This window comes from Pogoniulus pusillus, chromosome 5 (assembly GCF_015220805.1).
Source record: "Pogoniulus pusillus isolate bPogPus1 chromosome 5, bPogPus1.pri, whole genome shotgun sequence".
NCBI lineage: Eukaryota > Metazoa > Chordata > Aves > Piciformes > Lybiidae > Pogoniulus > Pogoniulus pusillus.
Genome location: NC_087268.1, coordinates 37,018,945 through 37,297,287, shown reverse-complemented (window position 1 = coordinate 37,297,287; position 278,343 = coordinate 37,018,945). Strand labels below are relative to the sequence as shown.

The following is a 278,343-nucleotide window of genomic DNA, read 5'->3' as shown; positions in this document are numbered from 1 at the left end:
CTCTTCTTATCCGGTGGTCCCTCTGGTGGTCTTCAGTGATGAAGTAAGGGGTCTTCCTCAAGTGTCGTTTCCATGAACTCCAAACTAGTGGTGTCCTTTGTATGACTCTTCATCTGTTTGCTCATGCGCAAAGACTGTCTCTTCCACCTGCCTCCCTCCACCAACCTTTCTAGTTTCTAATTATTGCTGTTATCTTAAGCCAAGTGTATCCTTTTGTGATGGTGGTGCAAGGAGGAGTGCAGCTCCATTCAAAATCCCCCCTCTTCTCTGTCTGTGGCCTCTTGCCACGAATTTATCAGATGAAACATATATTTCTCACAGAAGACCACCAGAGGGACTTGCTTGCATACCTGATACATCGGCATGAACTGAGTGTATAAATGGGACAGGAGGGTGTGTTGCACGAAGTTGGAGCACAGACATCCCTGGTGCCCAGCGCAGCTTGCTTCCGTTTTAACAAGTAAGTTCTATATTGTCTTTGGTACTGAGTGGTTTGTGCCTGAGATAGTTTATACCACCGATAACTGAAGAAAACTTTGGCTGAGGACTCAAATATCTTTAGAATTTTGAGCTATTTTCTAAGTACTTCGTGCTTAAAAGTTACAGAACTATCCAGCAGTTTCCTATTTTTCTTCCTCCAGTAAGAACAGTTGCACTGGGGAGCTGGGTAACAGAGTACCGCCATTCTGCAGGTGTGCTGTGCCAGACTTCTGCTTTTACATTCATTTTGCTTTTCTAGCGGAGCATGCCATATTTCATAAGAACGTACACTATATTTTATGTGTGAAGTATTACGTATTTTATTCTTCCATCATGTGTGCTCCTGGGGCTGTGCTGCTGGGAGCTTTCCTTAGGGCTTCCCGGATGGGAAGGTGGGTGCCGTGACGGGCACTTGGAGAGGTGGAGCGAGGAGGGCAGGCTGCAGCCGGAATCCTGCGTCGGGGAAAGTACAACCTATTTTCTTTCCCTCGACGTGGTGTTTGGTAAGCCTCCCGTCAGGCGAGGGCCCCGCGGGTGGCTTCCGGCCTCCTCCCTGGAGCACGACAATTCAGATGGCAACGCGCCGCGGCAGTCACTCCGCCTGTTTCCTCACAGGTGGCTGCAGCTGCGGGGGTCCCTCGGGCAGGGTGGTGAGAACCCCATGCCAACGGCATCTCGAACCAGCCCACGCCTCGGCGTGCGGCAGTAGGTACGGCAGTCCCGCCGGGCCCCACGCTGCACCGCGGCTGCATGTCCCGGCGGGCAGCGGGGCAGGCGCATGCGCAGGCCGCACGGAGAAGCTGTGCCGCTGCGGGAGGTTCCCTGCCTGAGGCGGCCGCTCCTGCCCTGGCGCCGGCAGCTCCCACACCGCGCCCCCGGCCCCTGCCCCAGGTGAGCCCCGCTGCGCGCTTCAACCGGCACCACCTTCTCTTTCCCCCTGCCTCGCCTCGGCCGAGTCTCCCTTTAGTCGTCGTTGCCCCGCACAGCATCTCGGCGTGTTCTTGGCGCAGGGGACGGGCGGCTGGGACCACTGTGGCCTCTGCTATCCGATGGCTGACCTGCGAGCAGCTGTAACACTGTGTTTCACCGTATTATTTAAACGTTTTTTACCCCGAAAGCTGAAGGAATCGTCCGGAGCCGGCCCGAGGAGCTGCCGGGGCGCTGTCTTTTCCTCAGCGATGACGCACGCCTATTAATAAAGCTTGGGCGAACATCATCATTTTGGGATTATTCCTCTTGTTCCTCAGAGATTCTTCTCTCTCGAAGTAGTTAAGAAGGAAAATGGGAGTTCAAGGACTTTGGAAACTGCTTGAATGCACTGGGAGACCTATAAACCCAGAAACACTAGAAGGAAAAATTCTTGCTGTTGGTATCCTTTAAAAGTACAAACCGAGGAACTGTATTTGCAGTGGAGATGATTTTAACAATGTCTCTTACTTCTCTGTGGTTAGAACGTTAAAATTTGTGACAGTATTTCGATATGCAGATTTTGTGCTTTAGAATACATAGAACATTAAGCTTTTTTCTTCCCCCCTCCCCCCCCTTTTTTTTTTCCCTCTGTAGATTCCTTAAGCGTTGGGTTATATGATTTTGTGCTACTCTTATTAGGGCTATAAGATGGGGAAAAATATCTATTTTTGCACCAACTTTCCTATCATTATACACTTGGTTAAGTGCTGAAAGACGTGGGAAAAAAAGTTATCCTTAATTTAGTTGTAAAAATAACTAGGATGGTGTTACTTAATGCACAGTTGTTTCAACTCTATTTTTTGTTCAGGTCACTGAGGGCAAGAATTTAATCTCCGAAGTTCACAAGTAGTCGCCGTCCCTGGGGCACTTCAAGGCAAGGTTGGACGTGGCACTTGGTGCCATGGTCTAGCCTTGAGCTCTGTGGTAAAGGGTTGGACTTGATGATCTGTGAGGTCCCTTCCAACCCTGATGATACTATGATACTATACTATGATAAGCCAAGCCTGGAACTGTGGGCAAAAGCCACTTGATCAAATATATGCACTTTATAGAAACTATTGACATAGTTTATAAGATAGGACATTTTTTCCTCTTAACTGTTCTTTAAGATATCAGTATTTGGTTGAACCAAGCAATAAAGGGAGCCAGAGATCGCGGTGGCAATTCTGTACACAATGCTCACCTCCTCACTCTCTTTCATCGGCTCTGCAAGTTACTGTTTTTCCGAATTCGACCTGTCTTTGTTTTTGATGGAGAGGCACCACTCTTGAAGAGACAAACCTTGGTAAGTGCCTTTGCTGAGTCGTTGCAATGCAAAGTAGGATGACATCTGCAGATACTAAGGAGCCATTTCCAATTTCCTTCTTATTATGCTTTTAATCTGAGCTATTATGATGGAGGACTTGGTTAGCTGTTGGAGCATACCGTCCTAGTCTTGGGTAGCAGTTGGAGCGTGTAGCAGCTCCCTTTTCATATGTTCAGCTTTCATTTGTGTAGAAACCAGATTACAGAGAGATAGATGATGGTGTAAACCTGGGTCTTGCTACAGGACAGAACAGAGAGGGATCTGGGGGTGCTGATCGATACCTGCCTGAACATGAGCTAGCAGTGTGCCCAGGTGGCCAAGAGAGCCAGTGGCATCCTGGCCTGCATCAGGAATGGTGTGGTCAGCAGGAGCAGGGAGGTCATTCTGCCCCTGTACTCTGCACTGGTTAGACCACACCGTGAGTACTGTGTTCAGTTCTGGGCCCCCCAGTTTAAAAGGGACGTTGAGATGCTTGAGCGTGTCCAGAGAAGGGCGATGAGGCTGGTGAGAGGCCTTGAGCACAGCCCTACGAGGAGAGGCTGAGGGAGCTGGGATTGGTTAGCCTGGAGAAGAGGAGGCTCAGGGGTGACCTTATTGCTGTCTACAACTACCTGAGGGGAGGTTGTGGCCAGGAGGAGGTTGCTCTCTTCTCTCAGGTGGCCAGTGCCAGAACAAGATGACACAGCCTCAGGCTGCACCAGGGGAAATTTAGGCTTGAGGTGAGGAGAAAGTTCTTCACTGAGAGAGTCATTGGACACTGGAATGGGCTGCTCAGGGAGGTGATGGAGTCGCCGTCCCTGGAGCTGTTCAAGGCAGGATTGGATGTGGCACTTGGTGCCATGGTCTAGCCTTGAGCTCTCTGGTAAAGGGTTGGACTTGATGATCTGTGAGGTCTCTTCCAACCTTGGTGATACCGTGATACCGTGATACTGAGAATGTAACTTTTAGAAGCATTTATACCCAGAAGCTGAAAAGTGTTTTGAGTCCCACAGAGGAAATAGGCATAGATTTAGAGGATCTGGAGGATGTGTCTCTATTGATACAGGACAGTTTAGGAGTTGCTCATAGACTTGAAATACAGAATTATAATATTAATTCACTGATTATAAGTACTGTTGGTGTTGGTCTTTTATGTTCACAGGCTAAGCGAAGACAAAGAAAGGAACTCGCCATCAGTGATTCCAGGAAAACTGCAGAGAAACTCTTGAAAACATTTTTGAAGAGACAAGTTATCAAAAATGCACTTAAAGGCAAAAGGTAAGAATGATTTTTTTTCTTCCCTCCACTTGTTTACAAGTGGCAAACAAGCTTTTGATGTAGCTATTAACTGTGTCTCTTGGTTTTATTTTCTCTTTTCCAAAGCAATGAAGCTTTTCCCAGTATTACACAAGTTCGAAGAGAAGAAATTGATGATATCTATGTATTGCCTTCTATAAAGGAAGAAGAGAAGAACAGGTGGGTAGAACCAAGAAAAATAGTTTAAATGGTTATAATAAACTTGGATAAAGTACAAGCTACTTTTTTAACACTGCCAGAAGGCCTTTGACATGTAAGACTCCATAATATATGAAGTATATTTATTTAATTTATATTTTATTTCAGTTTCTTCTTGAAGAGTTTGGTTTATAGCTCTGGGTATAGAAGCCTTCTAGTTATTTTTTTGAAAGTAACAGAAGAAGCTTTCATCCAGCAGAATAAAATTCTACAATGGATTCATGCTTAAGGATGAAAGTGCTACCTCAGTCTCTGTGGCCATATCTATATGACTACGTGGAAGAGACTGTTCAAGCCTGGGTGGTTGGTGTGTAGCAGTTTAATTCTGCTTTGTCTCCCCTTATTTTCAGTATCCATTCAGCAGAAGTAGGCTTTGTATGTATTTGTTAAACTTCTACATCTTAAATAGCACTAAGGAGAAATATGGAGCTATCCAGTACATTACTCTATACATCTTGTATATATTTTTATATAATTTAAATGCTGACAAAATAAGAAGTAGTGATTTAAACAGCTACAGTTGTCTCAATCTAGTTTTATCTGAGAGAAATCTGGCTTTTTGCTTTCTGTTCAGATCTTCTTGGCTTGTGTGTTTATAAGTGTGCTTGGATGTATATGCATACAGGAGCACTTCGATGCTGTCTATGAATTACTGTATTTACCACTGAAGGAGTGAGTAATGTCCGTTTGCTTTAAATAGGAACTTTGTTTTCTTAGATAAATATCTACTTTTTTAATTTGTGATTTTTAGCTCAGAGGAGGAAGATGAAAAAGAGTGGGAAGTGAGAATGAGCCAAAAAATGATGCTGCAGGTAAGTATATACTAATCGTACTGTTACTGTGAGCAGCTCTCTCACATACAGGTATTTCTATATCCTCAGTGTTTGGGTGTATAGGTCTTACTGTAGCATTACTTACAAAGCAAACGGGTTCATTTTAAAAACTCTATGTATTCTCATAAATGAGGGACTACAAATATAATTATCTCCACTAGAACTAAGCAAAACAGAAATTTCCTGTGGTACTGTTTATTTTGGGGTTTTTTTTGACGATTTTCTCTGGAGACATGGTGAAGAAATTATTTCCATAATGGTACAAGTGACGTGTGCACATATAAGGCAGCATATTTAACAAAATTCCTATGCTTCATCAAATATGCATTGATACTGAAGCACTTTAGCCATGGAAATTCAAGGATCAAATTCTGTATTCTCTTCTGATGTGCTGATGTCATGGGCAGAGGAGAGAAGGAATATATAACATGTAGTATAATGAATAATGGAGTTACATTTATTTTCATCAAAGTAATAAAACTAAACCAACCAAACAAAAAAAAACTGAAAACTTTTGGAAATGCTCTTTGTAGTCCACATTCTGAAAGAGACTCTCTTTGGAAGGCTAAAATCCAAATAGCTGAGGCTATGGACCTGCTTCTGTGATTTACACTTAAATATCTTTTTTTGTAAAGTCAAATTTCTCTGTATAGTTTACTGAAGTAGTTATGCACTTTATTAGATAGTTACCTTTTCTGAACAGTTTTCTTCATAGTATAGAAAGTAGCAACAAAGATTTTTGTGTGGGGTTTATTTTTGTTATTTGGAATGATATTTTAATTATTTTATTACTCATGCTGTTTTGTAACATAAAATGCCTGTTTGTGTTGCTTTCCATTTTTATAGGAACAGCTGTGTGAAAATCCTCATTCTGTAGATATTGAATCAGAAGATTTCAATAAGTTGCCTCCAGAAGTAAAACACGAGATCTTGACTGATATAAAAGAATTTACAAAGCGAAAAAGAACATTATTTGAAGCAATGCCAGAGGTAATACTTAAAATAATTCTCAAGCCATCAGAAAGGAGCTCTTCTCAGCAATGAAGATGAAAGTTACATAAATCTGGAAAGCTTTACATCTGGAAAGCTTTACCTCCAGGCCTGTTTAATAAGACATGTTATGTTGAGGAGAGTTAAAAAAAAAGTGTGATCATGACTCAACAGAGCTCCCTATGAATCTATTCAAAACCCTGTCTCTTGGTTTCCTTAAAATTGGCCTCATCAGCATTATGGCCAAGATTTCAATTGCAAGAATATTCTGCTAATGTAGATAAACCAGGGAAAACAAACCCATCTTAAGATTGAAAATGCTTAAGTGGTTATGGAAGCTAGCAACTGGGAAATGGCTTTTGTAACTTAGGTTAGGTGATACTGAAACCATTCAGAGACAAATGTAGAATCCCATAGTGGCACTTCTACGATAGCTTTTAAGTGCCTAGTTAGGTTTTTAAAAGTCCAATATATGTAGTATCAAATAATAGCTAGGGTTGGAGGTGACCTCTAGAGATCATTGAGTCCATCCTCTCTGCCAAAGCAGGATCACCTATGGCATGTCACACAGGAACAGATGCAGGGAGTTTTTTAAGGTCTCTAGAGAAAGAGACTCCGCAGCCTGTTCCAGTTCTCTGTCACCCTCACAGTAAGTAAGTTCCTCCTCATGTTGAGGAGGAACTTCCTATGTTCCAGCTTGTTGTTCCTTGTCCTGTTACTGGGAACCACCAAAAAGTGATTATCACTTTCATCTTTACACCCACCCCTCAGATATTTATAGACATGCACAGTCTCTCAGTCTTTCTTCATAAGAGAGATGGTGAAATCCCTTAATCATCCTCGTAGCTCTCTGTTAGCTCACTTCTGTAGCTCCTTGTCTCTTGACCTTCAGAGCCCAAAACTAGGTACAATGCTCAGGTGTGGTCTCACTGGGGTGGAGTAGAGGGGGAAAAGAGCCAACTGTAAACTAGGAACCATCATCTTAAAACAATCCACACGTGGATTATGTTACAATTGTATTAAGGTGACAACCAGCTCCATTAGCTGGCCAAGTTTTGCTGGTCACATCATTGTGTTTAGCCAGCATTCAGAAGTACTTCTGAGTGGCACCCTTTAGGAGTGTTGTATGTTACTAGGCTAGTGTTGCTGTCTCTTGGCAGTACAGCTATCAGTAAAAGACAAATGTTACCTGCTTAAAGGAAACTCTTAAAAGGCCCTTGGAACATGATAAATGATCTTGTTGAATAGGGAAATGTAGTGTCATTTTATTTAAATTGACTGATTGACTTGTTTGTTTTTTTGTTGGTGTTTTGTGTTTTTTAAGGAATCCAGTGACTTTTCCCAGTACCAGCTTAGGGGCTTGCTTAAAAAAAGCAGCCTCAATCGATGCATAGAAAATGTACAGAAAGAACTGAATCAACAGCACTCGGGGGAAATCCAAACACAATATGAAAATGAAGGTGGTTTTGTGAAAGAAGTGGAATCCAGAAAAGTAGTCTCTGAAGATACTTCTCACTATATCCTAATAAAGGGTATGTGAGGCCTTGATTTTGTAAAACCTCTTATGTGTGCAGTCTGCAGCTGTTGGTTTTAAAAACACCCTCAATGTTTTTACAGGGGCATGTAGCCACTACTTTGTATGAAATGTGTATTACTATTAGACATAATTAACTGTCATCTGTGAATGTGTAGAAAACTGGTTTATTTAAGTAGAAATGTTCATTATGTATTAGTATAAAGCAACTTTACTGAAAAATAAAACCATTTTCTTTCAGGTATTCAAGCAAAAGAATCTGCAACTAGAGACTCAGAAACTACTGCAGGACCCTCATCAAAAGTGCTTGAATTCATGAAATCAGATAAAATCAGTGAATCTTCTCATACTGTAAAGCTGGCTGCATCTGCCAAGCTGCAGACAGAGAAAGATGACAATGTGGTGACAACTCCGCCATCTCCTCAGACTTTGCTTGCTATCCAGACAGCTGTGGTAGAAAATGCAAAGCTGGTTGCGTCTGACAAGCCACAGACAGAGAAAGATAACAATGTGGTGACAGAACCACTCTCTCCTCGGACTTTGCTTGCTATCCAGGCAGCTATGGTTGAAAGCAGCTCAGGAGAAGAACTGGAGGATGAATATATAGGATGTTTGAATGTGGACCAGTCTGTAACAGGGGAAGGCAGTGTGTCTCCAAGAACACTACAGGCAATTCATCAGGCTTTGAGTGGTGATGATGAAAGAGAGGAAGTTGTTACTGTTAAAACTGATGAAGTGCTGCCAGAAAGATCAGAAGTGAAGGACTTTCTACTTAGTAGCTCAGATGAGGAAGATAAGATTCCTGAAGTTATGGAGGGAAAAAAAAATCCTGTATCTACAATTTGTTTGTCAAATCAAGTGGTTATGAGAGATCCTGAATGTGAAGAAAAGAGTCAGGAGTCAGAAAAAAATCATACTGCCCCCAAAGACATCAGCATATCCAGAGCTGGAAATTATTCTTGTATTGACAGTACTAGTGGAAAAGGCAAAGAAGGTGGAGACCAAGAAGATAGTGGTTCTAAAATGGACTTAAATTCCTTGAGAGACAAGGATATAAACTTGAGCAAGCAGAAGCCAAGCTGTTCCCCTGTACAAACTAATATAGGGGCTTTGATTCATGCTGAACCAATAGACCTTTCTAAAAATGAGGAAAACTTGAAAGTTTTTGAAAATGTAGAGAAAGTAATTTTGCAAACAGAAGACAGTGTATCTGAGGTACAAAAGGATATCAGACCTATTTCAGAAGCAAAAAGTTTTGAGGAGGAGAGAGAAGTGGTATCACAATCTGAAGACAGCGATTCTGATGGTATGGGCTTTTATTGTGAAAAAAATATAATAAAATAGGACCTCACTGTATTTGTAGTCTGTTGAAGTTAAGCTTTCTTCTTGGTGAGAAATACTTTAACATACATCTGCTCCTATGTGTGTAGTTGGTGGGAAGAAAATCGTGCTAGGCTTTTCCCCCTGGCGTTACATTTTATCATTGAAACCTTGAGTATCCAGTGCAGATAGACAGGAGAGCTTGCAATTGTTTGCACAAATTTAACTGTTCAAATGCTCAACCACTTGGTTTCTGGAGTTTTACAATCCTTTTTTTTCCCTGCATACAATAAATTGTTAAAATCACCACCCAATCTAAAATCATATACAAATACTTGTTTTCAAACAAACATCAGGAAGTTGATATCTTTGTTGTCCTTTAATAGGAAGCTTTATTGAAGTAAGTGCTGAAGTCAGTAAAGAGGATGAGCTTCCTACTAAATATGAAGAAGAAGTGAGTAAAGAAAAAACAGTTCTAGAGATGGAGCCAGATGGGCATGCTGTTGTCACACAGGACCTGCTGAAGGAGTCTGAAGTGCAGTTGGCAAATGATCAGAACGTTGAAAGAGAAGATGATGATAAAGATGCAGCAGATGAATGGCGAGACATCAGTTTGGTAACTTACTTGTTCTGAGCTGATAATGAAATGTTGCGTGCCCAGGTAGTTTTTAAGGAAGACTGTTGAATAGCTGTTCATATATGTATCTAGTTACATGGAACTAATTTTTCTTCAACAGTGATGATTAATGATGATCCCTCTGAAATTAGATGGAAACTTGAAAGTCTTAACACTCTAAGTAGTAGACCAATCTCTGATCTTATGATTTACTGCATTAGAGAAGCTATGACAACTTCCATATGTGAATTAATGGAACATATGCTACTGAATTGGTTATAGTTGGAGTCTTAATGCTTCACTTAACTAAGTATACCTGAATTATTGAAATAATGAAAATCTTGTTTTATTTTTTCAGGAAGACCTAGAAGAATTAGAAAATAACCTTTCCACTGAGCAGAGTATGCTTCAGACTCAAAAACAGCAGCAGGAACGTGTTGCTGCTTCTGTAACAGGACAGATGTTCTTGGAGAGCCAGGTAGTATTTCTTGAATCAATTACAATCTGATATAGCATGATGTGGTCCTCCCCTCCACCCCAGTCAAACATTTTCTCAAAAGCTGTTAATAATCTTGCTTAATTATAGATCACATCTTTTAGGAGCCTGTTTTCTTCAGGCCTTTTGATTCAAAATACCACAAGTATTGAGATAATCTTGAATTCCAGTAATTTTAAGTAACTGTATAACTTTATAAAACAGTAAACTTTAAAAAGTTGCTGCTTTAAAAAAATGCTGATTAATAATTTTGACTATTTCTATCATTTGCCTGTTGTGCTGTAAAAGATAAAAATTGAACAATGTTACCTGGGTGCTAGGTGAATTGTGATTTTTCCTGTGGGGTTAGAAGGTAAGGTTGTACAAGGAATCTGTTTGATAAGGCAGGTTTATGCTCTGGATAGATGAGTTTAAAGAATCTCGCCTCTAATACCTGCATTAAGTCCGCATTTTCTGTTTAAATATTAGCATTAAAGGTTAATGAAGTGTAATCATAGAATCAACCAGGTTGGAAGAGACCTCCAAGATCAGCCATTCCAACCTATCACCCAGCCTTATCCAGTCAACTAAACCATGGCACTAAGTGCCTCATACAGTCTTTTCTTGAACACCTCCAGGGACGGCGACCCAGCCACCTCCCTACTTGCTGTACAATGTGTTGCGGTTGACATACCTGTAGCATAGTAGACTAGTGATGGTATTTACAATGTTATAAACTTAATCTAATAAATTAATTCTGATAAACTTATCAGTGTGTTTATTTTCTTTACATAAAAGGGCTAACAATGGTCTTAATGTCTTCAAATGATTGATTTTTTTCTTTTGTTAATATTTGGTCATACTCATTTCTTAAGATGAATGGATTTTTTTAAAGGCTGGTAGGTTGTGCTTTTGTAATGTTACAGTTGGACTCAGAGGTCTTTTCCAGTCTTAATGATTCTGTGATTGATAGGAACGTATCCAGATAAGGGCAACAAGGCTGGTGAAGGGCCTGGAACACAAACCCTATGAGGAGAGGCTGGGGGGAGCTGGGGCTGTTTAGCCTGAAGAAGAGGAGGCGCAGGGGTGACCTCATTGCTGTCTACAACTACCCGAAGGAAGGTTGTAGGCAGGTGGGGGCTGGCCTCTTCTCCCAGGCAACCAACAACAGAACAAGGAGACACAGTCTCAAGTTGTGCTGGGGGAAGTCTAGGCTGGATGTTAGGAGGAAGTTCTTCCCAGAAAGAGTGATTTGCCATTGAAATGGGCTGCCCAGGGAAGTAGAGGAGTCAACATCCCTGGAGGTGTTCAAGAGAAGACTGGATGAGGCACTTAGTGCCATGGTCTAGTTGACTGGCTAGGGCTGGGTGCTAGATTGGACTGGATGATCTTGGAGGTCTCTTCCAACCTGATTGATTCTATGATACTCTATTATAAAGTCAAGCAGAAGTTTAATAGAAGTTCATTCTTCAGATGAAAATACTCTTTTCTCTCCACGCTACAGGAGCTTCTCCGTCTCTTTGGCATTCCGTACATTGAAGCTCCGATGGAGGCAGAGGCACAATGTGCTATACTGGACCTTACTGATCAAACCTCTGGGACAATCACCGATGACAGTGATGTTTGGTTATTTGGTGCACGACACGTTTATAAAAACTTCTTCAGCCAAAACAAATATGTGGAATATTATCAGTATGTTGATTTTCAAAACCAGCTAGGTAAGCCTCAGGTGTTGATTTGTTACCTGCAGTCTTTAGTAAGATAACACGGCCACGTATCTTTTGAAGCTGTGCTTTCTACAGAATTTTGTGTGTCTGCTGTGACAATTCCTGCTCTTTGGAAAGTCTCTAAAGATACTCAGTTGAGTTGCTGCTCTTACTGCCAGATGACCCCTCTGAATTTGCACACACCTGCATTTAATATGCTGAGTTAGTGTGATGATCATCAAGGCTGAGATAGGAGTTATGGGTAGATGTCAGCATGACTTTTCTGACCTAGTGTGATATTTGCATGTCATTGGATTTATAGTCCTCTGGAAAAGTGTGTAGGGCTCTAATTATACTTCTCAGAGACTAATAAATTTGATAGAACCAATAACAATTTGTAGAGTGCCCTCCCCTCTTTCCCCTCCTTTCCCAACGAAAGGGATTAGATATAGGGAGAGAGAGAGGTAAACACACCCGAATAAATCAATCTCACTCGATTTGGAAGTTAAAAGGAAAAGTTTAACAATAACTTAGAAGAGATATCTGAGGTAGGGAAGTTTACAAAGGATAGGGAAGGGAAAATAGCAAAATACAAAATGTGTAAATACAACCCGAGTTTGTGGTGGTGGCTTTGTCTGCCTCATGGTATGTAGGTATGCAAGGAGAGATGTGCAGAGTGTGAGGTGCAGGGCGAGAGAGAGAGAGGAACAGGAAGTCTCCCTCATTTTACAGGACAGGAAGTGGGGGAGTGGGCTAACCATCACCTGGTGGTGTTCAGACCCACCCCTGGGGAGGAATCAAGACCCCTAGGGTCAGGTTCAGGGTTACTCCCCCTGGAGTGTTAACCCTATACAAAAAGGAAGTTAATTTTGGACAAACTGGCACATAATGTCTTAGAAGAGCATCCAGCATGTGTATATGCTCTGTAAAAGATTTTTCACTTAGTTAATACAGACACTTGTTTTCTTCTTTCAGATTGCTCTTATATCAATTCAATCAAATTGTTGCTAATTATGTTGAACAACTCAACTTCAGTGTCCTGTAGTGTATTAAAGAAAATATGACCCAATTGTAACTTCTTATGCCTTTTTAACCAGAACTCTTTTAAAATCAGTTTTGACATTTGCAAAGTCGAGAGAGGCTATAGACTTTGGAATAATATTTTAATATCTTCAGCATGTATTTGGTGAAAAACACCCAGCAAACCAAATGAAATATTTTTTTCCCTCTACTTATACCTGCTTAGTTATGCTGCTGTAGCTGACTTGGAAAAGATTGCTGTAAAAGCATGTGTGAGATTTTTAACTGTTATTAGTGAGATTTTTAACTGTTATTAGTGTAATATTCCAGGGGGGTTATTTATTTATTAGGGAAAAATAGTCACTATTGTTTTTCATGTCTGATTCATCTACACTCTTGTACTTCTCCTTTTTCTACACTTCACATAGTTCTTTCTTGATAGTTGATGGATATCCTGACTAGTATGCCAGTGGTCTTGCTTGATGTGCTTAGACACACATGCTTCCTTTTCTACACTGATTTTAAATATTTTATTAAAAAAATTACTTAATCTGAACTTCTGAATTCAGTAATGAAAAATCAATCTGTTTGCCTCAGGTCTTGTAGTGTACCAAGTAAGATGTGGTCAGATGAATTCTTCCTTCTTTCTGGATATCCCACAGGCTCTTTTGGTCCACTTAGTAACTACAGCAGCACAGACCAAAAGGCTTCTGGTTTAGGAACACTTTTAAGGAACAGAGGCTAGAATTCAGATTGAAGGCTTTTATTTCTGAGTTGTGAGCAACATTAGATCAAAGCAGAACAATATCTGGAGCCACATGGAAAGTAATATCTTTTAGCTCTTAGAGACACAGAATTTCCTAATGGTCTTTACATTGTAATTTTGGCCATGCGTGTTTGCCAGGTTAACAAAACTGAGTAGTGCTTGAGCTAGCAGGAGCATATTGATGCTGCTCCAGAGCATAATGATATATATACATATATATGATTCTGATGATAATTTTGTGTAATTCTGATGTTTATGATGATAATTATATGTAATTCTCATGTTTATTTGGCGATAATTTTACAGAGTTGATGCCTTTGTGTTCTTTTTGGGTTTTGTCTTTGAAAGAATGTATTGGTTTTTAACGTGTAAGAGCAAATGCTGAAGCCACTGTTAGGCTTACGTGTTTTCTTTTATAGGATTGGATAGAAACAAGCTAATTAATTTGGCATACTTGCTTGGAAGCGACTACACTGAGGGCATCCCAAATGTTGGCTTCGTAACAGCAATGGAGATTTTAAATGAATTTCCTGGGCATGGCTTGGAACCTCTCTTAAAATTTGCGTATGCCTTGTATTTTGTTTTTCATCTCTCCTTACTTGTGAATATGCTTTTCTTAAGCATGCAACAAAAGTTACAATCCTCACTGACCATCATTAAGTTAACTGTAAAATATCTGACTTCATTATATCACTGTTTGAAGTGACAGGTAAATAAGTTGACATGTTGATACAGCAATTGAAGTGAGACTAATGAAAATGATAGAACAGCTGTAGAACTGTGCAACTGCCTCTGAGTTCATTGCAGAGCTGGATCCATAGTGGAGTGGAGGTTTATTCTCCTTGAGTTTGTGAGAAGGTGGCTGTAGCTTGCTCATAGAGAAAAGAGGCTTGATGACCTGGAAAGAAACAGACAGGTAGGCTGTGGGAAAGAACAATATTTGAAGAGGGCTGAGCCAGTTGTACTGGCAGTGGCAAGGATGGCTAGAGGTTATTCTGCCCCCCTCCCTTTTTGTTTGTTTCTGATTTTTTTGTTGTTTTCTTGCATACCAGAAAACTATAAAATGGTCATTCCGTGAAACATCCTCCCTAAGTCAGGCTGAATCTAGGATGTTAGTAGTTTATGAGGAATCCAGGTGATGTTTGCTACTGTGGCTTAAAATGGCTGCATCTACTGTATGCTTTGTTGTTTCAGATTACATGTCCCTTTTGGCCATGTTGAAATTTCCTACCTCGTGTAGTAACTGAAGGAGGGAGATTAAGGTTATTCAAATTAGCATGGTGATTCTTGATATTCCAAAATATATTTTATGGAGGAAAATTAATACTTTCGTCTGTTTTCCAGTGAGTGGTGGAGTGAGGCTCAGAAGAATAAGAAATTGAGACCTAATCCATGTGAAACCAAAGTCAAGAAGAAACTGCGGGAGCTGCAGCTTTCTTCAGGTTTCCCAAATCCAGCAGTGGCAGAAGCATACCTGAAGCCTGTGGTAGATGAGACAAGGGGTTCGTTCACGTGGGGGAAGCCTGATGTAGAGCAAATCAGAGAATATCCTTTTACTATATGGTAGGACTTGATAGCTGAAAACACTCAGATTGAAAGTTTATAAGGCTTGTTAGTGAATCAGTGATAGTGTCAAATTCTTAACTCCTTGTTGGTTTGAGGGCCCCCTGCCCCCATTTGTGTGTGCTCTCCCACAGTGATACCAGCACTGGAATGGAAGGAAGTGCAACCATACATGTGTGGCATTTGGGTGGTGAAATACTGGAACAGGCTGTCCAGGGATGTGGTCGAAGCCCTGATCCTGGAGACATTCAAGAGCAGACTCAGTATGCCCCTGGGTAGCCTGATCTAGTTGGAGGTGCCCCTGCTTACTGCAGGGGGAATGGACAAGATGACCTTTGAGGATCCCTTCCAACCTGATGCAATCTGTGTCTCTATAACAGTATGACAAAGATAGCATCATATTGGGACCATCTACATTAGTCAGCAGTAATAACTTGGAGCATTTTGTCTGGTTCTGTAGTATAGAAAGCTTTACTCCAGACATTATTTATTTGAAGACAGAATCACAGAATTTTGGAAGTTGGAAGGGACTTCAGAGATCATAAAGTCCAACCTCCCTGTCAGCCACCCCCCACCAGTTTTGTGTCATCAGCAAACTTGGTGAGGGTACACTCAATACCCTCATCCAGGTCGTTGATAAAGATGTTGGACAAAACTGGACCCGGTACTGATCCCTGGGGAGCACCACTGACTACAGGCTTCCAGCTTGATTCTGTGCCACTGATGACAACTCTGTGAAGTTGGTTGTTGAGTCAGTTTTTGATCTATTGTATGTCTACAAAATACTAGTAATAACCATTTTGTGAAGTTCCTTAACTTTATGCATGTTCTGTCAGGATCACTTTGGCTGGAATAAGACAAAGGTAGATGAAATCCTTTTGCCTGTGATAAAACAGCTGAACGTGCAGCAGGTAAAGTATAAAACCATGTATAATGTAAGGATAATGAAAAAATTTACTGTAAGAGAAGCATTTAAAGACGAATGAGTAAAACTTTGCTATGAAATAGATTTCTCAGAAAATGGGAATATAGCCATATTTTAAAAAATCTTTATATATATGTATTTATCATTAAACTTGTTTGTACAGACTTAATTTCTGTATGATTTGGGTGTGCTGCGAGGTACTCTGCATAATGTCAGTTGTTGGTTTCAGATTTTGTTCTCTATCAAGCACTTAACCTCTAGTCCAGATTGCTGTTTGTTCTGGATGTAGCTGAAACTATGTGTACCTGCAGCACCTTTAGTGCTTTTAAAAGGCAGTGTGCTGTCTCTAAAAGTTACTTACAACAATGGCCCTGAGATTTTGGTGGAGACTGACCATTTGGCACTATCCTTATCCTTTGTGGAGACATGCAGACTGCACCGTGGAGCAAGTGCTCCTTAATGATATTACTCTAATTTCCAAATAAACATTATGTCAGCCTCAATAAAACTTCAAGTCAGTAGTGGTGCATAGCATGATACTGTGAATGTCAGTAACACCACCTGAGGTCCAATTTTTTTCTCTTTTTTTGCCTTAAGCACGATAAATATGTAGTCTAAACCAGTGTTTTAGGTTCTCTCTCACTCCAAAGGAATGAAAGGTACCGAACCCAGTAATTAAATCCATATACTTTCAGGTTGAGTGGAACATGCTTTGTAAGTGTTTGTCTCTTTTGAACAAGTTTAGGAAGAATACAGAGGACTATTTTAGTCTGTACAGCAAATCTAGTTGTGGTTGAGTCACACAGACCCCTTGTGTGTACCTACTTCTGGTTCTACTCTTAAATCTTTATATTGCAGCAGCATGTCTCACAATAAACTTGAGTCAGATGACCGCATTTTGTTGCTCTACCATATGGAAATGTAAAGTGCACTTACAGCATTGGCTTAGTAAACAGTCTGTTGTTTTAACAGCTTGAAGCTGAGAGTGTGTTTGTATGGACATACTTAACAGCACTACCAAGATTCTCTATATTAGGGTCAAAAAATAGCAACATATGTCAAATCAGCAGCAGCTCAGTGTTTATAAAACTTCTCTGGAGCTTCCTTACTAGTTTCTGTAAAATTTTCTGTTGCATAATTTGTAACAAAAGGCAGGTATTATTATAATAATATAATTATGGTTCACATCTCTTTGCATTAGTGTATATTAATTTAATCGGTCCTTTGTCCAACTTTAATTTGGGATGCTTTATAGTGTAGCTGAGGTAACAGCTGAAAAAAACATCTAAATGTGTTTCCCTGTTTTCTTTTTAATAGACTCAGCTTCGAATTGATTCGTTCTTCAGACTAGCACAGCACGAAAAACAAGCTATTAAAAGCCAGAGGCTGCGCAGAGCTGTGACTTGTCTAAAGAGAAAGGAAAAAGAAGAAGCTGATGAGATTCGAGAGGCCACTGCTGCTATGGAGATTGAACTTAATCAGCATGAGGAGAGGGAAAGGGAAGCTTCTGCAGGCTGTGCAAATCATCACACTGTGGCAACAGAAGTCCAAAGAGGGAAAAGAAGAAAATATTCATATTCCCAACAAGAACATTTATATGGAGGAGGCTTTATTGGGAGTTTGAATCTTTCAGAAACTTCTAGTGATTCCTCAGAAGAGGAATCAGAAATCAGAGATTTAGGCAAAGGCAAAAAAAGGAAAAACATCTCTGCAATGGAAACAGCAGACTCTAAAGAGAAAAAGGGGTGCAGTGGCTCGAGTAGTGAGGATGAGGAACTGGGAAAAGTAGTCATGGTGACTGCCAAACCTGTGTTTGAGGGCAGAAAAAAGAAATCACAGAGTAAACGAGGAAGAAAAAAGAAATAGTCTTATGGGGAAAAAAAGTTTAAACGAGGCTAGATATGTGGAGTTCTTTTGATTCAAGCTTTGTAAATATTCTAATGAATTTTTGATAAATAAATTATCCTTATCATTTTTTTTGTTGTGTATTTTGTGTCTGGAACTTAAATTGAAGGGATTATAAACAAAAGAAAAAAAGTTTTGCACATTTACTTACAAAGCCTCGGATCAGACTTGATAGAAGTTTTCAGTTTTGAGATTTTAAAATAAGCCAAAATGTGATGCCCACTTATTTGCTTTGTAATTGAGATGAGGTAGCTGTCAAAAGTCAGATTCAATCTGTTGCTTGATAAAAGAAAAATTATCTCAGTTTGGTTTGTTTTCCTATTTCCCTTCAATATACTTGCTTTGAAAGCTTTGTGCTCAAAGTAATGTTGCTTGTTGAATCATTCATGAGACAGTGCAAGGCCTTGTAAAAATCCTTAAATAATCTGAAGTGTGGTAGATGTTTGGTTTTGAATGCAAATATTGTGCTTCTGGATTTGGAGTTCAATGACCATATCCAAAGACAGAATTTGTCTTTGAAACTGATGTTCAGAGGTACCTACTGGTCGCAGATCTCATTTGTGGGAGAAACTATGTGTTACGCTCAGATTTCCCCCCCACATCACCTGTCTCTTATCATAGGGGTTATTTATAGTTCTGTGGATTAAGAACATAGAGTCATAGAATGAATTAATTTGGAAGGAGCCCTTGAAGGTCATTTTATCCAACTCTGCTGCAGTGATCAAGGACATCTTTTAAGTAGATCAGGTTGCTCAGGGCCACATCAAGTTTGACCTTGAATGTTTGTGGGGATATGTGATCTCTGACATATCTCTAGGCAGCCTGTTCTGTTTTTTTTACTATCCTTATTGTGAAGAACTTCCTTATACTGTCCAACCTAAATCTACCTTGCTGTAGCAGCAAAACCATTGCTCTTCATCTTACTGCTACAAGCCCTTCTAAGCATCCCCCCCCACCTTTCTTGTAGATCCCCTTCAGATATTGACATGTTGCTATAACGTCTGCTCAAAGCCTCTTCCAGGCTGTACAGTCTCAATGCTTTCCAGCCCATCTTCATAGGAGAGGTGTCCCAGCCTGATAGTATCTTCATGTCTTCAGCAAGTCTGTGCTCCTTCTGCGTTGAGGACCCCGGAGCTGGACACAGTACTCTAGGTGGTGTACGGTGTTGGAATCGCCTCTGTCACCCTGCTGGCAACACTTTTGGTGCAGCCCGGGACATGGTTTGCTTTCTAGGCTGCAAGTGCACATTGCTGGCTCGTGTTCAGCTTCTCGTCCACTGATAGCCCCAAGTCTTTTTTCTGCAGGGCTACTCTCAATATCATCAACCCTAGTTCTGTGTTGATAATGATGTCTTGCACTTTGCATTTCACCTTATTGACCTTAGGAGGTTCTCCTGAGCCTGCTACTGTAATCTAAGTCCTCTAGATGGCATCTTCTCTCTCAGTCATGTCAACTGCACCACTCAGCTTGGTATCATCTGAAAATCTGAATGTTACCAGTCATAACCAGGTCCATACACTACATTTCAGCCCTTTCTTGCTTGTCTTATGTAACATTTCTACTTTATTTCTCATTATTTCATCGCTTGGAAGTCCCAACTCTGTACAAATAAGTGTGATGTGAAACATGAGTTCCCTCTGAAAGAATGAAAGACTGAGCCAAAACAGGTAAGATTTGGCCCTTAGAATTGCAGAGAATCTAGTACTTCATATGCAGTGTTTGCTGGTAAACAAAATACCCCTTCTGATGTTATTTTGGTAAAAGACTGTGTTGTAGGAGAATTCTCAGCTTGGAGGGCCAGTTTTTAGCAGTTTTAGCAGTGTTTGTAAATAGCTCATTACACTTTTAAAGCAAAATAATACTCGATTTGGCTTGTGTGATGTGTTTAATAGTTTCTAGGTGTAGAAAAGCTTCTTTTCAAGTCTCCTACCAACTACAGCAAAACACAGAGATCTTAAATGGGGTTTGTTTAGTAATTTTGTACAATAATATATTATTTTTCAATGGCATGTAGAAACCTCAGGTGAGATTGAAGCCTAATTTTGCTAAAACTTGGGTAAACTAAAGCAGTTCACGTCCTGAATTAACTATAGTCTGAATAAGAGAAGTCCTACAGACACCTATGTATGCTCCCAGGGTAAGTGGTTATGATTTGCTGAGTGAATGTATATCTTGTGTATGTTGTGCATATATAATGCACATTAACAGTCATCTCCTGGGGTAAAGCAGGCTAGGACTCTGGCAGTTGTGTGCCCTGTTAGAATTCTTCATTGCAATGTGAGCACGCATTTGAAGAGCTCTGCTTCAAATGTACCCTTTGTAAATTGTGCTCCATGCTTGGAAGACTCCTGTGACTCTGAAGAACGGTGCTTGGCTCTTCTGTTACTTCTAGCAGCAATGAATTGTTGCAAACGTTGTGCTGCTATCTTTTTGTGCAGAATACTGTGAAGGTGGTTGCCTTGCTGGCTGGAGCTCCACTGGCTGGGAGCTGCCACAAAATCTTTTTCCTTTACGTAAGGGACAGGGTGCGCAGTGCCCACTTCGTGGTGCTGCTGCAGCTGTCAGGATTTATTACTGCTGCTGGTGTGGGGATGTTGGCAACACGTGGCATGCTTCAGAGCACTCTTCTGCCTGGGACTGCCTGGGAGGGAAGCGGTCAGGCAGATAAGGACTTTTCTGTTTGAATACCATCTTTGGAAAGCTGCAGAAGATTCAGGTAATGCTGGCTGAAAGGGGTTGGAGGCTTGCCACTTCTCTGTGCCATTTACTCTAAGTTACTTGTGTATCATATACTTTAAATAGTGTAACTCAGCAACTGAGCTGTTCCTCACTGTTTATTTGCTTGTAGAATTCCTGAGTTCCTATGTTTAAACCGGGCAGGTTGTTGTGTAGTTCAGAGTACTGCAAAGAGAGAGAAAAAGCAAGTAAAAAAGAAAATAATGCAGAGGACCACAAAATACAAGGCTTTGCCCATTAAGAGTGATTTTGGTAGTGCAACATTGCTTGTCCTTCAGACTGCAAGGAGACTGACTGTTAACTTGTTATTTTTATCTTCTAATGGGAAGAAAATCTGTCTTCTTTTGTCCTGAGCTAGGCAACAAGCTGATGGATGTGTGTAACATTTACTGCTTAATATATTGCAGTAGTTTCTAGTGCTGCTTTTTATTCTGAAGGTACAAAGACTTTGAATCCCACTGAATTTGTTTTCTGTTCCCCACACGATGATGCTACTACTATTAAGTTCACAGATAGAACAAAAATACTGCTGTTATTTCCACAAGTTACAGTGGTGTGTAAAAAACCCATAAGTTATTTCTCACCTTCACATAGGTTAAAGGCTGCTGGCATTGTGATGATGAGGTTAAACATTAAGCCTTTCTGTCTTTTGTAGGGTGAAGCCAGGTGAGTATGATGCATCCTTTTTTAACAGGACAGGGCTGTCCTATACTGTCTTCTTTATCTGAAGTCTTGGGAGGAAAACCTGCCTAAGGCTTTGCACTTTGCAGTGGTTTTCTTGGTGTTCATCATCATGTGCTTTTACACTGATTATATTAATTATTTTCTTCCCCAGATAGAAGTACTATTTCACCCATTGCCTTATTTAATTGCATCCCTATTGGGTGTTTAGATGTCTCTAGATTAACTGTATTCCTATAACCATTCCCGCAAAAATCAGACAAATTTCTGGTTAACACTGCAAAAGACATTTTTTTCTTTTTGATGTGTGAACTCAGAGTTGTTTTTTTTGGTTTTTTTTTCTGGTTGTAAAATGTCAAATATTGGAGACTATTAATTGTCTGTCTCTTCCCCCACTGCCCAAGATAGCTTAAAATTGTATTGTCCCCTGTCACACTTCTGCTGCTTTTTTTCCCCCTCCTGGGTCTGCATGTTCTGTGTCTGTTTGTATAGGCATGTATGCATTCTGCTCTGCATGTTATCCACAGCTCCTATTTCCTACTTATTTTCTCATGCAACTTTTACTAATAGCTTGTTTCTTCCCCCTTCGAGTCGATTAGTAGATCCTTTTGGTGCATTTTTTCCCCTTCTCTTTCAGGCATTTGTTGCTGCCTTTCCTTTTAATTGTTTAGAAGCCTACCAGCTGTGATTTGAATGGCTCGAGGTGAGGAGAAAGTTCTTCACTGAGAGAGTCATTGGACACTGGAATGGGCTGCCCGGGGAGGTGGTGGAGTCGCCGTCCCTGGAGCTGTTCAAGGCAGGATTGGACGTGGCACTTGGTGCCATGGTCTAGCCTTGAGCTCTGTGGTAAAGGGTTGGACTTGATGATCTGTGAGGTCTCTTCCAACCCTGATGATACTGTGATACTGTGCATTCTAATCGTGAAAATATCATAAAACAGTTTTAAACGTTTATTAAAGCTCTTTTAATAAAACAAACACAAAAGCAACCTTCTGCTTGTTGGGGTTTTTTTCTCCTCTTTGAGAGTAGAACAGTTGAACTGGTTTGCTGCTTCTGACTCTCATGCTTTGGATACTTAAAATATTTATTTATCCATATGTCTTTACTAAAAAATAAAAGTGAATTGTACCATAATAGATGTAAAAGTAATTTTTTTTTTGTGGAGTCTTATGCAGGGGTGTGCTGGTTTGAAGCTAGCTAGACTGTTTTGGTGAGAAGGACTAGCTTACAGGCTGTGAAAGGAAAACAGTGGTGATGTCTGCTTCCCTTACAAGTCTTGCTGAGGAGTATGGGAAGAAGAAATGACAACATTAGATAACACTCTTGCTATTTTCTTTCACTCTCACTTGGGCTGCTGGCAGAGCAACATCTTACCCTCTAACCTCACCCTGCATTTGGCCTAACCCACTTTGCTTCTTAACCTCTTGGCTGAACCTCTATTCTTCCTTGGGACTGGGGTAAGGTTGAGAGGGGTAGGGGGAAGGTGCAGGGGTGGTTGAGAGCCCCTCCTGGGGACTCAGGTTTCTGGGAGCGGAGTTGTGTTTCTGTATTACCTTTTACCTTGTGTATTTCTGTCTATAACTGTATATACTGTAAATATCTGCTTGTACATTGTGCTAGCTGTAAATAAATAGCTTCATTTATATTCCCAGAGCCGGCTGAGTCTAGTCTGGGTGATTTCTAAAGTGGGGGGGTGGGAGTAGGGAACACCCAAACTGTCACAAGGGGAAAACAAAGCCATTTTATTCAGGTGAACTTATGCTTCTCTGCCCCAGGTTTTGTGGCATAGTATGGATTTGGCATCATCAAAACACAATCACCTACAGAATGATCCAATAGGACAATCAGGAAGACAAGAAGGTAAAATGTGCCTTTATTTTGCTAATTTTCTTATTGCACTTAGGAATATAGTTAAGCATAAAGAACAAATTGCGTGGCTGACAATGAACTACATTTTTTCTGGAGGGTTGTATTTATGGCACTTGTACAGAAGACACAACAGATAGAGCTGTTGTAGTACTTTAGCTACGCAGCATGGATCTGCTATGCTGCATACTCTGGTCCCAGCAGTTTCCTACCAGTGCCTGGCATCTTGCCTGCAACTAGTCCCAGGGAATGAAGCTGTAACTACAATCGAGCTAGTCAAAAGAGGTGTCAGTTAGGGAGGATTGGTTATTACAAGCTTGATTTCTGTCTAGACAGCCTCAAACCTAATCTTCAAATGTCTGAGGGGGCTGTTGGCAGCTTTCTCTTTTATGTGGGTTCGACGTTGCACATCTTTCAAGATCTTAAAGCATCACAAGTAACCTTTCTTAGAGGTCACTAGGAGTATGCAGGGTTTTAGGGCAAGTGCATGTGTTATTCTGAGGCGGGGTCTAGTTTTTCATCTGAATGTAACATATTTTTTATTTATAACCTCATCTGAGTCTCAGTCTGTGTAGAGTCAGGTTTCTGGACTTTTTCAAGAGAGCTCAGTGTCTGGTTTTGCTTTGTCGTTTCCTCAGCAAGGCAAGGTGGAGCTCTGGGCATGACTGCAATACTTAGAACAAATTAATTGCTTATTGAAACTAGTATTTGTTATTTTGCTTTCAAATATTTTTCTTTCAAGTACTCCAAACTGATGACCTTCTCTTAGAAAGCTGGCATTGCACAAGAAGATGCCTGATAGGGAGGTGTTCAAGAAAAGCCTGGATGAGGCACTTAGTGCCATGGTCTAGTTGACTGGACAGGGCTGGGTGCTAGGTTGGACTGGATGATCTTGGAGGTCTCTTCCAACCTGGTTGATTCTGTGATTTCTGAAGTTTGCTATTCTGTAATGCACACTTCAAGTGCCCTAATCTGGAGAGTTTCTGTAGTGCAGTTCTTTTCCTGTTATATAATTCTAACTTGAACAAAGAGCTCAAGCTGATCCTATGCAATGCAGTGTGATTGTTGGGGGAAAAAATATCTAGATAAATATAAATATTAAAAGTAGAACTACTAAAGGCTGAAATGTTGATGACTGTCATTATGTACTTTGCAGTACACAAGGGCTGAGGTAAAGTTACACAGGCATTTCTATGCTTTTGCAGGGTCAGCTCTCCAATATTGCTGCTCCACACAGGAGGGGAAGAGAAGTGACTCTACATGTAGTATTTTTAGCTATTGCATTATGAATATAAATTGAGTTCTGGGGCACTAGGTCAATGAATGGAAAATTAATTGGTAGGGCAGAATGTTTAAATTGAATGCAGAATTATATTCCACTTATCTACTGGAGTAAATCTGTTGATGCCAACAGCAGACACTTCTCATCCATGTCTAGAAATGCTATTTTAAGAGGATGAGGAGACATGAATGGCAAATAGGATATTTTTGTAGCTTCATCTATCACTAGACTTTGGCATGCTAAATTCTAAGCCAGGTTCTAAAGGCAAATAGTGCTGAACCTGCTGCATGAGACTTACTTGTTCCATTACTTAACACCTGTGCCCTCCTTTTCATCCATTTTCTGTACAATCTTCCCTATTCCCTGTGCTAGTTTGAAGCAGGCTAGAATGTTTTGGTGAGAAGAACTAGATCATAGGCTGTGAAAGGAAAACAATGCTGATGTCTACTTCCCTCAGAGTCTTGCTGAACAAGAAGAAAGGAAAACATTAGATAACACTCTGGCCATTTTGTCTCACTCTCTGGCCGGGCTTTGACTGAGCTGCATCTCCCTAACCTCACCTTCCACTCACCTTTGCTTCTTAACCTCTTGGTTGAACCTCTGTTCTTCTTTAGGACTGGGGTAAGGTTGAGAGGGGCAGGGGGAAGGTGCAGGGGTGGCTGAGAGCCCCTCCTGGGGACTCAGGTTTCTGGGAGGGGAGTTGTGTTTCTGTATTACCTTTTACCTTGTCTATTTCTGTCTATAACTGTATATACTGTAAATATCTGCTTGTATATTGTGCTAGCTGTAAATAAATAGCTTCATTTATATTCCCAGAGCCAGCAGAGACTAGTCTGGGTGGGTACCTTCTAAAGTGTGGGGGGGGGCAGGGAACACCCAAACCATCACATTCCCACTTCATTAATTTCACCTACTCAGTCTTAATCTCTCTTTCTCAGAGTATTTATTCCAGTTCAGTTTTTCTGCAAGTTCCATTCTAAGCTTTTTATATTTGATGTCTTCCTCTTTCCTTCTTAGTTTGCTTCTCACAAGTTCTGCAGGTCAAAACTTCTTGGCCTTGTTCAAGATTCCCATTACTGCTGGTTCTCAGCTCACAGATAGATCTTCACCCATGTAGCTTTATTAAATCTGTTCTTTATCACACCTGCATTGTTAGATGTCTGTTTTCTTTCTTTTTTGGTGTTGTTGATTATTAGCCTTAACTCTTCTTGGCTAATTTTTTTCTGAGATCTGATTCTTCCCACGGTGTCTTAATTTCTTGGGATGCTAAATTACTTCTACTACAGCTATAGCTGCATTGTTTAAATTCACTCCAGAATAATTTTATTTCTGAGATAGGATGAGAGAGAATTTGCAACGCACACTTGTCCTTGCTAGCCTGTCATCTCACTTCACTTGGACAGGACTCAGTTTTTAATCCATAAATATAAGAGAAAATGCTGACCTGGTAACCTTCACATATCTCCTGGTGTTTTAGAAGGAACACACTCCTCACTTTGCTTGACAGATGTCTTAACTGATGGCAATTTCTACCATCATTTCAAGTCTTTGGGTGGAATCCAGAAAGATGCCTTAAAGAGGACATAGTTGGAATGGAGGCAAGTGAGAATCAATATAACCCTGTAAGTTCTAATATATTCAGTCAGGAAGAGTGACTGACTTCTCACTCCCTTCCCCACTGACACTTTTCCCATTGACTTCAAAGTCTTTACTATAAAAAGTAAAAAAACCCATCCTGGGACTGGAGAATGGAGCCTAAATCTGCCTCTTCACCACTGAGTGCCAAATCACAGTTGGAATTTTCCTTGCTTAGGCACAGGGTCAAGACGACTCCCCCAGGAGGGTTAACCTTTTACAGGGAGTTACAAAGAGGTATAGGGAAGGGAAAACAAGATACAAATATATATATACAACCAGATTGATGGCAATGGGTGGAGGTAGAACCAGGAAGAGGTTGTCCACCATAAGGAAGGATGGCCATGTGGTAAAACAGGAACAGCAGGAACAAGGGTAGTGCTACCAGGCAGAGGGGTGAAAGAGAGAGAAATAGGAAGATCCTGTGTTTTTAGAGGGGCCCTAGAAAGGAAGTGGGAGTGGGCTAGCCACTACACCTGGGGTCAGGTTTCAGATTCACACCCTCCCCCAGAGGGTTAACCCTTTACACTGGTGTTTTCTGGCATGAAGTTACAAGGAAGTAAGAGCTTTCAATGACACATAACCCTCTTGACCATGCAAGGTAAGAGATGTGAAAGGTTAGACTAGAAAGTGTTTTAAAGTGTGTAAATTACTCAACCAAGACCTCCCTGTCTGTTGGCAAATTGACTGTTGGCCTTTTGTAATATACATTACAGCATCTAAGAATGCAGCCTTCTAGTCCAAGGAAAATAGTTTAGTTATCTTTAGAGACTAAACATGATGAATTAACAAGGGAAGTATTTGGCATGTTTGAATTCATTATGTGTCCATGAAACTACATGGCTGCTGACTACACTTCTATTTTCAGCCTTCTAATTGATTTGGATGACCTTTGACTTGGATGAGACTGAGATATCAGTGGTGTGAATTGCAGACTGAACATGTGCCACTCAAGGCTGTGTAAATACACAGACTGCATACTATGAGCATATCCCTCTCCTGTTCTTGCCTTCTCATGCTCTGAGCTAAGTGTATCTTGTCCCTTGGCTGCGAAGAGGCTACTTCTGGGTGGAAGTTTTGTATTTCTGCACTTCAAAGTATAAAGTTTCAAGCATTATATTACTTTGATGTTGTATCTCATATAATCATTATAAGGTACCTCATCATTCCCATCACTTCAGCAGGCTGAGCTTGTAATGAGTGTACTGCAATGTCTACACTCACATGGTTATTTCCCTCTCTTTAGGTAGGAGTGAATTAAGGGAAAATGAACTGTGTAGTTTGGATAGTGTGCTAGTTTGAAGCTAGCTAGAATGTTTGGGTGAGAAGGACTAGATTACAGGCTGTGAAAGGAAAACAATGGTGATGTCTACTTCACTCACAGTCTTGCTGAGGAGTGTGGGAACAAGAAGTGACAACATTAGATAACACTCTTGCCATTTTCTCTCACTCTCACTTGGGCTGCTGACTGAGCTGCATCTTACTCTCTAACACACCCTTCCAATTGGCCTAACCCACCTTGCTTCATAACCTCTTGGCTGAACCTCCATTCTTCCTTGGGATTGGGGTAAGGTTGAGAGGGGCAGGGGAAAGGTGCAGAGGTGGTTGAGAGCCCCTCCTGGGGACTCAGGTTTCTGGGAGGGGACTTGTGTTTCTGTATTACCTTTTACCTTGTCTATTTCTGTCTATAACTGTATATACTGTAAATATCTGCTTGTATATTGTGCTAGCTGTAAATATAAGCTTCATTCATATTTCCAGAGCTGGCTCAGTCTAGTCTGGGTGATTTCTAAAGTGTGTGGGGGGGGGGGGGGGCAGGGAACACCCAAACCACCACAGATAGCTATTGGAACAGTACCTTGTTTTGTATTCTCAGAAAGGTGTAGGTTACATCTGACTTCTGGAAAGTCAAGGGCATGATTAGATTTCCCACCTAATCCTTTCCTTTAGAGTCCTTAGGCTGTAATGGAATGGAATGTAATAGTAATAAGTGGAATGAAATAAAGATACTAAAGTGATACCACTTTGAATTTGGATACTATTCTGTGTATGTTTCCATGGAGTCATCTGCAATGCTTGCAAGACCAAGGCTCTGATGTCATTATCTCAGTGAACACTGTGAGACTACAAACTCCCTTAGTATTGGAACCTAATGTAGATTTGGCATAAAATTCTGAGCCATTGAAAACACCCAGTTAGATGCACAGGGCTACCTCCTGATGCTAACTATCAGTGCAGTAATGTAACTCACCCTCTATCACCATAGGGTTGGACTTGATGATCTGTGAGGTCTCTTCCAACCTTGGTGATACTGTGATCTCTTACAGAACTGCTTGCAGATCTGTTTCCTTACTGACCTTTCTGCAGGTATCTTCTTAACAATGGGATATACAGATAGCTATTTTATATGTATATATACATGTATATAATAGCTGTAATGCATATTACATATGTAAAATTATATATATACATGTATAAAATGCATCTCAACTCTTTACTTTGAATGATTCTGGTTTTGTGTGTCCAGACTGGGGATATCTGAAGAGCCCTGGCTATCCTGAAGTCTTAGTACTTCCTCTCATGCGTTACTCAAGCAGTAACATTAGGACAGATAGTCCTCCTGTGAACTTCAAACTCAAGGGTAGTTGCTGAAAAGTCTTAAAGAAACCATGTACATCTTCACAGCTGTTGATAAATGGTTCTTAAAGTATTTTTAAGTACAAGCCCAAATAGTAATTTTTCTGTCTAAACTCTACTGATAAGAATATACTGCTTCTGAATAAGGGTTGCAGAGCTGAACTTTGTTAGGTCAGGTTCATGCTGGAGGCTTGGATTTCATTCCTTTTGCCAGCTGGAGAAGATCCATCAAGCCAGAGAAGCAGAAGATGACTGAGTCTTACTTGCTTATCACTGTAGGCTGTGACACCATTTGACCTCAAGAGATGAGGAGGGGTAAAGCCAGCACTTGAAAGAGACTAATGTGTATTTTTTACTGTAGCTTGCTTTGACAAATAATTGAGTGAAAGTATTGTTTCTAAATTAATGCAGTCCTAATTCATTAGCAAAGCACTCAGAGGATGTTTTATTACTATGTGTGCCATTTGTGAGTCCGAAAATTGAGATATTGGCTGCTGCTATATTCTTCACACTTTTTTTGTGTAGAAGGTTCATTTGGCTTCATTTTTTTTTAGCCACGTTTTTATTGAGGTATCTAGACATGGGTATCTATTTATTTATTTAATATAATTTTAATTCAACCCCACAGTCTTTGCTGCTGTTGCTGCACTTTAAGTGCTGTTTAACAGCACTTGTTTTAATTCCCTTCTTATTCCGTGAGGAGTGCATTAACGTAACCAGTATCATCAGTTGTGCAGGGAGAGATTTAGTGCATGCTGTCATTTAATGGAGATACTCAATTGAATTTTCTAAACAGTAGGTCGTGGGAGGTTCTCCTCCCTCCCTACACTGCCCTGGTGAGGCCACATCTGGAATATTGTGTCCAGTTCTGGGCCCGTCAGTTAAAGAAGGAGAGGGAACTGCTTGAGAGAGTCCAGCACAGAGCCACAAGGATGATTAAAGGGGTGGAACATCTTCCTTATGAGGAAAGGATGAGGGAGCTGGGGCTCTTTAGTTTGGAAAGGAGGAGATTGAGGGATGACCTCATCAATGTTTATAAATACATAAAGGATGAGTGCCAAGAGGATGGAGCCAGGCTCTTCTTGGTCATTCCCAGTGACAGGACAAGGGGCAAAGGGCAGAATTGAAGGCATAGGAAATTCCTTGTAAATGTGATGAAAAATTTCTTCGCTGTGAGGGTGACAAAACACTGGAACAGGCTGCCCAGAGGGGTTGTGGAGTCTCCCTCTCTGGAGATATTCAAGACCCACCTGGATGGATGATCTGCTATAGGTGGTCCTGCTCTGGGAGAGGGGTTGGACTAGATGATCTTTCGATGTCTCTTCCAGACCCTAAGACTCTGTGGTTCAAAAAGTGAGCAGGTGAAGACAGCCTAAGGCACTTAATTGTTAAAGAAGGTATGGTTTGCAACTTGCTCTGCTCCGACTTCGTCTATCTCCTGTTATTTTCCTGTTACTTTCCCTTCCTCATTTGAAGGACTTCTTCACCTCTGTCATGGCAGAACTTGCTTTCCTTGGGTTTTATTCTAATAGTATGCGTTTCTTTAGCGAACCTGCCACTGGCTTCACAACTCCAGTCTTCCACACAATTTAGTACATCTCTTTGGAAAACTATGTTTGCATTTCAGCTGTAACAACAGTGACAACTTTGAGAATGATGTTTATGCTGTTTTTTTAGATGATGTGGTTGACAGAGTGCAAGGTGTCAGCAGTGTATGACTTTTGTCCCTCAGCCCTGATATTACCTTAAAATCAAGGAAGTGCAAAGAACGTGTTCCAAGGATGTTAGACTTCTATGTTAAACAATGCTTTACCTGAAATCTTTGCATGAACACTGTAAGAAATTAACCTATTAGAAAGAAAGCCTCAAGGAAGTTGAAGACACTCAAATTCTAGTTGAAGAAGAATCTGGGCCACCGATAGATGAGAACTGACTTGTGAACACCATCTCAAAACCAAAGGAATGTTATCTGTTTCACTAAAAAAATAACCTCAGTTTTGATTTTACCTGAACAGGATCAGGCTGTCTTATCTTAAAGGAAATAAGATTCTAGCTTTTCAAACTCTGGTGTTTTCTGTTTATGCATGTTCATGCAAAGAGATGAATAGCCTGAAGAAGGTCTTATGCCACTTCCATGCCTCTCCAAATCACAGGAGTAAGGGCAAACATTCCTGGTCAAACCCAGGCAAATGAAGATGGGAGAGAGGTCCTAGCAGACTGTAAGTTTTGATAGTTTAGTATGAGTTCTTTACTGTTATTGCTGGAAATGCCCATTGTGGTCTTCTGTTCTTACAAGAATTGACAACCAGTCTAGTCAAGCCACTTCTTCTCTTGTCTCACTCTATTGTATTGATAGGATAGATCCTATGGTCTTAAAATGTCATTAAAATCCATTCATTGAGTCATAGTTCCAGGACTTTTTCCTTCTGAAATGAAGAGCTGGTCTAACACAGAGATAAACACTTCCAGGAGAATAATCACCTATCAGCCTTTTATGTGTTGTCACTTAACTATCAACCTTTTATGTGTAGTCACTTAACTAGTTTGATCAAAGCACCATCAGAACTGTTTTAGAATTTGGTATTAAAAGACTTTGTCTCACTTGTATTTTTGTTTACTCTGATAACAATTGTTTTGTTGCTTGAAAGAGTTCCCATTAGTCCATTATTTATCTATTCTGACTGCTCTGATGGCAGTTACAGAAAAATTAGCTTCTTTTTTTTTGTACAGGCTTAGAAAAAGTTCAGTTATTCTGAAAGGTACACAGAAGCAAATAGAAGAGTGTCTCTTGCAGTATGAAGGGAAGCAAACCTGGCTAAAAATCTGCACTCCTTATTTTGTCAGCACTCTTGGTCAGAATCCTTCGCATCCCAGTCCTGCTAATATTTCTCCTTAGTGTTTTAAAGCCTATCTCTCATGTCATGTCTCTCATAAAACATTTACTCTTTTTAATTCTCCACAGGAGTGAAGTCTTCTTAAGATAAAAATACAAAAAAATTATAGAAACATCTCTAAACAACCCACTCGAGGGGTTAACAGAGGGGTGTCATGGCTAAAGATTTAGGTGGTGTTACTGATTAGTAGATTCGGGATTCTTCTGGGATTCTTCTTTCAGGTGTGTGGAAAGTTTAGCTCAGGTAGGGAGCAGGGGCTTACAAACTGTGTTGGTGTAGATACTAGCAAGCCTTAAGTAGAAAGATTGCTGAAGGTGTAGGGAACAGGTGGGTGTTGGAGAGGGGAAATTGATTGATTGAGGCGAGATGATATTTTCCAAAATTAATATTGTTTATTGATTTTGCTATTCAAAACTCTCACCACCCCCCACCACCAATTTTAATCATATTTTGGTTCTTACAGAGTTATGCAAATGTTCCATGGATAATATCTACATCTAATATAACCAGCAAATATATAAACGTTAATTGAACTGGAAGAGAAGGTTCCCAAGGCCAAATTCCACTTGCCCAGTAGCTGGGCTCAGGCTCTTTCTGCTCTGTGACAGAAGGCAGTAGAGAATTACAGAGAGGCATTTAAGCATTTACTCACAGATTATTGTTATTACCCTTGCAGGGCTAGCCACAGTCCAGACAGTGCCCAAATGCTCTCAGGGGACTCTGTCGTGTTGGACATTGAGGCTTGAATCTTCCTGGCTTAAGTGGGAAAGGACACAGACAATCTCTGACCTTGTTCTCCTGGCTTCTTCTGGACAATCTGTGTATATGTCCAGGGATTCTAAGCAGGACCTTCAGGTGCAGAAGCAGATGTGGTGCAGCCTCAGCACGATGTCACGCTGGCCACACAGGCTGATCGTGTGCAGGCATCCAGGGTCTGCTCCTGGTAACTGGCGGCAGTGGAGTTTACCAGGCAAGCAATAAGGCAGTGTGCAAGAGCAGCAGGGCTGGGCACAGCAGAGAGAGCAGGCAAAGAGCAGGGAAGCAAAGCAGGGAAGCAAAAGCAGGTTGCTCACCTGCATACCTCCTTTTATCAATGTGGGCTGAGATTCATTGCCCTTTGGACACAGAACAACCAACCAGGATGGCAGTTAGCCAAACCTTACCACATTAGGCAAAGCCACAGGCTCACTTTTGCCTAATCTGGGAAAAGCACAGGTCCTGCACTAGGCAGGCACAAGCTGAGTGTGTGTACCTGACACCACAGGACCCTGGGCAGGCCAGACTCAGTGGCTCCAGGTTTTGTGTCTGTTTCCCACGCTTGCCTCTCTGGTGGAGCAGCAAAGCATGCCTAGGCAAGGCAGGACATGGATAAGCCTACTCTGGGCCTATCAGGCCCACCACAACAGTGGGAAATGTTTGTTGATTGCTGGTATGGGTAGTTGCGATACTATGGAAGTTGTACAGATATTCTGAAAGAAGCTTTGTAAGTTAAGAAGTTATGGCTTCTCAAAAAAATGGATCAAAAACAAATGTTGAGGGAGGAAAGAAAAAAATCATGAAAAATGGTTATAATAGGGAAGAAATAATAGGAATAACTTTTTTCTTCCAAACTAGTACTGATTGCAGAACAAGATCTGACTGCTCTAAGCAATCAGAGAAGATTAAAACCAGGCTATATCTGGTATGCCTGTAAACAGAATGATATAATAAATACACTTACAATATATGTAATAAGACAGCTTCCTATTCATTCTTTCATAAGAAAAGATTAATTTTGCCCTGGAGTAGCATTTCTCTGACACTTAAGTTGTGTTTGTGCAGAGTTCCCTGCTTACAGGCACAATGATGCATATATTTTCTTTCAACATTACAGGCTTGCAGAAGATGTTTGGCTTTTTAACTTATGTCTTGGTGTCAAGAATGCTAAGACTGAACATGAAAACGTTAGCTTTTTCTGTCCCTATTGGTTGCTATTTTCTAGTTTCCTTTAATGCTTGGATTAAGTTGACTTAGAAATTTAAAGCAGTGGCTAACGATCCAGAGTATTTTGCTTGGTATCATCTCTTTCTTTCTTCACCCTTACTTTTGTTCCTTGATCCTTCGGACACAAGGAGAGAGAAATCTATTTGTCAATAGATTGTGGCAATAAAAATACTGAGGAATATGACAGAGCAATGACAGCACTTGAGGTCATAAAGTCCTGTGACTGCAGTGATTTGAGGGGTGGGGGTGTGTGTGGAGGGGGGGAATGTGAAGAATTTTTGGCAGACAAACTTGCTTTACGCTCATGATGGAAAGAAAAATGTCTTTGTTTTTAATAGACTTTGGGCCTGCAGTTTCCTTTCAGATGCCAGTCTTAGTATCTGTGATTTTGATGGTAACTGCAGGCTTCATACAGAAACTCTGCTTTGGACAAGGCGGCAACCCAGTTATCTGAATCTCTAGCGTGCTTTCTAGATGTAGCTTGTAAACATGTTTTCCTTTAGCAAGTTTGCCAAGAGATCACAGTTGGCTGTGAAAACAAGTTTCCTGTGAAACCTTGGAACAGTTCTAGGTTTGGCTGAGAAAATGCTCTGCGCAGATTCACTTTGTTCTTTTTTGTAGCATTGAGGTGCAGCTTTGTGTGATGATGGCAAAACTGAGGCTGTCTTGGTGTTTAGCTGAAAAAGAATGAATCCTCTCCTGTTAGAAGAGTTATCCAGGATTATGTTAGCTATCATAAATATCCTTCGCTTAGCAACAGGGATGGCATTCAGGGTATCAAGCCAACTGGAAAGAATCCCTCTGACAGAGCTCTGTTGGAGTGGGTGGATAAGCTTTCCTGACAACGCTACTGCTTTCACTCCTGTCTGTCATAATTTGTGTTGCTAAGATCTGTTTCACAAGTTTTGTGACAGACTTATAAGTGATACTGTGGCTTCTTTTGTTTACTGTCAAAAAGAACCATAATATGGGGAAAGGGAACAGTAAAAGGATATGGACAACAATAAAAAATGTGGGCAGATAAGACCACAAATGCCTGCGCTAGGGCAGCTGCCCTTAAAGGGTGAGAGAAGTTAAAAGATTTCCTTTAGGTTGCTGAAATGGGAAGCAATATATGGCAACATTTCAGTTCTTTATTTTTTTATGAGCTTGGCTGCTTCTTCAAAACAGGAAAGAAGTTATTTAGTCATGAACAGAAAAATTAGATTAGAATTCAGGAGACTTCCCATGCACTGCGCTAACCGTAAATGGTGAAACGAGGTTTTATTCGCAGATGTAATTCACATTCTTTATTCCAAATCAGATTTTCAATATCAGTTGGTAGTTTCATTATCAGTTCACTCAGCCTGCTTGACCTCTTTATACTTTTTTGCTTCCAGGAGAAAAAGAAGATGAACAGATGGTTGCAGAAATGATGAAAAGGCGCTTTTTCCCTGCTCTTATCACTCATAAGGCCTGGGAAGGCTTTTACTTTGCTGGCCATGAGATAAGAATTACAGAAGCCACTGATTGTTACGGAGCAGTCGTCTGGCCATCGGTATGATATTTATGCAATATTGGTTTGTTTGTTTTAGTTTTGGAGCCTTTTAATTTGTTTTGCATGATAAATATGTTTCATGTGTTGTAAATCCAAGGAAAAGGTTCTGTGCCACTCTTTCTCCATTCTGCAAATCTCAGACTTGACTATAGCCTGTTTTCCTATGGATTCCTCTTTCCTAAAGCTTAAGTGGTGTTTCTTGTTTGTGCCCCTATCATAGAAAATATGATCTTGTGTCTCTTCCTCAACTATTAGTAGCTTTGGGCCCCACTGGCCAGTCATATATGTATTCTAAAGATACAGACAGTTATATGTAAAGGGTTGGACTTGATGATCTGTGAGGTCTCTTCCAACCCTGATGATACTGTGATACTGTGTGATACTGTGATATCAAGCAGATATACACCTCCCTGGAGATGTTCAAGAAAATATTGGATGAGGCACTTAGTGCCATGGTCTAGTTGATTGGACAGGGCTGGGTGATAGGTTGGACTGAATGGTATTAGAGGTCTTTTCCAACCTGGTTGATTCTATGATTCTAAGAACCAGGTTGTGGAAATGGCTGTGATGTGAGCTCGCAAGGTATTAGCATTCATAGAAGCTGCTCAACCTACTCACGTGAGAAACAAATTTACCTTTTAGATAGGGAGACAGAGGAATAGCTTCACCAGGAGCTTTCTAGTTTCTTAAATGTCCAGAAATCTGAGAGAGAACCCCTGCCCTTGGCTCTTGATATAAGACCCGTCGTCATGCTCACCATACAAAGGGACTTCTTCAAGGTTTTGAATCTGTGCAATGCAGCTGACTGTTTTGAAACAATTCAAAGTGAAAGAAAACACTGCGGTCAGGAGGTGCTATCATGTACCATTGACACTTGCAGTATTCAGAGAATATTTCTTAAACAGCTACCACCAGGAGGGCCCATAAGAGGGGGAGAATTTAAAACCCACGAGGCTCCATTTTTATTGAGTGGTATCAACCTCCCAGGGCTGTACTGTTTTGGAGAAGTATGGCCACAATTCAGCTGAAGAGAGTTAGTCTACTCTGCTGTTTTGAACTCTGGACCATTCCTCTTGTCTTAGCAGACCTGGACAAGTCATTTATACTATATCTCTTAATGGCCTCAGTGCCACTTCAAGGAAGGGTTGATTGACTGCCAATTATCCAATTAACCTGATAAAATCATGGGCTGTTCTGAAAAGCTCATGTGATGTTGGGTTTTTGATTGTTTGGTGGTTGTTTTGTTTGCTTGTTTCTGGAACTGTTTAGCCAGTTTTGCTGCGGAAGGGAGGCAGCTCTTCAATCTGTGTCTCTTCATGTTCTCCCTTCCTGTTGCGTCCAGCAGTATTTGAACTCTTCAAAAAGCAAAATATCAGCCAAATTTTTCAGAGGGGCAAAAACTTTAAGAAGAATAAAGTTTTGGCATATTTCATGGAAAAGAAGGCAGATGTCAAAGTTTCCCTGATTTAACTCAAGGAATTTTTGATCCTGCCAGCCAGTTTCTACAATAGAATATAGCAAAACTCTGGGGAAAGAAATTATAGGACTATATGGAACTAGCAGGAAATCTTCATATAATGTGTTTTTTATATGTCAGTTAAACATCACACAAAATCTTCAGGAACTTGGCTATAGTTAGTTGTAGTGCTTGGGGACTATTTTTTATATCAAAGCACTGTTCATTATGACATATATGTAAGCTCACATATAAGACCATGCTCTTTTTGCTCTGAATGAAGAGTTAGAAAGTGAAAAATATTTGCATTTCTAACATGTTAACATTGGGTCAACAGTCTTCCCATTTCAGTGGTCAGTATGAGAGAGGGCAGAAGAGCTGAAGAAGCTCCATTATCACAATATATAAATGAATGCATGAGGAATCTGTTATAATGGGCTCTTTATAGCTTGGGTTGCTACAAAATTTACTAAGCTTAACAAGGTAAGCACATAGAAAGTGTAAATAAACTGAACTGGAAAAAAAGATGACCTTATTGTGGCCTTGCAGTATCTGAAGGGGACCTATAAAAAAGCTGGGGAGGGACTTTTCAGGATATCAGAGAGTGACAGGATTAGGGGGAATGAAGTGAAGCTGGAGATGGGTAGGCTCAGACTGGATGTGAGGAGGAAGTTCTTCAGCATGAGAGTGGTGAGACCCTGAAATGGGTTGCCCAGGGACGTGGTTGAGGCACCATCCCTGGAGGTGTTTAAGGCCAGGCTGGATGGGGCTCTGGGCAGCCTGCTCCAGGGTAGGGTGTCCCTGGGCATGGCAGGGGAGTTGGAACTAGACTGATTCTATGAAAAGAGGTAAATCTATTGGTCCCCTTTTAATCATTGTGGTAATTGATTATTGTTAGAAATAATGAACTATTGAAGGAGATTAACAAGGGTTGTTGTGGATTTTCTCTCACAAGCAGTCTTTATATCAAGATGTCTTTGTGAAGGACACGTTTTAACTCAACCAGAAGTAAGTGCAGTTATAAGCAGGAATTGCTGATTGGAATTTTATAGCTCATGTTATGCAGCGTGACAGATGAGATAATTGCAATTGTGCCTTCTGGCTATAATGCTTTGCAAGCCTATACTGAGGCATGTTGTAGCATTTATTTTGTCAGCCTATAGAGCTCAAGGATCATAGTGAGCTGTGATCTTTTAAAGACAGCACTTGAATGAATATTGCTCATTTAAACAGACATGAATTATTGACCAGACAAGAGGGTTTTTTTTGCATGCTTTTAAATGACAATATATATTTAGTGAAGGGATTTATTTCATTTATTTGTTCAGTATGTTCATGGATTCCCTCCCCTACAGGCCCTTGCTCTGTGTTATTTTTTGGAAACTAATTCTAAACAATACAATTTGGTTGACAAAAATGTGATTGAAATTGGAGCTGGAACTGGGTTGGTCTCCATAGTAGCCAGTTTACTGGGTGAGTACATATCATTGCTCTTGTGCTCTTGGAAACATCTCTCAGATGAATACTGGAGGACAAAGGAAGTGGCTTAGTTCTTCTAAAAGCCTGTGAAAGCTTCCAAGAGCAAGAAAAAGTGGATTCTGGAAAACTTGTTTAGAAACCTGCTCCTTTGTTGTTTTTTTTTCTTTAAGGATACATGTGTGTATGGATATAATAAAGCAGGGCTTAGTGGGTGATCTTGTCATTAGCAGTGTTAAACAGAGGACCAAATAAAGACACTGGTGGATTTACAGGATGTCAGTGGCACCCAGGTGACACCAGATATGGGTAAGACCAACGCATCACCTTCCATTGACCAAGCAGCTCTTGGATACCAGGACACTTTCTTTCCATTTGTGTTCAGCACTTTTTTTTTCAGCAGCCAGTGAGCAACTTGCTGTTTCTGCTACAGACATTGTGCTTTCTCTCATGTAGTCAATTCTTCTTCAAGAGTCATCCAGATTAGTGACTGCTGCATTTTAACAGAATTTGAGCTTTTTGTAGTCTGAGAAGGCTTCTTCCTGTGCGAAAAGGAAAGAATCTGAGGCCATGCTTACATCTCATGCTGTTGTCTTGGAGTCAGTAATTGGAGTTCTTCAATCCTTAGTTGCTCACTGTGCTTTTAACCAATATGATATCAAGATGAAGTAAGTATTTGATTACTCCCCAGCTGTATTTAGATGGCAATCTGTGGAGGAGAAGTACCAGGAATGACTATTTCAAGCACGACAGCTAAGAACTATTGGGAGCATTACCATTCTTTTCAGTGAGAGCTACTTGGTAAAAATCAGTGGCTTTTGTTGAATGGGTTTTCTACTGAAGCCTTGAAGTATAGTCAAAGATTATGTTTGTTTTCTCCTTGTCACAGGAGCACTGGTTACCGCCACGGATTTGCCAGAACTTCTGGGAAACCTTCAACACAATGTTCTCCACAATACAAAGCTTAAATCCAAGCACCAGCCTTGTGTTAAAGAGCTGTCTTGGGGAGTTGACTTAGAAAAGAACTTTCCTAGGTCCTCCTGTCACTTTGACTACATTATGGCCGCTGATGTAGTTTACCACCATCCTTTCCTTGACGAACTCCTCCTAACCTTCGATCACTTGTGCAAGAAGGACACTGTTATTCTTTGGGCTATGAAATTTAGATTGGAGAAAGAAAACCAATTTGTGGGCAGATTTCAGGCACTGTTTGACTTGGAGGTGATCTCTAATTTCCCCAGTTTGAACATAACCTTGTTTAAGGCAATGAGGAAGGGCAGGATGAAAGGCAAACCTTCCAAACCAGCAGTCTGAAAACAAGGTACAAAGACATGATAGCTTCAGTTCTTCTGCAGCTTGTTTTCTTTTGAATAATGTTTGTATTAGTAAATGCTAACATCTGCATGAGTAACATTTTTTGAGAAATCAAAAAAAAAACTGGCTGGACATATGAGGAGGAAGTTGCTCAGCATGAGAGTGGTGAGAGCCTGGAATGGGTTGCCCAGGGAGGTGGTTGAGGTCCCATCCCTGAAGGTGTTTAAGGCCAGGCTGGGTGAGGCTCTGGGCAGCCTGATCTAGGGTAGAGTGTCCCTGCCCATGGCAGAGGGGTTGGAACTAAATGATCCTTGTGGTCCCTTCCAACCCTGGCTGTTTCTATGATTCTATGAAAACAAAAATTCCCATTGCATCCCGAACAAATCTCTAAATTCAATTTGCTGTTAGTTTTGCACATAAAATAAATGTATCTTTGATGCTTTCTTGACTTTTCTGTACTAAGCTGACAGCACTAATAAGAATTACCATTACCCTTACAAGTTGTGTAATGAGTTTTTACAATATATTTCAATAGCATCTTTGAAGGTCTTGTAAAATCAGCTAATCACTTCAAACTTTGGACTATCAAATATCTTTTAATTTAAAAGCTGTGGTGTTAAATTTGATTTTTCTCCACTTCCACTGTTGTGTAAATCCTTTCTTTGAGTAGCTTTTATATTATGAGCTGACACCCCTTCCCCTCCCTGCCCTTCTCCTCTTTTGGGAGCTGTGTTGTCAAATAAGGGGACAGAATGTATTTGTTACCCTTTGATTTAATGGTTGTGCTTTCTTCCCATTCAGTTTTTTAATTTAGATTCAGAAATTCTTCAACAGACATCTGGACTCGAGACAAGAAGGAGTTAAATGGTTGGTTGCTTGCATAAAAGGAGTGCAGCATATCTCTAATTGCTCTTTGCAAGGACTTGCAATTCTTGGAGGCTTGCTCCTCCAAAAATGAACATCTATTTGGACCTCATGGAACAACAATGGAAAACTGACAGTGGCCATCAAGAGAAGATTCCTGCACTGCTGGCTGTAGGTGACTGGAAGTAGAAAACTAAACCAGTCTGACATGGTGTGGCTGAGGCACAGGCAGGCTTAGGTATTGTGTTGTTCCTGTTTTGTTTTGTAACATGGACAAACAAAATGTTGTTAGTCCCTCAGTACTCCGTGTTCCTGTTTTCAGTAGTCAGATTAACGTCCTCGAAAGCCTGTAAGCGAACTTTCCTTTTGGGAAGATTAATAAAATGATTTTTTGTACATCCCATATGCTTTTATTTTATTTGAGTGTGCAACCTTCAAGTTCTTTGCAGCCTGGAGAAGAAAACCTGATTCGTGCTACTGCCCAGGCAGTTTTATCACCTCTGCTGTAGCAGGCAATAGCTCTAGTAATATGAGGGCTATAGGGCTTGTCAATCTTTATCTTTTTAGCTCTTGCTTGTTTTCCCTCCAGGAGCTTTGCACTTATTGCCACATTTGGGTGTTTTGGGTTTTTTTTATGATGATGTCCAGAACATACCAGTTGTTTATACCTCTTCTTGTGACAGATGCATGCTATTTATGTAGTCTGATGCCTGGCACAAAAATGGGACTAAACCATGACGAATGACTGGTATAACTCTTACTCCCAGATAAACATTTGGTATTCTTGGGACAAAGGGGCGCAATATTAGAGACAAAATATTGCAGAGAGGAGAGTCTGAGCTGCCAATCTTCTCTACTGGGAGCTGGGGATCCCATGTGTGAAAGCAGGTGATTAAAAGAACTTCAAGGGAAGAACAGATGAGGATGTAAGAGAAGAGGTTAAATGGAGAAAGTGTGATGGAGGTAGAGAAAGAGGTGGCAACATCAAGACTGACTTCAAAGAGTGTTAGGAATCGTAGTGTAAGGGTAGACCATCTTTCTGGATACAAATAATAAGGGGACCATTCTTCATGGGTCTAGGAGAATGACTCTGTAGTAGTACTAGAGCAATCAGTATGTCCTAGTCCAAGACAAAAGTGAGAAAAGAGGATGCTGAGTAGAATCGTAGAATGGGTCAGGGTTGGAAGGGAACACAAGGATCACTTAGTTCCAACCCCTCTGCTGTAGGCAGGGACCTCCTACCGTAGGTCAGGCTGCCCAGAGCCTCATCTAGCCTAGCCTTAAACATCTCCAGGGGTGGGGCCTCAACCACCTCTCTGGGCAAACTATTCCAGGCTCTCGCCACTCTCATGCTGAGCAACTTCCTCCTCATGTCCAGTCTGAACCTACCCATCTCCAGCTTTGCTCCATTTGCCTCTAGTCCTGTCACTACCTAAAAAGTCCCTTCCCAGCTTTTTTGTAGACCCCTTCCAGATACTGAAAGGCCACAATAAGGTCACCTCAGAGCCTCCTCTTCTCCACACTGAACAGCCCCAACTCTTTCAGTCTGTGTGTACATCGACTCTATTTCTGACATGTGAGATTTTGACTTGGAGTTTATTAATGAAAATGATCTATTCTTCATCAGTTACTTTTCTTTGACAACATTTGTAGGAGAAGGTAGTCTCTTATTGAATGAAGCAGTGTGGTGAGAAAATCAGACTCCATGACAGAGGAGTATCACCTCTGCTTACAGATATTAGCATGCTTATGCAGCTGTAAAGAAAACCCACAGCTACAGAGTAGAAACATTTTTCCACACTGTGTAATAGAAATAGTTTGGTTTAAGTGAATATAGAAACAGCCATGGATCTCTGACATTTCTAGATTTATTCATTTTGCCTCCCTCCAACCCACTTGCAACCATAAAAATCCACTGCAAACGAAACTCTAATCCTTGCATCCCAAAGGGCATCTCTGTTTACAAATGTTTCATGGATAAATGGATTGGTGCTCTAATTAACATGCAACAGCAAAAATATCTCATGAACTCCAGAGTGATGAAAGCTAAAGAGCAAAAGGAAGTCTACATCAAAGCAGTTAAGTGTGATCACTTTTAAATAGCTATTCTGCTGGTAAGCCCTCCTGTTTGGGCTGCAGGCTTCAGAATTGGGCCATTTAGCCCCAATAGCTCATTAATATTTTCTGCAATGTCACATTAGCCCTCTTCCTTGTTAATGTGTCTGGCACTGCTCTGTGAAGCTTCCTGGGAAAGCTCTATTGTACAACCACCTTTTGGCCTCTGGTGTGATGGGCAGGTTATTAGCTATGACCAGCAGAGGGTGATGTTGTATGTGACACTTGCCAATGGAGTTTATTTCTGCGCTCTGGGAGCAAGTTTCACATGGATGTCAAGTATTACTGATGCTGGAAGTCAGGCACAATTTTAATAATCACTTATTATTTGTTCTAATATTTCAAGTAAAGACTCAACTTGTCGTTCAGTGTGTTTATGCTGCTAATACACAGCATTTGTGCCTGTAGTTTGTAAAAGATGTAGCAAAGAAGTTTGGCTAAATTTGTGAGTGGAAGAGCTGCACCTATGAGGCATGTCAGGGAGGCCATCTAAGCTGGTAGCCTCTGTTGTGGAGGACCCATAGGCCCAAAATAGGCTTATACCTGTTTGCCTCTCAAAAGGGACACAATAGACCGGGTGCCTTAATGTCTGGCCTGCCCAGGGCCCAGGTTGTGTAATGCAGTTGTGTAAGCCCACGCATCTAGCTTATGGTCTACCTGGTGCAAGGCCTGTGCTATTCTCATATTTGGGGGAGCCAGATCTGTGGACCCTGCCTAATATGCTGTGGTTTGGATAACTGCCATCCTGATTGGCTATTCTTGTGTCCAAAGGGCAATTAATCTTGGCCCACATTGATAAAAGGAGATATGTAGGTCAACAATGTGCTTTTGCTTCACTGCTTGCTGCTATTTGCCTGTATTGCCTGCCTTTCTCTACAGAGCTCAGTCTCCTGTGCAGCTGTGCACCCTATTGCATGCCTGCTGCCTTATCACTGCCTGGTAAACTCCACTGCCACCAGTTACCAGGAGCAGACCCCGGATGTCTGCACACGATCAGCCTGTATGGCCAGCATGACACCGTGATGAGACTGCACCACATCCTGCCTCTGCACCTGAAGGTCCTGCTTAGAATCCCTGGACATATACACAGATCGTCCAGAAGAAGCCAGGAGAGCAAGGTCAGAGATTGTCTGCATTTTCCCCTGAAGCTGGGAGGTCCCAACCACAGCGTCCAACAAGACAGCGTCCCCTGAAAGCATTTGGGCACTGTCTGTGGACTGTGGCTAGCCCCGTGAAGATAAAAATAATAATCTGTGAGTAAATGCTTAAATGCCTCTTTGTAATTCTCTACTGCCTTCTGCTACAGAGAAGAAAGAGCCTGAGGCTATCTACTGGGCAAACGGCATATTGACCCCAGGCGGCATATTGACTGTGGGGATTCTCTCTGTTTATTGTTTGAATGTCTGCTAGATAATAATAGTTCTGTTTGGTGTTATTCCTAGAATGTCTTCCATAACTGTGTTAATGAACAAATATTAATATTCAAATTCAGCGGTTGGAGGTGGTGAGAGTTCAGAATATTAAAATAAATAAATTATAAATATATACATATATATATAATTTATATATATATAAAAATATATATAGATAATTATAAAACATCATTTCACATCAATTAATTTCCCCTCCACAACAGGCTTTTACGGTTGTCTTATAGAGTGTTGTGGTAACACTTGAAGAAAGAAATTAGAAGGTGTTGTGAGTTAGATTTGTGCCCCAACAAATTTGGAAATTCACCAAATTCTGGCATAAATTTACCAGACTTACTCAGAATTTTGGAAGCTAAATGAAATTATATTTGCAAAAGTAGACTAAATATAAAAGTATAAAAAGCAATACATATGTATATTTACATATTATTTTCAGACTAATTATAATACCCCCTTGTACAATAGTTCAGTGCTCTCCTCTCCTTGCCCTGGACACAAAGAGGTCCAAGGCTGTGTTACAGCCAGCTGCTGTCTCTACCTCCCATCCCACCCTGTACCTGTCCTAGAAGACTAATAGTCCTAAAACATGTCCTGGCTTGCCCCATCCTTCTGCTGATGGGGGAAGCAAGAGCAGGAGGAAAACAAAGGCTTGGGCCATTGTGTCTCCTTCCAAAGTGACAAACAGGCACCCACAGGTGTTTATGCACTAGTGAGTGTCTTGCCCAAATAAGGGTAAACAAGCCCTGTTTTCACCTAATAGAGTCAGTTTTGCAAATGCCATGCTGATTGGTGAATTTCTGTGGACAAAGCAGCGCTTACACTTGGGCAAATAATACAAAGGGAGCTAAGCTGCAAGCAGCTGTGCTGCACTGCCTCACTGCCCTCTGTTTGGACAACATGTTTTGCTCTGCTTCATGCTTCAGACCAGCTTAGCCATAAAGTTTTGGGCTTAAACTACCCAGAAATTTAAGTGCCTCAAGTTTACCAGGAGAAGGCATTAAGTGCCTCACAATATGGTGAGACATGCCACTGACATCGTGCTCTCTGCGCATCCTCAAAAGGTTCTGTCTGCACCTTTTCAAACCTCCATGCCAAGAGGAACCAGGATCACACCAGAGATCGTCTGCCTCTTTCCCAGCACCCTGCTAGAGCCTGGGAAGATCTAGAAGCCTCCCAAGGCTACCAAGATACTGAGCAGTTCCAACACTGCTGCAAGGGAGCCAAGGGATTATTGCTAAATTCTACTCCACTGCCTTGAGTAGAACAGACCCCTCCAGGCTGCCCATTTATAAGTGGGGCAGAGACATTTTGTGGCTTAAACCTTTCCAATTTTCTGATTCTCCTAAATTACAAAATTGCCCATAATCCTCCTTGTCAAGATTTTCCTGACTGAATGAGAACCCAAATTTGACTAGTTTGTGGGCAGGGCTTTTCAGAAATAACTACATATTTTATAGTTCCTGCCTCATTAATTGCCCCAACTAATTCAGTGCCTTACAAAGCCAAAACAGAAGAGAGTCAGCCAGGCAACACGGGGTCATGAGCAGAGATAGAGCAGCCAGAAGCCAAGCAGAAGGTAGCCAGAGAGAGCAGGTTTGTACTGCAAAATATAAGATATTCATCAGTTCAAAGGAATTAGACAAACTTACCTTGCATTATTCTGTGTCCAATCCCTAAAACTAATTGTCTTTTAGACTGGAATTCTCTGGAAAAACTTATTCTTATTTCCAGTTACAACACTAATCTGGGACACTAGCCCTAAACTCTAACAGAAGGTATGGTTCAATTGCTTGGATTTTCCGTATTCCAACACAAGAATAACTTACAGAGCAACAACGTATTTAAGTAGCTTGCTGCTATTTGTTAGATTTTCCACAAACAATATACTTTTCAAATGCTAATGTTTTCAGGAAGGGTTCTTTACATATAAAGTATATACAAAATCATTGCAGTGATTTGTCTTGCTGCATTTTATGTAACATCTCCATCAAGGTTTTGCAAATCATTGGTTTTTCCTTCTTGGAGCTCAAGTAACAAACATTTTTGACATTGTATGGTTTCTATATTCTCATATTGAGCTTTTGGCTCTGTTTCTTTGTATCGTAACACTGCATCTCTGCGTGACTTGGTTTTGCTTGTGTCATTAAATTCACCGTTTTGGGCTTTTACCTTTTATATCAGCTGTAAGGAAAAGTTATAGCTGCTGAACATTTAGAAAATGCATCCAAATGGCAGCCCAGTTCTACTGTGAAAACCTCATTTTTGTTCAGGTATAATAGATGCCTCACCTAAAAAATGCCCCTACTAAAAAATGCTCAAATAACTAGCCCTGGCACAAATGACAGCTGAATGATGAACAACTTGTATTAGCTGCCTTACAAGTGCTAGGCAGTCTTAGGTAAGCAAAGAAGGCTAGCTGTCACATGTGTCCTCCTAAATGGTGATTGACACTAAAAATCTGTTGAGTATGCCAGCAGTCATCTGAAGAAATACTACGTCTATCAAGCAAGAGGGAATCCTGAGACCTGAGTGAGTTTAGGAGACCCAGATTCAGCTCTTTGAACTCTGGACACATGAGAGGTACAGTATTTTTGCTCACTCATACCACTGATACTGCACTGGCAAACATGTGATGGTCTCAAATAAGTTTAGTGAGAAAGAAAGATGGACAGATGCTGTCAAGATGTCATTGCTCCACAGGTGTACTTCAAAAAACTGATACGTTCATTCTTATGTAGCTAGCTCAGTGACTTCAGGGAGATATTGTTATGCAGATGTAAAGCAATTAGGGAATGGAGCTACATGTCAAGTGATATAACCTCAGTCCAGTACCAAGGCTCTTCCACAGTAAAAATAACATTTCCTGTGCTCTCCCTTGTTCATATTAAGGAAAAAAATAGAATTGTTATTATTATTATTATTATTATTATTATTATTATTATTATTATTATTATTTTAAAAATACATTGTTCCATGTTGCTAAATCTGGGCCCCCCAGTTTGGAAGGGACATTGAGATGCTTGAGCGTGTCCAGGGAGGGGCGACAAGGCTGGTGAGAGGCCTTGAGCACAGCCCTATGAGGAGAGGCTGAGGGAGCTGGGATTGGTTAGCCTGGAGAAGAGGAGGCTCAGGGGTGACCTTATTGCTGTCTACAACTACCTGAGGGGTGGTTGTGGCCAGGAGGAGGTTGCTCTCTTCTCTCAGGTGGCCAGCACCAGAACAAGAGGACACAGCCTCAGGCTGCGCCAGGGGGGATTTAGGCTCGAGGTGAGGAGAAAGTTCTTCACTGAGAGAGTCATTGGACACTGGAATGGGCTGCCCGGGGAGGTGGTGGAGTCGCCGTCCCTGGAGCTGTTCAAGGCAGGATTGGACGTGGCACTTGGTGTCATGGTCTAGCCTTGAGCTCTGTGGTAAAGGGTTGGACTTGATGATCTGTGAGGTCTCTTCCAACCCCGATGATACTGTGATACTGTGATACTGTAAATAAATTATAGATCCCCTAAGAATATGAGTAGTCAGCCACAGGCAAAAATAAAGTACCTAATTTCCATTTCACATACTTATGTAAACCAATACTAATATACACTGACTATGCTGGGTACTGTGGAATTTCAGAATCATTCAGGTTGGAAGGCACCTCTGAAGGCTGCCTAGCCCTAACTCCTGCTCAAATCTGGGCCATATTCAAAGTCTGAATCAGGTTCTAAATCAGAATATTAAAATCTCTAAGATGCACGTGAAAAATCTCCTCACACATCCAGCCGAGCATTTGCCTTTTCCTTTTGCTATTTTGTGGTGCATTTCTGGCTTCTTCTCTATAACCTTCTGGTTAGGTTGTAGAAGACAGCCATTAGATCTGTCCCTTCAGGCTGAACAAAACCAGTACTCTCAACCTCTGCTTCCTCCAACCCCTTAACCATTTTAGTCCTCCTCCTCTGGAATCTCACTAGTTTATTAAGATCTGTTTTACTAGTGGTTCCACAACTGGACACAGTACTGCAGATGGGGCATCACAATGCAATATAGAGGAGTAATAACCTCTTTGAATTATCTGCTGGCTACACTCTTGCTAATGTGATTAATTTGCATCAACTACACCACTATACTGCTGTCCATTCCATGAGGACCTTCAAATCCTCTTCTGCAGAGATGGTCTCTAGCCAGTTAACTCACGGCCTGCTCTGTTGCATGGTGTTATTCTTTTGGATTTCATGTGGATTTTGTCAGTTTATTCCTTCAGCCTAAGTTCCTCTGAGCAGCAGCTCAGAGGTTTGATGTCTTCATTTCAATGTATTTAATCCACTATCCAGGCCACAGATGGACACGCTTCACGACATCAGTCTCTGCCCTGACCTAACCTGTATAACTGCTGAGAGCTGCTCTCTGAGTTTTGAACTTTTGCTCACTACCTTTTGAGTCTAATCACTGTAACCACTTCGTAGTCAAAGCATCTATAGGAAAAAATACAGAAAATTATAGAAAAAAACCTTTTTATTTGATATTAATAAAGTATCAAAGAAAAAGTAAATCTTATCCACTGTGTTCTGCTTAGCCACAGGACCAATCATAGATAGCAGTTAGGTTGTTCAGGCCCTTAGCATATTAGCATTGTTTGTTTGCAAACATATGGGCTTGGACATTTCTTCTGGGAGCATTTGTTGATTGGTTGTCCTGGAGATAGAGATGAAACAGACTGGGCTGTAGTCCTCTGGAGTGTCTAATTCTCTTTCAATATGGGCTAATATTTGCTTTTTTCCTGTCATTTGGAACTGTTTTTGTCACTTTTCAGAGTCGATACATAGCAGTCTTACAGTGACATCAGACAGCAACCTTGGCTTCCTCAGAAATATCTTGCCCAGTCCCATGATCTTCTCTATGTTTGGTTCATTTAAGTGGGCCATAACTTGATTGTCTTACCCTACTACTACCTCTTTCATAAAACTTTTTCACTAAACATAGATATACAAAATCCGGGGATATGACCTTGCCAGCAAAGACCAGGACAAAGAAGAAAGGCATTAGCTCAACCTTTTTCATGTTCTGTGTCATTCAATTCCTTGCCCACTTCATCAGTGGAATCATAATTTTCATCTCTTCCTTTTGCCATTGACGTATCTGTAAAACCTATCACATCCTTGTCTTCTAATTCAGCTGAGCTTCAGCTTTTCTAACTCCACCACTGCATGTTTGAGCAATAGGTTGGTTTTCCTCCTGGGTTGCCCATCCCTACCTTCATTTTCTGGGTATTTTTTTCCCCTGATTCCAGCTCAGTCAGGATGTATCTCTCTATGCAGAGTTTGCTTGACTTTCTACATGGTGGTACAGACTAACCTTCTTTGAGGAAGCTGTTCCTGAAGATTGGTCAACCTCTTCATACATTTGCTCTTCAGGGAATTCCACAGTGACATCTCACTTACTCGTTCCTTGAGCAGTCATCTCTCCTAAAATCTAGTATCTTTATTTTGCCAGACATATCAAAACAGCTACAGGTTATCATATCCCTGCCTGTGTTTTATGAGTAGCAAATTCAGCAGGGCACTTCCCCTATCTGGCCAGTTTAGTTCCAGCATCAAAAAAAAAATGGAGGTCTAAGAACTCCAGAAACCTATTGAATTGCCTGCAGTGTTGCAAGTTGCCTTTTCTACATGCATCAGCATTGGTTAATGTTCTCCATAAGAACCAGAGACCATGATCTTGGTGCTTCTTCAAACTGGAAGGATTTATCCACTACCTTGTCATTAGCAGATGATCTGTAGCAGATGCTCCTGTTGGTCTTAATTTGTATTGCCCCTATAAGCTCTTAGCTAGCCCATTGCCTCATAGTTACCACAATCACTCAGAGCGCAGCTGCCTCCCCTGTCCTTGCCCTCTCTTGCTGTTGTTCCTAAAGACCTAGGGACCATAGCAGTGCAGTTGCGCTGTTTATCTGAAAGACCAGGCTCTAAAACATACCAGTGTGACTACTAATACCTCTGAGGAAGCGTGGTAATTGGAAATTGAGAGATAAATTAATCAGGATTACTTAAGAGATGCTGCAGACTCTGAGGTACTATCCAGTCATGAAGTCTGAATGCACTGAAATCCTGAATGGTCATGTTCTGAGAGGTCCTTAATTAAAAAAAAGGTTTCTGCAGAACATTATTAATCAATTTTTAGATATTATTAATCCTTTGGTCGGATTACTGCATTGTTGACTTAGCCAAGATTTTTTTCACTGTGAGAGTGACAGAACACTGGAACCAGCTGCCCAGGGAGGCTATGGAGTCTCCCTCTCTGGAGATATTCAAGAACCATCTGGATGTGCTCCAGTGTGATCTGCTCTAGGTGATCCTGCTCTGGCACAGGGGCTGGACCAGATGATCTTTCCAGGTCCCTTCCAGCCCCTGACATTCTGTGATTCTATGATTCTTATTCTTTTTTATTATTATGTGTTAGCTATAGGCCATCTGCCTCCTGTGTTATTGACTCTACTCACACACCTTTCAGTCTTGAAAACCTTTAATGAAACAGAAAATGCTGCTCTTGTGATGCCTGTGATTTTCACATCCACATGTGCAGCAATGACTGTTGCACTGTCAGGTGCTCAACCTTAGCAGCAGAGTGAAAAGGTCACCAGATATTGGCTATGTTCCTGCCAGAAGTCAATCAGCTTAGAGTAGCATTAGCACTTCCCTATTAATTAGTACAAGTGTATGGGCACTCAAGAGAAACTGAACAGATTTCTTAGTGATGGAGACCATCTTTCTGAACAAATGATTTATCATTATTTCTTCTATGAATCTCTTGAAAAAAAAGTTATTAATAATCCCCAAGTGGCCTGTAAAATCACAAAAAAGTGGTTCTGAGGCTCTGGCAATGAAATCATGGAATGTTCTTCTGTCATGCTGCCATAAAAGCTGAGAAAGACGTGTGGTTCCATTCCAGTTTGTGGAATCTTGGGTAGTGTTGTTTTAATTTACAATGGGAAAGCAAAGGTATTGATAGATGGTAAGTCTGATTTAGAGGACCAGACACTACAAGCTGAAAGAATACTTCCTTGGCTGTTTCTGCCTGATATGGATGACTCTGAAAATATTTTTAAGTGCACTCCATAAGTACAGCCTGCCACTTTCCAGACTGGAGTGCTTCATCATAGAAAGCAAGCTTTTGTGGAGTGTTTATGTCTGAATTAAGATGAGAAGCCTCACAGTTTCAGAGAGCTGTCTGAGATTTGATAGGTGACAGTGAATGTCTGAAGAGACCCATTAGTGCCTGGTCTCCCAAGGTAGGTGGCACTCAATGCTCTAGCAGAGGTGCCTGGTTTTGATTCAGACTACTTGGTGGAGAGAGGCTCTTCAACTTTTGAAATATAGTTTTCCTAACAACCCAGTAGATAAATACATCATTTCAGTCAAAGTGTGTTTGTTGAAACTGGTGTGTTGTGCTGTAAGGCAACTTTGCCAGCTAATTCTAATTAGGACAATGCAGTAAGAAGAAATCTGTTGAACAAGCTTTGCAGAAGGTTGCAGAGATAAGAAATCTTATGGAAGTCATCGCTGAGCTATGTAAAATAGCCCAGCTTTATTCAATACTTTTCTTCAGTCTAGTGCATATTTTTCAGTGAACTCCCAGCACATAGCCCACAAGCAGCTGAATAAGAGTCACAGGTTAGTTAATCTTAGAAAAACTGACACAGCCTGTGAAAAGAAATTGGCCTTTAAATAAGTATATAAAGATCCATACTTGTAATCTCATTACTATCTATATAGAACCTCTAGAGGCTATTTGGGCTGTAACTGCAATTTTCTAAGGTCTAGATGGAGAGAGCAAAGATCTATTTTGTGAGTCTCTCATTGCTGTTCTCACATCAACACCAAACACAGAAATTGTCTGGTTTTACACATTCTCCATTAGTATACTTGGTGTGTGTATATATATATGTATATATACACACACACATACATTACCTCTTCCTCACAGGTTGGAATGATTGGGGGAAAAAGATGACACAATATAGAAAGAGGATGAAAGAACAGATCTAGGGTTCTTTTATATGCACAAGGCTTTATTTTCTTTCTGACTCATAGACATTTGATACAAAATATATATGTACTTTAGAGAGTGGTATGAAGCCTTGCAGCTGAAAGCCCTTTCTTATTCGTGAAGGGTTAAGCTTACCCTTCAGTCTTTGGTGTCTGGCCCCAGGATTCCTACATTCCAGGATGCAGTATAGTCTGAATTAAAAAAACAAAATCCAGGGTAAGAATACACCTTGAACTTCATTCTCCACCTCTTAAATAAGTGCTCTAACCACTATGCAATTAGATAAAATTATGCACCAACACTTCCTAGTCTGGATCAAGACACACCTTCCTGGGAGAAGGACACAGCTAATTTAAGCAGGTTAGATCATTGCCAAGCTGTTTAGGTTTTGTGTAATATAAATGGAGAGACAGAGGCACTGATGTTAAGTGCATTTGAAGACTCAGCAGATCTCTGGAAGCATTGCCTCTTTGCTAATTGTCTGAGGAATCTCAGTAATAACACTGGAGCGAATGGATTTCTCCTTGTACCTTCAGGCCTAGGATTTCACAGACAGAATGCCAAAACCAAGTATGTAAATTAGGAGACCATTAATTAATTAATTAATTTCTGTTGCATTTCTCTTAGTCATTAGAAGATTTTACTCAACCAGTTCATTTGTTAATTACTATTTTCTTCCAAGAGGATCTTCTCTCCAGATAACAAAGCACTTCAAAGACAAACCCACGACATCAGAGAAATTTTAGTCTTCTGTGGTCCATAAACCAGAGGTCCACAGGAGCTACAGATTCCTTTCTCATATTAAATAGATCATTGCCCCCCAATTCCAAATAGGTACAGATACCAACAATTCTGTTGTTAGGGCATCTTTGAAACCTGGCATGTATTTGTGTCATAGAATATGAAAATCAATGTTGAAATGTCACAAACCATTTATTATTTGTTAGTATCAAATGATTCTATGATTGTCTGGAAGTTATTAACACTATTTACAGGTTTGGATGTTTGGTGGTGATGGTTATTTACATAAGGGGGTATCTACAGGCAAACATAAGCAGTATTAAATCAAACCCAAAATTTCCAAGCAGTATTTTAAACTGGCAGGAGTTTTCTTGGCAATATGCTGCTTGCCTTCTAGGGGGAATCGAGGAACAGAGCTAAAGCAGAGAAGGTACAGGGAGAGTAGCAACAGAACTAAAGCAAAGAACTTTAAGTACAAAGAGGCTTTCTAGAATAGTTACTCACAACTTAGTATCTCTGGTTTTCCAGGGCTGCATTATATAGTCCAGACAGTACCTGAAACAGCTAGGGGAGCACTGTTGTTAATATGGTAACCATTGGAAGCTTCTAGAACTTTCCCAGGACTCTTGCAGGGTGTCCAGGGCTTGCTCATTCCTCTGAGCAGGTCTTGGTCTGTTCTCAGGTGGACAGATATGCTTCCTGGGGGCTTTGGGCTCAGCGCAGAGGGTCAGAGGTGTGCAGACAGACATGATATCTTGCTGCTGGGCAGTAACCTGCTTTCTCTCTCAGCACAAACTGCAGTGAGGTCTGTGTAAACAAGCTCTCAAGCTAGGAGCAGCTTATGCACTTTCCATAGGTGTCGGTGGGAAGGTGGCCAGAGTCATGATGCCATACCAATGTGGTTAAAGTTGTGCTCCAGTTTATTGCAGTGATACAGCTACTTATATGCTAACTTGGAAGAGGCATGCACAGCTAACTTCAAGGTTCACAGTATCACAGTATCACAGTATCATCAGGGTTGGAAGAGACCTCACAGATCATCAAGTCCAACCCTTTACCACAGAGCTCAAGGCCAGACCACGGCACCAAGTGCCACGTCCAATCCTGCCTTGAACAGCTCCAGGGACGGCGACTCCACCACCTCCCCGGGCAGCCCATTCCAGTGCCCAATGACTCTCTCAGTGACTCTCTCAGGTTGGTACACACATAAGGCACAGATAGGCTAAGGCTGTGTGTAAGGTGCAGATAGGGTAAGGCTTATCAAAAACATTTATGGGTCAGCCTCCTGCAGCCAGCAGGTCCTGCCCCCTTGCAGCTGGACGTGGGGGTTTGTTTCATTGCCTTGGGGATGGGCTCAAGGACACTCTTCACAGCACAGGTTGCTTACGTTTATCAAATCTCTGCCCTCTGTCAGCAAGAAATGCTTCTACAAATAGCTATAACTGGTAGTGACAGTATTGCAGCTTACTTGGGGGCACTTGGCTCTCCTGGTCTTACTCCTTCTGCATGGTCTAGGCTGTTGTTGCCTGCTGGCAGGGTTGTTCACACCAAGGATGGCTGTGGTTTTGGGCAGCTTTCAGCAAAGACTCTTGCCTACAGTTTGGGCTCCTGTGCTTCTCTCTGGTAAACTGAGGCACAGAAAGTTTCCAGGAGACAAGCTTGGTATTGCAGAACTAACCCTATTAGGTGAAGCTATGGGCTTGCTTTATCCAAATTTGGGAAGCAGACATAAGCTGAGCGTGTGCACCTTGTTTACAACAAGATGTAAACAGGAGAAAAACATGTCTGAACAAGCCAGAGTCCTTAGACTCCATGGCCCCAGGTGACCTCGGCTTATCTTCTGTATCTCTCCCCATTCCAGAAGGTGGAGGGGGAGTGGGAGACCATGTCTGGACATGCCAGGACTCATATTAGGCCCATTTGGCCTACCACCCCGATTTGATAGCTGGTGTTTCTGGTATTAGCATAGTTCTGCTCTTTTCCCAGCACACAAAAAAGTGTTGTGTTATGACTGCTGAGTGATGTCTGTGAAATTTTCATTGCATTTGGCTATATGACAACTAATCATTAACTTATACTCCATGCAGCGCCACGAGCCCCATTAGATGTGGCTAACTTCAGGCTACATATTTGCTCCTACTGTGACACTTGAATTTTCTTGATGGGATCATTTCAGTCTTCCAAAAAGTGTAAACTGATCACTCATTTTTCAGGAACAAACCCACTTAGTTTTCACATGAAGGAGGCTTGTACTCCATAGAACACTTCCACTCAGCATTTGTATCTCTAGACTTACTTATTTCACTTCAGCTGTCCTGATCCCTAGACCATCTTAGGGCTTCTATTCTTCCTTATCTTTGCCTTCTGTTGCTGTCTACAACTACTTGAAGGGAGGCTGCAGCCAGGTGGGGGTCAGGCTCTTCTCCCAGACAACCAGCAACAGAACAAGGGGACACAGTCTCAAATTGTGCTTGAGGAGGTCTAGGCTGGATGTTAGGAGGAAGTTCTTCACAGAGAGAGTGATTGGCATTGGAATGGGCTGCCCAGGGAGGTGGTGGAGGCACCGTCCCTGGAGGTGTTCAGAAAAGCCTGGCTGAGGCACTTAGTGCCATGGTCTAGTTGACTGGCTAGGGCTGGGTGCTAGGTTGGACTGGATGATCTTGGAGATCTCTTCCAACCTGGATTCTATGATTCTAAAAGCCAGTGTTCCCACAGGGACTCAAATTGGTGTGTTGCCTGAGCAATAGATAATCTCTGTCAAAGCAACCACTTTAACAGACCAAGAGTTGTGAACTTTCTCTTCTGCTTTGCCTTGTCTTGCTCCTCCTCTCCTTGCCTCACCTCTTTCTTCTCCTATACAGCACCCTAATCTTCTGTAGCAGAATTTTTCAGAGTGCAAGCATCTAGGTTTTCCTACACCTGAGGACTATCACAGAGAAATAGTACACTCGATGTAGCATCCCAAGGTGTTGTTTGTCATTTGTGTCTCTGACAAATGCTAGACCCTATTCTCTAGCCTCTCTTTAGTCTTATAAGAAGGGATTCTTATGAGGGCTCGCTGAACAGGTGGGTGATACCTCCCTTGATATACAAGAAGACTCACTTGATCTTGTATCAGTATTTGGAGTTCATGTTGCTCTTCTGCTTTTCCTTCCCATCCAGGCTGACTGTGGCATGTGTCTCTTCCTTCAGCCAGAAAGTTCTTTTCTGATTGGCTAACAGCCTGTGATTGCCTGAGAAATGTGATGCCCATGTAAGTATGCTAAAGTTCTGGAAAGTAAGATAGGAAATGGAATTATGCAATCTTTTTGAATGTTCAGGAGCATTATATGTCAAAAAATGTGCACAGAACCACCATGGTCTGAGCCTTCCCTCTCAGTGGCCAGGGATCCATCTATAGAGGGGATCAGTATATTGAACAGTAATGATGGCAGTAAGTTTTCCCAACCAAAAGCACTGCAGTCATGGGGCTGAATGATGAATGGAAGGATTGTGATAACATCTTACAATCGCTGGATGTAAGGTGGGCTTTCTTTTAATGGGAGTACAAGACTGTTCATGAACACCTTGGTTGTATCTGTCTACAACTGAAAGGTCTAGAAGACTTTCCATTTTGATGCAAACGTGGTCCAAGAGCCTTGAAAAAGCAATTGTGGGAATTCAGATAGACTCTGACACTGTTTAAGTAGCTTTATGGCCTCCCTTTTGGTCATTTATGGGCTGCTACTTGGAGCTTTTTGAAATCACCCCAATGTGTCAGTTTGATACTGTGTCTTCTGCATTTGTTCTTCAGTCATAGAATCATAGAATCAACCAGGTTGGAAGAGACCTCCAAGATCATCCAGTCCAACCTAGCACCCAGCCCTATCCAGTCAACTAGACCATGGCACTAAGGCTTTTCTTGAACACCTCCAGGGATGGTGACTCCATCACCTCCCTGGGCAGCCCATTCCAATGGCAAAGGAGATGATGCTGGAAGAATTTATTGTTTAATTAAAGACATACCAGCTAAGGAAATGGCTAGACAATTAATCCCTTAAAATTCTCTCCTGTCACTGAATTTGAGATAGCGTAGTTAGTTAGTCTTTATCTTCATCCAGAGGGAGGGTCATGAAGATGATCAGAGGACTTGAGCACCTTCAGCCTGGAGAAGAGAAGGCTTCGATGAGACCTTATAGTAGCTTTTCAGTATCTGAAGGGGGCCTACAGGAAGGCTGGGGAGAGACTATTTGCAAGGTCTTGTAATGACAGGGTGAAGGGTAATGGGTTTAAACTGGCAGAGAGGAGATTCAAACTAGATGTTAGGAAAGGGTTCTTTACAGTGGGGGTGGTGAGACACTGGAACAGGTTGCCCAGGGAGGTTGTGGGTGCTCCCTCTCTGGAGGTGTTCAAGGCCAGGTTGGATGAGGTCTTGAGTGACCTGTTCTAGTGGGAGGTGTCCCTGCCTATGGTGGGGGGTTGGAACTGGATGATCTTTGAGGTCCCCTCCAACCTAAACCATTCTTTGATCTTTGACGCAGAAGTGCATGGATTCAATTTCTATCTCGGTTTCCTGACTCACCTGTCACACTGAGACAACCATCAGGGATAGTTTTACCTTCCTTAAAGGTTTGGAAGCATGAAAGGCTGATGTTGGCCAGTGGATGTCACTGTAGCTCTACAGAAAAAGGGGGAAAAAAAAGAAGATACGCATTGATTAACAACTGACTAAGAAAAGGTTTAAAGACTGAGTGTTCTGGGACTTTCTGTGTTTACGGTGTGAAAACTGTGGGATATAAACAATAACCTCCCATTTCAAAATGTGACATATTTTGGCACCTATTTTTTTTTTTTCCAAATTGGATGTGTTTAGGATGTATTTTGAGCAAATAGTGTAGGAGTTGACTCCCCACGTGCTCCTTCTTTGCATGTTGTGAAGATTTCAAGTGCTGAGTGCAGGAGAGGAGATGCCAGGCTAGTGCCCATCCTTTCATCTTCACACAGGTAAGTGCTCTTCCTATCAAGAAATATTTCCAGCTTCATGCAACTGTCACCTGAAGCCTCTGCTTCCCTTAGCTGGGACCTCTGTGGGATACCTAGAAAATACAGATTCTAGTGTTGGTTTGAGGACTTTTTGTTTGGGTTGGTTTTACTTTTTTTTTTTTTTTTTTTTTTTTTAACATTAATAGGAAAAAAAAAAGTGAGTTGCACCTTTGTCCTTCTCTGTCGACTCCAGACAGTGAAGGGCAGGACCTGCTTTCTGGCAGGCACATGACATGCTCAGCCACAGCAAACCCTGCTGCACCCGAGCTCCTGGGGCAGGACCCAAGCCCAGCTCTCATTACTCCTGATTACTGGTGCATAAGCAGGTTGATGGTAGCTAGCTACAGCTGCTGTCTCAAAGCTGCCTTGACATAAACTTGTCACCTGCTGCATGTATAACAGTGCCACCAAGGAAGGCTGCAAAGCCTATCTGAAAGGGTAGCTAGGCTTTCTGACCTTTATCCTGCCCTGAGCTCCTTGCTGCTGCAGCAATGCTGCCATCAGCAGTGAGCCAGCCATTTTAAAGCCAGCTCGGGAAGGATGAAATTTTGGCAGTAATACACAAAGTGCTTTCCTGCAGCAAAGCACTTTAGCATATGCTCATGCTCAGGCACAGCTATGTCTGTAACTTTAAATGGAGCATAAGAATGGGGTTGGAGAATGTAAAAACTTTTTAAAAGATGCAGAATCAGTTATGTTCTTGTACTTGAATATTTGTGAGCCTTCCTGTCTCTCCTTAACAGCTGCTTCTTGGAGATCTCTCATAGGAAGACACAGATCTTAACCCCAAAAAGCCTTCAGCTAACGAAAAACAGTATATGAAAAATACATGTGAGGACAAATGAAGTTCCAGTCCAGTAGATCCACATCTACTAAAAGCACTGGGGTCAATGTTCATCCTACCCAAGGTATAAGCCTCAGTTTCCTTTTATAATTTAGCTTTGAGCAGATTCACCCTCTGCCTCCTTTGAACTGTGCAGAGGAAAGCATATGTGAGTGAGAGCAAGCACATCCTCAGTACAGAAGTACCTACTTTTATGTGACAGTCATGCCTGGTGGTGAGTAAAGAGGAGCTATGCAATCAGCAGGACAAGAGGCTTAATTTGGAATAACCTACCTTTCACCGGGAAAAGGCTTGTTGCAAGTGAGACATTTGGCAAAACAAATGGCAGAAAAGGACACAAATGTTGTCATAAACGTGGTGCATTTCAAAGAGGAGCCAGGGTCACTCTCATCTCTTTCCGTGAAGGAGGTGATAATTCCTGCAGAGTTAAGCATTGGTTATTTGTGTATTGAGTTCTAATAATTTATGCAAATAATATTCATGTGCATGTGTGGATACTCACAATGCAAAGTGTTACTAACAGGTTTGGAAGACAAAACTGTTGTAGGTTAAGATAAAAGATGACCAGATCATGCAGTGGAAGCCTCTAGATTTGCCTGTCTGCTCATATACTTAGCATGCATGCAGTCAGCTTGTCACACTTGTAAGAGGCTGCTGTGGAGGCAGGGAATTAATGTGGCCGAGTCAGGAATTTGATATAAAAATAGAATTATTTTATTTTCTCAAAACCCCCACCCCAGTGCTATATACAGAAATTAATTCAGTTTTAACTAGCAGATTCAGTTAGGTTGAGAAGATCTACAAGGATACCATAGGTAATTTGACTATTTTTGAAGTCAGAAGTTGGAAAAGGCTTGAGCTATTAAATAATAGTGTTCCCCACTTAATAATAAAGCTGAGCCAAAGTTACTGACAGGTGAGTCAGGCTGACTGAAAGAAGGGTGGTCCAGCTGCTTGTCCTCTTGCTCTCTTTCAGAGGCTATCTGAGGGTCGTTAAGGCCTCTTGAGCCTGCATAAAGGGTGCTAATGGTGGGAAGCCTCCTTCAGAGCAGAGAGCCAGGGGCTCCTGCTGCAGAATCTATCCAGGCAGGGGAGAACTCTAAGGCAGGCACAAACTCTAAGGTGGGCACCCCAAGGCGGGAAGTCCCCCAATATTTATACCCTTCCTAGACAAAGAGCTGAGTTACCACTTCCTAGGCATGAAGACCACAGCCAATCCCAGCCCGATTCCAGCGTGGGCACTGCACAGGGCACCCCTCATGCTGGAAGAGCCTCTTGCTCCTGCACTTCACACCTGCAGGGCAGGCGGGGGGAAACAGTTTCTTTCACGCCTTTTCCTCCCCCATTCAAAGCACAGAGGGAGAGGGATTTAGGGGTATACAGGACTCCAGGATAGAGGCTCAATGCAGAGAACAACAGCCCTGCAAGGTGTGTGGGGTATATATGTAATATGCCTGTTAATGCATTGCAGCTCATGCCTGTGCAATGATATATTTCAATGAAGAGGCAACAGGCTTGGACAGAGCTTGAGATTTTGAGGTTTCTTTTTTAAATCATGTGTTGCCTCATTTTCCTTCATGAGGGAATGTCCAGGAAGAGCCTTTTTGTTAACTGTTAGAGCTGATTGAAATTATTATGAATGAGGCTGTTATGAACGAGGCTTTCACAAGACTTCCATCAAAACCTCTCTTAGAAGCATTGCCACTTAAGCTACATACTTTTAAGGTTAATACTATACATTAAAATTGTCCTGTTCTGTATCTTCTTGGACTTGCACACCATCTCTCACTCATCTAAGGAGTGATTAGAGTATTAACTTTGACATATTTGACTTCAGTATGTGTGTGAATGTTATCAACACATCTTGAGAACTGAGTTCTGAGCTGGAATTTGAAGGAGGACTGAGAAATGCTATTCCAGGACAGTTCATTGCATGTGTTCTAGGCACCAAAGATAGCTAGTATGCCTATGAAGACATCTCAGGAAAACAAGAAAATAAGGAAATAGGGTCATGGTGAATGTTATTGCTAGGCAATGGTACCATGGGATGTGTGCAGTCTCTGGCACAAACAGGCTACTAAATACTTGCCCGTTTCAAGGTTTGACTTGACAGGATTATTGATAGAAGGGAGAGGCTAGTGCAAAGGACATCACACGAGGGTCAAGGTGTGTGCTCTGTTGCTTCCAGCTGGCAGAAACAAGAAAAGTTTAAATTGCTGACTTTGAAGTTGGATCTGAATTAGTAGCCTTCTGAGATTGTTTCTTTGCAAGTCAAGTGGTGCTGCAATGTTGCTTCTACTTGGCTAGCCTACTTTTGAGTCACATTGGTGGGCAGCGACATGAGCCCAGAGTGGCTTAGTGAAGGCTGCCAGGAAAAGGGGTCTGGGCCTGATAGGGAGGGTGGCCTGATTTTGGACGATGTACCTGGAGAAGAAGAGGTAAGGAATTCTCCAGGTGCAATGATGATCCCCAGGGGAGGGAGCATGTGTTTGCATGGGCCTGGGGTGCGTGTGCAGAAGTGTGAGTTTCAAAGGGAAATGGGCACTGGTGCCCCTGCTCATTATTGAGAAACCTCCTTCACACCTTTTCAGAGTGAAAATAGAAGTCATGCACATAACATTTCATCAGTCAAGTTGGCTGTTTTAAAAATATTTTTATGTTCACATCTTTTATCTACCATCCAATTTGAATATCAGACAAGGAGAAGGATTTCAGAGGAAGAGAAAGTCGTTTCCAGGGGATTTTCAGCAAGAGTGTCACTGTAAGACAGCTCCTCAAAGGGATTTCTTTTTCTTTTAGAAAAGTTAACCTCCTGACCTCCAGTGTAATTTGGAAAATCATCTCTCTAGCTCCTGGTAAGGAAGTGCAGCTGGTGACTCTATAAAAATGTACTATGCTTTAAGCAGGAGACCTGACATCTGAAGGATATTGTCCACCAGTCTGTCTTTAACACCATGGCAGAATTCTATGGGAGAAGTAGGACCAAACACAGGGTGACATGTCTGGAATTCAACTTTGCTAATTATCTGTAACTGCCTGAGTGATTGTGGGCAAACCTGTGCACTCTTGCCTCTGTTTTTCTCTCAGTCAAATGTGGTTTTCCTGCCAAATGCTATGATGTCTGCCTTTTCTCAGACACCCCAGTATTTCCAGTCTGTTCAGCAGTTCCTCCCTCTGTTTTTTCAGGACCACTGCTTGACCTGTTTCCATACACTTGACAGCGATATCTGACAGCCATGACATAAGCTGGCTTCTCCTCCTAGACCTCCCTAAGGAGCCTAAAATGTCTCTCATTCTCCATATGGCTGTGTGGGACCTCTTGTTTCACACAGACCTGTGTCCATGACAGAGGCATGCCTGAGAATAATAACCAAAACCTGCTGGGTGTGTGGTTTTGACCTGTGCATAGTCTCCTTGTTCTTTCTATCAATATCAAGCTTAATGAAGCAGCAGTTGTAACTTCTGCAGAGCATCTAGCTGGTGGGAATGAGCAGGGTAAAGCAAGCCATCTTTGTGTACACTTGTGAGCATGGTTCAGTAGACTGCTTTTGCTATTATGGGTCATGAAGCATAACGAGGGAGGTGGTAGTGATAACTGGGTGTGTCCATCCATGGCGACAGCTTCACCGAGTCCTTTCTTGGCTTCTTCATGGCAGGAACAATTCAGTGTCTTGCTTTTGCTTCTTTAGAAGGCTTAGGCATCATGTAACCTGTTTCATTGTTTCCTTTTATACCTCTGAACTTTCTGAAAGTACTTTGTCTCCACAGAATGATTTTGAAGTGCAGTCGGGTTGTGGGAGTGTCGCTGCTGTCCAGAAGCTGTGGTCAAAGCCCTGTTCTGCTCCAGGGCTTAGGCACATCAGTCACAGGGCCTGCATGAAGTTCTCTTATCTAAACAGGTGAGCCTTATCTGCTGCAGATGCTCGAATCATTGCCAACAGTGTAAGTGTCTTTGCCAGGATGCCTCTGTGGTAAGAGTGAACCTTTTTCTGTACTGCACGCCCATGCAGAGCTGGAAGGATTTGCCTCACTATCAGAGAAGCTCCACCTAAGAGATAAGGGAAGAGGAAGGTGCCTCTGCTCTCTAGGCTTGGACAGATGTATGAGGACAGCCAGCCACCTTTCTGGGTCAGCCCTTTCTCCCTGCCTGCTGAGGCAGCTCTGATGGAGCTTATTTTTACTGGGAGCTCAGTAGCCATCCCAATGAGAACTCACACATTCCTACCTTTTACATGATAAATACATAAAAAGCAAGCAAACAAACAACCCCCCCCCCCTCCCCCCCCATGTGGTATTTGTTAGGTCTGAACTATCAATCAATTAAGACATAGCATTCTGCCCACCCTAGCTTGACAAGATTTGGCCGTGTGACTGTTGGTGTGACAAAGACCCAGAAAGAGAATGCAGATGGACATGTTCATGCAGTCATTCATATGGTTATGTCAAGGGTACAGTTGCTTTGGTAGAAGCTCACTCCCCTGCTTCAATGCAGGCATTTTCTCTAGTTGCTCATGGTGCTGTGTGTTCTTAAGTTTCTGAGGATGGCAATTTGTAGAATGCTTTGGATTGGAAGGTACCTTAAAGGTCATCTAATTCCAACTCCCCCTTCCATAAGCAGGGACACCTTCTACTAAACCATGTTGCCCAAGATCCCATCCACCCTGGCTTTGAACACTTAAGAGTGGCTTGTGTTAGAAAAGATCCTTTAAGAACATCAAGTTCAAAAATTCACAGGGCTTGTTTCCAGCTGTTGGTATTTTGGTCACAACATGTGTAATTTGGCTGTGCTTCTGAAAAGTAATCTCTTGCAATTAAAAGATCACAAAGGAATTGAATATTTTACTTTCATTCCTTCTCAAAACCAACCAAACAAAAGAAATATTTCAGTGTTTTGTTAAAAAAAAAATTGCTGAGGGCTGTATCCTGGGCTGCTGTTCTCACTTCTTCGTGGTAGATACAGCAACACATGATCATACATATCCAGCCCATCTTTCACTACATATTGTGCGTGGCGAGTAATAACATCTGAGTGTGGACCACAGTACAGAGACCATAAAGTTGGGCAATTTGCAGTAAAATTTGGATTTAGACACATTAGTTCTAGTCTCCATCATTCCCAGTATAACAGATGGTGGAAAAAAACCATTAAAATAATAGATTGTCTGCTAAAAAAAGTTGTAAATCTGGACTCTGCTATGAATGTAGCACTGCAGAACTGCTGTAATGTTAGAAATGTTATGGGATTCACTGGCAAGCCACAGAAGTATTGAAGAAATAGCTAAGGAGGAAAATCATCAGTCTGTTCATGTTCAGAGCAGGGAATAACAGCTGTGGCTCAGGGAGGTGATTTCATACTGTAACTGCTTCAGCATCACCGAACTTTGTGGTAAAGTTTTTTTTTCCTTAGAATTTGTTTGCTACTGCCCTTCATCTTGCAAAATAAGCACAATATTTGGCTGGTGCAGGTGCACCAGAGTGAAAAGTACTGCAAAGAGAAGAGGCAGGTAGACATTCATCTGGCCCAGTGCAACTTGAAAGAATTCAAGTCTGACTCAACATGAAGAGTCAGCACTTCTGCTTCTCTGGCAAGACTCAAGGCTGTGAAGGTTTGATTTAGCACTGTTGAAATCTTCAAATTTCCTGCATGGTAACTGAGCAATTGAAATGCAACCAGAATAGTTGAAGAAATTGTACTGAGAACTTGAAATTAGAACTTTATCTATTACTGTGGGAATTGTTATTATTTAACAGTATAGATGTAAATATCTTGCATATTTGCTCTATAATATGTAATACAATTTTGTTAAGCATTTAGATTTTAAAATTTAGACATTAAAATAAACACAAAATTCTCCAGTTATATGGGTATTATAAAGAGTTGCATTGGTTATACCACCAAGAAAATCCAGCTTCTCCTTGAAATAACCAAAGGTTTAAACATCACATCAATAGGGTTTAAAATGAAAACAAAGGTCAATAATTTTTCTCTTCCATTTTGTGTCTGCTGTTACAGCAGGTGCTGATGAATGTGTATTTCCCAAAACATCTGCACAGCACATGCAGGAAAGGGTTAGATCACTATCTCTGGACTCTGGACTGGTATTTACCTTGCGTAATTTCAGACATGTCATCTACATTTTCTGCTAGATAGCAGAATTCTTGAGCACTTTAAATAGGATCAGCCAGGTTGGAAGAGATCTCCAAGATCATCCAGTCCAACCTAGCACCCAGCCCTAGCCAATCAAATAGACAAAGGCACTAAGTGCTTCATCCAGGCTTTTCTTGAAGACCTCCAGGGACAGTGACTCCACCACCTCCTTGGGCAGCCCATTCCAATGCCAATCACTCTCTCTGTCAACAACTTCCTCCAAACATCCAGCCTAGACCTCCCCCGGCACAACTTGAGACTGTGTCCCCTTGTTCTGTTGCTGGTTGCCTGGAAGATGAGACCAACTCCCACCTGGCTACAACCTCCCTTCATGTAGCTGTAGACAGCGCTAAGATCACCCCTGAGCCTCCTCTTCTCCAGGCTAAACACCCCCAGCTGCCTCAGCCTCTCCTCATAGGGTTTTTATTCCAGGCCTTTCACCAGCCTTGTTGCCCTTCTCTGGACACCTTCCAGTATCTCAGCATCTCTCTTGAATTGAGGAGCCCAGAACAGGACACAGGACTCAAGGTGTGACCTGACCAGTGCTGAGTACAGGGGAAGAATAATCTCCCTTGTCCTGCTGGCCACACTGTTCCTGATCCAGGCCAGGATGCCATTGGCTCTCTTGGCCACCTGGGCACACTGCTGGCTCATCTTCAGCCTACTATCTACCAGCACCCCCAGGTCCCTTTCTTCCTGGCTGCTCACCAGTCTCTCTGTCCCCAGCCTGTAGTGCTGCTTGGGTTTGTTGTGGCCAAATTGTAGAACCCTGCACTTAGTCTTGTTAAATCTCAACTGTAGAAGCTTTTGGAGACAGATTGAAGTTGTCCATTAGGCCTGAGCTCTCAGATGAATCTGCAGTCGTTGGACAGCATAATATAGAGGATGTGAAGTTGCCAATTGCCACTGAAACTGCACACCCCTGGATACAGTCAAATTGTAAAACCTCTGTGTGATGTGACTCGGAAGAGGAACAACCTTAAGTGGAGACCTGAACAACAAGCAGCTTTTGATCAGATAAAGCAGGAACTAGTCCATGAAATGGATTTGGGACCTTGTTTGAACTGATCCAGACATTAAGAACATTCTGTACATGGCTGCAAGTGATAATGTACCCTGGTGCCTAATGGCAAAGAGCCCCAGAAGAAACATGCAGCTGACCACTTGGTTTCTGGAATAGAGGATATAGAGGGTCAGAAGCAAACTATATGCCAGCAGAGAAAGAGATACTTACTGCTTATGAAGGAGTAAAAGCTGCTTCTGAAGTAATCATAACAGACTCTCAACTTCTTTTTTTTTTTGTTAAATAGATGCTTCAAGATGCATCTCAGCTGTTCTTCTTGAAGTGTCAGCCTAAGGATGATGAGAGTTGTGTTCCTCACCTTTGGCAGTCAAAGAAACTGACAGAGTTTGGACAAGCCTACTCCATCTCTTCTCTGAGTCCCCAGAGAGCAGACATGGTTGGAAACAGCAGCTGAATATTTCTTAAATACCCCACCACTTCCTCCTTCCCTTGATTTAGAAAAGCTATGCAGAAGGAGAGAAAGAGAGAGAAAATTTCTCTGAACAGGTCTACATGATCTCTGAGAAACAGCTGTGAGACCGTTTGCCAGCACAAGGTGCCCATAGATGCCTGCAAAGTTTGCCTACTTCTAAGCATACAGCTTTCGGGCTGCCTTTTGGGCTGGTGGGGATCTCGCCGTCTGCTTTCCTTGTGAGATGCCCTTCACTTGTAGCCAGGTGGTGCTGGCATCTCCTGCTTGTGCAGCCTTTGGCTGTTAGTTCAGGGTGGCAGTGGGCCAGTTCTCAAACACTGTGCAGACACATTTCTCCTTCTTTCAATTATTGACTTTTCCATTGTTCGGAGAAGCAAAAAAGCCCAACAGAGGTGATAGTTCTCATAAGGAGGACACACAATGGCTGAGATCCCAAGTGAAACAAGCAATTATTTTCCAGGTGAGAACATTTCAACGACGAGCTGTCTTAGGATATGAGAGCAACAGGAGCCGAGCGGGGAACATGGGCCATGTACATGAGAATAAACTTCAGAAACTTGCCCATTTCAATGTAAAACTAATGAAAATTTAGCCCTAGTTTGTTTCCCTGTAACGGGCCCACTCACATCTTACAGCAGATCAATAATTTGCTTTGACATCCGAGTTGTGAAAAAGAAAGGGGGAAAAGCGAAACTCATGGCAATATGCCACCTAATTATATCTACAACACAAAATCACTGCTTCAGCTGTATCTGACAAACATCAGGGAAGCTTTAAACCTAACTATGCATGAAATTCCTAACAGACTTACCACATGTGTGAAAATTGCCTGCAAAACATTAAAAAGAATAAATTCTACACTTTATTGTGTTCTAATTAAATAGACAACGAGGCACCGTATCTGGTGGCTGTTGTGTTTTTTTTTAAAGGCTTAGGCTCTTGCATATCTCATTATAATAATTAACAATGCCACTGCAAGTGAAAATCACTTCTGAGAGAGCTGATGCCCAAGTTGTCATGAAAGAGAATACTGAAGAGATTTGCTTTCTACTTGAAGAAAAGCAAGCTGTGAGATTTCAAAAATAATTATGACTGTGAAAAATCTTCTTGGCAGCTCATTTTATTTGTGTCTCAGGGTTGCCATTCTTTCCTTTCAATGATTTTTTTTGCTAGGTCTAAATACGGACCACCGGTCTGAAGTTAATTCCTCACTTCAACTTTTAAACTCACTTTTGAAGAGAGCTGGGAAAGAATTATGTTTGGTAACTTCCATGATACTTGATCACAGAATCATAGAATCAACCAGGTTGGAAGAGACCTCCAAGATCAGTCAGTCCAACCTAGCATCCAGCCCTATCCAGTCATCTAGACCATGGCACTAAATGCCTCATCCAGGCTTTTCTTGAACACCTCCAGGAATGGTGACTCCATCACCTACCTGGGCAGCCCATTCCAATGGCAAATTACTCATGTTTAACTGCAGTTAATTTTCACTCCTAGATCTAGACTTCAAAGTGCCACAGAGCTATTAATCCATCCCCCAGTGTTTATAATTTACTTCTACTATAATTTCTTATTTTACTGTGTTTGGCATAAAAAAATGCAGACTAGCCTTAGGAGGGGCATCAGGACATGCATCCAAGGACTTCACAGCCTAAGGTCTTTCTATTGTAACTCTGTGCAAATCCTTAATTGCACTCTTTTAAATAGCCCCAATGTATGAGTTAAGGTCTATTATTTTTTAATAAAGAGGGGAAAATGAGGAACCCTCATAAAGAGTTTCAAATGCTAAGCCTTGTAAAGAATCCCTTGATACTTCACAGTTTAGAAACAGCGCTCTATTGATCACACCGTGCTTGCCTAGTTTGTTTTTAATGTGCTGCTATGGGGAGTGTCAAGGATATTCCTGTGAGGAGAAAAGGAATGACAAGTGCTTGTTATGGGCTCCTGTTAAGACTACACAATTGAAACAAAACAAAACTACGCTCCATTAAATTTTGTCTTGGCTGTGCCCCCTGGAAGAAAAAAACCAAGCAAAACAAACAACACACCAAAAAGCCACAGAGGGTTATAATACCCCCAGAAGAACAGGCTTGAAAGCAGATGTTGCTGGTATTTTTTTTAATCTAATTGAAAACTTATTATTTTGTAAAATACATGGCATTAAGCAATATTTTCCTCCTGTGCTGCCTGTGTTGCTCGCTAAGATTATCTTTGAAAAGGTAATCCTTGATGCCAAATCTCTTCTGAAAAGCATGAACTTGGCTAGGAGCATGAAAAAATGTGGTCAAAAGGAAGCATGGGCAGATGGGGAAGTCGATCTCCCTTCCCTTAGGATGGAGAGAGTAAAAAAAGCATCTGCAAATATGTGATTAGGGAACAAAAATAGTCTCTTTAAAACTCTGGTTGTAGAACGGAATCTCTTTTGCTTGTTGTACTTGGTCCTACCTGTTTATTACCTTCGTTTCTCTTCCACTACCACACTTGTGAGCTCTCAGTGGCAATGGCTGTCTTCTTGTGTAGGTGTGGGGATTTTATGAGCAAAAGCAGAGAGGTATGTGAAAGCCTCCTTGATTTATACAAGATTTGTTGCATCTGTTGACCTGTCCATAACTGCTCCATGAGACTTAAAAATATGTATATAATATGTATTTTTTTAAAAGACAATACTATGTCTTCTGTGGAGAAGTTTATAAGCATTAACATGGGTTAAGGTTCATTTTTTTCACAACTGACTGGAAAAATAGGGAATAGATATTTCTGAATTCTTCGGTCTGGATACAAAATATTCCATATCTTGGACAAATGCTCAAGTTGCTGGGTAGTGGCACAAAATGAGGGCACTTATACTTCCTCCTTGCCTTGTTTGTAATGGCCTCTGGGTGGCTAACATGAAGTCTAGGGTTTGCTGTCCTCAACTGTAGGGTCTCAATTCCTCCTTGGTGCACTGGGACAACAGTTACATAGGTGGTGACATATTACAGCTGCTGTTTTGAAGCAAATTAATGTCACAGAGAGCAAAATTCTCTTTAGAAAACTCTTTTATGTATTTTTTTCTCTCTCCAGTGAACACTTTCTAATTGTGTCAGTGGACATGAATGTATTACAAGGAGATTTCACTTACTGCACCCAAAGGATGAAAACCATAGCTGGTGCTCCAAGTGCACTGAAGTGTTGTTTTCTTGCTTACATCTCCAAACTGCTCTCCTCTCCTGTAACTTTATTTTTTGTTTAACTGAAACTAGTCCATTATTTGGCAAAGCAATGTGGGAGGGAGTTTTTAATAGATGATACTAAAAGAAACACACTTTATTGTATTTTAATGCTTCATGTTTTACCTCAAATGTTACTTCTGGTGAATTGGCCAGAAAACCCAAGTGAGGATTTGTATGTTATGCTGTAACCATCAGAAAATGACATTTTGTCTTTAAGTCTTATGTACTAATTTTCCTTCTCATTACAGGCTAGTCAAAAGTGGCAGACCAGAAAGGCACTGCCATTTCTTTTCCTGGATGTGAGAGAAAACTCCTTGTACCTATGTACTTGTGTGAAAAGCATGCATTTCGGCATCATCAGCCATTGCATGAGGTTGACTGATCACTCAATGACTGACTCCCTCAATTTGTGGAAAGCAGAGTGTTCTCTGTCCCTCCATTTCTCCTGCTACAGATCTGATTCACTTCTTGCATAGGCTTTTGTCACCCCAGTCACCAGCTTTGATCACAGGAGCTTGTCACTTCAGTAAGCCTGGAAAAACTCAAAAACTCTGAAATGATGGACAAGATACTGAAAAGGATGCATACAAAATCAACACTTCTGATTGTAGCTGGTTTGAATGTGTCCTCTATTAGCAAGAATAACATGATGCTTCTGTGACTGCTTACAATAATAATCAATACTTTAAACGAAAGTTTTGCAGTGTAAATATATTTATTATCCATGAATTTAACAAATAAATGTGTTTTTTAGGGAAGAGTAAAATATACAAGAAAATATACTACCAGAGAAAAAAAATACCCTACCAGAAAAAAATAAAAAGGCTAAAGACCATTTTTGGCCTTTTTACTACAAGGCTTTTATTTTCCTTACAAGGACATAAAGACATTGTGTGACCACCAAGTATCTGTCTGTTACTTTTATTTTGCTGCAGCCAGGTGGATACTGCCACCCCCAATTTTCTGCCTCAGCTACTGTTCAGTTAGCATAGAGTGCTGCTGAGCCCTGGGCCAGCTTTCAACACAGTTATACTTGCTGCATGGCTCCCCAGAGACCTCCACAGATCCTCTAGCTCTGCTACTTGGCTTCTAGTGTCTAGACTTTAAAGTATTCACTTTATAAATGTACTGTCTTTCAATTCTTATAGAAGTAGGACAAACAGATATACAGTGTAGTTGATTCTGTAATACTTACAGCAGTCTAGGTTATAAATCCTTGGACTGAATGAAGGGAGAGTTTATCAGGCAAAAAAAAGATCAAGTTTAAACCCAGTGTTTCCATGTTGATAACAGCATTATTATTGCCATCAAGTTCATGCACTGCATATCTCACTAGTAAGTAGCTCTGTCACATCATTCAGCTTCAAGATCTGTTCAGAGGATTTCTCTGCTGTGCTCTTGTTAGCTTTGGATTGACCTTGCTTTCTCACCCTTAAATTTTTGTTTGTTTGAGGGACAAGTTTTAGAATAACTTTATAAGCATTTACAAAGATAAAGCTAAATCTGCTCAGGCCATCCCATGTCATGGTGCACAAATATTTTAGCTGACATTTAAGCTATATTATAGAGCTATATTTTAAGTGTGTGTGTATATATATATATATATAAATGTCAACAGGCTAATAATTATTATTTGTCTTCTGCTCTTTAGCTGTGGTTGTTGCAGAGGGAAGAGTGTTGATGTTCTTATTGACTGTAACTTCATTACAAGCAGATGCTCATACATTTACTCATACTTTCTCTTAGCCTGTGCAGTTAATCTGATCCTGTTGTCCATAGTGCTTCTTGGCAGCTAGTCAAGATCCTGGGATGTGGAACTGGGCTTCTGTCCAATGTGTTTGGATGATTTGTTGGTGCACATAGAAAGAATATCTGCAACCCCCTTTTTTTTTTCCCTTCTCCCATTTTCTTCCCCACTCCTCCCTTCCCCCCTCAGATTATAGAGTCTGTCTTCTTCAAAGGTTTACACCACATCCTTATTTTTGGCCTCCAACAGTGCTGCTCCACCTGAGGCTTTTCAACAGTGTCTCTCATCCTTATCAAGGGTGACACTCTTGCTTAGTCCTACCATCAGTGTCTCTGTCATTTAAGATCAGTTGTGCACTGCACCTGTTTCTCTTATCACATGCTGAAGGTTGAAATGTCCGGATCTCTGCAAATGCATTTCTCTTTGTCCAGTTCCATAGATTGTGCCCATTCAATATCATGCACAAATGATCTTCTCCCACCTTGTTCAATATCATATGCAAACAATCTTCCATGCACTTTGAGAACAAAGACATTCACCTTCATCAACTTCATCAGCTGCATAGTGGTCCTGGTAAGCAGAACAGGCTGGAGCATTTGTTGAACAATGAAGTATTGTGGCCATTTGAGCTAGATTTCTAGCTCAGACCTAAAAATATCCAGAACAGAGAAACTTAGAAGAGGAAGCTCTGAGAGGAGAGGTGAACAGTCGAGGGATGGGCCATGCAATGGCAACAATGGATAAGCTAATATAATTTTGTTGGAGCGTCAAGAGCTTTAGGTCTGGAAGCACAGCTTGTACCTTCCCCTTGTTGCTTCTGCTACACCCTCTGCTGTCTTCCCCCACCTCTGTTTTAGCTGTTGCTGCTTTTGCTGCTTTGCTGCTGCTTGACCTCTTCCCCATCTTCATTAAGGTTATTATATATCTGTAGTAGTTTATTTTCCTTATACTGTTATATTTAAACTATAAGAAATACAATTTCATTTTCCCCTGACTTTCAGAAAAATCTGTGTTGTAGTGGGTTTATTCTACGGGGGAGGGATCCACTATTGTTTTAAACATAGTACCTATATGATATTTTTTGTATTCCTGAACATAGAAGACCAAAATGGTGTTGTATTTGTATTTAAAAAAAATAGTGAAAGACTTTGCAGTTCACCTTCTTAATTCCTTGGTATATTTAGTTGGTCTTGATACTGGGCCTGAACAGTATTGTCACAGATCTCTTCATCTGAGTTTTTACAATCTGGCATCCTTAAGTGACATACAATATACTTTGGAATTATTATTGTTCTTGCTTATATGTAGCCTTCCAAACATTTTCTATGTGTATTTAGATGTTAACAGTCTATCCACTTCTCACTTGGCTTCACAAAGTAGGGGTTATTACAGGATCTCCCTTAGGTATCTGCTATAGGTGCCCAAATTAGATATCAGTGTAGCCTGGAGAAAGAGTTCAGATGTTGCTTCTCTGTGCAGACAGCCTAGATTTCCAATTTAGGAATCTGATGACAGAATCTTCTCTTGAACATGTAAATCATCTTGTGATCATGGTAATTACATTAAGAACTGAGAAGTGTCTCAACAAAAGATCATCCCGAATGACCCACCTGATGTGTCATCTCTGCCCACAGAGACAGAAACTGCACAGGGACTGTGGTGGAGCAAAGTGGATGGCAAAGACAGCAAAGACTCGGCACTGACCCTTGCCGGCACACAGGAAAGACCCCTGGAATATGACAAGGGTAAGGGACAGATAAAGCTATGATGAATGAACCAGGAACATAGTTAAAGCCTTGGGCTATGCTGGCTTCCTGGGGGCAAACATCACCGGGGACATCTCAGGCTGGAGGCAGCAGACCAGAATGTGTCTCCTCCCCCACCACCACCAAAGAAGGACCATGAGGTGGATGCTACCTCTCCTTCTCTGTCTCCATTCTCTCTTTTCTCTCTCTTTCTCTCTTTATTTCTTTTCTTTTCTTTTCTTTTCTTTTCTTTTCTTTTCTTTTCTTTTCTTTTCTTTTCTTTTCTTTTCTTTTCTTTTCTTTTCTTTTCTTTTCTTTTCTTTTCTTTTCTTTTCTTTTCTTTTCTTTTCTCTTTTCTTTTCTTTTCTTTTCTTTTCTCTTCTCTTCTCTTCTCTTCTCGTCTCTTCTCTTCTCTTTTCTTTTCTTTTCTTTTCTTTTCTTTTCTTTTCTTTTCTTTTCTTTTCTTTTCTTTTCTTTTCTTTTCTTTTCTTTTCTTCTCTTTTCTTCTCTTTTCTTCTCTTTTCTTCTCTTTTCTTCTCTTTTCTTCTCTTTTCTTCTCTTTTCTTCTCTTTTCTTCTCTTTTCTCTTTTCTCTTTTCTTTCTTTTCTCTTTTCTCTTTTCTCTTTTCTTTTCTTTTCTTTTCCCTTTTCTTTTCCCTTTTCTTTTCCCTTCCCTTCCCTTCCCTTCCCTTCCCTTCCCTTCCCTTCCCTTCCCTTCCCTTCCCTTCCCTTCCCTTCCCTTCCCTTCCCTTCCCTTCCCTTCCCTTCCCTTCCCTTCCCTTCCCTTCCCTTCCCTTCCCTTCCCTTCCCTTCCCTTCCCTTCCCTTCCCTTCCCTTCCCTTCCCTTCCCTTCCCTTCCCTTCCCTTTCCCTTCCCTTTCCCTTCCCTTTCCCTTCCCTTCTTTTCTTTTCCCTTCTTTTCTTTCCCTTCTTTTCCCTTCTTTTCTCTTTCTTTCTTTCTTTCTTTCTTTCTTTCTTTCTTTCTTTCTTTCTTTCTTTCTTTCTTTCTTTCTTTCTCTCTCTCTCTCTCTGTCTCTTTCCTCTTTGTTTTGTTTGCTCCATTCTCTCTATCTTTAATAAATAGTCTTGTCTTGACAAATAACCTAATTTGTGTCTTAACTTCAAACACAGGAGTGTTCAAAGAGAACTATGTCTCTTTCCCAACTTTCTGAAGAATACACCTGCTTTTACATTCCTTAGGGTGGGTCATGCTGTTGCAGGATGGGCCAGTTCACTTTATGCTTTAAAATCATTCAGTGGCTAAAGACATTCAGCTATATACATCATTACCTACTAAGGATAAATCAGGTGAACAATTTTCAATTGTGTATCCTATCTTGGACAACTTGTAGTCGGAATGGGAGACTTGCATTTTGTGTGGCAAAGTCTTGCTGATAAACTTTGGTGGCCAGGCTTGAAAATGTCAATCATAAATATATGATTCCATAAATGAAATTATAAATTACCACTTGAACTGAAACTGTATTTGCTGAATGATTTTTCTTCAATAGATGGTTTTGATAACCAGGGTGAATAACCTAAACCAACCAATCAACCAAACAAAAACCCCAAACCACCAAAAAGAAAAGTGGAAAGTTAATCAGATAGGCAAGAAAACTTGAGAGAGAAGAATTTTTTTTTGTGGTGACCAAAGATGGCAGCTTTGCAAATTATGGCTTTTGCTTTGGTTAGCTGTCTGAGTGTATTTGTGTAAATTGTGGTAGTGTCAATAGGTGTACAATAAAAAATGCTGCAGAAAAGTGGAGTTCATACATATGTGTGTGTGGTGGTTTCCAGACTTCGTATATGTTGGAAGTGAATTTAGGCAAAGAGTTTGACATATTAGCCACATATATAACTATATATATCTATATATATATACACACACACACATATATTGTTATAATGATAATGGCTGAGCAGTACTTTCATAACACAGAAGTGCTTCACTCAAGAACAAATGCATTTCATGGCTTGTTCTGTGACGGTTCTACCACGCCTTTGTTCCCAGCCACGACTTCAGCTGTTGCCCCTCCTGCTGCTCTTCACTAGTTATAGGTCTATAACTACCTGAAGGGTGGTTGTGGCCAGCAGGAGGTTGCTCTCTTCTCTCAGGTGGCCAGCACCAGAACGAGAGGACACAGCCTCAGGCTGCGCCAGGGGGAATTTAGGCTGGAGGCGAGGAGAAAGTTCTTCACTGAGAGAGTCATTGGACACTGGAATGGGCTGCCCGGGGAGGTGGTGGAGTCGCCGTCCCTGGGGCTGTTCAAGGCAGGATTGGACGTGGCACTTGGTGCCATGGTCTAGCCTTGAGCTCTGTGGTAAAGGGTTGGACTTGATGATCCATGAGGTCTCTTCCAACCTTGGTGATACTGTGATAGTTGCTACTAGTTGCTACATGTGGGAATGCAGCAGAGCTGTGGGAATGAAGTAGAAGAGAATAATAACAGACCTTGGTTCCCACCAGCTGCAGAGGGGATAGATGATGGACACCTCATTAATGAGGAAAACAAGGCCTGGGTTATGCTGATTTAGTGAATTGTCCTTGACTAATTATGCTAATGTGTAGGTGTGTGCTCTATTGGCTGAGTGCATATATACCTGGGCTGTAAGTAATAAAGTGTCTCTAGCATAATTCACACTGAATCGTCTGGAGTCCTTCATGGCAGGTCTCTGGTCACAGTGGTGTATAGGCCTTTTGCCATGGCTCCTGTGGCAAGCAGAGATGTACAAGCAGCACCATGCTGCTACAGCTACAGCATTTTCTCAGAGGTCTGGGCTCATCTTTTAGAATCATAGAATTAGCCAGGCTGGAAGAGACCTCCAAGATCATCCAGGCCAACCTAGCACCCAGCCCTATCTAGTCAACTAGACCATGGCACTAAGTGCCTCATGCAGTTTTTTCTTGAACACCTCCAGGGACAGTGACTCCACCACCTCCCTGGGCAGCCCATTCCAATGCCAATCACTCTCCTGTGAAGAACTTTCTTTTATGAACTTAGGCCTTACTTGATGCACACAGCAGTGGCTAAGGTACGACTCATGAGTGCTGTTTGGAATTCTTCAGGGCACTTGAAACATCTGTCTGAACTTGGCAGATATGCTGTTGGATTTAGGGAAGATATGAGCTCTTCCAAAGAAGCAGGTGCAAGCCAGGTGGGTACTTCAGGGCATTCAAAATAGTGCTGGCTACCAGCGCTCAGGCAACTACATCACACCCCTTCTACAATCAAGGAGGAGCTACAACGATTTTTAGAGAGTGATTCAAGATACAAGGTAAGTTGAATCATGCTGCTATTTCTTTTTCTGTTGACTGAAGAAGACTCTTCAGATGATAATGCTTCCAATGCTAAGCATCTCAGTTTGATTAGATCTGGGTTTGTACATTCAGCTCTTCCAGATGACACAGTAACTGTGCAGAAAAGCATATGCTGATTCTAATTAGTGTCTGATTAGACCCAGGCAAAGTGCTTTTCTCAGAATAACATATTTACACTAAAAAAAAAACCCACCAAAAACAAACCAAACCCCAAAACAACAACCCTACTGCTTCAACACAACTGGAAATAATTTGTATTTGTCTCATACATGAAAGTGACAGGAAGCTGTAAAGAAAAATTAGGGAAGTTTGATCTTTTTCAAAATGATTACCACATTTGTCTGCTGGGTGAGGCTCTTGTACTGCCAGGAGCAAAAGGGGAGAGATGCTGCATTGTCAGAAGGGATGTGCTGCTGCTGCTGCTTCATACCTCTGTGATTTGCAAGCTGAGAGTAATTCAAAGCCTTACTGATTAGAAGCCCGTAGGTCTTTAATGATGATTGGCAGACTGAGGTTGTTGTGTGTCATGCTGCTTTAACCCTGCCTCTTTTTGCTACCAGTTTGTTTTTAATGCTTGTTGCCTCAGAGAGGACATTGGCTTTCTGGAGTCAGGCTTGGCCTCTCCACATTGGGGTGTCACCTCTGCCTTGCTCAGGGTGCTGCATACAAGGGTTTGCCTTCTTCCCCTGCATGAAGGTTACCTTTTATTGAACTTTCCAGGGTCAGAGGTGAACAGGAACATGAGGGTCCTCTGACAATGTTGCCTCAATTTCTTCTGCTGACACCACTAATATTGTAAATGGAAGACAAGAAACACTTGGTTTAAAGAGCAGATTGAGGCTTAAGTTTCCTCTTACTAATTCTCGTTCTGCTTTGAGTATTTCAGAACAGTGCATAAAGCAGAGAGGCATCAATGGGAATAATTACACCATCTCCTTCTCTGGAGACTTGCAAGGCCTGTCTGGATGTGTTCTTCTGTGATCTGTTAGATAGCACTGTCTGGCTCTGGCAGGGGGGTTGGACTTGATGATCTCTTTGGGTCCCTTCCAACCCCTAACATCTTATGATCCTATGATCTAGGAGAGGGTACAGCTGTCCTGTTGAAGCTCACCTGGAGCTGGACAATCCCTTAATTGAGACCCACATATCCCTGATGTGGGTGCTGTAGCTGCTGGGCTGCTCACCACCAGACATGCCACCTCCTTCAGTAGGCATCCAAGCCTAAACATTTGTTTTCATTCCCCCCTCCTCTTTTTTTTCCCCTCCTGAGAGTAAATGTCAGCATGACAGCACATTTTTCATGGGTATTGTTTTGCTGGCTTGTTTTGACAAGGATTGGTGCATGGTATGGTTCCATCCCCAGGAATCTGTCTGTATGTGAAATAATGAGCAGCAGCCTTTGCAGAGCTTTCCAACTTAGCAGACAAAAGGCAGGGGTAACCTGAGATACCTTAGGTTCAGCAGGCAGGACTACTGAGGCTTTAAGAAGCACCTGATTCTTGCCATTATCTACACAGGGAATAAACACTGAATCTAAAGGAGAAGGACTGATCTTACCTAGATGCAAGCCAAATTTCTAAGGAGGGAGGGCCAGGTGCTTTCCCCATCTTTGCTGTGTGCATTGATGAATGCTAGAAGAAGAAAATGTAATGACATTAAAATATAGTAATAAAGTTTTAGTAAGAGACTTTGGAAGTTTAAGTAAATTGCCTTTCAAAGGCTTTCTGTGTATCAAAGGGACTGTGACAGAGAGGATGTTTATTTACTTGCTGTATTAAATTAGATAATTCACTCAAATTGTCAGCCAGAAATTGCCCATGAAGGAAATCAGCATCACCTATATGAATTAGTTTATCTGTGACCTCTTTTAAGCTACCTGATAGAAATCTGATATGCAATTAATTAATGAAACAGGACAAATGTTGTTACTCTGAATGAGGTTCTTGCTTATTCATCTAATGAACTACAGTTGTAGATGTTCATCTTATTGACCATGCATTACTGCATGATATACTCCTCATCTGAAAGTCTGCTTGCTCCCTCAAAAAATTGATAAGCAATATTCTGTTTGATACCCTTCATCCTACTTGCTTATTTCTATACTGCTGAACTCACAGATTCACAGAATTAACTAAGTTGGAAAAGACCTCTAAGATCATTGAGTTCAACGCATCACCTAATCCTTCTCATTAAGTAAACCATGGCACTAAGTGCCTCATCCAACCTCCTCTTAAACACCTCCAGGGATGGTGATTCCACCCCCTCCCTGGGCAGCCCATTCCAATGGCAAATCACTCTCTCTGGGAAGAATTTTTTCCTAATGTTCAACCCAAACCTGCGCTGTTGCAGTTTGGAAGTGTGTCCCCTTGTTCTGTCACTGGGTGCTTGGGAGAAGAGACCAACCCTCACCTGGCTACAACCTCCCTTCAGGTAGTTGTAGACAGCAATGAGGTCCCCCCTGAGCCTCCTCTTCTCCAGGCTAAACAACCCCAGCTCCCTCAGCTGCTCCTTTTAGGGCTGTGCTCCAGGCCCTTCATCAGCCCTGTTGCCCTTCTATGGACACGTTCCAGTATCTCAACATCTTTCTTAAATTGAGGGGCCCTGAACTGGACACAGTACTCAAGGTGTGGCCTAACCAGCACTGAGCACAGGGGCAGAATGACTTCCCTGGTCCTGCTGGCCACACTGTGCCTGATACAAGCCAGGATGCCATTGGCTCTCTTGGCCACCTGGGCACACTGCTGCCTCATCTTCAGCCTACTATCTACCAGTACCCCCAGGTCCCTTTCTGCCTGGCTGCTCTCCAGCCACTCTGACCCCAGCCTGTAGTGCTGCACTGTTTCTGATACAGGCCAGGATGCCACTGGCTCTCTTGTCTACCTGGAAACACTGCTGGTGTTACTTATGGTATTGCCCTGTGGTTTTGAATTATTTTCATGATGGCTTTATTATTAATATGTAAAATTGCCTGAAATTTAAAATAGGCATAGAGACATTTATATAAAAAATCATGGGCACTGAAGCTCTGGTTGAAATTTGAAATGCCTATTTGATGGGTGTTACAGCTAAAGGACAGTCATATATTTAAATGTTTATATTACAATGACATTTCCCAAATGATTTTTAACTACTAACACATGTATTCCAGAACTAGAAGTGGGTCAGGTACCTAACAGTAAGGAGATAAAATCATGATGTACAATATTTACTCTATGATTGCAGATATAAATTACTAAGTATTTGTAAGAATCTTGTCTGAAAGAGAGAAAGGAATGCAAAGAGAAAAACAGTCCTGCCACACAGTGTCCTCATTTTCCAAAATACTTTTTGTCAAGGGAGTTGTTCTTCCTCTTTTTCCCCTCTCCCTTTAACTGTGGAAACTTTCAGTGTGGAATCTCAGAAAACCCCTTAGCAAATCTGTGTAAAAAGTCCTCTACTTGCAGCAGATCTAGAAAGCCACATTTTGAGTTCCCTGGCTTTTGACATTGTAAACCCTGTCTGCAAGGATGCAGCAAGGATAAAGTAGTACTGAAAAAGATAACTTCCAAGGCAACCTTGAGCTAGTGCCAGCTTGCTAACTTGGGCCCTGAATCCATCTGTATATAGCTGGAGCTCTACTGAGTTAGTGCACTTGGAAGTTGTTTCATGGGTACTCATGACATAAACATATCTTTATTAGAACACTTTGCTTGTGATCTTGCCACTGAGATGCAATTACCTATGTCTTTTGTGTTATTTGCCATCCTGAGTGTGTGTTGTAGTTATATCCTGATTGCAGGGTGATTGAGAGGCACGTGCAAACTAATGCTCCTTTACCATAACATGCTGGGAAAGGAAACTCCTTCCTGTGCTTTAGCAAGCAACATACTCATCCCTATGATGTTCTGAGGGGCTAAGCCTTTTCCTGGCCTGACATGATCCCCAAGATGAGGGCTGTTACAGCACACATTGCCCACTAAGGTTCTGCATACACAGCTGGCCTTTGCTATGGAACTCTAAACATTTAATGACATTTATTTGACAAGCCTATAGAATCAACCAGGTTGGAAGAGACCTCCAAGATCATCCACTCCAACCTAGTGCCCAGCCCTAGCCAATCAACTAGACCATAGCACTAAGTGCCTCATTCAGGCTTTTCTTGAACATCTCCATGGACAGTGACTCCACCACCTCCCTGGGCAGCCCATTCCCATGCCAATCACTCTCTCTGGCAACAATTTCCTCCTAACATCCAGCCTAGATCTCCCCTGGCACAACTTGAGACTACGTTCAGGCTTTGCCTTTCTGAGTGCTAAGATACTGTTTATGAATGTAATGTGAGGAGTGAATTTGATGATGGAACCAGAAATGTGATGAAAAATACAGCCACAGCAAGAAAATCAAGGAGGTAGTGGCAACAGGCCAAGCACAGGACAAGCCAGCTTCTGGGAGAGGTTAGTCCTGTGCACATAAGAAGAGGAGAAACCTTGAGCCAATGAACTTACATGAATTATCTTTTGTCACTCTGTTCCCTCTTGGGAAGACAAAATGCAGACAGAAGCTTCGTGCCATAGTCTCTTTGTTTAAAAAAGAGGATAAAAATTGAACAGAGGAAAAGGCCACCTGGACTGTGTAAAAAGGAAGAGATAATGTCTGCTGAGGCATACTTTCCTCTGTTTCACTTCACTCTTGTGTGTTGGAGAGGATATCCCAGGAAGTGATGCCTGTCACAAGCCAAGCAATGACAAGCTTTCATGGTAAACACCTTGAAGGCAATAACCTAGTAGGGTGTCTTCTGCAAAAAAGGACATGTAGAAGTGTTGTTTAGGGACACAGTTTAGTGGTTGATCTGGCAATGGTAGGTTAATAGTTGGACTTGATGGTCTTGAAGGTCTTTTTCAGCCTAAATATTCTGTGATTGTATATTTATGGATTGGTTCTCATCTAGTGCCAGCAGAACAGAGACAGCACTCAGATTATTTGCTCATGTGTTTCTAACATGAGAAAGTCCTTGAAATGTAACATTGCATTTAAAAGTGACTTAAAAATCATTTTAGAAAAAAAAAATTGGATGGGATAAAAATGCTGATGAGTTGTATATAAGTGCTTCCATGTTTGTTAAGAAGATAAAACAGTGATAATTTTAATGCTGTGGCAATATCAAAGAGAGGAAGATAGTTTTATGGTTGTTCTGAACTTTGCTTTGGGTGCACATGCAGTAAGTATCACTGAGCTGCAGTCTTCCACTGTCCTTGCAGAGAAGTATTTGTAAGGATGAGATTTGTGATCCTGTGAAACACTCTGCATGGATATGTTGTGTCGCTGGCACATTGCCACCAGTTCCCAAGATCTTTCCAAATTGCCATTGTCTCTGTGCTTTGCATAGTTCCAAGAATACTGTCTGCAAGAGGGCAGGAATGGCAAATCAAATCATGCTGGGTGGCATGGAGTCAGTCATCAGCAAGTTTGCAGATGACACTAAGCTGGGGGTAGATGTGACTGAGTTGGAGGACAGAAGGGCTCTGCAGCAGGACCTTGACCACCTGCACAGATGGGCAGAGTCCAATGGGATGGGGTTCAATAGCTCCAAGTGCAGGGTGCTGCACTTTGGCCACAACAACCCCATGCAGAGATACAGACTGGGGTCGGAGTGGCTGGAGAGCAGCCAGACAGAGAGGGATCTGGGGGTACTGATTGATACCCGCCTGAACATGAGCCAGCAGTGTGCCCAGGTGGCCAAGAGAGCCAATGGCATCCTGGCCTGCATCAGGAATGGTGTGGTCAGCAGGAGCAGGGAGGTCATTCTGCCCCTGTACTCAGCACTGGTTAGACCACACCTTGAGTACTGTGTTCAGTTCTGGGGCCCCCAGTTTAGGAGGGACATTGAGATGCTTGAGCATGTCCAGAGAAGGGCGACGAGGCTGGGGAGAGGCCTTGAGCACAGCCCTACGAGGAGAGGCTGAGGGAGCTGGGATTGTTTAGCCTGGAGAAGAGGAGGCTCAGGGGTGATCTTATTGCTGTCTACAACTATCTGAGGGGAGGTTGTGGCCAGGGGGAGGTTGCTCTCTTCTCTCAGGTGGCCAGCACCAGAACAAGAGGACACAGCCTCAGGCTACGCCAGGGGAGATTTAGGCTGGAGGTGAGGAGAAAGTTCTTCACTGAGAGAGTCATTGGACACTGGAATGGGCTGCCCGGGGAGGTGGTGGAGTCGCCGTCCCTGGAGCTGTTCAAGGCAAGATTGGACATGGCACTTGGTGCCATGGTCTAGCCTTGAGCTCTGTGGTAAAGGGTTGGACTTGATGATCTGTGAGGTCTCTTCCAACCTTGGTGATACTGTGATATAAGGATCAGGTACACATCTGTAATGGGGAGACACCTATGGCTAGGCTCCTCAGGTCAACTTCCTTCATCGACAACAGGAAGGAACAGGCATAGAATCATAGAATAAGTCAGGGTCACCAGAGCGGAGTTGAGTGGGAGAATCAGCTCCCTCGACCTGCTGGCCACACTTCTCCTGATGCAGCCCAGGATCTGCTGGCCCTCTGGGTTACAAGTGCACACTACTCACTCATGTCAAGCTTCTCATCCACCGGCATCCCCAAGTCCCTCTCCTCAGGGCTGCTCTCCAGCCAGGCACTACCCAGCCTGTATTTGTGCTTGGAATTGCCTCGATCCACATGCAGGACACTGCACTTGGTCTTGTTGAACCTCATGAAATTGGCTTGTGCCCACCTCTCCAGCTTGTCCAGGTCCCTCTGGATGGCATCTCTTCCCTCCAGCATGTCTGCTGTACCACACAGCTTGGTGTCCTCAGCAAACTTGCTGAGGGTGCGCTCAATTCCCCTGTCCATGTCACCCACATCTGCAGGCTACAGGTTGGAGAGCAAGCAAAGATGTCAAGCTGACATTGTACAAACCATATATGACAATGCACCTGCTGACTGTGCATTTGAGATGATTACTTTATATGCAGATTGTAGATATTTGAAAAATCAGGCGAGGATGAATCCTACTACATCTCACCTTGTTTTCTCAGAGTATGCACATTATGGCAATGTTTCTCTAGGTGCTTTTGATCAGTTACTTGCTTCTATGCCTGTCTTTTCTGCTGAGGTAAGCATAAGTGCAGTTTTTCTGGTTTGAGTCTACTTTAAGTGGATAAATGTTGCACCATTCCAGTGCTGTCCCTTCTTGCATCAAAATTTGTCATTCTCCTTGAGGAGACAACTGAGCACACAGTGTAGAATTTCATTTCATTACACTTTTAGATGTGTGTATCAGCAAAAGCACACTTTATGCAGAGTTGAGGGTCATGAAATACGAGATAGTTTAGCATTTCAGTGGAAGACATATACCACAGTTGCTATGTCATTATGCTGCTGAAGGAGACTAAGATAAATTATTTCACCTACTTACTGTTTATCAGGTACATAAATGCTGTAGTGTTTACTGCTTTGCTGAGCTAGATATATGTTTCTACATCTTTAGAGGAAAAAAAAAGGGATTGAATCATATTGAAACTTCTTAGTTTCTCAAGTCAGATGAATTGTGGGCTTGTGGCAAGCTTCAAAAAATGTAACTAGAAGAGGCAATATACAACCCTACTAAGGAGTTTAGATTCTTCTTCTACAAAGACATATATTTGTGTTAAAAGAGACAAATCTTTTTGTAATAAAAGTAGACTACTCTCAAAAAAACTCAGATGCATTTCCCTAGCAATGATAGAAGACCATAAGGTCCAGCCAATTTTTGTTGCATGTAAGATATCAGGGCATTTTCACCTAAGAGGAAATAATTTTGTTTCATGCTCTTTATCATCAGTGTCTTGCAATCTATCAGTCTCTGTGCCTCATATTTTCAAGCACCAATTCTGTAAGGACTCCAAAGCTCAAGTTTCCTGAAAGTAAGAAGCTTGGGGAGAAAATGAAGAGATCCATTGTAGACCTACACAACTCACTCTGGTTCCTGCATTATCCTATACTTGAACAGAGGCCTTGAACTCCTGATAGTATCATGAAGCAATGTTCCCCAGTTCTTTGCTCCGGGCAGCAGTTGTTTTGCTTGTTAACTTGAATCACCTCAAAGTTAAGTGCCTGAACTCACTTTCCAGTTAATGAAGAGAAATCCCCACCTTCGTGGTATGATTCATCTCTGCAAGAGACACCTTGGCTGGGATTTGCACTCCACCCACCTGCTTCTATGTGATCTGTATCAAAACAGAAGACATCAGTGCACTAGTGTACGAGTGACTTCTTTGCAGCCTTTTATGAAGAATATTTCAACAAAACAAAAATAAATTGAGATATGAATTAATTTTTTTTTGCTGTAGGGAAAGAAAAAGCACATACTTTTGAAAAGTGAGAAAAAGGAGGCATGAGATTCAGTATACGAGAGAGACAAGATGGTTAAAGTTAAGCAAAAGTGAGCACTACTGAACACACTGGAGAGCAGTCTCATTCTGGGTCTGATTGTTTAGTTTAGCAGTAACACTCCTGCCCACTTCATGGAATAAGATAGAGCCAAAATCAAAGATAGGTGTTGCAAGTGAATGCTTACTCACTAGGGAATTAAAGATCAATGTGACTGGAGTGTTTAGAAGAGTGAAGAATCAGGCCAGCATTAAAATGTAACTTTACTAAATTAAGTAATTTAGTATTTCTCATTAATGGCTAAGTCATACACAATATTAATCATCATAATTTTGTATAGAAACTTTTAAGTCTTTAACTCCTACACTGAATTAGCTGTGAATATGTAATACCAAGGAACTAATGCCATGTGGTAAGGATGGCTATGACTGCTAATGCTTCTGGATCACCAACCTTGAAGTGATCATGCTTGCCCATGACTAATGTCAGGACTGAAGTGGAATTGTCTTCTACAGATTACCTTGATTATGTCTCATATCTTTCTGCTATTGGCCCCTTCTTCCCTCTAAAAATGGCTATTTATCTTGGTTTTGATTTTGCCGGCTATCCTTCATGTGCATTTGGGAGGATGTCCTGCCTACTTGTTGCTCTTTCTGTTTATCTTGTCCATTGCCTAGCAGCTTCTATCATGTATTCATCCTACCTAGAACAACCCAGATCTTTGTCCCTGGGTCAATAGTTGCTTGCACACTTGAATTAAAATGGTTACACATGGTATCTGTCTATGCTATCACCATGTTACAAAACAAACAATGTTGCCAGTTATACCATTTTAGTGCTTATATTCATTCATTATACCCAGATTTATAATTTGTAAGGGTCACAGACCTTTGTATTGGCTGCCAGTGACTGTCTGTTAGGCATCAGTTGCAGTTAGGTGTTCCCACTGTGATAATTAAAAGCTATAAGGATAAAAAACGAGTCACTTAAGCACAGAGATGTCTGTCTTGTTATCCTAAACTGTTATCTGAGCATCTGGGTTAAAACTAACAATTGAGAAGGTCAGAAGAACGAATATTAAGGTTCTATAGGAAAAGATATTTTGGCATACACCAAGGTTGTTCCTTACCCCAGTGCAAATGATAGGTTGGAGTCCTGAATCCTGTGGGTTTCTGCAAAATCTGAGGTCTAACCCAAAGTTTGAGTGAGGTTTTATTTTGAGGTATGTTTGAAGCTTGCTGCTAGAGCTAGCAACTTCTCAGTTAAGGAGATTTTTCATTAGGCAGAAGGATGATTTACCTAGAAACCTGAGATCATCTCATTTAAGCCTTATGCAACAGTGACCTTATCTTATTAATTTGGAAATACCATAATAATACATATTCCTTGCTAGTTCCCCTCTTAACATATACTGCAACAAGCTGAACATCCAGAGTCATGGTTACTGTGGAACTCAGAGCCTGTCTCCTCTTCCCTTGTTCTACTCCCAGCTAACCCTGGCATAAGCTGTTTCTAAATGAATCCACACAACAAAATGCTAGTTTTCATCCCAAGGGCTGGTGCATTAAACTTCAGATCTCATGAGTATTGAAGTGAACAAATCAGGTAGGATTTTTCTTTATGAGTAGCTCATTTAAAGCACTTTTTGATGAGGAGACTGAGATGCTGTGTTTGTAACTATCTGACGTGTGGTGAGGCTAAATTAAGATTCTCATGCTTTTTAACTACTCACCACTGTGAAAACTTCAAACTGATGCAGTCCCTAAGTGCTTTATTTGGATCAAAGGCAACACTTGCAATGTAGCTGAGAATGTAAACCTTGGGCAATTCTGATTTCTAAATTCTCTACATTCCAATGAATGGTAGCTATAGTACTATTTCATTTCATGGTGCATACTCATTTATCAGTATTATCTTGAACTTTATCCCTTTTTGATTTTATAGAGTTAACAGTTGATGAAATCAGACTAGTACAGTGCAGGCAGTATTGCTGCAACTCATGTAATGATTAGCTTGACAACATATCCTTAAAGGGAACGGCAGAAATTTTCTCCAAAATTATTTTTTTCCCCTATATGTCCATAAGATGCAGAAATTAAAAATAATTTTGTGAATTCTGGACTTTTTCTATAATTTCTGAGTGGGCTTTGAAAATCTGTCTTGAAACTAGGGGATAGTTTACACTGTGTAACTTTAGGTGCCAAAATTTTAGGTAGCTGGTTTAACTTTGGAAGTTGTCTCTCTCTCAGTCTGAATATAAATTCCCTTTAGAAAGGAAGAGGCCACTTTAGCAGATGATTTAAACCAGAAATATAATTTGAGTGCTTTGGGTTTGTGAATAGGAATCCACAAGTCTCGTGGTAACTCACGAAGCCTTATCTCCTGGGACAGGAAGTATCACAGTATCACCAAGGTTGGAAGAGACCTCATAGATTATCAAATCCAACCCTTTACCACAGAGCTCAAGGCTACACCATGACACCAAGTGCCACGTCCAATCCTGCCTTGAACAGCTCCAGGGACGGTGACTCCACCACCTCCCTGGGCAGCCCATTCCAGTATCCAATGACTCTCAGTGAAGAACTTTCTCCTCACCTCGAGCCTAAATTTCCCCTGGCGCAGCCTGAGGCTGTGTCCTTTCATTCTGGTGCTGGCCACCTGAGAGAAGAGAGCAACCTCCTCCTGGCCACAACCACAAGTCACTTGACACATGCAAAAGCTTCAGATGGTAATGAAGGTATTCCCATTGACTGGGGCTCTGGAGTGAAATTGGGCAAGCTTCAATTTGCCAATACTTTACTGTCCTATTGTGCATATAGGGAGCTTAGGCAAACCAGGCTTGTTTGGAAATGCTGAGCAGCTAAAAGGTGGTGGGAAAGGTATCTGCCATGTGCATTGTTGGTCAATGATTTTCCAGAATGACAAGGCAAGTCTTTATACCATACCTGTTCTGCAAGTGTCTGATGCTTCATGCATTCCTGTACAAAATTTAAAAGGAGTTACAGTACTTACTAAATGAAGCTGCAGTTTTTTGGAATCATTTTCTCTCTTTTCTTTTTGGTTGAAATCTATATGATGAGGCACTTAGTGCCATGGTGTAGTTGATTGGATAGGGCCGGGTGATAGGTTGGATAGGATGAGCTTGGAGGTCTCTTCCAACCTGGTTGATTCTATGATTCTGTATGGCTCCACCAAAAAAGGCAACTTTTCCATATGGAATATATATATTTTTTTAATAATATAGACTTAAAATGACTGCAAGATAGAGGTATAACATGTATATGTGCATTAAATATTAGTCTTCACCCTTCTTGTATTTTATTTGAAAGCAAATACACTTTCACTAAATTGTTATCAAGTTCTAAATGATTTAGTTCTATAACTTTAGTATTCATGACTTACATGGCCACCAGTCTCCCTGTTATTTAAGGAGGTCCCTATGCATTTGGGACAGAGCATTAAGGAAAACAGTTCATGGAAAAGTTGACCTATTGCACTGAGTCATATGCAAATATCTTCTGATCATACCTGATACGACATCATCAAAGTTCCAGGCATGGGAGAAAATGCAAAAGTGAGCAAGTGTCAGAACACGTGAGAGAGAATGGAAAGATTAGGGGAGAGTGGGAATGAAAAGAAGCAAAGGGATCATATTTAGTAGGCCAGGAACATGCCAGTTCACACATGTGCAGTTCATCCTCGTGGCTGGGAGGTGGGAAAGGGGCAATCGATGTATTCACTTCTTTCAAAACATCACTGCACCATGAAAAAGTAATTCTTTGCTTTCCTAGCAATTAAAAAAAACATAAAAGGTGCTACTTGTAATTCTCAGGATGATTCAGAAAGTAAGGGCCTTCCCTGGGGCTTTCCTGTCTGTCCCTTCACATGTTGCTGGGCAATGTGATCATGCAGAGGTTCAACATGAATATCTGATGCGATTCAATACCTGTAAATGAGGTAGAGTAAGACACAGAGTCCCCAAGAAGCACACACACCCCATTTGGCTGCCAAGGGGCATCTGTCTAGCAGCCTGCCCTGTCTCTGTCCAGAACAGGTACACAGATTTTATCCCACCCTTACAGGAAGGTCATGACAACCTCTCCACCAGAGAAAATCTTTCACTCTGAGAACAGTGAGTGGTGGACTTGCCTTTTTCAATTGTCTCATCTCTTACCTCCCCCCCCACTCCTGCCTTTTTTTTTTCCCCAGCTCTTTTCTCTGCCTCTCATCTTTTGGTAATGTTTTCCAGACTTTTAAAAAGCCAGAAATTTCAATTCTGTTACCTATATTGCTGTTTCAGCATTCAACTCGCATTTGCATGTGTAAATGCCTAGTTATATATGATCAGTGTGTTTTGAAAACGTATTGCATGTTTTCATGGTGACAATATACCATGTTAGTGAGAGTAATTGAGTGGTAAAGGTATTTAAGTGACAGGAAAAACAGTAGAATTAGAATTAAATAATTTAAAGGAATTATTCTTCCCAGACAGAGTGATTTGCCATTGGAATGGGCTGCCCAGGATGGTGGTGGAGTCGCCGTCCCTGGAGGTGTTCAAGAAAAGCCTGGATGAGGCACTTAGTGCCATGGTCTAGTTGCCTGGCTAGGGCTGGGTGCTAGGTTGGACTGGATGATCTTGGAGGTCTCTTCCAACCTGGTTGATTCTATGATTCTATTCTATGATTCTATTTTGATGGTTGGTTTTGTTTCTGTAGGTTTCTTCATGGGTTAATTTTTTCAGCTACTTATTGACACAAAAAAAAATAACCAACAACCCCCAAAAATGTGAAGGAAGAGTTAGAGCAGAAAAAGACCATGAGCCCTCACAACTCTCATTGTCCCAACTAATAAAAAAGATCTCTGAACCTTCTAAGCTTTACGAAATGGTTGCTTCACTGAATAAGAATTGCAGGCTGAACATGGTAGACACTGAATTTTTGGTACCTGTTAGCAGTTGGGGTTGGTCTCTTCTGCCAGGCAACCAGCAATAGAACAAGGGGACACAGTCTCAAGTTGTGCTGGGGAAGGTCTAGGCTGGATGTTAGGAGGAAGTTCTTCCCAGAGAGAGTGATTGGCATTGGAATGGGCTGCCCAGGGAGGTGGTGGAGGCACCATCCCTGGAGGTGTTCAAGCAAAGCCTGGATGAGGCACTTAGTGCCATGGTCTAGTTGACTGGCTAGGGCTGGGTGCTAGGTTGGATTGGATAATCTTGGAGGCCTCTTCCAACCTGGTTGTTTCTATGATTCTAAGAAGCAGCAAGAAAATCCCAGCACTGTGAAAACAGGATTTGAAGAAAGTAAATAACAATTAATTTCAATAAATGATTTTTGTAGTCTTAAACTGGAAATGAAAAATAAGCTAATTGTGTAAAATCTTAAGAGCATTACCTGGGTAAATGATCAGCGGAAACATCCCCAAAATTTCCAACCTAAACAACTTTTTTTTGGGCTACAAGACTGAAAGTAAGAGAGGATTCTGTAGAGGGTGTTAGGTACGTGGTCAGAAAATTGAAGCATAGCTCTTGTTTTCTTCTGAAGGAAAGGACAAAGAGGTTTTACTCTTGCAATTTATAAATGATTCTAATCAATCTGGAAGAGGTTTTTGTTTGTTTATTTGTTTTTTTTTTTAATAGATTAAGTAACCCAAAATGTAACAATGAATGAAATCATTCAGGAATTCTCTTTGTTCTTAGTTCAAGACTGGTGCAGATTAATTGCAAGTTCTTATAGAATTAAAGTTTTACCAATGCACTCTGTACATTGCATAGTGCTTGGTAGGAATTCTAATAAGTAGCTAGGTAACTAATTCTGGAGATTATTTTACAATGTCATTTGGACTCCCTGTTCCAAGGGTACAAATACAAAAAGCTAAACTAGTTATTAAGCTATTGAGTACAATGAACTTGACTCGAAAAAATGCCCTGGAAGTTCCACAAGAACTATATATAGCATTGTGAAAGTATTGTAGCACAGTCCAGGATGATTTATTAGGATCAGTAGTTCTAAGGCTTATGGGCAGAAAGATAAAAAATTCAGTACTGACACCTTGAAAGCTTTCTGAGACAGAGACAATTAGCCTGCAGAAGTTATAAGAAGAAGAATGGGTCAGAAAAATGCTTTGATGAGAATGCTGCTGAGTCATCTTCTTTAGAAGAAAGAGAAAATGTAGGCTTTGAAAAAGAATGTGCCACCTTCTGAGAAAAGAATGCAGTTTCCTCTACCTTAAGGTTGCACAATTTAGCCTTGCTGTAGTGGAAGGAATGGGACACTTGCAGGAGGAAGTGCAAACAGCTAAACAAAATCAGCCATGAAAATGTCTCTTTTTAGAATCATAGAATCATTCAGGGTTAGAAGGGACCACAAGGATCATCTAGTTCCAACCCCCCTGCCATGGGCAGGGACACCCTACCCTAGAGCAGGCTGCCCACAGACTCATCCAGCCTGGCTTTAAACGCCTCTAGGGATGGGGCCTCAACCACCTCTCTGGGCAACCCATTCCAGGCTCTCTCATGCTGAACAGCTTCTTCCTCATGTCCAGCCTGAACCTGCCTATCTCCAGCTTTGCTTCATTCCTCCTGGTCCTGTCACTCTCTAATATCCTAAAAAGTCCTTCCCCAGCTTTTTGTAGACCCCCTTCAGATACTGCAAGGCCACAAGAAGGTCACCTCAGAGCCTCCTCTTCTCCAGACTGAACAGCCCCAACTCTTTCAGTCTCTCCTCATAGGAGAACTGCTGCAGCCCTCTGATCATTCCAGTGTCCCTTTTCTGGACACGCTCCAGCACGTCCACATTCTTCTTGTAATGGGGGCTCCAGAACTGGACACAGTACTGCAGCTGGGGTCTCACCAGAGTGGAGTAGAGGGGGAGAATCACCTCCCTCGACCTGCTGGCCACACTTGATGTCTGACCTCATGTTTTGGCAAAGGTAACAAACTGCCCTTCTGATTGCTGAGAGTACAGCATCCAGGAAGTGCCAGAGGATATCTGTGTGGAAATGTACAGTCACTGCAAGAGGAACTTGGTAGAAGACAAAAAAGGAGGGATGTAAGAAAGTCATAGTGTTTCAGTAGCAAAGGATGCTAAACTTCATAACAACCAAAGAAACAGAAAACTCTTACTGCAAACAAGAACTATTGGAGGTCTTTGTATGGATCACATGCATTTATTCCAATTGTTTGAAAATGCTGCATTCATTTTTGTGTTTTCTCCATCTTGGCTGCTGACTCATTTAATTTCCATTTAAAAAAACTACCAAAATGTAATGGCTATCATAGTCAAAGAGTGATGATGTCTTCCATATATGACTTATTTTGGAATTTGGTTCAAGTGAAAAAAGGAGGCTTTGGCTTGTGAAGTGGCTATAGGACACGTTATCAGAAAGAGAGCTGAAGGAATCCTTTTATAGTGGACACTTGTATTATCACTATCTTTCCTCTGCAGCCTATTAGCAATGTGCTAGAAATGACACTATGTACCTGTGGATGATGGTTTTGTTATCTCAGGGGAAAAGTCTATGCCTTTATGTATGAGTGCTGTGATTTTCATATATGCTTAACTTGTGCACCATGCACCAAAATCAGTGGTAAATGCATAACTTCTGCTCAGAGAAACCAATGGAAGCTGTGGATGTCTAATATCAATGGAAAAGCAGGTCACTTCTTCAAGGAGGCTCACAAATTGATGTGCGCCCTACATTTCAGATATACAGGTGTCAACATTTTGACTTTAATATGATTTGTAAAACAGAGCAGCCAATGAAGAATTTATCTCTGTGCTTTTCATTGCTGATGCTAGGGGAAAGCAGTGACAACTGTCTGTCTGAGCAGATAAGGTTATGATGAGCTGCAGTGGTTTAGTAAATTCTTTCTCACTCATTTTATAACATACAATAAGCTATTTCTGGTAATATCTTACTGTTTTTTGGTTGTGTTTTGTGTTTGGTTCCCCCACCCAGGAATTTTCTTACATGATTCATGAGATAATTTTATTGGGATTGTTAAAGGTCAAGGATCATAACTAAAATTGGCAGAAGGCAATGGACAACATTCTTTTTAATAGCACATATGCAAGCTTGCTAGGTACAGTGGTGTTGTAAAGATGCGCTTAAGATGAAGATGTGCCCTTTCAGTCTAACAGATGCTTTCTAGGGAGATTAAGAGCAAAATATGGCTATTATGTACATGATCAGCTGCAAGTGATTTTGGAAAAGCTCAGAGTTCTTGGTGTCTCTGCTGAGAGACCTTTAGACACAGGCCTACTTTAGCTTACATTACTTTTCATGTACCGTTTGGCTAAACTAAAGATCATGTATCTGCAAATAGGAAAAAAAAAAGTCAAATTATATGTATATGTATATAACTTAAAAAGTGACTTGTTGTTTAAACAGCCTTAGCTCTGAATGTCTATTTTGAACCTGATAGAGGTGCAGTTTTTGGAAAGATAGTCCTTAGGACACTCCCAGGTTCACACACAGGTATTTAGGAGTCATTGATATCACACACTACAGAGAAAGAACACATTCTATTGGAAAAGGCCTCAACCAGTTCAACCCTTTACCCAGCACTGAAAGGTCAACACTAAACCATGTCCCTATATGTAAGTCCTCCACCTTCCATTCCCCTGTCAGTAAAACTGCAGCAGCAAATGCACATATTTGTAGCTGAACTTGAGATCTGACTGAGCACAAGAGAGAATGAGGCCAGTATTTCTGACAGGTGAGGCATGGAGAGATAAAATTTCATTGCAAGTGTCTGTATGAGAAAATCTTCATCTGCTGGAAGTTCTGCATTGAGTCCTGACACTTGCCATGCTATCAGGTTAACCAGGTAGAAAATACCTTCAGTTTCAATATGTGTCTGTTTTAGAGACTGCAGTTCAGGCAGAGTGAGGGAATAAAGGCTCACTGAACCTGCAGGGAGGACAAAGTCACCATAAGAAATATGGGACAGAGTAGCTGCTAGCAGTTGAAGTCTTATCCAACACAAACCCAAAAATGAGCTCAGTGGATTTGGAGGCATGTTAATTCTATTGTGCACAAGAAACAAACAAACAAGGAATTTTTAGTGAATGACATGTGTTAAAACATTCAAATATCAAAATATTTACACTATGGCAATGTCTCCTGATACAACCTCCTTGTCCTGACAGCATTATCAGCTGCCTTTTGCATGGTTTTGATGGCTGGCCTCTTAGTAGAGGGTAAATCAAAGCCATGGACTCTATATAGTGTGAAATTTCCCAAATCTCACCCAGGAGTCACAATAGAAGCACAGAGCCCTGAATAACCCAAAAGCTGCTAAGTAATTTAACAGTGATTTTTTTTTTTTAAGTGAGGAAGAATTAAGTCTCAGGGAGAGTTCCACTAAGTTATGTGCTGAAATCCCTTATTTGTCCTGTATAGGAAGTGGGAGCATAAGGCACTCCTTACCCCCTCTCCCCTACCCCAGCATTTTAGATTCAGAAAAAAAACCCTCAATAAACCTGCCAGGAATCATGCTTCAGGCTGCCTCTCTATGCCTTTACAGAGAAGTAAAGCATCCTCATCTCAGGTACCTGTATGATTTCCTCTCCAACAGTTTAGTTGTTCAGACTAAGATAGTCTTCTCTGTTTCATCAATAAGTGAACTGGACTTGCTCCATTATGTCCTTCTTAGACTGGATGCATATTCCAATTACGCTTTCATATGTACTAAAGGAACCTGGTTGGTTCTATGATTCTGTGAAAAGCCTGGATGAGGCACTTAGTGCCATGGTCTAGTCGATTGGATAGGGCTGAGTGATAAGTTGAGCTGGATGCTAGGTTGGACTGGATGATCTTGGAGGTCTTTTCCAACCTGATTAATTCTATGATTCTCTGATTCTATGATATATACATTATTAAAAAAAGCTCTTAATCTGTTTTCTGCATGTTTATAACCAGGATACCAATGGCCTTTGCTGCAGCTCATGATGTCTGTTCCATTGACTGTTCACCAGGTCTCCAAGGACTTTTTCAGAACTGCTCCCTGAATGGGTGTCCCTTAACCTGTACTAACTCATTAGGTTGTTTCCATCTGAGATGTGGGACTTTTCTTTAGCTTTTTGTGTAATCATAGAGTATCTCGAGTTAGAAGTAGCCCATAAGAATCACGGAGTCCCTGCTCCTCACAGGACTAACACTAAAGCATGTGACTAAATGCATCATTCAGATGCACCTTGAATTGCGAGAGATTTGATGCTGTGACCCTTTCCCTAGGGAACCTGTTCTGGTGACTGACCACCATTTTGGAGTCAGGTGGAGACTTGGTGTTAAATTTCATAGAATCATAGAATAATAGAATCAACCAGGTTGGAAGAGACCTCCAAGATCATCGAGTCCAACCTATCACCCAGCCCTAGCCAGTCAACTAGACCATGGCACTGAGTGCCTCATCCAGGCTTTTCTTGAACACCTCCAGGAATGGTGACTCATATGATTGGTGATTGCTCTGGTTTCTAGCCTAACCAGGCCTCTTTGCAAGGCCTCTCCACCCTGCAGGGAGTCCACAGCTCCTCCTAATTTAGTATCATGACCATACTGCATGAGCATTCAACTCTTGCATTCAGGTTATTAAAAAAAAAACAAGCAAAAAAAAATATCTCTAAACTTCACAAGATTCCTGTCACCTTATTTCTTCAAAGGTGGTGAAGGGCCTCATCACTGGAGATGCTCGAGGTCAGGTTTGATAGAGCTCTGGGCAACCTGATCTGGCTAGGGACATCCCTGTTTAATACAGGGGGATTGCGCTAGATGACCTCTAGAGGTCCCTTCCAAGCCAGCATGTTCTATAATTCTATGATTTGCTTTAAGATACAGTGAATCCCACCTAAGGATGTCTGTGACCCTCTTATCAAAGGTAGCTCCTTAGCTGGTGAACAACTATCACAATAGGATCTCTGCAGCCTGCCCGCCTTAACTCTACCTTCAACCTAAGAGGCATGAACTGGGAGCAATGACCATCAGTGTAATGAACTAACTGGCGTAATTTATAGCAAAACAGGAGTGAAGGTTCATGCCATCTGTGGTAGAATTCTATAAAGGTGGTTATTTTTATGATAGAATCTGTTCTGAAAACATTCATGTGCTTTCTAAATTCTCACAATATCAAAAGGTTGAAAATCCTGTAAAGAAGTGTTTTAACTGACATGTAAGATGAGAGTATTCACTCTGCAAAGCTGTCCTTCAGATGGTAACCTTTTGGTCAGAGTTTATTGGGTAATAAATTCCAGGCCTTGCATTTACAGAGACATATAGATGTCCAGCATTATGCTTTGCAATTTCTGTTGTTACATCTGCATCAGCCTCGTAAGGTGATGCAGATTCCGTCTCATGTGCTGCACAATGAGTCATGTCCCTGCGTCTCCAGGCTGGCCCTACCCAGAGTTTGCTTCTTGCATTCACCACTACTTAAGCTTAGCTTCAGGTATCCAACAGGGTCTGTGTGCTTCTATGACATCAAAATCATATAATCTATATGTTTTTTCCATTTAGCCAGTTCAGTCTTTCAGTCGGTTCAGGACAGATATTTCATCCTGAAATAGTGCACATAGTTGTGTTGTAGAATCATAGAATCAATCAGGTGGGAAGAGACCTTCAAGATCATCCAGGCCAACCTAGCACCCAGTCCTAGCCAGTCATCTAGACCATGGCACTAAGTGCCTCAGCCAGGCTTTGCTTGAAGACCTCCAGGGTCTTCAAGACTCCACCACCATCCTGGGCAGCCCATTCCAATGGCAAATCACTCTCTCTGGGAAGAACTTCCTCCTAACATCCAGCTTATACTTTCCTCAGCACAACTTGAGACTGTGTCCCCTTGTTCTATTGCTGGTTGCCTGGGAGAAGAGGCCACTCCCCCACCTAGCTACAACCTCCCTTCAGGTAGTTGTAGACAGCAATGAGGTCCCCCCTGAGCCTCCTCTTCTCCAGGCTAAACAACATCTGTCTTTCACAAGCAATCACAGGTGAAAACAGTTCTACAAGTTGCAAGACAGAGGACAGTGAGGATGAAAGTAGTATGGAAATGCAGTTCCTTAATTTGAAATACTTTTTTTTTTTTCTTTTTGAAATAAAACCTGACTTTAATTAGCAATAATTGCAGGATCCTTCTATTTTCCACCTGACTCTAGTTTCATTTTACATGTAGTTTTATGGAAGCCTTTTATAGCTCTTACTAGTGACAATGGTTTTCCAAGCCCATCAACTGCTTAATGTTTAACATGACTTCTAATGTCCTTAACCTTAGAGGTTATCAGATTAGATATTCATTCCCTACAAGGGGGAAAAAGAAAAGAGGAATTTGCTTGGTTGATATTAAAGGTATATATTGAGTACTGTGTTCAGTTCTGAGCTCCCCAGTTTAGGAGGGACATTGAGATGCTTGAGCGTGTCCAGAGAAGGGCGACGAGGCTGGGGAGAGATCTTGAGCACAGCCCTATGAGGAGAGGCTGAGGGAGCTGGGATTGTTCAGTCTGGAGAAGAGGAGGCTCAGGGAGACCTTATTGCTGTCTACAACTACCTGAGGGGTGGTTGTGGCCAGGAGGAGGTTGCTCTCTTCTCCCAGGTGGCCAGCGCCAGAACAAGAGGACACAGCCTCAGGCTGCGCCAGGGGAAATTTAGGCTTGAGGTGAGGAGAAAGTTCTTCACTGAGAGAGTCATTGGACACTGGAATGGGCTGCCCGGGGAGGTGGTGGAGTCACCGTCCCTGGAGCTGTTCAAGGCAGGATTGGACGTGGCACTTGGTGCCATGGTCTAGCCTTGAGCTCTGTGGTAAAGGGTTGGACTTGATGATCTGTGAGGTCTCTTCCAACCTTGGTGATACTGCGATACTGTGATATTCTAAGACTACCCTCCAGAGGTTTGCTTTAAAACATGATCTCTTATTGCTTAGGAAACCTCAAAGGTACGATTAGCTTTACTTTTGCATTGTTACTAGTGCATGAATAATTGAAAAATATTATTTCTTTCAGAAAATTCAAACAATGTTCATAAAAGTATTGCCTTATCACTCACAACCTGAAGACACAAAGGTCTTCAGTCTTTGCTGAAGGCAGCAGACTTCTTTCTCCATACAATGCTTTGGGAAAAGTGGGTATATAGCAATATATAGGTACTAGTGGCATATTGACCTGGTCCTGAGTAACTGAAAAGACTGCAAAGCTGCACCTACTTTCTATCTGGAAGCTGTATAAAGCCTGGGTTTTTAAAAGTATATAGGAGTATCTCTGATCGTGGAATTAGTGCCCCTAAAGATCTGAATACAGTTTTTCCTCTGACTTCCTATGTAAGTATTTTATTGCAATGTACTTTTAAATGAAACATTTCTACAATAATAAGAAACCCATCAGTACTGACTTGGTGTCTTTCTGTGTTGTGGAAGGCCAATGGGCCTAAAACATGTCCTGGCTTGCCCTACCCTTCTGCTGATGGGTGAAGCAAGAGCAGGAGGAAAACAAAGGCTTGGGGCATTATGTCCCCTCCCAAAGTGATAAACAGGTAGCCACAGATGTTTATCCACTTGTGAATGTCTTGCTCTGGTTTCGCCTAATATGGTCAGTTTGGCAAATTGCTATTCTGATTGGTGAATCTCTGTGGACAAAGGAGATGTTACCCTTGGGCAAATAATATAAATGAGGTAAGCTGCAAGCAGCTGTGCTGCACTGCCTCACTGCTCTGCTTGGACAATGTACTCTGCCTTGTGCTTCAGACTAGCTTAGCCCTGATGTTTTGGACTTGAACTACCTGGGAACTTGAGTGCTTCAAGTTTGAGAAGGGACCTTAATGAGGACCATGAGGTGGTCCTTGGGGAGCCTCTTAGAGAGTGGTGAAGAGAAGGCCCTCAGTTCCTGCTTTTGGACATCCGAAGCCTGACTTCCTGCTGGAAGGACCTGCCTCTGCCACAAGCCGCCACTGCTCACGGCACCAAGACAAGCAGTTCCAATACTGCCACAAAGGAGCCAAGGGACTATCGCTAAATTTTGTTCCACCACCCTGAGTAGAACAGACTTTCCCTAGGGCTCCACGCTGCCTATTTATGAGTGGGGTGGAACCATTTTGTGGCTATTCCAATTTACTGATGCTCCTAAATTACTAAATTGCCCATAAGCATCCTTGTGAAGATTCTTCCAACCGAATTAGACCCCAAATTTAACTAGTTAGTGTATAGTTTGTGGGCAGGGCTTTTGGACACAAAATAACTACATGTTTTATAATTCCTGCCTTGTTTATTGCCCCAACAAATTCATTCCGTTAAGAAGTCATAATGGTGCATGGCAAACAGTCACTTCAGATCTGTGGGAATCTCCCATGAGGATTTGGTCAAGCAATGGGAACAGATAGTTTAGGTTCTATTTTGTTTTTAGTGTGTTCTCAGACAGTTGAAAACATCCATTTACATTGTTGGCAAAAAGAGATTTCCAGAAGGTGCTTGCCTTTGATCTCCTCTAGTACTATGCTGTGGAAGTTATCAAGTGTTGTCTGAGCTGCTAGAGCAAAATTTGCCCTCTGAGTGCTCTTATCCATCAGAGCCATGTCTCATATCTCTAACAGCTGTCACAGCTTTCTCACAGAGTTATCTCCGTCTGAAGGAGAGCAGGTGTTATTTCTAGCACTCCTTTGTGGCCTGGCATCAGCAGTCTCTCACTGTCACCACAGGACCATGGCAGTGCTCCAAGCTGCATGTTTCCCACAAACACCGGATGGCAGGGATCTAGGGATTAACGAGAGGGACCACACCTAATTTCTGGTATAAAACTATAGCACTCAGGCTCTTTGCTTCACCTACCTGTATTCTTTTGCCTCCATTCATATTAGAGGAATATTAAGAGAACAAGTGACCATCATCCCAAGAAGAGCAGGTCTCATTTTCACTTGCTATGGGTATACACTCTGGTCTCATGAAAGTCATGTTCTTAGATCAATTAAAAGAGTGCTTCCTTTTCAATGCCTCTTTCAAGTACAGGAAACAGATGGCTCTCTCTATGCTCTATGACTGTTGCCTCTTGATGTGAAGAATCTTCAGAATTTTAATTTGGCATATGCAAGGGCAGTGATCTCTGCTTTAACAGGCCTTTTGTATCTTGAAGATATCTAGGGATGCTACGAGAGACCAGATTGCAGCAGTTCCTTAAGCTATGGTAGCCCTATATGTAGCTGCTATAAAAGGAAAAAATGTCAGTCACTACAGTGGAGAACACTGTGCCTCAGTGTATTGCCTGGCTGGCTGTTCACAGAAAGTGGTTATCAGAAGGAAGAACAGTCAGTATTTCACCTCTCTTACCCAGATGAATAGACCACAGCATCCCTCACATTCACGACCCCCCTTTCTGCTAGCCAGAGCAAAATTGTGTAGGAGGATCTAGACAGATCCAGATAACCTAACTTGCCTATCTAAAGTTCCTGTTTACCTATTTTTGATGAATGAGATGAGAGCATTATTTGGTCTGAAAGAAAAATTCTTAGAGGATTTGAAGCAATGAGTGTCAACACTCACGAGTTCAAACTCATGAGCCTAAGAAACTTCAACGTAGTTTTTACCTTTGGATCTGTCATTTCTTTACCATCTACTCATGATCCAATCTGTGGCTTACTGGGCTCCTCAGTTCAAGAGAGATGTTGAGGTCCTGGAACGTGGCTAGAGAAGGGCGATGAAGCTGGTGAGGGGCCTGGAACACAAACCCTATGAGGAGAGGCTGAGGGAGCTGGGGGTGTGCAGCCTGGAGAAGAGGAGGCTCAGGGCTGACCTCATTGCTGTCTACAACTATCTGAAGGGAGGTTGTATCCAGGTGGGGGTTGGTCTTTTCTCCCAGGCAACCAGCAATAGAACAAAGGGACACAGTCTCAAGTTGTGCCAGGGGAGGTCTAGGCTGGATGTTAGGAGGAAGTTGTTGCCAGAGAGTGTGATTGGCATTGGAATGGGCTGCCCAGGGAGGTGGTGGAGTCACCCTCCCTGGAGGTGTTCAGAAAAGCCTGGCTGAGGCACTTAGTGCCATGGTCTAGTTGACTGGATAGGGCTGGGTACTAGGTGTGACTGGATGATCTTGGAGGTCTCTTCCAACCTGGTTGATTCTATGAGTCTATGACACTCATTAAAATACATTGAGCAATGTAAATTATGTTTTTTATGCCTATTTATTTTCATCAATGAAGTATTCAAATAAGATTTTCAAAGAATACAGCGTAGGATTTCAAAAAGAAAAAGTAGTAAAAGTTCCTCAGTTTGAATATAGTAAAACTTCCCCAACTATTTTCAAGGAAGCTTATGCTACTGGCTTTCCACAATGAATTCAATAAGGGCATTAATGGTATCTTGAATGATGACATTCAGTAGCCTAAGTCAGAAGAAGAGTTATCATGCAAGTGTAGCATACAGTATGCACTCTACTTGCAAAGCCTTAGGGAAAAAAAGCAGAGGCATTGTAGGTGATCATTGTGGTTTTCAGTTGCAGAAAGGAAGAACCTAAAAGGAATGCCTGTTATTTATTTATTTTCCTCAAATAACTTTTCTGCTTTTGTTGGCATTGGTCTAGTGTAAGGTGTCCCTGCTCATGGCAGGGGGTTTGGAATTGGATGGTCTTTGAGGTCCCTTCCAAGCCTGACAATTCTGCAATGTTGTAACATCGTGGAAAACTAAAGGAAACACTAAAGGAAGGAACTACTTCAGCTATTTTGCAACAGAGAAATGACAACAATACTGCCATCTTCTCTTTCAGCTATATTTCAAAACCAGAGTACATTAACATGAGCAGTACATTATCTTTTGTTGTCTAAAGGTAGACTAGTATTTGTGTCTGTAAGCCTTACTTCTACATTCTAACAATTTTGGACATAGAATCATAGCATTATAGAATCAACCATGTTGGAAGAGATCTCCAAGATCATCCAGTCCAACCTATCACCTAGCCTTATTCAATCAACTAGACCAGGGGTCCTCAAACTTCTTAAACAGGGGGCTGGTTCACTGTCCCTCAGACACTGTTGGGGGCTGGACTATAGTTCAGTTCTAGCACAGTAGTGTCAGAGGCCAGACTATAGTTTGGTTCCAGCACAGTAGTGTCAGGGGTGGGACTGTAGTTTGTCAGGGGCTGGACTGTAGTTTGGCTCCAGCCCAGTCGTGGCAGGTGCTTTGGGGCTGCAGAGGCTGGCAAATGGATTAAGTGGCAGGAGTGGATGCTTGGTTTCCCCCCCAACGCCTGGCTGGGGGAGGGCTGCGGGGGGTGTTTCTGTAAATACTGGTGGGCCCAACTGAGGACCCTGGGGGGGCCATATCTGGCCCGTGGGCCATAGTTTGAGGACCCCATGTCTCTAAATGCCCCCTGCAGTCTTTTCTTGAACACCACCACCACATATTTCTCTCTCCACTGATACGCTTGCTAGCTTACATTAACTTGATGCTTTCTTCTCTACTCCAGAAGGTGTGGCTGTGAATCCCTCTTTCTTCTGCCTTTCTCTATGCCTCAGTCATGAGTGGTGTTCAGACAGTGATCTTGGCATGCTCATCTTGCTGAGCCAGGCATCATTTGTTTGTGGGTGTAGTCAGAAATGACTTGCCAGGCTGTCCCAGGAAATGTTTGACTAAGCAGTAAATTGAACCCAGCTTCTAAACTGTCCTTCATACCACGTTCCTACCATCTATTTGTCTTTGTGTAAAATATCCAGGTAGGTCATGCTGCCACATCATCTATTTTACAAAGAAGTATTGATGGTTTTGGGATGGTGGCAGCTGCACATCCATCCACTAGTGATATTGTGTTCACCTTTACAATACACACTTGGATTTGAAATATTGTGCATTAGAGGGAGTACTAAAATGACTCACCTAAACAAATAATTGATATCTGAAGCTTCCTGTAATTGGGCATTATATCGATAGCAAGGATTAAAAATAATGATATGGATAATGCAATAAAACATGAGAGGTAATAAAACCCTGCACTTTGTCTTAACATATTTACTCCCTTACTTTCTTCTGATGTCTTCAACAGGACTAGAAGCTTAAGTTGCCCAGTCTATTGTTCACAGATTATGATATCATCTTAAAATGACATGCCTTTCAAACAGGTAGAAGGATACTAACATAGCCTTAAAACATGCCACTGATATTGTGAAGTGCAGAAAGCCCTTCTTAAGATGATGATTTTATAGTTTATTTTGAAGAGTGCAATGATGAAATAAATGTGATTAAAAGGGGAGCAGCTCATTTAAAAGGAGGTTCTTTTACAGTCTGCAGTAGTGTCATCAACCTGTAACCTTCCTTCTAACTTTGAAGTTTTTTTTTTGGGAGAAAGTGGGGAAGTGAAATTACAGAATTACAGAATTATTCAGGCTGGAAAAGACCTTCAAGATCATCAAGTCCAATCTATCACCTGACATTATCTAATCAACTAAACCATGGCACCAAGTGCCACATCCAGTCTCCTTTTAAATGTTTCCAGAGATGGGGACTCCAACACTTCCCTGGGCAGCCCACTCCAATGGCCAACCCGTCTCTGAGACCTTCTTCCTAACATCCAACCTAAACCTCCCCTGTTGCAGCTTGAGACTGTGTACCCTCATTCTGTCACTGGTTGCCTGAGAGAAGAAACCAACACTTCAAGGGATGGGGACTGCACCACCTTCCTGGGCAGCCCATTCCAATGGCCAGTCACTCTTTCTGAGAAGAACTTCTTCCTAACATCCAACCTAAACCTCCCCTCTTGCAGTTTGAGACTGTGTACTAGTCTGATACATAATAAAGCAATAGCTCATGCTGGGAATGAACACTTAGCAGACCAGAGGTGCTCGAACAGTTTCTTGGTTCTCCCAGAAAACAACTATCTTCTCAGACCTTTAATCTATTTCTGCTTTCCTGGTTCTGCCTTCATTGAAATCAATACAAAATAAACAAAACAAATTATTTATTTTTCTTTGTATTATCTGAAAAGGATGACTGTTAGGAGAGAAAAGTGCTTCTTTAGAAATCAGAGAGTTGAAGAGCTTTAATTTCAGTTCTCACGATTATGGATGCACAGCTTAAAATTTGAGAGTAAATGAGGCTGGCATTCTAGAAAAAACTCAATACAGATTAATTCAGATCCAATTATCTCTTATTGTTATCCTAGAAAAGAACACTTGGGTTACCAGAATATCAAACAGTAGTTGAGGTTCATCACAGAAAAATTAATAGATAAGCTAAGAAAGAGAGAGCTTCTGTTTTCACTCATGCCAGTGCTAGAGATAGATTAACTGAGAAAGATTTAATTCCATGAGCCTTTTTTAGCCCTCAGCTGTTTGAGTTTGGTTCCTATGATGGAGAACAGTTGGACATTACTCACTTTAGTCCCGTGATACGACCTCATCCAACCTGTAGCACACTCCCATCAACCTGTAATAGGAAATCTTAGGAAAAAGGACTATCACTGGAAACCAAGCTCTCTTTATTTAGTGATTTGTTTGATCCTTGAGTGGACAAACCTCAGAAGAATCACCAGCTAACAAAAGTAAAAAGTCAAACTGGATGGAATCATTTTCTAGAAGCCTTCATTACACTTGTCTCTCTTCCTAGACTTTCTGAGGTATTATGCACTTGCTTTAAGAAAACCATTTCCCTTAGAACTAAAAAAGTGAGTATAGATTGTGTGCCAGAAGTAGGAAAATTTTACCTATCCCACGTGAATTTTCAGTGACATCTAACAGTTACATGTATTTTATGTGTGTGTTTATATATCTGAATATTATGTACATGCATATAGCAATATCTAATTAACATGAAGAAATAAATCCTCTTTAGGAAAGATGTTAAGCCATAAAAAGGTGCCATATATATATCAAGAGCCAAGTTAGAAAGACTTTTGCCATTTAAATTGCCAAGTTAAATAAAGCACAAATGAAACAAACTTGTCCCTCCAGGCTTTCATAAGCCTACACTTGGGAGCTCTTGGAAGCTAACTTAGCACCAATTGTATCTTATTTAACTTGGCCACTTAAAGGGCTAGCTCTTTAGCAACTTGGCTTCCACTGACTGTATAACACCTTTGTGTGACTGACCTTCTCCTCTCAACTTTCCCTCATTTAGTGCATGCTGAATGGTTTTGATCAGATCTAATTTATGTGATTTTTGGCCAATTAGTTTAAAAGACAAAACCAAATCTTTAAAGGATACGTCTGAGAACATAAGCTTTAATTGGATGGAAATGGACCTGTTCACATGTTTTTTGCCTTAGCTCAGAGTGCAAGTGTTGAGTGCAAGATGCCTGGTTTTGCCTGCTGACTGTGCCACCCTACAAGGAGCTTTTCCCAAAATCTGATAGATAAACCTTCTGTGTTCTTGTGCAGGGTTCATACACCACAATATAGAAGTGCTTTTCCCTGCAATGGGAAATCTGGATTGGACACCACTATAACAGGAAATGGAAAGGGCAGCCAGTATGTTACTGAAGATTTCTGTCTTACGGCAGGGCATGCATGTGGTAGAGCCAGATGGTATGGTTTAAAGTGCAAAGAGATTGAGGTCTTGAGCTGTCTGGAAAACCTATGCCTGAAAGAGACTAAATGAGAGAATGGGTATCTTGTGGAACAGTTTTCAGTAAAGAAAAGAAGTTGCTTTAACATTAAAATGCTATTGCCATATAAGGCATAGAAAACGGAACTCCAGATCTCAGATCATGCATCATACCATCAAGACACTCCAACTCAGGTAGAATTCTAAGATAGGATTCAGTGAAATGAGAATCAATGACAATGTGATCTGAAAGAAACAGTGTGTTGCAATCTTTGCAGATTATTACCTATGACAATTGAATGCTTCGAAGTCATAGTAATGACAGCAGTAAAAGCCTTACACAGATTAGATAGAAAGAACACAACTTTACTTCCCTGATGTGCATACATCATCACATATGTGGTTTTGTGCCACCTTCTGATCTATCAAGAAATTCTAGTCAATGCAATACAATCTGTCCATTCAAGGTAATGCATGGATGGAGCTGCAAAAGGAGAAAATGAAAAAGGGCCAAATATGATACCCATGAACACTAACTTGTATAAAGATGGATTTATTGATGGGAGGATAAGAGAATGAGTGTTACCCATGTCCTTGGTGATAGTGACACTGTAACATATACAGTGCACAGTATTCTTTATGCTGTTTTGCCAGCACCTAGCCCTCTGTTAAACCAGTTAGGATATGACTGAGTGGAAAAAGAAATGCCCAATGAGGTTTTCTATCCAGGAGATGCAATTTAGAATAAACTGAAGTGATGCATCATATTCCTGCCTTCCCCAGTTGGAGCTTTGATTATATGAAACTTATCCTGCTGTGAAACAAACCATGGGGCTAAAGTATCAAGTGTTATGACTGCTTCTCAAACACCTGTGGAATTTGTGGTAAAATATTATTCCTTTTTTCCATCTGAAAGGTTTATAATAAGCAGTTACAACTGAAGACTATTAAAATGAATGGGTAATATAATAGGTAAAAAGCACTTAATAATGCTCTTGTACTATCTCCTCTTACATTCTTCTGGTTTTTTGCCTGGCATCAGACAAGTATTTGTTGGCTGATGAGTTGTAAGAGCATAGGACTGGAAGCGACTATCATTTGATTGACACTGGCCTTGCACTCTAAAAAGAAGTGCTTTGTGAAGCTTTTACAAAATATCAACCTGAGGGAAGTCATCATGATTTATTATACATATCACAGGTGGTAAGAAGAGGAGACAATAATACTACTAATGCTGCAAATGCCTTTAATAGAGGAAATTGATCTAATCAAAATGCCAGAATCATAGAATCAACCAGGTTGGAAGAGATCTCCAAGATCATCCAGTCCAACCTATCCCCCAGCCCTAGCCAGTCAACTAGACCAAGGCACTAAGTGCCTCACCCAGGCTTTTCTTGAACACCTCCAGGGAGGTGGTGACTCCACCACCTCCCTGGGCAGCCCATTCCAATGGCAAATCACTCTCTCTGGGAAGAACTTCCTCCTAGCATCCAGCCTATACCTCCTCTGTCACAACCTGAGACTGTGTTCCCTTGTTCTGTTACTGGTTGCCTGGCAGAAGAGACCAATCCTCACTTGGCTACAGCCTTCTTTCAGGCTGTTGAAGACAGCAATGAGGTCATTTGAACATTTTAATGAAACTGAAAAACATAATTGCAGAGAAATTTCAGAAGATATCAGCAGAAATATTGTTTGAAATGAACAGAATGAATGTTCCAATTTTCTCTGAGATGTAGTTGCACTATTATAATTTTAGTCTACAACATCTTCTCTGTAACATAGAGCTCTTTTCTATGGGTTCCCCCTGGTAATTGAAATAAACAGGAGTGTTTTTTAGGGAATCACTATGTACAAATTAGGCTATGAAAAAACAAATGTCTGAAACTTTAACCTTCAGTTTTGTACAAGTGCCCGTATTATAAATACATTCTGGCTTGGTCTGTTTTTCTATGAAAATGCAGGTAAGGATACAGCCTGGAGACAGTCATTATTAGAATGATCTACTGAAGCCACAGTGATTAGAAGTATGAATCTGAAGCCCTTTTTCTCTTAAGAGACTGACTGTGCAAAAGTCAGACTGCATGAAATAGGCTTTATTGTGGAATGGAATGAAAGAATATTTACAGCAATGGAAAAATGACACAAAATCCAATTGACTGAAGTAGAAGACAGAATAAAGTAAACAGCATTTGGGGTAAATATACTGATTCTCAAGATTGTCCAATAATTAATTAATTGTTTAGTATGAAACACTTCTTTCTGCCTTTCAAGAGCTGTGGCCTGCACAGGTCTCTTAGAAGTGAGAAGAGAATGATGAGAAGGCTGATTGGCCAAAGGCTGTGAGGAAGCAGAGAAAGTGTAGAGGATGAGAAAGGAATCCCTTACCTGGATAGGATTCTAAGGTTGCAGCACATCAAGGAGGGTAGTTCCCATCTTCAAAGTAAATTGGAGAGGACTGAGCATCTCTAGCCTTAGCCAAAGCCCTGGGATTCATGTCTTTAAGTGCACAGATAGAAATTTAAGACCTATCCACTGTGTTTCAAAGGGAAAAATGTTTTCAGTGTAAGCACGAGCTGTGATGTGCTACAAGGGTCTGAAAACTGGCTTTGCAGCAACTTATTTAATGATGTATAGTTGGGCTACAGTCCTGTTTCCAGCTAAGCCCAAGGAAGTGATGTCTCCAACAAGGATGAGAAGTACATTTTCTAGTGTTCAGGATGGAGCAGCTCTGTAGGACTCTTGTCTGTGTGGGTTAAGCATATCATAGGCTCTGAGAACAAGCAAGGTGATGATATACAACCTGTGAAAGGGTAGTGATTCATGAGCATTTTTATCCAGATGAGCCAAAGGGCCAAGGCAAACCATTCAACAGCATGTCCAGGAACGTAGTAACATGCTGAATATTTGTTTCCTCTTGCTCTTTTGGTTGGTGTTTTCATTTAGTTGGGTAAATAAAGGTCCTTTTTAATAGAAGCACATGCAGCCTGACAATGCTCCATCTCTGTGTTGTTCAGAGCTAAAAATTAAACCGTTTAAGATCTGTTTTTATACTCCATCTTGGCATCTCATATATCTGATGTCAGATTTCAAGAACAAGATATACAAGGAGGCAATAACTTTTTCACACATTTTGCAGTAGATAATATTTATGGTCCTCTGTTCTTTGTATTTGAACATGCTGTGCTGGCATGTGCTGCTGTGCAGCCAAACCATTTGATCTCAGGGAGTCATTATGCAAAATGAAATGTTGGAACTCAGCTCTTCAGCTCTCATCATATGTCATGTTAAATGCTGATATTTTCACATTTCTATGTAAATATTTCACATTATTTCAGAAGTCTAGCTTCAGAAAAGAGAGTGAAAAACAAGACAAGACAAAATAATTTAGGCTACTTGGGAGGGAGAATAAATGCAGCAGGATGGCAATTTTTCTTTCCATTGAAATGGTAAGTTACAGATCTGAGGTGACCTGTGAGTTTAAGTACACAGTTCCATGCTCTTTTTAAAACTATTGATGTCATTTAGTTTGGTGGTATAGCATGGCATGGAATTCATCCCACAGTTTTTGTAGCCAAAAGCTTCCATGGTTCTGAATACAAAGTAAGTTTTTGTTACAGTTCCTTGAGAGATGGAGTACTTGCTATCAGCCAGGCCAATATCTTAATGGATCAATTGAAGTCAATATAACTACAATAAGAGATTTCAGTTATCTAAAATTAACCTGAAACCTGAATCCACAAATTTCTATCATCTATGTAGAACCTTTCTCCATAAAAAAAAGTAAGACCTCCCTGTGTAAGTTCAGTATCAGAGTTAGGGATATGAGAGAGAATGAGTTTGTGCAGGCTGATACTTATGAATGGCACAGTAAAATGATGTTGAAATATTTTATATATCCTCAGGTTGTTTTATAAGCTTTGCACTAAGAATACATAAATTTGAAACAATTACAGTACACCACTACCTAATGACACAATAATGGTGGAGAACAATACTACCCTGGGGGCGTTCAAGAAAAGCCTGGATCAGGCACTTAGTGCCATGGTCTAGTTGACTGGACAGGGCTGGGTGCTAGGTTGGACTCGATGATCTTGGAGGTCTCTTCCAACCTGGTTGATTCTATGATTCTACTCAATTATTTTTGACAAGTGGATTGCTGTGGAAGTTGTCTGTGGCAGTGAAACAGTGCATTATCCTATATATCTCCACCTTTTTTTCCCCTGAATCAAATTAACCAATCATAGAATCAAATGGGTGAAGGCTCAGAAGGAAAGACCTGCACTGCAGCCAGTGAAACTGAAGTATTTTTGGAAGTTACAGAGCAAACTGGACACTGGAATGGGCTGTCCGGGGAGGTGGTGGAGTCACCGTCCCTGGAGCTGTTCAAGACAGGATTGGACGTGGCACTTGGTGCCATGGTCTAGCCTTGAGCTCTGTGGTAAAGGGTTGGACTTGATGATCGGTGAGGTCTCTTCCAACCCTGATGATACTGTGTGATACTGTGTGAAACCTGACTGAAACATTTGCTTGAAGGAACAAAATGAAGGCAATCTTTATATTTACCAGAGTACAGGTTGAAAGGGAAAATAATATTATTTCTTGTTTTCTTTTTTCTTCAGTTTTATAGCTGTCCAACGCTCACTTGTTAAGCCAAAGTGCATATCTTTCAGCTGAATTCCTGTCTCGTACCTCCTGAGATTTATCTGATAAGAAAAGTTGTTTTTATCTTTGAAGCTGTAAAGATGAGACTCACTGGTAAAACTCTTTGGCACACCCTGCTTGATTCAGCATGTAGTTAAAGACAGAACAGTAAACTTTGTGTTTCAATGGCAAATCTTAAAGCTTTGACTTAGTTAACTGTTTCTGATCTCTAAACTTTCAAGGTACATTTTCAGAAAGAAAACAAGGAATATTGAAAAATGTTCCTTCTTTGGTTATTCATGATACTATTCACAAAGACAATGTCTGGGGTAAGGTAGAGGGGTGGGAGAAGGTGGAAGGGTGGTTGGGAGCCCACTCAGGTTTCTGGGAGGGATGTTTTGTTTCTGTATTACCTTTTACCTTGTGTATTTCTGTGCATAACTGTATATACTGTAAATATCTGCTTGTATATTGTGCTAGCTGTAAATATAAGCTTCATTCAAATTTCCAGAGCTGGCTGAGTCTAGTCTGGGTGATTTCCAAAGTGTGGGGGTAACACCCAAACCACTACAACTCTGGCCACAGAGATTCTCCTGTGGGCATCCCCAGGGGATGGAGCCTGTTTTGTGTTTTAGGAGAATTGCAATCCTGTGATACTGCATTGTTGATGTTATGGTGCTCTTCTAAGGGGATAAAACACACAACTCTGGATTAAATGTTGTGATGAAAGTAGAAATACACGTATTCTATTGGCTCAGTTCAGTTATTTTGCTGGGGAGTCTGGAAGCTGCACTCTACTGTATGGTAATGCTCTGTACACTCCCCCTCATCCCTAAATATTATTCTCTGTGCTCTTGGATCATTTTTATCTCAACCTTCAAGTGAAAAGCAGGAATGTAAGCAGTTTTATTGTCTCCAGGGAAAGTTGTCATGCTGCCTGGAAGACAGGACTTTTGCTCTTGAAAATGGCCAGTCCCTCAAAGACAGTGGAAACCAGTCAAGAGCAGACCTACAAGGACAGCTTGGTGTACAGGCTGTGCGGTAAGGGTGTTGAGATATGCTGAGCACAAGTGTAATAAAAATAATTAACTGGTTGAGCCTTCATTAGGGAATTGAGAAATGTGATTTAAATCTCCTTAGATAGAAAAGGAAATTGAACTCTTTGTCTCCTTCAATCCTTACAAGCAAAGGTGATTTGGCTAACATACACTAAGAAGGAGAGGACAAGGGAATATAAAACGTATCATCAGTGACAGCTACACATGGAAAAAAGCAGCAGGAAAAAAGCAGCAGAACCCCTCTGTTGCTCTAGGACTTGAATAGAATTGCTTAGAACATGACCTTTAGACTGAGTCCCTGAGGGGAAGCTGGTCTGAGAACTCTCTGTTTCTAGGGCTGTGCTAGTTTGAAGCAGAGTAGAATGTTTTGGTGAGAAAAAGTAGATCATAGGCTGTGAAAGGAAAACAATGGTGATGTCTACTGCCCTCAGAGTCTTGCTGGAGAAGAAGGGTATACATTAGATAACACTCTTGCCGTTTTTGTCTCACTCTCTGGCTGGGCTCTGGCTGAGCTGCATCTCCCTAACCTCATCTTCCACTCATCTTTGCTTCATAACCTCTTGGCTGAACCTCTATTCTTCCTTAGGACTCGGGTAAGGTTGAGAGGGGCAGGGGGAAGGTGCAGGGGTGGTTGAGAGCCCCTTCTGGGGACTCAGGTTTCTGGGAGGGCTGTTGTGTTTCTGTATTACTTTTACCTTGTATATTTATGGATATAACAGTATATATTTCTAAAAGTGTGTGTGTGTGTAGGGTACACCCAAACCATCACAAGGGCCTGGGTAGGTTTTGGGGTAGACTTTTTTTGATCTGAATGGTGCTATATGTTACTTTCAGAGTCTGCATGCATGTGGTACTTAAATTGTCTGACCAACTCCTAGAGAAGCTGTAAGGTGCTTCTGGATTTCAGGCATACTTACTGAGTAGTGTTGACATTGAGTACAGAAAACAGGTATGTGCTTTTGCAAAGCTGTTTATGGATCTGAGTAACCTTGGAGCACTAATACTTCTCCTTCTGCTCTGTCAAAATGTTCTTCCTTATCATGTGGAGAATGCACAAGTGACTGTATCGCTGTATACACTTGAGTCACAGATTTCTGGAAACCATGCCTAAAGGCAGCACATCACCTCTGAACCTGGCCCTGTAGTTCTCTGCAGTTAAACACAAATAACTCATGCAGTACAATTAGCCTTCATAACATAGTAAAAAGTAGAAATTCTCCTTTGAATACTTCATCCCAGGGATCGCTTTTGTTATGTCTCATAGCCATCCACTGAATGAACAATAAAAATATGTAATGTTCAAAGGGCAGAATAAATGATATCAAGATCAAACCGTAAAGAAGAAAAGAACATTGCATCAAAGATATAACATTCTTTTGGGATGAACATGCTCATTTTTTTTTTTCACAAATGCAGGATCTGCTGCAACAAAGTAGAGATTGCTCTGACTGAAGTATCTACTTTGTTAATTTATCATTAACAGCATGCGTCAGAGCTGCCATAACTCAACAAGGAAACAATAGGGGAAAATATGCAGTCCTTACCCTCAGTTCTCTGATCCCACTCAAGCTGGGTGCTTTTGAGTTATGAAAGAAATAAATGGCATTGAGCACAAATTGTTAAATCTATACCAGTAAATAAGCCAAGAGGTGGAAATGTGCTTCAGTGCTGTCTCATGACTGTTTGCACCCTCTATAGCACAGCCTTATCTCTCGTGAGCTGGCACTCTCGAGTGGCACCAGGGTAGGGTGATGATGCATCCCTTCTGCTTATGCTGAGCTTTTTGCATGTGAGATGGACAATGCTGCTTGGCATTGGGTCATAGTCTGCTCTCTGGTTTATTTATCAACAAAAGTGTAGCCCAATCCTGCATCTCTGCTGCTATGTTAGCTTGGACTAGTAGCTGAACCCAGCCTATTCTCTCATTCATATGAGTGTAAGAGATGACTTATGGTCTAGCTTTGGAGGAAATGAAGTAGGGAAAAATAAGCACAGAGAATAAGACTGGCTCATTCTCCTGCTCTGCCCTCATAGATGGTACGAGCACAGCTGATGTGGCCCAACTGGCAGGAGAACAAGGAGTGGAATTGTGATCTCTGTTCACCACTACTTGGCCACAGCTTCCTCTCCCAGCCATCCCTGCCTTCACCAACCAACTCCTATGCATTTAGAAGGAACATAGTGTTTCTGGGCAGGTGCCTGAAAAGACCTCAAGGAAGATTTGCTGTGTCTGAGTGAATGAGTTGCAATGATTAGGCTGGCCATATTCCAGTGATGCTCCGAATGATAGAAGTGATTTTGATGATGGTTTTATGTTTTGTGATTCTGGGAGGTTTCTATTTTGTGTACCAAATGGCTTCTGTGGAAAAAGTCTGAAAGATGCAAAAGAATGGGTGAAGTAGGACAGAAGAGGATAAAAAGTAACTGATGTGATGACTGGTTCATCTATGGCAAATTATGTCTTCGTCACATAGATTTATCTGAATTTTCTCCTGTCTTCCCTATCACTAAACTGTTGCTTTCAGTATGTACTGCTTTGTCCTGCCACTCAGATGTTATTTCCCTTTCAATAGGCAAAATATTGGAAAACAGCTTATATTTTTCCTTAGATTTGGTGATTGCTGGAAATGACTACACAGATGTAAAGAAAGCCCTTAGAGCTCTGTTTATCTTGACAATGACAGAAGCAGGTGCTTAAGGAAAGGGCAGACATGGGCACATATCTCTGCAGCGTCCAGCAAACAACTATTAAAGGGTTTTTCTGAGCCAAAACCTCATTAATTAGTTTTTTTCCCCCCAACTTTCTTTTTTTGTCTATGTTGTGCATTAATTTTATCTCCTTACAAAAAAAATTCTCTTAAGCATATAATATATGTTCATCTATGCATGTTATATCATAGAATCATAGAATCACAGAATCAACCAGGTTGGAAGAGACCTCCAAGATCATCCAGTCCAACCTAGCACCCAACTCTATCCAGTCAACTAGACCATGGCACTAAGTGCCTCATCCAGTCTTTTCTTGAACACCTCCAGGGTTTTGTTCTGTCTCCTCAGAGGGTGTACTTTTATGGAAAATAGGTCCTTATCAGCTGTGGGTTATTTTAGGAGTTCAGGGCATACTTTTAAGGGAAGAACCTTAAGTAGAAAGAATTTGTATTCTACCTACAACAAATTAGCTACTGACATTAGAACCACATCACCAACACAACATGTAACCCTGACATGTTTATTAATCCCTTGCAGTTAATTCCACTTGTGGGGAATTAATTGTACCACCAAATCATTTAAACAGGGCCTTACCATCTCAATATGACCTCTTTGCATATATTTTGAATTCAAATGGGGGAAAGTGGTTTTTTTTTTTTTTTTTTTTTTTTAAATTTTATTAAATGTAATGAAATCTCCCAGATGAGTAATGCATAAGCTCATTGCAGAAGGAGGAGACAGAAGGTCTGCAGTCATATTTAAAAGAATGCATTGGGTTACCTTAAAGATATCTGATCAACATATCTAAGCCTATCTGTAGCAATTAAGTTATATCTATAAAATATGAAGTAATGTTAAATTATTGTGAGATGGAAAATCTAGGTCTATAATTGCTAATATTTCTCATGGTTGGAACAATTGCAGTAAATTAGAAACTGTGTGAAGAAAAAAAATAACTGCAATCTGTTTGTCTGGAACAGAAGCTATTCCTATCCATAACGATATCTTAGATATGTAGTAACCAGAAGATATACCACTTAAATGAACTTGCCAACTCCCTGTTGTGGTTAATAAGAGTTTTCTTCAATGTTGAGTTTTCTTTTCCTTTTCTTTGAAGTTTAAAAGTATTTATTGTGATTGCAAAAGTGTAGTAGTTTGGGAGATGTTCCCTCCCTATCCTGAATTCACCAGACTAACTCAGCTGGCTGAGAGTTAAGGAATGAAGCTATATTTACAATGTAGCACAAATTTACAAGCATATAACACAATCTATACAGATATTTACAACTATATACAAATATATACAAGTTAAAACTAATACAGAACTAGAAAACCCCTTCTGAACAGCAGAACTGCCCCGGAGGGCTCTAAGCCAACTCTCCTCCTGCTTCCTACTCCCTCCCTTCTTTCAGAATCTCTTACATGCAAGGGGTTGGATGTGGAAAGCCAACAAGGGATTAGAAGAAAAAAGCATTAGATTGGGTTACGCAGGCTCTGGCAGAGTTAGTTAATGTGGCAGCAGCAGCCAGAGACTGAGTGATTTTGTTTATATTTCCTGGTTTTATGTCTCTCAGCAGGACCTACGAGTGATACAGACATCACTACTATTTTCTTTGCAGAGCAAGTGATCTAATTTCTCTCATTAAAATATTCCAATTAGCCTCAAACCAGCACAAAAAATATTTCTCAATCTGTGGATTATTAGAAAATCTAAAGTCTAGTAGTTGTGCCTAAATTCATAGAATCATAGAATCATAGAATCAACCAGGTTGGAAGAGACCTCCAAGATCATCCAGTCCAACCTAGCACCCAGCCCTATCCAGTCAACTAGACCATGGCACTAAGTGCCTCATCCAGGCTTTGCTTGGACACCTCCAGGGACAGTGACTCCACCACCTCCCTGGGCAACCCATTCCAATGGCAAATCACTCTCTCTGTGAAGAACTTCTTCCTAACATCCAGCCTATACCTCCCCTGGCACAACTTGAGACTGTGTTCCCTTGTTCTATTGCTGGTTGTCTGGGAGAAGAGACCAACCCCCACTTAAAAATGAAGATCTTCATTTCAACTTTTTTTTCCCCCTCATGTTTTCTTAAATCAATTCTTATCTGAGGGAGGGAGCAGATTTATGACCTTTTAAGTGAAATATTTTTCAATATATTGCAAGGGTCTTAGGAGCTTGGAATCATCCTATGTGAATCTGACTGTGGAGGGATTTGTACAGACCAGGGAAACCCTGCAAAATAAGGATGACTTACACAGAAGTCACAAGGAGGACATGGCTACCTAGACAAGTGTCTGGTGCCATTTTTGGTGCTGTAGGGCAATGGTAGGTGCAGGCAAGAAACAGGACCTGCAAACTTTCTGGAATGGAAGCGGAAAGCCAGACCAGACACCCCAGCGTATCTCAGATCACACTAGATGCTCATGTTCAGGAAACTGAATTGCATACTCAGTTCTGCATAATCTCTTTGTCTCCTTTCAGAATTCCTCATGTCCTAAACCAGGTGTCTGAGGAGCGTGATGGCTTACTCTCTAGAGAGATTTGTCTTTCCCTACCAACAATACTGACTGCTTGTTTTCAGGCAGGGAATAAGCTCAGTGCTGGAAACTTACTTGTAGATGGCTAAATGCAATGGAAATTAATTTGAGACAGTAATACCATTCTACAGCGTATCCATTTATGAAAACATTGAGACCCTTTCAGGGCTTTCAATTACACCGCTGAAATTCCAGTTTGAAGACTGGCAAACACCCTGGCTAGTAACAGTTACTTTTACATGAGACATTTTAAGTTAATTTAGTCCTCAATTTAACTGAGATGTTAGTGCTCTTGGAGCAGAATGAATATTCCTGATGAATCAGAAACTGAGATCTACTACCCCTCATTTCTGGCTTGAAAAATCCAGTTTGGCTTGGACTGCCATTTGGTTGTGATACTATTATACTATATTTGGGTTAATTATGGACACGAGCAAGCAACACAGTTAATGTGGGGAGAGCAGGAACATCCTTGTCAAATACTGAACAATGAAGCTTTGTGCCTTGGGAGACAGGCAATACTGTTGTTTTAGTTTTGCTTTAAGTGTACAGTATGTTAATTGGTTGGACCATTAAAAAAAACCAAACTTCAGTTCTCCTTCCTGAGGCTGCCCAAAACAATACTGATTGGCAGAGATCATAATAGTGGGTTTTGATCATCATAACCTGATTAGTCTGAAACAAGAAGCTCATACAAACATAATCTGCAAATCAATTTGTTTGTTGATTCTGTTCAAATTCATTCTCTTCTGAATAACACAGCACATTATATGACAGAATCAATTCTTTTACCTGTGCATAGGTCAGCTGAGAAAGTAGCTATATTTTCATAGGAGATTAGAAACACCCTACAGAATTTCCCCCCCACCCCTAATTTTCTTTTACTCAGTTATAAAGACCTATCATCCTGGTTGAAGGAAACATTACTGGGTACTAATAGTCTTTATACATAAAAGTAATTAAGACAAAAAGGAGTCTTCTCTTCAACTACTTGCTTGTTGAGTTGGGTTTTTGGGTGGTTTTCATGGGTTTTCTTCTGTTGGAGAGTGAAAAAAAGGAGGTGTTTGGTCAAAGCCAGCCTATCTAAATCTACTTTATAGAGACAGACAATTCCAGTGGACAGCTCATTCTATAACAGGAGTCTGAGATAGTGAGCATGATTAACTCTGTGGTGGTGCACCTCTCTTTGCTGACTAGGGAAGACACCTCTTTATACCCAGATTTATGGCTACGGACTGCAGTTTGACAAACGTGATTGTCATATCCTTGCAGACCTTATAACTACAGACCTTGGGATGAGCTAGGCATTAATTCATCTGCCATTTCAACTTCTAGGGCTTGTCTATCCTTAGACAGACATCAGCTTATTTTACCTGCAGTGGTTTGAGAACCAGCAGTCCAGTAGAGTTAAGACTAGGAGGCTACTCAGGCTCCCTAAACATAAATGGCTGTCTAAAAGTCGACCAGCTGTGTTAACCTAGTGCACACTAAAGCATCTGTATACCTTCTTAGCTTGAATTGATAAATCCATGATTACAGGTATGTGTAAGACTTAATCCGATTTGGTTTCTGTTAGCCTGATCATCCCTGCATGATGCTTTTAACCTCCACATCCAGCAACATCCCACCTGCAGGTTGTCTCAGTGGATAGAAGGATTTCTTAACAAGTAAGGATGATATTGCCTTTCTTTGAAAGGATTTTCATGATGGAGGATGTGAGAGATGATGCTGAGAAGGTTAAACAAGCTGACTTTGGCAAACTGAGCTTTTTTCTTTTGACAACACCAAGAAAACAGCAAGTGCAAGATGGGGGACTAACAGCCTCCTTCAGCTGAGAAGCCTGTATGTCAGCATTTATGTGGCTGACAACCTAAGGCACAAATCACCTTTCTGGAGACCTTTAGGGAAAGTGCATGACTTCTCCAAAAGTCCCTTACACTGCTGTGAAGTAGTCCACCCCAGCTTCAGCAGTGATGAATGATTGTTGATGTTGCCCAGGCTCAACAGCTGGAGATTTAATAGCTGTTACATTATCATAAACTGCTTCTGGCAATATTAACAACTCTGAGGTTTTGTTTGGGGCTTGATGTACTCTAGTGGTGCATGTTGGTAAGATCTTTGAGCTAATTTTATTTCATGTGAAGCCTGGGACATAAGATTCCTACTAAATGTAATTGTAATAGCTACAGAAACTGCAGCTTCCATTTTTCACCCGTGGTCAAGAGCATACATACATTAAAAAACATATATCAAATATGGCATCAGACATCTCACATTCATTTAATTTGAATCAGGTAGCCCAGAGAGGTGGTAGATGCTCTGTGCTTGGAAACATACAAGGTCAGAGTGGACTGAGCTCTGAGCAATCTGATCTAGTGGAAGATGGTCCTGTCTCTTGGAGGGGTGGTTAGACTAGATGACTTTTAAAGGTCCCTTTCAACTCAAACTGTTTGATGATTCCAGAATTATTAAACATATTCATTTTACAAATAATCTGAGGTGGTTTTGTCACATCTCAAAGCCATAAACCTAGTCTGCATGTTAGATTTCAGTCTCATTTTTTTTTTCACCTTAAATTATTCCAGTAGGCCAAATTAGAAATAGTTTCTTACTTTATTCAGTTCAGTTCAGTGTTTATACAGTTGCTTTAAATACAGACACACATGTAGTATAAGCAAGACAAATTATTATTCTTCAATGTATTTAAAAATCTACTTAAAATATACATGGAAGCATTGAGGTTTAGCATGGGGGAAGAGTAGCAGCTTGATGTGTAGTAAAACCATGATTCTAACTAACTTCCTGCTGCCCGTTTTTTGACAGACATGGGGTAAAGACAATAGCTTTTTTACTACTAATATTACAAATAGCAGCTTATCCTTTTCTCCATGAATGTGCTCTTTCATAGTTATTATTCTTCTGTAAAGGACTTCACTACATTTTTCTTTTCAATCTTCATTTTAGAAGACTCAACATGCCTCACTGTACGCTAACTCCTCTTAATTGTTAAACTCCTCTTCGGACTCTGAACTCCTCCCTGTGAAAGTGAAACAGCTTCAAGCTTCCCAGAACATAGGAATGTTTTGAGACCTTTTCCCCCACATATGGTAGACAGAAATAATTTGTTCCTTGTTTAATACTGGGAACATTTCTGCAGCAGTGGAAAGCAGTATGTCGGGAACTTAACATTCCACAATTTCATTTGTGTTTGTAAAAAAAATCTGCCACACTCACAACACCTTGGAAGGTCTGGGTGAATATGACAGAGGTGTATACTTTCTGTGTTTAGATAGTTGGCTCATTCTTGAATTTTTTGGTCAGCCAACATCTCACTCATTTAATCTGAGGTTCTCTATGTGTTTTCTTTACGTAAGATCTACACGACTAACGTACCCATAAAAAATTACAGCTGAGAAATTTACTGCACTCTTTCATTTAGAATTATACTAATTTTCCCCATACTCTTGGGACAACTTTCCATAGGTACCTTTGAATTTCCAGAGGCAAATAACGTGTGTGTACATGCAATTATTTCTGTCTGTGGTCCATATAATTAAAATCTTGAAGTTATCAACCACATCAGTGTCTATATGTCAAGGCACCTGGTGCGTTTGAATTTACTGACTTCATAAAATAACAAGGCTATATAACTTTCTGCCAGCACTATTGTCTCAGGTTAGCAGGGGTGAAAGTAGTCTTGAATGAAGCAGGGACAATTTTGTTCCACTTTCAAGTACTGATTATTTCTTATACTTTCAGAATCTCTGCTTGTTCTTTTGCACACAACTATCTGTCACTCTGGGGTTAACACTCCAACTTTGCCTCCCTGTTTGCATTACCAGCAGCTAAAAGACCCAAATGCCCAGACTGAAGATGCAAAGCTGTTTACTTATTACTTCTGGCAAAAAAACCCCATAGAGTCATAACATACCTTGCACTTGTTAAAATGATAACTTTAGAATAAAATAATATTTTGAGCAATTAATACAATACAATGACTCTCATCTGCCCAGACTGACTTAAATGAAACTTTATTTCATTGTCAGCTTGCTCCAGATTTGCCACTGACTTGTGTTCAGAGAAAGTCTTCCATCCCAGTCAGATCTTCCACATCAACTCCTGTTACTGCCAAGGCACTTCTACAAGATTTCTCTTTATTTTGTATAGGGAGTGAGACAAGCAGTTGATTCTGTAAGATCACAGACTGGAGTTAAGTAAATATCTGCTTGTTGTTTTAGCAACAGCCAACCTTTACTCTGCCTTTCTTTAAATAAGCCATAATAAAACATTCAGATTTTACAATTTGGCAGAAACAATGTTGAAATCAAAGCAGAAATCTTTCATAAGTTAATCATCTTAAAGTCTGTACAACATCAGCAGAACTTCTCCCTCTGTTAAATATTCCCATAAAGCAATGGCATGTGAAAAAAGTAAACCATGTATCTTTTATCTCTTCAGCTGGTGGGAAGAGAGGCAATTGTCTATTTGGTCTCATTTGATACAAATCCTCCATTTATTTTAGCATGTGATGAGACTGATTTTGAATCCTCTTTTTCCTCTGTTTTCTCAACATCTGTCTTTGTTTTGACCCGGTGTCTTCTGTAAACACGGTAGCCTGGGAATTGGTATATATTTAGTATTAAATAAAGAAATGAGAACAATTACCTGAAGAAGACATTGTAGTAACATGTAGCTGTGCAACATTTCCCTTCCTTCTATCATTAAAACATTCCGACACCTCCAAAGGTTATGTTCATTTATGTCAACTGTGCTCATCAACAACGACAAGGGAAATACTCTAAATTCTGCACCCGATGTTTAGCTGCTTTGCTTTTCTCTTCTGTGCAGTGACCTTTACAGGTATAGTCTGTCTCCTTTGAGAAGTCTTTGGGCTGTTGGCTGGGTCTCTGGGACTGACCCTCACTTCTAAGTGAGTCCTGCTTGGCAAAGTGACAAAATGATTTGTCTGTTCCCATGCCATCACCTCGTGCCTCACAGGCTGTGTCCCTGGGGCAATGCTCTGGTAAGCAGTGTAAAATGACCAGTTTGGAGGTGGCAGCTCAAATGCCACAGCTGGCATTAGGCATGAGCAAGAGGAATAAGATTCCTATTCTTGGTAGGTTTGTTGTAGTAGCAGTAATGTTACTCATGAGATGTATATGTGGAAGGAAAAAAAGACCTTTATCTCTAGTGGAAGATATTTTTTCACATCATCCATGAAGCTAATGCCTGTTCTCTCAAAAGCTGTTAGGAGAGGGAGTTTATTCATGTTTGTGGAAACAATCCTATTGAGCATCTGTACACCCAGGCACTCTGGAGCTGTGGAATAAGATGCATTTGCTCTTCCTCAGCCAAGAGTAATAAAAAACCTGTGCTCAGTGTACTCTCCTGAACCCAGCTGTAGTTGATGGAGATCACAGAATCGGTTGGAAAAAACCTTAAGGTCATCGAGTCCAACCATAACCTAACATCTCCCTATACAAAACTGTTAGACCATGTCCTTAAGCACCTCATCTAAATATCTTGTAAGCACCTTCATGGATGGTGACTCTACCACCTCCCTGGCAGCCTGTTCCAGTGCCTGATGACTCTTTTGGTGAAGAATTTTTTCATAATATCTACTCTAAACTTCCCATAGTACAACCTGAGGCTGTCTCCTCTTGTCTTATCACTTTTTACCTAGAATAATAGGATGCTACAACTTCCTTTCAAGCAATCAAAGAGAGCAATGAGGTCTCTCCTCATCCTCTACTTCTCCAGGATGAACTACCCCAGCTCCTCAGAGGACTTGTGTCAAGGCCCCTAGCCAGCTTTGTGTCCCTTCTCTGGACACATTCTGGCACCTAAATGTCCTTGTAGTCAGTGGCCCAAAACTGAACACAGTTCTTGAGGTGAGACTTCACCAGTGCTGAGTTTTAGGAGTAAAATTACTTTCTTTATCTTCCTGGCCACACTATTTTTGATGGAGACCAGGATGCTGTTTGCCTTGTTGGCTGACTGAGCACACTGTTGCCTCCTATTGAGTTGACTTTTGACCAGTACCCCCAGATCCCTCTCTGCCAAGCAAATTCATTCCCTTCTTTGTGTTGAAAAACAGGGTCTTTCAAATCTTGAACTGAGCTTTGTATATTCATATTCCTAGTTATGTACAGTGATGCTATTCAGCTATCATTTTGGTCATTATTCAATTAACTATTTTCTATTTAATTATTTTTGCCCCTTCTGGTTTTCTCCATATCCATGAAAAATGAGACTGATAATAATAATAATGATTATAATAATAATAGAAAATATATGTACTTTACCAAATAAAAGTATCAGTGCAAACAAGAGCTGGAAAATGCTGTAGATGAGTGGGAAAGTAAACATAAGTTCAAGTTGTTCAGGAGTGAAGGAGAGCTGTACTATAGTTGAACATAGCTGAGTGTTTTGCATGCCTGTTTCCAGAGACACTGTACGACACCTAAAGTGAATAATACAAAGAAAATGGTGAAATCATAGAATCATAGAAGCAACCAGGTTGGAAGAGACCTCCAAGATCATCCAGTCCAACCTAGCACCCTGCCCTAGCCAGTCAACTAGACCATGGCACTAAGTGCCTCAGCCAGGCTTTTCTTAAACACCTTCAGGGATGGTGCCTCCACCACCTCCCTGGGCAGCCCATTCCAATGCAAATCACTCTCTCTGCCAACAACTTCCTCCTAACATCCAGCCTAGACCTCCTCTGGCACAACTTGAAACTGTGTCCCCTTGTTCTATTGGTGGTTTCCTCGGAGAAGAGACCAACCCCACCTGGCTACAACCTCCCTTCAGGTAGTCTCCAGACTAAACAACCCCAGCTACCTCAGCCTCTCTTCATAGGGTTTGTGTTCCAGGCCCCTCACCAGCTTCATCGCCCTTCTCTGGACACGTTCCAGCACCTCAACATCTCTCTTGAATTGAGGGTCCCAGAACTGGACACAGTACTCAAGGTGTGGCCTGACCAGTGCTGAGTACAGGGGCAGAATAACCTCCCTTGTCCTACTGGCCACACTGTTCCTGATGCAGGTCAGGATGCCATTGGCCTATAGGTCCTCATGCTTTTTTAACAATAGGGATAAGCAAGAAATATACAGTAATGAATAGCTCACATAGTTAATGAACCAAGCCATAATCATAACACATGGAGTTCATGTCAGTTCAGCAATTGTAAAGGACCGTGGTCCACCTTGAAACCACATATGTGGCACTCACTATCTTCCTGCCTTGTAAAGATGTTATAAATTGTAATCTTCTGAATTTTAATGAGAAAGTTTATCACAGTCCAAACCTACTAGTAAGTCAGGTTGTTTCATGCTTTTGAAGTGAAGGACATGGGAAGACATGAAAGATTGGAGGAAAAACTACAGTGAGATAGAGTTTTATCTGTTCAGAATATCCATGAAACTATGTTGGGAAATGTGTGACTGTAGTGCAGTTAATATTTAAGAAGCATTCTCAATGTTGAGTAATCTTTGAATAAAATCTTTTTTGCCACCTGAGAAAAGGCTACAGGTCTTTGTTACAAGGAATTTAATACCTGTGCCAAGGCAGACCAGCTAGACGGGCCAGAACGAATCCCAGAGAATAGCCAGCTGCTGGAAATATGGTGCCAATGATCCATAATTTGGGTGAGATAACCCAGGAACTTTTGTAGAGTATTCCCCCAACCACAGCAATGAGTACGATGAGGACTGCTCCAACAATGGAACCGACCTGTGAGGGAAAGAAGAAGGACTATATAAATAAGAGACCTCGAGGAAATCTAATGGCATCAAACATAGTGTCAAACATACCCATACGTGTCTCTGAGTCACTGAAACATTGTATTAAACATAAACCCTAAAATTTATGGCAATATAATTAGCAGCAGCAGACAGATTAGATAGCTGCCACTTGTCCCAAACAGATGAACAATATGCTTCGACACATGGATACCAAGACAGACCAAGACATAGCTGTAATAGGTATCTATAGCGGATACCTGCAAAGCTAGATTCTCAAAGTCTTGGCTATAATTGTACTTAGAGCTGAGGGTAAAAGATAATTTCACAGGTATCATGTGAGCAAGGAACAGTGCACATTAAAGAAAATATTCCCCAGAGCTGTTGGGAAACTGATGGCTCAGTAGCTAGCATGATGCATTTCTCTCCACGTCTTGGGCAATCACGCTTTGGGGCTCAGTATAGCATATGCTAACTAGACTCCAGATTGTTATTGATAGGAAATTATTTGCCAAGTGGAGGAGTAAGTTTTCAATGTGGCTGAAAATCTGTGTTTGAAAAGTTATTGTGAGGTCATATAACATTTCTGCATAGAGATGGTCACTGAGTTGATCTTATTTCCTATGGCTGAGAACTTTGCTGCTGCTTGCCAAAAGAACAAAAAGATAACTCCCTTTTCCTGATAACCAAGTGGAATGTCTGCCCCTATGGCATGTGTTGCCAGGGATCTCAATGGCTGACTTCTGAGGCTAAGCTTAGGAGAATCCATTTCAGTTAAAACATGTATTCCAATTCAACTGGCCTCATCAGTCTTTGGCTGATGCATTTATAAGAATTGAGTGAAAAAGTACTTTTGTTTGACTGAGCTATTAACCACATGCACCTAAGAGGAAGAAACATAATCTGGCCATGACAAACTCTTCTGTTTCACCTGGTACACTATTTTTGTGTTCTTATCTCCATTTCTCACTATAGGTACCTTAATCTGACAGCTACAGCTCAATCTCCACTTGATGCTCCATTGTCCTACATGAACCAGACTGTCAATGGAAGTTACTGTGAGCTGCTCACCCACTCAGTAAGAAAGAAAATAAAACACTGTTTTGTTGACAGAGCAAGTACAGTGGGTTTTTTTCCATGTCAGTTGAAATCCATGCTTTGTCCTTAATTGATTAAAGGGGAATGGTATGGTTTCAAAACTAGCACTCAATAGTATCCAAGTTTGTAAGTAACTTATGAGTGCATTTAAATATACAATATACTAAGCTAACAAAAAAAAAATAAAATTAATAGTTTTTGCCAGAAAAAAAAAAACCAACAAGTATTTGATGCATCTGAAAGTATCTTGCAATGAGTGCATTTAAATATACAATATACTAAGCTAACAAAAAAAATAAAATTAATAGGTTTTGCCAGAAAAAAAAAACCAACAAGTATTTGATGCATCTGAAAGTATCTTGCAAAGGTACACTGAATTTTATGTATAGTCTTGTTAGAATTTTTAACAGCTGGAAAATTTTCAAAATGCTTTGTAATAAAAATTACCTCCACGCTCAGGATTGTCCCCCAAAATTAGCAAAGTGTTTTAAAAGTAGGAAGGTTTTTTTTTTTTAATCCAGAATGCTTTCAATTTTTGTATTACTTTGCAGAGAAAATCTGTTTCCAGTTGACTTGAATGGTTTTCCTTCCAGTTTCAGTCCACGTTATAAAGTGAACTCAATTACCAATATAGTTGCAGCCAAAGACAAAAGCAGGTTGTTTGGATAATGATGGTTTCTAATAATGTATGTGACTCACACCTGTTTGTGTAAAGGGAAAGCAATATATTTTTGCACTGTCTCTTTTCTTTTCTGATGAAAGCTTCCTGGCTCTTATAAAGTAAAAAACTAACGCTATGAATATCTTTGGTGATGCTGCTGATCACATAATTTATTCATAATTACTAATACTTTGGCCTTCTATATCCTACCTTAAGTATGATTTTTGCTTTGCTAGGCCATTTGTAGTTAACATACATCCCGAATGAAACAGGAATTACAAGAGATACCAGTGAAATTCCTGTAAAAAAGAAGAGGGGAGAAGTTAAGCATGCATATGGTGCAGAAATTTGCTGTGTAGAAAAGCTATGGGTAGGGAGAAAGCCTTCAGAGAATGTCTCTGATATGCACACTCCACAGCACGCGTGTGCACTCTACCCACACCTGCCTATTTGCTTTTCTATGGAGTCTGTTATCTTTGGCAGCCTGTTGAAGTAACTGCCATTCTGCTGAGCTATATGTTCATTCACCTGCATCAGAAAGGCAAGCAGAAATTGGAGTGTGCTAATCATCACTCTGCTGTGCTGTGAGTAGCTATACTAAATGTTCTTTTTGTCTGCAGGTGTTTCGCTACTGTACCATATCAACCACAAGTTTAGAGCTTCTTTTGTTTTGGCCTCCCTCCTTCGGTATTTATTTTGAAAGCACAGGCAATGTATGTGATTTCTCCCCACCCCAGGACAATGGGAAATGAAACTGAAGAATATGAAAGTGACTCTGCTGGCTTTTAAGATTAGCACAACGTGGAACCACGCTTGCTAAGCACTAGGGCCACAGCTCTGCAAAGAACCGGAGCGTGTATTTCCAAATACTTTGACTATTTTCTCTTTGCAGTTGGATGAGATTTTTGACAGGAGGTCAGACAAAGCCACTCCTGCTGCTGTAGATTGCAGCCTTTCAAAGAAACTCAGCAGTTTTAATCACTCGCTTAATTATCCATGTGTGCTTGCATACCTTGCCAGATTATGGCTTCAGCACTTAGCACTTTCCAGGGTTGTGTCTTAAAACTGTTACAGACACTTTCATCCAGGGGAGATAGTTATTTCTTCATGAATTATTCCATGTTCTTACCTCAGTACCATGTGAGTCTCCAAACCATTTGGCAAAAATAACCTATGCACAATCTCCTCATAAATATCTGTACAATGTATCTTTGTTCTGCAGAAGTGGGGGTGACCTGATCTGAGTACCTAATTACCATGGAGGTTAGAAAGTAGAAGGATGAAATGGTTGTTACTGGATGGAGGATGAAGGAGTCAGCAGGAAAGTGCTAGTTCACTGGACTCACCAATGCTGTCATAGGGGAGTACAATTGCATCATAATCAGTCCACATCTTGGTGTAAAGAAAGAGGCAAAGTGGCATCATTCCCATTGCAAACAATGTGGAGCAAACTGTCATGCTGATGCTGAAAGGAAATTGGTTGGAATGTCAACTCATCTCATGATAGCCTGCAGTCTTTCTCGTTTTCTTATTACAACTTCACGTCTTATGAAATGTTGGGCAAGAAATGCTGCTGGCTACAGTTAATTTATCCTGTCTATTAGGTTAAAAAAAAAAGCTAAATGAAGGGAATGGTTTCTGCTGAAAAGAAAGGAACACGAAACATCAATGTGTTCTGCAGCCACAGAATGATAACTTTCAGTGCAAATGAGACAGTCCAACAGGCAGCCATCAGGTGGGACTGTTGACAAGTCTGTCTGCATGCTGCCCATCTGCCTGGCTTCTGAGAAAACAGCAAGCTGAACAGGGTCAGATGGACATGCAATATAGCTTTCCATTAAATCATCAGTTCTAGAGTGTTAAAACTTAACATCCAAAGTCAACAGCACAAACCAAAATACTTCATTGTCTAGGATGTGCGACGGAATGAAATTTGCTTCCTGTATTGGTTTGCTCCAGGCCAAAGAGCAGGTGCTGTGAATTTCTTAGTGAAGATGATTGTCATATTGCTGCTTCCTTGGTTTGTGCAAAGAAATTTCTGTTTTAAAATATAAAGTCATGAAACCATCAGGTCTGACATACCTTGTACTAAAAGATGTGAAAGAATAGATTAATTTACATCTACAAACCAAAATCCCCTCACAAAATAGTGAGAGTTCTAATTAAAGGACTTTGGAAGCTTCCTTATGAGCCTTACTTCTGATTTCACTTTTGGTTCACTTGCCATCATACAGATGACTATTGACCCCACCTCATGAACGGAACATATCTGAATAAATATAGGATAATTGATATAGAAATTAGAGTAATTGATATAGAAATCATAGGAATATCTGCACTGATTTTGCTTCCTGTCTCTCTCTACTTCAGAGTCAGAATTCTGTAGGAGCCTCTGGCAAGAGAGTCTTACAGAAAGAGAAAAAAGAATCACAGTCTTCCGATAAAGTCAAGCCCCAAGTGGAAAAAAGAGTTTATTTTTCTCTACCTCCATATTTCCTACATCTTCAAACTGTCCCTGTATCTACAGTCTGCTCCAAAATCTACATGTTCTCTGACCCCATTCCTTCTGCTCACAGAAGCTCCCAGGGGAGCTGTGGACGAGAGGAGATGGTGATTTAGAAGCAGTGGTTTTTGTGAAATATTGAGAGATATCAAAACCAGATGTCCCCATGGAAAGATCTGGAGGATCTGAGTTTACTAAGAAAAAGATAGAATCTCATACTTCATCTCCTTGTGATTATATGAGCAGTAAGGAATTAACTCCTGCTCTAACTTCTGGTCTGTATTTGGATAGTTTGGAGCAGAACTGCGGGCAATTGTGATGAGCTGTTACACATAAACAAACTCTCAGTTAAGAACCACCTCCTTGTCTGATATGATGGGCAGGCTTTCTCTAATAATATACTGGCTCCAGAAACCAGACAAAGTACTCATACTGTTCTTCTGTCAAGAACTGAAGATGCTTTCAGCGCTGTCTCTACTGTACTTCCCATATCCTCTGGTCCTTGCATTATTTTCACAAGGATACTGACCTTTGAATCCTTAAGGTCTTTACCTGATGAACAACCTTTTAACAGGTATTTTCAATTTGCTTCACTCTCAGCCAGCATCATGGAATATAAACCTTATTCTTATTCATAGCATCATCAAATTGGATTTTTACCACTGGTTTAAGTGACAAGATTCTGAACATATGAAACTGAAAAAGCATAGTTTAGCTCAATGTATTCTTCCAAGAATATATCAGGACAGAATTTCAGACTTGTGCTGGATGTCTTTCCATTTGTGCTTTCTTAGGCTGGTATTTATTGAAATTACTATGATAATATAATATCATAGCTCTTTCTTCCACACTGGAGAAGTTGGTGATTAGCAGAGCTGACCTCATACATAATTTGAAAGGTGGTATTACATTAACACCTGCATGTGGCAGAAAAGTTCACTATTTTAAAGGATGGAAAAAATGTCTTATTAAAGCTACAAGCATTAACATTTTTAGTCTATTTGCCCTAGCTCCACATCTTTCTTCTATTATATTTTCCATTTCTAGTCCAGACTGGCATATGATAAATTGGGTGAATGCTCCAATTTATGTTACTCTACGGGAAACAGAGAAGTGATCCTGTTTATTCTAAAACAAAGTAATCAGGATATAAAAATATTGCTCATTTTTAAAGGTTGAGTTAATGAACACTCCATGGAATTTGCATAGAGAATAGGGTTCGATTCTCCTTCATATTTGATGTCCTAGACCATGCCAGGTGCCTACATATCTGTATTTGATTTCAGAACACCTGTCACAGAGACCATCACACTTCATCACAAAGGAGTTTTTAAATAGTCCTTAATATGCTGATCTGCCTTAGTCAGTGCCATCAAGTCTGTAAACCTTTCCCTCAGTTTGAACACTTTGCAGAAGGTTCCAGGAGCAGATCAAACTACCAAGAGTGATTTTTCATTTGTACTTGTTTCCAAAGATAAAACCTATGCCTGTCTATTCATTCTACAGAAAACAACAGAGAAGGGAAATAATTTTCCACAGGTGGTCTTTTTCAAGGAACATTACTTCAGGAACTGTTTCATAGCCACTACTTTATACAGAGGATTAAAATCCTAAGTTCCCATGTGATTTTTTGTTTTTAATGCCCGAGACCAGGAAACAAACAGAATCACTAAAATAGCTCTGTCTTGGACAAAGATTTTGTAATTCTTAAAGTATCTTGGTGGTCTTCACTAATGCTGTTTTCCGCAAGATCTAAAGATTTACACTAGAAACATAATATACACAATTTTTTTGGTGCTGTCTTGCTCATGAATTCTCAATGAACCTACTAGTAGAATAACTAACATCATTGCAAGAAGGAAGCTCCACCATGTATGGGCCAGGACACAAAAAATTACCAAAATCCTAGACAGTCCTTTCAGATATAAAATTTACAATGTAAAAAGCCATATGAACTACTTAGAAAATGACTGCTCTTACCTTAGGTCCATGTCTCCATCCACCCAGTAAGCGATGATATTAGAGGCTGTGCCCCCTGGACAGCATCCCATGATCATCACCACCACAGCTTGAATAGGAAGCACATTAAAGGCCAGGGACAGCAAGAAGGCTGTGAGAGGCATAATTCCAAACTGGCAAAGGAAACCCACAAAAATACCCCAGGGTCTTTTTATGTGGCCCCAGAATTTCTGAAGTTCCACATTGCAACCCATGGAGAACATCACCAAAGCCAGCAGGATTGTCAGAACAGTACTTAAAACTACACTCAAAGTTTCATTGAAAGTACTTTCTGGTAGCACACAAGATGCCCCATCACAAATAGTAGCATTTGCTGGACAAGCTGTGGAGTTTTCTGTATCTCTAGTGTGAAACTGCTGAGAAAGAAGGTGCATCTGCATTTTGAAATACAGAACTGCTCAGCACATCCAAGGCAGAATTTTCAGGTCTGTGCAAATGGTTGTTTGTCAGTGATTCCTTTTAAATGATCCAGGAAGCAATAAAGTGCAATAAATGGTTGAACACTCTTATTGTTTTTGAAGGGTTTGGCACAGTGCTGATTCATATAGTTATAAAAGTTGCACTTGCTCGTTACGGTGACAATTAATCATTTATCCATATGATAATGAGGAATCCCACATCAAGAGAATAGCTTTGTTAATATTTAAGGGTGTAAAGCAGGCTTGTGATGCAGCTGAGTACATGAAATGAGAATCACAGGAGGAAGAGAAAGTTTAGTCTTCATTCTTTGAATTTCTTACATGCATTTGGGAGAGCTACTCAATGTGGGCACTGTCTTTGGTACTACAGGGATCTCTGGGGTGAGTGACTGAGACAAAAAACTATAGATAAAGATCCTGAGCTAAGATTTGAAGCTGCAATCCTTGCTAAGTGTTGCAGCATTCACAACGACACACAGAGTCACTTCAATGTGGTATGGTCCAAATTTGGTTGTATTTCTAGTATAATAGAAGTTAGGGCTGATGATAACTTTATCACGGGTCTCTATGCATGTTTGGGTCACTCCTGTCTTCTGAATGCAAATTCTAGGCAATCTTCCTGATTGCTTTTCATCTTCTACATAGTCCTGAAGGCAGTGAAGATTGTCAGCTGCAAAGTTTCCCATCATCTAGTCTATCAAAATGTCATCTGTATTGTTGGCTTTAGCACATGGGAAACTGCCACTACCCTGGCATCTCCACATCTCTTCAGCCTGGGCACTGGACGCCCACTTGGTGGCTGCTCTTCTTTGTTTGTGTCTCATACTGGTCTCAGCCACAGAAAGAGAGGAAGAAGAAAGGAAGGGAGTGGGGTGAAGAGCCATGGACTGTGTCTATTTGGTGGAGATTTATGGTTCTCTTGGCACCTTCTACAGAGCGCAGCCAGCACGGTCAGGCTTTTCTTCAACTTAAACTGAAAAGGGAGAATGATGAGAGGACCAGTGTGTCGTGATGAGGGTGGAGGAGGAAGGACCTGCATTCTGAGCCAAGTGTGAGGACTGAGGAGCAGGGTAGTGGGGTTGACATGATACTGGGGAGCCATGGTACCCAGCCAAAGCTGACCAACATTGCATCATGTTTGGCAAACACACCATTTTTTTGCCTGCTGTGGCATGAAGATTGGTAGATAGGTTTCTTGTGCCTGACTAGTGTGGCTCATTCTCCGTCATCCTCATGGCTCAAAAGGAAAGAGAGACCGAGACAGTACAGTTTTCCTGGGGCCCCTTTTGAGTCTTACAGCTCTAGAATGGGCACTAGGCATGATGTATGGTGCGATTTACACCTTGTTTTTGTGCATGGCATATTCTCATTTCATTTGGAGGCATCCTCAGTGTATTTGCCTTCTGCTGTGTGTCCTGTTTTCCATCTCCTGCCTTAACCCACATTTTTCTCTCATGTGTGCTTTCCTGTGGAAAAATACCATATAACAGAATCACAGAAACATCCAGGTTGGAAAAGACTCTCAAGATCACCAAGTCCAACCTACAACCCTACTATACAAGATTCACCTTAAACCACATCCCTAAGCACCACATCCAAATGACTCCTAAACACATCCAAGGGCAGTGACTCCACCACCTCCCTGGGCAGCTCATGTCAGTGCCTGACCACTCTCTCCATGAAAAACTTTTTCTTAATGTCCAATAGAAACCCACTCAGTCTCAGCTTGAGGTCATTTTCCCCTGTTCTGTCTCCAATTACCTGTGAGAAGAGACCAGCACCATCTCCACAATGTCTCTTCAGACAGTTGTAGACTATGAATCAATGCTTAGATATCTCGACTGTGTTTGCTTCCCTTATAGAAGATTGAGTCCAAATATTCCTACACTGAATACCAAAACAACCTAGTACCACTGATATTCTGTGAGAGCAAAAGAAGGTGCAAGAGCAGTTACATGAATTTTCAAGCCAAAACAACAGTTGCAACAGCAACAGCAGCAAAACACTAGAAAGCTGAAATAGTTTTGACTACACAGCATGACTGAATCTTGGTCTAAAGTTTTAAGAAGTCTACCAAAGTCATTGGGGTTTTGGTTAGTCAAAGATTTTCTCCTCAGGCTCCCTTAAAACTTGCAATGCTTTCCAGGGATGTTTTTTGATATTTCTTTGTCTATACCCAAGCTTTGGGCAAGAAGTAGCTTCTGGTGTAGACCTTGGAGTAAAAATACAGTGTGCAATTGATGTCCCCCTCTCCTCCCAACACCATTAGTTTTCAATACAGAAATATTGTTTATTAGTGTAATATGGTAAGCTGTATTTATCTTCAAGAAGCAAGAATCCTACAGAAAGTATCATCATTTTGTGCCAAACCTCAGTGTGCGAAATGATAGGCACTGTGGGGTTTTTTTGGTTTGTTTTTGTTTGTTTGATTTGTTCTTTACTTTAGAGTGTGAGCTATTGAGAGGGAGCTGACTGCATTGGAAAGGATTTCCCATCATGCTGTGGCTTTATAAAGGGGGTCAGCTAAATGGCTGTATCTGCTAAGTCACTGTTGGGTGCCCGATGGGATAATGTCAGAGTACCTTTATCCTCCCAGGCAGCTGGCAACTCCTACCCTGTGATTAGTGTCATACCTGTGCGACCATGGTATGTCTAATAGAACAACAAGCGAGGTAATTCAGAGTAGATGAAAGGAAAAGAAGGCTAAAAGATCTTGGTTAGGCAGAAAACTTCTTGTCCTTACCGCATTTGCTGTCAAACAGTGTTTCAGGATCTTTGATTTTTCAACCTGACTCTTTTAAAGCGCTAGATGGGTTTTAAAAGCACCTCTACATGAAGGTTTTCTGTAAAGCCTCTATCAGAATTTGCACTTGAACTTGTTCCTTGTTGAAACTAAAATGTTTGACTAGAGTATTCTGAGATTTTGAACAAGCCTTGGGGCCTGTAAATATTTATGATGCTATGGGACCACAGAGGGAGTGATTTGGGAGAGGAGGTGAGGGATCTCCAACTCACAGCAGCTGTTTCTCAGGCAGAGCCTCATTCAGGGTCTTGCATTTGCCTTCTCCTTTCCCCTTCCAAGTGCTTGTCTGAGCTGTGAAGGGGTGCTCAAAGCTGTTCCCCAGAAACAGCACAGAGAAAGTGTTCCTGAAGTTGGTCTTCAGCCTCTGCTGAGAGATAAGGGTGTCCAGCCCTTGTTTTGCAGTTTGACTACTGGAAATGGAGTGGGAGATGCAGGTTTTCAACTCATCTGACAAAAGGAACATCCACTATTCACCTGTGTGACCTTGTGGATCAGAAGGGCTGTGCAAACTTAATCTATACTTACTGCTTAGTTTGTCTTACCTTTTTCTCCTCTGCTGTAAAAGCTAGCTGTATAAAACATTAAACCAGAAAAATACTTTTTGGAAACAGGATTGAGCCCTTCTGAATTCAATTTATTATCAGGCTGACAATGCCACAATTTAGTATAGATGCTAAAATCTGTTTCAAGAAACCCTCATACGTTAATAGGGAACTAAAACCATATCCGAGACACTGAAATATTTACAGACACAGTTAAAAGCTTAGTATGTTGCAAGAGGTACAGTGTTATCAAACAGGCAGGCACTCCCAGGAGTGCTGGATTTCTCTAGTCTGTTTTGCTTTTTACAGTGTGCTTCTGGAATTTAATCCATATGCAGGCTAGTGGGAGAAAATAGATAAACAACCCCAAATTTGGCTGCTTTCTTTAAGTTTCTCTGGCACCCTCAGGGAAAGCGTAATTTCAGAGGCAGTTCTCAGAGGTACTAAGCTGTACAGCTTCTGTTTTATTGTCTGTTTTCCATCCAGGTTAAGGTTCTTAACTGGTGAGATGGACTATGTACTGCTTTGTGAACCCACTCACATCTTTTAGCTTTTCCTGTTGTGCATGATGTTCAGTATAATTTTAAACGTTCATCAATGATGTTTAGTGAAGAAAGCAGCAGAGAGCTTGGTGGCACTAGGGTGATGATTAACATGTCCAGTTAGGTTCTGGACCCTGTGTCAGCATACCTCATTGACTGGTGAAAACAATCCATACTTGAACAAAGGAAAAAAAACCTAAATATATGTTTGTGTCCCCAGACTACCAAATCGTTGTATTCTGGGTTGTCTTCTTGAATTTTTGTGGTGATGAGTTTGCCAGGTTAAGCAGGTGAGTTTAAGCTTCACCTCAATTAAATAAATATATATATATACCCAGGCAGAGGAAACCTGCAAGGATCTGTCCCTGTGCTGGCAATTAGATAATTGATTTATCCATTAATAGTAGCAGTTATAAAACATGAATAGCAGCAAATGCATACAGAGCCCTACAGTGGGAGAGACAATTTAATGGTTTTCTTTTACAGCTGTCTGGTGCTTATTTCTGTTATGTTTCTCCTAACGAGACTTATGAATCTTCCCTGTCTGCTCAGTTTAGACTCTAAGATGCTCCTTAATATATTCATGTCTTGGTTAAAAGTATATTGGTTTTTTTTTTCCAGATAATTGATTTCCTACAGGCAATTACCTGCTAAAATTTTACCACCATATTTAAAAGACAGACAGCAATTATGCCTAATATTGGTGACTTTGTTTATAACTTTAAACTTCAACATAACTACAGATGGAAGACTTGTTTGTTTGTACTGCAGGACTGGAAGTTTCAGAAGATAAAATCTCCATGGAATAGTGAGAGACAAGGTTTTGACATTGAAATATATCTAGCTCAGGATAGATTCCTAATAAATCCTGGAAACATTCAGTGCTCCTAATGAATACTGAAAAATTTACAGCTGACTTACTGAATCTTTGCATTTGCATCTTCACATTTCACTGTCTGGTGCATACGTCTACGTTCTACCTGTTAGACCCCTGAGCTGTGTCTCAAATAGAGTACCAAGAGCAGGGGCACTTTTGCATTTGGCTGTTGGTGAGCTCATCTGGGAAAAAATCTGATGTGTTACACACTTGGATTACAGCCAAATGTAGCTTGCTTTTTAACTTAGGCCTGAGAGATGCACCTTATCCCCGTGGCTGAACTCCTGCATTCACTAGGTATATGGCTTGAAGGACATGGTCCTGCTATGAGATTGCTATGCTGTGGGTTTGGAGTTGATGATCTCTTTGGGTCCCTTCCAACCCCTGACATCCTGTGATCCTGTGATGATTTGTCAGATGGCTAAACGCTGCGTGTGCAAGGCAACATAGTGTACTTGTATTTTCTGATACATTTCAGCTTTGCCTATCCAAATAATGTGTAAGCTAAAGTACAATCCTTCAGCGTACCCTCCTTCAGCAGCCAAATGCAAGCACTTTCTATAGAATGGAGCATCTCCTTCCAAAAGTGTATTTTTACTACACAGCTGCAGGTAAGAACATGCAAAAGGCATAGATTTTTAAAGAACTTTGATCTTTTTTGATATGTGCATGAGGGCAAATCTGCACTTCCATGCTGTTCAGCAAGGAGTGTCTGCTGTGAGACAAATAATGAAAATCTGCTAGAAGTGTTAAGCCAGCCTTTTGGCTGCCAAACTGTAAGGGTGACCTCTAGCATCAATTTAAAAGCTGAAAGATAGATAATGTCATAATCAAAGAAATGAGTCACACAACCAACTATAAAAGTGTAATTTTTTGAGTCATTCGACTGAGTTGGAATCCCTTAATAAATGTATGGTTTTCATGTTTCTCAGGAAGAACTGACTTTGGAGTGTGAGGCTTAATACACTAGGCAAATATTTCAGTGCCTTTACCTGTCCTTTCAAAGTTGTAACTTTAATTAATAGTAAGGCTTAATGTTAAAAAAAAGAGAGAGGTTTAAATGCTAGGTCAAAGGTCTGATTGATTTTCAAGCCTACAAGGTTAAAGAAAAATGAAGTGATTTTTATTCTCTTGGGACTAAAACTGATTCTTCTAGTTTCTATTAGAAGGGGAAATTACTTATGCTGTTTCTTATTTGTTGTTCTGGTTTATGACTTTCGTTTTCTGGCAAGTAGCAGGGAACTTGTGTTTTTGCCTGCAGTTCAAACACTCTTTCCCACCTTTGTCTAAACCTGGAGCCTGGCTATATCTTTTAATTTTGATAACTGATAAATGAATTTGATTGTCTTTGGCTGAATTACTGCTACTACTACCACTACTAAAAAGATTTGTTGTATCTGTTATTTTGGTGGATAAAAGTAGAGCATAGAAAGCACAGAATTAAAGTAAAATAAATCGTACAGCAAATGAATAATGCCCATTCATTCATCTACCTGTCAGTGGATATGGCATAGCTCAAGAACAGCTGAGAAATTGCCATACCAGCCTTGTCCCAGTGGCAGACTGGGAAATCAGAAGTTTTTTCGGTGTGCAGGTAAAGCTTTTCATAGCTGAGGAGCTCAGGGATGCGAGGACCCCAGCTGGTTCCAGCTTCTCTCATGAGGGAGGCAGGGAGAGGCATGAGCAGAGCTATTTAAACATCTCAGGACTGCAGGGATCTGTCATGTCTGTGCATCAGGCAAGGTCTATCAACAAGCAAGGTGAGTCATCCAGGTGTGTCCCAGCCGCCTGTGAAGTCAGTCAGTTGTAGAGATCCTGCCGTGGTTACAACCAGGCTGAGGGCTGCTGTCAGTGGAACTGTGAGTACCCAGATGGAGACTCTGCATGGACATGTAGGTGTGCAGGTCCCTGGCTGTGGAGAGTGCCAGAGGCTGGCACTTGCAGTGGAGAGTGGCAGATAGGACTCCTCTATTAGATGTGAACAGGTGAATGATCTCCTCAAGCTGGTGGCTGAGCTCAAAGAAGTTGCCAGGCAAAGGATTATAAGGGAATGTGAAGATGAGATAGACTTGTGGAGCCAGACTGCCATCCCCAAGGGAGGGGCAGCAGATGCGGGTGGCACAAGAAGCAGAGGATCCCATGTCCTCTTGTCACCCAGAAAGAGATCTAAGAAATGTGTGTGTGTGTGCATGGAGGCAGATTCCTTTCCAGCGAGGCAGAAGAGGAAGGTGAGCCTCCTTCCAATCTCCCCCAGCCTTCCCAGTTGCTGACACATAGCAGGTGCAGGGCTCTTGAAACAGAGGACCAGATGAAAGAGGATGGAGATGACTGTCCATGAACATAGCTACCCAGGACTTATCAGTCAGTACCACCATTTAGGACTAGTGTAAACATGAAAAAGAAGAAAGGTAGAGAATTCCCTTCTCAGGGGAACCAAGGGCCTGATTTGCAGTCTAGACCCATCCCACAGGAAGGTCTGCTGCCAGCTGGGGCCACAGGTTAAGGACACTTCTAAGAGACTCCCCAGTCTGGTGCAGCCGCTGCTGGTTATACATATTGAAGAGTGATCAGGCAATGGACAGGAGTACAAAAGCAATTAAAAAAGACTTCAGGGCTTTGGGGAGATTACTTGAGAGGTCAGGAGCACAAGTGATGTTCTCCTCAGTCCCTCTAGTGACAGGAAGACATATCAAAGGAGAGAAAAAAAAATCTATGTGATTAACATATGGCATAGTGGTTGGTGACAGCAACAGAACTTTGAGTTTTTTGACCACAGGGAAGTTTCCTTGGCACTGGGTCTACCAGTGACAGATGGAGTTCATCTGTCCCATAAGGGGAAAAGAATCCTTGCTCATGAGTTGGCTGGGCTCATTGACAAGGCTTTAAACTAGTTTTAAAGGGTGATGGGGATGTAACTGGACTTGCCACTGAGAAAACTCAAGGAAGAGCCATTGCACTCTCATGTGACTTTGGGGAAGGGGTCCAGATGTCAGCTGACATGGCCTTGAAATGGGGGAGGTGCTGTCCTCCTTATCCCTTTTCCTATGCTTCTGATCTTCACCCCCATCCTGACTCAATGGGTTGGAGGAGGGGTTTTGGATGCATTGCTACATGAATATAAAAGAATAGTCTCCTCATTAAAACTGCCTAAGATCCACCTAAGGCAAAATGTGGTAAGATTTAATTTATGTCAATTCTACATTTTTTTGATTGCATATGAAGAGATGTGAGGGACTGGAATCTTATAATGGTGGTTGTTACAAGCTTAAGAACCCACTTATATAAGGTGCAGGGCCATAGTACATATCACCTCCCACCACTTCCATGTTTTTTTCCACTATTTCTCACCTTTCTTCAGCATCTGGAAAACAAAAACACTACAGGCAGAGAAATGAAGAAAATCAAAATGTGGAAGGGTATCCATTGCACGTATCAATAACAAGATGCCTGTGCTGAAGAGCCAGTTTAAAATCATTACTCTCCTCAGGGGACAATTTTATTTGTGTGTCTTTCTTCTAAATCAAATTTCAAATTGGAAATGTGCACAGATTTTTTGAGGTATATGAACAGAATAGATGGCAGTAATGATTTTTGAATACTTTAATTATTTTTTGTTTAATGATAGACAATGAATACATTTTGGGACTTCAGTTAGCCATTTGGGTTCTTATTTGAGTTCTTATTTGGGTGAAGATGAAAAAGCCTAGCAACACTGAACCTGCATGCTTCAGGATATATATGTTGGATGTTTGTTGTCTTCATGTAACATCAAAATGGGCAATCCCACAAATGCTGTACAATGGGGTGGAAGTCACAAACAACGAGTCAAAAATATCAAGGCATAGTCTGTGACTTTCATCTGCTCCCCTTTTTGCGCTGTCTCCTAAAATACAAGAGCTGGGATAGGACCCAGAGCCCATGTCGCTTTGCCTCAAGCCTTATTTGTTCATGTCTTCTCTGTCTCCTAGTGAACATTTGATTTTACAGCATCATCCCTGCAGGTGGGTTGCAGGAGCACTGACCTGGAGCAGCCTGATGGCTGTGCCCAGAGCACTTTGCTGATGACTCGCCTAGGTGGGTTCTGACTAATGCAAGCTCAGGTACCTGCAGGCAGAGATGCCAATTTTAATTCTGCTCCCCCTTCAGCACATCTGCTTTTTAACCAGTGAGCTTTCAGGTAGAAAAAAGACTAGAGATGCCAGATATGCTTTCTGTGTCTTAGTGCATCTTGCCTGTGTTTTACGCTTGTTGATAATGACAGTGGCGCTGAGGCACAGTCAGGCATAAATGACAGCTCATTGAAAGCCTGAGGTTCTCACCTGGGGTCAGGCTCCTGCAGCGGTAGTCTGTCAGTACAGTAACCACAGCTCTTCCTGAAGTGTGTTATCTTACTATTGTGGATATTTGTTTTGAAGATGCTTATTGAAATTATTTCCATCAGTTGTCTTTTGAAATTATTTCCAGGAGAATATAAACTGTGTCTTATTGCTTTCATTTCTGAGACAGTTAAATGTCTCCTATTTGGAATCAAAAGGAATTTCTATATGAATTCATGAAAATAAACTGCTATGCATATAAATTTGTGTATATATATATATATATATATATATATATATATATATATATATAAAATGCAACATGAATAATGATTAAATATAGGTGCATAGGTGAGATGGTGTCTTTGTTGATTATTTTTTTTCTACAACAACACCTGTACTTTTTCAAGTGATGGAAGTGACTCTTCTAAAAGCTTTCCTAGCCTCCTTTAGTAACTGACAGCTTACTAAAAAACTTACTTAAATTACTTTCCCTTTTTCCTTTTATGTTGTAGTTGTTGTCTTTGTTTTGTTTTCTGGTGATGAAATAACTACAGGCATTATTACATTTCTGTATATTGAGGTCTTCTGTCACTGTATATATTAATTAGTGCTGGACAAAATAACAGTGATGCACAATACTTTAATCTGAAGCCAAAAGCCAAAAGGCCCAAAAGCCATTTATTGCTATATCCACAGCCTTTTTGATGCCATTATACAAGTTGTGATAATTCTACAAGTCATATAATGCAGTGATTGGATAAAATATTGTTCCCAACATTCTTATTGGATAACAGTGAGGTAATAGTGAGATGTTAGCTATTTTAACACAGACTTCTTTCAGTTCTTTGTTCTAAGTTATGTCGTTTCCATGCAAACCATAGGATCATAGAATCGACCAGGTTGGAAGAGACCTCCAAGATCATCCAGTCCAACCTAGCATCCAGCCCTAGCCAGTCAACTAGACCATGGCACTAAGTGCCTCCTCTAGGCTTTTCTTGAACACCTCCAGGGATGGTAACTCCACCACCTCCCTGGGCAGCCCATTCCAATGCAAATCACTCTCTCTGGCAAGAATTTCCTCCTAACATCCAGCCTTTATTTCCCCCGGCACAACTTGAGACTGTCCCCCCTTGTTCTGTTGCTGCTTGCCTGGGAGAAGAGACCAACACCCAACTGGCTACAATGTCCCTTCAGGTAGTTGTAGACAGCAATGAAGTCACCCCTGAGCCTCCTCTTCTCCAGGCTAAACAACCCCAGCTCCCTCAGCCTCTCCTCATAGCATTTGTGTTCCAGGCCCCTCACCAGCTTTGTTGCCCTTCTCTGGACATTTTCCAGCACCTCAACATCTCTCTTGAATTGAGGGGCCCAGAACTGGACACAGTACTCAAGGTGTGGCCTGACCAGTGCTGAGTATAGGGGAAGAATAACCTCCCTTGTCCTACTGGCCACATTGTTCTTGATCCAGGCCAGGATGCCATTGGCTCTCTTGGCCACCTGGGCACACTGCTGGCTCATAACAAAGTTAGGGTGCAAAAATATTTCATCTCCATTTTTACATGTGTGGGTTTAACTTTCCCCTCCTTTTCTTAACCAATATGACCTGGAGGTTTCTTGCAGTGGAAATAACAATATTGAAAAAAGGAATGCTTAGGAGAACAAGACAGGTCCTTAGAGACTGAAGTAATACCATTAGTGGACAAGCTGAAATAAAAAGAAAAAGAGGCTCCAATTTAGACACACTGCCTGGTGTAGTCCATTTACATTATAAAATATTTGTCAGAGGCACATATTTTTTTAAAATGGGGAAAAAAAAACAACCCTCACTGTAAAAGAAAGCAAAAAGTCTGTTTTTTTTTTAAATTTTTTTTTTTTAAGATCATCAAGAATATGGTTAGAGGAAAAAGAAAAAAAAAGGAGTAACTCAGGTTTACTGCCAGAATCTGAACTCATTCCTCTTACATCTCCACTCTGTAGAAAAGCTGCTATTTTGGTAGCTTTTCTGTGGATGACCAGTCTTGTGAAGTGGCCAGTTCATTAACGTGATGTAGGTGTGCTCCCTGAAGGAGGTGCCACGTTTTGAGACCACTGCAAGCTGAAGGAGTGATGGCAAGCAGACTGCACTCTGAGAGGGACAGGAACAAGATGATCACCAGAGCAATGCACAGGTCTAAGCTGCTCAAAGCTTTTCTTTGGCATAGGCTGACTTTGTGCGTGTACTTTTCATTAGCTTATGTGTTGACCTTGAGATTTTATATACACTGAGTATGTGGGCAGACAGATCTTATCTCTTTAATCTGCCTTATGTTTTTCCTTTGGTATATAACTCCTCCTTCTCTGATCACTAGCAACAACAAAGAATCATAGAATCATAGAATCAACCAGGTTGGAAGAGACCTCCAAGATGATCCAGTCCAACCTAGCACCCAGCCCTATCCAATCAACTAGACCATGGCACTAAGTGCCTCATCCAGTCTCTTCTTGAAGACCTCCAGGGACGGTGCCTCCACCACCTCCCTGGGCAGCCCATTCCAATGGGAAATCACTCGCTCTGTGAAGAACTTCCTCACTAGAAGAAAACCTCCTCACTAGTTTTGTAAATTGCTAGAAGTGATCTTTTATAAGCATTCCCTGAAACTGAAGATAGATATAGTCATGTTTATAAAAGTACAGTACAAATAGTGTCATGGAGAAAAAGGAGCTTTGTAAGGTGGGATTTTCAATGCTCAGATGTGAATGTAGCTAGACTATAGATACACCTGGTTTTCCCTAGACCTTGTATATATCCTGATAATGTAAACAACAGGAGCCAAAAATTTCAGAGTAAAAATGTTTCTGTGTGAATGATATCACTGATTTTCAGCTAAGCCTGGGTAAGAGAGAGATTATAACATGGTGAATAACACATCTGGCAGTACAGACTCTAGCAATCATGTTATGTAGAAATTGGGAAACAGTTATTCAATTGATAAACAAAATATTCTCCATGGGTCAGCAATTGCTCTTCAGCAGCGTTTCTTTTATCCTGATTCTGTGACTGAGTGAATGACTAGTCTGAAGGTCTCCTTTTGTTTTCAGAGCTGCTTGCACTTGTGTTATCAGCATTGAACACACATGAGCAAATGGAGCTTGGAAAGATGTTTGATAGACTGAACTTTCCAAGAATCCAATGGTCCTACTGTTGCCCTCTGCGTTTCACCTTGATGGGACAATAGCAACAGAGAGACAATGATTAATGCCTCATCCCCTGAGCCCTTTCTCCTTCTGAAGTATCTCTGTCCCAGGATATTTTTGTATATTGAAAAGAGGAAAGAAGAGATAGAGTGGTATGATTTCATATCAGATTGAGATATTTTCCCTTTCAGATTCCAAGAAATGGAACTCTCTGAGTGGCTGCTGATCCATAGGCTGCTAACCAGACTCAAACGAACCATAAAGGAGCCAGGAAACCAGGATCTCTCTCAGCTAGAGGTTATTACTTCTCTATGTGTTTTCCAGTTCTTTAATGGAAACTACATAAGAAGGAGAATGTAACACTTTGGTTTTTCCAGTTTGATGAGAGAGTTATCTCTTTTTCTTTTTCTTTTTCTTTTTCTTTTTCTTTTTCTTTTTCTTTTTCTTTTTCTTTTTCTTTTTCTTTTTCTTTTTCTTTTTCTTTTTCTTTTTCTTTTTCTTTTTCTTTTTCTTTTTCTTTTTCTCTTTCTCTTTCTCTTTCTCTTTCTCTTTCTTTTTCTTTTTCTTTTTCTTTTTCTTTTTCTTTTTCTTTTTCTTTTTCTTTTTCTTTTTCTTTTTCTTTTTCTTTTTCTTTTTCTTTTTCTTTTTCTTTTTCTTTTTCTTTTTCTTTTTCTTTTTTTTATCTTTCTCCTTTTCTTTTCTTTTCTTTTCTTTTCTTTTCTTTTCTTTTCTTTTCTTTTCTTTTCTTTTCTTTTCTTGAATTTCTTTTCTTTTCTTTTCTTGAATTTCTTTTCTTTTCTTTTCTTGAATTTCTCTTTCCTTTTTTTTTTTTTTTTTGCATAAGAAGAGGGCCTCTGGCATTGACAACAGCGTGCTGTACGTGGGTAAGATTCAGCTAGGGCTGAGGGCTAGGAGTAAAAATGTGGGTAAAGTAATTGTGAAAGGGTTTTCTGGAGAGCTGTGCAAGGTTTTTTTTCCTTGTGTTTGAGGAGGAAACAAACAGTAAGCAAGATAAATAAATTGATGATGCTAAGGATTTTTTTTTTTTCACTCTACACATGTATAAGTAACAATATGGGTTTCCCCCCCCCTTTTTAAGTAAAAAAATCTGATTCAGTTAGCCATTCTCTTTCAAGAATGCCTTTTCCATCCCAGACACTTAAGTACAAACAGCCAGTTCATATGGCATTCACTGATTCTTCAGCAGTTGAATCGAAATGAGTATCTCTCTTCATGCTGTCATTACTCAACAATATGTCACCATGGAGAGTCATTTTTACCTCAGGTGGAAGAATGGAATGTACTGAAAAGTCATCTATTAACCTGTCATCATCCATAACTTCTGATGCATGTTGCTTACTCCCATGCTTTATCCAGAGCCATAAAGCATATGTGTTTTTCTGATTTCTGCAGTAATATTGGTTCTTCTAATTAACTTCAGACTTGAATCTCTTGCCTTCTCAAAGTTGCTGACATACTTTCAGAGTTGTGATAGCCTCGTGCCTTTAAAGTAGCCTGATTAGCATACAAGAAATTAAAGAAGCAGACTTTAAATTCCTCCAGTTGCTACATAGAGCATATGGAAGAGAAATAAGTGCGGAGAGCAGTTAACGATCCGCTACTCTGTTCAGTTCAAATCATGGTTATGCTCAGGCATTCCTTGTGTGTGAAACTATTTAGACCAAAGCTGTGTTAAGTGAGTGATATGGGGAGTAGAAACATACGTAAACTAGCACAAGAAAATAAAAGTAATTTAATATATTGGTACAGTCAGGGTTAGAAGACTCAAATTCAATCTCCTAAATTGTAGGTAAGGGTAAATAAAAACCATTTACATAGGTAATTATCTACTACCTATTTAAAAACTGGTCAACGTAGCACTCAATTACTTCTAAGGCAGGACAAAGCCATGACTTTTGTTTTTAATATGCATTTTTTGTTACTTGACCCTGTAATTACTGTTAATGACACATGTCCTGACTAAATAATATTTGAATTAAACTTGATGTTGTGCCTGCAATAGCCCATCAAACTTAAAGGTACAGGTGTGTACTAGCAATACTTTGACATTTGGTTTTCACACTGAACCATATTGGACAGGAAGAAATGGTGGAAAAGCAAACAGGGATAAAATAGCATGGTGATGAGAGACACTATTTGACCCTAAAGCCTTCTTACTGTTCAAGAAAGCTTACACCCTATGGGGCATGGAAACAGTCTTTGTGACCATCCACATGAACACTTCTAGCATGAACTAATTCCAAGTGTTAGTTTAGTAACATCAAATCATTTGGCAAGAAGCGTAGAGGAAATAGTCATAGATATGACTTGCAGATTCTGTTCCATGTTCTTAAAGTAGTATTTTGTTATGTCTCTGTGGTAGTTCTCCATCTTCTGTAACTGGGATAATTAGGCTGGAAATCTGAACCACTGGAACATATCATATGCATAACTTGTGGTAAAAGAGGTGTGAGTGACAGTAAAAGTAGCTCACCAATTTTGCTTGTGATAAAACTCAGAAAATTATCAGCAGTAGGAGAGAAGACATCAAGCAGAATCAAGAGCAAATACTTAGACTGGAAAAGATAAACTCTTGACAAAGCTCCTTTCACACTCACTTGTCATGAAAGGTAATAGTGACATTATCTCTGAGTTTATCTAGTTCAAAGTAGCTTCTCTGAAACTCTTCGTAGCAGTTCATGGGCTCTTTGTGGGTCTGAGAATGTCAGGTTGAAAACTGCTGCTCTGTAGCAAAGTTATTTTGGTCTCAAAGCATTTCCTAAGAGAAAGACAAATTCATGTTTCTGGAACTGTAGATGATGAAGTTTCTCTCCCCACTTCTCAGGTGTGGTGGAGTGCAAAAAAGCTTTTTTCAAGGACCTACTTCCCAGAGGTGTAATAAACTGTACAAATCTCCTGCTCATGAGGACAGGAAGAGTGGAAAGCACATGGTTTTATAGGAGGCACTTGGTATATAAACTTGAAAGATGCTGCCTAAGCAGTTTAATAAACAGAACATCTTCAATCATTTTGATGATTTTACTGAAAAGTAATAAAAAAATGTAAGGCAGTAGAAGCAAATGTGTATGCAGGTGTCACTGAATCTATATTCTAGTGCATTTTACCAAACACTGAGTGTATATCTGTCACGGAGGGGGACTCTGACACCTATGCCAATTGTGGCAGAGGGGAGAAATTAATTAATGTGAGAGGATATTTATAAAAATATGTACATTTATTAACTTCCAATATTTCAACTCTTGCCACCCCCAACCACTGAACTTTAACATTAATATTCATTTTTACATGGTTATGAAGACATTATGGGAATATATATCTACAGAAGCTTATTAATAACTAGCAAACATTCAAACTATTAACAGAGAGAGTTTTCCCCACGGCTTAATGCCGATTGGGGTCTTATACTATTTGCCCAGCAAAGGTGAACTGAAAGTTGCTTTCTGCTTCATGGCAGAGGTAATAGAAATTACAGAGGCATTCAAGTATTTACTCACAATTTGGATTAATCAGAACTCACCCTGAGGGGCTAAGTCACAGCCTATTGCAAGTGTTCATTTCTCCAGGGTCTCTGCCTGTGGACTTTGAGGCTGGAATCCTCTGGTTTCAGGGGAAATAAGAGTCTCTGACCTTGCTGCTGGCTCCTTCTGGATGCTCTGTCCTGGGAATTCCTAGTCAGGATCTCCAGGTGCAGAGGCAGGATTCTGTGCAGTCTGAGCATGGGTCTAATGCTGGCTCCTCAGGCCGATCGAATGCAGACAAGTGGCTCTGCTCCTGGCAACTCGTGGCAATGGCGCACACCAGGTAATCATATAAAGGCAGGCATAAAGCAGCAAGGCAGTATGCAGGCAGGCAGGCAAGCAATACGGTGGAGCCGCAAGCAATGTGGGGAAGGCTGCACGTGAGCCTGTGCACCCCTATTTACCAACTGTGGGCCGAGAGTTAATCGTCTCATTGGCCACTGGAATGCCCAATCAGGTTGGCAGTCAGCCCAACCCTACCACACTGGGTAAAACCCACATGCCTGGACTCCAGGTATGGGAATCAGGTGGGCCCAGCACCAGGCAGGCACGAGCTGGGCATGTGGGGACTTCACAATCAGGTGTCCTGGGCAACTGACTTTATGGCCCCGGTCTGTTGTGCCCCTTTGTGCTGGTTTACCCCTGATGCAGGCAGAGAGACATGTCCAGGCAGAGCAGGCATACATTAGCCTGCTTTTGGGCCTACAGGCCCTCCACAACGATATCTTACATCATTTTTCATAATACACACTTTGAAATTGTTCCTTCTATGGCAATGCTTTTGTCAGGTAGTGACAGGACCAGGGGCAATGGAGTAAAGTTGGAGGTGAGGAGATTCAGGCTGGACATGAGGAGGAAGTTCTTCAGTATGACAGTGGTGAGAGGCTGGAATGGGTTTTGCAGGGAGGTGGTTGAGGCTCCATCCCTGAAGTGTTTAAGACCAGGCTGAATGAGGCTCTGGGCAGCCTGATCCAGGGTAGAGTGCCCCTGCCCATGGCAGGGGGGTTGGAACTGGATGATCCTTGTGGTCCCTTCCAACCCTGACTGATTCTATGATTCTAACCAGAGACGTATTTCACTCTCTCCATTCCTTTGCTGTTTGAACTAGTTGCTTCTTGCTTAAAGTTGATTCTATAATTCTATGATTCTATCTATTTTAAAAATCTCTATTCTGTCATCCCATGCTATATGTAAAGATTGTTAAGCAATTGCCAGTCATTACAAACAAAGAAAGCTGCAAAGCAGCACTGCTCTCACTGTGATCTATTGTGGAATAGATAGTAGTATGTAAAAAAACAACCAAAGAAAGAAGGCATTTACTTGCAAGTGAAATCAAGCACAAAACAAGCTGTCATATAAAAATTGAGTTCTATTAAGAATTCTGTTTGGCTTCATAAAGTATCACATTTTTGGTAATGATGACAAACACAAAAACTAATACATGTTTGTCTCAAGTATTCTCTGGAATTGCTGCATTACTTTTCCCTTCTCAAAACCACAAGCCTAAGATCTTTTATCTGTATAAAATTTTGAAACAATCAATCATGGAAACAGCGTCTGATTGCAGAAAGTATGATTTCCAAATCAATTTGTCATGCTCCTCTATGGATTTAGTGCCTTCCTCATGTTGACATTTCTCATTTGCTAACTACAGGTATGCTGCTGCAATTTCTCTGTGTTGTATTACAAATCAAAAGGCTGGAATGCAAAAGACTTTCCTCTTTGTTTTTGAATTTGTCCTCAATATGGAATTATTGCATCAGAAATGGTGTGGTGAGCAGGAGCAGGGAGGTCATTCTGCCCCTGTACTCTGCACTGGTTAGACCACACCTTGAGTCCTGTGTTCAGTTCTGGGCCCCCCAGTTTAGGAGGGACATTGAGATGCTTGAGCGTGTCCAGAGAAGGGCGACGAGGCTGGGGAGAGGCCTTGAGCACAGCCCTACGAGGAGAGGCTGAGGGAGCTGGGATTGGTTAGCCTGGAGAAGAGGAGGCTCAGGGGGGACCTTATTGCTGTCTACAACTACCTGAGGGGAGGTTGTGGCCAGGAGGAGGTTGCTCTCTTCTCTCAAGTGGCCAACACCAGAACAAGAGGACACAGCCTCAGGCTGCGCCAGGGGAAATTTAGGCTTGAGGTGAGGAGAAAGTTCTTCACTGAGAGAGTCATTGGACACTGGAATGGGCTGCCCGGGGAGGTGGTGGAGTCACCGTCCCTGGAGCTGTTCAAGGCAAGGTTGGATGTGGCACTTGGTGCCATGGTCTAGCCTTGAGCTCTGTGGTAAAGGGTTGGACTTGATGATCTATGAGGTCTCTTCCAGCCTTGGTGATACTGTGATACTGTGATACTGTGATACTGTGATACTGTGATACTGTGATGATTTGGTCACTTTTCCCCCTCCCCCCCAATAATTTCTTTTGTGATACCTTTGAAATTATATCCAAAAATAATTTGTGATGCCCAGTTCCCATCACAAAAAAATCCTTGTTAATGGCTTTGACATGAGTAGCTTTTAAAACCTGCTTGCTAAGAAGATGTACACTGATGCCTCTAAGATCAAATTTAGCAGAGGAGAGGATTGGAGTTTGAAGCAGCTCTCTGCATGGTTACTGCACTTCAACACATGGTGGTTTATGGTACTTTTAAAAGGTATTTATTTGGGGGAAATTGCTTTGTAACAGAAATGTATATAGTGACTTTGAAATGGTGAAAAATAGTAATGTTGAATAACGTACCTGTCTTGAACAGCTTAAGCTTTTAAAACTGGTGTATCTATTGCTAGAAACTGAGATATTCAGATTTTCTTATTTTTCAGAGCTATGTGAACGTTGTTTACTCCAACAACTTCTGCTACACTTCTGCCTAGAAAGTTAATCTCTGTGAAATGTAATGCCTGTGAAGAGTATTCAACTACATCCTCTCAATCTCATGGGGTATGTCTGGCACTATTTCAAACAGTGCTACCATCCACATCACTCATCTACAATCTAGGGTCACTTTCTCAGAGTGGGCTTACTAAAGATATTTTAGATTCAGCACTGTACCAATCTAAATCTTTACAAAAGGTTGTTCATGGCCATCTGGGTTTTTTTTTTGATACCAGTTTGCATGCTGAAAAATCCTTTGTTGTTTTGGTTATTTATTATTTAGAAATTCCTGCAATGAACACTTCTCATTCTAGGTACTCTGCCAGGAATTTCACACAATCTTTACAGTCTGCTAAATCTTTCTAAGTCCCCTCTCTGTGGATGGGTGAGATAAATGGTGACCAAAAGGACTGCGAAACACTTTCACTTCTCAGCCTTTGCTTTTCCTTCTTCCCTGAGTCAGTCTAGTAACACACAGGCTCTCAGGACACCTTCCAGCTAACACAAGGGAGAGGTTCTGGAGGAACATATGCTTTAAGGATGGCTTTATGTTTGATTTTTGGTAACTTTTGCTTAGCTGCCTTGATGAACCAGCTAAATTTCTGAGTGAACTGAAACTCCAAGCAATCTGGTTTAGACTCCAACCCAGGCAGACTTATTCAGTCATTCACTTAATTGCTAGTGCATCTTCATTTATGTACCTCTATTGATTTTAATCTCAGATGATTTATGCAACACCATAAGCAGGTAACAAGCCAAACCAGTGGCATTTTATTGGAGATCAAGGTATCTATAAAGTACTTCAATTTCTCCCAGATCTGCTCACATATACAAGGCACTTTTTACTGTGGCTGTATGTTTAAAGTTTGCACTTATGTCTTCTCAGCTAAAGTTTTGTTCTCTTTCTCACTACAAGTTTGCTGACTATTTTCCTGTATTTTAAATGTACATTTCCATTTGGCTCCAAGCTACCTCATGGCCTTCTGCCAGAGTTTCTTAATATTTGCTTTTCATTCTTGCTTTTTGCTCTTTATATACCTATTCCTCAATGTGTGTAGAATTCATTTGGCTTGCATTCAGATGCCAGTGAGATAAGGATCTTCACAAAGCTGTGAGTGATGAGCCATCATTGGCTTAATTCATAAACACAGAAAGAAATTAAGTAGTTTCAGAGTATGATTAATTTCCCTGCTTCATATCTTTACCTCAGGATGAAATAAGTCCTAGACAATGCTGTTGCCTGGAAAAAGGTTTGTTCCTGTGATCACTCTCTTACAGAATTAAGACTGAATATGCACTTAGAAGGGCACAGCTGTTAGTTTCTTGACTCTGTTCCTTGAATTTCCTGTAGCAGGATTAGATCTCAACTCAAATGTCCTCTGCATGTCTGTTGCAGTATTCAAACAGCTACTTAAACCAGCTTTAAACTAATGCCTACAATGGTTCTTATGCTTGAATATTAACATAACTAAGGCTGCAATCAAAACTAGGGAGATTAACTTTGCACAGATGAGCAGTCTGTCCTATAGCAGTTTAGGCAGTCCATTAACACAATACTTTGTGGTTTATGACTTTACTGAAGAATATTATATGATCTACAAGAAAAGTGCAAATGAGGAAAATAATCCTGGTTAAATGGATCCTATCTTATTTTAATTTTCCACTTCAAATCATTATTAATATATATTATTCACACCTTTTCATTTTTCTGGCTATATTATATTAAGTGGAGCAGATGCTTTGAGCAGATTGTCTAAGACATGGGAATAGACTATAGTTATTCGTGTTTCTCAGGTGTCCTTCACTGTGGGAAATCATACTATAACAGAAGGGACTAACCTCTATGGAAAGCAAACTAAGTTAACTGTTTTTGGAAACTGTTCACAGAGGACTCATATCAGACTCCTCGTTTTTGGAAGCAAGAGGAGGAAACAGTGGATTTGGTTGGGAAGCACTTCAAGAAGTTCTCCTATATAACTTAGGCTGGCAGTTTGTGGCTAAGCTACTCATGCTTTATCTGCAGTTGCATTTGCTACAGTATCAAAACGAAGTTTGGGATGAGTCTGGGGATAACTTGCACCCAACAAAGGTTCATTTGCATAGAGTTCAGAACTGTAATTTAGATTATCTGTGTAAAAGTTATTAGGATCTTAAGTATGAGGCAATTTTTTAAATCATGAATTCTACAAGGGGAGAAGAACCAACATCCCTGTTGTCTGTGGTCGCTCTTGTTTGAAATCTAGTACATACCACAGACCATCATCAGTGAAGTGGCAAAGCTTAAGCAGAAGAACTGCTACAACTCTCTTGGATAACCTCACTCTGTATTCTCAGTCAGAGGGTTTGTGGAATCATGAAATAGTTTGAGTTGGAAGGAACTGTAAAGATTATCTAATTCTAACCACCCTGTCATGGATAGAGCCACCTTCTACTAGACCAAATTGATCAAAGTCTCATCCAGCCTGGTCTTAAACACTTCTGGGGTGAGGCATTCACAACTTCTCTGGGCAACCTGTTTCAGTGTCTCGCCACCATCACTGTAAAGAATTTCTTCCTGGTGTTCAGTCTAACTCTACCCTGCTATAGTTTAAAACCATTTTCCCTTGTCTTATCACTACACATCTTTATAAAAAGTCCCTATTCAGCTTTCTTACAGATCCTCTTCAGGTACTGGAAGGCCACTATAAGGTCTTCCCAGAGCTTTCTCTTTAGGCCAAAGAGACCCAACTCCTCCAGCCTATCCTTGTAGAAGTGGTGCTCCAGCCCTTTGATCATATTTGTGGCCCTCCTCTGGATCTTCTCCAACAGAGTCATGTTGTGCTAGCTTGAATTAATTAATGTGAAACGTGTGTTATCTCTATGGTGCATTCAACCTGTTCCAAGTCACATAAACTACCTGCATAAAACAAAGTTTGTTCAAAGCTGTTTTTCACAGGAGCAAAATTATGCTCTTTCTCCAATAAGTTGTGAAAATATGTGAGCAAAACATGAGAAGCTATCCAGGATAGGAACACTGAGAGTGATCAAAACATTTAAAAATCAACCTGAAAATATTATTATCTTTTAGATGTACTGCTTAATTGTACTTAATATCAATATCATACAGAATCTGTGGTGAAAGTAGAAAAAGATTACAGTGAAGTAGAAAACCAGGAGCTTTATTAAAATAAAAGCAAATAAGCAAACTGTCAGTTCTTAACCTGCAATGCAAACTGAATTACACAAACTGAAATTACCCCGAACTCTCTACTAGCTGAATGAAGTTAATCTCATAGAACAGCTTTATTAAACTGAAAATCATCTTAAATCTTGTCAAAAATGTATGTAGAGTACACTGTGGATATCATAGAATACATTCACAGAATTGTAGAATGTTAGGGGTTGAAAGAGACCTCTGAATACTGTTGAGTCCAACCCCTCTGCCAAAGCAGAATCACCTAGGGAAGGTCACACAGGAATGCATCCAGACGGTCCTTGAAAGTCTCTAGAGAATGATTCTCCATAACCTCTCAGGGCAACCCATTCCATTGCTCCATCATCCTTACAGTAAAGGGCAAGTTACAGTCAAGTCCCCTTACCATCAGGTAAGCCACATGAAATGTATTGTTTAAATTTATTATTGTAATAGGATCATCTTCAGGAGACATAAATGTGGCTGAAAAGTCATGGAAGTTAGTTGTTTGCCTTTTTTTGTTTGTTTTAAAGGCTATGATTTGAAGGGATCTTTCAGAAGAAGGAAGGAAACTGTTATAAGGTAAGTGTTCAAGACAAATTGCAGTAAAGGTATTTGAGAAGAAGAAATGCAGATAATGATATAACAATACATCATGCTGGTATTTTGTTCACTTGTTTAACATTGCAGTGGTGCTTTTGGCTTCTCCTGTAATTTCTTATACTGGTCTACATGCTATGTGTATTTTTTGTCCTGAAATGACAAACGTTTTGCTGAACATTCCAAGTGACACTCATTTTTCTGAAGCTCCAATTTTGGTATGAGAAGATGCAGTTTTCTTATTCCATCTGAGAGCATTGTAAATGTAGCTGAAAGAATAGTACTTAGCTAACCTAAATTAGCGTCTTTAATCACTCGGGGTTTTGTGATCCTACCTCAAGTGCTTTCCAGATACTTCCAGATCTGTATGGGAGCAGTTTTTCCATTTACGTAGCTTGCCTACTGATCTAATTCCATTTTATCAGCAGATGCCTCTCTGGTTTGACTGAAGAGAATGCAGATTGCTAGTCTTTGACTAGATTTCAAAGTCAATGTTTTTCAAACTGTGTGATAAATTTTGAAGGAAAAAAAAAAAACCAAACCAAAACAAAAACCACAAAAAAAAAAAACAAACAACAAAATAACCAACATTAAAAAAAAATTCTACATTGAATGAAATAGGACTACTGTAGGAAATCTGTGTTACTGTTTTCCCAAGTACTCAGCAGCACACTGAAACCTAGTTCAATATAATGAAGCCAGTAAAGCTTTATGTGAGCACATAACTTATGTGATCATAGTTAAAATCCCTGTATTATCAGCTTGACCTAATTATTTCAGGAAGCACTGAGAATTCTCAGTAGCTGATGCTTCATATGATTATCACTACCATTTTTGGAAGAGAAACATAAATGCTTGTTTTTGTTTGCCCTCTGATGCGTTGCTGCTTAAAATTGCACTGTATAATTTATTATAGCCTTAACTAACTAATTTTAAGGAGACACCCACACACCATCTTTTGGCTTTGCACCTAGCCCATTAGTGAAGGAACAACTGAGCTGGAGCCAAAGTATTGTAACAGTGCTAGTTTTAGATCCTACCTATCTCTGGCATCCTCTGTTTGTGTTTCTACAGTGTGTAATACAGTGATGTCCTGGGCTGCCTTGAGGACTTAAGTGCAACACAAATAAATAGACACAGACTGTCTGTACAGTTTGTGTAGAGACTGCTTCTCTTCTTTTAGTCAGAAGAAATTATTCTGAATCTTGCAAAGAAAACCTGCTCCAACAGTCTCCATATGGGTGTTTACACCACACTCATTGCCATGGTAGTGGAGTGCTTTAATAAGAGTTGTGTGTACAACGAAAGCAGAATATACTCATTAGTGTCTAATGTATTGTTCAAGGTTATACACAGGATATAGAAGTTTAATGAGAACTTAATGGGACTTCTACTACTGATTAAGTGTATCTATCATTTTGAGAATGTGAATAAAGCTGCTTAACACTGTAGAGTTAAGGAAAAATGAATGCCCAGCATGTCACTTCCTTCTGCCATTAATCACATTCATTAGCTGTGTTTCAGTGACAAGATACTGACCCATTGCTAGTGAAGTACTAAGAGGACCACTACCAGTGGCCTGCTGATTTAAATAGAGTTTAATCATATTAATTGCTATGACTGGTTCTGTTCTTTCTGTCATATAAGGCTTTTAGCTTAAGCTAACAGTGACAAAATCAAAAGTCTAGGACTTTACTGTAAATTTATCATCCATGGAGCCTCCTGAAATCTTGGTTCTAGAACATGAGAGGCAGACCTACTGAGATGGCAACTATGAGGGACAAGCAAGGCACTACTGCTATGCTTTAGAGGGCCTGGAGGAGATAGCAGATCGAGGCAGAAACTACATCTGTAGGATCTCGTCAGCTACTACATCCCAAACGATTGAGTTAGCAAATCCTGTTTTATTTTATCTATTTTTGTTTAATATCTAACAGTTATCTTTTGCCTCGGAGAGAATCCACGAAGGCATGACAAATTAGCACTGCTTTTATGATGGACTTTTAAAGGTAGGAATGATATTTCTGATCTGCTTTCTGTCAAGCAGATTTTGTCCACTGTCTTCTTACCATTTCTCTTTGTCATGGAGCAACCTGCTTCTAATGATAAAAAGAATACATTAATATTTGAGAGACTGAGGTGGAAGAAGTAAGTCCAGATCACCAGATATTCCAATAGACATCTGTTGACTTTTTGCTTGTTTCTCTGCTTGTTTTCTGCATACTCATGATTAGATAAAATATAGTTAGATAATTTCAAAGCCAATCAGGTGGCTGCTTTAACTTTCCCATTCAGCACAGAATTCAGGCAGCCCTGACCACATGGGCATGGAGAATTTGAGCAATATGTGATATAGAAATGGAAGCTATCTTCTAAAAGCCTTTGCCTGCAGGTCCAATTCTGCCTTCTCAGAAAACCTGGTAGGTTAAGTGTGTAATTTTCTAGAGGCTCAGCTTCATGAGCACTTTGTAGTAGTGGTTCTTATTGAGTGCTCTTTTGACATGCTTTTATGGGCTTAAAAATACCCTTATGCTTTTCTTTTTTCTTTTTTCTTTTTCCTTTTCCTTTTTTTTTTTTTTGGATTGATTCCAGTTTTCTCTCTTATAGATGACCTCTGAGCTTCAAAGTTCATGCTGTTTGCTGCAGCCTCTACCTGTAGAACTGAAACAGGAATTCTCTGACAGCAAAGCATACATCTCTCTTCTGTGCCTGAATCATCTGATTTGGGGCTTCTTGATCTCTTGATCTCAAGCTTTTAAATAGTTATATGCACCTCATGAGTTAATCCAAAAAAAAATCTATCTGTCCTTGTTTTAAGTAGTTGTGGACACCCCCAGCTGTAATTTAACCTTACTGCAGGAGTAGCCAACTGACTCCTGAACAAATGGCAGCTACATTTGTCATTCTTAAAAGTACTCTTTCCCCTTGATGCTCAGCATGCTCTCACATGCTCTCAGAAGCACAAGGTACAGTTTGGATGCAGCTGTCTCAGCGTGGTTTGCTTCAGACATTTTGTTTTAAGCTCTACTTCTCTGTCGACGTGTTCATAACCTTTGTGGTTTCGACAGCATGGCAGTAATGCCTGACATCTTTGTTCTGCTCCTGGGGAAAATGCTGCTGCTCCAGGTGCCTTACCTATAGGCAAAGTTATCTGGATTTATTATTCTGTTATTCTTATTCTATTTGTTCTTTTGTTAGTGGACTGTATTTGGATATCTCACTTTAACTGAGAATCACTTAGATTTAATGATCCTATTTTATCTCCCCCTTAGAAGATAGTTCAACTTTAAAAGGTGCTCAGTGACACCAAAAGAAATCAGATTGTCAACTCAGGAACATAGATTGGCTTCCTGTGCTGCTGTAATCAGGAGAACATCTAAAAATTGCTAACGTTTTCTTATCAGTAAGGAGCAAAGCAAAATAGCCAAGGCATGGCTAGAGGGAACATAATGCATCTGTGTCTCCAACTTTGGTGCCTCACTTGGGAGTCAGTTTGGATGGAATGACTCCATGCCACAGGCTGCTGAAATTTTAAGAGGGCCCTTGGAAGGCCTGTGCCTACTGGCTACTAAAACAGGTTCCAAAGCTGTATATGTGAAATTAGATGTATAGACCTCAACATCATTTGATTAAAACATTTATTTCAACACAGTAATTTTTAGGTGAGCCTGTTAGAATAGCCTATCTGTGATGCTGCAGGCTTAATGTCCTTTATGGCTTTAAAGAAGTTTAATGGCTTCCATTAGGCTTCCATTAGCAGTGCCAGGGAAAACAGGAAGATGCACATGCAGAAAGGCAATAATTTGTTTTGCATTTGGTATATACTGTAGTGGATGAAAGCGTTTATATACACTGACCATGAAATTGGATGGCTATTACATTACAGATTCCTACTGATGTGCTTTGGTTCTCGTAGACATGAGTTTAGAATCCAAGTTTAATCACTTTCTATGTTTTTCTTAATTTAATAAGATCATTTGTTAAATAAACAACTGGCCTTCCCTTTGGCCATTGTCTTCAAAGAAATTCAGTGATATTCATATGTAGTCTTCATAAGTCTAACTGTATGCTCTACTTACTTTTGCTTTCTGTATTTTACTGCTTAGTCATGCATAGCAAGAGACCTGTAAATGTTTCTTGATGTACCTGCAGGGGAAGAATGAGATTTATACTGCACATTAAGTGGTTTCCATAAAAGTTTTTAAAAGCTGATTTTTTGTTTCACATGATTCATACGATAGTTTACTTGTATGAAAATGAACACCACATTTTAATTAAGGAATTCTTAGAAAATAAAGACAATGGAGGTAATCTTGAGTTCTAAGCCATATCTGTAAAGATGGGTTCTTTTTATGTCACAGTTTTCAGTATGCAGGTGTAAATTTCTCCTGCTGCTATACAATCAGCTTTTGACCTTGGTGGAAGGCTGTGAGTTTGGTCCCTTTGAAGTCAATTTAGCTTAGAGTTTACTTTCTTATTGGAAAGTACAGTGCTATTTGGACTAGCAGAGACTTGCAAGGAAAACACACAGCTTTCCATATAGAGAAACCCAGAGATTTGGGAAAATTTCTTAATTATGTCTTACCTAACATTTACGTTGTCCTTAAGGCTTTCTCCATGACCTCTTACATGGTTTCAATGGCTTTCTTTCCTATCTAAATAGAAAAATAATATTTGAATTAAAGTGCAGTTTGCCAGACTCTGCTAATGCATAATATTGTTAACTGCTTGCTTGATCCCAAAGAAACTACAGACTTCTGATTTTTCATTTATTTCCCTAGAGACGATTGCAGCTTTCATCTTAATATCTTATGGGTACAGAAGATTGTTCCAATAGACAGCAGGACATCAGTTACAGATGTGAAGCATACTCACAGGCATATGGATCTTACATTAGCAGACTGTCCAAAGAATTAAGCAGTGGGGATGCACAACAGTCCAGATGTTACAAATTTCTATCAGTGGTCATTGCAGCATGAAATCTCATATGAGATTCACTTCTTGGAATCATTCAAGGTGAGTTATATAACAAACCTCATAAATTATTATTATCAGGATAGGTTTTAATGAGCAATTAGAAAGAAAATTGAAGGATTAATTAACTTGAAATGTTCTTGCAAAGTAGCAAACAGTCTGAGCTTTTATTATGTGTAAAGAAGTTCTTGGCTTTTATACAAGTGGCCATCCTAATTCTCCAACAACCTAATTGTGCTTTCCAGTTCTCTCTGGAGGAATAGAAACATTAAAGCAGCATATAGCTTTTGGGCAAAAAATGTGCCTTAAGCACTTCACTTTACTCTTAAATTTTTATCTGTATTTTGCTGAAAGGCAGTTGACAAAACTGATGTTCAGAGTCAGTCAAAGTAAATCAGCTGAGGCCCTTTTTTTTTTCAGAATTGAAAAAGTTAGTTCATTGAGCCTGTAAATTTCTAGACATAATGTAGAATTGTTAGCTTTTATTTTTTTGGAAAAAAAACCCACTTTTCAAGATTCTGTGGAAGCATATGAATAGTTGAGATTAACATCATCTTGGAATGTAATTTTTCTCTTGTGTGTTATGATGGGTGAAAAATATGATGGACCAGAATGGCTACACATCCTTAGTAAAGGCACCTAACTCATTGTTACTGTAAATAGTGCCAGTGGTTGAAATGTAGAATGTTAGATCAAACAAACTAAAATGGAAACTGCAGATTTCAGGAATGATTTTCATTTGTTAAAATTATCTCTATTGCAACATAAGGTTCAGAATCAACAAAGCTTGAAGATGTGGCTGGTTTTGCTTCGTTTGTCATCTTACCACAAACACGTACCAGATATGCAAGAGTACTGCAGAGTACAAACCACATAAACACTCTAATCATTACAGAACTCTTTAAAGCTTTTAAACTCCTTGACTTCAGATAAATGAGGGATGAAGAGAAAATGAGATACGCAGTTGGTAAGTGGTTTTGCACTCACAACAGAGAGTGTGGGCCTCTACAGTGTTATACCTGAGCTGGAATTCTGTCCAGTACTGTAATCCACTAGCTGTACACACAATAGTAATAGAAACAGCTCTCCTGTACTCAAACCTACATATTGCTTGTGAAACTAATAGAAATTTTCCCGTAATAAAGAGAACATTTAGTGTTTGCAGCATCAACTTTAAGCAAGAAGCAGCTAGTTCAAACAGCAAAGGAATGGAGAGAGTGAATATGTCTCTGGTTACAATCATAGAATCAGTCAGGGTTGGAAGGGACCACAAGGATCATCTAATTCCAGCCCCCCTGCCATGGGCAGGGACACCTTACCCTAGAGCAGGCTGGTCACAGCCTCATCCAGCCTGGACTTAAACACCTCCAGGGATGGGACCTCAACCACCTCCCTGGACAATCCATTCCAGGCTCTCACCACTCTCATGCTGAACAACTTCCTCCTCACGTCCAGTCTGAACCTACCCATGTCCAGCTTTGCTCCATTCCCCTTAGTCCAGTCACTCCCTGATAGTCTAAAAAGTCCCTCCCCAGCTTTTTTGTAAGCCCCTTCAGATACTGCAAGGTCACCTCAGAGCTGCCTTTTCTCCAGACTGAACAGCCTCAACTCTTTCAGTCTGTCCTTATAGGAGAGGTGCTCCAGCCCTCTGATCATCCCTGTGGTCCTTCTCTGGACATACTCCAGCACATCCACATCCTTCCTGTAATGGGGGCTCCAGAACTAGATGCAGTACTCCGGGTGGGGTCTCAGCAGAGCGGAGTAGAGGGAGAGAATCACCTCCCTTGACCTGCTTTTTTCTGGTTTTCCAGACTTTGCACAAGTCTAAATTCTTTGAAAGTAGTTGAATAAAAATATTCCATTTTTCATTTTTAGGGTTTTTATTACTTTCAGAAAATGTATCAATTTAAAACCTTTTTTCATTAGTCGATTTTTCTGAGCTCAACATAACTCAGACATACCTCACAAATACCTCAGACAGACTGTAAGTGTACAATTTAAAGGGGAAAAAAATGTCCAGAACAAAAAAAAAAACAACTTCCAAGTACAGCAAGATTGCTGTTGTTCAGGCATTTACTCATATGAAAAACTCTTTATGCTACAGGATGAGAGATATTAGAATTGTTTTCAAATTTAAGGCCTGTGTGAGGGATAAACACTTAATTAAAATGTAGATTTGCATGTAAATGTGTTTTTAAGTCTTGAATTCTGTTGTTTTTACATGTATAAAGTAGTGCTTTTATCAGCATTAATAAAAAATAGCTAATTAAAGAAGCACTAAAGTGAATCATATTAAGCATTATGCAGTAATCTTATAGTAATTGTTTTTGTTTCAGTAGGTGTACTGAATAACTTTGCTCTAACTCTAATATAATATATAATATATTAGTATGTCATATAATATAACTGTTTGTTATAACTGTAATAACTTTTGTGCTAGTTTGAAGCTAGCTAGAATGTTTTAGTGAGAAGAACTAGATTACAGGCTGTGAAAGGGAAACAATGGTGATGTCCCCGGGGAGGTGGTGGAGTCGCCATCCCTGGGGCTGTTCAAGGCAAGGTTGGACATGGCACTTGGTGCCATGGTCTAGCCTTGAGCTCTGTGGTAAAGGGTTGGACTTGATGATCTGTGAGGTCTCTTCCAACCCTGATGATACTGTGATACTGTGATACTGTGTGATACTGTCTACTTCACTCATAGGCTTGCTGAGATGTATAAGAATAAAAGCAAAACATAGATAAGGGAGTTCTCTTTTCCTCTGCTGCTGGCAAGCTCAGAGATGGATGTCACTCTCTAACCCCACCCTCCATTTTGGACTAATCCACTTTGTTTCCTAACCCCCTGGCCAAACTTCCATTCTTCCCTGGGACTGGGGTAAGGTTGAGAGGGGCAGGGGGAAGGGGCAGGGGGAAGGTGCAGGGGTGGTTGAGAGCCCCTCCTGGGGACTCAGGTTTCTGGGAGGGGAGTTGTGTTTCTGTATTACCTTTTACCTTGTCTATTTCTGTCTATAACTGTATATACTGTAAATATCTGCTTGTATATTGTGTTAGCTGTAAATATAAGCTTCATTCATATTTCCAGAGCCATCTGAGTCTAGTCTGGGTGATTTCCAAAACCCTTTGTTTTAGGATCTTCATGTTTTTACTAGGACTTTTTTTTTTTTCCTGATGAAACTTCTCACAGTTGTAATGCCTGAATTTATATACATTGAAATCATGGCAGACTACAGCAAGCCTGTGCTCCTGAAGGGCTATGCTTAATGATACACTTGTTAACAGTCAGTTTTGATAGTTGGAAACCTCCTTCTAATTCTTTCTTTCATTATATGAGTGTTCTACTTAGATACAAAAATGTTTTGCAATTGTTGCTTATAAATATGATTAATAAAGTGTAGCCAAAAGAATCAGTTCAAGAAAAATAAGTAATTAAAAAAAAAAAAAAAAGGGAGAGAAAGAAAAAAAGAAGCCAAGCAAATATTTTGATTACCTTGAGTCCTGTGTCCAGTTCTGGGCTCCTCAATTCCAAAGAGATGTTGAGGTGCTGAAAGGTGTCCAGAGAAGGGCAACAAGGCTGGCGAGAGGCCTGGAACACAAACTCTATGAGGAGAGGCTGAGGGAGCTGGGGGTGTTTCTCCTGGAGAAGAGGAGGCTCAGGGGGGACCTCATTGCTGTATACAACTACCTAAAAGGAGGCTGTGTCCAGGTGAGGGTTGGTCTCTTCTGCCAGGCAACCAGCAACAGAACAAGGGGACACAGTCTCAAGTTGTGCCAGAGGAGGTCTAGACTGGATGTTAGGAGGAAATTCTTCCCAGAGAGAGTGATTTGCCATTGGAATGGGCTGCCCAGGGAGGTGGTGGAGTTGCCATCCCTGGAGGTGTTCAAGAAAAGCCTGGCTGAGGCACTTAGTGCCATGGTCTAGCTGATTGGACAGGGCTAGGTGATAGGTTGGCCTGGATGATCTTGGAGGTCTCTTCCAACCTGGTTGATTCTATGATTCTATAACAAAAGCACAGGAGTTGTGATAGGAGCAATTTAATAGAATGCAAGGTTAAAGCAAAGGCCCTGCACAGAAGTAAATCAAAGATGTTATTCTCTACTTCCCATCAGCAGACAATGTTTGGTTGTTCTCTGGGAGCAGGGCTCCAATATGAATGGCAGTTGCTCTGAAGGACAGATGCCAGTTGCACCTCATCATAGGGAGGAATTTTTTGATGTAAGGGAACAGACTTCCCAGAGAGGTTGTGGAGTCTCCTTTTATGAAGACTTTCAAGACCCATCTAGATGCGTTCCTCTGCAACCTGCATTAGATTATATTATCCTGCTCTGGAAGGCGGTTTGGAATCAGTGATCCTGGGAGGTCCCTTCCAACTCCTAACATCCTGTGATCCTGTGAATGTCCCCACACTTCCTTCTTTCACTTAGCTTATATACCTGACCTGACTTCATATGGCATGGAATACTCTTTTGGTCAGTTTGGGTCAACTGACCTGGCTTTGTCCTCTCCCAGTATCTTGTTCACCCCTCAGCATACTCTTGGGTGCGGGACAACGTTGAAAAAGCACAACCTTGATGTTTGTCTCAGCAGTAGCCAAACATTGGTGTGTAATCAACATCCAGCTACACTAATACAGAACACAGTGCTAGATAGATAGATGCTCTGGGGAAAATTAAATCCAGCTCAGCCAAACTCAATACACCATACTATAGGGATGGAGTAATCTGCTGTTAGCTAATAACATTGAATTTTGTTTTATACAAGTCAAGGTCAGCTGGAAGAGAACAGGAGTTCTATATCCAGTACACATCAGAGAATGATGACTGCTTTTAAAGAAGTAGGGGAGAAAGATCCACTTAATCTACCTGTTCCAAGACAAATGTTGAAAACTTTTTCTTTGCCTCTGTGTCTACAGTTTGCTGGGTATAGAACTGCTGTGAGCAGGTGAGTGAGAGCTCTGTCCTGTTGTGTGGCAGTCTGCAGCTGAACCTGGGAGACTCAGGTTGCTTCTTATTTTAACCATTCTTTCAAATCTAAATTGAGTCTGTGAAGATCCTTATTTGTTCAAGGATATTTAACTTTTCCTAGCATACTAACTCTACCTTGTTACTTCTAATTTGCTTTTGAGTTGATCAGATCATGGAAGAAGGGCTGCAGGCAGGTCCTGCATTTGCAAATGAAGATCCTTGCTTCTCTAGTGACTTTTTCCATGTCTGGGAATGTAATGTACCATTTCTGAATGAAATGTTTACTGCTGCCTATCAGTGTGTGTTAACAATTGGACAAAGAGAAAAATACTACTTAGTGCCTTAGAATAGTGAAGGAGATCAGCCAGAGCTCCCTTTTGGAGCAACTGTACATGGGTTGAAAGGACAGACCTCTCACTTCCATAACTTTCCTTCTGACAAGTGCTACCTGGAGTGCTCTGAGCTGAGCAATAGGCCTCAAGCCAAAGCTGACCTCTAGATCAACACCCAACAAAATGTTAGGCATTATTAGCATCTGCTCATTAGTGGAATGTGTATCTATTCCTAGTATGTAACCATTAGCAAAATATGCAGGCTCATTAGTGAAATATGTAGCTTAGACAAAATATAATCATTAGTGGGGATGAAATGCTGTGAGAATGTATTTAACTTATTTTAAAACTTACAGTTTTTACTTGTTTAAAACTCTAACTTATTTAAGAGAAGGCTACCGGGAGATCTTATTGCTCTCCACAGCTACCTGAAAGGAAGTTGTAATGAGGCTGCTGCTGGTCTCTTTTCCGAGGTAACTAATGATAGGATGAGAGCAAATGGGTTAAAGTTGTGCCAGTAGAGGTCTAGATTGAACAGTAGGAAAAAACCTCTTTACTGAGAGAGTGGTGAGTTATTTGAACAGGCTGCTCAACAAAGTACTGGTGTTTCAGTCCCTGGAAGTGTTCAAGGATGTGGTGCTTAAGGATGTGGTGCTTCAGGATATGGTTTAGTGGTCATGACAGTTGGATTACAGTTGGACTCAATCTTAAAGGTCTTTTTCAGCTTCAGTGATTCTATGGGTCTGTAAATTTGCCTTATATGCTTATGTTCAGCCTTATTTGGTAATTCATTGAGGCCCTGTAGACAGATGACTTGTTTGATGGAGCATCAAAGACCATATTTGGGAGATTGTTGAGGCCATGCAGCTAGGTGTTTGACCTTCCTGGGAAACACATAGACAAAATCAAATAGACAGGCAAACTCCCTTAGTTCCTCCCTGGGCCCTGGCCAGTCTATGGGAGTAATCTAACAGGAGAACAAAACCAGATATTCCTGCACTTGAAGTTACATGAACTTGTTTGTTCAACAATATAAAAGCTGGACCTTCTTACAGTGATTTTGACAGCCTCACCAACAAAGAAATGCACTGTGTAGGACTTCCCAATGTCCAGGAAAGGCTCTTCAAATCTTTGCTGTAACTGGGTCTCCTTTCAATTGCTGATCTGGATGGTGGATGTTTCTGTGATTCTATATGAGTACACTGGTGACAAGTGATGTAGAGAAGGCTGAAGTTCTCAATGACTTTGTTGCCTCAGTCTTCACTGGCAAGGACTCCAACCACACTCCCAAAATCAAAGAAGACAATGGTAGGAGCTGGTAGAAAGATCTGCCCATTGTAAGTGAAGATCAGGTTTGTGACCATCGGAAGAAATTGAGTGTACAAGTCCATAGGACCCAATGGGATACATCCATGGGTATTGAAGGAATTGGTGTATGAGGTTACTAAACCACTCTCTATTATACTCCAAAAGCTATGGCAGTCTGTGGAAGTCCCCACTGAATGGAAAAGGGGAAACATAAGCCCCATTTTCAGAAAGGGAAAGAAGGAAACAGGTAACAATGAAACAGTCAGTCTCACCCCTGTGCCTGGTAAGATCATGGAATCACATAATCACAGAATTGTTTTGGTTGGAAAAGACCACTAAGATCATCAAATCCATCTGTTGACCTAACACCACCATGGCCATTAAACCATGTGCCAGATCTACACGTTTTTCCAATGTCTCCAGGGATGGTGACTCCAACACATTCCTGAGCAGCCTGTTCCAGTGCCTGTCCTCTCTTTCAGTAAAGAAATTTCCCCCAATATCCAATCTAAATCTCCCCAGCACAGTTTCAGGCTATTTATTCCCATTTTGTCACTTGCCACTAGGGAGAAGAGAGTGACCGCCACATCGCTCTGACCTCTTTCCAGGTAGTTGTGATCTCCCCTCAGCCTCATCTAAACAATCTCAGTTCCCTCAGCTGCTCCTTGTAAGACTTGTTCTCCAGACCCTTCACCACTTTCATTGCTCTTCTCTGGGCACTCCCCAGCACTGCAAATATCTTCCTTCTAGTGAGTGCCACAAAACTGAACTTGGTATTCAAGGTGCAGACTCACCAGTGCCAAGCACAGGAGTGTGGTCATTTCCCTACTCCTGCTGGCCACACTATTCCTGATGCAGGTCAGGATGCTGTTTGCCTTCTTGGCCACCTGAGCACACTGTGGGCTCATATTCAACTGGCTGTCAATCAACACATTTCAGCAGTGTTACCAGGAGGATCACGGAACACATCCTCTTGGTGACACTGCTGAGGCAGAAGACTATGAAGAGGTGACTGGATAAAATCAACACAGCTTCACCAAGGGCAAATGTTGCCTGACAAACCTGGTGGCCTTCTATGACAAGCTCACAACATCAATAGTCAAGGGGAGAGCAAAGGATGTCATTACCTGGACCTGAGCAAAGTCTTCTATACTGTCCCACACAACATTCTGATCTCCTAGTTGGTAAAACATGGGTTTGATGACTGGACCACTCGGTAGCTTGACAGAAACACCCAAAGAGTGGCTGTCAATGGGTCCATGTCCAAGTGGATGCCAGTGACAAGTGGAGTCCCTCAAGGATCAGTACTGGGACTGGTCTTAACATCTTTGTCAGTCAGGATAGTGGTATTGAGTGCACTCTCAGCAAGTTTGCCAGTGACACCAAGCTGTGTGGTGTGACTGACATGCTGGAGGGAAGGGATGCTAATCAGAGGGACCTGGAGATGTGGGCCCATGTCAACCTCATGATGTACGATAAGACCAAGTGCAGGGTCCTGAGAAACATTGGCTTTCTGGGCTGCAAGTGTACCCTGGTGGTTCATATTGAGCTTCTCATCCATCAGCACCCCAAAGTCCTTTTCTTCAGGACTGCTCTCAAAACAGTCACTGCCCAGTCTATATTGGTGCCTAAGATTGCTCCAAATCAGATGCAGGACCTTGAACTTGGTCTTGTTGAACCTCATGAGGTTGGCTTAAGCCCACCTCTCCAGCCTGTCAAGGTCTCTCTGGGTGGCAAAAGGGTATAATTCATTCTTTTCTAACTCTCCTGATTTTAATTAGCATTAAACCATGCATTAATTTGTCTAAATATTGTTTGCATCTATACTGTAAACTAAACAGTTGCAATATATCTATATGTCATGTGGAACACATAAAATAATAGCAGTATGTAAGGGAATCTGTGGCTCCAATGCATTGAATTTCCTGGTTAATAATATAAACAGCCCAAATAAGAATTCAATTCATGCTTAAAAACAAAAACAAAAGTGGAACCATCTGTTGTTTTTCAAGCTGATATTTGTGGGCAACATGTTTTTAATACCATTACGATCTAATAAAAATAGATTCTTTGGGTACACTACATAAACTCCAGGTTCATCAGTTAATAACAACCTTACTTCTGCAAGCATGTAGTCAAAGCAACAGTGCAATCAGAGGTTTAGGGTTCTGGACAGACATGGCAGGAATTATGAATTGGAACACAGTGCTGTAATTTTTGCATATGTTTATTCCTCCAGAGGTTGAGGGACCTCACAGGGTGCCATTAAGAAGTCAGATCCTATCAGGACTGAGCCACATGATGATGGCTGAGGAATTAGAGAGCAACCCCAGTGACTGGAGTTCTGCAGTGCATTAACTGTTAAACAAGTGATAAATGTTCATCTGCTCCATCTGCTTCTCCAAATGTTCACGTGTAGGCGTTTGGTTCCTCCTCTTGGTTTTGTTTCCTGGGTGCTGAAATAATACAAACAAATTATAGAGAGAGGAAAAAAAAAACCCTGCTGGTTAAATTCTGTACCTTAGAAGTTCATCTTTGTTCACTACATGTGTTCTTGAAAGACTCATTATCTTCAGACTGCTGCTGACAAACAGGAAAATTTTATCTGCTCCATTCCCCCCCAAACCTCCCCAGTATATGTCCCTTTCTCTTAAAGAGGTTCCCAGCCATTCCTAGTTGTTTAAAGCAATCACTCATCAGTGTTTTTAAACTGTTTAAATGTAAACTATCTATCAGCAACATGTTTCTCTAGGAGCTTAATTATCTCTATGGCAGTAGTGTGTACCTCCTGGACGTGGAAATCTCTACAAGGCAAGACATGCAAAGGACATGGTTAATTGTCCTCTTCTGTAAGTCACAACCTTTATTTTGTAACATTTTAGATACAGTACTATATGAAGGTGAACTACTCTAATCACTCCATGTGGATTACACCAAAATCCTGTTTGCCTCATCTATTTGAATAAAGGATTTTTCCAAATGTGGAGCCCATTACTCTGTTAAAATAATTCTTACTTGTTATGGTTTCATTCTGAGATTCACAAAAAAATAAAGCCTCAACTCCAGCCTTTCCTCCAGGCAATCCTTGTCTATTTCTAATCACAATTAGTGTTGCTTGTTTACTTAATGACAAGGTAGCAGTTTAAAATAACCTGTCTCATAGCTGCTGCTCCAGAGTAAGAATAACAAAGCTAACACAGTCTGTTTCATCCCAGGCCCAGGCAGAAAGAAATGACTTCCTTATGAAGCCTGTAATGGCATGTGGGAGGTCAAGTAGAGTTCTGCTTTTTGAATGTTTTTCACATTGGTGTGTTTCACAAAGTCTAGGATTGCTTTATGAATCTTCCCCATATAGCAAGACTCTGTAAAAAAAATAGGTGAATGTAGGACTTAACTGAGTGTATAAAACAAAACAAAAAGATCTTATTCAAAGTCCTCGTTGCAGGCAGAGAGAGTGATTGGCATTGAGATGGGCTGCCCAGGGAGGTGGTGGAGTTGCTGTCCTTGGAGGTGTTCAAGAAAAGGCTGGATGAGGCACTTAGTGCCATAGTCTAGTTGACTGGATAGAGATGAGTGATAGGTTGGACTGGCTGATCTTGGAGGTCTCTTCCAACTTGGTTGATTCTATGGTTCTTTTAGGTACCTGAATATCTAAACTCCTCTAGTCTGAGAAGCAAAACGTTCTTCCTTAGCCTGAACCTGGAGAAAATTTAAAACATTTACTTCCTTTGCCTAAGAAACCATTGCCATGTTTAGATGGCACCTGAAAGTACTTCTAAGATTCTGGTGTCACAGGCAAGACAGAGTGAATGACAACCCAGAGTAAATTTGATTTATTTAAGACCTAGCAAGATGAGAATTTTATTCTGGTTGGTTACCTGAGGCACCCATTCCATTGCTGCCTGGAGTGCTGGGCTCACTAGATCTTGTCATCCCTTCCTGAGATGGGAGAGCTCAAAAGTTTGTTCCTATTGCATTGCTGCTCATCATGACCCAGCTTGGGTATTAGGGACCAAGGTCACTAGATTCTTGTTCCTTCCAGCTCTGATCTCCAGGAACTTCTTTGTTGCTAGGACATATCTTTCACTCAAGATCTTCACCTTCTCTTCAACCTCCAAAAGCTCTCTGTTTTCCAAGCAAAATTGTCCATGTGGGGAAGCACATTCTCCTAATCATTTGTTTTGGTTAATGTCTCTTTATTAACTGGAGGATTAAGGGCCTGTCATAGAATCATATAATCAAACAGGTTGGAAGAGACCTCCAAGATCATCCAGTCCAACCTAGCATCCAGCCTAGCCAGTCAACTAGACCATGGCACTAAGTGCCTCATCCAGGCTTTTCTTGAACACCTCCAGGGATGGTGACTCCACCACCTCCCTGGGCAGCCCATTCCAATGCCAATCACTCTCTCTGGCAAGAACTTCCTCCTAACATCCAGCCTATCCCTCCCCTGGCACAACTTGAGACTGTGTCCCCTTGTTCTGTTGCTGGTTGCCTGGAAGAAGAGAGGAATCCCACCTGGCTACAGCCTCCCTTCAGGTAGTTGTAGACTTGAAATGAATGTTGTCACATTTATTAACAAAGTTTGCAGACTGCCCATACTGGTTGTAGCCAGAAAGTACCTGATTTCTGTATGAGAACTCCAGAGATCAGCTCGAGCCATGCACACTGACATGACCCGCTTATCTACCACCTGTCTGCATTCACAATCTGATCTAGCTTACTCTCTATCCTGCATGATCTCTAACACTGCATTTAGGTGACATTTATCATGAGAGTAGCATCACCAGTATTAAGTTCCAGGAGAACAGATCTTTCAGGACTCAAGTCATCTATCCTAGGTGGCACACTGGGTGGAGCACTTTGAATGCCTCCCAAGATTTATTAGCTGCTCTGTGAAAGTTAGTCTCCTAATGATCTTCTAGCATGTTACAAGGGTAAGCAGCTAAACCATCAGATTTTGCTTATTGCTTGTCTCACAGCTTTCTTCACATTCAAATGCTTACTTTTTATTGGTTTCTGCTACGAGTAGCACTATGGTTAATGCATTACTACTTGAGCTTGAAGACTTCTGCTGAACTTTTAGCACTTCCCCAGACTTCTATTGGGTCCTCCTGTGGGATTAATGTAACAGTGGTCAATCAGTGGACCAGCCGCAACACAAGCCCTTGGCCAAACTATCTGAGTCAGAGTGGACCTGAACATTGTGCAAGAGGAAAGAATGAGAATTTGCATATCAGAAGAAGCAAGGAGACAGGTCCTTTGCTACCTGATGAATAGGCCAAGACTGTCCTTCTTATCTGATGAATATGCTAACTGTTGCTCCAGGGGGAAGCAGATGTGGCAGACAAGAATTTAGATTGGAAGAAGAGACGGTTTTGCATGTGATAAAATGACTAATCAATATGTAAAAATGTTAAGCCTTCTGATACCTTCTGACAAAGTATATAAGTCCTGTATGTTGCCTAATAAAGTCGGAACTTAGCTTGCATCAAGCTGCCTCCCCGTCCCTTTGTCGTGGCATCCTCCTCCTTCAACTCAGGTCTGCATTTGCCAAGGCCATGTAATTCTTTTTTCTGTTAAGAGAATACAGCATGCGTGAGGGAGGAAATTCTAAAGGATGGAAACTGAGCACCCTTTGATTTTTTTTTTTCCTTCATGGGATTTATTGCAGCATTCTGGAGGAATATTTTCTGTATTTTACTTTTATCCTTTTACAGAGAATAACAGAGAATAGCAAGTAAATATGTTTAGAAAGATGTTGTTTTTTGGTTGTTATTGCCTTTTTTTTTTTTAATTGATTTTTTAGGAAGGACCTATAAAACAAGTTATTATGCCCAGATCCTGTTTTCCAGCTTTTCCAGCTCCCCTGATATCTTTGTATCTTCTCTGCTTTCCAAATACCATCTGCTGCTGCTTATGTGCCTCATCATCAACACGTAAACTGAAATTTCTCCAGACTGGCCCATCAAGTGTACACTGAAGAAATATCTTCCTACATTAACTCTGCTTATCCTAAAGATTAAATGGAGTTTTTCTCATGATCAACCAGCATGCTTTATTTGTGGAAAGTTCCTGGTCTTTCTTGCTGCTGAACAAGCTCCATGCAGCAGGCCAGGGGGGCAAGCTTCTTCTCTCTGTGGGCTCCAGGCACTCTAAACCTATGAGTTTCATGAAGCGCAAAATGCACAAAGTGCAGTTTGATATTGAGCTGACTCTACGTAGAAGATTTCAGTTAGCTCAGTAAACATTTTCATCACTGTTAAGTGTTTTGGTTTTGATTAAAAATGCCTAGAAGTAATCTTCCAGTGGTTGACAACTTTGAAACAATCTGTGCAGTAAATCAGCATTACATAAGTGAAGCTAGGACCTGAAGCTGGTCTTCTGCTGCTGAAAGATCATAATTTTTATTACCAGTTGAAATAGCTATAATGCAGAATATGGGCCAAAACTGGGCTAGATGCCTTCTGTTGTCTCTTAGTGGAAGACACTGATGTCTTACTGGCCTAGCATGCATAAAAGAAGGCTGTTTACTCATTGGTGGTAGAGAGCACGAAGTAAGGCTTACAAATTTAGCATAGGAAAATGCTTATTACTGAAAATTAGATGTGGAAAAGTGGAGATTTCTTTTCTGCTGTCCTCTTTTTGAGGTCTTGCTTATTATCTCTTCTGGAGGAATATTTTCTGTATTTTATTTTTATCCTTTTACAGAGAATAACAGAGAATAGCAAGTAAATATGTTTAGAAAGATGTTGTTTTTTGGTTGTTATTGCTTTTTTGTAAGCATTTTTGTAAGACATTAACTTTTAAAATTTTAGCCAGAATATTCTATTATTCTAAACATCTGGGTATAAAACCTCAAATTAAATAACAAATGAAATGAAAATCAACAATACTGAAAGTCTGTGGGACTGTAGAATCCTCTTTTTTGTGGATCTTCTGTTTTTTGTTTGGATGAAGAATATGGAACCTGTGTAGAATCAAAGAATGGTTAGGGTTGGGAGGAACTTTAAGGATCTAGTTCCTGCATAGGATGATGTGAACCTATGGTGCATCTTTTATACCTGTGGTTGCCTTTTTGCTTAACCTTCTGTAGTAATAACTTAACCTGGTTTCACTGGAAGCTTTCTAAAACATTCGTTACTGGCTTAGCAGCATTTAGTGGATTGGATTTGAAATGCCTAAGGAATGTTATACTGATAAAATATTGCCAAGTCTTCTTATTTTATTTCCTATATTTTAATGTGAAAATGGCATTGTAATTAGATAATTGGAAAATTTAATAGAACTTTTGTCCTTGAGTTAATATAGACAAATCACAATGACAGCTCTGAGCCAGGAGATGAACTAGAGAAAGGATAGTGTGAACTGCAGAGAGTCAATGTTTAATGGCAATTTTCAGTGATCTTGTAATACGTACTGTCTAATAATTACACACTGCCTAGAGAGGATTCATCAGCTTGGTGAAAAAAAAAATAAAACACATTATCATGATAAGTGTATTAATTAAGTTAGAATCTTAAAAAGTACAGCTGTTTAGTAATTTTTCTAGGAAACTCAATCTACATTAGTCATTTCACCAAAATGAGGGCATGTAATAGACCCTTATTTCAAAATAATGGAATTGTCTTCAATAAAAAAGAGAGATTTGATTGTAGAGTGTGATGGTAGACTTTCATTTTTTTTTTGGCTGCAATAGAGACAGATGCATGACATTAAGCATTTAAATACACATTATATATGATATACATAGCAGCAGACTGATAGATTGTTGGGAAGACAGAAAGAATGTCAGTTTGCTTTAGCACAATTTCAGTGTAAATGAGATAACAGTCCTGTCCCTTTATCTATTGTATCTAAGCTAAAAAGATCTCTTTCTTCTTTTGCATACACTAGCACATTTCTCAACAAAGTTATTGGGTCAAGCTGCTTTTCACAGACTCATAGAATCAACCAGGTTGGAAGAGACCTCCAAGATCATCCAGTCCAACCCATCACCCATCTCTATCCGGTCAACTAGACCATGGCACTAAGTGCCTCATTCAGTCTTTTTGTCCCATCCTATGTATTTCAGTGTAGCAAAGGCAGAATTGTCTCACCAGCTTGTTTGATGTGATGACTTTACTGCCATTTCCAGGCCAGACAGGATGACATGTCCATTAGACCTATGGCTGTTAAAGTTGTACAGAACTCAATAATTCTTTTGATCAATTAAGAAACAAAAGTGCTCCTGAACTTTAATTTGTGAATCTTTATAGGTTTATTTTTTTCCCCTACAGTATAATGAATCCTGAGTAGTGTAATTATCTTTAGAAGGGGCACTAAATAAACCTACCAATTTAAAACATTGAACAAAGAATAGATTTGTGGGCAAAATGCAGCTTGTGTAATGAATTATTCTATTTATCTCCCTTGGTAACTTATGAAAATGCTCTTTGTCACTTGAGAGTGTGTATTATGATCTTCAAATGTCTTATTAGTTGAAAAAAGACATTACCATTACAAAATGTTAAGTAGCAGAGTCTTAAATTGCATAAGTTAGAAAACCAACTGTATAAATGGAAATAAGCATGCAAACACATCCAGTCAACAACTGCTACCAACAGCTGGATAGAATATAGACCAGAACAGACTTTGATAAAGTATAATTAAAGTTACAAAGAGTATAAAAATATAAGATTGGTGTTTCCATTCTGATCAGAAGTTGCAGGATTTTTTTACCACTTCAAGAAGATTTTAGTTTTAAAGTATGGCAGTTCTTGATGAGTAGGTATCGATTTGATGAGTGAAAGCAGTTAAAGGGAAGAAAAGTTCTTTTGTGTTTACTGCACATATTTCAGCATTTTTCTTCTTGGATTCTAGTTCTGGTTATGCTACCTATTTCCCACAGCATTTAGTGAAGTCCTGAATTAGTTTGATAACTATATCCAAAAGTAGCTCACGAAGGTCTTTACATGGAAGGGAATTGGATGTCTCAGGATGCAGATAGGTAATACTGAATTTTTCAAAAGTACCTCAGCCCCTGGCTTCATCTTCAGATGTCTGAATATCTCTAAAATGTACTTCTGAGAAAAAAAACTCTCATTAAATTTAAATTATACATAGGCTATATGTGCATTAGTAGTGCCTTCCCGGTATGGAAATATCAATATTCTAAAGTAGATAAGTGCTCCAAGAGGACATATAGTAGGAACTGTAAAGTAATGCATATTAAGGCAGCACCAGTATATAAAATGACCCTCTGAGTGGAATAAGCTAATTTTGTCAAATTTCAGATGTATTGGTGAAGCAATATTAACGCTAGGTATGCTGCTGACATAACATGTCAGCTCTTAGTATCTTGTATTAGCTTAACTGTATTAATAGAAGCCTATGCAGATAATAGTTCCTAAATGACTTGTGAAGTGAGTCTAAGCAATATAGGCACCTTTGGAAGTGTATAGTTTCGTTCCTAAGCACTTGCTCCAGAGTACTCTAAAATCCTTCTCACCTCTGCCCCTGCGTGTGTGAATGGGGAGAAGCAGGTACTAAACTGCTTACCAGGCTTGAAGGGGGAGCAGCAAAAGGTGCCTTTTTGCACGTGTGCTTTTGGGTAGCAGATGGGCAGTACCTGACCAAGGCATGAAAGTGTGGTTTAGTTTCTCTTGCTCTTCCTCTTGGAGGTCTCTGATAGTTTAATGTCCTTGAGGAGTTGAAATTTGCAGTGCACAGTGTACAGATATCAGATTTATCTTAGAAATACGGCCATAATTTGATAGCGAAGGATCCACAGAGACCAAGAAGAGATAATTAACTTTCCTGCTTGACTGTCTGTTTCAACTAGATATTATTTCACCAATTTACATGACAGAGAACTGAAAGTTTTTTTTTTTTTTTTTTTTGGTTTGTTTTTTTTTTTAGAAAGAAACAAATCTATGGAATGAACAGGAAGGTCTTGGTGTCCTGCCAAGGTGTAACTACATGAAACCTTTCTTGTCGAGTGCTTTGAATTCATTGGAGAAAAGAGCAATAAACCTACAGGTTGTTATTATGAAATATATGGAGACTTCCTCACTCAGTTTTTCCCTTTTGCTTCATCCATGAGCGTCACCTAATTTCCTCTCGGGTTGCTAACCTCGGTTGTCCTAATACAATTGCCTGTTGGCAAAACTGCTTTGCACAGTGGAACAACAGTCTTTGTTCAGTTACCAAACACTAAACCTCCTCATACACCACAGAATGTTTTTCATTGTTTTAGATTTGTGGTAATACTACAAAATGTAGGTCTTATTAAATCTTTTTATAATTGACTTTGACCTTCTGTCACATTTCTGTGTAAGCTGTACAAAGTTATTGGTATTCCTTGTTCTATTTGGATTGCTAATTCCTGAGATAGAAAAGAAAGAGCCTGAATTCTCTAATTCTAGCAACTTAGAGGATTTAGTACCTCTTTGAGGCTAACATATGGGGATGGTGGTAGTATATTCTGATTACTAAAGTAGTTTACAGTGTTTACATAGTTGCATTTTTAAAGCCACAATTGTCTTTATGTGCTCCAAAGTGAAGCAAATGCAAACCCTTTCTCTCCCTGTTCTTCATTCTAAACATCATTCCAGCTTTGGAACAGCAATGGGAAAAGTGCTTAATTTTTATTAGAAGTAGTTAAAGTAATTTGGGAGTTTACTTCCCTCTGCTGTACTGCCACATCCAGGTACTTATTCTAAACTCTACTGGGTGCTTAGAAGTCATCTGTTTGTTAAGATCCTGTACGTAGACTCTGCTCTGTCTCCTGATATAATACACCACACTTAGCCTGCTTTTTGCAAGTTCTGCTGTCGAGGCCGATGAGTGCAGTCTGCTTAAGATCTTGAGCTCAGCTTTGCACCCCAAGCATGGCCACCTGTGAGGAATGTCTGCAATGACTGATGTGGAGCCCCCTCCATTAGTCTTGAACTTTGAGCACAGTCCACTCACTTCAACTGAGGAAAAACTGACTGCACGTTTCTTATAAATGATGTGAAGCAGCACCTGCTTTACCCAATTTATTATAGAGTTTCACCTTCCTCTTATTCTCTTCTCGAGCTGAGTTACAGGTGAGTAAGATGATGGCAATTACTGAAAGTCCTGTGGCTTGTGCAGACTTAGATTTTTCTGTAATGAGCTGTCATGATGATTTGGAAGAAGCTTGTTTTGCTTGAATGGTTTATCAGAGATTTGGCATCTCTTAACTGTTTGGGTTTTTTTTCTCCTTCCTTAATTTTTATTCTCTGTTCTGTTTACATTCCAATACGGAGGCATTTTTTTTGTTTATCTAATACTTTAATTGGACTACTCTACAGTCTTATTCAAGCATGTCACTGTTGGTATTAAATAATAGAAACAAATTGCCAGCTGCAGCACAAAAGTCAGGGATACGTTTTGAAGGAAGTTAGGCAGTGTTACTGATGCTGATTTGTACAGATGCTCTGAAATATAGAACAGTGTCAACTGTGGGATGAAGGTACCCAATGGAAAAAAGGTGTCTTGTGTGGGTAGCTCTTGTTGTTTGTTTCTTTACCAGGGTGTCAAAATACAGCCCTGCAGATGTCAGACGATGTGTCTCTCACTCTCCTGGGACTGGACCGGATGCTATAAATCATTTGCCTTTGCTCTGTACCACTAAGGGATTTGATGGTCACATTGTGAAGGAACTCAGCTTTCCACCAATCCACAAGCACAACTGTGGGATGCTGCTCCTCCATCGTCGGACATGTGTATTCACTGTCAGAAAGATGGATCTTCATTAGATACTGCTGAATTCAGTACCTGTGGTTATCCATGGTTGGAATGGCTTAATAGATCACTGTGCATGTGTTTGCAGCCGTGGTTTAATTTTAACACAAGGAATAAAGCAAAAATAATAGAATACTCTATGGGACTGTGCAGCAGACTGAGTCATTGAGCAGATAAGAGCTGTAGATGTTTTGGAGTTATCATCTGTGCACTCTAATCGGTTGCCAATAGCTTGCCTGGCTGAGTGCAACCCACGTCTCTTTGGTTAGTTGGTTCTCTGGTTCTTCTAATGATCTATTTGAGGACCTCTGTGGGACATGCAGAGACTCTTCCAAATGGAAAGCTCTGTCCCTTTTTGCTAGGAGGTAATATGCAGTCTTTATTTTTTTTCTCTGTTTTGTTTCCCAAGATGACTCTAGAATATTACAGTCATGCACTGTGTAATTGATCTAATAGGGCAACACAATCTTGCTGTAACAGAGTACCAGAGAATGCCACCTCAATAAACCTCAGCCTGGATCCCTAATTCTGTCCTTCCCCCTGATTTGTGTGGCTTCAGTCAAACCACTCAAGCCAGAATGATGAAAACACTCATTTGCAGGTGGCTGTTACTGCTTTGTGTGTTAAGGGGACCTTGATAGTTTCAGCACATATTATTAATTTGAATGTGATGATTAGCTTTCACTTTTATGTCAGTGACCTAAATATATTTGAACTGCTTGTTTATTTACCATGGTTACCTCTTTTCTTATAATCTTGCCAGCTACTGCCCCGTGAACTGGATGTTGCATGGACAAAAGTAGTTGATGAGTGTGCAGTGCTTTAGCAAATGTCTAGAGATACATATGTATTTAGGAAGAATTCAATACTCCTCCTCCTCGTCTTATTTTGTTTGTTGTCTCACACATTAGCATGCTAACCATAAAAGTGATTTGTAGAAGACAGGTAGTGTATGGTTTAACTTACATGTAGGCACTGTAGCTGTGATTAGAGGACTGAGATGTGTGATATGACTGATCTCAGCAGTCCATAGGAATAGCTGCTATTTTACCTTGCTGTGTGCTTTTATTTTCTTAAGAGACCAAAATATTTCCAAAATAGTCAGAATTTCTTAAAGTAACAGGCAAGACTCACTGGATTTTACCCATTTTAATGTGTTACTCTTTATCTGAATAATTCAGTGTGACATGTAGCTACTTGAATTCCAAAACTAGTTCATGTGTGCATGAAAACTCTCAGCAAGTCCCTGAAGGTTTTGCATTTTTAAAACATAGCCTCCTGGTGCTGAAGAGGAAGGGAAAGAAAATCTTTCTTGATACATACAGAAAATAAAACATGATATTCAAATTCTGGATAGGGTCTGAATATTTATCATTATAGATTAGAATTGAATCAATATTTATATTTGCTGTGTTTCCCTTCAACATAAGCCAGTTAGAGTGAATAAAAGTATCAAAGATGTGCAGTGATCACACTTTTGTTTTCATTCGCTTTGGTGAAAACCTGAGGCACAAAATTATTATCAATTACTATTTCTTTCTATCATTCATAGATTAATATAGCTATAAAATGTGTAACAGACATGCATAGGGCATGTAGGGGCCGAAGCCTTGCAGAAGTAGGTGTGAATTGGAGAGCCTCTGCAATTTGCAGGGTTTGCAAGCACATTCAAACTTCCTCTCTGTCATCTTTTTACTCCATCCCTCGGCAGAGAGATCAGTGCTGTGAAGAACGCCGGGAGGGAGTCACACAGGAGGAGAGAGGTATCCAAAGGCAGCAGATGAACTGCTTTCTGCAGCAAGTTGCATCTCGTTTTCAGTGTGTGCAGGGCTACTGTGAGCCAGGACTTGCCTGCCATTACTTTGTTACTGCCTGTACTCTTTTTCCAACCCAAAGGATCAGAGTGTGGTTCATCAGGATTTCCAAGTGCCTGGCAGTGTGACAGAAGCTGTTGTTGGGTGTTTGTAGTGTGTGTGTGCATGAATTTTACAGATGGATTGTGTTGAGTCTGAAGTGCACCAGCTGCACCATGCTTGCTGAGCACCTTCCTATACAGCAAGTGGAAGCCTGGGTATAGTGTGTTAACCTGACAAATGTGGCTGTAGTGACAGAGGTCTTTGTCGTCTCATTTGGCTCAGGAAATCCAGACAAATGGGATTTCTTAGTCCTGCATGCATATGTAACTGTCTGATTTCATTTGAATGAACTTTGACCATGGATGGGAAAAAAAAGATTTCATCTGAATCACAGATTAAGTCAGACCATGGATTTCTCAAAAAGAGATTTTGAAGAAAATCTTAACCTTATATCATAATGAAGCAATCTCTGACCCAGAATGTAAATAGCTTAACAGTTGAGCTCTGTAGTTACATCATATTTTCTACAGTCTTGAGCAACTGCTACAAGAAAGCAAGCAGGAAGAAAACGATATCATGTCATACTGAATCTGTAAACAGCACAGTACATGAATAAACATTATTCTTGTCTTACAATTTCTCTTAATCTCTCACAAATTTCATTTGTATGACCTTTAGCCACTTTTACTTGATGATATATAGCGTAGTATTCTTGGGCAGAGAGTAAATCAGTTAATCTTTCTGTCAGAGGAGTACTCCTGCAATTCACATGATAGCTGGAATTAGAAACTGGTGAAGCTACAGATGAGACATTGTGTTCTGCACTGAGGAGGCTTATTAATTTTAACCATGCCAGTGCTCCAAAACTGACCATCTGGTTCTCTAAATAACAAAATTAATTTACATGTTGACCAACTAGCAGCAGTTTCCATTAAGCTGAACACCTGTTATCACTTAAAGCCACTTTACTGAATATGATGCATTGGCTGTATATCGGAAGCTAAGGATGCATACAAAAATATGTCATCCACTTACACAGTTCAGATGTTGCTTAAACAATCTGTTGAATGTGCTGAAGAGCTTATGCAAGAAACAATTGAATTTAGAAGGATCATCAGAGAGTATTCTTAATTACCTTAAGTATTTCTGATTACTGCATTCAAAATACGCTCTCCTTTCTATTGTGGAATGAAAGACGCGTGAGAATGATTATATGTTGTATTTCAGTGGATTTTTCCTGTTTATTTCAGGCTTTTGACCAACAATTAAGGAGAAATATGTGTGAATATCATCCTATTCTTGTCATTGCCAGGTGAAAAAGATCCAGGGAAAACTGCTAAAATCTGCCAACAAATGTTACTGGACAAATCTTGCAATAGCCTCTCATTTGGAGAGCGAGCAAGCTTTTAGTCATTAAAAAACCAGGTTGCTCTTGCAATAATGTTTTAGCTCTCAGAAATCTGTGGGTTTAAAATATTGTTGCATAATGTTCTATGATGGAAAAATCCATCGGGCAACAGAAAAAAAAAAAACCTTTCAGATGAGGGCAAACTTGATTTGTGCTTTATTATCTATTCTGAAGTAAACTGAAGAATAGAAAACTTCCCAGGAAATTAACACTTATGGACAAATTTCAGCAAGGTGAGATGTCTTCTATCATACCTCTGACTATTTTGCTCTTTGTCAGCAGCATAGCCACAAATAAAATCACTTGTGTAGTGCAGTGGACATAATCTCTTGATTTGTCTTGAAATGGGTAATCAGCAAGCCTGCTGTCTGAGGTCTAGACAGGAATCCGATATAAAAATGAGAGACAGAGTTTGGAAAAGTTTAGAAAAGAAGAATGTCTGTCTTCTAGACAGATGTATTTATTTCTTTAAAAGCTCTGTATCTTTTACTGGCAGTTTGCTTTTCTTATTTACTTTAAAGAGCAACAGTGTTTTGTTCACTTCAGTGCTTTTGATTACACTTCCATGTATGTGAAAAGTTTGCTATGGACATTAATGTTCAAGGAGATGTTAATTTTGTTAGGGTTTCATATGTTCATAGTCCTGGCAAGATGTGTGTAACAGAAAACTAACTGAAGGGAGGTTGTAGCCAGGTGGGAATTGGTCTCTTCTTCCAGGCAACCAGTAATAGAACAAGGGAAGTCTTGGAAGTCACAAGTTGTGCTGGGGCAGATAGGCTGGATGTTAGGAGGAAAATCTTCACAGAGAGAGTGATTTGCCATTGGAATGGGCTGCCCAGAGGAGGTGGTGGAGTCACCGTCCCTGGAGATGTTCAAGAAAAGCCTGGATGGGGCACATAGTGCCATGGTCTAGTTGTTTGGACAGGGCTGGGTGCTAGGTTGGACTGGATGATCTTGGAGAACTCTTCCAACCTGGTTGATTCTATGATTCTATGAAATGCAACAAAAGCACATAGCTAACTGATGTAGAGTTTTTCATCTCACAGCCATTGTAGAGCTACTGCAGAATATTTTCTAGAAGAGTATATGAGCGGTGTTGACAAAGCAAGAGGGAAATCACATTTCTCTTCAACATCAAATGATATTACAGGTTTAAAGACCTTAGGTCATAGTAAAAGTAACATGATGTAGGTCAGGTGATATATATGAGAGATTCCTTTGAAACATTTCCTGGATTTCACCCAGAAAAGAGAAGTTAAGGTGACCTGTCCAAAGGCAATGTGGGCTTTAGAAATGATTGTTCATCAAGGAGGTATTCCTTTTTAAGTGATTGACCGTGACGATCATCAGTTCATTTCAAACAGAGCAAGTTGAAATGTGAGTAGAGAACAGGAATGGCAAAGAGGGAAGTGAAGCGTGAGCAAAGACAAACTTTTCAGTTAGACAAATACTTTGTGGTTCACCTTCCTCTTGGGTACAACGGAATGACAAGAGTAAGCAGGGTGTCCTGAATTTTACACCTGCTAATGTGTGACACACCTATCTCTCTAGATAATCACAAAATATTCTTTAAAACTTGTGACATTCAATCAAGTTTAATATTGGTCAATTCAATTTGATATGAATTTTAGGATTTCACATGTTAAAAGGTAATAATGACTACTGCATACTAATCCCAGACAGTCTTCCATTGGAAGACATGTTTGGAAGTTACCTAGTTCATTCTCAAGCTGTTGACATGACTTATGAGGAGAGGCTGAGGGACCTGGGACTTTTTAGTCTGGAGAAAAGAAGACTTAGAGGGGATTTGATAAATCATAGAATCATAGAATCATAGAATCAACCAGGTTGGAAGAGACCTCCAAGATCATCCAGTCCAACCTAGCACCCAGCCCTAACCAATCAACTAGACCATGGCACTAAGTGCCTCATCCAGGCTTTTCTTGAACACCTCCAGAGACAGTGACTCCACCACCTCCCTGGGCAGCCCATTCCAATGGGAAATCACTCTCTCTGTGAAGAACTTCTTCCTAATATCCAGCCTATGTTTAGAAGTATCTGAAGGCTGCCAGGAGAAAGGAGACAGGCTCTGCTCACTTGCTCCCTGTGACAGGACAGGGAGCAATGAGTGTAAGTTGCAGCAAAAGAGGTTCTGCCTCAACACAAGGGGGAACTTCTTTACTGTAAGGGTCACAGAGCACTGGAACAGGCTCCCCAAAGAGGTCGTGGAGTCTCCTTCTCTGGAGACTTTCAAGGCCTGTCTGGATGTGTTCCTCTGTCATCTGTGTTAAATAGTATTGTCCCACTCCTGCAGGGGGGTTGGACTCAATGATCTCTTTGAGTCCCTTCCAAAACCTAACATCCTATGATCCTATGATCCTATGACATGGCCCAATGTAGAATAATGAAAACATTGGAGAGAAAGTAAAATAAAATTAAAATGGGATTTCAGAAATTGTCAAGCAGAGTTTTTATACCCAAACAAACTGGAGAATGTATTTTACAGTAAGCTAAAAAAATTGGTTTTATTCCAAATCAAAGTAAGAACATAAATTTCCTTCATATTTTCCTATTGTAAAGAAATTTATTTTATTTTGAGTTAATTATAGGGTATTCTCCTGTTCAAAGCATGAAACTGCTCAGAATCAGACTCTTAATTGGATGAGGCATTTAGTGCCATGGTCTAGATGACTGGATAGAGCTGGGTGCTAGGTTGGACTGGATGATCTTGGAGGTCTCTTCCAACCTCGTTCATTCTATGATTCTATGATTCTAATTCTCTTGGGTGAAGAATCTGAGAAATATTCTTGTAAACAGTAGATCCACAGATATCATTTCCCATTCACCCTAATCAACAGAGGGGAAGAAGCATCTCTGGGGTGTAATCCAGGCAGTAGGTAGCCATATTCCCATCATGAAGTTACATTTCTCCACTGGCTTTAGAAGTAGACACAATGAGTCATGCCTATCTATTTAGTAAAATGGATGTGAAAGGAGTTGTACACTGAAAGTGTCTTTTTTTCCTTTTTTTTTTTCTTCGTAGGTTTAAAAGGAGCCCAAGATAATAGACTCAGATAAAAATGTTTGCTTGTGGCTGAAAGAAACTCATCCCAGAAATGAAGAAGTGTTGACAACCAGTTGAGGGATAAAAAACAGTTATTACTTTACAGTAATGACAGTATTTGACATACATTGACTGTTGACATTGCATTGCCAAGAGGCTTTGGCCACAAAAACCTGATCTTTTATACATGAAAGAACGTGAATACCAGAAGAAGAAATAGATTACACTAAGTTAAATAGCTATGCTTTTTCCACATGATTTTGCAACTAAATTAATGAACAATAACAACAAATTGCATTGCAATACACATTTGAGGAGGAATTTGTTCAGCATGAGAGTGGTGGGAGCCTGCAATGGGTTGCCCAGGGAGGTGGTTGAGGCCCCGTGCCTGGAGGTGTTTAAGTCCAGGCTGGATGAGGCTGTGGGCAGCCTGCTCTAGGGTAGGGTGTCTCTGCCCATGGCAGGGGGGTTGGAAGTAGCTGATCCTTGTGGTCCCTTCCAACCCTGACTGATTCTATGATTTGTAAAGCTGTCTATGTAGACAATTAAAAAAAAAAATGAAACAAGTTGCATTTCTGAAGGGTTAAAATAAAAAGAGTCCTTCTCCCTCAATGTTTTCAGCTTGGGTTTGTTTTTTTTTTTTTTTTTTTTAGTTTGTTTTGTTTTGGTTGTTTTGCCTTAAAGTGAATGCTATTGACAGTGAACGTCCTTTTCTATTATTATTTTTTTTTTTTAGGCATTGCAAGTTTAATTAACCACATTTGCTGTTCTTGAGGTGAGTCAGAGGTAAGTGAAACTGTCATCCATGTCTCCTGGCACTGTGGATTGATTTGAGAGTAAGACATTTGCCCTGTGGGAGGGAGGCATTGCGTCTGCACAGCGCTGAACAAATGTTTCTTAATTAATAATTTATTCAGCTTATGCATTTCTTTGTCTGCGTGAAACAGAACACCCCTGGGAAGATCACTGAGAGCAGAGATTGAACTTGGGACCTTGAATCTGAAACCATGAGTGTCTACTGCCAAAAGCCTCATCCTTGTCTAACAAAGCTACTTCAAAATCACAACCCTGTGATAGGGTCCCTCCACTCTGGAGAGTGTTGTTTCCCTGGCTATCAGTCTATCACTGTTTAACTGGCTGGCTGACACCCAGCCAAATTCAATCTTTTATTAAGTAATTCATTAAATTTATTAAATTACTCAGAGCCCATTTCAGTGACCCAAATTAGCATACAGCTAATAATATACCACGTTTAACAGAAGAAATACAAGATGCAGCCTGTCTCTGCCAAGTTTCCAGTCCAAATTCTTGCTGAGGTTACTGGGTCAGTGCAATAGACCAGGAGTTTCCAGCCTCTATCCCTCTCAAGGCAGCTCATGTTCATGTCATGAGACCCCAGTCTCTCCTGGAGTTAACTCAGAACATGACAATTTTGAGTAGTGGCCAGTGTTTGTGGAGAAGGACTTGCCCTCCTCTCATGTGGCTTGCCAGTGTTTTGAGCTACCTTGCTCAGAGGTTGTTTGGGTTTAAAGGAAATAGTTATTAACATATCTGGGAAGAAAGAGAAGCAAAGCCAAACAAGGCCAAAGAGTAGCTCAGCCTTTTGCCCTTGACAGGGGAGGACAACAAACACCTGGGGAGAGGACATGAGGACAGAACTAACCAACAACTGGTGCTTCTCTTCCCCATAGAGACTTGCAGGTCTGGCAAAGTTCCCAGCCCAGGTACCACCCACAGGCTATATCCATTTACACTGATCAAAGTTCAATCAAAAGTTAATTATGTCTCTTGGCTCCTTGTGCTTCCATCAGCAAATCAGCAGAGGTTTCTGGGAAGTTTGGTATGGTGGTTTTGCGTGCTTGTATAATCATAATGTGACAGTGCTGCCTGTTTGCCAGGAGCTGCCTGAGAACGGTCGTACCGTGACAGCAGGGTCAGCTGCATACCTTGTCCACAGATTAAAAGGGACTTTCTTGAGTGTCTCAGCTATAACGAATCATCGCCACAAAAAATTCAAAGAGGTAGTCTCCCAGAAGCATTTGCAAACATTATGTTAGAGGATTTATGGATGGACAGCAGAGGCTTTTCCAGCCTAGCCTAACACATTAAACAATGTCATTTGTTTTCTGGTGCCACTCTGGATGAGCAGCAGCTCTGCTTCCAGTGGGACAGTCTGTGTTTATGGGCATCATGGTTTCTGAAGACAGCCCCTTCGGTCATACTCATTTGTTTGAACTGTTCATGGAAGATAAACTCAGAATGACCACAACTGCAGTTAGAATAATATAATTAATTCATGGGTTTTTATGCAGACTATATCTGCACCCCTGGCCAAACAACATATAACATCCTCAGCAGTGCAGTGTCCAGGAACATAATAAATATCAGTGTCTTGTTACATCTATGAAAAGGTAGCCATCACCCCCTAGTACTGGTAGTGTGAGGTGCTTGGGGGTCCTGCTGTAAAACACTGGCCAATAAAATTGCTGGCATTGCTCTGTACAGATCAATCAAACACTAGCTGCTAGTTGGATGAATTCAACATAGTTAAAGGAGTTTCTTTCTCCCCCTCCTGCCTGGTGCAACACAGTAGGAGTACTGAAAATTTCACTCATTGAATAAATTGTTTACTATCCCAGAAACCTGAAGTGGGGCTAATATTTTTATGGACAGTAACAGTTCCATTGTAGATGTTTGGTGCAGACTGCTTGACAACATTACCTTTTTCAGCTGGAGCTTTTATGGAAAGGGTGGGATTTCTTTCAGAGGTGGTGAAGTGATTTAGAAGCACAGATGCTAGTGGATCTGCTCCTTTCATGCTTCCAAACAGCACAGTTCTAGCAGCATAGTATATTTAGGCAAGATTTTTCTTTTCCCACCACTGCTGCATGACTGAGGTTTGTGTGCAGAACGTAAACATAGTCAAAAATTCTGGCAGGCCTGAGAAACTCAGCACATAGGTTGTGGTGGATACACAAAGTCCTTTGCATGTTTGTTTGTAGACACCTGATCTGTTACAACCCTTGTAAGAAGGTGAGTCACCCAAAAGGTTTGCACAGAGAAGTGTACAGGGACCTCTTCCCTCTCCCTCTATGTCAGGGAAGTCAGAGACTTGTTTGAAACTCTACAATGTTCAACTTGCAGTAGGGTCTGGGAGAAACACCTCTCTCTGACAAGATCCCACAGGTCTTTTTCTGATACTTTTCCACATAGACTTCAGCCTATAAGTTCTCACCAGGCGCTATTTTTTTTCCCAGACTGGGAGGTATCATAGACCTGGCCTGTATTCTGCTTTGCTGAGAAGCTGCTGCAGTTATGGATCCTGCCAGAGTTCCCTTGAACTTCCCCTGCCCCCTGGAGGCGTCAAAGCCAAAAATTTTGGTTTGAGCATGTCTTACCTGTGCTTAATTTTATGTATTTGCTCAGGTGCTACCTCTTGTGTTTGTAAGGGTCAGCAATGTCAATTATTCTTACAGTTTTATTTTCAACAAGCTAGAAACATAGAAAAACCACCTCTGGAACTGAGATCCCCTTCTTGAATTGACCTGAGTGATTTTCCCTGAAGAATGAAGTGAAACAAGCCATAAAGTGCTTTACAAATTCTGGGAGTCCCTGAGGCAGAGCAATAGCTCTAGAAAATGCATTTAACTGAGAACATACGACATGGCTTAGGTGGCTTAGCGGAAAATGTCCTAGGTTTCAGTTTTGAAACTATGCTGGTTCAGAGGTGTGCTAATAAATATGAATTTCATTTTGACATTTGAAAGAGACATTTGAATGCTGTGTACGTGCAGTGCAGAATGATTAAAAATTATTGTGGTGTATGAAATCTCTGTTTTAGCTAGCCTGATTACCTCCCTCTGAAAATGTGCAAAGCTATAATCTTTTAAAATTGTTTTTGCAACGGAGACATTAAAATTCAGTGAAGCACTTCATATATTTTTATACAATCATGTTAATTTGGAAGTGACTCAAATAACATTCTTTCTATTTTAAACATAAGTCATAACGATCCGCATTCAGATTCTTTGTTTCCAATAAAAATAACCACATCCACCAAGATCTCATCAAGAAAGGGTTTTTATGCCATGGCCTGCTATAAAGGTGACACCAGCTGGCTTATTTTATACAGATATGGCAGAAAGACTAAATGTATTTCCACTCAGAAGACAGAACAGTTTTCCTTCCATCTTCACCTCCTCCCATATCCCTGTTCTCTGTGCCTGCCCTGGAATTTCCCTGTTGTGGCAGCAGAGTTGGAGTCCAGACGATTTGCTGCAGGCTGGGATTAGGCAGCAGCTGAAAGTCTGTGTGGGCGCAGTTCTGCTACGTTTACTTTGCAGATAAGTATCTTCCATGAGGGTTGCACTGGTAGGGGTCAAATTAAAGTCGAGGTGTAATGAGAATGAAATGTGCCTCATTATATATAAATAAATAAAAAGAAAAATTAAATAAATGCTCAGATCGTTAGAAATGTGTAGATGGATCTGCAGGTCCTGAAACTTTGCTCTTTTGTCTTCTGGTAGGACTGTCATGGCTCCTTCTCCATTAATCAGCATTGACTTTCACCCCTGCAGCAATCTGGGCTTTCCAAATCCTTCACAAAGTAAGCATGTACACATTATTATGTCAGCTGCATGCACAGTCATTATGTATTTCTAACCCACATGGATCTATACAATTCATGTAGTCTCATCTGTCATTGAGCAGTAGGTGGGATAGGTTGCTGTTCTGTGTCTTGTCTTTATTGACTGGACAGACACCAGACCTAACTCACTATCAGCCTCATCCGGGATAGTAAACTTAATGTTCACCAGAGCTGTTCTGGCCCTGTGTGGGTGCTTGGGTCTGTCTCCTGCCTGCTCTGCTTACTTGAGGTCCATTACCTCTGATATCTGCTCATTTTCCCATATCCACTCCAGCTTCTCCCCACTGGTATGGTTACAACAGCTCTATATATGCAAGTGGAACAGAACGGGTGCAGAGCTGCAGTTACTTGATAGTGAAGCTAAGTGCAAGAGATAAGAGTTCCACTCCAAAAAACTGAAATAGTGTGCTGGCTAATGCTGCTGTGTGCTGCTTGAAGGAGTTTTACTAGAAAATTGTCTGCAAAACAGATTTTTCAGTAGAGCAAAATTTGACAAACTCTATGACTTGCCCACTAGAAGTAACTAAAATCAGAGCAAAGATTAAAGATTAAAGGTAGAAACAGTATCTGAAGAATTCTCAACTGTATAATATGGATTAAAGGACTCTCCTTTGATACTATAAAGGTGCTTGATATTGCAGAGTGTCCTTACAAAAGGAAGGTGAATCTTAGATGATGCTTTCAGACCATCTGTATTTGGTGAGATGCTTTTAATTCTCCCTTTTCCTTTGATCTGACCTTAGGGGAAAAATGCATTAAGAAAGGGTAGTTTTTAGAATGTCAGTGTACCTTTCATGCCCTAAAGAGATTTACCAATCTCTATTAAAATTGAATTTATCTCTTACTCTCTTGAGTAAGATAACTTCACTTATGATATTTTTTCCCCTCTACACTTTTCTACGCTTATCTAAAATCATAAAACAATTCCCTATGGGAATTTGGATGATAACTGTGGATCAATGTTTTTGATTCTAGCAGGACAGAGTGAGTTTGTGTGATGAGGGGAAAAAAACTGTGCCACTAAGAAAATACCACTTATTTGCCAAAGCCAGAACATAAATCTGCATGGAACTTGCAGTGTGCCATTGGTTGGTATAGGGGAAAATGATATCTATGTCAAGACCATGTACTGGTTGAAGAAATAGCAGAAGCATCAAAGAAAATGTAAATCAGTCATACAGTTCAAATCCAGGAGAAGCTGTAGATACATACAACTGATTTGACTATATTGTACTGTGACTTGTCCCCTGCCACAGGATAGGGAGAACTTCAGGAAAGTGGGTTTAAAATTTTTAACTTCTGATAAATGTGTGACATTCTGTATCCCTTAATTGTGAAAAACCCCACAAATTATGGAAATTAAAAAGTTGAGAGATGAGTTGAATCCTTTCTGTAAAAAGTATTGAGAGAAAATTGCCACTAATGGCATTGGCATACACCAAAAATACTGAATTTTGGTTTGCAGGTTGGCTCTGAAGTGTCATAGTTTGCTCCACCATATTACTGGTGTTGGCAGAAAGTTCATTTTGGAGTGTGCTCATGTAAACTGCTTTACATGTAAATTGGCCAATTGAAGATTGTTTGTGAAATAATATAGATGAGAAATGAAGGTCAACTTTTCAGTTTGAAGTTAGATTTCAAGAGCTTCGTCTTCTCTTTTCTGTTCAAGGATATCAAGTAAGTGTCAGTGTAACTTTTCCTCTTTGAGATCACTTTAGAGAACCCCTGGTACAACCTGCATTAAACATGTAGCCCAGGAACACCTACATACATTCTGAAAGGCAGACAGTACTGTGTACACATGATATTTGACAAAAGGAAGCGGTATGATAGCATCTCTGCCATCAGAAATATTTGTTGTGACAGAGACATTGTTCAAAGTGTCTCAGTGCCTTGGTTTGTTCCTCTTACGGCAATGGGAGCCCATAACAGGATAACCACTCTGGAGGAACTGGCCAGGAAAGCCTCTCTCCACTGTAATCTTGAGTGGAGAGTAAAGTCCAAAACCAATTAGGATACATCACTTTTAAACTCATCTGGTCACTGACCTTTCCACTAAACACTTTCTGAAGAATGTCTTCTATGCTGGTATTTGTGATTGTGAACACAACCCCTATATCTGGAAAACAAACCCAAAGTAACTTGATTTGGAAACTTAACTGATTTTCAGTAGGTTGTTAAGGGAGTCACAAAAGGATGTCCAGGCCACCAGCAGCTTGAGTTGAATTTGAACTTAACTTCTTGAAATAAAAAAAAAATCTGCATGCCATTATTTGTTCTCTGAGCTACACCATTCTTCTGATAAATTATCTCTGCTGTTCTTGAGTTTGGAAGCAAGCTTAGGCAAAAGGGAACTATTTCTGCAACTCTGGTGTAAAAGCTGACACCGATGATTCCATGGGCAGTGTTTCTCTATATCTGTATTTATAAAACATCCTTATGTATAAATCTATATGAATGCAGTTTGGATCAATTTTTCTCAATTTATAGCCTGGTGTCCTCCAACAGTCTGCTGAGGACTTGTTGACCAATTTTTTCCACACACACACTCTTTAGGAATCACCCAGACTAGACTCAGCCAGCTCTGGAAATATGAATGAAGCTATTTATTTACAGCTAGCACAATATACAAGCAGATATTTACAGTATATGCAATTATATACAGAAATATACAAGATAAAAGGTAATACAGAAACACAACTCCCCTCCTAGAAACCTGAGTCCCCAGGAGGGGCTCTCAACTACCCCTGTACCTTCCCCCTGCCCCTCTCAACCTTACCCCAGTCCCAAGGAAGAATGGAGGTTCGTCCAGGGGGTTCTTCTCACAAAAACATTCTAGCTAGCTTCAAACTAGCACACACTGTTTGGTTTCAGTTGTTTATAATGCTTTAAAAAGTTAAAAGAATCTGACCTTACTGTGACTAAAAAGATGTTGTGGTAAATTTATTAGGTGGCCAGCAACAAGAGTGAAGATGCTCTCTGTACTGCAAATGGAAATCTACTAGTTCACATTATGAAACATCCGGGAACTTGTGGATATTACCAGAATATAGCAGGAGAAATGGAAGCAGTCACTTTAAAACAAGCAGCTATCTGGAAAGGAACTTGACTGTAGCTGAAGAGAAATGAAAGTCTTGCTTACACCCGTTTTCCATCTGATTTCCCCCCCTCTGCAGCACCAAGCTAAGATTTGTTCTTTGAATGTATTCACTGAAAAAAAAAAAAAAAAGAATAGCTGAAAGAAAATTTCCATTTTCCTAAATATGAAACACTTATTCATGTGAACCATTCCACACTGGGAAAGGGTGTGTAAGGGAAACTCTCTATCCCATGGAAATATCCTGTTATTTTGAAGATTAAGGTCACTAAATAGAAAGCAGAAGGTTACTTATAACAGAAAGACTTTCTGCAAAGGTTCATGACTCACAGGAGGGAACTACTGACTGCCTGAAAGGCCTGAAGAGACATTAAAAGTCAGAGAGGTCCTTCCCAGTGACATATTTAACAAAGAGCTATCCATCCTTCTTTGTGACATGGTGGCATTACTTCTTTAATCCACCATAACTGCCCTTTGATGAAAGAGAGAATGGCAGCGACACAGCCAATGAACCTGACTGCTGTTTCAATGACTCTTCAGGAGAAACTATATGTGCTTGGAGACAGTTGTAGGCTTGAGACTTTGAAGGTATAAAACCCAAAGGCAAAATGTCCTCTTGAGAAATCCTCAAAGTGCTCACAAATATGTCAGTGTAGCACTGATTTAATGGTAGAGAGGTAATCCAGTTTCTGTTACAAAGAATTCTTTGGTGATTGTGAGTAGGAAAACATACATATGCTATTTATTGACAACGGAATAACACTTGCTACTCATTTATTCGCTTAAAATAATCTGTTGTCATGTATTCTCATTTAACACCAACTCCTGTAGTTATCTTTTCAAACAGTGCAAACACACAACTTGTGCCTCAACTATCTCTCTTGTCTTTAGTTTTTATTCTTCTACACTTTCCCCTTATGTTCAGGAGCAAGAACTTTTTGGAGACAGGGTGATGGTACTTTAGTGCCTTGGTCTGATTGTGAAATAAAGTCAGAATTAATTGTTAGGAATCTTTTGGTTTGGTTAGAAATGAACGTTTTTAGCAATTCTTACAAGCATTTGGGGGGAAGACACTGAGAAGAAAGTCCATTATTTTCATAGTGGTTTGGAGAGTCAGTTTTAAAAGGTTCAGTTCTGCACATTCAATTGATAGCGTTTCCAGCAGAGGGCAAGAAAGTATAACAGATGAAAACAGTTCTATTTTCTGGGACAGCCACAGTGAAAATGTTAAACACTATAGCCTGAGGAGGGAATGCAAAAGTTAATAACCATCCCCCTTTTAGGTCATAATGGCTTTTAAATAGCCTTTTACTCTTCCAAGATAGCTATAGAAACACAAGGTAGAAAAGGAGACCACCAGAGCTGCCAACTCATGTGCATTGCTTTGTCAGCAGAAGTTCTGTCAGCTGAGATCTGATTTCTGGGGTATGTGGCAGACAGCACAGTATCTTTTCAAACCAATGCCTGCACTGACATGTACATCCTCACTTGATGTTTAGATTGGCTGTGGGATGAGGAGACACACAGCTGCCTATCTGATGCAGGACTCCTGCCCTTTAAAGTTGTTAGGAATGTTGAATTCAAGCCTGGGAAGAGAGGCTAGATTTCTCTCCAAGGGGCAAAGAAAACTCTTGCTGGCCTTAGATGTTAGAAGACTAAGTTCATGATCAGGAAATAAGCATCTGGGATTTTGCATTCAACACAGATAAACTTTGCTTATCTCTGTATACCTGTTATTGTGGTAAATGTGTGTGTTAAAGACACACACACACAAAAACATCCAAACCTTGCAGCTGTTCTGAGGAATGAAATTGCAGAATATCAAATTTAAGACTTCAAGACCTTAGTTATGTAGCAGTCTGTATTTACCAAGGTATTTCTCAGGTTTCTTCATACAATTGCACTAAGCTAAGAAATCTATGCAATCATAGAACCAATCAGGTTGGAAGAGACCTCCAACATCATCCAGGCCAACCTAGCATCCAGCCCTAGTCAGTCAACTAGACCATGACACTAAATGCCTCATCCAGGCTTTGCTTGAACACCTCCAGGGATGGTGACTCCACCACCTCCCTGGGCAGCCCATTCCAATGCCAATCACTCTCTCTGTCAAGAACTTCCTCCTAACATCCAGCCTAGACTTCCCTGGCACAACTTGAGACTGAGTCCCCTTGTTCTATTGCTGGTTGCCTGCAGAAGAGACCAACCCCCACCTGGCTACAACCTCCCTTCAGGTAGTTGTAGACCGCAATGAGGTCCCCCCTGAGCCTCCTCTTCTCCAGGCTAAACAACCCCAGCTCCCTCAGCCTATCCTCATAGGCTTTGTGTTCCAGGCCCCTCACCAGCTTTGTTGCCCTTCTCTGGACACCTTCCAGCACCTCAACATCGCTTTGGAATTGAGGAGCCCAGAACTGGACACAGCACTCAAGGTGTGGCCTGACCAGTGCTGAGTACAGGGGAAGAATAACCTCCCTTGTCCTACTGGCCACACTGTTCCTGATGCCGGCCAGGATGCCATTGACTCTCTTGGCCACCTGGGCACACTGCTGGCTCATCTTCAGCTACTATCTATCAGCACTCCCAGGTCCCTTTCTTCCTGGCTGCTCTCCATCCTCTCTGTTCCCGGACTGTAGCTCTGCTTGGGGTTGTTGTAGCCAAAGTACAGAACCCTGCACTTGGCCTTGTTAATTCTCATCCCATTGGCCTCTGCCCACCTATCCAGCCTGTCAAGGTCCCTCTGCAGGGCTCTCCTATATGCTATATAGTCTGTCTCTCAACTAGAGAAGAACTGTTTCTGATGTAAACTTCTGTTAAGATCCAAGCTTATTTTGTAAGACTATCTCTTGCTTTTAGTGGCTTCTTATGAATGAAAACCTTCTGATTTCATCAAAAAGTGCAGCTAACTGTCCTCCTTTGGATTTTCCTGATTTCATTGCAGTAGACTATACAGCTCATAAGTAGACAAACTCATATTGTCACTTTGTCTCCACTGATGGGGCAAGCAATTTTATTTCTTATGATAATGGAAACAGAATCCCGAGGCAGAAGACAAGCCTTGGTTATCACAGAAGATCAGGCTACCTGAATATAGGGAAAACAATGAATATATTAATAAAGTATCCTATCTTAAAAATAATTATCTGTTTGAAATGTAGCTAATAATTTTGGACCAATTAGATGATAGTCTAGGAGTGTGATGGTTTGGGCTCTTACCCACCGCCCTACACTTTTGAATTTGCCCCAGTTAACTCAGAAGGGACTCCAGGAATATAAATGAAGCTATTTATTTTACAGCAGCAAATATACAGGCAGCTATTTACAATATATACAGTTATATACAGAAATATACAAAGGATAAACAATACAGAAGCACAACTCCCCTCCCAGAAACCTGAGTCCCCAGGAGGGGCTCTCAAACCACCCCAACACCTTCCCTGGCCCCTCTCAACCTTACCCCAGTTCCCAGGAAGAATAGAGGTGCAGCCAAGAGGTTAAGAAGGAAGGTTAGTGGCAGTGGGGTTAAGGAGATGTGACTAGGTCTGAAGGCAAAGGCAGAATGAAAGACAAAAACAGAGAATGTTTACTTCTTCTTCCCAGAGTTCTCAGCATGACTGTGAGAGAAGAGACAACCATGTTTACCTTTTCACTGCCCATTATCTAGTTCTTTTACCAAAACATTCCAGCTTGCTTCAAACTAGCACAAGGAGGAAGCCTGTCAAGGTCCAGAGAACAGAGATTAGCAGTATCTTTGTCCAAAGGAGCAAGATCTGTTCTTACGGATGTCCATGTTTTGAAACTAAGGTGCAAACGAGACCGTATATCACCACAAAGCTATTTATTAAAAGGTAGGGTTGGACAAAACAGAGGGAGAGAGGGGAGAAGGGGGAGAGAGAGAGATAAAGAGAACGATGGAGAAGAGAAGAAGCAGCAGGGAAGGAAAAGAGCTGTGATCATATTACCCTCAGTCGCAGATGGAGGGGGGAGAGAGAGAGAGACGGGTGTGTGGCCCAGGGGTGATCTTTGGTGGAGTTCGTCAGGGGTCCTTCGGGTGGTGGTGCAGCTTTGGTGGTCTGGTGGTGGTCTGCCCTCGGTGGTCTGGCGGGAGTGCCACTGGTGGTCCGGTGGGAAGGCTACACTGTGGCAGGCATTCCTCCTGCCTTTTACGCAGTTGACTGCTCGGTGTCCAGCTGCAGCTCCCCAGGAACTCTCCCTGTGTATTCTCATGCACTCGCAGGGGTCCGGTGCCACTGGGGAGAGGGTCTCTGCTGTACCTGGCCATACTCTGAATACATAAACCTTTTCCCTTCGGAGTAGCTAAGACATAGGCATCTGGGCATTCCAGCCAGGCTGAGGTCCAAGAGTTTTGAAAACGTTGACTGTTAATTTGCATCCCTGAGCTTTAGGCCAAGCAATAGTCTGAGTCCCGGAGGTTAACAAAGGCAATCTTTGTCTTTGTTGATTAGGGAGAGATGATGCAATCTTTATCTTTGTTGATGAGCAAGAGAGAGATGATTTAGACTCTCACAAAGCCATATGCCAGTTTTCATATAGGCAGTTTTGTTTCTCTGTGTGGTTGTTAGTTATGACTAGATCACAAGTCCAAAGTTTCTGTATAGCTTGAATTAAATGCACAGAAGCAGACCAGAAGAAGACTGACATAACAGTACCTGCAGTTTGGTAACTGTGCAACATAAAGGATCAGTGGATGGTTCTGTTATTCTTCAGTACAGAAACTGCATTTCACACAGAGAGGATCAACAGCTGTAATTATTTTTTTTCTTTTGGTGCATGTGCTCAAGTACCTAGAAGGTGCAACAATCAATTTATTTGCTCAGTTTTCAGTGTCTGAAAGGAGATTGTAGACAGAAAAAATATCCCTGATACTGTTTACCTTTATACTGTTTATACCATATAAATGTTCCCTGTGCTGGTTTTGTTCTGTTTGAGTCATTGTGTCTTGCATTATGTATAAACTCAGATTTTCAAATGTCCTTTAGTATTTTTTAACCAACTTCTTATAGAAGGAATTTTTCATGCAGAAATCCATTGAGCTGCTAAGATATTTCCTTGATGTACAGTAAACCAGTTATTTCACATATTCCTGACACACAACTCTTGCTTTGGAACTCTGCAGGGCTGACAGTAGTGACCTGTAGTGAGCAGGAAAGTCAACTCATTTCACCATCAATTACCAGTAAACAATCAGAAGTGGAAACTACTCTCTCTAATCTCAATCACAGATTGCTCCACAAGGTCAGGTGAGGTGGCTTGTAGGAAGAGCCAAGAGAGCATCCTAGAAACTGCAATGAGCATAGAGACCCTGAACACACATGTACAAACCGTTGGCAGCTTCTTGCTAGCTCTGATGGAGAATCCTCAGCATCAGCTCTCACTACCAGCTGAGGCAGTCGTATGCTAGGTGCTGAAATCAGAATGAGATGGGCCGTGCTTGAAAGTGATTGTTTTCTCTACTGACCATGCACAGATTTTTTCACCTTCAGACCTAGAGACCTTCTTCACATCTCTGTGACTGATGAATCCTAGTCTAGGAGGCTCTTAATAGGACTGACTGCCAGGGTATCTGCTACATAGTTCTTTATATCTGGCTTATATCAGCAGTCTTAAAAAAACACTTTGTTCCATTGATTTTTCTGCTAGAGAAACACTAGTTTACACCTTTCTTTGCTGTTTAGGTAGGATTAAACTTCTAGAAGTGTGTTCTAAGTAGAGGTTTATCAAAACCTATGAGGACAGGCTATGAGAGTTGGGGCTTTTCAGCCTGGAGAAGAGAAGGATTCGAGGAGCCCTTATAGTAACCTTCCAGTATCTGAAGGGGGCTTACAGGAAGGCTGGGGAGGGACTATTGACAAGGTCTTGAAATGGTAGGATGAGGGGTAATGGGTTTAAATTGGCAGAGGGGAGATTTAGACTGGATGTTAGGAGGAAGTTCTTTACAGTGAGGGTGGTGAGACAGAGGAATGGGTTGCCCAGGGAGGTTGTGGCTGCTTCCTCCAGGGAGGTGTTCAAAGCCAGGTTGGATGAGGCCTTGAGCAACCTGCTCTAGAGGGAGGTTTCCCTGCCTATGGCAGGGGGTTGGAGCTGGATGATCCTTGAGGTCCCTTCCAACCTAGACCATTCTATGATTCTATGATTCTATGAAAACTCATGAAATCCTGTTCTTGGAGCACTCACAATGAAAATGTTTGTAAAATGTATACTCATGAACAAGTCCAGTCAAATGAAAGCAGCTTCTTTTGCTTAAACCACACTTAAAACTCTTCCATGATTCTATCAGGGAATAAAAGACTGTGACCTCTTGTGGTGGTCTGAGAGGTCTCAGGGTCCCTTAAAAAGACAACAGAGAAAGTCCCATCCCAGGGCAGGGGCCTGGTTGTCCCTGGGGATTGTAATTTTGTTATTCAACCCTACTATCATTTTACAAGTGAGCAGAAAAGTTGAATCTCTCTTTTCTCCCTTTCAGATCTCCAGAGGAGTCTTACCTGGGTAACTAATGGAAGAATAAACCTGGCTGTGGCCTCTAGGTCTGCAGCTGCAGAGGGTTTTAAGCTGTGCAATCAGGCCTGCTTGGGCCTAATGTGAGACAATGGGGAAGAGGGGAGAAATGAGCACTGGGATATTGGTGGTGTAGCTTGGTTGGGGAATCATAGTATCATAGAATCACAGAATCATAGAATCAACCAGGTTGGAAGAGACCTCCAAGATCATCCAGTCCAACCTAGCACCCAGCCCTAACCAATCAACTAGACCATGGCACTAAGTGCCTCATCCAGGCTTTTCTTGAAGACCCCCAGGGGAGGGTTTGGGGGGAATTCTCATGTATCTTGTATCTGTATTAGGTGTTAAGGATTCATGTATGCCATATCTCTTCCTGTACATCTTTAAATACAACTTTTCTGCATTCCTCTCCAATTCAGTAAGAGTGTTATTATTTTACTGCCTTTTATTTTTAAAGAATAAAATAATCTAGTGTGTCCTCTCTATATACTGCACTGTGACACTTCTCTCCCATCCTTGCTTGGAGTCCTGTCCTCCTTTTTATTCACCAAGGAGGAAGTTTTTCCCAGAGAGAGTGATTTGCCATTGGAATTGGCTGCCCAGGGAGGTCGTGGAGTCATTGTCCCTGAAGTGTTCAAGAAAAGCCTGGATGAGGCACTTAGTGCCATGGTCTAGTTGACTGGACAGGGCTGGGTGCTAAGTTGGACTGGATGATGGTCTCTTCCAACCTGGTTGATTCTATGATTCTGAGAATAAAAAATGTGTCTTTGATGGTCAAAATTCTTGATCTCCCCCACCTCCCTGATCTTCAATATTCAAACTAATTTGAAATGGACTGTTTCTTTCAAAATTACACTTTTTCTCCAGCCCCTCCCAATATTTCTGATAAAAGCTTTGCAACAAATCTCTGTGTGCTTTCTTCAGGCAATGAAAACTTCAGAAATTAATGGCACAAGTTGCACTCAAATTCCACTCCCATTGAACACTGCATAAAGGTAGAACAATGCTACTTATTTAATTTCATTGAATTTCCTGATTGCAGCGGATGATGTAATTCAACTTAAGGAGCAACAAAAAAGGTCTTGAATACTTGTTTTTCAAAGTACCATGGAATGAAAGACAGATATTCTTAAGTCAGCCAATACCATAGAATGAAGAATAGATATCCCTAATTCAAACAAATGTCTACCTTAAAAAGTGATTATTCTTGCACAAATCATATAAAGGTTTTCTTCTGAAACATGCAGAAGTTTAGATCCATTTTGTCTTTCATAACCATTGGATCACAATACTTATCAAAAGAAGCTGGGTAAATGGTAGTTGTCTTGCCATTGCTTGATTCAGCACTATTAGGTTTGTCACTAAGAATATTAGTCTGTGTATGTTGCTTTTATTTGCAGTTCTCATCATAAATGGAGAATTCTCATCAAAGATGGAGAACGATACACAACACTTTTTTTCTCCTGTAAGATTCATGAGAGTGCCTACCATATGCTCTCCGTACATTTTGGTAAATACATTGTGAGAACATATGTGTATTATTCCCTAACTCTCTTATGCCAACACTTGTCTGAGATGTCTAAAAGATTGTATGTCTTCTGGCAGTGTAAAGATCTTCTGAACAGCATTGAAATGATCCTGAACGTTTTGGTGCATTTTAAAAAGAACTTCTTGGGGCTCTTTTTATGTCTTGACAATTTATCTAAAATTAGAGGTGTGCTCAGATCGAAGGTTTTTGTATTTAGCTGATGTGAAAGTATCTAGGATGCACAAATTTTGGAGAAGTCTGTCATCAACTCAAAGTGAGATTTTAGTATTGTGATCAGGTATTTCAGCCAGGAAGAAAGGGACCTGGGGGTATTGGTAGATAGTAGGCTGAAGATGAGCCAGCAGTGAGCCCAGGTGGCCAAGAGAGCCAATGGCATCCTGGCCTGCATCAGGAAGTGTGGCCAGTAGGACTCAGCACTGGTCAGGCCACACCTTGATGACTGTGTCCAGTTCTGGGCTCCTCAATTCAAGAGACATGTTGAGGTGCTGGAACGTGTCCAGAGAAGGGTGATGAAGCTGGTGAAAGGGCCTGGAACACAAAGCCTATGAAGAGAGGCTGAGGGAGCTGGGGTTGTTTAGCTTGGGGAAGAGGAGGCTCAGGGGTGACCTCATTGCTGTCTACAACTACCTGAAGGGAGGCTGTAGCCAGGTGGGGGTTTGTCTCTTAGAATCATAGAATCAACCAGGTTGGAAGAGACCTTCAAGATCATCCAGTCCTACCTATTCCCCAGTCCTAGCCAGTCAACCAGACCATGGCACTAAGTGCCTCATCCAGTCTCTTCTTGAACACCTCCAGGGACGGCGACTCCACCACCTCCCTGGGCAGCCCATTCCAACGGCAAATCACTCTCTCTGGGAAGAACTTTCTCCTAACATCCAGACTATACCTCCCCCTGGCACAAAACAAGGAGACACAGTCTCAAATTTTGCTGGGGGAAGTGTAGGCTGGATTTCACAGAGAGAGTGACATAGAGTAAGCAGATGTAACTTTGAAATTTGTGACTGTGGGTAAATGCATTAAAAAAAAGCCCAGACTGAAGCCCCTTAATTTATAGATACATGCTTGTCAGTAATATTACACAAACTAGAATGACTCATTATATAATGGTTTTCAAGGAGAGCAATAGTTTTGTGGTGTTCTGCATATAACAAAATGTCTATGAATATCTGAATGCTGAAGAGTGATCTGCTCCTTCCGCTAGGTGGGTTTCTATTGACAAGTGTTAGCCTGTGTTTTTGGAGATTCAACTGACAGATTCATGTCTTAGGAATCCATTGTGTGGATGAAGTTCTTCAAGTTATGAACCTGCACGAGTGAACAGGTGTACGGAAAGGTCGAGCCATGTAATGCTGGTGACCTTTGCGTTGGTGCTGTAAATTTCAGATTGTGGATGGGAATTTGTATCTCAAGTGAAGACTGGTGTCATGGAGTGCAATTAAAAGCCAGGAGTAACTTACAGATTTTTTGAGTAACCTTTTGTAATGTCTCTTTAGAAAAGAGGTCATAATTGTTTCTCTTTGATGCTCCTCTCTATCTGGGTTTGCCTTAGCGCATATTTGTACCGGTGAGTGTATTTTGCTGTTTATGGTATGCAGAATTCATTAGCGTTAGTTGCTGTACTGTGTTTTTCAATCACCAGCAACATGTGTTACAGCATACAAATTTGCATGTGCTATGCCTATTGTACTGAAGTGGTTTAGTGACTAAGAGTGTTTAAACAAGTCAATACAACATTGGTATGAAAGTGGTGAAACTAGACTTAACTGTTGATGTGCCACATCTGCAGAGATATTCCTCTAGCCACAAGAGTGGGAGACCTTTACTGGTCTTTTCAGTCTGTTTTGTATTTGGCTAATATACATATCAGAGTTTTGTTTGGCAGTGTATCTGGGCTAAAAACAGAGAGAAACAGCAGCAAGTCTCTAGGCAGCTTTGGCCATTCACGTCTGAGGAACATCTTAGAGACATTACTGTTCTCTAAACTGAGCAAAATTACATCATTTTGTGAACAAAATAATTTTAGGAAAAAAGAATTCTTAGTGTGTTTTTTTTCCACACTGAGAATTTCTGTACCCTCTGCTTTGGAAGTAGCTTCATAGGTGCGATGGTTTGGGTGTTCCCTGCCCCCCCACCCTTTAGAAATCACCCAGACTAGACTCAGCTGGCTCTGGAAATTGAATAAGGCTTATATTTACAGCTAGCACAATATACAAGCAGATATTTACAGTATATACAGTTATAGACAGAAATATACAAAATAAAAGATAATACAGAAACCTGAGTCCCCAGGAGGGGCTCTTAATCACCCTTTCACCTTCCCCCTGCCCCTCTCAACCTTACCCCAGTTCAAAGGAAGAATGGAGGTTCAGCCAGGGGGCCAAAATGGAGGGTAGGTTAGAGAGATGCAGCTCAGCCAGCAGCACAAGCAAGAGTGGTGCCGAGTGTCTTATCTATGTCTTGACTTATGTTTTTATACATCTCAGCAAGCCTATGAGTGAAGTAGACATCACCATTGTTTTCTTTCCACATCCTGTAATCTAGTTTTTCTCACCAAAACAATCTAGCCTGCTTCAAACTAGCACATACGAAAGCAGAGAACAATGCAGATATTCGCTTTAAGTTCTTTGTTGTTCTGACAGTATCATAGAATAAGTTAGGTTGAAAAGGACTTCTGAAAATAAACTAATCTAACCTCCTAGTCAAAATAGGCCTGGTTTTGCAATACACCAGACTGCCCAGGGCTTTTGTCCAGGCAGAATTTAAATATTGGCAAGGATGGGGGTCTCACAATGTCCCTGTGCAATGTTGTCCAGTGCTTGATAACTCTCAGAAGGGGACTTTTCCCTAACACCTAATCAGAATTTCTGAGACTGTAGCTTGTGTCTGCTGTCCTATGTCAGGTCCCTGTACACCTCTTGCAGACTTCCTGTCTGCTTTTCTGCATGCAAAAAAAAAAACAAAAAAACAAAAAAAACCCACAAACAAACCACAGGCAGAGGGAAAGGTGAAATTTGCATCCAAAATTTAGGTAACTAAACCTGTGAGGTAATTATGCAGGCATTCCATTCAGTGTCTTCCTAGAGAGAGACTTCTGTTCTGAATGGTCATTTGGAAGACTCACTTCAATATAAAACAATTGAACAGAAACCTTGCTTAACTCTGACAATGGAGATAGGTACCTACAGCTGGATGGTTGATGCTTCATGCCATGTTGAAATGAGATAGATTATAGACATGTGTTAACATTTTGTCTTCTGCAATATTTTAGAGAATGTGGGTTACAACCTCAAATCAAAAATATTTTCAGTTTTATTTCTGACAGACATGGAGGATCTACTTTAAAAAAAGTGTACTGGAATGCCACATTTATAAAATTTGCTTTATGAGATAATTTTCCCCCCTATGTCCTGGTTTTTAGAGCAATAATTGTATGTTTTCTTTTGAATGTTTTAACTAAAGCTAAGGCTGGAAATTTGACAAATAAAATAGAAGTGTATTTAAAAAAATCTTGTTTTAAAGAAATCAAGGTAGATTGCATTTGGGGAAAAAAATTATACTATAAAAGGCTTTAGGTATCAAAATACTACTTAGAGTCCAAAGTATACAGAAAAAAAGGTGTTTTAAATGAGTATTTAATGAATAATATGCTGCTGAAGCACAGTTATTGCTGGCATTAGCTGAAAGGAAATGAAAACTAAGTGCTAAAAGAAAAAGATGCCTCTTTTATGAACGATAGTGTTCTGAGAAAAATAAAGTTAAAATTTGAAACCTTGATTGTAAAACGATATATTGCAGCACAAGGCTCTACAGTCCCTTTCTGCTTCAATTAATGCCTGCATATTTCAGAAAACAGAAAAACAAAATGGTGTCTTAACAGCCGTCAAGAGGAATGGTAAACACTTCAGAGCTGATCCCTTGAAGGGTGAACCATCAATTATACTTAGCTTTCCCTCTTCATTTGAAAATCTGGAGTGATGTTACTCTGATTTTTTTTCTTTTACTTGTTTGTGAATTTCCAGCGGTAGTATATGGTCTTCAGTACCCTTTTCTTTTCCATTTACTGCTCCAAAGCTTTCTTGTGGGCCACAAATGCTAGATACTGCAAGTTATTAGCACAAATGCTAGATAATGCAAGTTATTTTCCAACTTGCAAAATAGTGTGGTGAATTTACTCATTTAGAACAATTCTTTCCTGTATGGCAGTTGTATTCACTAAGAATGGGTATTAGCAATGTGAAGAAGTACAGCAAAGTTAGTCCAGAGAACAGTATGCATTTCTGACTCATATGATAAAGAAGACAAGGAGGAGGGGTGATCTACTGGACCTTATACTCACCAAAAAGGAGAAGCTTGTTGTAGATGTGAAAGTCAAAGGCAACTTTGGTTCCAGTGACCTAAAGATTGTGGAGTTTTGGATGCTGAGGAAGGGATGGAGGGTAAAAACCAAGCTCACAACACTGGGAGTATGGAGAGTAGACTTTAGCCTACTCAAAGACCTGCTTGGAAAAATTCTACACAGGTGCCTCCCAATCTCAGCTATTCTATGATACTGTGACAGGTACATTTCAGTCCCAGGGTAAGAATTTCAGTTCTAGTTATTTATAATTAATAAATTTGTTGGTAAAAAAATCAGCTCCCGTGGCACAATAAGTTCATCTGCATAAGGTATTTGAGCAAAATTATTCACCTTTCACTTCATGAACTCTGAGAAGAACCAATGAGTATAAGGGAAATATGTGAAGATTTCTGATGCTAGGTACATATTTTTCAAAGCCACTTTGTAAAGATTTCTGATGGTGAGTACATGTTTTTCAAGCTCACCTTCCATGAGCTCTTTTACACAGACCCATCAGTACTCAGTGCGATTTGTTGTGATCTCAACAGCACAACAGTACCACAACAGCAAATTCTCTGTGGCCTTCACAGTGAGCAGCAGCCCAGCTTTAGACGTCAGGGCCTCTGAATTACTCCAGTAAGAAGGAGCATGGATTTTCATGAGTGTGTAAACACATCATCTGCCAATACAATATTCTATGATGTGGAGTCTACATGCTGCACCAGGTAGTGGTCCTTATAGTTTGAGTAAATACATCAGGTCAAGAAACTTGTCTCTGGGTAGAAAGGCATACAGGCAGAGGGATCAGTAAGCAAAACACTTCTTCCTGACTCCTTCTATATAAATGTCTGATCTATGTCACTTAAAAAGTAGCCTAGTTGTGATCATTTTATATCTTGGGCAGCCAGGTGTAGAAGATGGTAGAGTATGCTACATAAAATATATAGGATATATTTTTAGTGCAACTGTATTCATTGTAGAAAAACATAATTTCAAGTTTCAACTTGCACATTCCTGATTGGTACTCACATTAAGTACTCAGTTGCTAAATGATGGCACTAAATTTCTGCCTGAATTTGCTTTCTGATTGAGTAATTCCCAATTTCAAAAGATGACTATACCATATTTTTGAAAGCATACCGAAGAGCCACAGTCCATGGTGATCCTATAGCACCTAGAGTCATAGAGTATGAATCATTTAAAAACTGGAATTTAGACTTGTGAAGTTCAGGCTGATTTGAATGATTTCTTCATGTAGCCTAGTTGTTTCTTTTTATGTTTAAAGAGGACAATGTGTCCACAAGTAAATATTAGAGATACTATCCCAGAAATAGCCATTCAATTTGGTCTTCCTGCATTTAAATTAACTAGCAAAAGTATATACTACCAGTAAAACATTAAACCTGTGTAGGGAGAATGCATGGGGAGCATTATTATAGCCTGAGTGACAACTGATGTGTTGGAAGGAAAAGTATTAAATTACCCATAGGTGACAGGTTACAATGAAACACTGAGTTTTATTAGTGTCGTGTGCCTGCCTTTCTCCTCCTTTGGGTCAATAATGTACTTTTTCTAATACAAATACAACTACAGCTTACTGCAGAACCTTTTTTTCCTCAAATCTTACAATGTTAATAAGGAAGTTTTTAATGTATGACTTCTGAGCTGCATTGAACTGAGCATGAAAGATGAAGTTTCTGTTTAATGACATGGGTTTTAGCAAACTGTAGATTTTTCTGAACAGAGACATTTAGATAGATATGATAATTATTTTTACCACTGTTACCTCAAGGTATCATCATGAAAAATATTTAAAAATATTATGCTTCTGATTAGATTTATCTGTGACAAAACTTAAAGACTTTTTGCAGTTATGCCAGTGTGAATTTGGCAAATTATTCTAAATAACTACAAAAGAAACATGATCTATTTGCAGATACAGAATCATAGAATCATAGAACCAACCAGGTTGGAAGAGACCTCCAAGATCATCCAGGCCAACCTAGCACCCAGCCCTAGTCAGTCAACTAGACCATGGCACTAAGTGCCTCATCTAGGCTTTACTTGAACACCTCCAGGGACGGTGCCTCCATCACCTCCCTGGGCAGCCCATTCCAATGGCAATTCACTCTCTCTGTGAAGATTTTCCTCCTAACATCCAGCTTGTTGCAAACATTGTGAAGAAGGAAGCACCTGCCATTTTTATTGGCTTTTTAACTGAGGTCTGACAAGGCTTCCTCTGTACTTTTGGGTAAAAGAGCACGGCTGGTATTACTGTTTTCTTGGTTCATAAGATAGCAAGCACTGCCTTATGCAGACTTAATTATTCGATGCCTGAAATTGTTGAATTTCTTGTTCAAATACACTAATAGTCTCACTTCTATCAAGAAGAAGATATTTTGATTGGTAGTTCCAGAGAAAATGAAAATGCATCAAATAGTTAATTCACAGAAGTTGCTTTACCTTACAGGGATACTTCAAGCTTTTAGCTGAAATCAACTCTATGTCATCTCAAATTTGTCTTTTAAGGTAAAGAACGAAACTAGATTTGATCACTGGTGATCACTAAACTGATAATCTATTTAAATAAACCAGTGAAGAACCATGCTTATCAGCTAGCTTGACATTCTGGATTATTCAGACTGCAGATCTTCATTCACTTTCTTCATTAAGCATACACTTTCTTTAGCTTAGCATGAAGCAAGCCTTTTAGGAACTCTAAATGGTAAAGAAACTCAAGATAAGCTCAGGACCTTTCCCCCTCACATTTTAGTCAAATTCTACAGGATGCATGTGTTGTGTTTAGCCAAGACTAATAATAGGCTTTCAAATATATTCCTCATATTTTGTTGAACAATGCATTCCAAAACAATAAAGAAATACATTTGTATCAGTGGTTGGATGAACCAGTAAAGTAAACTTCTGCCTTCCTGAGTTACTAAAATTATGAAATCTTTCCCAGCTAATATTTTACTTTCCTGAGGTTATGTTCCTGCCAAAAGGATGTATACATCAGAACTAGCATTTGAATATATATTATTTGACTTTGTCTTTAAGAACTATGGCCTTTGTATTGCTAGCCTCTAGCACACACATTGAGGAAGCAGTCAACTCAGAAAGAAAAACTGGAAAAAAAAAAGATTAATTTAATATTTCTTTATAGATATCCAAGTTCCTTTGCGTTTCAGTGTTAACAAATGAGCAGAACAACATTAATACAGAAAATCAGTCCTTGAATTCAAACTGTTTGGCATAATTTGCTCTGTCTTGCGTTTTTCTCCATCCCAATGATTGTTCTTTATCATCTGTTTACTCTGGTATTATCACTCTTGGGTGAAGAGTAGTTATGTGTCCCACACTAAAGCGGTACAGCAAACAGAAGTGAGGATTTTCCTAACCAGCTGGAAAAGAATTTTCTGCTCAAAGTTCCACTGAAGCAAAAAGGAATTGTGAATATATTCATTCTGCTAGGTGTAGAGGAGAGGCTTTGAATACAAATGTAGTATAAAATATCTAAAGAGAACATTCCTCAAGGAAGAGACCTACGGGAGGCGAAGGGCAGAAACATGGTTTCAGGAAGTACTTTTCCTTTTACGACTTTCTAAAAGTGAGTTTGATGGCAAGCACTCAGAACATGGAAGCTCACATGAATTAAAACCCATTCTGTGAATCTGCCTGTGGTGCTAGGAAATAATTGCATGACACTTATGAAACTCTCCTGGTTTGCAGAGGCAGATCAACCCACGTAGTAAACCCTAGACTTTATTTCACACAGTACGGGCACAGCAACTAACCTGGATGAATGTTAGAACTGTAGTCTTGATCAAATCTGATGTCTGAAGTTGCAGAGGAGTGATTCATTCTCCTTTAGCTTTAAACACATGATGAAGGTGCCTAATTCAGGGTCACATTCATTTTGCATTCAACAAAGATAGCATTACTTCCAGAAGACAATTTTAGCCCATTTTTCTCTTTCCATTGATTACAGAGGAAATATACTGGGGTCAGGCTACCCTCAAATTATATGCCACAATGAAGTGCTTGAAGTTAAGTGGGATAAATCTGGTTGTGATCAGCTAATCCAGATGGGACCAGCTGGGATCAGCCTAAGACATATCAGGAATATAATGAAATTCAATTTTCTTGCTCTTAGGAAGAAAAAAAAATAACACTGTCTTTGGAGACTTTTAAATAGTATTCACATTTATGGCAGAGATCTATCCCCCTCAACTGACTCTGTGTCTATCCTGTGATTTCCCAGTGGGACAACAGAATATTCTCCAAAAGTCACTCCATGTGTAAGTATTAAATGTGTGGCTCAGTGGTAGTAGGGAGCATTTATTACTCTGTTTCTGCAACACTCCAATCTGTGGCTTTCTGTCCTGTGCCAGTCTCTGATAGCACAATCAAACACAGACCAGGCAAAGACAAGTTCCCCCAGGGCCATCTCTTCAGTTCTTTCCCCTTTGTATGATTGCCCACAGAGTAGATGCTTTGGGCTGTGGGTTTTATCTGTGCTGGAATGCTGACATTGGGTCCATGGGGTCCTAGTAGGCCCCAGCAACCCCCCAGACTGTGTTAGGTACAGAGCCCACTGCCAAACGGTAGGAAATCTACTATGCCTGAGGTGCTATGGTTTTACTGACTCATTCCACTGCTACTGGTGATTGTCAGCTTTGTCAATACTTCAAGTCAGTCTTAAATCATGATTAGTGAGGTGAGAGTGTGAATGGTGAGATTTATTGCAGAATTTACTGTCCAGGCAAATTTCAGGTACAAGAAAACAGAGTGGTCACTGACCTGAAAAAGTTTGATTAAGTGATGTGTGGGGCTTTCTTGATACCTTATTGTGAACAATATTGCAGTCACCAGAAAGAGAACTGTGACCTATATACAAAACCCACATAGTTTTCTTTTCCTGCTGCAATTCTAGTTTCTTCACTACAAATGACACACTGCTGTCTGCACTGAAGAAGAGAAATTATTGCCAGGCAAATCCAGTACTAACTGTGCTGAATACTAAATAAATATTTTTTTTGCACATCAGATGCAGAGGCACTACCATGACAAATGTAAAGCAGGAAAGAGAAACTGATCCTTGCATCAGAGGAAGAAATCTTTAAAAGAGGCAGATTAGTTCATAGTCATTAGAGACAAGAGCATTAATGATGTTTGAGTTTGTTTGGAGTTGGTTTGAGTGGTGGGTTGAAAATCAGCTGAAAGATAGAACTCAGAGGGTTGTGGTCAGTGGCAGAGTCTAGTTGGAGGTCTGTAACAGGTGGTGTTCCCTAGAGCTCTATATTGAGTCTAGTCTTGCTCAATATATTAATCAGCAATCTGGATGAAGGGATAGAGTGTACCCTCACCAAATGTGCTGATGACACAAAACTGATGCAAGCGGCTGACACACCAGAAGGCTGTGTTTCCATCCAGCGCGACCTAGTCAGGCTGGAGAGCTGGGCAGAGAGTGTCGTTGTGACCCAAGTGCAGGACCTGGCATTTGGCCTTGTTGAAACTCATCCCATTAATGCTGGCCTCTGAAGAGCCTCTCTACTCTCATTCAAATCAAATCATCTAAATTGGTATCATCTGCAAACTTACTTATGACACTCTATGCCTGAACCAAGGTCAATAAAGGTACACTCATTCACTGCCAAGTTATACAGGACTGAAACCTAATATAATAATATTTTACAGACAAATGTGTGGTGATTTCTGTAAAGAGAAACTAAACTAGTGACATCTATCAGTCTACACTTAACTATTACCACACAGTTATCCTTTCTGTTATGTTTATTTGCTACTTGTTAGAATCATAGAATGGTTGAGATGGAAGAGACCTTAAAGATCATCTAATTCCAACACTCCTGATATGGGCAGGTTGAACAAAGTCTCACCCAGCCTGACCTTGAAGACTTCCACAGATCAGGTGTCCACAACTTCTCTGGGCAATGTGTTCCAGCATCTCACCACCCTCTTATTAAAAAATTTCTTCCCAATGTCTAATCTAAATCTACCCTTCTTTAGTTTAAAATTATTGCCCCTTGTTTTGTTACCATGTATCCTTATAAATAGTACCACACCAGCTTTCCTGTGGCCCTTTTAGCTACTGGAAAAGCATTGTAAGGTTTCCCCAGAGCCTTCTCTTTTCCGGGTTGAACAGACAAAGATAGCTGCTCCAGCCCTCTGATCATCTTTGTGACCCTTCCCTGGACCCTTTCCAATAGATCTATGCCCTTCTTATGTAGGGGACTCCAGAGTTGGACATAGTACCCCAGGTAGAGTGCTACAAGAGCAGAGTAGAGATTCAGAATCACCTCCCTTGACCTGATGGCCATGCAATTTTTTAAATACGGTTGCCTTTTCAGGCTGCTTCTCATTTAGATATACTTGGTGCCATTTGGGCTCACCAATGAGCACATACTGCTGCTCAGGACCTGGGCTTCCACATCTCTCAAATAGACAGTTTAATAGACTGATGAACTTGACAAGCCTTAATATAGTAGCCAAGATAAAAATTAGCTGTTTTCATAACACATAAGCACTTGTACATAACTGTACAAGATGATAAATGTCAATGTGTTAGATTTTAATGGATCAAAGGATTCAACTCTGTTACTTTGAATGACATTGGGTTTTGTGGCTTTCAGGAAAAAAATGTATCATGGTCATAAGCCCCATACATCTATCACCTAATTAAAATAAAACCAGAAGCAATGAATTTATTCTCTACAAATTGGATTAGAAATTTTGTCCTTTAATCTCAATGTTCCAAATAACAAATGTGCCAGATGAAAGAGACCAAAGCAGTGATTACATTTATGTATCCTGGAAAATATTTCTAGTTAGCTGAATTATTTGCTGAAGTGTAATTTCAGGATCCTTCATATCATTTTAGTACGATTGGCTTGCTGTTTTTACTAGCTGCAGTTTAATCCTCTGGAAGATGCTTGCTTCATTTCTACACTATATTTCTCCCTCTGAAAAGCAAAAGCAAAGACATAAACACAATGATTTTTTTCTCAGATGCATGCTTTTCTGCCGGTGCAGCACCTGGGTAAAATGACTCTTTGTTCACCAATATGGTTAGATGGTCATAGTCCGTTTTATTTCCACGATGCAGAGACTCATATGCTTTCTTGCAAGAAGTGTGAACAACTAAGATCGGTTACATATAGAGGGTACAGGGTTACATGTTGGGCATGGATAGGGTAATATACCATAACAATCTAAGGGTCAGCCTCTGGGGCTGGCTAACTCTGCCCACATGCAGCTGGCACTCCACCCCCTGCAGCTGCATGTGAGGAGTGCTACCCACCGCCTGGTACCTTAACTCCCAAGATGGACTCAAGGACACTTCTCAGCACGGGTTGATCATGTTTATCATTTCATGTCCTGTTAGCAAGAAATTCTCCAACAGTTTTCCTTTTCTCCTAAAATTTACCATAAGCACCAAAAGACTCCTTTTGTTTTTGTAGGTCACACATTATAGTCCTGATATGCAAGCATCAAAAATACTTTGAGCTTTTAAGATTTCATTATATGAAGAGCTCATTAGCAAAAAAAGCCCCCAAAAAACATAACTAAAACTCAAATGAGCACTACCCTCTGCATTAATCATTCTTCTTTGTATGCTGTGAGTGCTTTAGGAACTGCATGTGTCTTTTGAGGATCCAAAACTGCAAAACTGCTATCCTTTCAGTAAACAAACTGTGCTGAGAGAGCTGGCTGATACTGTCTCTGAGCCTCTCTCTATAATTTTTGAGAAGTCATGCAGAACAGGAGAGGTGCCTGATGACTGGAAGAAAGCCAATGTCACCCCAGTCTTCAAAAAAAGCAAGAAGGAAGACCCAGACAACCACAGACCAGTCAGCCTCACCTCCATCCCTGGAAAGGTGATGGAGCAGCTCATTCTGGAGGCCATCTCTAACCACATGGAAGAAAAGATGGTTATCAGGAGTAGCCCACATGGATTTACCAAGGGGAGATCTTGCTGGACTACCCTGGCAGCCTTCTACAATACTATGACCAAGAGGGTACACAAAGGAAAGGCTACTGATGTCATCTACCCTGAATTCAGCAAGGCTTTTGATACTATCTCCCACAACATCCCCATAGATAAGCTCAGGAGATGTGACATAGACAGCTGGTCTGTGAGGTGGATTGAAAATTGGTGAAAATAGGTGAAAATTTTCAAATTATAAAAATATTTGGAATATCTGAAGCAAAGGTCCTCAACCAGATCTCCTCTAAAGCCTCAACTTTGCTTGCTCAGTCCCTCAAGACTGTAAAGTAGTATATTAGTAAGGTAATGTGAATGAAATTCTCTTGCGTAACACTTGGTGTTTTAGAAGTCAGTTTCAGAGGAAGAAATGCCTCTGAAAAAAAGCCATAATCCATACATCTTTTTCTGTACTGATACTGAAGACAGCACTTCAAATACAGGGATTGTTCTGAGTGCTGGACAGAAGGTCTCATACCTAGCAAGTTACAGGTATTTCCTGCTTTAGTACTTACATTTGTGGACTCTAAAATCATACCCAAAGGCAATAAACAGATCAGTGGATTTAGACCTAAGCTTTAGTGTCTTTGTTCTCCAAGGATCTTTCTACCTTCAATTAAAAAAGCTATAACAGTATTTCCTCTCTACTTTCCTATACAGTTGTAATTACCATAGCATCACACATCTTAGATGCACTGATTTATACCTTCAGCAGCTTTATTAGGTAAGAAAATGTTATTTCCATTTTACAGGTGGAGAAAGAAGGTATAAAAACATTCACACAGAAAAAAAATAGACTAAGATGCTGCTGCAAACCAGAAATTATGTCTCAAGTTGTGCCAGGGGAAGTATAGGCTGGATGTTAGGAGGAAGTTCTTGCCAGAGATAGTGATTGGCATTGGAATGGGCTGCCCAGGGAGGCGGTGGAGTCACCATCCCTGGACAAGTGGCGAAGATGGCAAAATCCCCTCCACCACAGAAATTCATACTACATTGTATTTTTATTTTGGTCAGACAACCTTTTGTACAAGGACAGTTTTTATCTTCAAACCAAAGTTTAGAGAAATCTGAGGAATATATCACATCACCTTTTAGACTGTTTAACTGTTTTCTTCATATATCGACCATTTCCACTGCAAGTGATGTTATTGATCTTCTTCCTCCCAGGTAGTCTAAAACTGTTTCTCACTGAACTGAGACAAGGAACGTTTTTGATGTCACTAAATACCTAAAAAGTCTGTGTGAGTGTATATGTGTGTTGTTCACATTTAACAAGTGCTGTAAGGTGGGAACAGGCAAGCTACAAGCTCTTAATTGGAACTTCCCTAAACTTTCTGAACCTCTTGTGTCTGCAAAATTTAATGGAAAATCTCATATGAGGAAGCTGACTCATGATGTTTTGCCACTTTCATCTCCAGAGCTTAAAGAGCCGAAACATACAAAAATAATTCAAGGCAAAGTTAGCTAAAGGCTTTGAACCTTAGGCTTGGTGTGTAAGTTTAGTTCGGTCCTGAAGCAAACACTCGTAGTGGATCTTATTTCATTCTAACTAGTTTATCCACACTAGATTTTAGAGGCTCATCCTGAAGGTTCTTTAATAATTAGAGTTTGGAAATTGAAATTCTGGAACCACTGGCTATGACAGTGGCTGTACTGAAGGTAGGGATTTAAGATGTCCCCTGAAAGAATTGAAATCCAAAAGCTCCACATGTTGATGGACTGGCTACTGATCACATTAACCCATAATAGATACCATGTTCTGAAATAATTTGCCATCTCATAGAACATTATCACAGCGTTCAGAGGTGAGTTTAAAGAAGATGATTTCTTAGAAGGCTAATTTCTATTTTATGACAGTTTAAAAGGATAATTAAATCTAAATTATTCTCTTTATTCTTCTAAAAGAGCAGATAACTAACCTCAGTGAAAGCACATGGATCATTGTGACTTCAGCCATTATAGAAAATCTATAACTATGGACATTGATGTATCCTTTGTTATACAATATAATTACTTTGTCATAGCTTTATTAAAGGTAAACTATATTTTACTTAGGGGTTTTTATATAAAAAAAAAGAAAAAAAAATACAAAAGAGCTTTCATTTAAGATCCAATTGCCTTACTGGAGGTCAGTCTCCTTAAACTTCTTTTGACTGATTTGCTGAAAAAGGTTTTTATCAAATAGAAGCTAAATAAGTATTGGGAAAAAAATACAGTATCGTAGTAGATGTAACTTTGGGCAAGGTCAGTGTCTTGTCAGATCAGATGCCCTTGTTCTTCCAGATTAGCATTTTACCACATGTGGTTCTAGTAAACATACATACATAGACAAGTCCTGGAGAATGTCTTAGGCAAATGTCATGTTTACCATTCCAATGCTATTCTGAGGCACAATTTATCTATGTGAATCTCTTCCATCACCTGTGCCACTCAAGCATGTGGACTGGTGATAACATACTGTGCTAGTTTGAAGCAGGCTAGAATGTTTTGGTGAGAGAAAGTAGTTAATTGGCTATTAAAGGAAAACAATGGTTGTGTCTCCTTCCCTCATCAGTCTTGCTGAGAGCTCTGGGAACAAGAAGGGTAAACATTAGAAAACATTCGCCATTTTCTCACTTTGCTTTTGCCTTCAGACCGAGCCACATCTCCTTAACTCCACTGCCACTAACCTTCCTTCTTAACCTCTTGGCTGCACCTCTATTCTTTCTCAGGATTGGGGTAAGGTTGAGAGGGGCAGGAGGAGGTGTTGGGGTGATTTGAGAGCCCCTCCTGGGGACTCAGGTTTCTGGGAGGGGAGTTGTGCTTCTGTATTGTTAATCCTTTGTATATTTCTGTATATAACTGTATATATATTGTAAATATCTGCTTGTATATTGTGCTGCTGTAAATAAATAGCTTCATTTATATTCCCAGAGCCCGTCTGAGTTAGCTGGGGCAAATTTAAAAGTGTGTGTGGGGCAGGTTGCAGCCTAAACTGTCACACATACTCTTGTGATATGGAGAATTGAAGGGCCAGAGACAAGCTTCAGCCAAAAAAACCTGTGACCTTCGTTGGGACTTGATGGATACTGCACTGCAAAATACCTGAAACTCCAAGCAGAGATATAAAAAACTTAGACTTTCAGTTAAATACTTTTGCAACAAGTCCCACTTCTTCAAGAACCCATGGATCTACTGTGCTAGTTTGAAGCAAGCTGGAATGTTTTGGTAAAAGAACTAGATAACAGGCAGTGAAATTAAAACAATTGATGTCAACTTCTCTCACAGTTATGCTGAGAACTCTGGGAAGAAGAAAGACTTCTTCTCCATTTTGTCTCTCACTCTTGCTTTTGCCTTGGACCTGGTCACATCTCATTAACCCTGCTCCTACTAACCTTGCTCCCTAACCTCTTGGCTGCATCTCTTTTCTTCCTGAGAACTGGGGTAAGGTTGAGAGGGCCGGGGGAGGTGTTGGGGTGGTTTGAGAGCCCCTCCTGGGGACTCAGGTTTCTGGGAGGAGAGTTGTGCTTTTGTATTGTTTATCCTTTGTATATTTCTGTATATAATTGTATATAACTGTATATATTGTAAATAGCTGCTTGTAAATTCTGCTAGCTGTAAATAAATTGCTTCATCTATATTCCCAAGGTCCGTCTGAGTCAGCTGGGGCAAATTCAAAAGTGTGGGGGGGGCGGGGTAACCCCCAAACCATCACATCTACCTGTTGTACTGCTTCTGAAATACAGAACTTCTTAAAAGAACCTTTTTTATCCAATAGGAAATCAGTTTTCTGCACAACCACACCAGTGAAAATATAATTCATAGAAGAGAACCATAGAACCAGTCAGAGTTGGAAGGGACCGCAGGGATCATCTAGTTCCAACCCTCCTGCCATGGGCAGGGACATCCTATCCTAGATCAGGCTGTCCAGAGCCCCACCCCCAAAGCCTGGCCTTAAACACCTCCAGGAATGGGGCCTCAACCACCTCCCTGGGCAGTTGATCTAAATAATCTGAAGACACTTGGGCAGTAAGAGTTTAATGTAATTTAAGCAAAATAAAATAAAATGTCAACATTAAACCCAGGAATAAAAATATATAAATAAACATTTTCCTGGCCATGCATTTTGTAATGGCCTCTTTCATTTGGTTGCTGTAAATATTAATATATATGTGGTTTGGTGCTGGCCAGAGCCCTTCTTGTACTACTGTAGGACCTGTTCAGAAAGTCAGTGGTTCCTCCAGCTCTTTAGTTCTTCTTCGTACATCTACATAGGCAAGAATCACATTTAAAAATGCTGTTTGTGTGGCTACTGACTTACTTCTCTTGTGCATAAATGCACAAGATACATCATGGAAAGTAACTTCTGAAAGTGGAATTCCAGCTCCTCTGTCATATGATTCCTAATTGCCTCAGTCAGATAATTTAATAAGGTTTTTTTTTTGCCTTTTCAGAAGATTTTTATGAGACAAATTTTATTTGAGAATCTTTGTCCATTTGGGACTATTACCATTGTTAGGTGAATACCAATACCTATAAGGAACATGAAGGCATGGCTTGAGGACTGTGCTCAGTTCTGGGCACCACAGTATAGGAAAGATATTGAGGTCTTGGAGTGTGTCCAGAGAAGAGCAACAAGGCTGGTGAGGGCTTTGGAGGGCATGTCATAGGAGGAGCAGCTGAGGGAGCTGAGTTTGTTTAGTCTGGGGAAGAGAAGGGTAAAGAGAGGTCTCGTTGCTCTCTGCAACTACCTGAAAGGAGACTGCTGTTGGTCTCTTCTCCCAAGTAACTAGTGATAGGTCAAGAGCAAAAGGGTTTAAATTGTGCCAGGGGAGAATTAGATTAGACATTAGGAATAACTTCTTTATGGAGAGAGTGGTGAGATGTTGGAATATGCTACCCAGGGAGGTATTGAAGTTGCTCTCCCTGGAGGTGTTCAAGAAGCATGTAGATGGGATGCTTCAGGACATGATTTAGTGGTCATGGTAGCTGGGTTACAGTTGGACTTGATGGTCTTAAAGGTCTTTTCCAGGCTTGGTGATTCCATGATTCTATGACAAGGGAAAAGTTAAGAAGTGACCCTTAAATGACACAATAAAAGGTAATGATGTGTACTCAACTGGGCTAAAAGCACTCTGAGAGGTATATAAACAGCATTTTAAACAACCTTATCCATTAATAAGAAACAGTAAAATGTGCAGAGGAAGGTTTGCAGGAGTTTGAGTTTGTCAGCAGTTGACTGCTGACATGCGTGCAGTATGTGACTCTGTTGTCACATAATATCATATGAGCAGTCATAATCTAACTTTAACAGACACTTAGTGTGTTGTGAGGTGTTTATTTTTTGCATCTATAGTAGCTACTAATGAGACAACAGAAGCTGTAGCCAGAGATATCTGCAAATCATTTACAACTTCAATTCATAGCGTAAATCAGATGATTTGAGAGATCTCATCCCTTTTTATTGTTCAGGTATCACATCTGAGATATTTGGGTGTTTCCTTGATTTCTTTTGTTGCTTAATAAAAGAAATTTTTTTTTTCTTTTGCATAGTCTTTATTGTGTTTCTCAGAAGGTTTGTTCAGCTTGTGTTTCTTATTGGCGTATACCGGTGGAGCACCTGGGTAAAATGACTCTGCTCACCAGTATGGTTAGATGGTCATAGTCCACTTTATTTCTGTGATACAGAGACTTATATGCATTCTTAAAACAGGCATGCTCCACCAAGATTGGTTACAAACAGAGGGTACAGGGTTACATGTAAGGCATGGATAGGTCAGTATACCATAACAATCTGAGGGTCAGCCTCTGAGGCTGGCTAACTCTGCCCACCTGCAACTGGCACTCCACCCCCTGCAGCTGCATGTTGGGGGAACCACCCAGGGCCTGGTATCTTAACTCCCAAGATGGATTCAAGGATGCTCCCAGCATGGGTTGCTCATGTTTATGACTTCGTGTCCTCTGCTAGCAAGAATTTCTCCAACAGTTTCTCACTGTCGGGCACTTGCAAATGTATCCTTCTACATCTGATAAATTAATTTCTACCAAAAAATATTCCTCACAACTCCAGCACTCCTTATTCCATTTTTGCTACTCTCACATTTAAAGGCTAATCTTTTCCCTACTTTTCATATTCAGCTCTAGTTTTTTTTCTTCAAACATGACCTAAACATTTTAAAAGAAATGATTCCAGTAAAGAATGTGGCCTTTTGACTGCCTTTATTTTTAGTCTTTAAAAAAACAACAAAAAAGCACTATTTCTGGAAAGACATTTTGGAAACAAAGTATGTAGAAATTAAAATAATAATTCCTAATTAACTTTTCATACTTGAATTGCCCCCTACTTTAGAGTTCATTGAAATGATTCCCAGAGTTTTTCTCTTTTAATTTTTTGTTTCCCCAGAAAACACCACCCTCAGAGAATAATTTCCAGTATTATTATTTTGCATCAGAAGATGCTGAAACACAATCTTGAGATCTTTTGTTTAGGTAGTTTTTAAGTAATCATTTTTCCTCTCCTTATCATGTCTGCCTTCCTTTTAGAAATTAATGGTAACAATTTGGAACAGAATAATTAAAAAAAAAAAAATTAAACTTTCTGTGTCTTGCCTAGACATGACCTCCTCCAGAATGTTCATGGGATCATAGGATGTTAGGGGGTGGAAGGGACCCAAGGAGATCATCGAGTCCAACCCCCCTGCCAGAGCAGGACAATACTATCAAACACAGATCACAGAGTGACACATACAGACAGGTCTTGAAAGTGTCCATACGAGATCCCACAACTTCTCTGGGGAGCCTGTTCCAGTGCTCTGTGACCCTTAGAGTAAAGACGTTCCCCCTTGTGTTGAGGCAGAACCTCTTTTGCTGCAATTAACACCCACTGCTCCTTCTCCTATCATGTTGTTAGATTACATAAAATTTATCTTGCTGACTTTAAGTTATTCCACTTTCTTTAAGTACCCATTTATGAATAAATTTCCCTCTGACTGATGAAGTGTCTTGTCCTTTACACAACTTACATTTGCCAAGATTCCTCTGTTGTTTCTTCTCTTTGTGTCTCATAACAAAGTTAGGGCGACATATGCCTCTGACGCATGTTTGGGAGAGTTTCATTGTTAGAAATTCACAGTTGAGGGATGTGTCTTTCCATTCCCCTGGTTTTGTGCCCTACTTGTGTGGATTGCCAACTCTATTTCTGAATGGCCACGCAAGGCAAAGAATCACAGAACTCCTCCGTCACCATGTCCCTTGGCCCTAGATGTGAGCTGAATTTGTTACCTCTTCATAAACAGCACAAAGCAAGGCAGAAAAATGAAGTTATTAACAACTAAATTAAAAACAGTTCAATGTCTTTATATTCTCCAAGGATTTGCCACTGGTTGTGTCACAGGACTGACTCATTTCTTGTTTTTCACAACATCTTGTGTTGACGAGCCCCTTTTCAGCATCACTACTGACTCACTTCTAATTTAAATGTATCTGAGGATTCAAATAGCAGCAGCTATACTGATTTCTAATAAATCCAAGAAATACCCCAGCTCTCATCTGCCTAGAGATGCATTGTCCTAAGTTAACATTTTGTGAACTTAAAACTATTCTCATTTAAGGTTACTAGTTTTCAGATTTAAGACATCACTGTCTTCTAACACTTCATAGTGAGCACAGTGTACTCACAAACCTCTAAACTTCTGAGAGGGTTTTATGTATTTCATTTTCTTAAATTTACACCTGGATTTCAACAAATATTAAGATTCTCTCTGCTTAAATGTTTAAGGCTGAAGTATTTTTTCCGAGTACCACACACACAGGCACCTATACCCTGGATACTCTGCTGAATATCTGGAAACCTGTTGTGGTAGGCCTGTTAGGTCCAAAATAGGCTTATGCATGTCCTGCCTTGCCTAGGCATGTTTTTCTGCTCCACCAGAGAGGCAAGTGTGGGAAATGGACACAAAAGAACCTGGAGCCACCGAGCCTGGGGACTCTGGCCTGCCCAGGGTCCTGTGGTGAGCAAGGTACACACACTTGGCTTGTGCAAGGCCTGTGCTTTTCTCAAATTAGGGAAAAGAGAGCCTGTGGCTTTGCCTAACATGGTAAGGTTTGGCTAACTGCCATCCTGGTTGGCTGTTCTGTGTCCAAAGGGCAATTAGTCTTGGCCCACAATGATAACAGGAGATAAGCAGGTAAACAGTGTGCTTGCTCTCTCAGCTGTGCTCTGCCATAATGGCCTACTGCCTTATTGTTTGCTGGTAAACTCCACTGCCACGAGTTACCAGGAGCAGACCCTGGATGCCTGCATGAGATCAGCCTGTGTGGTCAGTGTGGCATTGTGTGAGACTGTACCACATCTGCCTTCTGCACCTGAAAGTCCTGCTTAGAACTCCTGGACATAACACAGATAGTCCAGAAGAGCCAGGAGAACAAGGTCAGAAATTGTCTGCCTCTTTCTGCAGAAGCCTGGGAAGAATCAAATCTCAATGTCCAAGAAGACAGAGTTCCCTGACAGTGTTTGGACACTGTCTGGACTGTGACTGGTTCTTGACAGAGAGAGTGATTTGCCCTTGGAATGGGCTGCCTAGGGAGGTGGTGGAGTCACCGTCCCTGCAGGTGTTCAAGAAAAGCCTGGATGAGGCACTTAGTGCCATGGTCTAGTTGACTGGATAGGGCTGGGTGCTAGGTTGGACTGGCTGATCTTGGAGGTCTCTTTCAATCTGATTGATTTTTTGATTCTATGACTTGTCTTCTATACCTTTCTTTCCTTTCCTTATGATGGGTTTTCTCTAATGCTTTTTGGATAGGTTTATATTTATTTTTAATTTAATTTGCCTGCATTGGGGTAATGATCATATAATGCCCTACCATGTCTCTTTGTCTCATTCATGACACTGGTCAGCAGACAGATCTTGAATTTGACATTATGTGTTGGTCCTTCAGGCTACTGAATGTGAAGTGCTGGCAGCCTTTAAACGTTTCTGCATCTTTCCTGAATATGTGTCCTGTTGGCTGTAGTCTTCAGAAAACCTAAAGGACAGCCCTCAGTTAAACTTTGCATCTGAGTGATACATGAATGTCATACCAACCTTGCTCCAGTCTGGGAACACAGCCTGGTTCAAATCCAAGCAAGAATATTCTGCTTTGTCCCGCTGTAGCAGCTAATTCTGTAATTCTGTGCAGCTGACAATCAGGTTTTTGAAGAGCTCCAGTAAAAGCTGACTCTTTATAGCACACTATATATTTGCTGTCTTTAAAAAAAAAATCTTTTGCTGTGTGAATGCCTCAGTAGGTTATTTTAAATACAGCTTTTTAAAATTCTCATCTAATACTTCTGATTAGCACTCAGCACTTTTATGGGAATGTGAATTACATACTACGTGAGACAATAAAGATTTCATTCAAAACCTTAAAAAGAGAATTCTTTTTATAGGAACTGGAAGATGAGACAATAAAATCCTGAACAAGAACAAAAGAAAAAAAAAAATAGTGTTCTCCTGAAAATTGTTTGTCACCAACTGGAAGGTTTTGCTGACTAACCCATGGGGGTAATGGCTGACAAACTTTTGTTGAAACCTGTCGGTCCTGATACTTTTTTGTGATGGTTTGGGTGTTCCCTGCCCCCCCCCACTCTTTAGAAATCACCCAGACTAGACTCATCCGGCTCTGGAAATAGGAATGAAGCTTATATTTACAGCTTAGCAGAATATACAAGCAGATATTTACAGTATATGCAGTTATAGACAGAAATACACAAGGTAAAAGGTAATACAGAAACACAACTCCCCTCCCAGAAACCTGAGTCCCCAGGAGGGGCTCTCAACCTTCCCTACACCTTCCCGCTACCCCTCTCAACCTTACCCCGGTCCCAAGGAAGAATGGAGGTTAGAATCATAGAATCAACCAGGTTGGAAGAGACCTCCAAGATCATCCAGTCCAACCTATCGGTCAGGGGGTTAGGAAGCAAAGTGGATTAGCCCAAAATGGAGGGTGAGGTTAGAGAGATGCAGCTCAGCCAGCAGCCCAAGTGAGAGTGGTTATCTTATGGTTTTATTTCTTGTTCCTATACATCTCAGCAAGCCTGTGAGCAAAGTAGACATCAGTATTGTTTTATTTCCACAGCCTGCAATCTAGTTCTTCTCACCAAAACATTCTAGCTAGCTTCAAACTAGCACATTTTTGCACAAAGTAAATCATAGATATAAGGATGCATACCTTGTTCAGTAAATCATTATAGCATTTCTCAAGCACTGTAGTAAGTGGGCAAGAGGCATGTCTGGGGCATGAAACTTTAGATCCAGTGTTTGGACAACAGGCAATTAGATTTTACAGTATGCAGTTACACTGAATCTTTACTGCTCTGTGGCTAGTGAGGTACCAAACAGAGAAGGTGGTTAACTGCAAAGCAATAAAAGCAAAATGCTATTATTACAGGGTTTTCTTCCCATTTAGAACTTGACTGCATTATGATTTTGTGTCATCTTTGAGATAATGTGTGTCAACACTCTCAGAAGAAGGTGCACACCACTGTTGGAATGGTACAGCTATTGGAACTTGAAATACTGGAACATAAGCCATAGACAGGCGAGAGTGCACGAGCTCAGAAGTACTGAGTTAAAATAGATTAGAAGGTTGGAAAGACCTTAGAGAAGGGCATAACAAATATAAACAAATGTAAGGCTGGAGTCTGTGGTTTTCACCTATCTCTGCTGACTTAGGTTGCTTAGACACAAGGTACCTATTGCTGAGAGAATATGATGAATGTCTATGCCAATTAGTATGCCATTTCTAACACAAGTACGTGTAACCAATTACAGTTTAATACAATTTGTAGCTTTCTGATGAAAGGTATAAAAACACGTTTGGAATGAAAGAAAAGGATTGAATTTGCCTGCATCAAGCATCTCCCTGTCTCTTCTAATGCCTGTGGCATCGTAGCCCATGGCACACCACCTGCAAGGCAGACCTGATCAGGCAGGTGCATTCATTATTAGTGCTGTGATGGTTTGCATTAGGTTTTGGCTATTTCTGAATCTGGCATGTTATTTGATATTTTATTTATTTCATAATTTTCATATTTATTTCCAGAAATAGCTTGAAACACATAACCTCAGTGTGGTCTGTGCAAAATAGAAAGTCATTTTATTTTAGCTCATAGAGTATATTTCTGTACTTCACTGACAGATCAGAGGTTTAAGGTAATGCAAAATATTGTGGTATTTCTTAAAATGCCACATCCCAGGTTTGCTGAACAGGGCATGGCCTCATGCTGGCAGCTTTGTCACTGTGCAAGTGGAAATGTTTATGAAACAGTGGTAGGGAAAATTATAACTCATTCAGAACAGGGATGTGAGCTTATTCCCCAGAAATAAAGGGAAAGACGCTAGCCTGCATCAAGCAAGAGAGGCAGAAAGAAAGCGTGGAACAAGAGGGAATTTCCATCAGGGAGAGGCTAATATAGGAAAGGAGGGATGCCCATGGATATCCTGGAGTTGTGCTCTAACAAGTCAGGAAACACTCTGTTTTGCAGGGTAACACATCTGACTGGGAAAAGTCACGGAAGTATGTCTAGGTAAGCCTAACTGTGGTACCTCTCTGGCTTGTGGGCTTATCTCTGCTGCTCCAAAGTGTCACTGCAGATGCTACAGAGAAGGCAATATGGCCATGACCTCTCCCTCTGCCCAACTACACAGAAAGGCACATACTGAACTGCCCAAATTGTGAAACTCATCCTGACTGGGTACTTGCTGTCTCCTACTACAGTCCATGTGCCAGGTCTGTCAGCAGAAGAAAGCCCAGACTCACTGTCACAGAGGACATTCTGACAGGCTTCACCAAATTTCGTGCTTTATGAGTTGTAGAGGGGTCATGACTAAGCTTGGATGGTCTTAATTGGGCTGCTTCTGCACTGAAAATATTAAGAGCTGCTATTTTTCTTCCCTGAATAGAAAGACTTTGTAGAATTCATTAAAAGCTAAATTGCAGAGTTCTATAAAAATGAAACATGATCCTGTACACATTATCTGATGAAGGTATACATAAAAAGCTACTTGTACTCTGAAGTGTTTATAAGAAAGAGGTCTTGCATGTAACAGAATAATTTATCTCCTTGAAATGAGAAGCTTGATACTAACACAGCAACTCTTGGTGAAACAAAATTATTGTAAAAATTACTGAAAAGCTTTCAATTTTCATGAATGTATATTTTATTGCGAAGGATTGTTGTATGTTATGGGTTGCATTAAAAGAAGCCTTATAATGAAAACACTGAGAAAAAAATCTGCTGTCAGAGACATTATAGTTGATATATATTTTATAGTGGCTGGTTCAATGACCTGGTTTAGTACACTTGTAGTACACTAGTGTCACCTGGTTGTAACAAAGGCCAATGGCATGATTACACAGTTTGAAACCAAGGCTAGGTAATGTGATCATAAAAGACACAATAGTGCATCACTAAACTAACAATGAAAAATGCTAATTTGAGCTGTGGTAATGTTTACATATATTTTATTCTGTCGTGTATAAGCAGCAAGCTGCCAGTGAACTTTGTTTGCTTTTAACTTGATGGTGCTTAGAACAAACAGTCCAGGTGCTGCTCAGTTTGCAGGGTGCTAAAAGCTGTCCAACAGTTTACTCTGATGTGGAAGGAAAAAAATATTTTTGTGTGCCTGTGAACCCTGTGAGAGTTATCAAGCTTATAAGTTCTTGGATAAAATGAGTGAGGAATATTTCCAGAGGGAATTCTGGCCCTGCTGCATGCTTTGCCTTTCACCACACAGGAGTCTCCCTCTGGCTAATGTAAACTAAGGTGCTTTTCTCTTTTTCTCCCATGGGTCTCTTAAATTCTTTTCCAATCGGAGAAATAAAAGCTTATTTTTGTGGTCTGTAGAATCCTTTTTCTTCCTCTTATTTTCACTTAGACATTTTCCTGACAAATAACTTTTTAACCACCTTGATGCACCTGTGTAGTGGATTTTTATACCTAGAATTTTTAAAGAAGATAGGTTAAATACAAAGATGGAAATGCTTGCGTAAACACGTGCTTATCTGAATAGACACAGTGCTGCACTCTGCTTTTTTATCAGTTCTTAATTCTGATTTCATTAACAATCTAGATGTGATGCTCTTGATTATATTGATGTCAAACCAGAATTACTCCAAGGGAGCTCCTTGAACAGAATTAATCTTGACTTAAAACGTAAAAGAATTCACGGTTTCTATTCCATGTCTTCACAGTTGAAAGCAGAAAGAATTAAATATGACTTTTTAAGGGAAAAAAACTCTCAGAGAAAGGCATTCTTACCTGCTATTTAAGGCTCTGTTTTCTTTAAGCATTAGACTGTGACAGGAATAATGAAAAAGAGTAAGAAATATTTACATTTTAACTTTTGACTGAAATAATGGTTACCAGAAATTCAGCTCGAGCTGTCAGGCTTTGATATATCTACAGAGTGACAGGATCAAATAGTTTCTGTAATTACATTTCATAGTCCTGGTGTAATTTCACCTAAATCTCATAACAGTTTATAGCACTACAGAAAAATAATAAACTCCCTACTTTTATTGTCATCTTGCTCAAAACAGAATGAGTTATTCTAATGCAGGGGAGTTAGTGACACTAACTTAAAGCTTACTGTAATTAAGAAATTTACACAAAAGCAATTGCCAAGGCATCATCACAAAAGGACAAAAATAAAAATAAAACTCTGTGGTACTTTTTTTTTCCTTCTGAAAAAGAGGACAAGCTGTACTGGTGACAGTGCTCTGAATAAAGTCCTGTCTATAGGCTGCAGCTACTTTGTCATCCAGGTTGGGGAACACATGCACTGCTGAAGTGAATCTCCCACTTCTCTCCACTTAATGCATTTTGATTTGGTTTACATGGAGGTTTGGATTAACATTAGCTACACTGAAAGGTGCCACCAGCCCAAGGAACTGGGTTGTATCTATTCACAGAGTCACAGAATCAAGCAGGTTGGAAGAGACCTCCAAGATCATCCAGTCCAACCTAGTACCCGGCCCTATCCAGTCAACTAGACCATGGCACTAAGTGCCTCATCCAGGCTTTTCTTGAACATCTCCAGGGATGGTGACTCCACCACCTCCCTGGGCAGCCCATTCCAATGGCAAACCACTCTTCTTGACCGGTTAGCCAGTGATGTAGGGTCCTTATCACCACTTGCTTCCATATTCTGCTTCTTTGTACTTCTCCATATTACTTGCTAATAATTACCTAGCTTTAAACTTGTCTAAATATGTTGCTGAAAGTATCTAAATTAAGCCCAAAGTGGAAACTTCACACTTGTTGACTTTCAGTGGTATCCAGATGCTCTTCATATATTTATCTTCCTTCCCAAAGAATTGTTAAAAAAACCCACCAATCCCATACTTTTATTAAACATCTGAATAGGGAACCTCATGTTGACATTAATATGCAGCCACCATAAGATGAGACTCAGTAGCTGCTCAGTGGTGCAGACCAACTTACTCAGCAATATACACCAGGAATTGAAAGAAGAATATAACCCAAAATCTTGCTTCAATGGGAATTTAGTCAGGATATAAGAATTACTGCTGGGGATTAGAAATCCTAATCTTATGAGAAGTGCCACACAAATTTTAATAGAGTATTCATTTTAATTCACCTGGGAAAGATACCAGTGGTGCAATAACCACCCACTGATCTTGAGGGATTCCATCTGAGGAACTCCAATTGGCCTTTCTGCATCATTGATCTTCAAGTGAACCTAGGAATCATTTTACCTCTAAAAGCTCAGAGAACATCAGGCCAGGAGGCTTGGGGAAACAGAGGGGGTGTGTATGTGGTGTGTATCCTTCCAGACAAGATGTAAAGTTACAGAATGTGTTACAAATTTCAGTTATATCTAGGGAAGAACAAAAACCAGATGGGTAGCAACCTGAATTTGCTCAGGAAAAAAAAAGGCAAAATTCCTTTTGACTTAAATGAAACCAGAATTTAAATAAGCTTCTGAGTGTTTTCTGCTCTTATTTAGGAAACACTCATTTGCCTGAATCTTAAACACATTGGCTTTTTAAACAAAGCTCCCTTTGCTTTCTTTGGCATCATGATTTGGCTACACAGTTTTGCTAATTTGGATGATTCCTATTTTAAGTCTCTGAGTTATTACTTTGAACCTTACCTGTCTATCTCTATTAGGCATAATTGGCAACTGTACAGTAAACAGGATGCATAAAAGCTGATCCTTGAATTCGGCAGTCCATAATTAGATTAAGCTACATCCTAGTCTGAAAAAAAATTATGTAGCAGCCTGCAATTTTCCTGAAATTTTTGTGTGGGCTGTGGTACTCACCCCCAGCATGTAAGATGCAGCAGCATTTGAGCATATAAAGTCTGCCACCTGTAGCTGACTGGGAAGTATTTTCTCTTTCACTTTTCCTCTCTCCCCCCACCCCCTCTTTTTTTTTCCTCCCCCCCCCCTTTCCCTTCTTTTTTTCCCCCTCCCCACTCTTCTTCTTCTCTTTGCTTGTTTTACTTCCCTTTTCTTTGCCTTTCAGTTTCTTATTCCTTTTAATCTTTAAGTCTTCTTGTAACAGCAGATTGACAAGAAGCAGACAATTTCTTACTATAGCTATCAGTTCAAGTAAAATACTTTGACTATACGTTGTCATGCTATTCTAATTTGTTAAAGTGTGTCTTTATGTTACAGGCTGTGTGTAATTTTAAACTTAGTCTTTATTATTGAAACTCTAAAGAAACACCACTGAAGCCACAGTATTAAGTAGTAGATTTTTGTACCTAAGGAATGAGTCTATCTCTCATTTTGATTCTGTAGACCATAGAATATTTAAGCAGAGGCTAATATGAAGAGAGGTGGAGAAAAAAAAAGGAGGAGAAAGAGATTGAGCATTTTTGTTCTTAACATAATAACATTTGTAATATTATTTTGTGGATCTGCAGCATTTTCATTATTCCTCATAAATTTCTAGTCATATCTGGCAAATGTAAAATGCTTAATACCTTTTTTAGTCCTTACATCAGCATTCAGTTTAAATTTTGCTGGTCCTCCCTAAATAACATTTATCTGCTATTCTTATCTGGTTTTCTTACTCATTTCCAGAGCTAAACCACACTACAGATCTCTGATCACCTCTCAATTGTGTCAGCCACCTCTTCCCTTGACAAAAGCAGTCTTGCCCCAGCACTGCAACAAAGATCTCTCTCTGGGTATGTCCCATTGACCATGCAGCCCCTCGCTTTGGTTCCCTCCATGTCCTTTCTCATCCGTACATCAAGTATAAGCTGCTTGTCCTCACTGCCAAGGACTTTTATGCCCTGTTCCCACTGTCATTTCTCATTTTGACAGACTGAACCACCAGGTAGAAGTAGAAAAACTTTCAAGCAGCTGACTCAAATTAACCACCTATATTTTTAAGAGTTGGCAGGAGCAAAGGGAGATCCAAGTGCGGTATAACCAGACCCAGCTCATTCTGAGAAGGCCTCCTGTGTCAGTGATGGGCAGATATTGATGGCATTTCAGAGGGAAAATACCTCAGGTAAAGAGGAGGGACAAAAGGCAGAATCTCAGTGAATTACAATAAAAAAACAACCCAGAACTGGAGCTGAAAGTAATTTGAGACAAAACAATGCTGTGATTGAGCACAATACAACGAGATGCAGGTGGAAGTGCTAGTTTTCTGCAGCTCTCCACCCATTGTATGACTGAATTTGTGGTTTAATAGACTTGATCTACCATAAGTGTTGAGTGTGTCACTTCTGGAGAGAACACTGTGTGTGCCTAATTGGCAGTTTGAAAAACCTACTGCATATATGCAGCCAATTACAATTACACACTTGATATAATAATAATGGATACTTCTACGGAACCTAAAGTATGAACAGGGATCACAATGTCTGAGCATCTGACCCGAGTGCATCCTTTTATCTTCCAGAGCAACTTGTGCAGGATGAAGTGGGCTCCTGACTGTCTGTTCTCAGCAGTACCTGACTTTAAATACCTGAAAAGTTTCTTTTCTCTTGACATGACAACCTCTGAAAAGAAATCACAAATGTGCTTACAGACAATCCTTGACTGGGCTGCTTATCCTGATGAAGGCCACAAAAGCTTAGTTCAGGCAAACTATGTTTGCAAGTGTCTCTTTTAGTAGAATATAACAGTCATTTGGGATTTATGGCTTAACATCTTACCCTTTTACTCTTTGCAAGGATTCTCAAGGATGCCTGTAATCAAAGATCTCTCTCTGTATGTCCTTGTAATAAATCTTTCATCCCGCTTGGTAGATGTTTCATTCTCTTGCACCTTGTGTTCAGTAATTATCTTTTGTTGTTAAAGGACATGAATAAAGACAAAAGCCAGGAAGGATTCAGTGCATCCTTCCTTTATGAAAGCCTTTTCATACCAGATTAGCTAAATCCATTCAACTTCTTCAACCATTTCTTCTATGTACAGACTAATATTTTTTATTTTGGTTTTGGACAAAGGGAAAGAAAAATGTTTTCAGAGAGGCTCATTCTCTAGGCTGGACTTTACATTTTAATAAATTAATGTGTTGCAGGGCAAACTTTTCCATTCAGCTTGGAACTTCCACATATTTTGGCCATCCACTTTGAAGCCTTTAAACTCTGTCAAGTTACTGGGTCGCTCAGTCCCTCTCATGTATTCTCAAACATGAAATAAACTGTTATGAGTTCATTTCAGCAGTTGCAAGATTTTTTTTTACTTCACAAAGAATATGGAGACTCCTTGTTTTGCAAGAAATCACATGGAAAAGAAGAGGGGTAGCATCTACAAATCACTCTTGGAAGATTCAGACTGGCCATATTGTGAAAATTTCTCATGATGCAAACAGTCAGCTGTCCAAATAATCTGCCCAGAAACGTATCTACAACATTAGACACTTCTCAGATGTGGAGGAACAACTTGCCTAGACTGTGCTATTCCTAAGAAATGTTTGTTGAGGTCCCTTTCAACCTGGCATTCCATGATTTTGTTGTTCTGTGATTTGCATGTGTAGCGTGGAGTATAGGACCACAGAGACACTTCCTTCCTTCCGAATTCCTTCTCTCTAAATTTCTTCCTTCTGAATTCCTTCCTTCCAGCCTTCCTTTTGAATTACTTCATTTCTTCCTTCCAAATTCCTTTCTTATGAATTTCTTCCCTCTTTCTGACTTCCTTCCCCTTGCAAGTGTGTGAGAAATCCAGATTTTACACACCCAAATCCCTGATTTAGTGTTTTTGACTACACAGTTTCTGGTCTGAGTTTAGTTGAGAATACTGTAAAGCAGAAGGGCTTCTGTGTAAAGTCTCACCTACTCAGGCTTCTTCAATTACACTTCCTAGATATGGTTTCGAAAAGTCCCTGCAAACTGTTACATGCACATGTGTGGTTGCATCAAACTATGTTTGATATGTATGACTTTTTAGGACTTAACCAAGTAGGGAAGATAAACAAATATTTTCCAAACCAATTTTATTTAGCAGGGTTTTTTTAATGTTTTTAGACATGCCCTTTTTTCCTTATTGAAATACTTTAACCTTCAGTTTAATTTCTGATAAGTCAGATGCATTTCATGCAGAAAACTAACAGTGCCAAGTACTATAAAGGTCAAATGGCTCTATTTTAAAACATTGCTTTAATTTCTAGAACTGTCTAAATATGAAAAGAAATGCCATGGGTAAGAAAAGTGACTTTTCATCTGTCACTGTTCCTAATATGCTATCAAATATATATCTTTAACCTTAATTGTTCTTCACTGTAGAATTCAATTTCCTGTCTTCTGTTCTTTGTGGTGCTTCTGCCTTTGCTCAAGAACAGAGACCTTATTAACAATGAAATTTCCTGAAATGCAGTTGTAGAATAGATGATTAAAGTTTTCAGATGTGAAAAGTCAGTGGTTTTTTTTTTGCCTGAGAACAGTGTGCTCTGTTTTTAATTTTCCCAAAAATAGTTTATAGCAGTTTCATCAAACACCGACAGAGTGATATATTTATTATTGAGGTAATGGCTTTAATGAATGAACTGCAGATCAAACTTATTAATGATGTCAGAAAATGACAAGAACTGAAAAAAAATTAAAGTCATATAAGGTGAATTAGTTGGCCTTTTGTAATTAGAGAAGGAAGCACAACACAGGTGTCCTCCTATAGTTAGCAATAATACTCCTGAGAAAGTATCTACATTGCAAATTACAATGTGTTTCTACTCAAAGCCAGTTCAAGTAAACTGGAAACACAACTTCACAGTATGTATCTTATTCAAAGTGTAGTTTGGTGTTTATAATCGCTGGCACACCGAATGATGGACCATGCTGTATTTGATGCTGGTATAGATGCAATTGGCCTCTGCAAGTTTAGGAGAGAGAAAAATTAAAAACGTGCTTAGCACTTTGCCTGTCAGGTTAGGGGACTGATGATTATCTTTGTTAAGATCAAAGTGAAAACTATCAGAAAATGGAGGGGCAGAAATGTCACAGACTGCTAAAAAAAGTGCAGCTAGCATTAATTAGCAGGGCTATTTTCCTTCTGCCCTTTCTTAATTTTGCTTAGTTTTCTTACTCTGAGCTTCCCATTAGTCTCAAATAATATTTCCTTTGAATGCTGCTTACTTTATAATTCATGCATTATGTCTTAGCTATCAAAGCACAACATTGCTTTTGCTAAGCAAGATGATTGCTTTCTGTTTTTTTTTTTGTTTTGTTTGTTGGTTTTTTTTTTTCCCCTCCAAAATTAATATTTTGAGTTTTGGAGTGTAGTTTTGCTTACATGGTTTTCAGAGATGATACATGCCTCTGATCCCAGCTTTTCTCTCCAACACACCAACTTTTGAGCTTGATCTATGTCCTGGAGTCCTGTACCCCTAAATGCCTCTCCTGCCCGGACTTCGGGGGGGAAAGGGGAAAAGCCACCTGCTTTCCCTCCCCCCTCGCCTGCCCTGCAGCCGTGAAGGGGGGGAGGACTGCCCCGTGAAGGGAGCAACTGCCCCGTGAGTTCCCGCGCTGGAGCCAGGCTGGGATTGGCCGTGCGCTTTCGCGCCTAAGGTGTGGTAACTCTGCCCTTTGTCTAGCGAAGGTTATAACTATTGGGGGTCTTCCCGCCTTTGGGGTTCCTGCTTTGGAGTTTGCCTGTGCCTGGACATATGTCTCTGCCTGAGCTCACACACTCCCCCGTGCCTGGACTGCAGAGAGACCTTGAAGGATTTGCTTTCCTATTGACACCTTTGTGTGCCTAACGACCCTTAACGATTCACCTGCAGCCGCTGGAAAAGAAGAGGAACACAGACCGCACGAGCCAGCCTGAGTGAGTTATTTGGCTTAGTTTAATTTAGTAAGAAACCGCTATTAATTAATAGCTGAGTCCTTTTCCAACTTCTGACTTCCAAAATAGTCAGATTATTGATGGTGTCCTTGTAGTTTAATTCTCATGCAACTGAATCTGCTTATTAAACTAAATTAATCTTTGTATATATAGTTGTGGGGGCGAGTTTTTGGGAAAATAAAAATAACTACTTTTGATAAATTCCTGACTCGGTCACATATTAATTCCTGCTCTCTGCAACAATCTATGGACTGTTTTGGGAAGTAGCTACATGTCAAGGAAGGCATTTGTGGAAGATCCCTATATGCCAGTATTTGAAGAAAAACACCTCCTCAGACCACCTTATCTGCCCTCTTCAGGGTTTTGTAAATCTTCCTTTTTTTTTTCCTTCAGACATTTCTTCTTCAACTCCAAGCTGTTTAAGCCTTGCACAGAAAACAGCTGCCCTGTCTTCAGTCATTTTAACTACAATTCTCCATGACATTTCTAACAGAAGTTTGTCGTCTGAGATGTAAAGACTGAAACTGCCCATAGTAAAGTTAACTGATTTAATCCTAGGTATTGTGATGGCAGTATGGATAAGATCTATTTTTCAATATTAAGATAATTTTTTTATTTTTGATATTAATATATTTAATCTTACTGCATTACCTATTTTTAATCCAATTATTTGCATGGTCATGAAAAACATTACACAGAGGCAATCTAGAATGCTTAAGAAATAACTAGCAGTAATATAACCAACATTAAACTATTATAACTGGAAAGAGATTCTTGAGGTCAATTACACAGCTTGTCCATAGAGAGGCTCGAAATCTCCTTTCTGTTGAAGGCATAAGGCACTTAGATTCAATTACAAGAGGTGTTGAGTATTTACTCACAAAAGTTTTCTCTGCATTCCCTGGGCTAAGTACAGTTTCCAGATAGTACCCAAATACTTGCAAGGAGTTCTGTCAGTGACTTGATAGCCTTCTTGATCTTCCCAGGCTCTAACAGGGTGCTGGGAGAGAGGCAGATGGTCTCTGATCTGATCCTGTTTTCTCTTTGACACAGAAGTTTGCAGATGTGCAGATGGGCACAATGTCAGGTTAGCTAAGCAAGCCTATTGTGTGAAGGGACTTAGTGCCTATTCCCAGTAACCTTGATGCAAATCAATTTCCAGGTAGACAAACCCAGAATATTAAGGCTTGTTATTATGTAGCAGGTAGAACATGACAGGATGCAACGGCAGAGAGCAATGAGGCAGAAGCGTGATAAGGCAGATCAATGGCAGAAGCAGATTAAGGCAAAGCACATTGTGTTTACCTGCTTATCTCTTTTTATCAATGTAGCCCAAGACTAATGGCTCCTTGGCCATGGAGCTAACCCAATCAGAATGGCAGTTTGCCAAACTTAACCATATTAGGTAAAGCCAGGGATTACTTTCACTCTTTTAGGGCAGAACACAAACAAGTGTTTAAAGACGTGCAGTTACCCTGTTTACAAGTTTGGAAGGAGAGAAGGAAACTGGAAGGCATCAGGGCCTTTATTTTCCTTTCCTGCCCTTTCTTCCCCCAACAACAGGAGAGAGGGAAAGCAGAGGGTAGGCAGATTTAAGGTGGCAACATACTGACATTTTACCACCAAATGTACAGGTACAAATGTAGAAAAGTGCAGTCTTCTCTGGATTTAGGCCAATATCTTAAAGAAAAGAATGGCAATTTGGAATTCCTCCTTCTATTCCCTGATTGTGTGAGGCTCCATTCTCCCTAAAAATGCTGCCAGCAGATGAAACAATGATTTAAGATGGATGAGGGGATTGGAGCACAGGCCCTCTGATGAGTGGCTGAGGGAGCTAGGGTTGTTTAGCCTAGAGAAGAGGAGGCTCAGGAGAGATCTCATTGCTGTCTACAACTACCTGAAAGGAGGTTGTAGTCAAGCAGAGGTTGGTCTCTTCTCACAGGCAGGAGACAAGCAGTGACAGAACAAGGGTCTCAAACTGCTCCAGGGCAGGTTTAGGCTGGACATTAGGAAGAAGTTTTTCATGGAAAGAGTGATTTGCCATTGGAATGGGCTGCCTGGGGAGGTGGTGGAGTCTCCATCCCTGGAGGTGTTTAAGAGGAGGCTGGATGATGCACTTGGTGCCATGGTTTAGTTAATTAGAAGAGTTAGGTGATAGGTTGGACTTGATGATCCTAGGGGTCTTTTCCAACCTGGTTAATTCTGTGATTTTTTATCTCCTTTTTCAGCCTATGCACCTGCAGCTCAAGGACAAGAGCCAACAAGTGGGAGAGAGGCTGCCCTAACTGGTGTTTCAGTCTCAATGCTCTGATGTTGTCAGTGAACATAGTGTAAAACAGCTGAGACTTGAAAAACCAGTACACCAGTTGTTGAGCCTGTCCCTCCTGTCTCAGTTCACAGGGCTTCCATATGAACTCTATTGGACCCAAAGTATGGCAAAAGAAATGTGTTTATTCCTCCTGTTTGCTGGGCAATAAAAAAAAAAAAATCTAATCATCATGCCAAACATTCCCCTGCTCCTTCCGGAATTGCAGTTACCTCCAAGGATGAGATGCCTCATCCTTGGAAATATTCAAGGTCACATTGGATGGGGCTCTGAGAAACACACTCTAGTTAAAGATGACATTTTTCTCTGGGGGGGATTTGAACTAGATTACCTTTAGAGGTGTCTTCCAATCAGTCATCCACTGCCCTGACCTGGCTTAATGCAGTCAGGATCTCACCTTGTACTGAGTAAAGCTAGTTTTCTCTTACTTACAAAACAAGACAAAGTTTTAGCCACTCTGACATAAAAGAATGTCAATAAGATTTGAGTTTGGGATTCTCAGACATTTCCCCCATCCTAATTCGATGCTTCTCAAAACATTTCACAGGTTTACTTCTGTCATTTCTACAGCTTGACAAGTGAGCATAAAGAAGCAGCTAAACAAAGAGTAGTTCAGCCTAAGTAAGGAGGACCAGCCAGTACTCATAAGTGATGTTAAAGTGACCATCAACTCTCTAGCCTGCTTAACTGGGGGGCCACTAGGCCCCCCAGCCTTTTTTCCCTTCCCATTCACCCAGTGTGCACCACAGGGACTTACCAACGATGACAGGAGGAAGATCCCTCTGTCCAGTTGGAGAAGCTTAGGGCTTCTGCCTTTCCTGGGGCAGATTAAAAAGGGGAGTGGGCACAGAGGTCAAAGTGGCCACACCTGGGGTGGGAGGATCCCAGTGTGCTCCCAGTGTTGAGGGGAAAAAAGAGGAAAATGCAGTGTGGGGTGGAAAAGGGGTAGATGTGATTTCAGAGACTTTATTGCTATCTGAAAGGAGATTGTAACCAGGTGGGGGTTGGTGTCCTCTCCCAGGCACCCAGTGACAGAACAAGAGGACACAGTCTCAAGCTGAGACAGGGCATGTTTAGGCTGGACTTTAGGAAGACTTTAATTTGCCATTGGAATGGGCTGCTCAGTGAGGTGGTGGAGCCACCATACCTGGAGGTGTTTAAAAGGATACTGGATGAGGAACTTAGCACCATGGTTTAGATAAGTAGAAGGTGTTAGGTTGGGCTCGATAATCTTGAAGGTCTTTTCCAACCTGGTTAATTCTGTGATTCTGTGATACTTTAATCATTCACAAACAGTGCCAGGAACTTTATTCTTCCTCCTCTCTCTTAAACACCTTGAAAGCCTTGTCATGAGCAGTGAAGAAAATGAGGCATAGACTGGATTAAACGCTTCCATCTGGAGAGAAGGTAGCTGTAAATTAGTCCACTCAAAGAAAGTAGTTAAATGCACTTAAAAATGAAGTCCTCCCAAAACACAAAGCTGCTAATAACATTTAGACAGACTCTAACCAGTGCCAGTGGTGAAGGTAGGCACTTAGCTTTGCTGGAAAGTGTGAAGTACCTGCTTGTGGAAGACATCAAATACCAAAGAGGAGCAGTTCTTTTCCATGTGTGCATGCTTGCTGTTATCGATTTCAAAACCATGGGGTATTAAGTAGCTGACATTTTTAAAGGGTCTTACAGGTGACATATGAGGTACTGTGTGTTTATGTAACCTACTTGGTTTATAACATGATATTTAAGTGTTAGATTTATAGCAGTGCTGTATTATGGTTTTGGTTTGGTTTTTTTTGTTGTTTTAGTTTATAAAGACACACAGAGAAATAATGACACTAAAAGCGATTGCTTGAGATGAGGATCAGGACAAATCCCTGAAAAACATCTAATTGATTAATTAATTATTAATATAACTGGACAAATATTTTCTGACAAGGTGCTATTACTGGAAAGCATTACTTTAAAAGACCCAACCAGCCACAGAGGAGACAAATTTTCGCATTTTAAGTAAATAATCATTTTTAAAAAAATAGAAGTTATTAATGCTGCACATACATGTACAGATGTCAGCATCTCTATAATTAAATTAACTCTACTTTTAAAATTAAAACTGTAAGTATATACATGAGAACACAGAAAGGGAAAAAAAACCTGAGAGAACAATACAAATTCAAAGAAAAGATTGAACTATAGGAGATAAATCTACAAAAATGTGGAGATACTTTTGTCTGCTTAGTGAGGTGAAGTGGCTCACTGAAGGATCAGATGATGTTCTGTCTCCCCCACCCCCTTTCCCCACAGACTCCATTATGTGAGAGCAGGAAGCTTAATTTCTGATACCTCACCCCACATTCCTGCATGAAGCAGTGAGAGGGCTGTCTTCACAAGTGCTCTCATTTCCAGAATATTCTGATCTGGAAAGCAATGCTTTGATGCATTGTATTCATTGGCATAAACTTTTTTCATGTGTTACAAGTTGAGGTCTTCTGCAGTTGAAGAAAAATTTATGTAGTAGACCTATGGAGACTATTCAGAAAGCAGTTTTGCAGTTGCATGATAAATACTGTTAGTCTGTTCACTTCTTGTTGGTTTCCTGCTACCAGTCCATAGAATCATAGAATCAACCAGGTTGGAGGAGACCTCCAAGATCATTCAGTCCAACCTGGCACCCAGCCCTATCCAGTCATCTAGACCATGGCACTAAGTGCCTCATCCAGTCTTTTCTTGAACACGTCCAGGGATGGTGACTCCACCACCTCCCTGGGCAGCCCATTCCAATGGCAAATCACTCTAGACACCTGATATTTTCAGGGTACAAGGCATATCTAGCTAACTTCTGCTAGTAGGGTGAGGCCCAACTTCCATCCCTGCTGCCTCCTGCTTTCCTAGAACTTGCTATATGTTTGGGGTTTTTTTTGTCAGTTTTGATGCACCCCTGATGATTGAAGCCTGCTTCAGCTTATTTAATTAGCAGAAAGCTCTTTAGTTTCTTTCCATAATCTAGAAACTTTCTGGCTGGTGTAGTGAATTTCATGGGCTCAATGAGGCTTTGAGTAAGTGCTGCAGGCAGTGAAGGAACAAATGGGGCTGCTGAATGACTTTTACTTCATCATGTAACCTGAAAACTAGTGATTATGCAGAGTGAGGTGGGAAATGTAAGGACAAATATCAATTATATGCAGGAGGCAAGATGTTATTTCTCATTTTCTTTTACGCTGTTAAGAGTACATTAATTTAAAACTAAATAATAACATCAAGAACAAGAACAATAATAACAGCAACAATGACAACAACACCAGTGTAAAATTCTACAGAAATTTTATGCTTTATTCACTGCTTGAACATAATCTGGCAATTTTTGAGGCAGGAATCAAGCCATAGAATCATAGAATCAGGCAGAGCTGGAAGACACCACAAGCATCATCTAGTTTGAACTCCCCTGCTGTGGTCAGGGACACCCTACCCTAGATCAGGTCACCAAGTCCTGGTGAGGTTAAGACATTCTAGACAACAACAGTGAACCAAAGAGCCTTCAGAAACAGCCTGTAACAACGAGTGAGAATGAGAGTATGTGAAATTAACTGGCATATTTGGATGTATTTTTTGACTGCTTCTAAGGCATGAGTTGATTTGCTATGCTGAATTGGAGTAGGACGTATGTGCTGAAGAGGTTCAGGGCTACTTTCTCTTGGTTTGACACAGGAGGCAGGTTGAGAACTTCTGGCTCTGAACTCCCCCTGTACAAAAAGCCAGCCCATCCCAAGTTATAGGAAATTAATATGTTTATGACATTTTCCCTCCTGATTTGTTTTCAGAAGTTTTGCACAATTAACAGAGGAACTAATAACTAATCATTGTGAATTTTCAGAAGACATAATAGGCTCTTTTTGAAGCTCACATAGGAATCTATGCTGCAATAAAGATTTCACATCTTTCCCCCTCACCCTTTGTAAAGCAGAATTACATAAAGTAATACAGGAAATTAAGAAAAAAACCTTAAATGACTAAAAAAAAATCACAGATGTCTGTAAGTTAGAACATCCTGCAATTAACAGTTGGACTTGAAGCAGTACTAAATAGTACTGGTGTAATTTCCACTAACAGTCAAGTTCTTAATATAAATGCAACCCAAAAGTAAATTTCATGTCTGGCATTGCTTTCTTGTACAGGGTTTGGTTTGTGCTTATTTGCTTAGGGACAAAGGGGAAATTGTTGTAATGACTGTTCTTGTATTTCCAGTGCAAGTGAAAACTGCCCAGTTCCACTTCTTTTGTGGGAACTGGTGGATTTACAAGGAAATGTTTTAAAATGCAGCCAGGTCACTTATAGGCTTAAGATCTACTGACATTTGCTGACTGAATGTGCTTAATGGTGGAGATCATTGTTCTACCTCCTAGATTTTCTGATGTCAAGGACCTCATGGAGTACAACTTGACTATTCTGCAAGAAAATAAAAGGATTCAGACAGTGGGAGAATAATTTTCTACCAGATCGTATTACAATGCAGAAGTGAGATATAGGTACAACGTGTTTTCAGAAACAGGATATGTCCTTATCCATGTTTCTGGGAGAGTGTGCTATCAATCCTAAAATCTTGGTTTCTGACATCAATTTAAACTTTAGGGTGAAGTCAAAGTTGCAATTCTACATTCCATCCAGGGTGATGAGAGCAGGAGAAAATGTGCTGCAACTGAAGAGAGTTCTGTTATTGTTCACTCTAAGCTATTAACTGATGTGCTCAAAACCATGCCCTTGCACAAAGCACTGATGCTGACAGCAAGCTACTAGCTCTCAACACCTTGGGCACAAGGGGAAGGAAAAAAAACCACAGAAAAGCATTTTCAACAGACCAGGAGGTAACAGGCAATCAGACCTGCTATGTGCATACAAATTTTCACTGGAAAGCCTCGGTACCTCACTTGACTTGTGTGTGTAGGACATGCACAAACATGAAGCACATCTCCTGATAAAAAGGCTGAGAATGGCATATGTGACATTTTTGTAATAAGTAATAGAAAGATAACACTTGAAAATTGAGGCTTCACATTTTGATTTCTCTGATGGCAAATCTAGTTTAGGAAGGTCCTGGTCCCATCTGTTTGCAGCTGTTTTTCTCTCTTTTGCACCTCATAAATCATTGTTTCCTTTGTTGTGCCAATGCAACTGTTTAAACTTTTTTTTTCCCCTCTGAAGAGTGTAAGTCATATTATCTAGAGCTCATATCCTTTCCTATTTTTGGTCACAGAAGCACAGAATTTGAGGGGCTGGAATGGACCTCTAAAGATCATCTTGTCCAGGCCTCATGCCAGAGTAGGATCACTTATAGCAGATCACACAGGAATGCTTCCAGGTGGGTTTTGAATATTTCCAGAGGAGGAGACTCTACAACCCCCCCTGGGTAGTCTGTTCCAGTGTTCTGTCATCCTGCCAGTGAAAACGTTTTCCCTCCTGTTTCCATGGAACTTCTTATGCCTCAACTTCCACCCATTGCTCCTTGTTCTGTTGTTGGCCACCACTGAGAGCAGCCTAACTCCACCCTCTCGGCACTCACCCTTTACCTATTTATAAACATTGGTGAGGTCATATGATGGTTTGGGAGTTACAATGAAATCACCCAGACTAGACTCAGCCAGCTGGAAGTTAAGGAATGAAGCTATATTTACAGGTTAGCACAATTGACAAGCATGTATATACACAAATATTAACAGTTATATGCAAGTTAATAGCAACACAGAAACACAATACCCCTCCCAGAAATCAGACTGCCAGGAGTCTCCTGACCCAAACCTCCTCACCCCTCCTCCTCTCTCATTCCCTCCCTTCAGAAATAACCAGATCAGTCCCTGTATATCTTATGTGATAGAGCTGGAGATATCTGAGATGAGATGTCAAAAAGATAACAAGGAGGTTAGAGGAAAAAAGGGTTAGGTCAGATTAAAGAGTTAAAGCAGATGCAGCCACACACACAAATGGACAGAGAGAAGGAACAGACTGACAACTAACTGGGAAGTGTGTGAGAAGTGTCTTATCCATATTGTGATGAGTTGTGTTTCTCAGCAGAAAAATGAGTGATATAGGGTACTGTTGTTTTTTTTTTTCTTCTCTCAGCTAAGGATTTAATTTCTCTCAGTAAAATATTCCAATTAGCCTCAAAGCAGCACAGCTCACACCCCTTAGTCTCCTCCTCTCCAAACTAAAGAGCCCCAGCTCCCTCAGTTTGTCCTCATTAGGAAGATGTTGCATTCCCTTCATCAATTTTGTGGCTCTGTGCTGGACTCTTTCAAGCAGTTCCCTGTTATTTTTGAACTGAGCAGCCCAGAACTGGACACAATATTCCAGATGCACCTCATCTGGGCAGAGTAGAGGGGAAGGAGAACCTCTCTTGACCTACTAACCACAGCCCTTTTAATACACTCCAGAATGGCATTGACCTTCTTGGCCACCAGAGCACATTGCTGGCTCATGGTCAAGCTTCCAAGGACCTCCAGGTGGCTTTGCCCTTCACTGCTCTCCAGCAGGTCAGTCCCTAACCTGTGTTGATACTTGGGGTTGTTCTTTCCCAGCTGCAAGACTCTGCACTTGCCCTTGAATTTAATTTAATTTCTCCCTGTCCAGGGAGAAATCCTGAATCCTTTGTCACTGATTTAGTTCACAGCAGACCCTTACAACAAACTGAATCTCATAATGAAGAATTAGGTTGCTTGCTACTGTTCAGGCTAACTAAACCTCCTGCTAAACTAATTAACTTGTTACTTTGTTTCTACTTTTGCACTTGTGGAGACCAAATAACTGATTCCAGGAGCTACACCAGCAGCAAAATGTAACACTTCAAAGAATCAGCTCAAAGCACATACTTCCCAGTTGTTTTGGGATCCTTAACTGGCACATGGTGAGGTTGGTGTAGGTGCAAGGGAAGAGGTATGGTCCAGAGAGGAGGAGTGGATCCTCTCTCAGCTCTCCCAGGTGAATCATGTATGATGTGTTGGTGAGAATTACCTTGAGATGGGTAGACTAAGGAGTTCATGGGTACGCTAAGGAGTTCATGGGCAAAGATTGCTGCTGGAAAACAGTGGTTGAAGCTAAACCTGGTGGAACCCCCAGATAGTACACTGTCATGTTCATGTTTCTGTGAGTTAACGTGGTCCTTTGCTTCTTTCTTTATATGGAGCAGCTGAAAGTCCCTGATAGGTATCCAGGAAACAGTCATCTTTGTTAGATCTTTATTTATGTTCCTATTTGGAAGGGGCATTTCCCCCCCTTTTCATCATGTTAAAAGATGTATTAACAGCAATCAGTATTATATTGCTCCCCAAGAGACTGATTTTGCTACCAAAATTTACACAAATAATTTTAGCTCGCTTAACAAGTCCCAGTGGGAATATTTTCTTAGGAAATACATGGGCAGATAAATATAAGATTCAGGGATTACATTCCAAACTTAATGAAAGACTACCCCTTTCAGGACACATACCTTCTTGTAAGGTCATGGTGCACATTTCCCTGTCATTATCATTTAGTACACATTTCTGATTGACTTCATTTTTCTAATGCAGTTCAATGGTAAAAATATTTTGTGTTAAAAATACCTTGTCAGACAAGTCATTGTCACTGTTGCCAACTTTCTTTGTATTTTTCATACAGCAAAGAAGAAAAAAAAAAACCAAATGGTTTATAAGAACACCTTTAAAAGTGTTCATATGGTTGGGATTGGTAGTGCCAATTATCTATTTTAAGCAGATGGAAGAGCTAGAAACAGGTGCAATTATTTTTAGATGCTGAAAAACTGTAGGTGTTTTAAAGAAGTAGGAATAGCTGAAACCTGATTAGTTTCACTTGAATGGTTTTAGTCTGGATGACTTTTAGTTGCTTGGACTGGCATCTCACCACTGGTAGACTAGTCCTGCCGTGTTGCTATCAAGAGCATTTATGCTGAACTTTGTAAAAAGAAGATATTTGTTCATGTCTTACTGTGCCCTTTTCTGTGGGTTGCTGCATGAATCCAAGTGTCCTTTCCAGGGATATAGAGAATTTGCTCAGTTATTTTCCCCATATTTTCACTATTTCAAAGTGTGCTCAGTTTGCCTTCTGACATATGTGATCAAATGACCTTTGTCTCTGAGACCTTGTTAAAGATTCCAGATAAACAACATCAACACTATACATATGCTTTTACAAACAATATATACATCAATTAGTTTTCTTTGTTTTTATTAGCAATGTTGATGGAGTAGACAATCATTCACGCTCCCTTTCAGCTTTTCTTCCTATTATATCAGCATTTATACATAAATAGAGCTATGTTGTCCAGTGATTTGTCACTGGTTACCTTTCATTTCTTCTAAGCCATGCCTGGTATGAAATGTAGAAAGCATTTTTTTGTTTAAAGTAGGTGTAATTTTTGTAGCTATCAATGGAGTTAAGGCAAAACAGAGACTAGTTCTGAAAGCAAATCTCTTGTCCTTCTTGTGTTTGCAACACAGACTCATTTAATTTTGAAAACGCCATAGATCTGTTAATTGTCTTTGTTGATCATATTTTTCATCCCTCATGACATGAGATGGCTTAAATAGAAACTTTCCAATGAACATATTCTTTCAGTATAGAAACAAATGTACAAAGTGACATCTTTCTTCTACCCTGAAGATTATATATTCAGGACATATATATATATATAAAACACATTCAGGACAGACTGAAAGAAGAGGAGGCTCCCAGGTGACCTTATTGTGGCCTTCCAGGATCTGAAGGGGCCCTACAAAAAAGCTGGGGAGGGACTTTTCAGGATATCAGGGAGTGACAGGACTAGCGGGAGTGGAGCAAACCTGGAGATGAGTAGGTTCAGGCTGGATGTGAGGAGGAAGTTGTTCAGCATGAGAGTGGTGAGAGCCTGGAATGGATTGCCCAGGGAAGTGGTTGAGGCCCCATCCCTGGAGGTGTTTAAGGCCAGGCTGGATGGGGCTCTGGCCAGCCTGCTCTAGGGTAGAGTGTCCCTGCCAATGGCAGGGGGGTTGGAACTAGATGATCCTTGTGGTCCCTTCCAACCCTGACTGATTCTATGATTCTATATATTTTTTAAACAGAGGTACCATCAAAATTCGACTCCTTGATTTTTGTGTGCCAAAGGACCTATCTTATTATACTACATCATAAATTATGTGCTCCAGCATCTGATTTTGTTGGACTACAGAGCACCTCCCCTAGTTTTTTCTTTTTTTGAGAATAATGTTGTAAAAGAAAGATGTCTTTGTCATAAGGAGATACATTTAATGTCAAACCCTGAAGTGAACAGTTCAAGTTTTCCACTTTTGTAAACGAGTTCTTTTCAGTTCCCTTCACCTTTTCCAAGCATCGCTTTTACTTTACCTGTATTTGTAAATCAAATGAAAATTTCAGTTGAAACCTCAGTTTTCCTTTCCAGTCTACCAATGGTGTTAATTCTGATTTTTTTTTAGGGTGCATAAAAATGTTTGCTCAATGTCTTAAGAGTCCTTTAAGAGGCAGTTTATCTGAGTAAACTGACATTTAATCAATTTCTTTATTTAGACTCTGACCTTAACTCTGAGCCTTGAAATCACTTTATAGAAAAAAACTAGTGAATATTTAACTGCAAAACAATAGTGTAAATATAAAGCCTCATCAAAAAGATAGCAAATTGATCTATTCTGATTAAGTAGCGAATGAGTCAAGAGATTTCAGTCCTTGTAGAACTGCATGAGAACAAAGAAAAGTAATGTGTAAAATGACTTAATATCCAAGAGGTTAAAATGTAACAAGTTTTCTAAAGAGAGTTCATATCCTGGCTAAATGAGAATGCAAGCATACACTGTGAGTAAAATGAATCAGTAAGGCGGTACTAGTGTTAAAAGTCTAAAAGCCTCATTATCTATTTTTTTTTCTGAAGATTGCTTTTCTATGACAAATTTTCAAGCATAATGATTCCAGAAGAGCTTTATGCTCTCTTAGACATGATTTTTGATGTAGAAATTGTGTTCATGGGAGGTTTATATATCAGAGATGCTGTCATATTCCCGTTTTTCTTTTCTCTAGTCAGAAAAAGGGCATTGTTTCTGTTGAATAAGTAATTTCAAAGTTGCACCAATGCAGGTGTTTCTACCAGCTTCTTACTGAGAGGTTTTTTTTTGATAGAAATATGTTGCTGATGCTCCTAGCAGAAAACTTCTTCCACGGTCTCTCTAAGGGCATTTTGTGGGCACTCTGTTTCTGCAAGTCATCACATCATGACTGAAATAAAACTTAGACTGTAGAATGATGAAAGAACATAAAACCATAGTCATACAGTACACAGGAAGGTGACTCTTTTCTTATTACCAAGTTTTTAATAGATGGCCAGGGCTAGATGCCTTTTTATTTAGTGTGATAATGTATACATTAAATTATATTTCCTCTTCCATTCCTTTTTTGTTAATGCCTAACTCTATTCTTTACAAAACTTCCCTTTATTGCTGCTTTGCAGAGTGAATGTCTGGATTCTGGCCAGAGTGTTACGTGGTAAATATATAGCATCAGAAAGGGTTTTATAATAAACAAGTAACTTAAATTATCATACTGTCACAAACAAACAAACAAAAAAAAAGATGCTCAGAGAAAATGTTCAGTATCTGAAATGCAACCACAGGATCCAGTTGCTGCATGAATTATGGATATGCACACAGCATTGAATAGGCATGTGTGTAATGTCTATTTATCCTCTGTCATGACCTGGCTGAAACCCTCTGCATGCATCGTATTGAGTGCCTGCAGGCACAGCAATGCTCTGCTGCTTCTGCCTGCATGAGCAGTCATTAGTGAGGTCCTGCAGCCTCTCTGCAGAGTCGACCTCTGACAGACATAAGTTTCTCTTGGACTCTCGGGCAGACACTGTGAGGCAGCTTGCAAGAAGAATCTATTTGATCAAGTAAAGAATCATTCTGTGGAGTTAAGCTCCTAGGAATCAGGAAAGACTCTTTGGTAACCCAATGGCTGTAATAACCTTATGGGGCATCAGATATTTGATACTCTTCACCATACTTGTATGTTTACCATTAGCAAAACACGTGTTCATTTGTCTATGATTCTATAATATCGAGCAATAAAAATCCTCAGCTGCCTGTGTCATTTTCCTAGCTGCAAACTCTAGATATATTTGACTTTTGAAACGGTTTCTGAATAGATTCACATGCATTGAGTAACAGTGTCATTTCACTGAAGTTTAAAACCCCTTTACAGTTCAATGTCAATGCCAAAAACTTGTCAGGCTGTCAAGTTTTTCTCCAGCCTTTACATGTTAGATAGATTATTGTATGTTAACATATGAATTATATCAATTGACTGCATAATTTAATGCATTATTATTGATTTTTATTGATTTCATGAAAAATAAAATCTCTGAAGAGACCTCTGCAAGCCTTGATGGACAATTATCACTGTAGTTGTGCTATGTCAGTGTGAGAGCACTCTGAATATCTATTACCTCCTTACCAGGATGAAATCAGTATGATTTCTAAGGCTGAACTGCATCATTCACACTGAATTACCTAGGAAATGTCAAAGTCGATCACTTAGTCTTTTGGGACATGTGAATAGAAAGACTGTCAAGACCACACATGCTGTTTCCTTATGTTTCTTTGGTGCTCTGCTGTTGTAGGGAGTTTACCCTTGGACCAGAAGGACAGATTCCCCCAGATGACGTTCTGTCACTAGCGACAAAGCCCAGTGTATTCCCAGGAGCATTAGAAATAACTGATGAGGAAGTTTGGCTTTCATCACCTGTTCAATGTGCGAGCTAGCTCTACTTCTGTTTTGCAGCTTCACAATAATATTCTTTGAACCAGATTAGGTTTTCCTTGAGTATAAGATGAAGTGCAATGAAAACCAGCAATAGTTTGTTGTTTTTATTTTTTTTAATGATCATGTGTATATGAACACATAAAAAATCCCCAGAATTTTTTACATGGAACAGCAGGTAACTTAATAACAAAAGCCTTAAGGCTATAAATGTTTTTCTGACTGCTTGTGATACACAGATGCTAACAATATGTTATCTGGAGTTTCAAAATTGGTGATTTTTGCTTTCATTTGACAAACCATTTTGTCATTTAAAGGGACTAGCCTCAAGTGTGCTCTGGGCACTTCTGTTATTTTTATGAGTTGTGATCCACTAGTTGTGATTTTTCCATGATCTGTCAGCGTACTCTTAGCCATTGCATGAATGGTTCTTGTGGCTGGGTAGACAATCAAAAATATTCAACTGATAACCCTTTTCTGCTTTAAGGTACAAGAGGTAATTTGGGATATGAGTGATGATGTTATCAGAAGGAGGAAGTCCAGTGATAGAATCCTTTTGAATTGTTGTTGCCTGTCAGCAATTTGCAACTGGCATTATGTGTTGACAGATGCAGTGATTCATTAGTGAAGTCATTTGGAGGAAAAAAAAAAAGGAAGGATTTTTGCAACTGTCATCTGAAAGTAAATTTAAGCTAGATTTTACTCCTTTTCATGAACTTTGGAAGAAAAATCTGTCAGTGATCACAACGTATTTTCGTGGGTTTTGACTCTGACTATATGGAAGTTAAAGTGATGTAATTTCTGGAGTTTTTTCTTTCATGTTATTGAAAAAAATGTCAGTTATTATTTATAGGAAATAACAAGGGCTAGAAGAATATATACTTCCAGAAGTGCCTCTGATGGAAAGATCTAATTTCTTGTTTGTTTGTCACTATGAAAAATGTCAAGGGTAAAATTGCATTGATATGTAGATAGGAGCTATGATCCAACCTTGTATGAAAGCTTAGGTAGAGGTAAAAGGACTATATTGGTAATAGAGGCACGATAATTTTTGCTCCATAGCTTCAGCAATTTGAAAGTAATGCAGGTCTCAGCTGGTGGATAGAACACTCTCATTGACTGAACAGCAGGGAGCCAAGCTTGTAGTTTTGCATATTATTCTAATGCTGCATTCAATAAGTCTTGTCATTAATTGGAAGAAAAAATATGTCTTGTTCTCCAGTAGAAGAACCAGTCTTCCTTTTCACAGTGTCTGCTTTCCTTGAACCCGGGAATGAATATAGCTCCATCTGCAAAAGCCATTTGATGTGTCTGAGATGATGATATAATTTCCTTCATCTTTTTAAACATGTTTTTGGTACTGATTAAGAAAGTTTGATTGTGAATTAGGTAGATGTGGATTAGTAAGGATCATTTATGATTCTGTTCCCCTTTTGAGAACTTTAAAAGTCCCTGGGAATACAAAAACCATGACAGATTGCCTTAAAGTTTGCAGTAAACACTGTTTTGAAAAGCTTGTAACAACCTCCATCTGTTCACTGCACACTTGAAAAGGCTCATAGAGTCTATGCAATAATACAAAGATACCTGTGGTGGCAGATCTTTACTTGGGAGGATTGTTTAATTTCACTTGCATTGTTTGAGGACAGGAAACTTCCTAAATAATTGTGATGAGGATTCCCACCCCCCCCCACCCCCCCACCCCCCCCCCACCCCCCCCCCCCCCCTTCTGTGGAGATAGCCAAATGGTTTCATTCTAGGGTCTTTTCTGTACTCAGGCATTTCATAAATTACCTCTTCTGAAAATTTCAGCAACAAGTAAATGAAGAATCCTCAATTGTTCTGCCAAACATTATTCACATAAGGCTGTGATTCTGTCAACACTGGACTTCAGTCACTGAGCTGTCTACAGGGCAATGCTTGCAAGTTTAAGCCCTGGGAACATGAGTACCTTATGTACTAAATTGAAATAATAGTTAACACAACTAAAAAAGACTTTTCAAGTAATTTACTGGGATGTGCTGTATATGCATGAGAAATTCTACCAATCTAATTAGTTATTATTAACTTGGATGCTCTCTGCCTTGTAAATTCTTTCCCCCCTCCTGCGTTTATTAGTAAGTTTTCAGAGGGATAAACCTTAGAAAATTTGTCTTGTGACACATCCATTTTGTTTATTGGATAAATGACAAAAAAATTAGAGTGATAACATGCTTCCTTGTGAATTTATTTTCCTTTATAATTAATATCTTATTGTTTTCCGTGGAATGCATTCAGAGGTAGATTGTCATAAATGAAACTACTTAAGAATAATGTAAAATCAATTACAAATCTTCATATAATAACAGATATGTTAGACAGCAGAAATTACCTCTGTGTTAGCACTACAGTTTCATGGTTTTGTCATGTCAAAACATTCAGATAACATATATTGTAACAACATAATTTGTAGCTTTCTGCTCTCTGGCTTTACTCTCAGCTAGATGAATTTCTGTTTGAAGTCAAGAATAAAATGTCATTTTTTCCCCTATTCCCCACACATGCTGTTCTGCAATAAAAATAACTGGCTTTCAGTGGAGAGGAATTTAGTTACTGTTAAAATACAACAGACTATTCAGTTCACAGGTGATAAACTTCTGACTATGCCAGTAGCTGTTTGATTTTAGTGTGATAGTGACTATCTTATGTCACAGAAGGCAAAGCACAAAAAAAAAATAATCTGCAGAATGTGGGAATGCAGAATGCAGAAGAGTTGTGGGGTGCAGGTGCAGGAGAGCTGTGGGAATGAAGTGAAGAGAAATGACAACAGGCAGATCCTTGTAATAACAGACCTTGGTTCTCACATGCAGCTGGCCACCTTATCTCAGAAGGGATAGATAACAGGACACCTCGGTCTCTGTGATAGAATCATAGAATCCCTTTGGTTGGAAGGTACCTCCAAGGGTCACCTAGTCCAACCGCCTCTGAAGTAAGCAGGGGTATCCCCAACTAGCTCACATCGCCCAAAGCTCTGTCAAAGCTCACTTTGAATATCTCCACTAGTCAATGAAGTGTAGGTTAGGGATCAGTTACAAAGTTGAATATTCACAAATCCCTGGGCCCTGATGAGATGCACCCAAGAGTGTTGATAGAACTGGCTGATGTTGTAGCTCTGCCACTCTGCATAATTTTTGCTAAGTCTTGGCAAACAGGAGAGGTGCCTGAGAACTGGAGGAAAGCCAGTGTCACTCCAGTCTTCAAAAAAGGAAAGAAAAAGGATTCAGGTACCTATAGACCAGACAGCCTCACCTTCTCATCCCTGGAAAAAATGATGGGGAAGCTCATTCTGGAGGTTATATCTAGGCACTTAGAAGAGAAGAACATTATCAAGAGTAGTCAGTGTGGATTTATCAAGGGGAAATCACGCTGGTAGCATTCTATGAAGTCGTAGACTGAATGGGTAGATGCAGGAAAACAAGTGAAGCTAGTCTATTTTGACATTAGAAAGGCTTTTGACACTGTCTCTCATGCCATCCTTGTAAGAGCAAGCATAGGGTTAGGATAGAAGATCGGACAGTGAGATGGATGAAGAACGGGTTACACAATAGTGTGTAAAGAGTGGTCATCAATGGTGCCAGGTCCAGTTGGAGACCTGTAACTAGTGGAGTCTCCCAGGGATCAGTGCTGAATCCAGTCCTGTTCAGCATCTTTATCACAATGACATTGATGAGGGGACAGTGTCTGCTCAGCAAGTTTGCTGACCATGCCAAACTAGGAGGCTTGTCTGAGACACCTGAAGGCTGTGTAGCCATTTAGAGAGGCTTGGACAGACTGGAGAGCTGGGCACAGAGGAAACTACAAGGATAAGTGCAGAGTCCTGCATCTGGGAAAGAATAATAAATTGCACCAGTACATGTTGGATAGCAGCCTTGTAGAGAAGGACCTGGGAGTCTTCGTGGACAACTAGCTATCCACGGGAGAGCAATGACCCACTCTGAGAAGAGATTTTAGATAACTGTTACAGAACAAGATAGATTTCCTTAGTTACCATATGAGGTACCTATTGATTCCCATCCTGTAGAAGCAGTCTGAGGTGACTGGATTGAATTTAGCTTACAAATGAATCTCAGCTGAGGTTATTCTGTTTGGATAGACAGGTGCAGTAATGTTTTATACAAAAAGTGTTGTAATTTCAGGAAAATCAAATTGTAAATTTTTAGCTATTCAGCATTCAACTATGTTGAACCACTTGTTTAAGTGTTTCTTTGCATGTATCTTTAGTTCATTTTAATGAACAATGGATTGTATAATGTTTTTCTGATGTAGATGTTAAGGATCAATCTTATGAATTATTCTATCTCATGTAGTTCCTACCATGTCACATTTTTAAAATATCATTGTTCAGAGAAGAAAGCCTTTTTGTTCATTCAAGCAATAGGTAGCTGCTGCTTGGAAAAATAGTTGAGAACCTGGAAAAGAGTAGTGCTTTGAGATGCACATAATTCCAGCGAAGCCATGAGATCTGCTACTTCATAATATTTTGCCCAGTCATTGAGCTTTCTATTTGAGCTTTCATCAGTGTTTAAGTACTGTTTTCTTCAGCTTATGCAAAGCTTCTGCAAACTGACTTTGTGATGGGAATTTGACAGAGAGGGGAAAGATTTTCTTCCCTGTGAAGTGGATTAGGTACTGCCGTCTCAAAAAACTTAGACTAAGGTTTCATTCCAAATTACAACAGTAAGGTTATTGCCTTCTGATTTTAGGTGTTTGTAATTAAGAAAGATAAAAAAGACATTACTGTGACAATTTAAGAAATTACTTTTGGATGGCTTAGGCAAATATATTTTTAAGTGAGAAATTCCTAACTCTACATACATTTTTTGAATCAGAAAGGATTAAATTACTTTGAGATCTTGCTTGTTCTTGAGTCTATAACAACTCTGTTTCTATTGACATTAATTTAGACTACTGTCTAAATAGTCATCATCCAGTGTTTTCATCACAGCTACTTGAGTTCCTCACAGATGTTAGGATTTACTTGATTATTTATTATATGCAAATGCAGAAATTCAAACTGGTATTTTAGCTCCTTAATGATTTCTGAGCTAGCCCAATAGCCTGTGGTGTTGATAAGGGGACATTCATTAAACCTTTGGTGGGTAAATATGTATCATGGACACAAACAGAGCACACATGTGTGGTCTCCAGGCTTGTCCTGTTTCTGATTTTGCCTCTAATAAACTTTCCAGAGGCAGCTGTAAAACAACATATTGGTGACACTGGCATTTTGTACAGTGATGGGCTTAGATGCATTCAATGAAGCTTAAGTCTCCACTCTGTGGGCACTGAGAAGTGTAATGGCATGAAAAAAAGTGTTAAGTACATAAGTACCTGAACTTCAGCAGCAGAGAAGGAAAATAGATTAAAAAAATAGAATTAAAAAGTTAAATGTCTAATATGCACAACATTTTGTAGAAGTATTTCCTTTTCAGTTGTCATCTCATAATTCCCAATATACTTGTAATGAAATCTACATGTTAAGAAAGAGATGAAATTGTTAAGGTGCATGTAATAAATGTTGGCTTAAAAAAGAATGAATAATATGTGGATGTCCTTAGGTGTGGAAAAATCTGAAGTTGGAATCTTTTTATGTGAAAGAATAATATCACAAATGTAGAATGGGGAACATTAGTCCATTGCTATACTCCACATCTTTACAAATGACTAAACTCTATGGCACAATAGCACACAATGTAAGACAAATATTTGTCAATGAGAAGGAAAGATTGCATGAAGTATTTTAGCTTGACTTTTTTTTTCCTTTCCCATTAGTTGGGGTGGAAAAACTATTGCACAGAAGAAATTTATGAATGCTATCTGACACTGCTATGACTTCAGTCAAATATGCTAATATCATTCTCTGTAGCAACTCAAGCCTTTCTTTTTATTTTCCTATGGATTATTACCTAGAATCATAGAGTCATAGAATCAACCAGGTTGGAGGAGATCTCCAAGATCATCCAGTCCAAGCTGGCACCCAGCCCTAGCCAGTCAACTAGACCAAGGCACTAAGTGCCTCAGCCAGTCTTTTTTTTAACACCTTCAGGGATGGCAACTCCACCACCTCCCTGGGCAGCCCATTCCAATGGCAAATCACTCTCACTGGGAGGAACGTCCTCTTAGCATCCAGCCTATACTTCTACTGGCACAACCTGAGACTGTGTCCCCTTATTCTGTTGCCTCCTCTTCTCCAGGCTAAACAACCCAAGGAGTTTTTGCTCCATAGACATTATCACTGTTTTTGTGCCCTACAATGCACCAGATAGAGACTGCTGAGATTATTAAGTGCCTAGTTTATCCCATGGGGTAGAGTGATTAATCTGCCTTCTAAAATGTGCTAATTTGGAATCTTAAAATATGCAGTCATCTCTTTATGTATTCTTAGTAGCCACGTGTGTTGAATTCCTGCTCTGCATAAACTTACGTTCCTCCGATTTCCTTGTTTTGTATGACTAAAGCCTTATTCTTTGTCCATTTTTTTCACACAGCATTACATATCTGTCTCCCTTTTTTTTTTGCCCATCACTTTGGATAAACTGAAAACAAAAAAAAAGAAAGAAAAATAATGAAAACAGAGCCATTTGGTGTTTTCTTGAGTGAAATAATATTTTTTTTTCTGAGATTGAGACTACTGTAAGCAATCTGCCTTGAGTATTGGAAATATCAAATTGCTCCATAACAACCCAAAGCTTGGGACTTTTGTTAATCCATATTTAAAATACAAGTGTATTCTACCTCCCATGTTTTATGGACATTCAACATTTTGCCAACAGGGTATTGGATCCATGTTTTCATATGTAAAACATATGTAATTTTACTTTTTATTACAAGAGATGCTTATTTTGGACCTGATGTGTTATTTATTCTGTAAGCTTCATCCCCCCAAATTGCTTAACTCTTTGCCTAAGAGATTCTCAGGCCACAAATAAAATTGCAGTTTCAATTTTTAAAATTTGTATAGATATTTCTATATTATTTGAACTCCCAATAAGAGTTGGCTCAGTCTAACAAATGCAACCACATTTCTTTTGTTTTTCCTTCATCCAGAAAAAAATGATGAAAGCGTTCCACTATTACCAAACTACTTCTTAAGCTGCATATAGTAACTCTGTCTTTTTTTTTATTTAAGTATATTTTTATTGCTTTTAACCTCTGAACATGTGAAGAAGGAGAAAAATTAAAAAAAAAAATTAAATGAAGTTCAGGCTAAGAAGCCTTTTCTCAAAAAAGGTTGATCCAAATTATTAACTACCTATATCATACATGTATTGGAAACAAAGCAGGACACTCCTCCCTAAGACTTACAACTAATTACTGCTATACAGGTTCAGACAGGTCCCATAAATCTGTGTGTCATATCATTACAACAGGGATAACAAGCAGGAGTTTGAGATGTATTTCTTTGCTGGTATTGCTAGGACTGAATTTCTGTTGGGAACTGGCTGAAAAATGGAGGGCACGAGCCCCTAGAAGCTTGTACAATCAAGCCTTGGATATGAGTTCTGAGCATTGGAGCTGCAGTAAACCACAGCTGTGTGTGAAGAAACTCAGAGGAATTTGTTCTTGAGTCTTCGGATAAACAGCTTCTGTGGGACTGTGTGCAGAGTAGGAGGGAAATAGGAGGAATATGCAAATTCCAATAGCTAGGTGCACTAAATGTTTTTGCAGTAACCACAAGTAGGGAGGGCCATGCATATTCAAATATTTAGATGTGCCAAATGCTAGTGAACAGTGCCGTGTTGCACACTGTGTGTGCTCACTTTTCTCACCCTAACTGAAAAGTATGTGCTTTGTAACTTGAAGCCTGATGCTCTCAGTAAAGTGTGGATTGCTTAGATAGCATAGCTCACATTGAGCTGTCTCCTTGCTTTCCCATCCCTGTCCGTGAATTTCCAAATAGGCAGGAGTGTTTTGTTCCACAGGAGTGTCACTGTGAAAAATAAGAATTGATCATGATCTAATACAACCATGTCACTCAGAAAAGAGATTGGACAGCTGTTGCATTCAGTGGGTTTATTACAAAAAGCACTTTTTTATGGTCCCTTGAGTTTGACAGGGAGAATAAACTTGGTGAAACAAATGAAGTGTTTGATTTTAGGATTAACCTTATTTACCGCTGAAAAAAAATCCTAGAATCTTAAGAAGTATATCCTGCTCTGGCAGGGAGTTTGGACTAGATGATCTTTCTAGGTACCTTCCAACCACTAATGTTCTGTGATTTTGTGATGTAGTTATAAATAGAAGCCTCTTTAGCTTCAACACTGTGTTCACTCTTCAGTTTAAGTCAGGGCATTTTAGCAGAACAGAGTTGCAGCATTTAGGTCCTTGCAGTATGTTCAGTTTTGTAATTCTCTCAGGTGCAATTAATTCTTACTTAGGGAGTCTGTGCCGAAAGGTTTTTCTTTAATATAGTCTATATATATGTGTAGGCCCTCAGTCCTTCCCAGCACAAGCAATCAGCAACTGGCAAACTGCTTAATAAACTGCACCACTGAGCAATAGGTCTATGAAGAATAATCTGAATATTTTTGTTTTACATTAATGAGCAGAAAGAATAGTAGACCTTTGGATACTCGTATAGCTATATCACTTCAACTCCAATTTCTCTAGCGGCTCAGGGATCAGTGCTGGGCCCCATCCTCTTTAACATCTTCATAGATGACCTGGATGAGGGCATGGAGTCAGTCATCAGCAAGTTTGCAGATGACACTAATCTGGGGGCAGATGTGACTGGGTTGGAGGGCAGAAGGGCTCTGCAGCAGGACCTTGACCGCCTGGACAGATGGGCAGAGTCCAATGGGATGGCGTTCAATAGCTCCAAGTGCAGGGTGCTGCACGTTGGCCACAACAACCCCATGCAGAGATACAGGCTGGGGTCGGAGTGGCTGGAGAGCAGCCAGACAGAGAGGGATCTGGGGGTGCTGATTGATACCCGCCTGAACATGAGCCAGCAGTGTGCCCAGGTGGCCAAGAGAGCCAGTGGCATCCTTGCCTGCATCAGGAATGGTGTGGTCAGCAGGAGCAGGGAGGTCATTCTGCCCCTGTACTCTGCACTGGTTAGACCACACCTTGAGTACTGTGTCCAGTTCTGGGCCCCCCAGTTTAGGAGGGACATTGAGATGCTTGAGCGTGTCCAGAGAAGGGCGACAAGGCTGGTGAGAGGCCTTGAGCACAGCCCTACGAGGAGAGGCTGAGGGAGCTGGGATTGTTTAGCCTGGAGAAGAGGAGGCTCAGGGGTGACCTTATTGCTGTCTACAACTACCTGAGGGGTGGTTGTGGCCAGGAGGAGGTTGCTCTCTTCTCTCAGGTGGCCAGCGCCAGAATGAGAGGACACAGCCTCAGGCTACACCAGGGGAAATTTAGGCTTGAGGTGAGGAGAAAGTTCTTCACTGAGAGAGTCATTGGACACTGGAATGGGCTGCCCGGGGAGGTGGTGGAGTCACCGTCCCTGGAGCTGTTCAAGGCAGGATTGGACGTGGCACTTGGTGCCATGGTCTAGCCTTGAGCTCTGTGGTAGCAGGTTGGACTTGATGATGTGTGAGGTCTCTTCCAATCCTAATAATACTGTGATACTGTGATATTGAATGAGGATGTGAATAGTAATGGGATTTTTTTGGCATGATTTCTAAATTGATTAATGTTCTTTATCTAACCTACAAGTAATCAATGTGTCGTATAGGTTGTCATATTACAAGGTAAGTGGTAGGTGTATATGTTGTAGTATATGCACTACGCAAGCGTTTTGTATATCGACCATTGTTAAAAGGATAAGTTTATCTAATGATTTGGGGTGTGATTTGGATAGCTGAAGATTTTAATGAGACTTCAGAGAGCACATGCCTCTACCCAAATATTTACTGTTGAGAAAAAGGAAGTCCAGACCTCTTTGGACTATTTAACAGTGCAAAGTTAATAAGGATGTTCAACCTGATGCAAGTACTGGTTATCTAGGAGATTTGATTTAGCACTAGCATATGAGTTTATTTAAAATAGAGCTGGCTATAATGAATGCAGTGAAGATTTCTAAATACATAGCATTGGGTGTGCTGTGGTTTACACAATAGAATCTAGCCCAGAAATTTATGTGCAATTTTCATGTACACGCTTAATTTTAACACTTTTATGTTTGTAGAGAATCAACAAGAAAACAAGATGAGACAAGAACAAGGGATTAAAAATCCCAAAGAAAATAAATAAATTGTAAGATTCTTCTAGGAACTCTATCCATGTACGTTAATCCTGATTCAGAACACTGGCATGCCACTTTTGAGCTGTAACCTAAAGTGGTTTCATATTGCTCCTCTTCCCTGATATTTACAAACAGTACACAGGACATGCCAGTCTCATTTTGGACACTAGGCAAGACTTCTCAGAAGATAAAGTCTTTAATATGTGAGCCGAAACAAGGGCAGCAGTAACCAAATCACTCTGTAATAAAATTTGCCTCATTACTTTTAAGAACTAGCAGATGGTTTCAACTTTATCTCCCACTGGAGACAAGCTGATTGAATTCACTTCTTGGTTAATGGCTGCTTTTTGTGCAAATGAAGATAAAGGAACTAAGCTAAAGACTGGCTATTCCTGTCTAGCTTAGTAGCAGAAAGGGTTCTGCATGTGTGAGCAACAGTCTCATTTATAAAAGCTCCTTTTTTCATGCCTTCAATGACTAGCAATAGATGTGAGAGTACAGCAGTTTCCTACCTCTCTTATGATAGTTGGTGTCAGCTATACATATGTCTAATGAAAAAATATTTAATGGCAAATTCAGGAAGCCCTCCTTGGACCCCTAGCTCTAATTCATGCACCTAAGAGACTATAGAAATAAATAATTCAGTTAGGAATTAGGCTTTCACATAGTCTTATGGATCTGAATCTTCCTAAGGAATCCAAATTTACTGGAGCTATGGTGTGCCTCAGGGTTGGTTAAATTGGCTGGGTGTCAGTGGGAATACACAGGGAAACTGCCCATCGTGAGCCACACTCTGCTACTTGAAATACAGAGAGACAAGCTTTGAAAAGTTTGAAGTGATCTCTCACTGTAGCTTTTGTACTGGGAAATAGTTGCTGCAGGTTTCTTCCCCTCTCTTTGTTGCCAGTGGCCTATTCATAGGATGCAGGCATAGTTGTCAGGTCTACATACAGTATAACCACAGAGCATAGTTTTGTTTGGTAGTTAAAAAGTGAAGAATCTGCACCAAAACCACTTTGTTGGGAGAGTACAGCCTACTGGAAAGAAGAGTGCCCAGCTTCTCCCCTACCAGACCAGTGCCGTGGGATTGGAAATTAATAATAGTTATGAATTACGACTATTAATTTCTGTATTTTTATTAATTTTGTATTAATCTTCGAAAAATTTGAAAATTTCCCTGAGATTCTTTGGAATGTTGGTCTACAGGAAGTAAAGGCACAGAATTAAACAGTTTAAACAATTAGAACATGGAAAACAGTAACACAAACCCAGGACAGATTCTGACTATGCTTAGGGAGTCTTGGCATCCACTCCAGCATATGGACTCAGGATGCTTTGGTCCCTGAGTAAGTCTCCTGTATCAAAGACACTTTCAAACTCACAATAACACAAAATATAACAGGCAGAGGAAGGAGATGCTGCTGAGTTGCTAAGCTGGCAGGTGTGAGCTGCACACACTTGGCCACCTTTAATGAGCTGCAAACGATGAGAGGCAGGAAGGCTCCCTGCTGGATACAGAAAGTCAGGATGCAGAAAGGCTGAATGCAGGAAGGCAGGGTGCAGAAAGGCACGGTTTCTAAATCATCCCCCTTTAAATACTTCATTTTGAATATCAAACTGGCCAACAGGCACTAGCACCATTGTTCTGGCCAATGAAGTCAAAGCGTCGTGCCACGCAGACATGTTGAGGGCAGCACAAGACACTCGACACCTGGTGTTAAGTCCTCTAGCTCTCAAGGCTTTGCTGAGGCCAAACCCTTATTGTTTGCTCATCTAACTCCACTCCCAGACCCACAAAACAGAAGGAGGAGAGCAAAGGTTAAACTATCCTGGCAGGATTTATGCCCTACCAGGACAACAGGAGGAGTTTGCAAAACCTTCTTGGCCGATGGATGGCTGTGCCAGCCAATGACCTTAGAATTAGGCACTAAGCCTTTCTTCACTGAGAATGTTTAAAAAATTAAAATTTATATGTTTTTTTTAAAGTTTTCTGTATGGGGTTAACACTCCAGGGGGAGTAAACCCTGAACCTGACTCTAGGTGATGGTTAGCCCACTCCCCCTTCCTGTCCTATAAAAGCAGGGGGACTTCCTGTTTCTCTCTCTCTGCGCCCCCCTGACTCGGTTATACCACCATTACTGTCTGTTTCCTGGGTTCTCTTTGTTTGTTGTGAAGGGGTTTGGTTTGGGTTTTGGGGGGATTAAATATGAGGCTGAATTTAAAAGGGTTTTAAATAATTTAATATTATATACAAAAGGAATTCCCCCCCCCTTCCCCAAAACTTATATACAGCTAACCTATACAAGTCCTTTGTATGTGGTTGTGAAATTACTTTACAGAATATCTATTTACAGCAGGACTCAGGAATGTGGTAGAGGTTTGGAAAGGTTTGGATAGAGAGAGTCTTGCAGCATAAATGTGCCACGGGTAAAGTCTGAAAGTCTATGCTGCTTAAGTTGAGGTTGCTCAGTTACTCACTGGCTGGAGTCACGGTCCTGGTGATCCCAAACATATGTAGCAAAAGCCACACTGTTGACCCTTGTGGGTTTGAATGGTGCAGTTCAGGTACTATTGGGGCACGCTGTCTGAGTGACTCCATGGGCACGATTGAGCTGGGAACGATGGGCTGGAGCGGCGGCTGGCTGGGAGCGCCTTGGTCAATTTTCCCTGGGCTGGTGCTAAGTACCATGGGCAGGAATCATGCAGCAGCAGTGGTCCCAAAGCGGCTAAGTGGCTAGGAGCGGTGGGTGGAGGAGGGTGGCAGGAACACTAAATTGCCCTTTTTGTGAGATGTGTGCCCGAGATGGATGGTCCCTTGGCCACAATTCTGTCCAGTAAGGGTCTGGCAGGAGGCCAAAACATGCCAAATAAGGTGAAATCCACAGGTCCAGTACCCCCAAATATGGAGGGGGCTCAGGTGGACTCGCACCCTAAGTGCGTGAGCTTACACAACGTGTTTACTTCAACCTTGCAAGCAGGGCAGGCCAGACTTGAAGGCACCAGGCTTGTTGTGCTCCTTTGTTCCCTTAATTTGTTTTCCCCTGGTTTGGGCAGGACAACACTTTTCAGGGGAACAACATGTCCAGGCAAGAATAGGCTTGTAAACACAGCCATTTGGGCCTATGTGGCCCTCCACCACATTGTTCTACCACGTGGCCATCACCCACGAGGGGGACAAAGCCATCACTATCACAATCAGGTTGTATTTATACATTTTGTATTTGCTATTTTTCCCTTCCCTAACCTTTTGTAACTTCCCTACCTCAGATGCATCTTTTAAGTTATTGCTAAACTTTTCTTTTTTAACTTCCAAATCGAGTGAGATTGATTTATTTGGGTGTGCTTACCTCTCTCTCTCTCTCCATCTAATCCCTGTCTTTTGGGAGAGAAAGGGAAGAGGGAAGGGCACTTTATAAAATTGTTATTGGTTCTATCAAATTTGTCTGAGTCTCTGGAAATTTAAATTAGAACCGAGACATTTTCATTCTGAATGGAGCTAACTGTCAGAGTGCCTGCGTGTGGTATGTTGAGGCTGGGTGCCTTGAAGGAACCACAAAACTTACAGACCTCCAGAGACCCAGAGTGTTCAGGAGGTGGGCCGGAAAAGGTGTTTCATATCCATAAATCCTGCATCCCTATACAACTGGCCATAGAATCAGTTTTCTTCCCTTCTCCTTCCTTCCTTCCTTCCTTCCGTGCTCCTGGAAGGATGTGCAGGCTCTTATCCTTTGTGGAGTGAGGCCTGGTTGGCCTTGGCAATACTGCCAATTAGGCCTGGAGTGACTTAACTGGGGCTTGGAACTGCCAAACGGATTTATTTTTCTTTCCTGGGTTACGATGGTTTTGGTATGGGGGTAGGGGGGGCATGGTGGAGGGTTTGGTGAGGGGGAACATTTGAAAGCCTGGGCTTGTCAGTGTTAATTAGAAGGAGGTTTTGTGTGGAGCTTTGGCCTAAGTGAAGCGTGGCAGAGATGTACGATGGATTTTGTGTATTTTACACACTTCTGTACTGTTGTATGTAGTTATGTAGTTATGAACAGCCTTCCCATTTAAACTTTCCAATCCTGTGTGTGAAGTGGTTTTCTTTTACCCCTTTTGTAAGAGGCAAAAGAGCATCCGTCTCGCTTTAAACTAAGACACTCTGTCACAGTGGTCTCTGGTCTGTAGCTTGATGTGCTAGAATATTTTGGTGAGAAGAGTTAGATGATAGGCTGTGAAAAGGAAACAATGGTGATGTCTACTCCACTCATAGACATGCTGAGATATATAAAAACAAGAACACAAACATAGAGAATGAAGTTTTCTCTCTGGCTTTGGGCTGCACTTCTCTCTAACTTGCTGCCTAACTAATCCATCTGCTTCCTAAACCCCCTGGCAGATCCTCCAAACTCATCTTGAACATAAGGCTAATCTGGGGTAAGGTAGAGAGGTGGGAAGATGGTGGAAGGGTGGTTGGGAGCCCCTCCTGGGGAATCTGGTTTCTGGGAGGGGTATTGTGTTTCTGTATCACATTTTTAAGCTTGTATGTTTCTGTATATAGCTGTATAGATTGTAAATACCTGCTTGTATATTGTGCTAAGCTGTAAATATAAAGCTTCATTCAATTTCCAGCTTGGCTGAGTCTAGTCTGGGTGACTTTCTTAAGTGTTGGGGCGGTGGGTAACACTCAAACCATCACACTTAAGAAGCCACATAGAAACTGTATGGATTCCAGCTCTTTTTTTCAGACAGTATTTCCACCAGCAAAACAGGAAGGCGACTATGTTCTGAAAGATTCTTTGCTCTGGGGCTTGACCACAACCTATCTCTACCGGTGCATTAGAAACAAGACACAAGGTCACAATGGCATCATGATTCAGAAAATTGACACACAGAGAAACATTTTATTTATATCACAGATCACACAGAAACACACAATGTATTGGTAGAAGGGACAAAGAGTGAGAAGACAGTTTTAGTTATTTACTTTTTATAAATGTGCATATATGTGCTTCCATGCGTAAAAGCAATTAGCTCTCTCTGCAAACCCAATTTAGATAGACAACAGCATGGCTAAGTGAAGTAAGAACATATTTTTAATTGTTATTTGTACAGTACTCTCAGTGAGTGAAACACAGTAGGATAGGGGAACTTTCGTTTGTACTTTCATTTGTAAGATTTGTACAAAATCTGAGTAATGGAAATGCCTGAAATCGTCCTGTCATTGTGCATGGGTGGAAACAGGACTGTGATCCCCACTTAAACACTGACAAGGGTGTGCAGTTAGTCTTGCCAGAGGTCTGAAATTGATTATGGAGTTTAGATCAGATGCCCACAAATAGAGTACAGACTGGAGTGGTGAATGTGCCGGTTGCCTGGATTGCAAGACACACTGTACATATGTAGTGCAGGCTACAGATCAAGAGGAACCAGGCCTAACAACTGTTTGTGTCCAGATAAGCCTATCAGATCTATGCACACTACATCTGTGGTGAAGTCTGGAGTCTGCATCTCTGTTTTTTCTGGTTTTCTTTTTCAGAAATCATGTCTCATAGAGTATGCCCCAGTTTAGGCACTATATGGCAGAAGAAACTGAAAGTGTTGCTGATTATGGAAAATGTACTTTCTTTTTTGTATCTTTCCTGCAAAGATCAGATTCTAAGAGCATCAGAGGGAACAGTCCACCTTACTCATTCCTACTTGTGTTTCTCATATTCCTTTCTTGGTTTATCTGCTTCTACTTCCTTGGAATATCGTGTAAATACAATTTTATGTCAGATTATAGGCACACATCCTTCAAATTTAGGATGTATACAGGTGTTCCTTTCAGATCTACTACAGTTAGAGATGTAGAGCACTGTTAATTGTAGATATTTTCCTTTTCCTGGACACACTGCCACATCCAATAAATAAAATTTGCGTCTTTATACTTTTTGTATACAGCAGTCCAGAAAGGAATTAGCTCTCTTTCATTGTAGTATCACAGTATCACAGTATCACCAAGGCTGGAAGAGACCTCATAGATCATCAAGTCCAACCCTTTACCACAGAGCTCAAGGCTAGACCATGGCACCAAGTGCCATGTCCAATCCTGCCTTGAACAGCTCCAGGGACGGCGACTCCACCACCTCATAGAATCATAGAATCATAGAATCAACCAGGTTGGAAGAGACCTCCAAGATCATCGAGTCCAACCTATCACCCAGCCCTATCCAGTCAACTAGACCATGTCACTGAGTGCCTCATCCAGTCTTTTCTTGAAGACCCCCAGGGACGGTGCCTCCACCACCTCCCTGGGCAGCCCATTCCAATGGGAAATCACTCTCTCTGTGAAAAACTTCTTCCTAACATCCAGCCTATACCTACCCTGGCACAACTTGAGACTGTGTCCCCTTGTTCTATTGCTGGTTACCTGGGAGAAGAGGCCAACCCCCACCTGGCTACAATGTCCCTTCAGGTAGTTGTAGACAGTAATAAGATCACCCCTGAGCCTCCTCTTCTCCAGGCTAAACAGGCCCAGCTCCCTCAACCTCTCCTCATAGGATTTGTGTTCCAGGCCCCTCACCAGCTTCGTTGCCCTTCTCTGGACATGTTCCAGTACCTCAACATCTTTCTTGAATTGAGGGGCCCAGAACTGGACACAGTACTCAAGGTGTGGCCTGACCAGTGCTGAGTACAGGGGAAGAATAACCTCCCTTGTCCTACTGGCCACACTGTTCCTGATGCAGGCCAGGATGCCATTGGCTCTCTTGGCCACCTGGGCACACTGCTGGCTCATCTTCAGCTTACTATCTATCAGTACCCCCAGGTCCCTTTCCTCCTGGCTGCTCTCCAGCCACTCAGTCCCCAGCCTATAGCGCTGCCTGGGGTTATTGTGGCCGAAGTGCAGAACCCTGCACTTGGCCTTGTTAAATCTCATCCCATTGGCCTCTGCCCATCCATCCAGCCTGTCCAGGTCCCTCTGCAGGGCTCTCCTACCTTCCAACAGATCAACACCTGCTCCTAGCTTGGTGTCATCTGCAAACTTACTGATGCTGGACTCAATGCCCTCGTCCAGATCATCAATAAAGATATTGAACAGGACTGGGCCCAGCACTGATCCTTGGGGAACACCACTTGTGACTGGCTGCCAACTGGATGTGGCACCATTCACCACCACTCTCTGAGCTCTGCCATCCAGCCAGTTCTTGATCCAGCACAGAGTGAATCTGTCCAAACCATGAGCTGCCAGCTTGGCTAGGAGCTTCTTGTGGCAGACAGTGTCAAAGGCTTTGCCTCCCCGGGCAGCCCATTCCAGTGTCCAATGACTCTCTCAGGGAAGAACTTTCTCCTCACCTCCAGCCTAAATTTCCCCTGGTGTAGCCTGAGGCTGTGTCCTCTTGTTCTGGTGCTGGCCACCTGAGAGAAGAGAGCAACCTTCTCCTGGCCACAACCACCCCTCAGGTAGTTGTAGACAGCAATAAGATCACCCCTGAGCCTCCTCTTCTCCAGGCTAAACAATCTCAGCTCCCTCAGCCTCTCCTCGTAGGGAGAGGCCTCTCACCGGCCTCGTCACCCTTCTCTGGACACGCTCGAGCATCTCAATGTCCCTCCTAAACTGGGGGGCCCAGAACTGAACACAGTACTCAAGGTGTGGTCTAACCAGTGCAGAGTGCAGGGGCAGAATGACTTCCCTGCTCCTGATGCACCACACTATTCCTGATGCAACCACGCCATTCCTGATGCAACCACACCATTCCTGATGCAACCACACCATTCCTGATGCAAATAGTCTTAATACAAATGCAAATAGTCTTAATACAAATTTTCATTTCACTTATGTGTACCCTGTTTGCCCTAAAACAGGAAACAAGTTCTAAGCCTTCAGCACCATGAATAGATTTCCATAATCTATTTGGTAAATTTCCAAGTAGAGTATGCATCATGTAGGCCAGGAGATCCAAGCAAAGGGGCTAGCTCATTGAGGCTATCTTAGTTAAAGATGTCTGTTCACTGGAGGGGAGTTTGACTAGGTAACCTTCAGAAGGTCCCTTCCAGTCCAAGCTATTCTATGGTTCTATGATTCCATGGTCTTTGCTTCTTCCAGATTTGTGGGTACAGAAGGTGCCTCAGGTATTAGCTCTAGGCTGCAGCAACAGAAACAATGTCTTTTGAAAAAATGACAAAAAATCTCTAACAATCAATAGCATTCATCTCCTGAATGGTCCCTTCTCCCAGATTACTAATGATAGAACAAGAGAAAATGGCTCCAAGCTGCATCAGAGGAGGTTTAGGTTGGATGTTTGGAGGAAGTTCTTTTCTGAGCAGGTGGTCAGGCACTGGAACAGGCTGCCCAGGGAGGTGGTGGAGTCGCCATCCTTGGAGGTGTTTAAAAGAGGAGTGGATGTGGTGCTTGAGACTAGTGATGAAAGATGCTGGGATGAAGGTTGGACTGGATGATTCTGGTGGTCTTTTCCAACCATAGCGATTCATAGCGATTAGATGTTGTGCTGAGGGATTTGGTTTAGTCAAGGACTTGTCAGTGTGAAACTGATGATTGGACTCAATGATCTTGAAGGTCTTTTCCAATCTAAGAAATTCTGTGATTCATATAGTATCTGCTTCTATATTACAGCTATGGTACAATGCATGTTCCCTTATTAAATAGCTAAACATTACATTTGAAAGTTAGTATCTATACCTAATTGATATTAAGCTTCTTAAACTGTTCAAGAAACAGTTTAAGGATTGTGGAAAAACAGCTGTGACCTGATCACTAATGAGAAACTCCACCTTCCACAAATATTCTATTAAATTTCCTCAAGCACAGCTGTTTTGGCAAAACCCTCAGCACTTCCTGGTAGAGCAACATAAAGTACACACGACTCAGAATTCTGAATGAAGGTGCTCAAGATTATTTTTCTTGTGCACTTTAGCAACTAAGGTTAACTCAACCACTTGCTGAGATATGAAGTATACTAACATACTGGAAGGACACTAGTATGGAAGTTGTACTTTATGAGTGTGATGTTGCATCAACAGTGGATATTTTTTTGTCTCAGGCACACAAGAAGGTTTGCATCTGCCCTGTAATTGTAGCCACATCTGCCTATCTGCAAGTTTCAAGCAAGGTGATATAGAAATGCAGACTATAAGCATTCACTTGGCTAAAGAAAATGTTTTAACTATCAAAGATATATATATATATATATAAAACTTTAAAAAAAATATAACTAAAACGTATGTGTGGGACAGGATTAGACATTGTAAAATAAACCAATTCCATTGCACTTATAGTCGGAGTTATGCAGAACTATGTAGAACCATACCGAGCAGAGACCTCTAACATTATTCAGAATAAAATGGCATGCCATATTCTCTTTTACTTGCTGCCTACAAAGCACAAAATAACAAAATTTAAGTATTAACAATGAACTTTATTTTTTTAAATCACGTATGTAACTGTACAAAGGAATTAGACCCTTGCCTTCAGCTTAAATTCAGACTTTCAATTAGGAAATGACTTCTATATGCAACAAATAATAGCAGCTAGTTCCAACATCACCCTTAGGGTAACTTATTTCTTGAATAAGTAGTTCAAGCCAAAATTTCACTTTCATTATTTATTTTATGAGATAGCTTTAAAATACAACACTTCAATGCCCTGTGGAATACATTTTTCACACGAAGATTTGCTAGATCAAACCTATGTTTAACATTCACCCTTTCAAGATGCATATTTATCAAAATAAATGTTGCCATGGAATCCATTTACAAAGTTCAGTAAAGAATTCACTCTGGAAGGAGGGAAAGTACATGAAAAACCACATCCCTAAAATGAAGTATGTAAGGCCATTAAGAATTCTTTTAAGCTGATTATCAAATGAGATTCTTGAAACTGTAAATTGATTTCACCCATTATTTTTATATGCGGTAGTAAAAAGTGTGCCCATATTAAATGGGCAATTATATGCCAGCACTGACTAGAGATGTTCTTCATGAAAGCACGACCACATATTTTTCTTCAGTACTTAACCCACACTTTCCCACAGATTCATTTTCTCCTTCCTGTTGAAGAGCTCCATTTGGCAAAAATTCATTCTTCCAGCAAAATAAAAAAAGATATATCTTCTTCATGGGGCAGAATGAGCTCTACAATTCCTCTTTCTCCCTTTAAATTACTCTGACTACATCATTATTAAGAAGTGCATCACAGTAGGAACTGATCTGTAGAGCAAAATACTTCCAAGAACCAGAAGTCACATCTTGAATTTTTTGGGAGGCGTTGTTCCTATAGACTGTGCTCTGGATCTTTTGACGGACAACCACTAGCATTTGAAGTGCATTAGGCGAGGTACTGGAGACCATTTTTTGATTTAGTTTTATACATAAAATGCTCAAATGCCATTCCTCACAACTGCTTTATTATTTGAAAGAAAAATTCTGGGAATCACTAGGGAATCTACTTCAGAAGCAGACTAGCAGTTGAAATGCTAATGCAGATGTATATAACCACCCTATCCTGATTCATAAAATAATCCTCTCTCAAGGATGTATCAGATCTGCCTCACTTTGTAAGTGTAACTAGTTCTCTGCACACTGTAAGGAAAGGGTACAGTCAAGTCATTACAATTGATAGGACTTCACTCATCACTATATGATTCCATTTTAATCACTTAAGGCATGTCATAAAATAATGATAAGTCCAACTGAAGTATGCAATTGCTTTTCTAGCTCTCTGGAATCAAAAAGTTACAGAGAAAATAAATGACTCACAGAAACCTTTCATCGTAGACTCATAGAATCAAGCAGGTTGGAAGAGACCTCCAAGATCATCCAGTCCAACCTATCACCCAGCCTTACCCAGACAACTAGACCAAGGCACTAAGTGCCTCATCCAGCCTTCTCTTGAACACCTGCAGGGACTCCACCACCTCCCTGGGCAGCTCATTCCAATGCCAATCACTCTCTCTGGCAAGAACTTCCTCCTAACATCCAGACTATACTTCCCTCAGCACAACTTGAGACTGTGTCCCCTTGTTCTGTTGCTTTGTTGGTTGCCTAGCAAAGGAGACCAACCCCCACCTGGCTGCAACCTCCCCTCAGGTAGTTGTAGACAGCAGTGAGGTTCCCCCTGAGCCTCCTCTTCTCCAGGCTGCACACCCCCAGCTCCCTCAGCCTCTCCTCATAGGGCTTGTGTTCCAGGCCTTTCACCAGCTTTGTTGCCCTCTCTGGACACATTCCAGCAACTCTTTAATAATCTTAAGGAGATATTTTTTATTTTAGATTCTGATTGCATTTGATCTTTCTGTTTCTGAGCTACCTGTTTTAGGGTACTTTCTTCTCAAGTTCCATCCCATTTAATGATGTTCATCTCACTAAAGTATATAATACTCCCCATATCCTTGTTCCACCCCACATGGAATGTTTTTCATAGTTAACTTCTTTTTATATGATGACCTCTCTGCTTACCAAACAGAAGGAACTCTTCTTAATCACCATTAAGCATTCCTACTTCCTGAAAACTACACTTCCAAAGCTGAGATCAAGAGCAGTGCAGGAGCCTGACATAATAGTTACTTACCTTATCCAGATACAGAGTTCTTCAGGGAAAAAAAACACTAAGTCTACACCATTTATATCAGTTTTTGGGCTTGTTCAATTTTAATGAAAACACTGTAACTGCTTTAGGGTACTAGAGACCTATTAAAAATGCATACAAAAGAGATAATTTTACACACTTTTAGAGTAATTTCTACAGATACATTATATTTCTAATTAATTTTATAGATTAAATCCTTATTATGAAATCCCACTGTGGCTTCTGTATTCTAGGCAATAAAACATAATGGACAGAATGCATAAGTTTTGTGTTTATTGCCTTGAGAGAAACAGAACTGCTAGAGAAGTCTTTAACAAGACTTCTATACCCTACTGTCCCAAGGGGCTTCTAAACTATGGTGTACTGGAAAAAAAACAACCCATAAAGTTGCATTTGTAGACTTTGTAGTCATCCTCTATTTCACAATTTTCCTCTGGGCTGGTTAGCTTTGCCCTACCATTGTTGAGTTAAAGATTTTTTTCTGCTAGCTGCTATGCTGCTTCAGCTTTGGGCATCCTTGTCCACTGAGGTGTTGTGCTTTTAAAGCATACTTACATTTTTTTAACATTAATCATAGAATCATAGAATCAACCAGGTTGGAAGAGACCTCCAAGATCATCCAGTCCAACCTAGCACCCAGCCCTATCCAGTCAACTAGACCAAGCCACTAAGTGCTTCATCCAGGCTTTTCTTGTGCACCTTCAGGGATGGTGACTCCACCACCTCCCTGGGCAGCCCATTCCAATGGCAATCACTCTTTGTGTCAAAAACTTCCTCCTAACATCCAGTCTATACTTCCCCCGGTACAGCTTGAGGCTGTTGATTATCTGGGAGAAGAGACCAACTCCCACCTGGCTACAACCTCCCTTCAGGTAGTTGTAGACAGCAATGAGGTCTGCCCTGAGCCTTTTCTTTTCCAGGTTAAACAACCCCAGCTCCCTCAGCATGCATGAGAACAGCCCTGTTGGGTGTGCACAGGAATGCAAAACTGCAATCTTATCTATCCCCTTAGCAAATGCAGCATTAGATTCTCTCTGTTGTTACAATATATATCACAGTGATGAGTATCTGCTTAGATTCATTAGCTCAGCATCTTTTCTGATAGTATGAGAAAATTAACAATAAAATCAAACCCATATGTGCCAGCAGCAGAAAAACTTTATCTGAATAATTTTGTCACATAATTTCTTCTAAGAAGCATAAAGGATAAAAGAAGGTAAAAATAAGAGCCAAGAGTATAAACAATGATCCAAGTTTCCAAAATTAAGAAGTAGTGGACAAAATCACATACCTCTTGAAATAAATGAGATCATGTGGAAAAAAACCCCAAAACTCTCATCTTTCAGATCATATGTGTGATAAAGCTGTTTTCTTAAGCAGACAATCTGTGAAATTCTTGCCATGATTCCTAGTCTAAATGATGTCAATAGGTCACCATGCAACATGTATCCTGGAGCAGATCTCTTACTGAAGTTCTTACCATGTTCCACTACACAAAAAAATGTTTCCTCTTGTCCACTGTTTTCTCTTGATTAAAAGATTAATGGGATTAGATGCTTTTCCTTGGATCAGTTTGGCAGTTGTTCAACCTCTTTCTGGCTTGTGAAAATCTACTGGATTTCAAACATTCCTCTTTTCATTATTTCGCCTTTGATCAGCTTTGTGTCTCCCAGTGGCCCTCCCCCTTCTTTTCCCCTTTAAAGAACGACATTGCTTTAAAAGCATCTGAAGACATTTTGAACACTGTATGCCTCACATTGACTTCTGCTTGAGGGCAAAAGATTAAATACTCACCCAACTGAAAACTCCTTCTCTGTAAAAACATATTTTAACAGAGGTCTCCCACAGACAGCAATTTTCTATGCTACATTATTTCTATGCATGTATTATTTCTAACGCATATATGCTCATTAGAATTAATTCTCTTAATAGGGTGCTAGGACACCAGTAATTAAAGAGAAAATGTAACACCACTTTCACATACAAAGGACATAACACAGTTATTGACTATAAAGAGGATTCCTCAATAAGACCACCAAATGTACAGAACAGATAAAAATTTCTCTGGTCTGTGCTCCTGTAGACTGAAGGTATGGGAGACAAATCAGTCTCACAGCCATGTGAGCACAACCCTGTACTTTGTCTAATATTCTCTTCCTGGAAGCAAAGGTGGAGCTAATGTTCTTTGTTATTATATGAAATGATGACTGCCTTTACTGTGGATTTCCCACATGTGCCATTTTGCAAGGAAGAGAGTGGCTAAAAAGCAATTTAAGAAAGCAAGCTAGAAGATAAATGTAAAAAGATGCTGGAAACTAAGAAAACCTTTTAACTCCTGCTGGTCTTAAAAGATCAAGTGTTTGACCCTGATTTATATTATTTTTCTGATAGGAGTTGCTGTTGCATGATTCTGGAAAAGGTGAAAAATTCTCACAGTGCTGTTTTATTTGGTACTGTCTGCATACTGTGTGGTTCAGGAAAACATACTCTGTCTTTAAGGCACTTTGAATACCGAAGCTAGACATTGTGTTAGTCCCACTAGGCAAACCCATCGTCCCAGTCAGTGTCCAGTGCTAGATGTTCCAGAAAAAGGTGTAAGAAAGTCAGCAGTGGAAAACTAATAAATATAATGACCAAAGTTCTTGCTTCTCAGGCAGTTAGTTAATAGCTGCATTACTGTGGAAGCATCAAGATTTAGGCCCCCTACAAATGTTAAGCTTTTCTGATATATAGACACATTTTGACAAACTAAGAAGTCAAGTTAACTACAAGAAGTACATTGAGTTACTGGAGAAAGGCAATAAAGATGGTGAAAGGTCTGCAGAGCAAGTATTATGAGGAGAATCTGAGGCAACTGGAATTGTTTATTCTGGAGAACGGAAGTCTGAGGGGAGATGTTATTACTCTCTACAATTATCGGAAAGGAGGTGGTAGTAAGGTGGGGGTTGATCTTTTCTTATTAGTATCAAGTGGCTGAATGAGAGGAAATGGCCTCAGACTGCATCAGGAGAGGTTTAGATTGGATATTAGGAAAAAGTTTCTTTACTGGGAGACTAGTCAAGCATTGGAATAGGCTTCTCAGGGAGGTGGTGGAGTAACTGTCCCCAGAGGTGTTCAAGACTTGTGACATGGCCTAATCACCATGGTGGTCTTATTCAGTGGCTGGACTTGATGATCTTGGAGGTCTTTTCCAAACTCATCAATTCTATGATTCTGTGAGAATTTAAATATTGAATTCCATTTTTATTCTGAAAGACAAATTTATGTTATAATTTAAACCTTCTTCACTAAAAAATGCAGTAAACAATTACCCTATTTGCTCTCATTAGCTGGGGAGAGGAGCTGAGGTTCTTAAAAATTGCATTAGCTATCACATGAGACAGAAAAATCTTTAGGTGAGTTACTGGTAGACTACGTATGGTAGTCCATAGACAGAAAGATAATTTTACAAGAAAATTCCACTATTTTACAGAAAGAAACAGAGAGAGTAATAAGGCTTGCATTGGAGTTACAACCTTTTTGTCATTGTTTTCTTATTTTTCAATTAGATCTATTTAAGGGAGCTGTAGTGTAACACTGGCTTACACAGTAGAGTTTGGGTATTTGCAGAAGCACTTATATCTCTTCTTGGACTTCATGTTTTCTTGCTAATTCAGGTCCACAAATCAATCAGCAACTCAGGCTTTTTAAGGAGCAGACTTATCACTGCCATCAGGAATTAGGACCCCCTTAACTTCAGGACTTTGATGAGAAGTCATGCTAGCATTCTAGCACAAGTCTGCAGCAGCCCACCCCATAATAAGTTGCCGATGAAGTGGCTGTTCCCACACAATGGAATCTGCTATAGATGCAAGCTGAAGAAACTGGTCTGGTACCAATGGTCTGTACTTGCCAACTACAATGGATGGTTCCACTGTTTAGGACCACAGTCTTAGAACCAAAGAATGGAACTGTCATCAAAAGAGACTGATGTTTTGGCATTGCTAAGGAAACCATGAACTCAAGTGAACTTTGCTCTGAGATCATCCAGTCCAACCTAGCACCCAGTCCTATCCAGTCAACTAGACCATGGCACTAAGTGCCTCGTCCAGGCTTTTCTTGAACACCTCCAGGGACAGTGGCTCCACCACCTCCCTGGGCAGCCCATTCCAATGGCAAATCACTCTCTCTGTGAAGAACCTCCTCCTAACATCCAGCCTAGACCTGCCTCTGGCACAACTTGAGACTGTGTCCCCTTGTTCTATTGTTGTTGCCTGTGAGAAGAGATCAACCTCAACCTGGCTGCAACCTCAGGTAGTTGTAGACAGCAATGAGGTCACCCTGATGAGGGAAGAGCTTCCCTTCCATTTTCTTTCAGAAGCTTGATTTTTTGACTTACTAAAATTTATGTCTTTGTCTAACATTTCATCAGTAAATAAGGGTCAGCCATCTGGCAGTGGTAACTTTGGCTAGAAAAGATCCCATCTGCTAAAACGGGATGTAAAAATACTCTACTTTCCCATGGCAATGCAATGACACAACATCTAGGATTAGACAAAATAAAGAAACTTGAAATTGGAAGGCATTTGCAAAATGGTTTCTTTCTGAGGAACTGGAGAGGGGACATTGTAGGGTGGGACAGCAACAGGCCTGTAGCTAGGGTTTCTATGTTCTCAAATAAATTCTTTCTTGAAGTTAATACTAACTCAGATGTTAAAACAGTAACTTCTGCCTTTCCCTCCAACTTCTCTCTGCTGTTGACTGAGGTTATTGAATAGATTTATGGCCAAGGGAATTACTTATCTGAGTACGTAAAGACACAGATTTCTCATGTGGATGTGAAATTTTATGCTACCTGGTGTCCAGATGTTTACAAATGTGCAGCTTGTGATTTCCCCACAGATATGGAAGAATAGAAAAGCCTAGAAACTAGTGGGCAAGGAAATGTCAAGAAGCTTTGCAATGCTGTACCTGTGAGCTGAAGCAGGTAGCTTCTGTTTTGATGTGCTATTGAAAATATTTCACAATGAGCCTCCAGGGATCCATTTTTTCAAGGCACTGAATTTGTTTGAAAAATGAAGGAGTGTGTTGTGTAGCCGATAACAGAACTTCTTTCTCTGTCTTGCACTCTAATGAGATGTGGTGTTTTATTATCAAAACTCAGGATCTTTGATATAGATAAGTTTGTTCATACTGGCTAATTTATGTTTTGTACTCCATGGTTTGCTGGTGCTACTGAAAAAGGCAACAAAGATATACCTCATCTGTGAATATCAATTCTCCAATAGCGAGATTCAGTACTTCTTCATTAACTGTTTTAGCAAGTCTTACCTTTCCATTGTGTCAGTCTTGAGAGCTGAAAGTGCTACATACTTTAAGGTTACGGAGTAATTCTAAGGGATTTGGAGAAAACCTGTAGGTCTTCCAAGTGGGAGCAGTTTCTCCAGTGAGTCCACATTCTTCTAGACATCGTTCCTAAAATATGCTTTCATTTTAATTTGGGGACTTCATTCTAAATTAAGAAAACATTTTAAAGGAATGACATATGGAAAACTTCTCACATGATTTTTTTTTTCTCCTTGGGGCAAAGCAAGCTGCTTTCTAAATCACCATGTTCCAGAGAGGAAAGATGTGAACATAAATTTCTACATTTGACTCTGTCCTGAAGCTTGGAATTGTAATGCATCCTTACAGAATTACTGAGCAGACACCATGTTAATGTGAGGTTCTTTTTATAAACCTAGACAGTGGTATGCCAACATATATTCCCCAATGGCATTTGTAATGTGAACCAGTAGGCATTTAGACTCAGAATGCTATGTAGAAGAATAAGTCTTCAAAAGTCAGTCCTCAGTAACTGGCTTAATAGTTAATAATAACTGGCTACTGTGGTGAATAGAGACACTGCTGTCTACAACTACCTGAAGGGAGGTTGTAGCCAGATGGGGGGTGGCCTCTTCTCCCAGGCAACCACCAATAGAACAAGGGGACACAGTCTCAAGTTGTGCTGGGGGAGGTATAGACTGGATGTTAGGAGAAAGTTCTTGACAGAGAGAGTGATTTGTCATTGGAATGGGCTGCCCAGGGAGGTTGTGGAGGCATCATCTCTGCAGGCGTTCAAGAAAAGCCTGGCTGAGGCACTTAGTGCCATGGTCTAGTTGCTTGGACAGGGCTGGGTGCTAGGTTGGACTGGATCATGTTGGAAGTCTCTTCCAACCTGGTTGATTCTATTCTATTCTATTCTACTCTTCTCTATTCTATTCTATTCTATTCTATTCTATTCTATTCCCCCCATTAGAATGTCTGCAGGTGTGAATATTATTCCTTTGCAACCACAGCCAAGAGAAGATGTTAACAACCTTTTTTGTTTTGTTTTGGTTTGGTTTTGGTGTGTTACTTTTAGCAGAAGGCAATTAAGCAAGAACTTTGTGCATATTGGACTTTTTTACTAGATAGACTTTTTTTGTTGTCATAGGCAGTGACATAGTTGTTTGGGTTTTTTTTTTTTTTGAGTAGCCAAATATCACATAAATGCATTAAATGGAGTCCAGCAAGAAATATTGAGCATGAGAAACACTGAAAAATAATGTGGGATTCAAGTTCATACAGAAACTAGATTAGACATCCACTTTTTTTTGTGTGTGTGTGTGTGTAAAAACATATTTAATAAAAATACTCAGTAATTTAAAATTGTAGAAAGAAAACAGAATAAGGCTAAGGGCTCCCTAGAGCAGAATTTAACTGCAGTTTTCTTACATATTAATGAGGAATACATGTACTTAAATTACTTACAAGTGCATTGATTGCTTGTTTTGTTGACTTATGACCTTAGTGAAAATACTACTGTGCAGAGATTTCAAAAACACTATTTCAAGGAGTACATACATTTGGCTTCACAGGATTTGTCCTTATTTCTTTAAATGCCATGATTTTTCTTCACCAGTGTTGAAAGTAATATCTGTTGGGGATTTTTTTGTTTGTTTTATTTTGTTTTGCCCATTTTTTTTCTTTTGAATCATTATTGTGTATGCACTTGTCTATATCTTATGTTCAATTTCTTCTAGCTCATGGTGAATTCTCTTGCTATTCTCAAGGCTTTTTTCAATTTCTGTCTTTGTGCTGAAGTCTTGATGTGTTAAAGTCAACCTCAGTTTACATTTAAGAACTTGTAGCATACTAATTCCCTGGTTTACTCCTCAAATTACGTGTACTCCCATAAAGAGCATTTAATTGAATACAAGAAGACTCACAAAAACAAAACAAAACAAAACAAAACAATCAACTTGTAACATACTAATTTCCTGGTTTAGTCCTCAAATTGAATGCACTCCCATAAAGAACATTTAATTGAATACAAGAAGACTCACAAAAAAAAAAACAAAAACAAAAACAAAACAAAACAATCCAAATTTGAATTCCCTTCCCCAAACCTCCAAAAAACCTGACCCCACTCTCCCTGAGAAAACCCCTAGAAAACCCACCGGGAAAAGATTTGTAAGCCTGCTAAGTGTTAAAACAAGCATAGAATTCTCTTGCTCTCTTCTTGAACTTTGAAGAAAGTTAAGCTTGTACTTCAGTATTTACAGAAATGCAATGAATGTATTTAGTTGTTTAGAATCTCTACTGAAGTTGTGATCTGAAAATAAATGTGATTAATACAGAGGATATCAGCACTCCAGTGCAAGATGTTGATGCTCAGGAAGCAATATTCTTTTCAGAATTTAATTTTCTAGTGTGTTATAACTCACTTGTTTCCCTCACTTATATGTGGTCTTTTTTTATGCCAACATTGTAGTCTGTGGTATACAGTCTTACATAAATATCTGACTAATGTAAAGACATTACTAGATACAGACCTCTGTATAACATCAAGCAAATTGAAAACAAACATAATATCCCCACTTTCCCCTCAATATTGGTTAATTTCATACACTGATAATATTAGTAGAATAGAAAAATCACCTCAAATACAACTTCATCTTTGCCTGCCCGCAGCTTAAATGCCATTTAATTTCTGTTGTGCTAGCAGGTTGCGTTTGCAGAGAGGTTTTAGTTTTGTTATTTGTCTCAATTTGCTGAAGTAGCTGAGTATGGCCCAAATGGAAAGATAAATCACAAGGAAAGCCTATTAGGAGATGTTTATATTGTTGAATTAGAAAGCAGTAGTCAGTATTTGTTAGGCTGGATAAACTGTATATTGCTATCTCTGGGGCAGACTAAAACACAAATAAAATCTTTATCCTGGACACTGAAGTTTTCCCCTAAAGGTTAAGCTGGTACAGCAGCTACTTCTTTAATTATTTATGGATGAGACATGTGAAATGCCTGCCAAAGTTAGCAGAGAGAAAATAATGGCTAGTATTAAACATTTGACCTTGAAAGCAGCTCTGATTGAAAATAATTACCTCAACTTTTAAAACCTTTATTTCTTGTTCTTGTGGCAATGTCCTTCTTAAGACGTAATAAATTGCCCAATCATCTTAGCATCAGATTAACTTGACTCAAGTGTTTATTTCACATTAAGCTTCTGCATTACTGATGTACTATGTAAAAGTGATATTAATTATTCTTGGGGTTCTTTAAGAAAAAGAGATTGATAAAAATATCCAGATTTCTTTGATGGCATAGCTTTCCATTGACTTTGCCCTCAATATTCTGTTGAGGTCAGATATCATTTCAACATATCAGAGTCTTAAAAATTAACTCTGAGTTTTCAGATGACCTCTACAATGTTTTGATACTGAACAGGTGCAAATGAATTCTCTTAGACTCCTTTATTATGTCTACCTGTGTTGTCAGTGTGGTTTTACATTAACATCTGGAAAATGGATATGGGATATGGTCTTGTTAATTGTAATTAGCTGTCAGTCTTTTCAGTGAGAGGTATTTTGGTCATTAAGTGAATAAAATTGTCTCGTAAATATTCCTTTATAAAACAGTTATTTAAAAATGAATTTTAAAATCATTGCTTTCAAGTGTATTAATGCCTCCATGCCCACCATGCTCAATTTATGTTATGTTTTGGCAAACATTTTGCCTCAAGGATACCAGATGTAGCTTTGTAAGGTCCTTTGATTAATGTCTGTCTTGTAACATCACTGGTTGCTTTGGGGAAACTGTTCTATAAAAGGAAACCTTGCTGACATGGAAAAGAAAATTGCAACTCTGGTGTGCCGTGAGATTTTAATTACAATAAACAACAACGAAGCAGATTATTATAGCAGTGCAATTATTACTCTAAAGTTGACATTGTGTCAACATCTTATTTTCATTGGTTCTGCAATCAGTCTGTAGAAGCTGTCTTGAGCTGAAATGGAAACTATTTTTAAAGTCAACAAGATCACGTTTAGAAGAAATTTATTCAGTTGAAATATTTTCAGAGCTTTATTTTTATTTCTTATTTTTTGGTAAAAAAAATCATCAAAAATGTTTTGTTGCTGTCTCATTCATAACCAAATCCTGCTGCCCTTACACAGTAATCTTCCCTCTGAGTGTGTACTATTGTTTTTCTGTATTGTATGTTCTAAATATGACAATGTGTAAAAATATTTTAAAACTCTTCTAAACTGGTCTAAGTGTCTTGTAGTCTCCATCTGCCCTGTCTTTTTGGGTCAGAGATAACTGAGACTGAATCTCTCAGTATGGAGAAAACACATCCACATCTTACTGTTTTAAATAGCAGTGATAATAGCAAGAGGGTTTTCTGGAGATTACAGTGGGAGGTGTGGTTGCTAAATGTGGTCAAGAAGACAGTTTTTTTTGACCTTTCTTTCCTCTGTCTATCCACTTCTTGCTTTGAAAAAGGAGAACTCACAATATAATCGATGGAGAGATTAGAGCATTTCTAAACGAAAAAGGAAACTTCAGTAGGACTTGAACTAAATGCCTTTGAATACAGACACATTTTCCATTCTCCTTCACAGCACTTTGAGGTAATTGAGCAAATGTTATAGGGCTCAAATCAGTCACAAGAGAACTCTCTGTACTACTCTCTGAAAGCTAAGGAAGCACAATGAGAGTTTTGAGGGGGAAAAAACCAAACAACAGAACACAAACCCCTATCTGGAGATGAGTTTAGGTTTGATATGCCTCAGCTTTTGAGCTTACACTGAATATGTGGGCTGATTCTGAACCTCTGCAGCCCAGACAAAATCAGCCTTTGGCAAAATGGCAAGGAAAATGAAGAGATCTGCAGAGCTTTGACTGTAAACTGCATCAGTTGCTGTAAGAAAAAACTACTCAAGAGAGAGGGAAATGCAACAGATTTCCACACCTTTCCTAGAAAATGGCTATTTGAAGGATATGAGAGGTTTGGAGACATTCCATCCTAGCAACTGAAAACAATTCAAGCCAAAGTCTGCTTTTCTGTGACACTTAGGAGATCAGCCACAGAGTTTGTCAAAACTGAGTTTCTTACATTTTATCATCTCTAGTGAATGGTCCCAGAATAATTCATAATAATGAGAAAAGTCACCTAAGCCTTGCCTTCAATGCATTACCAGTATTACAGCTAACAACTGAGACAAAGAGTTAAATGGTTTTTTACTGCTTTGAGTATGTCTAAAAGTTAATCTGAAGGAAGCCTATTAAAACTGGTGTTTGTATACATGACAGAACAGCAGCAGCTGTAATCACAGGCAAGAAAAAAATGTACAGACCTCTACTCATATTTCCAATGGTTATGCAATGCTCTGTGAAATACCCACCTACAGGCCTTCATTCAGCACCTTGGTGCTTTGCTTCCTTTTATGCTATACTGATAATGCTCTGCTAGATGAAATGCTCCACTAATTGAGATGTGCATGCATGACTGGTTGTCAGAAGAGAAAAACCTACTCAGAGTAACAGCAATTCCTTCATGCACTCCATCTATATTTACATTGTATGGATAATCTAATATCCATCTCTGCTGTGTAGACTTGCATGGCTCCATGTCTGAAATCAGTGAGAAGCTAGGATGTAGTTACTGTGAGCCCCTGTAAGCCTTTCCTTACAAATACAGAGTTGTGTGGGGGTGTGTGCACAGAAAATTAATTCAGACCTCAAAGCTTTAATCTCTCTCCCATGACTTATGTGTGCATTAGCACTGGAATGTGTGTACAAACAATAAATCTTCAAAACCTCTCATTAGTGCAAGGGAAGTATTTTTTTGCTAGGTTTTTGTTGTATTTATATATATAATTCTGTATTTGTGATGCTGTGATTACATGTAGTTAGGTTGACTATTATGCAATTATAAACATGGAGCCTGACATACTTCTATCTGTGCATACAGCTGGATATGTAGACATCTAAACCTCTCTCTACATCACTAATTTATTTGGGGTATAACAAATCCTTGCAAAACTGTTTTTTTTTTGTTTGTTTTTATCTTTAAATGAATATTGTTGAACCTAGTTAAAACCATGATCAGCAATCTGACTCTGTTATACCTGGGTTTTGAATATTGATACGAGTAAAGGGTTATCATAATGGAGGTTTGGTGTGATGGCAAAAAAAAACCCCAAAACCCAAAAATGAAAGAAAAATGTTCTCAAAAATTTACATTTTTCATTCCAAGAGCAGTGTCTAAAATTAGAATAATTAAAACCAGAAATGTTAAATCTGTTTTCA

The 278,343-nt window shown here is 40.5% G+C and overlaps 3 protein-coding genes and 2 long non-coding RNA genes across 6 annotated transcripts; 3 read left to right on the top strand and 2 right to left on the bottom strand.

The window, feature by feature from the left end:
• Nucleotides 1–1,258: 1,258 nt before the first annotated feature.
• On the top strand, nucleotides 1,259–17,973 carry ERCC5 (ERCC excision repair 5, endonuclease). 2 transcript variants are annotated; one of them, XM_064143781.1, is made up of 16 exons: nucleotides 1,259–1,371; nucleotides 1,728–1,849; nucleotides 2,559–2,734; nucleotides 3,897–4,012; nucleotides 4,118–4,210; nucleotides 5,001–5,061; nucleotides 5,929–6,072; nucleotides 7,397–7,604; nucleotides 7,848–8,912; nucleotides 9,313–9,542; nucleotides 9,901–10,020; nucleotides 11,522–11,735; nucleotides 13,929–14,073; nucleotides 14,854–15,054; nucleotides 15,899–15,983; nucleotides 17,315–17,973. In XM_064143781.1, the coding sequence occupies exons 2-16, from the start codon at nucleotides 1,762–1,764 to the stop codon at nucleotides 17,861–17,863; spliced, it is 3,495 nt and encodes a 1,164-aa protein (XP_063999851.1). In that variant the 5' UTR covers nucleotides 1,259–1,371; nucleotides 1,728–1,761; the 3' UTR covers nucleotides 17,864–17,973. The 2 variants fall into 2 exon arrangements, with proteins under 2 accessions (XP_063999851.1, XP_063999850.1); XM_064143780.1 differs by having other exon boundaries at nucleotides 1,599–1,849.
• Nucleotides 17,974–20,024: 2,051 nt separating this feature from the next.
• LOC135175174 (protein-lysine methyltransferase METTL21E-like) lies at nucleotides 20,025–39,658 on the top strand. Its single transcript, XM_064142941.1, is given in 6 exon segments — nucleotides 20,025–20,039; nucleotides 20,341–20,618; nucleotides 23,070–23,179; nucleotides 34,996–35,153; nucleotides 37,965–38,082; nucleotides 38,975–39,658. Coding segments are annotated over 6 exon segments (1,104 nt in total). The 3' UTR covers nucleotides 39,400–39,658.
• Nucleotides 39,659–57,487: 17,829 nt separating this feature from the next.
• Nucleotides 57,488–182,759, top strand: LOC135175713 (uncharacterized). Its single transcript, XR_010302450.1, has 6 exons — nucleotides 57,488–57,554; nucleotides 72,678–72,788; nucleotides 148,939–149,056; nucleotides 152,696–152,744; nucleotides 157,544–157,778; nucleotides 182,397–182,759. It is a non-coding gene; the product is annotated as an uncharacterized LOC135175713 (long non-coding RNA).
• Nucleotides 120,375–130,296, bottom strand: SLC10A2 (solute carrier family 10 member 2). The gene is made up of 6 exons (XM_064144036.1): nucleotides 129,878–130,296; nucleotides 126,741–126,859; nucleotides 125,605–125,693; nucleotides 123,452–123,627; nucleotides 122,199–122,356; nucleotides 120,375–120,508 (listed from the first exon to the last, which is right to left on the bottom strand). Exons 1-6 carry the CDS (start codon nucleotides 130,294–130,296, stop codon nucleotides 120,375–120,377), a joined length of 1,095 nt encoding a protein of 364 aa, XP_064000106.1.
• A 39,996-nt stretch (nucleotides 182,760–222,755) lies between the features above and the next one.
• LOC135175711 (uncharacterized) lies at nucleotides 222,756–233,998 on the bottom strand. The gene is made up of 3 exons (XR_010302449.1): nucleotides 233,940–233,998; nucleotides 223,845–223,880; nucleotides 222,756–223,523 (listed from the first exon to the last, which is right to left on the bottom strand). It is a non-coding gene; the product is annotated as an uncharacterized LOC135175711 (long non-coding RNA).
• Nucleotides 233,999–278,343: the final 44,345 nt, after the last annotated feature.

Excerpts from the sequence above, each read along its gene's own strand:
- SLC10A2 (XM_064144036.1), bottom strand. The coding sequence starts at position 130,296 with ATGCAGATGCACCTTCTTTCTCAGCAGTTTCACACTAGAGATACAGAA. Across the intron at positions 123,628-125,604 it reads AAGCAAAAATCATACTTAAG|GTCGGTTCCATTGTTGGAGC; the intron begins GTAGGATATAGA and ends TTTCCCTCACAG. Across the intron at positions 120,509-122,198 it reads TGCACTGATACTTTTATTTG|GCTACCGTGTTTACAGAAGA; the intron begins GTAAAGTACATA and ends ACCAATTCCCAG.
- ERCC5 (XM_064143781.1), top strand. The coding sequence starts at position 1,762 with ATGGGAGTTCAAGGACTTTGGAAACTGCTTGAATGCACTGGGAGACCT. Across the intron at positions 1,850-2,558 it reads AGGAAAAATTCTTGCTGTTG|ATATCAGTATTTGGTTGAAC; the intron begins GTATCCTTTAAA and ends CTGTTCTTTAAG. Across the intron at positions 15,984-17,314 it reads AACAGCTGAACGTGCAGCAG|ACTCAGCTTCGAATTGATTC; the intron begins GTAAAGTATAAA and ends TCTTTTTAATAG.